General features: G+C 44.0%; 1 protein-coding gene across 1 annotated transcript; it reads right to left on the bottom strand.

The window, feature by feature from the left end:
• Positions 1-29651: 29651 nt before the first annotated feature.
• NIPAL2 (NIPA like domain containing 2) lies at positions 29652-229244 on the bottom strand. Its single transcript, XM_040354767.1, has 11 exons — positions 228746-229244; positions 185254-185322; positions 154062-154233; positions 147176-147235; positions 115437-115558; positions 93779-93875; positions 88398-88533; positions 64033-64121; positions 60153-60216; positions 42656-42750; positions 29652-30289 (listed from the first exon to the last, which is right to left on the bottom strand). The coding sequence occupies exons 1-11, from the start codon at positions 228821-228823 to the stop codon at positions 30222-30224; spliced, it is 1050 nt and encodes a 349-aa protein (XP_040210701.1). The 5' UTR covers positions 228824-229244; the 3' UTR covers positions 29652-30221.
• Positions 229245-288358: the final 59114 nt, after the last annotated feature.

Here is a 288358-nt window from a genome sequence, read left to right on the forward strand (position 1 = left end):
CTCCGTAAGTATTAGTTTGCCGTCGCAATATTAGGGCTGCTTTTACAAGGCCTAAACTGTTTACACCTTGTAAAAGTAGACCCTTCTTTCCCGCGTCGCTGTCTTTTTTTTTTTTTTCCACCGCAACTCGTTTTTTTTTTTACGCCCGTCGCGATTCTCAAAACCCGGCGCAACGTAAAACCGCGCAAAGCACGACGGGAAAATGACGTCGGGAGCATGCGCAGTATGTCCGGCGCGGGAGCGCGCCTAATTTAAATGGGACTCGCCCCATTAAATTAGGAACGCCTTGAGCCGGACAGATTTAAGTTACACCGCTCAAAATTTCTTGGTAAGTGCTTTGTGGATCGGGCACCTAGGTAGAGATTTTGCGGCGGTGTAACTTAAATGCCAAAAGTTACGTTGCGCCGGGTTTTTGAGGATTAGGCCCTTAGTTCTCATCACCATACTGGTGATTACTGTGTGACCTTTTTCTTTCCTGCATGGCCACCAACCTGCCTGTTACTCCCTCTACAAGGAACTGTTCTTCCGAAAGCTTTACTCAGAGAAAGGCTGGTTTTAGGCAAAGGGTTAATCAGTAGTATAGGCTATGGTCTTCCTGCAGCTGACTTTTCTCCATTAGGCCACTTGCACACCGAGGGGCTGGCCGCGTTGACGGCAAAGCGCTGCTAGTTTTAGAGGCGCTTTTTGGCCGCCAGAAGGCACTTTTAAGCCCCACTAGCAGCCAAAAATGTGTTAAAAGTGCCCGCAGAGCACCGCTGCCAAATCGATTTGCAGGCGCTTCGGCAGCGCTGGCCATTGATTTTAATGGCAGGGGCATTTTAGAAGTGGTGTATTCATCGCTCTCGCACCACCCCAAAGATGATGCTTGCAGGACTTTTTTTCCAGTCCTGCAAGCGCACGGCCCCAATGTGAAAGCATTCAAGCTTTCACACTGGGGCTGCAGAAGAGGCAATTAACAGCCACTTATTAGGCGATATTTTTAGTGCAAAAACGCCTGTAAAATACCTCATTGTGAAAGTGGCGCCTTACTGTGTTGTTTTTCATTAATTCTCTGTGTGGAGGTGTCCGTCTTTGTAGAGGCAGGGCTTTTCTTCCTCATGCCAGAGCCTTCAGCAAGGAGAACAGTGAGCAGCACAGTAATGTCACTGCCAAATTTCCCTTCAGATCTGAGATTAGCAGTCAGCAGTACCTTGGATCTCACTCTACAGATGTGCAGCTACGAGGCTGTGTGCACAGGAGTGCCTAGACACATTCATATACCAGAAGGTAGGAATGCATTTTTTTCGGGAGGAATGCAAGACAAAATTTACATTTTTCAAGATACTACTTAGGGACAATTAACCAGTGGTGGCCCTTAATGCAGGGCGAAGGGGTGCCGCCACCATATCCATGCACCCGGCCCCCTAATCTACATGTGAGGCGCCAGACACATAGTTTTCAATGTTTTTTTAAAGCACATGATAGAGCCCCTGGTTCTTAATAGGCTTGGGGCGCAGAGCGGGTGGTCTGGGTGACACAATCAACTGGAGGGGGGGGGGATTCCTGTGGGTGCATTGTTTGCCGCCTCCCCCAAAAAAAATACCACCATCCACCACTGCAATTTACATTTATAAATGTTCCCTATAACATACCACTTTTTCACTTTTCGAATTGCAGCCGATCGCCAGAATAGAAAATGCCCTTTGTTACTCCACCGTCTTTAGTTATTCATTACAAGCAGGGCCCCAATTTTTCTTTCTTCTGGTCTGTAGGCTAAGAGGGTCCTTCTTGCAGAGCCTATTTTATTTTCTGGGGATGCTGCAGAATGTCCGTTAGAAGGTTCCATCCAGAAGTCTTCAAGTGGTAGCGCCATGACGTGAAGCGAGTAACAAGAACGGTTAGTCGTACGAAGGGCAGCTCTGGTTTCCGCTACCATACAAGGTGCTATGGTGGCTCACGTGACAGCAGATTGGCCAGGTGCAGGTGGAGTGTAAAATTGAGTTTTTTTTTTACCAGGGTCATTTTTTAAAATCCATTGAGTCATTGTTTAAAAGTTTAAAGGGTGTTTTTAGATATTTGCTTGGAGTTACCATTTAATGATGCGCTTTATTATTTGCATTTAATATTTCATTTAGCCACTTGTGAGTTGCTCTTGCTTACATTTTAATTGATTTAATCATTTATCCCTCTTAGTAACATTTACAGAGGAGAGTGTAATTATTTAAAATGATAAATTCAGTTTGCTTTAAAAATGATAAATCCTGTCTATGTGGATATTTACACGGACATATTGGGAGATGAGGAATATAATTTTGGACAAGATATCCACATGGATTTCCTCATTAGATTCTACAGGCGGGAGTACCAGCAGCTCATCATAATGCAAGAAAAGCTTTGTATTTCTTCATAGACAACTGCCATGAATTTACATCACACACAATCCAGGTAATTGTGTAACACCTACTCACCTCTATATACAAGTTGAACAGAATTAATCCAGTAATTACTATTAATGATTTTGAAAAAGTTTATCTTAAAGAGAACCTGTTGAAAAACAAGGGCCTGATTCACAAAAATCGTCCGTAAAAAAAAACCGGCCGTAACTTAACTTTTGCCATTTAAGTTACACCGCCGCAAAATCTCTACCTAAGTGCCTGATCCACAAAGCACTTACCTAGAAATTTTCAGCGGTGTAACTTAAATCCGTCCGGCGCAAGGCGTGCCTAATCTAATGGGGCGAGTCCCATTTAAATTAGGCGCGCTCCCGCGTCGGACGTACTGCGCATGCTCCCGACGTTATTTTCCCGACGTGCTTTGCGCGGATTTACGTTGCGCCGGGTTTTGAGAATCGCAACGGGCGTAAAAAAAAAAAAAAGAAGAGTTGTCGCGGGGAAAAAAAAAAAAAAATGACAGCGTCGCGGGATAGAAGGGTATACTTTTACAAGGTGTAAACAGTTTACACTTTGTAAAAGCAGCCCTAATTTTGCGACGGCAAACTAATACTTACGGAGAAAAAAGGAAGCGTAAAAGCTTCGTGGATCTCCGTAAGTGCTAGATTGCATACCCGACGCTGGATTTCGACAAGAAATGCCCCCAGCGGCGGCTGCGGTACTGCATCCTAAGATCCGACAGTGTAAGTCCCTTAGGCCCCATACACACGATAGAATCCATCCGCCGATAAATCCCAGCAAATGGGTTTCAGCGGATAGATCCTATGGTGTGTACACGCCAGCGGATCTGTTTCCGCGGAGAAATCTCCTCTGGGATGGATTCCAGCAGATCGGATATTTGCTGACATGCACAACAAATCCATCTGCTGGAATCCATTCCAACGGATGGATCCGCTCGTCTGTACAGACTTACCGGATCCATCCGTCCAAAGGGATTCCCCGCACGCGTCGTAATGATTTGACGCATGCGTGGAATTCCTTATATGACAGCGTCGCGCCCGTCGCCGCGTCATAATAGCGGCGACGGCGCGACACGTCATCGCCAGAGGATTTCAGCGCGGATTTCAATGCGATGGTGTGTACACGCCATCGCATAGAAATCTTCTGAAATCCTCGAGAGGATTTATCCGCGGATACGGTCCGCTGGACCGCATCTGCGGATAAATCCTCTCGTGTGTATGGGGCCTAACACATGTCGGATCTTCTGCCTATCTATGAGAAACTGATTCTGTGGATCAGTTCCATAGATAGAAACAGGGATACGACGGCGTATCAGTAGATACGCCATCGTATCCCTTTTGTGGATCTGGCCCCAAGTTTCCAGCCATACTGTGCATTAACACAACACAGTAATGTTATTAATGCACCCTAGAGTAAGATAGAGTAGAGCTCCTTAAAGTGGAGCTCTGCCCACCGCTGCAAAAATCAAAAGCCAGCAGCTACACATACTGCACTTACTGGCTTTTAATAAATGGACACTTACCTGCCCTGAAGTTCAGCAATGTCGGCACCGCAGCTGATGTTTCCATTAGCTGTCAGGTGCTGCCACCGCCATTGCGGGTAAGGGAACAGGGCACCTGCATGACATGGGACATCCTTACATGAGGTCACTGAAGCTGTAGAGCAAATAAAAATGCTTAAAGTGGAGTTCCACCCATAAATATAACATTACATCAGTAGTTTTAAAAAAATGTCATTAGTCCTTTACAAAAATTTTTTTTTTTTTAGATGCCTTCAAAGTGTTGTTGCTAGGCAGAATAGTTAATCTTCCCACTTCCTGCACCTAGATGCTTAAGCTTCCTAACCTACACCGCACAGACTCCTGGGAATGTAGTGGGTGTAACTTTCCAGGAGTCTGTGCACTCCTCAGTCTCAAAGAATCATGTGACTTGGACAGCACAGGTGCTGAAACCTGATCTGACACTGCTTGTGCAGCACTGAGCATGTGCGAGATCTGCAAGGCTGAAATCCAGGAAGTCATACAGTCTGGCTTCATGATGCCCACACTTAAGATGGCCCCAGTCAATTTCTATTTTATAAAGTGTCTAAATGCTGTAACAACCTAACAAAACGGACCTTAGTTTACAGGCCAACTTTACTAGAATACATTAAGCTTGTGTATTACAGGGGTATTTATATTTAAAAAGTGAAATTGTGGCCGGAACTCCGCTTTAACTTCAGCATTAAGCCCACAAACGTACCTCTATTTAGGATGTGGGTGACAACAACTACTTCAAATACCATGCAAGTCTGCAAGTCATCTCGCTATGCAAAACAGCAGTCACCTCCCAGCGTACTGATTAGCATTCTTCCAGGATCGCTGACCATACGCATCTGGTAAGCTCATTACTATCCGGTAAACGTATCAGAAAAGAATGCTAAAGTTTGTTTTTTACTGCTGGCGGTTTAGAGGACTTTCTGTCCTGAATAAAAAACATCTTTCAGCTGAATGCATTGTAGGAAACAGGAGGTTTACATAAGCTAGTGGTGTGTATAATGTGATCCGACATAAATCCCTGAATGTAATAAGCCACTTGTCTTTTTTTTTTCAAAAATAGTTCCCTGATTCTAAAAGTTAAGTAAACTCACACTTAAAGTAAACCTGTCATGTGCATCCGTTTAGACGCTGCCACCGGGAGTATAGGGCTAGCCCAGATAGCGGCCTGAACATGTGTTTAAATAGTTACTCAAGCTTTCCGGGAACCCTGACACTGGGTTCACCTATATGCAAATTGGATGTGTTTTAAACCGCATCCAATTCACATGACAGGTGAATGTGATATGAAGCCGTTTCACACATGTCCAGGACAGCCGCAGTGCTGTTTCAAAAAAGGGTCCTGTGCGTTTTGGGTCCGGTTCAGGTGGGAATTTCAGGCAAAATTTCACATCTGAATCAAAACTCACTGGACTGCAAACCCCACTTATGTGAACCCAGCCTAAGACTTTTAGCCAGATTCAGAGAGACTTAGGTGCTAGGTGGCGCTTCCATTGCGGTCGGCGTAGAATATGTAAATCACTAGATACGCCTATTCACAAACGTACGCCCGGCCGACGCAGTACAGATACGCCGTTTACGTAACGCACTATCAGGCCTATAGTTATTGCATCAAATAGCTGGAATAGTAATGTTAAGTATGGCCGCCGTTCCCGTGTCGAAATGTGAAAATGTTACGTCTTTTGCGTAAGTTTGCAACAAACAAACAAACATGTCATACTTAGCTGCTCTGTGTAGTGATTTTGCACAGAGCAGCCTGGATTCTCCTCTTCTAGGGTCGCCCTCTGGTGCTCCAGACCCCTCCTTTTTCATCAGGTGCCCCCAGGGAAAGCTACTTAAAAGGCATTTTGAGCAAGTATGCATAGAATACTAGCTCATTATGTGTCACTTACCTGAGATCGAAGCCCCCGAAGCGCTCCTCGTTCCCCTCCGCCGCCATTTCTCTCCTCCGAGTGCCTTCCGGGTATAAGCGCTGTGATTGGCAGGAGCGGCGATGACGTTACATGCATGCTCGCGGATCCCGGCATTTTCCCATTCAGAAAACAGGCACGCTCATGTGCCCTATGGCGCGCATGCACCGTAGACATCGGCGCAGAGTTTTCTGCAAATATCTCCTTAACCGTGTAGGTTAAGGAGATATTTCTTGCACCTACAGGTAAGCCCTTATCTAGGCTTACCTGTAGGTGCAGGTTGTGCGGTTGGGTTTACAACCACTTTTAAGTAATACATGTGAACATGCATGTGTTAATGAAAGAAAAATGTGCTGCTCCAAGTCAGTCCCCCCTTATTGCCCAGCTACAACATGGGGTGCTGTCATAAACCAGGTGTGACCAGACGTGTGTGGATTGCCAAATGTAAAAGTGAATAATATAAAGTTTATTAAAGATAAGTGATAATAAGGCCCCTTTCACACGTGCGGACCGTATGTCCGCTTTTTTATCCATCCGTTTGCGGATGAAAAAGGGACATACATTGGTCCCTATGAGATTGCGGGTGTCAGCGGATGAATATCCGCTGACACCCGATCTCGTCTGCCTCAATAATGATACGATTCTGCAGACGGATGAAAACCCTATTTTTCCTTCTGTCTGCGGATCGGATGAACACGGACATACGGTCCGTGTTCATCCGATCCCCCCCATAGGGGAGAGCGGAGAAAAGATAGGGCGGTCCCTGCACAGTGTGCGGGGACCGCCCTGTCATCCGAGGGCTCAGCGGGGATCAACGGAGTGATCCCCGCTGAGCTTACGGAGGCGGATCATTACTGATCCGCCCCACGTGAAAGGGGCCTAAGGAAAACACCCCAAATACAAATAGTGCTCAACCAACCAACAGAAAACCCACAGACAACAGATAATAATATACAGCCAAAGGGAAGTACCAAGTTCATACACATTAGCCAGGCCAGGGTTATACACAGGAAATCAGAAAATAACAAAGGGCAATTCCAAAAGCAAAAACGTAAGCCAGGCCAGGGTCATCAACGGGAGATCAACAGATGGGATAAGGAATAACAGGACAGGGAGACAGGATCAGGTACTCAGGTAGCAGATTCAGGAACAGGTTCAGATTATCAGGCAGCAGGTACAGATCAGGGCACAAGGACAATACCAAGGCTATGAGAGTACTCATCAGCTGGGTATATATGTGAATGCCAGTAATTGGCCACAAGTAACACCTGAGCGAGTTGCTGTCTGCTCCACACTGCCAGAATACACCCCCTGGTGGACACCGGTACTACGGCCCAAGGATCCAACAGTGCCACCAGCAGGTGAGTCCTCTCACTACAGGTCCTGAGTGTTGAATGACACCCGCTGGTGGACAATGGTACTGCGATCCAAGAGACCGACAGCGCCACAAGCGGGTGAACCCTTTCCTGACAGGTGCAGGTCTGGATTGTGCAGTAAATAGTACAAGAAATTAGGTTTGCTGTCCACACATCTGGAACTGTAGTTAAAAAAAAACTCTGTCTTCTTTATTTACAAGTGTTAAAATCAGGACAACAGTACAATTACAAAGATAACAAGGTTGACATGTTTCACATCTACTGAGCCTTAATCATAATCTATGAGTTAATGCACTGCAACAGTGTAAATCTGGCCTTAAAATACTATGCTTGCATATGAATGAATGAATGAATGAAAAACTTATATAGCGCGGCACATGCGAACTGAATCGCTTCTGGGCGCTAGTTGTTTGTGTCTCATGCCTTTCAGAAAAGCAGGGTTTTGATCTGCCTTCTGAAGGACAGGTGGTTTTGCTCCAACCGAATGCTGGTTGGTAAAGCATTCCAAAGCCTGGGGCCCTGGAAAGCAAACCTTCTTTCTCCTTTGGACTTGTATTTGGTTATAGGAACCTTGACCAGATTTTGGTCGGTGGAACGCAGAATGCGGCTGCAATTGTGCGGTTTGATCTTGTCGCATAGATATCTAGGAGCCTTCCCATGGATGCACTTATGTGTCAGGCAGAGTGCTTTAAATGCAATTCTGTCTTTCACTGGCAGCCAGTGAAGGGTTCTCAGTGAAGGTGAGATTGATTCCCAAGATTTTTTCCCAGTCACCAGTCTAGCGGCCGTATTCTGTACGACTTGGAGACGAGCGATTTGGTACTTGGGTAGCCCGAGATAAAGGGCATTTGCATAGTCCAGTCTGGAATTCACGATTGTTCCCACCACGACTGCTACGTCTTCTTTGGGGATAAATGGAATCAGTCTGCGTAGTAGGCGCATCAAATGGTGCGCCCCGCTGACTACTGACCCTATTTGTGCGTCCATTGTCATGAAGGTGTCAAACGTGACTCCCAGACTTTTGACTTTGGAGCTAGGGGCGATGATTTGTCCCAGGATGGGAGATGGTGTCCAGTTTGTTGTCGGTGATTTCTTCCGACTGGCATCGAAGATAAAGAGTTCTGTTTTAGCACTATTGAGTTTGAGATAACTCTAAAGCCCCATACACACCATCAGATTATCTGCAGATTTTTGTCTTCAGATTTACCAAAACCATGTAGTACAAGGGCCTGCCTGATTGCATACAAATTGAAACTCTTAAGGTTTGACCTCCTATTAGATGGTTTTGGTAAATCTGCAGAAAAAAATCTGCAGATAATCTGATGGTGTGTATGGGGCTTTAGTCATCCAGTTTTCTATTGAAGAGAGACATTTCTCTAATCTGAGATGATGATCCTTTTTGTGGCAGATGCGAAAATACAACTGCGTGTCGTCTGCATAAGAGTGATAAAGTAGTTCATGGCTACTGATAATATCAAAGAGAGGACGAAGATAGATATTAAACAGCACTGGTATATATATATATGATAGAGTTCATTTGCCACAAAATGGAGATGGAGTTTGGAGGGCTCAGAAGTAATTTTGCTCAGACATTATATTGTGTAACATTACCTAACGATGTAAGGAGGTAACTCATCTTCATTCTGCCTCACCCGCTATGGAAAGCAGTCTTGTATACTAATCAGCCCTCCTCGGCATTGACTTAATTCTAACACGAAAGAAGGTCTTGACACTTTCATTCCAGTCTCCAAAGATTAATTAATTTCAGATTACATTGTATAATTACCCTTTTAAAATATTCTACCATAATGTTTGTATAAAATGACTGATGTTCTAAAGACGTGGGATTTATTTTCAGTTCATTATAGAAATAAAGTATTTATCCTGTAAACTAAGAGAGCGGAGTCTTCACATAATGGGGAATTAACGAAAACCTTGTATGGTTGCAGTAATCCTTACTGTGCAAATTACTTTACACCGCATGTCATTAAATCAGATAGTCTAATGCTTTGTGAATACTGAAGAATTATAAAGCCACCTTCATAAAATTAGGTTATGAAATAATAAAGTGTTTCTAAAGCCAAAACTTTTTTTTTTTAGCTTTGGAGTAGTGAGGGGTGTTTAATTGCTTTCCATGTTCCTGCTGGGAAGGTTCACCTACTCTGGCCACCATTACAGATACCAGTGGCGACTGGTGCCAAACTAAACTTTTTTTTGGGGGGGGGGGCAAACATCCCCCCTCCAATGTCCACACTTAGCCCTCCACGGTCCCTCTCGCACTCTGCCCTCCACGGTCCCCCACACTTAGCCCTCCTTGGTCCCCCACACTCAGCCCTCCTAGGTCCACACTTAGCCCTCCTCGGTCCCCCACACTCAGCCCTCCTCGGTCCCTTACTCTCAGCCCTCCTCGGTCCCCCACAATCAGCACTACCAGGTCCAAACTTAGCCCTCCATGGTCCCCCACACTCAGCCCTCCTTGGTCCCCCACACTCAACCCTCCTAGGTCCACACTCAGCCCTCCTCGGTCCCCCACACTCAGCCCTCCTCGGTCCCCCACACTCAGCCCTCCTCGGTCCACCACACTCAGCCCTCCTCGGTCCACCACACTCAGCCCTCCCCAGTCCACACTCAGCTCTCCTCGGTTCCCCTGCACTCAGCTATGTGAGCAACTTCCGGGACACATGCACATGGGTGAGAATAATTCAGTGTGTTTCCTATGGCTGCACCCGAAAATCGCAGGTCATCCCGCGGGCGAGGAGAATCGCGATTCTCTCCGCGATTAATCGTGCAGCTCTAGTCTGTTTACGCAGGACCAAAGTCTGTGCAGGCAGGCTCTTTATTGCAATAAAACATTTTATTGCATGCTGTAATAAAATAAACCTACGTGCCTGCTTGTAATCGAATGTAAAGTAAGCTCAGATTCTGTGTGCTGGGATGATTGTACTCATGCGCGGGAGTGATGACATTCTGCTCTAGCCAATGAAGCTGGCCACAGCCCGACACCTGGAAATAGCTGGGCAGAGGATGCCGGTGCCAGCCAGCGATGTCAGACCATACAAGGAGAGGTAAATTTGGCAGACTTTAGTTCCGCTTGACTCCAAAGCTGCGCAGACTTGCAACTTTGGTGCAGCTTTGGATGGGAGCAACTTCAAATACGACTTTGACCAGTGATAATGGACAACTGATGCAAACAAGTTGCAATGTATTACATTCAGGTACGACTTTCATTCAAGTGTTAACATTAAAGTCTATAACCTTGTACACACGGTACGATTATTGGCCAACCGAGCGTCTGATTTTTGTCAAAAGGGCGTGTGCCAGGATCTTGTCTTGCATACTAATGATATACAATTGTCGTGCCACAAATACAGACGTAGTGACGTACTACAAGGAATTTCAGCTCTTGAGCGCCACCCTTTGGGCCCCTTTTGCTAATTTCATGTTTGGTGAGCATTGATTGTGAGCATGCGTGTTTGTATATTCGACTTTTGTGTGATGGATTTGTGTACTGACCATACGAAAATCTGACGTCAAACCGCTGTCCGCCAAAAATTTACTAGCCTGTCATCCAACATTTGTTGGCCGAAAGTTGGACAACAATTGTCGAAAGGAGCGTACTAACGGTAAGAATTTAGGACAATAGCCTGTCAACAGACAATCCCCTGTCAACAATCGTATCGTGTGTACGAGGCTTTAGGCCATCAAGTTGCATGAAAGTCGGACCAAAGTAGTGCACAAACTACTTTGAAGTCGCTGTAACTTTAAGTCGCACATATATAAATGGGTATAGTTGGAAAACATGGGGAATGACTTGTCATGCAACTTTGATGTCCAAAGTTGCATAACAAGTCGCACAAGTGTGAATGGAGTTACAGTAGGTTGAAAAATACCAGACTTACTCGCAGAGTAAACAGGTAATACAAATATGTTACAGGGGGACTTTGTAAAAATACAACGGCTGCTGCTAATGGCAAACGACATTATGTGTGTGATTTATGACTTTGTCTATAGTTCCACTTTAACCACTTCCTATCCTGCCATCGACTATTGACGGCCACAAGGTGGCTCTACAATGTCGGAAGGCCGTCAATATACGGCCTCCCGCTGCTGGAGGGCGTGCACGTGACGCCACGTCACTCAGGTGCCGATGCGCGTGCCTGGCAGCCGCAATGTCCACCAGGCACCCGCGATCGGCAGTCACAGAGCCAGGGACGTGGATCTCTGTGTGTAAACACAGAGATCCACATCCTGTCAGGGAGAGGAGAGCGATGCAGTGTCCCTTGTACATAGGGACAACCATCGGTCACCTCCCCCAGTCAGTCCCCTCCTCCAAAGTAAGAATCACCTAGCAGGGCACATATTAACCCCTTGATCGCCCCCTAGTGTTAACCCCTTCCCTGCCAGTCACATTTATACAGTAATCAGTGGATATTTATAGCACTGTTCGCTGTATAAATGTGAATGGTCCCAAAAATCTGTCAAAATGTCTGATGTGTCCGCCGTAATAATAATAATAATAATAATAATAATAATAATAATGACAAAAATCGCCGCCATTACTAGTAAAAAAAAATAATAATAAAAAAAGTCATAATTCTATCCCCGATTTTGTAGGTGCTATAACGTTTGCGCAAACCAATCACTATACGCTTATTATGATTCTTTTTTACCAAAAATATGTAGAATACATATATATTTTTAAAAAATTGGTTATTTATTATAGCAAAAAGTAAACAATATTGTGTTTTTTTCAAAATTGTCGGTATTTTTTTGTTTATAGCGCAAAAAATAAAAAGCGCAGAGATGCTCAAATACCATAAAAAGAAAGCTCTATTTGTGGGAAAACAAGGATGTCAATTTTGTTTGGGAGCCACGTCGCACGACCGCGCAATTGTCATTCAAAGCGTGACAGTGCCGAAAGCTGAAATTTCGCCTGGGCATATGTATATATGGGGGTATATCTGCCCAGTAAGCAAGTGGTTAAAGTACAGTGACAAAAATAGTAAATGATTGTGAATATCTTCATTATGATAATGGCAGAAGCCAGCTTAGTAATTGCACGAGAAGGGGCTCTCTTGGGTGTTAGGTGTGAGCAAGTAGTAGAAAAAGCCTTAATCTAATTAAACTCAGAGTATGTAATATCTAATTTTTCAAGGGTGAAAGGACCTGCCTGCAGTGAATAATGATATTAAAACTGTCAGTCACAAAGATATGTTTGACAGGTGATGGACTTCAGATATGAACTCAGATTATTATAACTTTATGAAATTTCATTTAAGCCTCTCAGTGATGGCGGAGTGTAGAGTACCCGTCCCTTAGGAGAGAAAATCTGCTGCCATCTATTCAAAGCAATGCAGAATATGATGACAGAAATCAATGTACCATGGTGATCAGAAATACTTGAACTCCATGGAAGCAGGGCCGTCTTAATAGCATCATGGGCCCCTTGACAAAGTAATGCTCTGGGGCCCCTACAATGATGATACAGTGCAGGTAAACAGACATCAAGTAGGTAGGAGGCAGACGGCCTCCCCTGTGTATCTATCACTCTCAGTGCCATCATGGGGCCCCCAATTTCAGGGCAGCGTGGGCTCAAGGACCAGTTGCTTTGGGGAAAGTGCAGGGGCCCCCCATGAAGCTGGGGCCCCTGGGCAGTGCTTTGGGGTTATTACCAGCTGTTATTTATGGTTTGATGCTGGGATACCACTTGTTTTTTAATATTTTTTAAATATTTTTAATAAACACCTTGGTACTACACTATTGGGACCCTTGTCTCTTCCTATGAGGATTCACTGTTGAGGAATTGCTACCATCATACCAGCTTTGCAGGATATCATCTAGCGAGAAGGCTGGAGGTGAGCGGACGAGGAGAAGCCTTGTGATTCCAGCAGCTCCAGATACTACACGCCATTTACCCCAGCAGGGGTGGTGGCATCTGGTGAGTTGGGACCCAGGAGGGGGAGCACGCAAGTCACCCGATTACCTGCTTTATACTACTCCAAGTCACTTTGGATTACTGCACGGAAAATTATTTTTTTTCTACTCATTCATATTTTTTATTTTTCTTCTGGCTGGTTGCCCAGTCAACTGTTTTTTTGAAGATTTTCTGTTTATACTTTTTTGGCTTTTTGGTCACTATATACAGAGGTTCCTATTGCACAGATAGTTTTAGCGGGACTTTACCGTAATTTTAGCGGCACTTTTTGACCGATATTGGGCGCTTTTTACCCCTAGCGGCCAAAGAAGGGGTTAATAGCACCCCAAAAAGCGCAGCTGCCGAAGCAATTTTTATCGCTAAAACGCCTGTAAAGCGCCTCAGCGTGAAAGTAGACTTGAAGGCCCGGATTCACAAAGGATTTACGACGGCGTATCTCCAGATACGCCGTTGTAAGTCCGAATGTGAGGCGTCGTATCTCTGCGCCTGATTCAAAAAATCAGATACGCCTCACTGTTGCCAAGATATGAGCGGCGTAAGTCTCCTACATCGTCGTATCTTGGGGTGCATATTTACGCTGTCCGCTAGGGGCGCTTCAGTATATTTCCACGTTGAATATGCAAATGAGCTAGATACGCCGATCCACAAACGTACTTGCGCCCGGCGTATTAAAATACGCTGTTTACGTTAGGCGTACGATCGGCGTAACTTTACCCCTCATAAAGCAGGGGTAAGTCATGTTAGGTATGGACGGCGGAAACGTCGGAACAGCGTTGTATTTTACGTTGTTTGCGTAAGTCATACATGAATGGGGATGGGCGTAGGTTACGTTTACGTCAAGCATTGAGCCGGCGTAATTTACGGAGAAAATTCAACGTGATACTGAGCATGCGCCGTTCGTTAGGCGCGTCATTTACGTGGGGTCACGATTCATTCCCATACAACACGCCCCCTACCAGCCTACTTTGAATTACGCGGGCTTACGCCGGCTCATTTACGCTACGCCGCCGCAACTTACGAAGCAAGTGCTTTGTGAATACTGCACTTGCCTGTCTAAGTTGCGGCGGCGTAGCGTAAATAGGATACCCTACGCCCAATTAAAGATACGCCATTGTATCTGAATCTGGCCCAAAGTGTATCTATGAGCGGAAAACAAGTAAATGAACATCAAAAATTATAATTCAGTCAATAGGTTGAAAATAAATCACTGTATTCCCTAAAAACACACTACTATACAACTAAAACAGTTTAACATAAAAAATATAAAAATAAAATAACAATTTTTTATTCATCAGACTACTGTTACGCCAGCTCAGCCTTGTTCTACATAATATCAGATAACATATAAGACTTAACTATGTATTAATAAGTGCACAGCCGAGCCATTAAACTGCAGCAGAGGATGGAGCTGCGAATCCCCATTAGTATGTGCATACTTACACAGAAGACTTTCCAGACACCAGCTACCAGACAAGCTCATGAATATTTGATCTATCATTCCGTAAGCATGAAAATCATTCTCAATCATTAGTTTAAATAAAGGCGAAACTTTTCAGGTTTTTGCGCCTGAAGTTGCAAATGAGACTAGAAGTAATTTGTGGTTGTCAAACTGAAAGTCGAGATTGGTTTTAAGAGGGTCGCCGGGGCAGGAACAGGATTTTAGAAGCAGTGTTTCAGAAGTAGGAATTTTGTATTTTCCCAATTCCCTTTTTGTTATTTTTCTGTAATATGTAGGTAGCAGACAGCACAAAGGGCCAGATTCACAGAAGAAGTACGCTGGAGTATCTACTCATACTCCGGCGTACTTTCAAATTTCCCGCGTCGTATCTTTAGTTTGAATCCTCAAACCAAGATACGACGGCTTCTGGCTTCGATCCGACAGGTGTACGGCTTCGTACGCCTTCGGATCGTAGGTGCAATACTTCGACGCCCGCTGGGTGGAGTTTGCGTCGTTTTTCCGCGTCGGGTATGCTAATTAGCTTTTTCCGGCGATCCACGAAGGAACGCGCGACCGTCGCATTCTCTTACGTCGTCGCTAGTCGGCTTTGCCCGGTGTATAGTTAAAGCTGCTATTTCGTGGCGTATAGATAGACCTGCCATGTTAAAGTATGGCCGTCGTTCCGGCGTCAAATTTTTTTTTTTTTTTTTGCGTAAGTCGTCCGTGAATAGGAAAGGACGTAACTCATGTCTACGTTCAAAAAATGACGTCGGTGCGACGTCATTTCGCGCAAAGCACGGCGGGAAATTTCAAAACGGAGCAAATGATCCACACCCCCTACCCGGATCATTTGAATTAGGCGGGCTTGCACCAGAGGGATTTACGTTACACCGCCGCAACTTTACAGGCAAGTGCTTTGTGAATCAAGCACTTGCCCGTAAAACTTGCGGCGGTGTAACGTAAATGCGATACGTTACGCCGCCGCAAATGTACCTGAATCTGGCCCAAAGTTTCTCTGCCAGATTCTGCTGAGCATGCAAAGTTATTTGATGAATTTTAAAAACTGAACTCCGGGCACAACAATTTTTGTTCAAATATATTCCCGTTTGAGCAGCAAATGCCTTTGCCAACCCAGTTATTGCCTTGTAAAAGTAGCAGTGACATCATCACTGTGCTGTACATAGCCTGTACAGAGAGCAGATACGCCCACTAAGTGTTTAAAGACTAAGTTACTTTTAATATTACAATATAAGTTTACTTGAAAAACTCCTTTCATGTTGTGAGTTCTGCCCGTCTGCTGGCTGTTCCTCCACAACTTCCTGGATTCCCTGCATGCTTTGCAGCTTCTCCTCTGCTGTTTATTTTCGGTTTCTAAGGACTATGTATCCCATGGTACCTTGCTGCCTGCATGCAGCTATTCCTGTTTTGACTCCACCTCCTGAAACTCCTCCTCTTAGCACCTCTGTAGTTTAGAAGGCAGGCTCTGTGAAATGTGTAAACTAGATAAATCACAGCGCTCACAATAGTGCAAAAAATATTAATAATCAGATGAACAAGTGAAAACCGTTAATAAATGAGTGAATGTCCATATAATAGAGAACAATGTGCTCCAATCGATAAAGTGCAATAGTGCTCCAAAATTCGAGGTGCGCCACACCTCCTCCTGTGTCCCCACTCACTGGATGGAATGGACCCCTAGCTTTTCAGTCTAGGAGGTCTTTGATGACGCCCTGTGAGAGGGTGAAATGCGTTGATGCAATTTCTGGTTTCGAGTCACACAGGATGCAAAGAAGATCTCCCATAATCATGACAGTCATGCGTGGATATTGATGCCCAATGTACTGCTTGGCAAGCTATTTATTGCGCAGATTAAAAATGGGTACTTACAAAATGTAAGTTAAAATCAAGCATGTAGTAGCAAGAAATTACAATGGGAAGCGCCGCTCCTGTCGTGCGTTCCACCGACAACCCGAAGTGACGTTGTTTGGACTCGAAACCGGAAATTGCATCAATGCGTTTCACCCTACCACAGGGCGTCATCAAGGACCTCCTGGACTCAAAAGCTAGGGGTCCATTCCATCCAGTAAGTGGGGACACAGGAGGGGGCGTGGCACACCCCGAATTTTGGAGCACTATTGCACTTTATTAATGGAGCACCTTGTTCACTATTATATGAACATTCACTAATTTATTAATTATTTTCACTTATTTATTTGATTATTATTTTTTTTGCACTATTGTAAGCGCTGTGATTTATCTATTTTTCAATTTGCCAAGTGAATTGCACCTGCAATTTATATATTATTCATTATCTTTTCAAATGTTTTCACTTCTAGCGCGAGTATATATATTTATAATATATTTTTTTCTCTGTGAAATGTGTGACACAGCAATGCCTGCTCTTAGGGCACAGGGCATAGGTGCCATAGACATGTGCGATTTGTTTCGATTTGAGTCGAAATTCGGATGCCATTTTCGTGATTCAGAGGTTTCGATGTATCCAAATCTCTGAATCACAACAGTAAAAAATTTCAACGAATCAAATAAATTATAATTAAAATTCATATTTATATCTAGCGCTATGCCTGTAAGAGCTGCTGGTCATTTGTCCAGGGCTTTTCCCTTCTCCCCCCCCCCCAGCCAGGCACAAGGTAGATTCACACAGCCAGGTGAATACAAACTTCCACCCGTTTTTAATGACCATTCTAGGGGTTTTGTTTTTTGGAGAACTTGGATAGAGAGGGGAATTTAGTGGGGTACTCTAAGAAATAGAACTATTCACACTTGAGGACAGCTAACTGATCTCTCAGTTAAGCTCTGGTGAAGTCCTTACTTGAAGTAGATAGTAGACTTCTTAGGCTGCTTTCACACTGAGGTGCTTTGCAAAAATAGCGCCTGCAATGCGCCCTGAAAGAGACCTTTTTTTCTATCCAGTGTGAAAGCCTTGAAATCAATGGGGTCGCGCCTCCAACTTGCCCGCAAAACTCAGCAAAGTGGCGTTTTTAACCCTTTTTCGGCCACTAGCGGGGGTTAAAACTGCAACGCTAGTGGCCGAAAATCACGACAAACACAAAAAATCGCAGCGCTTTACCATCAGTATGAAAGTGGCCTTAGAAATAGCACAAAAGTCATTTCAGGAGTAAGCAAAGTCCCTCGGTATTAGTAGTAGCAGAGCAAAGCTCCTCAGATACAAGCCAATTATGGCAGACTGGCAGTCCAAAAGTAGTAGAACTGAGCAAAGTCCTATGCAGTAGCAACAGTTATTCAGAACATTAGCCATTGTTCCCTTGTTCAGACCCTCAACTGAATATATAGCACACAAGAAGGGGTTAAAAGCACAAGTCTATGGATCCTTTAGGTTGTCTGTACTCACGAAATGTCCAGGGACAGCTTGTGATACCAGACCATATCTTGAATAGACAGCCCCTTCAGCCAGCTCTCTGCAGAACCAAGGTCGCTACCACTAACACCAGGCCCTCAGGACTCCCACCTAAGGCCACACGACAGCACACTCGCTCTCAATTCAGGCACTCGGGTCTCCCACCTGAGGCCACATGGCGGCAAGTGCCATGGGAGGCAGCAGCCTCTCCTCTAGCTAGTGCAATCCTCTTCTAGGAAAGACCCAGAGCCCATGTGCACCTAGAATATATATACAGGCACCCAGCAGGCATAGGGACACCTCCGTTTGTAGCTGACAACCATTCAATTTACCTAGCTGTCTCTGTGTTAAGCAGAGAAACAAAAAACTATTCTATACCATTCCTAGCACCTACCTAGGAAGATGCTACATATACATTTAATTTGTTTGCGACTTCAATGTCACACTCTATGTTGTTATCAGTGGCCAAAATTGCAAAACATCAAAATCGCAAGCAAGTCACAAGATTGCCAAAATAACGTAGGCATAATGAATTAATCTGATTCTTCCGAAATAACTTCTGAAAAATATGAATCAATCAGGAACAACAAAAATACGAAACAAATCCGAATATATGAAATTAATTCTGATTATATAAATGATTCTGACATAGGGAATATGACAAAACTAAATGATTGACTTAAAGAATTAATCTGAAATGTAAAAAAAATTCTGGACATCTCTATCATAGAATTTCAGGAAGTAAATGTGTTGGGTTCTTCACAAAGTAATTTTACAAACTTCAAGATCGTTGAGATTAAAAGAAGACTAGAAAGAATTGAAATACAATGAGGAAATTGATATATGATTTTACATTTTGATGCTAGCAACAGACTGCATTTTTGATTTTGCCTTTACTATCAATTTAATTTCATGGTCTTTGTTAGGTACACTAATAAATTATAAAATAAGATACAAGTGCTACAAGCTATAGGATACAATTGAGTAGCAGGTAGCCAAGACCAAAAGTTTCAAGCTGTCACGACCTGTTTGTATGACAATGTTGTGCTAAAATAATTTAATAGAAGTTTTGTGTGGCTGTAGCGCAGCATACACTACAAATTGGCCAATTTAATCTGAAAACCCTTTTCTAAATCGTGATCTCCCCCAGGGATCACAGGGCTCTTAACATCACATAACCTTCTGTGAACATTTAAAAAGCTGTCCAGCTAATAGGTTTCCTCCAGATCAATATCTGTTTGATTTCCCAAAAGGAAAAAAAAATAGTGGTGATGAATAAAAGATCAAACCACAGAACGGAAGTTTCCGCTGCTCTGATTGATTATATCCATGTACACAGAGGAACAATGAGAAACAGACCCAACGGAGCACATAGAATTTCTACTTGACAAGGTGGAATTTTGTGTTATTGCAGAATTACAGGTATATAATACAATTTTATAAAACTGCTGATCTGCAGACATTTTCAGGACTAACAGAAAACTGAGAAACAAAGTTTGGTGCTTGGTTTATCTTAAAGTGTACAGCCGTGGCCAAAAGTTTTGAGAATGACACAAACAATGCCTTTTCCAGCATGATGGAGCACCTTGCAATAAGAAAAAAGTAATAACTAAGGCCCCGTACACACGGTCGGTTTGGTCCGATGAGAATGAACCCAAGTTCATTTTCATCGGACCAAACCGACCGTGTGTATAGCCCATCGGTCTGTTTTCCTTTGGCCCAAAATTTTAAAACATGCTTCAAAACCGAACCGATGGACCGCTGCCCGATCGGACCAAACCGATGGTTAGTACAGAAAAGCATTGTTTCAAAACCCACGCATGCTCAGAATCAAGTCGACGCATGCTTGGAAGCATTGAACTTCGTTTTATTCAGCACGTCGCGTGTTTGACGTCACCGCGTTCTGACCCGATCGGATTTTGGACTGACGGTGCGTACACATATCAGGCCGTACGGCCACTTCAGAGGTGAACCGATGAAAACGGTCCGACAGACCAGTAACATCGGCTTGGTCCGGCCGTGTGTACAAGGCCTTAGTGGCTTGGGGAACAAAACATCAACATTTTGGTTCCATGGCCAGGAAACTCACCAAACCTTAATCCCATTGAGAACTTCTGACAAACTTCAAGCATTGATTATGCAAGAATTGGCTGCCATTAGTCAGGATGTGGCCCAGAAGCTGACAGCATACCAGGACAAATTGCAGAGGTCTTGAAAAAGGTCAATAAAATTGCATAAACTGAATATAATTGTCAATAAAAGCCTTTTAAACGTATGAAATACTTGTAATTATACTTCAGTATACAATAGTAACATCTGACAAAAAGATCTGATGCAGCAGACTTTGTGAAAATGTATATTCCTCACCAAACTGTTCTTGGATGGTTGGTTGAGAAACAACCCCACACATGAAGGGTCTCAGGATGCTTTACTGTTGTCATGACGCAGGACTGATGGTAGCGCTCACCTTTTCTTCTCCAGACAAGGTTTATTCCGGATGCCCGAAACAATCGGAAAGGGGATTCATCAGAGAAAATGGCTTTACCACAGGCCTCAGCAGTCCAATCCCTGTGCCTTTTGCAGAATATCAGTATGTCTCTGATTGTTTTTCCTGTAGAGAAGTTGCTTCTTTGCTGCCCTACTTGACATAGTTACATAGTAGGTGAGGTTGAAAAAAGACACAAGTCCATCAAGTTCAACCTATGTGTGTGATTATATGTCAGTATTACCTTGTATATCCCTGTATGTTGCGGTCGTTCAGGTGCTCATCTAATAGTTTTTTCTTTTAAACTATCGATGCCCCCCCCCCCCCCCCCCCCCGCTGAGACCACCGCCTGTGGTCCACATCCTTGCCGCTCTTATAGTAAAGAATCCTCTACGTAGTTTAAGGTTAACCCTCTTTTTCTTCAAATTTTAATGAGTGGCCACGTGTCTTGTTAAACTCCCTTCCATGGAAAAGTTTTATCCCTATTGTTGGGTCACCAGTATGGTATTTGTAAATTGAAATCATATCCCCTCTCAAGTGTCTCTTCTCCAGAGAGAATAAGTTCAGTGCTCGCAATCTTTCTTTATAACTAATATCCTCCAGACCCTTTATTAGCTTTGTTGCCCTTCTTTGTACTCGCCTTATTTCCAGTACATCCTTTCTGAGGACTGGTGCCCAGAACTGGACAGCATAATCCAGGTGTGGCCGAACCAGAGTCTTGTAGATTGGGAGAATTATCGTTTATCTCTGGAGTTAATCCCTTTTTTAATGCATGCAAATATTCTGTTTGCTTTGCTAGCAGCAGCTTGGCATCGCATACCATTGCTGAGCCTATCATCTACTAGGACCCCCAGGTCTTTTTCTATCCTAGATTCCCCCAGAGGTTCTGCCCCCAGTGTATAGATTGCATTCATATTGACACCAGGCCATCCTCCAAAAGCCTTCTCCTCACTGTGCCCACAGATGCACTCACACATGCCTGCTGCCACTGGTGGTGCCCCGATCCCGCAGCTGAATCAACTGTAGGAGACGGTCCTATCACTTACTGGACTTTCTTGGGCGCTATAAAGCCTTCTTCACAAATGCAGTGGAAATGTTTTTTTGTGGGATTAAGTTCATTTTCATGGCAAAGAGGGACTTTGCAATTAATTGAAATTCATCTGATCACTCTTCATAACATTCTGTACTATATGCAAATTGCCTTTATAAAAACTGAGGCAGCAGACTGTGAAAATTATTATTTGTGTCATTCTCAAAATGTTTGGCCGTGGCTGCATGTCAGGTTAAAATATAAAACATATCCCAAACATCTCCGAAATCATTACATGTTTTCTCAATTTTTGCATAATAAATCTGCAAGTACAAAAAAAAAAAATACACAGTGCCTTAGTTACTCTGAAATTCCAAACAGTGCTATCAACCCTGCATGTGGGACTACAGAGCTCCTCCTATCCCTATCCCTCTCTCTTCCTCTCCATGATGTTTTGGCACAGCTTTATTGGCTGTTTTGACCTTGCCAACAATTGACGTTGTTGTAATGTGCTATGCTCTCAAGTTAAAATTCTGGGGTCAGTCTAATGCCTGTCTGGCACTGATGGCAAGGACAGGTCTCTTAGAATATTTAAATTTATGTTTTATGTGTGTTCACAGTATACCTGTCACAGGCATTGGTTATTTGTTATGTTTGGAAAAGTTTAATAAAGCTGTGGCCTTGCCCTTTGCAACTTATTCAGTCTCAGGCCTCATACACATGACCGAGAATCTCGTGGTAAGTGAAATGTTGTTTTCCTCGACAAGTTTCTTGTCAGGCATGTCGAGAATCTTGTCAAGCTTTCTTTGCATACACATTGTCAAGACAAAATCTCGTCGTTCTCAAACGCGGTAACGTACAACACGTACGACGGCACTATAAAGAGGAAGTTCCATTCCATTGGCGCCACCCTTGGAGCTGCTTTTGCTAATCTCGTGTTACCGCGTGTTAGTAAAAGTTTGGTGAGAGACGATTCATGCTTTTCAGTCTGTTACAGCGTGACGAATGTGCTATCTCCATTACTAACGCTACTTTTACCGAAGGTGCGCTCCCGTCTCATACTTTATTCTGAGCATGCACGCGTTTCTAAGCATACACACGAACGTGTTTCTCGTCGTAAACCAGCCCGACGAGAAACATGACGGGGAAATTGAGACTCCCGATGAGAAAAAAAAAAAAAAAGAACATGTTCTCTTTTTTTCTCATCGAGGTCCACAACTGCTTTCTCGACGGAAAAAAAGATGAAGATGAACAGAGAGCAAACTACCAGAAAATATGACAAACACCTCACAAAAAAATCTTTTTATTGAAGTCTATTAACACTATGTCAAGGTTCGTCACCCATCATATACACAGTATGGGTAGAAAATGAACATCTCCGTAATACATGAACAGGTTTGTATGTGGAATTTCACAATTGCATGTTACATATTAACCGTTTCATTGACGAAGTCTGAAATGACTTGACTATTTCAGCACCTTGTGTAAACAATAAGACAGAGGCACAATGAATGGTGTTCATAAATCCAAACGCAGTGATCCCGGAGAGCTATTGTCCATGGTTCTCTCTAATGTAGACCAAAACCCTAAATAGACCAATTGTATTTTGCTAAAGCAACATGTGTCAAACAATTGCCATTAAAAAAAGTTGACCTGTTTTCATCCTTTGTGCTATTAATCTCTAGTGGACCATCCAATTGACAGCACAACTGGAAGAACGGTGTTACCGCATATGAGGAAAAAACGAACCAAGGACCTTTACGGCCGGATGACATTCATTTTAAATAAAGTTACAGATTTCAGGAGATTGAAAACAACATAGATCATTTTAAAGCTTACATGATAGTTCAGGAATTGGGTCTAGATCTACTTTAAAATCAATTACAGAAAAATCCTCACTCCTTCCCTTGGATTTAAGCCATCCGGCAACTTTCAGGCTCTACATATTCTCATCTGCAGCTCTTTTCAATTGTGCTCCTTTATCGTCCCCTTTACATACAATTGCTTTTGTTTTTATTTGATATCACCACTCTCTTCCAAGTGCATCAGCTCTTCCAAGACTCCTTATCACCAAACTTCTGCTCCTTGCATGCCGTATGCCCTCTCCAAACAATGACAGTTGTAACATGGTAAATGGGACTTAGTGCACCCCTAGTGTCAACCAGTGGCTCCATCCATGAATAAAAGAAAGCGTTGGCTATTGCCACTGGAGTGACAGAAAAATGTTCCCTCACCGGGGTTCACCAATCACACCACCTAAAAAATATGACGCGTGTTGGTATGCAGTCCTGGCAGAGTCACGGGAGGCAGTAGCAGCAAAAAACACCTAAAAAGGACAACTTCACTTTTAGTAAGGTTGCCTTTTAAAATGTTTCCCCTCCCCCTCAGTTGAAGCCACCTAGCAAAATACTTACCTTCATCTCTGCTCAAGATCTTCCCTCAGCCCTAGATAGCAAAAAAAAAATCCTTGCAGCACCCAGCTACTACTGGGCACCATTCACCCCGCTAATTTTCATGGATTGGAATTGTACTCCTCTTAATAGCTAGGGGGCAGTACAATGAGTATAGATCAGTGATGGTGAAAGTGGAGGTACAAGAAAAACATTTTTTTTTTCTAAGCCCACAATAAAAAAATGTTAACAAGAAAAGCCCACAATAAATTTACCTATAATAAAGTGTATGCAAAGACCACAACTCTTTTGGTTTACCGTAAAAACGACAATTTCATTCATCCCAGATGTTTTACACCGTTCCCCTTTGCCAGCACTGCAATTGATAATTATAGTATGGTGAAGGGATCATATCCCTCATTTTCCACTTCCTCTCACTCTCCTATTCCTCTACCCTTGTCCACTGACAAATAGTCTTATATTATTTTTATAGAGTGTAAAGCGTTCTGTGAATGGACAGGAAATCCTGTCATTTATCCATCACTGCTCTCATCCCGCCTAGACCATTCACAGAACACCTTGCATTTCCTGAAAAGAAAACAAAGCATTTTTTGTGAATGGAATTGGAGAGCAGCATGGGAGAGTAAATTACATGATCCTTTTAATGTCGCAGAGCCACAGCTATCAGTCATAGCACTTAAAGCGGAGGTTCACCCTAAAAAACATCTATATACGATTACATCTAGCATACTTCCGACATCTCCAAATTTTCCTTTTTTTTTTTTCTTTTTTTTGCCGTACATACCGTTTTATTGTTATTTTTCCCCCCGGCTTCCGGGTTCTGTCTCCCGCGGGAGTGGGCGTTCCTATTCAGAGGTTAGATGATTGACGTCTGGTGAAAAACTTCCCCTGGCGCATAAGGCACGTCACAAGTTTTCTGTAAGTAGCCGAACTGCTAGTCGGCTCTATATGGCGCCTGCGCAGTCAGCTCTACATGGCGGGTGCAGGCGCCGTATAGAGCCGACTCTATGCGCCAGGGAAAGTTTTTCACCAGACGTCGAACCTCCGCTTTAAGGAAGGGCACTGTTTAAAGCGAGGGTTCACCCTAAAAAAAAAAAAAAACTGTTCTATCCAGCATACTGCTGACATCAACAGTATGCTGGATTTTTATTTTTTTGGTCTGTACTTACCTTTTTCCGTCGTTTTCACTCGGCTTCCGGGTTCTCGCTCCCCCAGGGAGTAGGCGTTCCTAAGCTCTGCATAGATGAGTGACGCGCGCGTCATCGCCTTCCGAAAATATCCGAGTGGGACTCGGCACTTTACGGCACCTGTGCAGTCAGCTCTACACGGCAGGCGCAGGCGCCGTATAGCGCCGTAAAGAGCCGAGACCCCGTCGGATATTTTCGGAAGGCAATGACGCACACGTCAATCATCTATGCAGAGCTCCTCGTCAGGGAAAAGGAGCGACACGCCCACTCCCCGCAAGGAAGAAGACCTGGAAGTGCGGCTGAAGACAGGTAAGTATACACACAAAAAAAATTGACAACGCTACAAGCCATTATTAAGGCTACAGATAGGTTAGTCAAAAAATGTATTTTAGGGTGAACCCCCGCTTTAATATCTGGTGTGAATTAAACTGTCATTTTGGCAGTACCCAGCATCGCTACTGTCCAAGCATACTCTTCATTAGAGATAACTTGTAGACTTTTCCATAAGATTTTGTTTTTGGAGGTCTACTTTAAAGTTTTCCTTTAATCAACCACTGTCAAAATTGGCAGCATATATGGCAGCAAAATACAGGGAAAGGGTTAGAGACCACCACATACATGTGGATACCTGACATACTGAATATGTGGTACAGGAACCACATTTTGAGGAACATTGTCTCAAAGGCACTTCATAGTATTGAATACAGTCTGAACTTCAGCCAGACACAATTTATCATGCTCTCACCAGCATGCACTAAAAACATAAAAATAAAATAAATTGCACCTTGTAAGAACACCTAAACTATTTGGCAAATCTACTAGAAGTGAAAAGATATTTAAATGGCTCTGCAAATACATTTGTGCTTTGGCAGCCATTTACCACAATAAGGGTGCATAAGTGTTCACAATGCTTGTGCTTTAAAGTGAAACTTTACACTTGTTGGAGGGTGAAAAAACAATCCTCAGTGTATTCATATGATGGCAATGATTTTAGTAAACATCATGGCAGATTCTTAGCTACTTCTGCTCTGTAAATACTAAGGCCAATCCACTGACTTTCTCAATATGAAGGCAGCGGGAGAGTATACATGCTTTTAATCACAGATCAGAGTTTTGTAAAAAAAAAAAAAAAAACACAAATCACAAAAAAATACGAAAATTCGATTTCTGGGGATGGCTGAAAATAATCACCATTCAAATTCTAGCTGACCTATCAGATAAAGCTCCATGCACATATTAATAAAATACTAATTTGATCTATTTAGTGAGAAGCCTTTAAATGTAACTAGTTTAAATAAATAACTGAATTTGACTGGGTTTCAGCTTCTCGTAATCACCTGTACAGCAGGATTAGGGGTCCGTTCAGCAGGGGATCAATGAACACATTTTCTTGCTGAATTGGAGCTGATTGAAACAGATATCACTTTTATGACTTTTGTGCCCAGTAATTTTTTTGTCTGTATTTTGAAAGTGGACATTGGCAAACCTGTGATGACTTAATGGGCAACCAGAAGAATAGAAGCAGGGCCGATCCTAGGCAGGGTGCACAGGGTGCATTGCACCCAGGCGCCTGCAGAGGTGGGGGCGCCGAACATCTAACAGACCCTCTAACAGAAGCCCTCTCTGTGTCCATCACAGAGGCCCTTCTCCAGGTCCCAATAAAGTACTCTGCTTCTCTTCTCTGTATTTTGTTTATTGTTAAGAGATCATGTAAGGATCCCAGGTTAATAAAGACTTTGTGGGGGAGCATCTCTGTGGTTGTGTCATTGCCATAGAAAAATTTGTAAAGGGGAGGGGTTAGTAAAAGGACGACGCCCATGTGGGGGCGCCAGAAATATTTCTGCACCCAGGCGCCTGTGACCCTAGGATCGGCCCTGTATAGAAGTATAGGGACTTGCATCCGTTTACATCCAGCTGCCCACAGAGTCACCATGGGACATCAGGCCACCTCTGACCCATCATGTTTAAGTACAGAACACATTTTTTTTCTAGAGGTGGACTTTGAATGCATGTCCGTTTACATCCATCTGCTCACAGACCTACAGCAATAACATCTCCGGGAGAAGAATATGCTGACAGGAACAGAGGGAGATCATTTCATAAGTCTATTGTTGCGCCTTCACGTTCTAATCAAAAGCTGGGGTTGGAAGGTGACTTTTTTGTGTCCGTTTTGCTTAAAGCTGTTGTAAACCCTTAACATATACCCAGTGAAAGGACTAGTCTCAACTGATGCAAAGAGATTAAACAAATCCTCCTAGATAGGTTGTACCTGTCTATTTGCAGCCCTCTCGTCTCTACAGCCTCCTAAAGCACACCTTTTATTTAGCATTCCGTAGCTCCAGAAGGCAGGGGGCAGTGATCCAATGTCATACACTACGCAGCACAGAACAGGGAGTGTAATCTGAAACTTGAGTGGAGGGAAAGGACACACATTCCATACAGTCTCATAGGGAAACATGCACAGCTGAGGCTGCCAGTCACCTGTTGTGTGCTGGTAAGGGGTGGGGCCATGTCCCAGGATAGACTGTCAGAAGTGACCCATACAGACATACAGATAGCAAAGGGAGAACAGAGCAGGGGGTGCCAGATGCTTTGGGTTGAGCCAAGTACACACTATAGAAGGATATACTTTGTTAATTTTCCATTTCAGGGGTTTACAAACTCTTTAATGGCAGATATAGAAAGTCAGGTCAAAGGGATGGTTTTGATGTTTGACAAGACTATTTAGACCTCATAAATTGTCTGGTCAGAAATGCAAATCATTATATATATATATATATATATATATATATATATATATATATATATATATATATAGTGTGTTCAATGATTTGCCTGGAGTTTAGCTTTAAAGGATAACTAAACCCAAGAACAAATATTGCAGCTTACAGGCCTTAGATGTAGTGGATGCTGTGTTTTTTTTTTTTTTTTTTTTTTAAGCCAAGAACATATTCACCAAATACAGGAAACCCATATTGATCCTGCAAGAAATGCAGTGCCCTTGTTATTTCCCATGAGCTTCACTAAAGAATATCTTCTTTTCCAACTATCCCCTGTAAAGTACAAATTGCTCTGACCCCCAAGTAATAGTGTATAGTCCATATGAGAAGGACAGTCCAGGGTGACAACCAGGGCTCCCTCCATAGAAACGGTGAAAAAAAAACACATCAAGAAACAGTAAGATACAATATATTACATTTTCTGGAGTTTGGAACTTGGGTACACTGTAAGGCAGCCATTCTCAATCAGGGTTCCGTGGAGCAATACGGTTCCTCCAGTGGTGGCTAAGAGTTCAAGTTCTGGCTAACTGACCTCCCATCTAATGGTGTCTGGTCTGCATAGTTCCAGGTTCAACACTACTTGGCAGAGCCAGAAGCACGACTCCAAGGGTATCATTCTGGCCAACATTTAAGGGGTCATTCTTCCCACTTCCTACCACCAGCGTCAAGCCTCGTACACATGCACGGTTTTCTCGGGAAGAACCAGCAAGAAAACTGCTGGCAGAGTAAACCGTGCGTGTTCTCGTCAAGAAAACTGCCCAGAATCTCGACGAGAAAAATAGAGAACCTGCTCTCTATTTTCTCGTTTTTTCCTGCCGAGAAACCCGAGCGTGTGTATACTTACCTCTTCATGGAAACCCACGCATGCTCGAAATGACTTCAACGCATGCACGGTAGCTTCCAAGGCATAGGTAGGGTGAAGCAAGATGGTGGCAACGGCATCGAATGTGACGAGTTGATGATGTCACGCATTTGTGCCATTCAAAAGAACAGCGTTTCTTTTGAATGGAGTGTGTGTGCACTTGGCCGGCAAGAGATTCTTGCCAAGAATCTCGTCAGGAAAAACAAATTTATTTTTCCTGACGAGATTCTGGGCCGTGTGTACAGGGCTTAAAGCGGAGGTTCACACAAAAAGTGAACCTCCGCTTTTTGGATCCCTTCCCCCCTCCGGTGACACATTTGGCACCTTTCAGGGGGGAGGGGGGTGCACCACTTTTGGGTCTGATCCCGCGTGGGGAATCCAGCCTGTGACGTCACTCCCCCGCTGTCTTCTGGGAAACACTGTTCCCAGGAGAGAGCGGGGACCAGTGACGGCGCGCCGCGATCCTCACACATGGGCAGTAGGGTATCGGGCAGTGAAGCCGTCAGGCTTTACTGCCTGATTCCCTCACCGAGGATGGCGGCGGAAGCAGCCAAGGACCAAGCAATTGCTCAGCTTTGGCTGCTGACATCGCGGGTGCGCTGGACAGGTAAGTGTCCGTTTTTTAAAAGTCAGCAGCTGCTGTATTTGTAGCTGCTGACTTAAAAAAAAAAAAAGGCGGAACCTCCGCTTTAAGGCGCATTTTCCCAATGACTTTGATTTGATTAATCTTACCAGGGGCTCCCTGAGACCCCAAAAATATTTCAAGGGTTCCTCTGGGGTAAAAAGGTTTAGAAAGGCTGCTGTAAAGAGTGGAGTCTGGCCCGTTCAGCTCTGCAGCCAATATGCTGAAATTCCAACATTATTTGTACTTATTTGGGCAAAAACTTTTTTTGCTCAGCCTTAGTAATTGTCCAGCCAAATAAGGACACTTGGGGATTATATAAAGCACGGTTTATCAAATTATACATGAACAATGGGAGGCACACTAGATAAACTCTCGATGATCCCAAAACTGAAAACTGAAATCTACGCAATCTCTTCAAACAGAACATTTACTCAGCGTCGCCATCCGTTCTTACAGCCCTGAGGTATGAAACGCTTATTACATCCATTGTATTGTGTATTGTGTATTTTTAGCATGTGGAGCCATCTGAAAACTCCAAATCTTCCATCTCCCTGAGAAGATGTTACAGAAATAAACCATTTTTTTACAGGACAGAAAGTCATCTGCAAAACTCTTTTGAGTTCATCATTAGCAAACCAGGACCAGACCAAGCACTTGAGATTGTACAGCATTGGAGATTTGAAACTGTAAAGACATCAAAGGGTCCAGAGAAAACTTAAGCTTCATGGAAAAAAAAAGCAGAAAAAAAAGGAGCAGAAAATGATCCGAGACGCAGACATGACACAGTGTTGAAAATCTTGGGCAATAAATAAACGCTTCCTCTCTGTGACCCTGTTTCTCTCACTTTCATCTCTTTTGCTTTAGCTGCTGTGTGAGTAACTAATTAAGCAGAGTCCCATATGTAATGCTGTTTGAATTTGGTTGGATTTTATCCACTGTTTCCTTTCCTGCAGAGAGACAAAAAATGGAAATTAAAAAGAGAAATCTACATTTGATATTTTCCAGACAAAATTAGTGAGTTACTTCGAAAACGTGTTCAATGAAAACATATAATATTAAAAATAAGGAAAATAGGAGCCCCTGCTTGTATTATTCCGTTCCAGGCTTTACTAGCTATAGCCTAGAACAGTGGTCTCCAAACTGCGGCCCTTTGCTTGCCTTTATCCGGCCCTTGGAGCACTATCCCTCCCAATGATACGAGACACTATTCTGCCATCTGACCAGTGGTGTATTTAGGTTTTGTGCTGCCCTAGGCCTGACTAAACTCATGCACCCCCTAATTTAAATATGACCCACCCCTTCCTGTCAAGGCCACACCCCTTTCTGTTTAACACCCACCATGACATTTTCAAGTGGGGACACTAGTTCTTAGGGCCTGGGGGGAGGGGGCAACGGATTCCCTTAATTTGCATAGATTTCCCATCACTTCCTGTTTGGCTATGGGGCAGGATGTGAAGGGAAATCTCTGCAATGGGTCAGGTATGGTAAAAAATAAACTGACAGGGGCTATAACCATGGGCGTCCGCTCCATAGGGCAAGGGGGGTCGTTTGCTCCCCTTGGAATCGCCAGGGAGAGCCAGGAGCAGGGCCGAACTGGCCCTGGGGCCGCTTTAAGCGGTGACTGCGGCGCTCCCCTCCTTCTGTCCTCCGGCGCTCGTATCGTATGTCATGGAGCTGGGTCTGTGTGCAAGGTCCCACCCCCCTAGTTTGGCTCGTCTGATAGTCTTCTAGTGTTCCGCCTATCACACGAGCCAAACCCAGCTCCATGACATACGATACGAGCGCCAGAGGACAGAGGGAGGGGAGCGCCGTTTGATATTGTTTACCAGGCCTGTGCTTTGTTTGTTCCAACATCTGTTGCCACAGGTAACACTAGACTATTTTCTGATGTGTTTTTAGCAAGTCTGGAGACGCAGAGCAAACACAACACAGAGTTGTAGCCTACGGCATAGTTTCTAGTTGTCCCTTATTTAGAGTGCCTGTCCCTCTTCTGGAATCATTTGTCCCTCATTCCAAATGGTTCCTCTTTTAGACCTGAAATAAATATACTGTCAATATAGTGTAGTGTTTCAGTCAAGGGAAAGGGGTGCTGTGTAATGTAAAGGGGTCCAGTGATGCAGGGTGCTGTGTAATGTAAAGGGGTCCAGTGATGCAGGGTGCTGTGTAATGTAAAGGGGACCAGAGGTGCAGTTATGGAGAGGGGGTACACAGTAGTGACAAAGAGATATTGAAAGATGCAGGGGGCACAGTGGGGAGTTTTTACATTTTAGTGGGGGGGGGGGGGCGCTAGCGGTCAAAGAAAGGGTAAAATGCGACTATCACCACTGCCGAAGCGCCCATCCCCCCCTCTGAAAAAATTTCAGCGGACGCCCATGGCTATAACCCTCCCTTACTCTATCCAAAATGAAAAAAAAAAAAAAGTGTTGCCTATAGTTCTTCTTTAAAACACAAATTTCTGATAATTTTATGGAGAGGACTAAGAAGATATAACCATGCCAATACAGCAGAAAACATATATTACAGTGAGGAAGGTTTGTGGTCCAGGAGGATAGGACAGTCAAAAATAGAAGCAGCTTGCATTACACTAACAGTGAAGCACAAGCCGGCGGGGACTCTTTCCGTGCTGCTCCCCCTGCAAAGTGCTGCCCTAGGCCTGGCCCTTGTTGGCCTAGGCCAGGATACATCGTTGCATCTGACACCAACAATGGAGCACCATTTCTCCCACTGCCACCATTAATGGGGCACTATTCCTCCTTATGATACCAGCAATGGGGCACTATTCCTCCCCCTAATAGCAGATGTTTACTCCCACTGATGCCAGGAAAATTTTCACTCCCGCTGGCCAAAGTCCAGCCCTCCAAGAGTCTGAAGGACAATAAACAGACCTTTGTTTAGAATTTTTGGAGGCCCCTGGCCTAGAACACATATGCATGATGGGAGTTTGAGGATTTTCATACTTTACTGCATGCTTTTTCCAGGTCAGTAACTCAATAGGTAGGCAAAGTCTCAACTGAAAGTGAATGCTAAAGCAGAGCATCCAACTACAGGTATATGCTCAGAGCACATAAAGGGGACATTTACTAAAACTGGTCACTCAGAACTTTAAAGGGGTTGTAAAGACAAAAATATTTTCCTCTTAAATTAAAGTCTGACAGTAGCTGATAAAGTAAAAAGTAATGTTTTGCATTATAACTAGTTTGATACCTGTTGAAATCGAGCCGTTTTATTCACCTCCAGCACTCCTGAATCATTATTCTCACTGACTTCCTGGTTTGCGGTGCGCATTCATTCTTGCTACATCACGGCCTAATGGGAACTACAGTTCCCATTAGGCTTAGCCTCCATGCCTGTGAGGGATAAGAGAGCATCTTCACGCAGGGCTGTAGTCATAGGGAGGGGGTGAGCACATTCTACTTTCCACCATGCAAAACGGCTCAGATGCTGGTGGAAAGCAAGAAGAGGAGAGACAGGAAATGCCATTTTCAAACCTAAATTACTGTATTTTGGAGGTCAAAAGGAAAAACGAGGCAAGTGATATTTAAATGCTCTAGCTTACAGCAATCAATTGATCTAATAAAAAACGAACCTTTAGTGTTCCTTTAAGTAGCCAGCCAGCTTCTCATTTTTTCAGTTAAGCTTTGACAATAAAACCTGGAAGCTGATTGGTTTCTATGCAGAGCTGCACCAGATTTTGCATGCTTTTGTTTTAGTAAATCTCCCCCAGAGCATGATGTCCTGGTTGAGTTGCCAGCCCAAGGAGTCAGTGCAGGTCAATACAGTGCAAGTGGCTTTAACCACTTAAGCCCCGTACCATTTTGTTGCTAAATGACCGGGCCACTTTTTGCGATTCGGCACTGCATCGCTTTAACTGACAATAAGCGTATTTGATCTGTTTGCGCAAAAGTTCTAGCATCTACAAAATAGGGAATATAATTATGGCATTTTTATTTATTTTTTTACTAGTAATGGCAGCGATTTTTTTTTATTGTGACCGTGACATTGCGGCGGACATATCGGACACTTTTGACACATTTTTGGGACCATTCACATTTATATAGCGATTAGTGCTATAAAACTGCACTGATTACTGTGTAAATGTGACTGGCAGGGAAGGGGTTAACACTAGGGGGCGCTGAAGGGGTTAAATATGTTCCCTAAAGTGTGTTCTAACTGTAGGGGGAGGGGGACTCACAAGGGGAGGAGACCGATGTGTGTTCCTCTATACTGGGAACACACATCTGTCTCCTCACCTCTGACAGGACATGGATCTGTGTGTTTACACACACAGATCCATGGTCCTACCGTGATGTGCGCCGGGCAATCGCGGGTGCCCGGCGCACATCGCGGCCGCCGGGCAGGCGCACCGGGTCCCGAGCAATGCGGTGGGGGAGCGCGTGCTCCGCCTAGCCACCCGAGAAGGCAAGGACGTCATATGACGTCCAGTCTGAGGGACAGAGGGTTCCCGCCGACGTCATTTTACAATGACTCGGTAGGGAACGGGTTAAGAGAGTTATTCCTCCTTCAGGACAGTCAATGGTTTGAGTGTAAAAAGGTTCCTACTTATCACAGCCATGGAGGGTTAGTTACCAGATCAGGACAGACAAGACAACAATCTCTTGTTTATGTCTTCCCCTTCCTCACTTGATCACAGAGAAAATGATTGACTGCATTGGTTTGAAAAACCCGACCAACTGCTACTGTTTCCCCAAATAGAAGTTGAAGCAGAAGCCGTCTGCCTGCTCCCACTTGCTGTAAAATGTTGATGTGTGTGCTCAGAGGAGAAAACACGTTCAGAGGGCCTCAGCCAACAGACATTCATCCAGGTGGATAGGTTGCGTCTGGGCGATTACGCTCTTATGGTTATAATCACTTTTAAACATCTATATAAAATCACGAATGGTCATGGTCACTTGTTGCTTGTCCTCGCTCCAAGCAGTTCATAAATCAGTTAAATGGAAATCACATGGAGAAATGTTAATGACTTCTGCAGTTATCATTAGGTTGTTAACCCTTGCTTGTTTTTAGTACACAGAGTTAAAGTTGCAGTATAAATGAGTTATTTGCACAGTTTGATACATCTGCCGGTCACACCCTTCTCAATGCAGCTGAAATGATTCATAGGATAAAATGAGATAATCTTCAACCTAGGGGACTCTCTCCTGGCCCAGGTCTAATTGGGATTCCTGTAGTATGTTGCAATGTTCCCAGTTCCCTGTCTGCTGAGGTCTCCAATTGGGATAAACATGATGGCATGGAAATGTTCTCATGCAGGAAGATCTAACATATGTAGACATGGTAATAAACAGTACAAACTTCAAGACTCGGAAAATCCCATAAAAGTTATTGTAAGTTGGTGGAACTCAGTGGCGGTGCGTCCATAGTGGGCGCAGGAGCGCCATCCCCTCTCTCCTGCACCCATCAATCAACAATACATGGATTCATGCATTGCATGAATCTATCTATTGTTGCCACTGTCGCTCACTATTCAGATATCCGGCCCCCTTTTGAGCGCCAGTGTTTTGGAAGTGCCTGATTAGAGCGAGAGGCTCCAATAGGCTTCCCGATTACAGCCTGCGGGCTCTAATCGGCTTTCAAAATGGTTAACCAGAGGGCGCACAGGCTGTGCATTCCCTGGTTAATCAGTGCTGTGTTAGGGAATCGCTTCCCTAACACTGACCCGCCTCTCAGCCAATCAGGTGCACCGGGTCTGGTTACCGGTCACCTGATTGGCTAAAGCGACATTGAGGGTGGGAGAAGACGTCGAGGGAGCGTGGAGGAGGACAGCGCTGACCCGAGGAAGGCAAGTGCGGGGCTGGGGGGAAACTGGCTGCATTTGGGGGCACAAACTGGCTGCATTTGAGGGGACAAACTGGCTGCATTTGATGGGCACAGTGACTGCAATTGATGTTTTTTTTTTTCAGTTTGTTTGCGCCCCCCAAAAAATTTTGAGCAACAGCTGTCTCTGGTGGAACTACAGTTCTCAGGATGCCTTACCAGGGACTTGCGTTCACAACGCTATAGCTTATACTTGCCTATAACACTATTCATCGCTAACCACATATGTACATCATACACTTTAATAGAAATACTATTACTAGCATCCTGAACCTGGACACCCTGCCCTGCACAGGGCTTTTTTTCCCAGCGAGAACGCAATTTCGGCACCTCCAGGACTGACTGTATGTAATGGCAATGGGTGCTGGGGTGTGCTGCAGGGTCTATTGATGCTCGCTGCTGGGGGATCTATTCTAGCTGGAGGGGATCTATTGTTGCTGAGGAGGTTTATGGTTGCTGGTGGGGGACCTATTGTTTCTGGGGGTGGGTCTTATGTTGCTGGGGAGTCAGTTGTTGCTGGGAGGGATCTACTGTTGAGGGAGGGGTCTACTGTTGCTGGCTGCCAGAGAGTCTATTGATGCTGGCAATGGGGAGATCTCTTGTTTCTGGGGGTGGGTCTTATGTTGCTGGGAGGGATCTACTATTGCTGGCTGCCAGAGAGTCCATTGATGCTGGCAATGGGGAGATCTCTTGTTTCTGCTAGGAGTCTATTGTTGCTGGAGGTGAAATTTTGGTGTGGGTGGTCCATTGTTGTTAGGGGGATCTATTGTTGCTGGCTGCAAGGCATCTATTTTACTGCTTTTCTTGTGAACATTACCAAATTCCATACAAATTGATTAGCACCACAAAATGATACTTGGTTCTGTATTGTCTGAAAGGGCAGTACTGGGAGGCGGACAGGGGATGGAACCAAGGGGGTGGTACAGGAGGTGTGTAGGGGCGGAGAAAAGGAGGAGTTCCTGCACCTATTCTTTAAGAAAAAAAGCCCTGCCCTTGCAGTAGCCTATGACACAAGGGGGCCAAATTCACGAGGGGGTCCAAACAAAACAGCAAGTTTTCATGAAGACCATGTAGCTCTCACAATTCTGGTCAATGAGGAGTAGTTCTTTATCACACAGCAACTGATTAGTATACCATGAGTGATCCCATACCAAATGATTATTTGGTTAGTTCCCCTGTTACCTTTCATCTCAGGGTCTTCCCTGCCTTGCTGGGGCTGCCTCTCTGTGATACCAGTGGCAGACTATGCAAATGAAATAAAGGAAGAGGCAGTTTGCACATGCAGTTGTGGACATTGACAGGACACCTTTCCACTTTTACATAAAGCCCCGTACAGGCGTCAAATTATCCCGAGCTAGTATATTGTGGGCTAGATTCAGCAACAACATACGGCGGCGTATCTCCAGATACGCCGTCGTAATTTCAAATCTGCGCCGTCGTATCTTTACGCCGATTCTCAAAGGCAGATACGTTGAAAAAATAGGCTTCCTCCGCCGACGTAACTTGAATACGCCGGCGTATAATTGTGTGCAATTTTACGCTGGCCGCTAGGGGCGCTTCCGTAGATTTACGCAAGGAATATGCTAATTAGGTAGATACGCCGATTCACAAACGTACGTACGCCCGGCGCTATTTTGTTACGTCGTTTACGTTAGGCTTTTTCGGTGTAAGGTTGCTCCTGCTATTATGAGGCGTACGCAATGTTAAGTATGGACGTCGTTCCCGTGTCGAATTTTGAAATTTTTACGTCGTTTGCGCAAATCGTTCGCGAATAGGGCTGGACGTAATTTCCGTTCATGTCGTAACCAATACGTCTTTGCAGCGTACTTTGGAGCAATGCACACTGGGATATGTACACGGACGGCGCATGCGCCGTTCGTAAAAAACGTCAATCACGTCGGGTCACCACACATTTACATAAAACACGCCCCCCTCATCCTCATTTGAATTAGGCACGCTTACGCCGGCCACATTTACGCTACGCCGCTGTAACTTAGGAGGCAAGTGCTTTGTGAATACAGCACTCGTCTCACTTACTTACGGCGGCGTAGCGTGATTCAATGCGCGATTCTACCTGAATCTAGCCCTTTGTCTATAAAGTATACTAAGCCAAACACACGTGTTGTTGGTGAAGAGTCAAGTTCATACTAGACCAAAATGAACGCAGGCGCCAACATCTACTCCTGTTTGATGCCAACGCCCTCTCATTTTTAATGCTTCTCTGTCTTTACACCAACTTGGAAAACATCTGACAGAGAGTTGCAGACCCAAACCCAATGGCGCTGGAATTACTGCTACAACCAGCACCTGTGAGAGTGCAGCCTAAAGCCTCGTACACACCGTCAGATTATTGGACGAATTTTCGTCAGTTTTTTGTTGGATGATAGTCTCAAATCAAAAGTGAAGAGGGTACTCAACATCAGAAAATTTTCTGATGACAAAATTCACCGTCAGAAGTGACGTAATGTGTTCAATTGTTTTGTATGTGTTCTTTAATTTCTGAGCATGTCTAGTCTTGCTCTTCAGATTTTTATTTGGCAGAAAACAGTACTAATGAAAAGAAAATGCGACGTTGTGGTCACATCAGACAAGAATTTTGGGGCCTGCACATCCAGTTTTTGTCTGATCAAAATCCGTAATCGGCTGTCAAAAGCAGCATACTAAAGCCTCGTACACACTATCGGATTTTCCGACGGGAATTGTGTGATGGAAGGCTTTTGTCGGAAAATCCCACAGTTTGTATGCTCCATTGGACAATTGTTGTCGGATTTTGTTGGATAGCATGCTTTAACCACTTAAAGCGGGGGTTCACCCTAAAAAAAAAAATTTTTTTTGTCTACCATGCCATCCAGCATACTAGCGTGAGCTACAGTATGCCTTTATTTTATTTTTTTGCGCCATACTCACAGTTTAATCCATTAGTTAAGTTTTAGACTCCCCGCGAGGAGTAGGCGTTCCCCATGAAGAGGGGAACATGATTGACGGCCGGCTATGACGCGTTACGCTTCCCGAAAATTGCCGAAATAGGACTTGGCTCTTCACGGCGCCTGCGCAATCAGCTCCTAGTCTGTGCACAGGCGCCATATAGCGCCGTGAAGAGCCAAGTCCTACTCCGGCTATTTTCGGGAAGCGTGACGCGCCATAGCCGGCCGTCAATCATGTTCCCCTCTTCATAGGAACGCCTACTCCCCGCGGGAAGTCAAACAAAACTAATGGATTAAACTGAGTACGGCGCCAAAAAAATAAATAAAGGCATACTGTAGCTCACGCTAGTATGCTGGATGGCATAGTAGAAACTTGTTTTTTAGGGTGAACCTCTGCTTTAAGGACCCCTTCACGCCGATATACGTTGGCAGAATGGCACGGTTGGGCACAATCACGTACCTGCGGCACGCTCGCGACCCGGTCCGAAGCTCCGTGACCACGCCCGCGGGACCCGATCGCCGCCGGTGTCCCGCGATCGGTCACCGGAGCTGAAGAACGGGGAGAGGTGTGTATGTAAACACACCTTCCCTGTTCTTTGTTGTGGCAGTGTCATTGATCATCTGTTCCCTGATATAGGGAAAGACAATCAATGACGTCACACGTCCAGCCCCGCCCCCCTACCGTTAGAAACACATATGAGGTCACACTTAACCCCTACAGCACCCCCTAGTGGTTAACTCCTAAACTGCAATTGTCATTTTCACAGTACACAATGCATTTTTATAGCAGTTTTTGCTGTGAAAATGACAATGATCCCAAAAATGTGTCAAAAGTGTCCGATGTGTCCGCCATAATGTCGCAGTCATGAAAAAAAAACGCTGATCGCCGCCATTAGAAGTAAAAATTAATAATAAAAATGCAATAAAACTATCCCCTGTAAACGCTATAAATTTTGTGCAAACCAATCGATAAACGCTTATTGTGATTTTTTTTACCAAAAATAGGTAGAAGAATACGTATCTGCCTAAACTTAGTTAAAAAAAATGTTTTTATATATTTTTTATAGCAAAAAGTAAAAAATATTGAATTTTTTTCAAAATTATCGCTCTATCTTTGTTTATAGCGCAAAAAATAAAAACCGCAGAGGTGATCAAATACCACTAAAAGAAAGCTCTATTTGTGGGTAAAAAAAAGAACACCAATTTTGTTTGGGAGCCACGTCGTACGACCGCGCAATTGTCAGTTAAAACGACGCAGTGCCGAATCTCAAAAAGGGGCAAGGTCCTTAACCTGCATAATGGTCCGGGTCTTAAGTGGTTAAAATTTTCCGATAACAAATGTGTGCTGTCGGATTATTTCATTGTGTGTACAGAAGTCCTTCGCAAAAAAATCCAAAGTACAAACACGTATTGCTCGGAAGCAATGCTAACCATAACACAACATTAGCAGAAGTTGTCCAAAGGATGGCGCTAAAGAGCCGAAAAACCACATAGTATATCTAGTACGTCACTACGTTCGTGTTTGTTGGCTGACAAAGTTTTGCCGTCTGTTTGCAGAACAAGATCACGACCAACGCCCTTTGCACAAAATTCCACGAATTTGTCCGATGGGAATGCGATCGTGTGTACGAGGCTTTAAGGTTTGACCTCATATTATATGGTTTGGGTAAATCTGAAGACAAAAATCTACAGAAAATCTAATAGTGTGTATGGGGTCTTAGGACGAGCAATTATAAAACACATTACAGTCATTCTTCTACAAAACCACATTTTTTAATAATTTGTTCAAATTTCTGATGGGAGGAAGCCATCGTATGGCCTGAAATATTCAACTAGACACATCACTGTAAAAATGAAGCATGTTCTCGGAGTGCTTAGCTTCAGCTCATATATTAATCATAAATTGCTTTAGCATTGCATTGCTTCGGTTCATGTATTAATCACAAATTGGTTTAGCTAACAAAGTGGCTGCTGTGTGCAGATTGGCATATACTATTATTGAACAGCGGCAGGGATTAATAAAATATATGTGTGTTTAAATGGTTGTTTTGCAGCTAAGAACGTCAAAGCTGAATTCCAGGAAGATAGAAGAGATGCAGTTAAGCATTCAGCATATTAGAAAAATCAAATCTATATTTTTTTTAAATACAGTTTGTGAAGTATAACTACCCAGATCTGCCTTTCTATCAGCTTACTTTAATTTCCATTCAGAATAGTATTCAATTGGGTGTGGGAGAATGGTACATTGCGCTTTTTTCTCCGGTTAGCAACCTTCTAGTGTTGGATTGACAGCAGAGTGATTTCCTCCAATCAGCAGACCAAGGGGAGAAAAATGGCCAAGCTGCAGAGCTTTTTTTCTCAGAAAATAGGTGCAGGAACTCAACCACGACCCCGTTCAGATTTCACAAACAGTAGAAGGGTCTTAAAGAGGCATAAAATACCAGGATTGCATTACATGCAGAGTGCAAAGCTGTCACTTGTAAACACAGAAACCAGACTTCTGTGTTTACAAGTGATTGTGGTGAGCAGGCACCAACGGGTCTGAGCCAGAGGTGGTGGAACTGAGTTCCCCCAAGTTCCCCCTGAAAAAAAGCCCTGCCAAGCTGTATTGCTTAAAGCGGAGGTTCACCCTAAAACAATTATATACCGTTACATCCAGCATACTGCTGACATCTACATAATGCTGGCATTTTTTTTTTTTCACCGCTGTACATACCTTCTTATAGTTCTTTTCACCCGGCTTCCGGGTTCTCACTGCCCCGGGGAGTAGGCATTCCTTTGAAGATGCGTAGATGATTGACGTGCGGGTAAGGCGCATCACGCGTTCCGAAAATAGACCAACTGGGACTCGGCTTTTTTTACGGCGCCTGCACAGTCAGCTCTACCCGGCAGGCGCCGTATAGCGCCATATAGAGCCGAGTCCTAGTTCGTCTATTTTCGGAACGCGTGACGCGCCTTAACCACACGTCAATCATCTACGCCTCTTTATAGGAGCGCCTACTCCCCGCGGGAGTGAGAACTCGGAGCCGGGTGAAAAGAACTATAAAAGACGGTAAGTACAGCGGAAAAAAAAAAATACCAGCATACTGTAGATGTCAGCAGTATGGTGGATGTAATGGTATATAGATGATTTTTAGGGTGAACCTCCGCTTTAAGGCTTGGTTCACACTGGTGTGATGTGGGAAACACTGTGCAGAGTGACGTCCCAACCAAAATATACTTACTGCGCATGCGGCATGCATTCCACCATGCAATCCACGGCGCGATGCGTTCCCCACACTTTATGATCTAATGCAGGGATAAGCAATTAGCGGACCTCCAGATGTTGCCAAACTACAAGTCCCATGAGGCATAGCGAGACTCTGACAGCATCAAGCATGACACCCAGAGGCAGAGGCATGGCTAACTGCTTATCCCCGATCTAATGGGTAGCTGTATTCTGATAGAACACTGCCCCCTCGTGCACATTCTCCTTTCACAGGGGACACTCTCGCCCCCTAGTGGTGGTTCAAGCTCTGCAGTGGAAAAGACACCATGCGGACATCTTACTACACCCAGCTACATCTTAGAATTTCAACAATAAAATTAGCATATATAAATATTTATATATATTATAAATAAATATACTATATTGATGTCTGTGATATATTTATATATGCTCACTTTATTGCAAAAATTACTCTGCAATTGAAGATGTAGCTGGGTGTACTAAGATGTCCGCATTGGGTGCTCTATCAGAATACCGCTACCCGTCAGATCATAAAGTGTATGGAACGCAAAACGCATGCAAAGTAAGTATTTTTTTGGTCAGAACGTCACTTCCATTGCACAATCTGATGGGTAGCGGTAATCTGATAGAGCAACCTGTCAAAAAATGGGGGAGGAATAAAAGTATGCAATTTCCTGCAGTGGAGATCCACCATTCATTTCTGATACCTTTTGGGCCCCGTACACACGACCGAACATGTCCGCTGAAACTGGTCCGCGGGCTCTTTTCAGCGGACAAGTTCGGTCGTGTGTAGGGCCTAGCGTACCATTTTCCAGCGGACATTTGTCCAGCAGACCGTTTCCCAGCGGACAAAAATTTCTTAGCATGCTAAGAAACATTTCCGCTGGAAACCTGTCCGTCGGACATGTTCGGTCGTCTGTACAGACTTACCGTACATGTCCGAGCGGCCGCCATCCCTTGCATGCGTCGAATCACTTCGACGCATGCGTGGAAGCATTGAACTTTCAGGGCCGCGTCATCGTCGCGGCCTCGTCACCGCGTACGCGTGGATTTCTGTTTGATGGTGTGTACAGCTATCATACAGAAATCTCCGGGCGGACATGTCCGCTGAAATCCGTCCGGCGGACCGTTTTCATCGGACATGTTTGCCCGTGTGTACGAGGCCTTACATAGCCGGTTTGAGTTCAATATTTTACAATAGATTGGCTGGCGTTTTTTTTTTTTTTTTTTTACTCAATAAAAGCATCTTTGCCTATAGGGACTATAGTAGAGTATGCCAATATCTAATGTACATTATATACCCAGAGTGTCATACGTATACTCACCGGGAATCTCACCAAAGTTTATATACGGTTCTTGGAAAGAATGCTTCTTTTGGTTTCTTGCAATTAGGAAAACCCCAAAGAAAGATAAAAAGCACCTGCAGAAATAAAATGAATTATACATAAAGCTAGAACCGTATAATTGTAGCACCAGATGATGTAAAACCAAAGCAAAGGATTTAATGATGAGAACTTTAACCCTTTCATGACCAGAGGTCATTGATGTCTAGATGCCCAGACCAAATTTAGAAGTCACAGTATGCATCAGTAAATGTGATTGTAAACTGTGACTAATTTGCCGGCTTAAACTATTTTTTTAAAGAATTTATTTAGTACACCGTTTTAATAAATACACCACTCACTTTTTATTAGAAGCTGAAAAATATATGCAAAATAGATTTTTTGTTACTTTACACAAAAACCATTGTAGCGGGGTCATACCATCATGGACTATTTAAGACTTGAATCCCGACCAGAGTTCCAGTTACATTTGTACACACGTGTTTATATTTCTATGAAAGCAACGCATTGTGGGACTAGAAGTATCAGGAGAAATGACTCCATTGACATTTAGTAGGAATAGACTACACTTCCCACAATGCCCTGCCTTCTTGGAGCACATGACACCTCCGCACAGCCTTATGGGAGAGGTTACTTAAAGGCAAGGAGGAGCTGGATTCGCTCTCTTGGGATCAGCGCCTTCTCCTATGCGGAGCAGGGGAGAGTATCACGGCCACACAGTTAGGCCTGAAGCCTGAGAGGAGATCCATCCGGAGGTCGGACATCGGGAGAAAGACAAGACCAAGTGCCTTTAGCTCATCCCTTCTTGAAACCGGAGAAGCTCGCCAGCTGACGATCGTAACAGTGGAGAGTCGGGTACCGGAGACTGTGTGCTGCGGAGCAGTGACTGATTGGCGTGTCTTAGGTGACGGATTCAGGCGGACTGGGCCTGTTCGGGTGAGAGGGCACTTGCCCAAGTTTCCATACCCAATAGTTTGTGACTTACAGTGCCTCACATCTCAGAGAGGGGCATACTGTTTGCTGATCTGTTAAGGAATGTCTGAAAGTCACGCTGGCCATGTTGACTGATGCTGACTGGAGGACCGGTACATTACACCTGTGTTGATCACACCTTAGACTGAGTTTTAAAGATCCCTGTGGATTACAAATATATTAAAAAGTGCACCAACGAGCCTACAAACAGACTTCGTCGCTGAGGAACTTTCTGGATTTGAGCAGGCTAGGCCTGATTGAGATTTGTTAGCAATTGCACTTCAATGCCCACTAGGGGAGCTCGCGAGCATAGATCATTTAACGTTGATTATAGAGCTTATTCTGTTAACATTCTTTTTGTTGTTTTATTGACTCTCGCAAAGGGCCCTTTGCAGAGACAGAGATATATAAAAATTGTGTGTGTAAATATTTGTTTACTCTTTTTATTCTTGCATGCCAAGTAAAGTTCTTCTTGGTTTAACTGCATTTATTGTGAGGTGTGTTTACTCTGGAGAGTCGCAAGTCAGCGAAAGGTAACAACATTAATATATTGTCATTGCATATCTCATATGTGCTACCGGTATTGTGGCCCCAGTCAAGTAGTGGTCACAATACTATTGCATTTGTCTGGTGTGCCAGGGGAGGGTTCGAGCCGCTTGAAGGGGGTGAATAAATTAGTGAGAGTAGATCCCAAATCTAACCAGCGGCTCCTGTGGGGGTAGCGCTACACATTTATAATCAAACACATTTTTATAGTAAGGATTGCAACACTGAGGACATTTATCAAGCAAATCAGCAACACAATTAGATGCAAATCAAACTGCCTAATGTTTAGCAAAGTGTTGGCGACAGATTTATAGTGTATTTGTGACCTGTGTGTCCTGTAATCCTGGGCAGCCAACTGCAACAGGCTTTCAAAGGTCTGTGACAATACAGTTGTGTACGGTCTGTACTATTTGTGTGTTTTTATTCCTCTAGGGACTGTTGTGTTTGCTGATTTTTTTTTCTGAACATTTTGCTCAGGCTTTCTGCATCAGTACTGTTCAGACCAAGAAGAAGGGGGTAGACCCCAGAAACAGTGGCGGCTGGTGCTCCAAATTTTTGGAGGGAGCAAAAAAACAAAAAAAATCATCAATTGCAGCCTCACTGTGCCCATCAAACGCTGGGCCCATCAATTGCCGCCACTGTGCCCATCAAACGCAGCCACTGTGCCCATCAAACGCAGCCACTGTGCCCATCAAACACAACCACTATGCCATAAAATTGTCGCCACTGTACCATGCCAAACGCAGCCACTGTGCCCATCAATTGTCACCACTGTGCCATGCCATCAAACGCAGCCACTGTGTCCATCAATTGTCGCCAATGAGCCCATCAATTGTCGCCACTGTGCCATGCCATTGTCCCCACTGTGCCATGCCATTGTCGCCACTGTGCCATGCCATTGTCACCACTGTGCCATGCCAAACGCAGCCACTGTGCCATCAATTGTCGCCACTGTGCCATGCCAAATGCAGCCACTGTGCCCATCAATTGTCGCCACTGTCCCCATCAATTGTCGCCACTGTGCCCATCAATTGTCGCCACTGTGCCCATCAATTGTCGCCACTGTGCCTATCAATTGCCACCAGTTTGCCCTGTAAAATGCCACCAGATTGCCCCAAAATACCGCCAGATTGCCCCCCCATGCGTCCCCTGGTTAACTATTTGGAAGCCAATTACAGCCCACAGGCTGTAATCGGAAAGCCTATCAGATGGCTGGCACTCGCCAGGGGGCCGGCCATCTAAATAGTGGGCGGCAGCGGCGCCGGCGACAATACATATATTCAAGTAATGCATGAATCTATGTATTGTTTTCAGCAGCAGTGCAGAAGTGAGAGGGGGCGGCGCTCTTGCGCCCACTATGGACGCATCGCCACTGCCCAGAAAGTTTTTCCTGAAAATTGAATGGTTAGTGTTAAAAAGTATAACGGGCAGTACTCAACTGTGCTATTGAAAGTGCACTCATACAGCTACAATTAAAAGGAGACGTATGGGGTTTAAAAAAAAATAAACAAACATTCATTACCCACCACCAGGCTGCAGCAGTCCGACATTGGCTCTAAGACTATGGTAGTCACATGACCACTGATTGCTCAGCTCTCGGTCAGTTCTGAGTGGAGAGCAGTGACTGTCGGTCACCGCTCTCCGTTTTGCCCCTCCAGCAGCTTGCTCAGGTTCATAGGTATGGGATGGCGCACCATCAGGTGACTCTGGATCACAGGGCAAAAGTACATGTACTCCTGTGACCCGCAAGAGAAATATGGCCAAAACAGCTGGGCTATGGCCAGGCCATCTCTTCCTACTTCTACAGCGTGCTTTGGATCTAGATAAACCTTCCCCCAGCCTGCACCCTCACTGGTTAGCAGCATCCAATTCATCAAACTTTGTTAGCCTGTGCGGGGGCCACTAAGCATTTATTGTGGGGGACTTGTAGTAAATCTGTCATATGGAGGTCTGTAAGTCTCACTATATCACAAATATGATCTCAGCTAAAGATCGATTTATTAACCACTTCAATACCAGGCACTTACACCCCCTTCCTGCCCAAGCCAATTTTAAGCTTTCTGCGCTGTCGCTGTTTGAATGAAAATTGCGCAGGCATGATACACTTTACCCAAACAGAGCTTTCTATTGGTGGTATTTGATCACCTTGGGGTAGGCCTCGACCGTGGCTGCGGGAGGCCTTCACGTATCCCACCTTCCTTCGGACAGGTGCAGCGGGAGCAGGTGCAGCGGAGGTAGACACCATTGAGGTGACACCAGTGCCGGTGTCCACTGGTGACTCTTCCATAACAGTAACAGTGACATCCCCCTCTGGAAAAATTAATGACAGCAGGTGTGGCGAGCATGGGCCTAATCACTGGATCGAAGGCAGTAACTTCCTCTGTCACATTGCCCGTGGCCCAGTCCACTCTGTAGGCACGAGGCGGCATGGGGAGTTGCTCTACAACAAACAGGTACTGCCCGCAACGTAGACAACGGACAAATAGACGGGGGTGAATAACCAGTCCTTCGCACCTGTTGCACAGCATACCTAATGCTTCCACATCTCCAATGGTGTACAGCATTAACCGCCCACACGGCTTCAGACGAACGCCAGTGTCCGTCAGCACAGACCCCGGCAGCATGACACTTGTAGCGGTACCCGCAGGAAACATCCTGGGCACCATAGCAGACTGCATTGATAGCACTGAAGACATGATGGTGTTCCGATTCCTTCTGAGTGCTGGACACACACACACACACACACACAGCGTCTCACGCGGCAAGTAGGCCGGAACTCCTCCCACTTGTCCTTTTTAGCATGTAGCTTGCAGGCTTTCTCACTTTCTTGGCTCCGCCCACAGTCCACGCAGCTTCAGAAAAGACCTCAAAGTTCTCCCCCCTTTTCTTCAGAAAAAGAAAATAGCACAGTCCTTCGCCCTCTGTAATATAAGTCCCAGAGGAACAGTTTATTTGAGTTTCGAGAGGTAACGGCAAATCCCGGACAAGCCCCCTCGTGTAGCACTAAACCAGCAGCTCCTTGGGGTGTAATTTTGGGCCTGCCGTTACCTTACTGTTCACCACACTCATCCTAAGGGTCCCTCCTGAAGAGTTATTCAAAAAGAATGTCCGCACCAACACTTCAGTTTCTTTTTTTCTTCAAGAGTTTTATTAAACAGGTTCTCCAACAGAGGGATAGAGGGATAGGGAAGATTCATGTACCTTGCTTTGCAAATCACGGGTACAGTCTTAGATCCAGAGGACAAATCGGTTCCACGCTGGATTTAGCAACTACCGGATATTCCACTCTCACTGGCCTAGCAGCCGGTCCAAAGCTTGTTCAAAGTCTCTGCCACAGACTTGATGGGTGTTGTTGAGTCATTACACAATCCTCTGCCACAGGATTGTGTAACCACGCACACACTTAGCGAAATTTAAAAGAAAGTACATAATTCACGGTGCCAGGATCTTTCAGCCATGCAGGCAGCACGGTGAGACAAGTTGGTCTGGATGCGTCCTTCAATTGAGTCCCCATTTGCTCAGCTTCTTCCCACAGGCAAGACAGCACAGGACCACCCCTGGACCAGTAGGCCCCAGAAACTCCTGGGCCCACTCTCAGTTGTGGAGCCTTTGGGCCAGCAGGCCCCGAGACCGGAAAAACTGTCAGCGCATCCCTAAAGGCCAGGAGGGCCATCAGGTGAGGATCGGAAGACCCTGCCAGAACGGTGTTTGTCCCTTAAAGTGGAGGTTCACCCAAAAAATTAATTTTTAACATTAGATTGGGCCTAATTACGGGAAGCAGAATCGGGTGTTTTGATTAAAATCAATGCAGTACTTACCTTTTTTGAGATAGATGTTCTCCCGCCGCTTCCGGGTATGGGCTGCGGGACTGTGCGTTCCTATTTGATTGACAGCCTTCTGACCGTCGCATACAGCGCGTCACCAGTTTCCGAAAGTAGCCGGACGTTGGTGAGCAGGCACCGTATAGCGGCGCACCGACGTTCGGCAACTCGTGACGCGCTGTATGCGACCGTCAGAAGGCTGTCAATCAAATAGGAACGCCCAGTCCCGAAGACCATACCCGGAAGCGGCGGGAGAACATCTATCTCAAAAAAGGTAAGTACTGCATTGATTTTAATCAAAACACCCGATTCTGCTTCCCGTAATTAGGCCCAATCTACTGTTAAATTTTTTTTTTTGGGTGAACTCCCGCTTTAAGTACCCTCCCTCAGAATGCACAGCAGGTTGACCACGCCCACTGGGCTGCTTCTGGGAAGAAGGCACCCAATGCACCCAGCCTATTGCATTTCCAACCTTGACTCCTGGTGACAGCGACACCTGCAGGCAAGGAGCACATGTGCAACACAGCTGGACTGGAACAGAAACCCACAATTTGGCATAATCACCTGAGCTAAACTACAGCTCAGGTAACTAAATTTCCAAAATAGCGCCTACTCAACAGGAGCAGGGCGCTACATATATAATTTTTGTCCACACAGATATACAAGCAGCTAGTCATTAGAACTAGACATGTGCAGACTGGAATATTTCGTTTCGTTTTTTCGTTTGGAAAATAAAATGTATTTAGTTACTCCCGAAAATCGTTTTGATTTATTTAGTTTTTCGTTGGGGGAATAGCTTTTGTTCGAAAATCCAATAATACTTGGTTTCTGTCGAATGGTCAAAAGAATATTCGCCGGAACGTCGAATCTTTGTTGGATTCTGTCTAATGGTCAAAAAATATTCGACGGAACGTCGAATCTTTACGCCGAATCGTACATTTCCGTTCGAATATTCTGTCTACAACAATTCTAATGTTGTATGACTAGTAATAATGTCGAATCTATTTTCTCATAAATCAAAATCTATTCTCTGTAATGTCGAATCTATTATTTCTATAGTGTCGAATCTTTTCTCTATAATGTCGAATCTTTTCTCTATGATGTCGAATCTTTTCCCTATAATGTCGAATCTCTCTATATCAAATTTTTACCGCAACGAAAACAAAAATAAAGCATTTTTTATGTCGGATCTTTCGGGTTTTCGTTTCTTGCATTTTCGTTATCGTTTGTTAAAACGATAACGAAAAAAACAGATTTTCGGACGAAAATGCATTCTAACGAAAACGAATGCACATGTCTAATTAGAACCGTAGAAAGGTTTGTTTAGGCAGAAGTCTAGAAGGAAGTTCTATTTTGACGTAGTCATATCCAACCATCATTGCAATTTATCATTGGATTAGATCTAATTAAGGCATTAGAACTGAAGTGATCATTTGACTAAAGTCATAAATATAGCAATTCTCCCAGAAGACAGTAATGACAGCATACATATATTATACATATCTTGGAGGAAGACACTGCATCTCCAACAGAGCAGCCTGGGAGAGGTTTATCATTTTGTGTACAGCGAGGCAGTTCAAGAGGAGCGGAAACATGTTTCTCAGAAGTAGCACTGTGTGGATAAAAAACATATTCCTGGCCAAAAGCTTGCTGCCAGTATGACGATAGGTATTTGTGAATCTGTCAAAGTCATGAATCTGACTCCAGGCACAAGAGTCACAAACACAGAACAATGGCAATTCCTATAATAAAAGATTGGATAGGGTGGACACATGCTTGATAAATCCCAGGTCACTATTCTAAAAGGAGATTTTTAGATTTCTTCAAAGCAGATGCTTTAAAGTTCTGGAAAAAACATTAAATTTTATTTTTTACAATGCTGTGTTTTTTTTATTGAATCGTCCTCCTAATGATCCTGCACCCCCTGCCCCAGCCTCCTCATCCAATAAGTATGCATACCCAAGACACAGAGGCCCAGATTCACAACGGAGATACGACGGCGTATCTCTGCGTTGCGCCGTTGTATCTATGCGACTGATTCTTAGAATCAGTTACGCATAGATATCCATTAGATCCGACAGGCGCAAGTCTCTTACGCCGTCGGATCTAAACTGCATTTTTTTTTTGACCGCTAGGTGGCGCTTCCGTCGAATTCCACGTCGAGTATGCAAATTAGCTAGATACGCGAATTCCCGAACGTACGCGCGGCCGACGCAGTAAAGTTACGACGTTTACGTTAGGCTTTTCCCAGAGTAAAGTTGCTCCTGGGTCTATGAGGCGCAGCCAATGTTTAGTATGGCCGTCGTTCCCGCGTCGAAATTTGAAAAAGTTACGTCGTTTGTGTAAGTCGTCCGTGAATGGGGCTGGACGGCATTTACGTTCATGTCAAAACCAATGACGTCCTTGCGACGTCATTTGGAGCAATGCACACTGGGATATTTTACGGACGGCGCATGCGCAGTTCGTTCGGCGCGGGGACGCGCTTCATTAAAATGATACACGCCCCCTACCCGCCGAATTTGAATTCCACCGGCCGATTTACGCTACGCCGCCGCAACTTACGGAGCAAGTGCTTTGAGAATACAGCACTTGCCCGTGTAAGTTGCGGAGGGGTAACGTAAATCAGATACGTTACGCCCGCACAAAATTGCGCGGCTGTACGTGAATCTGCCCCAGAGTTGGCCCGATGCAGTAACCTGCCAGGCAGTATTTACAGTCTAATGGGAGAGGGAAGTCTCTGCTGTAGTGGTACTGAGCTATAGAGAAACAGATCATTACTCTGATCAAAACTCTCTTGTGCCCAGCAGGCATGTTTATATGACAGACCAGTAATAAAAGCCACTATGCTGGATTATCCTGTAGAGAGGATAACAGTGAAAAATAAAAGAGAAGACTTTTTTTTTTGTATAAGTGTGAGATCAGTTTTGGCAGTTCCGTTTTACTGTGAAATTCCTCATAACTTCTCCAAAGAAATATGCAAGATTGTAGAAATAATGGTCATTGGCTGTGTGGCTATTACAGTACGAAAGTTTTAGCCGTTTATACTGAAGCTAACCAGCTTTTAGAAAACTCCTAAAACCAGCAAGGAAACAAAGTTATTACAGGTGATTTGGGGGTCCCTGAAATGCATTGGCTACTGTACCCAATTAACATTTTGAATAAACCTTATTTTGGACACTTTTGCATGGTGCATACATTTTTTAATTCACAGTTTTTCCAACACAAATCACTTAGGCCCAGATTCACAAAGGAGATACGACGGAGTATCTCAGATACTCCGTCGTATCTCTCAGGCCCCATACACACCATAGAATCTATCCGCAGATAAATCCGTGCAAACGGGTTTCAGCGGATAGATTCTATGGTGTGTACACTCCGTGGGATATTTATCCGCAGATAAATCTCCCCTGGGATGGATTTCCAGCAGATGGATATTTGCTGACATGCTCAACAAATCCATCTGCTGGAATCCATTCCAACGGATGGATCCGCTCGTCTGTACAGACTTACCGGATCCATCCGTCTAAAGGGATTCCCCGCACGCGTCGTAATGACTTGACGCATGCGTGGAATTCCTTATATGACAGCGTCGCGCCCGTCGCCGCGTCATAATAGCGGCGACGGCGCGACACGTCATCGGCAGAGGATTTCAGCGCGGATTTCAATGCGATGGTGTGTACACGCCATCGCATAGAAATCCTCTGAAATCTTTGAGAGGATTTATCCGCGGATACGGTCCGCTGGACCGTATCTGCGGATAAATCCTCTCGTGTGTATGGGGCCTCAGAGTATCTATGCAACTGATTCATAGAATCAGTTACGCATAGATAGCCCTAAGATCCGACAGGTGTAATTGTTTTACACTGTCGGATCTTAGGATGCAATACCGCGGCCGCTGCTGGGGGGAGTTTGCGTCGTAAACCAGCGTCGGGTATGCAAATTAGTTACGGCGATCCACAACGGTTTTTCTCGTTCGCTACGTCGCTGCTAGTCTAGTTTCCCATCGCAAATTTAGTCGTCGTTTTGGGTGCCCTAACTTTACACAGCACACGTATGTGCTGTATAAAGTATGGCCGTCGTTCCCGCGTCGAAATGTAAAAATCAACGTCTTTTGCGTAAGACGTCCTAGAATACGAACGTACGCTACGCACGTCGCCGTTCGAAAAAATGACGTCACTTCGCGCAAAGCACAGCGGGAATTTCGAAACGGAGCATGCACAGTAGGTCCGGCGCGGGATCGCGCCTAATTTAAAGGTCACACGCCCCTTTAAATTACGCGTGCTTACGCTGGAGGCCGCCAGCGTAGGTTTTCATTGCAAGTGCTTTGTGAATCAGGCACTTGCGATGAAAACTTGCGGCGGTGTAACGTATCTACGATACGTTACGCTGCCGCACTTCTACGTGAATCTGGCCCATAGACCCCTTTCACACTGGGGCGTTTTTCAGGCACTTTTGGGCTACAAATAGCTCCTCCATCGCTCCTGTCCATTTAAATGAATGGGCACCACTGCCGAAGCGCCTGCCGCAGCGGCGCTACACGGGCGCATTTAACCCTTTATTTGGCCACTAGCGGGGGTTAAAAGCGCCCGGCTATCAGCCGAATAGCACCACTCAGGCCCCGTACTCACGACCAAACATGTCTGCTGAAACTGGTCCGCAGACCAGTTTCAGCAGACATGTTTGGCCGTGTGTTGGCCCGAGCGGACCATTTTTGGACGGATCGGACAGGTTTCCAGCGGACAACTGTTTCCCGGACTTGTTTTAAAACAGTCCGCTGGAAACCTGTCCGCCCGGACATGTACGGTCGTCTGTACAGACCTACCGTACATGTCCTGCCGCCCGCATCCCTCGCATGCGTCGAATGACTTCGACACATGCGTGGAAGCATTTTTAAGGCGGCCCGCCCACGTCGCCGCGTCATTGTCGCGGCGACACCGCGTCATTGTCGCGGCGACACCGCGGACACGCCCCGCGTAATGTTTACGCGCGGGCTTCTGTTCGATGGTGTGTATAGCCATCGAACAGAAGTCCCCGGGCAGTCCCCGGCCAGACATGTCCGATGGAAACGGTCTGCAGACCGTTTTCATCGGACATGTCCTGCCGTGAGTACAAGGCCTAAAACGACGGTAAAGCACCGCTAAAACTAGCAGCATTTCACCATCAGCGCCTGTCCACCCCAGTGTAAAAGCAGCCTAAGGCCCCATACACACGATAGAATCCATCCGCAGATAAATCCCAGCAAATGGGTTTCTGCGGATAGATCCTATGGTGTGTACACGCCAGCGGATCTGTTTCCGCTGAGAAATCTCCTCTGGGATGGATTCCAGCAGATCGGATATTTGCTGACATGCACAACAAATCCATCTGCTGGAATCCATTCCAACGGATGGATCCGCTCGTCTGTACAGACTTACCGGATCCATCCGTCCAAAGGGATTCCCCGCACGCGTCGTAATGATTTGACGCATGCGTGGAATTCCTTATATGACAGCGTCGCGCCCGTCGCCGCGTCATAATAGCGGCGACGGCGCGACACGTCATCGCCAGAGGATTTCAGCGCGGATTTCAATGCGATGGTGTGTACACGCCATCGCATAGAAATCTTCTGAAATCCTCGAGAGGATTTATCCGCGGATACGGTCCGCTGGACCGTATCTGCGGATAAATCCTCTCGTGTGTATGGGGCCTTAGATATATTGGTTATCCTTTAAAGGCATAAATAAATGTGCTTTACCTAGCAGCCCTATGCCATGTCTCGGTTGGTAGAAAACAAAATCTATTTCATTGGTTGCTAGGGAAAACATAGCTTTGCTTTTATCCTAGCTTGACAAATATGCAAAGCAGTAATTCTCATAGGTTTGTTTATCCAGGCCAAGGTATATCTACAGTAGTAGTATTTATGTGACGGATGGTCCGTCACAAGTTAGTCACATTCGACTGGACTTGTTCTGTAACGTTGAAGACGTTTCATAGTTTATCGAAGCCACTCCTTAAGTTCTAATGAGTGTCAATAAAATATCCTAGAATTTAAATCCACACAGGTAGCAGCAACACCTTAAGCCAATTACCATGGAGAGGCAGATATTATTGTCCATGAACAGGATAATAGGTATGAATGTTGTGGAACCATCTTGTTCTAGTTACAAAATTCCATCCATGGTGTCAGGAAGGCTTCATAGGTGTTAAATCTTGGATAGCATGGCTGAAGGTGTAGATGGTTGCCAAAAACCAGTTGAGCCAAGATAGCTGATATCGTGAGCCGGGGGGGGGGGGGGGCGACGCAGTGCGGCGATCACGGGCGTGCCGTGTCCTTGGGACGTGACCCCGATCTCGGCAAAAAGCCGCGCCTCTTGTCCAATCACAACCGATCACGTGTAAACAGGGAGATGTCGTTTATCGGCAGCGGCATCTCCTCACAGGAGAGACGTGTAAAGGTAATTAGGGCACTGATCATCAGTGCCATGATTACAATGCAGTCCACAGTGCCCATCAGTGATGCCACCCTGTGCCCATCATTGATGCCACCCTGTGCCCATCAGTGCCACCTATCATTGCCCATAAGTGCTGCCTATCAGTGCACATTAGTGCCACCCATCAGTACCACCTATCATTGCCCAACAGTGCCGCCTATTAGCGCCTCCTCATCAGTGCCGCCTCATCAGCACACATCAGTAAGGGAGAAAAATTACTTACAGTATTTACAAAATGTTCAAAAAATTTTTTTTAACAAAAAAAAAAAAAACAGCAGTGATTAAATGCCACCAAAAGATTGTTCTATTTGTTTGAAGAAAATGACAAGAAATTCATTTGGGTACCGTGTTCCATGACCGCGCAATTGTCATTCAAAGTGTGACAGCACTGAAAGCTGAAAATCGGCCTGGGCAGGAAGGGGGTTAAAGTGCCTTGTATCGAGGTGGTTAAGGAAAAGTGACATGCTTTTGAGAACAGGGAGGTGCACATTTTGGACAGAGATGACAATCGGTTTGGGAAGAAGCTGTCTACATCAAACTGGAGGCTGGAGCAACCATCCTTGAACAACGGTGAGGGCCTTCAGTATCAACTGCCTGCCACACATAATGCCATTTTAATATCTCTACCCAGGGCTGGATTCCAGACAAGGCCAACAAGGCCAGGCCTCGGGGCGGCAGTGGGTGCAGGGGCGGCACTGCGGCTGAGAGGAGAGGACACTTTCACTTTCATTTCGGGAGTTCCTCCCTGTCATGCGGATGGTGAGAGGAGAAAAAACAGAGGGAAGAGGAGGCGAGATAGTTCTTGGCAGCAGCAACCCCCCTCCCGGTTATCAATGTCATTTTGTTATTTTCGACAGCAGCACCCCCCAATGCTCAATGTCATTTTTGGCAGCAACAATCACCCCCCCCCCGCTTCTCAGTGTCCTGACGAAAAAGTCCCCCCCGTACTGCGCAGGCGGGGGCGGCATTGAAGGACCTGGCCTTGGGGCGGCAAATGGAGTAAATCCGGGCCTGTCTCTACCCTGGTGTTTTGACAAAAAGTCATACCTTCTGCCATTTTTACAAGGCTGGGTGAACAAAAAAAACTCTGCAGATTTATCTTTTAGAAACTGAAACAACCATTTCAGGCCGTGAACAAGGCAAAGGCAAAAGTGGACCCTTTTTACTCAGCAATCCTTGGTGTATTCTATTGATTGCCTGACTCAATGTTTTAACCAAGCTTTCAAATTTGAGTACAAGAATGACATGCCTCTCCTTAGCCAACACTGTCTGTTCCCAGAAGAAATGGTTGTCAAGCACATTTGTTCTCTTTTAGATATGTCACAATGAATTTAGGAGAATCTGGCAGAAAGACTCAGGGCACATTTCCATGGAACGATCTTCAGAAGGGATGGCTTCAAAACGTGACAGCAAGTTCCAAAGGCTTTCAAAAGCAAGGCTAAATTGATTTACTTGTTAAAGAATCCACTGAAATAAAGATAAACACGATGGCCCGGATTCACATACATTGGCACATATTTATGCCGGTGTAGCGTATCTAATATACGCTACGCCGACGTAGCGCAGAGAGGCAAGCACCGAATTCACAAAGCACTTGCCTGCCAAACTGCGATAGGTTCCCTCGGTGTAAGTGGGCGTGAGCCATGCTAATGAGGCGTGACCCCATGTAAATGATGGGCCGAGTGCCATACAAGTACTTAAAACGAACGGCGCATGCGCCGTCCCGTGGATGTATCCCAGTGCGCATGCTCAGAATCACGTCAGAACTACTCCCTAAGATACGACGGATCACTGCGTACAACGTGAACCTACGCCCAGCCCTATTCACGTTCATGTAAACGACGTAAAATACGACGGCTGTGTTCCCTGGTCCATACCTTAGCATGAGTTGCGCCTCATATATGGGGAATAACTTTACGCCAGACGTACGACTTACACAAACTGCGTATATTATGCACCTGGCGCAAGTACGTTTGTGAATCGACGTATCTCCCTCATTTCCATATTTGAATAGGAAATCAATGGGAGCGGCACTTGCGCCCAGCGTAAATATGCGCCCAGGATACGTCGGCGTAGGAAAGTTACGTCAGTCCGATGAAGCCTGTTTTCAGGCGTATCTCAGTTTATGGGCACGGCGCATAGATACGACGGCGCATATTTACACTTACGTGGCGCATCTCGAGATACGTCGGCGTAAGTGCTTTTTGAATCCGGGCCTATATATACTGATTATATTATATTACACACACACATATACACAAGTACACATTCTTGACACCGGGATGGGCCTTAACCATTGGTCAACAGATTTGCAGCCACATCTGGCATGAGCTAGTTAAATAAAGTGCCTTTGAGATGAATCTTCAAATCTGTAAGCAGAAAGATCTTTCATCCATCTTGGTTTAACATTTAAACAGATTGGGTGAGGGAGGTTTACTTCAACTGACAGATTTGAAAATGGTTAGGAAATCGGGAAATGTTAGTATAGGTTGCTTACAGATTTATGCATGGTAGCATTTAAAGGGGTTGTAAAGGCAATTTTTTTTCCCTAAATAGCTTTCTTTACCTTAGTGCAGTCCTCCTTCACTTACCTCATCCTTCCATTTTGCTTTTAAATGTCCTTATTTCTTCTGAGAAATCCTCACTTCCTGTTCTTCTCTCTGTAACTCCACACAGTAATGCAAGGCTTTCTCCCTGGTGTGGAGTGTCGTGCTCGCCCCCTCCCTTGGACAGGAGAGTCAGGACCTTTACTAACACACAGCTCCTTTCTCTATCTGCAATGTCCTGACTCTCCTGTAGTCCAAGGGAGGGGGCGAGCACGACACTCCACACCTTCTCAGAAGAAATAAGGACATTTAAAAGCAAAATCGAAGGATGAGGTAAGTGAAGGACTACACTATGGTAAAGGAAGCCATTTAGGAAAAAAAAAAATTGTACCTTTACAACCCCTTTAAGCTGAAAAATGGTCTGGGGCTGAAGTGGTTACGTGACCCTCGCTCTTCAAAAGGTTGGGCACCCCTGAGATCAGGGCCGTTTGAAGGAATTAGGGGGCCCCAAGCAAAATGGACATGGAGGCCCCGCAAGCACAGCGCAGAACCACAGCAAGTAGAAAACCAACAGCCAGGTGGATAGAAGGGGTGATGGTGGGGCAAGATGAATCACTAGTGCCCCAGCATAGCATGAAATATAAAAGAGGGCTCCATATGGTAAAGATCAACCAATGAATTTTATTTATAAAAATATCTTACAAATCAGTGTAAATATAGCCAATAAAAGTGATCACAAAATGGAAAAATATGAATAAAAGCAATGTGGGAAGCATAAAGATGCCAGCATCTATATGCTTCCCACATTGCTTTTATTCATATTTTACCATTTTGTGATCACTTTTACTCCCCCTCCCCCCCCCCATGTTTTGTTCTATTCTCACCTCCTCTTACCTGTAGCGTGGCCGAGCTCCTCTTCCTCCTGTCAGTCAGGTGTCCTGCCGTATTTTCGGAGACTCGGCGTCGCGCATGCTCAGTACAAGGGGGGGGGGTCCTTATCCCCCGGGCAGAACTTATTCGTCAGAACACCGGCCAGGTTCCTGCGCTACAGGAGATTCCTGTTCCCGGCCGGACTGAAAGGAAGTGAGCACTCATTGTGCACTTTCTGTCAGTCCGGTTGGGAACAGGACACTGAATCTCCTGTACCACGCGGTACTCGGCCGGACTGACAGGAGGAAATAAGAGGAGCTCGGCCACGCTACAGACTGGAAAAGGGAAAGTTGGGGGCCCCAGGCCAGCTCGGGGCCCCAAGCAATTGTTTGCTTTGCCTGTCCTGTAGCGATGGGCCTGCCTGAGATAGAGACCTTCTTAATGTACTGGCACATCTCTAAACTGTCCTGATCTTTACAAGGGTTGAAGCTAATGAAAATATGCATAGCTTGGTATAAATGCAGAATTCATTGTCAGGTTGGGGGCAAAAACCTCTATATGTACAAAAAACAAAGTCAAGCTAGAAGAAAACTGTAAATGACATATTTACCAAACTATACAGCCGTCGCACAGCGTCCCGATAGAGAAAAAACACCTTGCGATTTATGCTAATCATACTAGGAAATGAATAATTTAATTTGAAAAGCCGCTTCCTATAAAGTGTAAAGATTAACAGATTACTAGGTTGTTTTATGTCGCTTCACTTTTTATGTCTCCTATAATTCCAGCCATTAATATGCAAGAGGCTCATCTTCCTACACACCAGGCTGCTTTCTACTGCAATTATCCCCGTTAATTACAAGATAGATTCATTGTCTTGTGCGGCACTTCACTCTCTAAGAGGCATAAATGGACCGAAATGCAATCTCACTTTCTGTGTAAGTGACTCTGAAATAAAGCAGACATCATTACTACAGAACATTAGACTAATTAATGGATCGCCCATTTATAAAGTGCTTTTTTATAGGGTGGAATTAGCTAGACTTGTAAAGAATCATAAAATTGTTTTTTATTGCTGACTTAACTAGAGCAAGATGGGAGCTGTGTGTGTCACATAATGGAGATGTTAAACTGGTTCTAAATTTTCCATGTACACACACTGTGTAAAAAAGATATCCAGACAATGAAACCACTACAATGATTTGTTTTACATTAGCTATCACTCAGAATTATTACATTTCTTTTAACAGTCATGGATAAAGGACTGGTAGGAACCCTTACTAAAGGCTTAGGGACCGGTTGGTTTCGGTGTGGTTTCCAATGTGCTCACTATGGGCCAGATTCACGTAGACTAGCGGCGGCGTAACGTATCGTAGTTTTCATCGCAAGTGCCTGATTCACAAAGCACTTGCAATGAAAACCTACGCTGGCGGCCTCCAGCGTAAGCCCGCGCAATTCAAATGAGCGTGTGCCATTTAAATTAGGCGCGCTCCCGCGCCGGACCTACTGCGCATGCTCCGTTTCGAAATTCCCGCCGTGCTTTGCGCGAAGTGACGTCATTTTTTTAAAAATGCGACGACGTGCGTAGCGTACTTTCGTATTCCCGGACGTTTTACCCAAGACAACAAAAATTTAAAATTTCGACGCGGGAACGACGACCATACTTTAAACAGCACATACGTGTGCTGTCTAAAGTTAGGGCAGGTCAAACGACGCCTAAAATTGCGACGGGAAACTATACTAGCGACGACGTACCGAACGCGAAAATCCGTCGTGGATCGCCGTAACTGCTAATTTGCATACCCGACGCTGGAATACGACGCAAACTCCCCCCAGCGGCGGCCGCGGTACTGCATCCTAAGATCCAACAGTGTAAAACAATTACACCTGTCGGATCTCAGGGCTATCTATGCGTAACTGATTCTATGAATCAGTCGCATAGATACTCAGAGATACGACGGAGTATCTGAGATACTCCGTCGTATCTCCGCTGTGAATCTGGCCCTATGACACTAAATAAAGCAGATGCCACTGCAGAAATACTGCAATTGTCAGATACAATTACAATATAAAAAAAATGTCTATACACACACACACACACACACACACACACTTTTTGTGTCAGCCCACCATAAAAGGGGCAATGTTTATACTGTAAATAATTTATAATATATACTGTAATATTTAAATATTGTACCAAATAAAATTCCTTCATATCATCAAAACAATTTCCAGAAATAAATGTAAAACTTACCCAAAAACAAACATAAATATATTCAATATTGCTGCATCTCGGAATTCCTGATAAAATATTATTCCTGCAATGACAGAAATTCATGCATAAATTAAAAATATTTTAAGAAGATGAATATAATTTGGAGTTTATCTTAATTATTTTTTCTTTAACATTTTGATTATTATTTGTATTACTTTTGTATAGCCAATTCTCGGCAGGCATGTTTTTTTATAGCAACATTATTTAGTGAACTAAAGGGTATGTCTGGGCAAATAAACATTTTTGCTGTGAAAATTACAATGGTCCCAAAAATGTGTCAAAATTGTCCGAAGTGTCCGCCATAATGTCGCAGTCACGATAAAAAAATCGCTGATCGCCGCCATTAGTAGTAAAAAAAATAAATAAATAATAAAAATACAATAAAACTATCCCCTTTTTTGTAAACGCTATAAATTTTGCGCAAACCAATCGATAAACGCTTATTGCGATTTTTTTTTTACCAAAAATAGGTAGAAGAATACGTATCGGCCTAAACTGAGGAAAAAAATAATGTTTTATATATTTTTGGGGGATATTTATTATAGAAAAAAGTAAAAAATATTGCATTTTTTTCAAAATTGTCGCTCTATTTTTGTTTATAGCGCAAAAAATAAAAACCGCAGAGGTGATCAAATACCACCAATAGAAAGCTCTTTTTGTGGAAAAAAAAGAACGCCAATTTTGTTTGGGAGTCATGTCGCACGACCGCGCAATTGTCAGTTAAAGCGACGCAGTGCCGAATCGCAAAAAATTGCCGGGTCCTTTAGCTGCCTAAAGGTCCGGGTCTTAAGTGGTTTAAACCATAAAACAAGTGGAAATGAGCATGTATTGAGGAGATGTACTAATTATATATTTTTGTTGTGGCATACACATTAGGTTCCCTTCTAGTGTATGAATAAATTTAAATAAAATGGTATTGAAAAAAGGCAAAACAATGAAAGTAAATATGGATCCTTAAAAAAAAATCTGAGCTTTATATAATCATTCTCTCAACTTTAAGAGGAACTGCAGTCTGCTCACATAGTTTGTAATAAAAACATCTTTGCCATTCTGAAGCTTCCCTCCAACCACTTTGCATATTATTTTATATATACTGTGATTCTGTACTTGCCAAACATGCTGCAGGAATCTCCCTCCACTATGTCTGGCTGCATCCATTTTAACTGTGGGCAGCTGAAGCTGCTGTCTGTTCACTTCCTGGATTTACACAGACACACACCTCCAGCTCTGCAGCTCTCATTGACCCTCTTATGACTCATTCCCCCCCCCCCCCCCTTCCTGGCAAACTCTCAGAGAGCGAGAGCTGTGCATGATGTCACCAACTTTTTGCTCATGGAGCACTGAGAACCAAGTGATCAGCAGTGTTTGATCTCTCGGTTCTCAGTCTTGGAGCCAGTGGGGGACATCTACCTGCGCAAGTATGATTCTTAAAACAAAATCCAAAACTTCTCCTTTAAAATTAGCAGCACACTTCCCAGTATATGAGTGTTCCTAGGCACTCCTGTTCTTACAGAGTAATATTAGGGCACTGCTTCCTCTGATTGCTAGTCTTAAACATTAGGCGTGAGATACGGCGATGTCAATATGAGGCTATTGTTCTCGCTGCTGGAGGCTTATATGTAGAAGTAAATCCATGCCTCTACCAAGATGGTCACCTCCACTGAAGGAATATTTTTTTTATTCAGCCTGCTGTGTAGGGCCAGGTTAAGGGGTAACTCTTTTGTTGAGAAAAAACATTCCCCTCTGAGTGATCAATGTACATTACAAGGAGTATCTCGCCAAAAATACATTTTTTGTTGCAGAGGATACCTAAAACATGACCTGCACCTTAGTGCAGACTTCTTCACCCAAACAAAAAAATAAATTTCTGAAGGCACTCTATATGCTAATTTTATACAGAAAGCCTCCAGGTCGCCATATTGCATTTATAGAAAATTACAGCAACAGCAGAATGAAAAGGAAAGGTCATTTCTAATAACATTAAATTACAATATGGCATCTGTAGCAATAGTATATATATATTATATACATATATACACACACACACACACACACATACATACATACATACATACATACATACATACATACACACACACATTTGTGATCACTATTATTTTATTTTCTATGACAGTGGAGTTATCAGCAGCAGGGAGACCACAGGCAATACTAGTGACTGGTCCTTTGCCTTTTTTTTTTTTTGGGCACAGTTTACAGAGTTCAGTTCCTTTTGAACACTGACTACCACACTGAAAAATGTTAATGCAAAAATTGTATTTTCTGTTAGAAACAACCTACACAAGTACAACCCATTCCATTTAACCACTTCTCGCTCATAGGCGTTTTTTTTCCGCTGGCAATGCAGTTTAATGTAAAAGCAATTCTAGTAGCCCCCAGCCTCCTTTCTGGACTCTACCGTTTGACCGGGGAGCCCAGGACTGAAGGTGGTGGTTCCACTGGCTTACCATAGAGATTACTGATGTTCCAGATGATCTCTAAGGTCTAAGAAACTGGAAGCCATGTGTAAACTAAAATTCATTAAAGTGTATTTATTTTTTGAAATTTGGATTTTATTAAAAAAAAAATAAAGAAAACACTGTGCAAATACCATGCAACATAAAATATGGCAAAATGCATAAGGTTTGGGGGTTCTAATATATTTTTTAGCAAAAATTTGTTTTTTACATGTAGAAGAGAAGTCAGAATTCTGAGATTCAAAGTCAGCATTCTGAGATTCAAAGTCAGCATTCTGACTTTCAAAGTCAGCATTCTGACTTTCAAAGTCAGCATTCTGACTTTCAAAGTCAGCATTCTGACTTTCAAAGTCAGCATTCTGACTTTCAAAGTCAGCATTCTGACTTTCAAAGTCAGAATTATGAGATTCAAAAATCAGAATTATGAGATTCAAAAATCAGAATTATGAGATTAAATCAGCATTCTGAGTTTTTTACATGTAGAAGAGAAGTCAGAATTCTGAGATTCAAAGTCAGCATTCTGAGTTTCAAAGTCAGCATTCTGAGTTTCAAAGTCAGCATTCTGAGTTTCAAAGTCAGCATTCTGAGTTTCAAAGTCAGCATTCTGAGTTTCAAAGTCAGCATTCTGAGTTTCAAAGTCAGCATTCTGAGTTTCAAAGTCAGCATTCTGAGTTTCAAAGTCAGCATTCTGAGTTTCAAAGTCAGCATTCTGAGTTTCAAAGTCAGCATTCTGAGTTTCAAAGTCAGCATTCTGAGTTTCAAAGTCAGCATTCTGAGTTTCAAAGTCAGCATTCTGAGTTTCAAAGTCAGCATTCTGAGTTTCAAAGTCAGAATTCTGAGTTTCAAAGTCAGAATTCTGAGATTAAATCTCAGAATTATGAGTTTATAAATATAGTAGTCTCTATAAGGAGGATTTTAGGAGCAATTAGCAATAATGTAGTAACACTTACAGACCATCATTTTGCAGACATACAAGTCTTCTGCTCTGTATATGGATCTGTAAATCTATCTTAGTTACAGCACACAGTATGGGGAAGCAGGCAGTGCTGGGCTCTCTGGTTTCTCTACTGTATTAATAGTTCCTAAGTTTGAAAGTAGTTAAAAAATGGGCATAAAAAAAATACTTTGAATAGAAAACTTTCCAGGAAATCAGAAAATATGTGTTCTGAGTAAGCAAAGAACATAGAAAAAAAGTGTTGTACTTCAGATAAAATGATACAAACTGTACAAACTGTTAAGCAAAGTTCTAAACCAATACCTCCTGCAATGAATTTGTACCCTCTGGCTGATTTCAGATATGTAATAAAATTTTGACAGAAAAAAAAAAAAAAAAAAGTAACCATTTCTTTCCTAGTCTTAATCCACATTAGCTCATCGTTCCATACCTGCGAGTATCGCGCTGGTTGTGAAGAACACAAAGTTAATTGGCACCACCTCCGTTGCATTGTAAAGCTGCATTGCTTGATTTAAGAACCTAGCGAATAAACAAATAAGTAAAGAAATAAAGAAATGAGACTAAAATAACAAGTGAAAACAATGCTGCAGACAGTTTAATAGTAAAAGACGCTGTAAGATTTAGCAGCTTCATAAATATTTATAGAGAAGAGCGCTCAGCAGGACTTAAAACTTCTCCATAATGTACTTGCGAAGTCTAAATAAATGAGAACAAACGCAGGACGAAAAAAAAGAAAGGAGAGAGGAAACGCAGACGCAATTTTAAATTAATCCATGTAAAATGTGCTTGCAGGATTGTGAAAAATGATCACAATTACATTTTATGTTCTCTGTTTATTGTGAGCTATGAAAACACATAGAAACTAAGAAAACAAGTATAAGCACAGCCAGCGTGCAGAAATCTCATTTACGGTTAGAGAATATTGCTTTGAAATGGTGTCTTTATACAGTAGTCTCTATTGGAAATGAGATTTCATTTATCAGATTTTAAGACAGATTACACTAAAAGATGCCCTTATGCTGAGCTTCAGGATTATAACTAAGTACATGGATGAAATGCATAGAAAGGAGGGGGTTTATATAGCAAAAGTTATGTATTCCTATCCACCCAGTCCTGAGATTTACACAGCTCTGCCACATCACACAGCCCTGCCTGGCAGGGGAGGAGACATGAATTCTGCCTGCTTATGTACAGGCCCGGATTTACTCCCTTTGCCGCCCCAAGGCCAGGTCCTTCAATGCCGCCCCCGCCTGCGCAGTACAGGGGGGACATTATCCGCCGGGGGACATTTTCGGCAGGACACTTAGAAGCGGGAGGGGGGGGGGGGGGGGGGGAGGGCATGTTGCTGCCAAAAATGACATTGAGCATTGGGGGGTGCTGCTGCCGAAAATGACAAAATGACATTGAGAACCGGGAGGGGGGTTGCTGCTGCCAAGAACTATCTCACCTCCTCTTCCCTCTGTTTTTTCTCCTCTCACCATCCGCATGACAGGGGGGAACTCCCGATATGAAAGTAAAAGTGTCCTCTCCTCTCAGCCGCAGTGCCGCCCCTGCACCCACTGCCGCCCCGAGGCCTGGCCTTGTTGGCCTTGTCTGGAATCCGGCCCTGCTTATGTAATGATTACAGGTCTCCTCCCCAGCCGCAGTCTGACTGGACTGCTACTCTGCTCTTTCCTCCTATCAGCACTACACCAGAGACAGGGGCTGCAAATGGCTAAAACCAAAACAAATTCAGTTACTTAGGGCCAAATCCTCAGCCAGGCGGCGTAACTTAACTTTCAGCAGTTAAGTTACACTGACTTAAAGTTTTTACCTAAGTGCCTGATCCACAATGCACTTACGTAAAAATTTCAAGCCGTGTAAGTTAAGTGCCGCCGTCGTAAGGCGTTCCTCCTCTCCGGGGGGCGTTTACAATTTAAATGAGGCGCGCTCCCGCGCTGGCCGTACTGCGCATGCGTGTGACGTAATTTTCCCGACGTGCATCGCGCGAACGTAATTGACGCCGGGCGGCTTTGTGGATTGCGACGGGACACTAAAGTTGCGACGGGTGAAAAAAAGACGCGCCGGGAAAACAAATAATTAAAAAAAAAAATGACAGCGTCGCTCAGCATGCATTCCTGAGAGGGAGAACTCCATGCCAATTTTCAAAGAAAAAAACGGCATGGGTTCCCCCCCCCAGGAGCATACCAGGCCCTTAGGTCTGTTATGGGTTGTAAGGAGACCCCCCTCCGCCGAAAAATCGACGTAGGGGGTCCCCCTACAATCCATACCAGACCCGTATCCAAAGCACGCTACCCGGCCGTCAGGAATGGGAGTGGGGACGAGCGAGCGTCCCCCCCCCTCCTGAGCCGTGCCAGGCCGCATGCCCTCAACATGGGGGGGTTGGGTGCTCTGGGGCAGGGGGGCGCACTGCGGGCCCCCCCACCCCAGAGCACCCTGTCCCCATGTTGATGAGGACAGGACCTCTTCCCGACAACCCTTGCCATTGGTTGTCGGGGTATGCGGGCGGGGGCTTATCGGAATCTGGGAGTCCCCTTTAATAAGGGGGCCCCCAGATACCGGCCCCCCACCCTAAGTGAATGGATATGGGGTACATCGTACCCCTATCCATTCACCTGTAGGCAAAAAGTAAAAGTTAATAAACACACAACACAAGGCTTTTTAAAATAATTTATTATTCTGCTCCGGATGCCCCCCCTGTCTTCGTTATTAGCTCAATTACCAGGGGGGGCTTCTTCTTCCGCTCTCCGGGGGTCTTCTCCGCTCTCCGGGGGGGGTTTCTTCTTCCGCTCTCCGGGGGGGGGGGCTTCTCCGGACTCCGGGGGTCTTCTTCCATCTTCTCCCCTCTTCCGCTCTTGACTCGGCGAACCCCGGTTCTTCTGCAGCTCTCCGGTGCCTTCTTCTTCAGCGCTGGCTGCCTGCTATGTTTGTGTGTTAGCTCGATTTCAAACAGGCAGCCGGCGCGGTCTTCTGTGACGTCAGGGTCTTGTCTTCTGTTCTTCCGATGTTGACTCGTCGCCTGTTGTCGCTGTAATGATGGAAGCGCGCCTTGCATCCCATTTATATAGGCATCACCGTCCCATCATGCTCCGGTAGGTACCCACGTGGTGGGTGCCTACCCACGTGCACCCACCACGTGGGTACCTACCGGAGCATGATGGGACGGTGATGCCTATATAAATGTGATGCAAGGCGCGCTTCCATCATTACAGCGACAACAGGCGACGAGTCAACATCGGAAGAGGGGAGAAGAACAGAAGAGAAGATGACGTCACAGAAGACCGCGATGGCTGCCTGTTTGAAATCGAGCTAACACACAAACATAGCAGGCAGCCAGCGCTGAAGAAGAAGGCACCGGAGAGCTGCAGAAGAACCGGGGTTCGCCGAGTCAAGAGCGGAAGAGGGGAGAAGATGGAAGAAGACCCCCGGAGTCCGGAGAAGCCCCCCCCCGGAGAGCGGAAGAAGAAACCCCCCCCGGAGAGCGGAGAAGACCCCCGGAGAGCGGAAGAAGAAGCCCCCCCTGGTAATTGAGCTAATAACGAAGACAGGGGGGGCATCCGGAGCAGAATAATAAATTATTTTAAAAAGCCTTGTGTTGTGTGTTTATTAACTTTTACTTTTTGCCTACAGGTGAATGGATAGGGGTACGATGTACCCCATATCCATTCACTTAGGGTGGGGGGCCGGTATCTGGGGGCCCCCTTATTAAAGGGGACTCCCAGATTCCGATAAGCCCCCGCCCGCATACCCCGACAACCAATGGCAAGGGTTGTCGGGAAGAGGTCCTGTCCTCATCAACATGGGGACAGGGTGCTCTGGGGTGGGGGGGCCCGCAGTGCGCCCCCCTGCCCCAGAGCACCCAACCCCCCCATGTTGAGGGCATGCGGCCTGGCACGGCTCAGGAGGGGGGGGGACGCTCGCTCGTCCACACTCCCATTCCTGACCGGCCGGGTAGCGTGCTTTGGATACGGGTCTGGTATGGATTGTAGGGGGACCCCCTACGTCGATTTTTCGGCGGAGGGGGGGTCTCCTTACAACCCATAACAGACCTAAGGGCCTGGTATGCTCCTGGGGGGGAACCCATGCCGGTTTGGAATTTACAAATTGCCGTGGAGTTCTCCCTCGGGAATGCATACCAAATGCCGTCGCTTGAATGGGCCTTTACAAGGTGTGACTAACTTTACACTTTGTAAAAGCAGCCCTAGTTTTACACCAGGCAAACTAACACTTACGGCGAAAAAACTAGGCACAAAAGCTTTGAGTAAATGTAAAGGGGAAACTAAAGCGCTAGCAGTGCCCAAATGTGCAGGGTGGAAAATGAAGTACTAAAAATGATACAATAAACTTAATGCTGCTCAAATCTAAAATTGCAATAACAACAAATGAATAATATGAATAAAGTGATTGATGAGCGCAAAATAGTGGTATAATAAAATAAGGTGACAGTGAAACGTCCAATTAGAGAAAATAACACTAATAAAATATGATCTCCAAAAAAATGTAACGAATAGTGCCAAGTAGGCACAATGGATCTACAAAATCCAATGTGTAGATGATACAAATAATGAAAAAAATGTGAAAAAAACCAATTGTGACAACAGTTCATATGTGACAGTTCATGAATCACAGGAGTGAATGACAATTCCAAACGGTGACTGTGTATCCAAGCAGAGTGATGAGAAAATCCACATGCGCAGCTGAGCTCACAATGTGCTTACCTCACACACATGCAATGACAGCATGGTATCTCCACAGATGAAATCCGACACGAGAAACGAATCCTCCTCACCTCTCCTATAGTGACACAGGTCTGTGAATGGTAGAGACGGCGTCCTTCTAGTTATGTCTGCAACTCCGAACTTCACCAAAATGGAGGATCCGTGTGCAAGTGCACTTAGAATGGTCCCAAAATAAACGGAAAGAATCTCCAATAGTGAAGTATGTAAAAGCGATTTAATGTCATCCACAAAATAAAATATCAGGAGGTTCAGCTAAACAGAGCCTGAACCAAAACAGACAGCGAGAACGGCTGTGTGATCGGGTAGGTGCGTCACTTCCGGTCACGTCTTTCGATGCCTTACGCGTTGCGTCACGTCACGTGACTTCATCAGAGGCTAATGATTGGCTGAGCTATCTACACCTTTATACAGCTTGGCCGGAAATACAATTGCGGCCATTTTGGAACCTGGTTACCATCAAGACACATCGCGGCCATAATAATAATGGGCACAGCCGATGAAAACATATGGGCTTTGATGGCAGAAGTATACTGTATCGAAAAAATGTGCAAGAATGTACAAAAATCGTGTTGTGAGAGACCATGAAGGACTAACATGATCTAAACTCAACACAGAGAATGTAAAATAAAATCAATGTCATATAATGCAAAATACTATATGTGTATAATACAACCTGGCAAAAATCATTTAAAAGGAAGATAAATTTCCAAAATGGATAAAATTTATCATTTAAGGATAAAATACATTGCAGTACCGTCTAGTCAGACAGAATCAATATATTATCCATTTATTTATATTAAAACCAAATAAAATATTTAAAATTGTTATATTTAAGTTTAAAACTTTAAAATATAAAAAAGATGGTAGTGAACAGGGTCACCCTTCTTATTGGTGATACATCATAATATTTCATTTATGAGGAAGAAATCAGCTGACAATGTCTGGTGTATAAATAAAGCGAAAAAAGGGGGGAAAAAAGAGTCTAGCAAGAAAAACTAGACCAAAGTGACACCTCATTCCCTTTATCGCAACCTCATTCATACAATAATACAGTTTAAAAATTGCTTAAAAAACAGTTAACATCAAAATCCACATTAAGGCCATCCGGCACCAATGTGTGGAGGGTATGTATCCATTGAGACTCTTTCTGACTGATGGTCCTAACCAGATGGGCTCCCCTCCATGGCTTTTTAAATTTGTCGATAGCCCAAAAGGATAAATGACGTGGATCTTTGTTATGGACTTCAGCAAAGTGTCTACTGACACTGTGCTTGTCGAAACCTTTTAAGATGTTCTTAATGTGTTCCTTAATGCGGACCATTAATGGTCTTTTGGTTCTACCTACGTATTGGAGCTTACACGTACATTGTAGTACATAAACCACACCCTCAGTGTGGCAACTAATAAAATCCTTAATGGGGTACCACGTGTTGGTATAGGTCCCCAAAAACTCTGTTCTTTTGAGTTGTGGGCCTTTTGCGTGTACACAGGCAAAACAGTACTTGCATGGAACAAACCCTTTTGTGTTGAAAAATGTGTAGCCACTCTTTGGGGGAGGGTCTACTACATTTTTAACCAACAGATCTCTAATTGTGGGTGCTCTTTTATATACAATATTTGGCCTGATTGGTAAAATACTTTTTAAATGTTTATCTGTTGTTAGAACATGCCAGTGTTTTCTCAACACTTTCTCCACATCCTTGTGTTGGATGTTGTAATCCAAAATAATGGCTGGTGCTTCTGCTTTTTGTTTAATTTTTATATTTCCTTGTAGCATCGAATTCCTATCAAGATCCGCCACGGTTTGTATTTGTTGCTGTATGAATTCATCAGAGTATCCCTTCTTTTTAAACCGTTCTCCAATAAATTCAGCCTGAGTGCGAAAATCTATCTCCTTTGTGCAATTGCGTTTGATTCGAACTAGCTGCCCTTTTGGGATATTCAGTAACCAAGATCTATAATGGCAACTCTTTAATGATAAGTAGCTATTCGTGTCTACACTTTTGAAGTGGGTCTTGGTAATCAATCGTTCTTTCGAGATCGTGATGTCCAAATCAAGGAAATTAATAGATTTATCACTCATATTTACCACTAATTTGATGTTTTTATCATTTGTGTTGAGGTTTGAGAGAAAATCTTCCAGAGTGTCCTTAGTGCCATTCCAAATAATCAATACATCATCAATGTATCTTTTGTACATGATGAGTTGTGGTGGCGTGTTGGAATAAACCACACCTTCCTCCCACTCGGCCATGAATGCATTAGCCACAGATGGTGCAAATTTAGCGCCCATGGCTATACCCGTCTTTTGATTATAATAGGTCTGGTTATACCAGAAATAGTTGGATTTTAAGCAGAACTCTAGACACTTAATTAAGAACTTACGCTGCTTACATGGAAGAATGGTGTAATTTCTCAAAAGCCATTTAGTGGCACTACAGGCTTGATGGTGTTTCACAATTGTGTACAAGGATGACACGTCTGCAGAAGCTATGATTGTACTGCCTTCTGTGACAGGTACTTCCTCTAATAGCTGCAAGACATGCTTCGTGTCCCTTAGATACGATTTAGTTTGCTGGATAGCTGGCTGCAAAAAATAATCAAGATATTGACCCATCCGGGCCGTAAGGGAATCAATCCCGTTAACAATCGGTCTACCGGGGGGATTAATCTTATCCTTGTGTAGTTTGGGGATAGTGTAGATGATAGGAATTCTACAGGTTTCTGGTAGCAGAAAAGTCGCTTCTTTTTTATTGAGAATGTCCCTTTTGAGTCCTAAACGAATCAACTGTTTTAATTGTGTTTTATAATGCACTATGGGGTTTCCGGGTAGTTCAGTGTATGTTTCTTTATCCATTAATTGGCCAAGAAGCTGTTCATGGTATTGTTCTTTGGACTGTACTACTACCCCTCCCCCTTTATCAGCCGGGCGGATAACAATGTCCTTTCGCTTTTTTAGACTTTGTATCCCTCTTTTTAGATGTGGAGGGTCTGAGGCATTTTTCAATTTAAGCTGATCCAGATCTTGTAGCACTAATTTTTTGAACACCTCTATATGTTGGTTATTGCCTACTTGAGGATTAAACACAGAGTTATTACGTAAAGTACTGTGTTGTATGGCATTACTTGCTGGGGATGTGGAGGATAAACTTTTAATTGGGTTTCCGATGAAGTATTTTTTAATATTAATCTTTCTAATATATTTTTGAATGTTAATATATGTATCAAACTTGTTTAAGTTTTTGATTGGTGCATGTTTAAGGCCTACATCCAATACTGCTAGTTCATCTGCAGTCAGAGTTTTACCACTTATGTTGAAGACCCCCTCTCCTTTTCCAATCTCTTTCTTTTGGGATCTCTTTCCCGCTCTACATCCCCGTTTTCTTCTTCTGGTGTGCGGGTTACCCTTGCCTCCCTTGGTCTTCTCGGGGATCTGGGGGGTTCCTTGATGTTTCTTGATGGTGATTGGTTTTCTTGTCTGTGTCTCCTCGGGGATCGATACGTTTCCTGGGGAGGTCTCCTTGGTGAGTAGTCCCTCCGATCCCGATCTAAAAAAGACCTTTGGGGGTCATAATTGTACTGGTGTGGTTGATAGTAATGCTCCTGATATGGTCGTAAAGACTCATACCGATTGTAAGTAGATACTGGACTTCGTTGTGGATAGTTGCAATACTGAGGGTGATAGGGTGGAGGAATAGGGGGTGGTGGATGGTATACAGATCCTCTATTGTCCCTATGATCCCTTTCCGAATTACGACGGTTCCAAGTATTCTTTTTAAAGGGTTTCTTAAAAGGTTTTTTCTGTTTGTTGTTATGAGGTGTTTGCTGATTATATCCCTCAACATTTTTCTGATGGTATTGTTGTTGTTCCTGTTGGTTTTTACCAACAGGTCCTTGATCTTGCCAGCCCATATGTTTTATGGGTCGAGTTGCGGTGGGATCTTGTACTTGCAATTCCTTCTCGGGTGTAGATTGCGTAGATGTAGGCAAAAAAGGGGTATTTTTTGCCTGCCATTTAAAAACCTGATCCGCTGTATAGTCCGTTATATCCCGTTGATATTTTTTGGCTTTTCTTTTTTGGGCTTCTAAGTCCTTGATAGCTAGATTTTTGTTCAGTTGGGTCGCCAATTTTTTAAAATCGGCAGACTCTTTAAACGGTTCTAGTTTCAATTTGGTTTCATTTATTATAGTATCAACCATGCGCATCCTTTTTTGCTTACGTTTCAAAAGGAAATGGATCGCTTCTAAACTTTTGTCATTATAGAAGTGAAACCATTCATCTATGGATTGTTTGTCCACAAGGCCGTCATTGGGAGGAACATCCCATCGCAGCCTCCTGGGTACAATTTTCTCTTTTATATACCTATCAAAGGTGTGTATATCCTATTTCCGGCCAAGCTGTATAAAGGTGTAGATAGCTCAGCCAATCATTAGCCTCTGATGAAGTCACGTGACGTGACGCAACGCGTAAGGCATCGAAAGACGTGACCGGAAGTGACGCACCTACCCGATCACACAGCCGTTCTCGCTGTCTGTTTTGGTTCAGGCTCTGTTTAGCTGAACCTCCTGATATTTTATTTTGTGGATGACATTAAATCGCTTTTACATACTTCACTATTGGAGATTCTTTCCGTTTATTTTGGGACCATTCTAAGTGCACTTGCACACGGATCCTCCATTTTGGTGAAGTTCGGAGTTGCAGACATAACTAGAAGGACGCCGTCTCTACCATTCACAGACCTGTGTCACTATAGGAGAGGTGAGGAGGATTCGTTTCTCGTGTCGGATTTCATCTGTGGAGATACCATGCTGTCATTGCATGTGTGTGAGGTAAGCACATTGTGAGCTCAGCTGCGCATGTGGATTTTCTCATCACTCTGCTTGGATACACAGTCACCGTTTGGAATTGTCATTCACTCCTGTGATTCATGAACTGTCACATATGAACTGTTGTCACAATTGGTTTTTTTCACATTTTTTTCATTATTTGTATCATCTACACATTGGATTTTGTAGATCCATTGTGCCTACTTGGCACTATTCGTTACATTTTTTTGGAGATCATATTTTATTAGTGTTATTTTCTCTAATTGGACGTTTCACTGTCACCTTATTTTATTATACCACTATTTTGCGCTCATCAATCACTTTATTCATATTATTCATTTGTTGTTATTGCAATTTTAGATTTGAGCAGCATTAAGTTTATTGTATCATTTTTAGTACTTCATTTTCCACCCTGCACATTTGGGCACTGCTAGCGCTTTAGTTTCCCCTTTACATTTACCCATCACTTTATAACACCACTAGAGCAGCTGCTATGGAAACACTTTCCTACATGGAACACCGCCAGGTGAATTTAGATGAAGTCTTTAGTGTTACCAGCCTTCCCAGAGACACTGACCTGAATAGCCAATTTAGATTATTGGCCCACAATATGGAAAGAAAGGTCAATCTCTGGTGGGATATACACACCTTTGATAGGTATATAAAAGAGAAAATTGTACCCAGGAGGCTGCGATGGGATGTTCCTCCCAATGACGGCCTTGTGGACAAACAATCCATAGATGAATGGTTTCACTTCTATAATGACAAAAGTTTAGAAGCGATCCATTTCCTTTTGAAACGTAAGCAAAAAAGGATGCGCATGGTTGATACTATAATAAATGAAACCAAATTGAAACTAGAACCGTTTAAAGAGTCTGCCGATTTTAAAAAATTGGCGACCCAACTGAACAAAAATCTAGCTATCAAGGACTTAGAAGCCCAAAAAAGAAAAGCCAAAAAATATCAACGGGATATAACGGACTATACAGCGGATCAGGTTTTTAAATGGCAGGCAAAAAATACCCCTTTTTTGCCTACATCTACGCAATCTACACCCGAGAAGGAATTGCAAGTACAAGATCCCACCGCAACTCGACCCATAAAACATATGGGCTGGCAAGATCAAGGACCTGTTGGTAAAAACCAACAGGAACAACAACAATACCATCAGAAAAATGTTGAGGGATATAATCAGCAAACACCTCATAACAACAAACAGAAAAAACCTTTTAAGAAACCCTTTAAAAAGAATACTTGGAACCGTCGTAATTCGGAAAGGGATCATAGGGACAATAGAGGATCTGTATACCATCCACCACCCCCTATTCCTCCACCCTATCACCCTCAGTATTACAACTATCCACAACGAAGTCCAGTATCTACTTACAATCGGTATGAGTCTTTACGACCATATCAGGAGCATTACTATCAACCACACCAGTACAATTATGACCCCCAAAGGTCTTTTTTAGATCGGGATCGGAGGGACTACTCACCAAGGAGACCTCCCCAGGAAACGTATCGATCCCCGAGGAGACACAGACAAGAAAACCAATCACCATCAAGAAACATCAAGGAACCCCCCAGATCCCCGAGAAGACCAAGGGAGGCAAGGGTAACCCGCACACCAGAAGAAGAAAACGGGGATGTAGAGCGGGAAAGAGATCCCAAAAGAAAGAGATTGGAAAAGGAGAGGGGGTCTTCAACATAAGTGGTAAAACTCTGACTGCAGATGAACTAGCAGTATTGGATGTAGGCCTTAAACATGCACCAATCAAAAACTTAAACAAGTTTGATACATATATTAACATTCAAAAATATATTAGAAAGATTAATATTAAAAAATACTTCATCGGAAACCCAATTAAAAGTTTATCCTCCACATCCCCAGCAAGTAATGCCATACAACACAGTACTTTACGTAATAACTCTGTGTTTAATCCTCAAGTAGGCAATAACCAACATATAGAGGTGTTCAAAAAATTAGTGCTACAAGATCTGGATCAGCTTAAATTGAAAAATGCCTCAGACCCTCCACATCTAAAAAGAGGGATACAAAGTCTAAAAAAGCGAAAGGACATTGTTATCCGCCCGGCTGATAAAGGGGGAGGGGTAGTAGTACAGTCCAAAGAACAATACCATGAACAGCTTCTTGGCCAATTAATGGATAAAGAAACATACACTGAACTACCCGGAAACCCCATAGTGCATTATAAAACACAATTAAAACAGTTGATTCGTTTAGGACTCAAAAGGGACATTCTCAATAAAAAAGAAGCGACTTTTCTGCTACCAGAAACCTGTAGAATTCCTATCATCTACACTATCCCCAAACTACACAAGGATAAGATTAATCCCCCCGGTAGACCGATTGTTAACGGGATTGATTCCCTTACGGCCCGGATGGGTCAATATCTTGATTATTTTTTGCAGCCAGCTATCCAGCAAACTAAATCGTATCTAAGGGACACGAAGCATGTCTTGCAGCTATTAGAGGAAGTACCTGTCACAGAAGGCAGTACAATCATAGCTTCTGCAGACGTGTCATCCTTGTACACAATTGTGAAACACCATCAAGCCTGTAGTGCCACTAAATGGCTTTTGAGAAATTACACCATTCTTCCATGTAAGCAGCGTAAGTTCTTAATTAAGTGTCTAGAGTTCTGCTTAAAATCCAACTATTTCTGGTATAACCAGACCTATTATAATCAAAAGACGGGTATAGCCATGGGCGCTAAATTTGCACCATCTGTGGCTAATGCATTCATGGCCGAGTGGGAGGAAGGTGTGGTTTATTCCAACACGCCACCACAACTCATCATGTACAAAAGATACATTGATGATGTATTGATTATTTGGAATGGCACTAAGGACACTCTGGAAGATTTTCTCTCAAACCTCAACACAAATGATAAAAACATCAAATTAGTGGTAAATATGAGTGATAAATCTATTAATTTCCTTGATTTGGACATCACGATCTCGAAAGAACGATTGATTACCAAGACCCACTTCAAAAGTGTAGACACGAATAGCTACTTATCATTAAAGAGTTGCCATTATAGATCTTGGTTACTGAATATCCCAAAAGGGCAGCTAGTTCGAATCAAACGCAATTGCACAAAGGAGATAGATTTTCGCACTCAGGCTGAATTTATTGGAGAACGGTTTAAAAAGAAGGGATACTCTGATGAATTCATACAGCAACAAATACAAACCGTGGCGGATCTTGATAGGAATTCGATGCTACAAGGAAATATAAAAATTAAACAAAAAGCAGAAGCACCAGCCATTATTTTGGATTACAACATCCAACACAAGGATGTGGAGAAAGTGTTGAGAAAACACTGGCATGTTCTAACAACAGATAAACATTTAAAAAGTATTTTACCAATCAGGCCAAATATTGTATATAAAAGAGCACCCACAATTAGAGATCTGTTGGTTAAAAATGTAGTAGACCCTCCCCCAAAGAGTGGCTACACATTTTTCAACACAAAAGGGTTTGTTCCATGCAAGTACTGTTTTGCCTGTGTACACGCAAAAGGCCCACAACTCAAAAGAACAGAGTTTTTGGGGACCTATACCAACACGTGGTACCCCATTAAGGATTTTATTAGTTGCCACACTGAGGGTGTGGTTTATGTACTACAATGTACGTGTAAGCTCCAATACGTAGGTAGAACCAAAAGACCATTAATGGTCCGCATTAAGGAACACATTAAGAACATCTTAAAAGGTTTCGACAAGCACAGTGTCAGTAGACACTTTGCTGAAGTCCATAACAAAGATCCACGTCATTTATCCTTTTGGGCTATCGACAAATTTAAAAAGCCATGGAGGGGAGCCCATCTGGTTAGGACCATCAGTCAGAAAGAGTCTCAATGGATACATACCCTCCACACATTGGTGCCGGATGGCCTTAATGTGGATTTTGATGTTAACTGTTTTTTAAGCAATTTTTAAACTGTATTATTGTATGAATGAGGTTGCGATAAAGGGAATGAGGTGTCACTTTGGTCTAGTTTTTCTTGCTAGACTCTTTTTTCCCCCTTTTTTCGCTTTATTTATACACCAGACATTGTCAGCTGATTTCTTCCTCATAAATGAAATATTATGATGTATCACCAATAAGAAGGGTGACCCTGTTCACTACCATCTTTTTTATATTTTAAAGTTTTAAACTTAAATATAACAATTTTAAATATTTTATTTGGTTTTAATATAAATAAATGGATAATATATTGATTCTGTCTGACTAGACGGTACTGCAATGTATTTTATCCTTAAATGATAAATTTTATCCATTTTGGAAATTTATCTTCCTTTTAAATGATTTTTGCCAGGTTGTATTATACACATATAGTATTTTGCATTATATGACATTGATTTTATTTTACATTCTCTGTGTTGAGTTTAGATCATGTTAGTCCTTCATGGTCTCTCACAACACGATTTTTGTACATTCTTGCACATTTTTTCGATACAGTATACTTCTGCCATCAAAGCCCATATGTTTTCATCGGCTGTGCCCATTATTATTATGGCCGCGATGTGTCTTGATGGTAACCAGGTTCCAAAATGGCCGCAATTGTATTTCCGGCCAAGCTGTATAAAGGTGTAGATAGCTCAGCCAATCATTAGCCTCTGATGAAGTCACGTGACGTGACGCAACGCGTAAGGCATCGAAAGACGTGACCGGAAGTGACGCACCTACCCGATCACACAGCCGTTCTCGCTGTCTGTTTTGGTTCAGGCTCTGTTTAGCTGAACCTCCTGATATTTTATTTTGTGGATGACATTAAATCGCTTTTACATACTTCACTATTGGAGATTCTTTCCGTTTATTTTGGGACCATTCTAAGTGCACTTGCACACGGATCCTCCATTTTGGTGAAGTTCGGAGTTGCAGACATAACTAGAAGGACGCCGTCTCTACCATTCACAGACCTGTGTCACTATAGGAGAGGTGAGGAGGATTCGTTTCTCGTGTCGGATTTCATCTGTGGAGATACCATGCTGTCATTGCATGTGTGTGAGGTAAGCACATTGTGAGCTCAGCTGCGCATGTGGATTTTCTCATCACTCTGCTTGGATACACAGTCACCGTTTGGAATTGTCATTCACTCCTGTGATTCATGAACTGTCACATATGAACTGTTGTCACAATTGGTTTTTTTCACATTTTTTTCATTATTTGTATCATCTACACATTGGATTTTGTAGATCCATTGTGCCTACTTGGCACTATTCGTTACATTTTTTTGGAGATCATATTTTATTAGTGTTATTTTCTCTAATTGGACGTTTCACTGTCACCTTATTTTATTATACCACTATTTTGCGCTCATCAATCACTTTATTCACAAAAGCTTTGAGGATCGCCCTAAGTGCTAATTTGCATACTAGAAGAGGCATTTCGACTCGAAATGCCCCCAGTGGCGGATGCGGTACTGCATCCTAAGATCCGGCAGTGTAAGTCCCTTACAGATGTCGGATCTTCTGCCTAACTTAGGAAAACTGCTTCTGAGGATCAGTTCCAAAGTTAGAACCAGAGATACGACGGCTTACGCCGGAGTATCTCTTTTGTGGATATGGCCCTAAGGCTTCATTCACACCTAGGCGTTTTAACGCATGAAGCCCGACGCTATTGCAGCCTGCAATACGCTGGAGGGGTGATTTAACATTGTCGGCTATGGAGATGGTTCACATCTCCACGCCGAACGCCGTACGCCTGAAGCTCAAAACAAGTCCCGGACCCTTTTTTTCAGGCAGCTTTCGGCGTTCGGCATAGCCGACAATGTTAATCACCCCTCTGGCGTATGTATAGGCTTAAAAAATGCCGCGTTTTGTCACGGCAAATCGTGGGACAAAACGCCGCGTTCAGGTGTGAATGCAGCCTGCTTGCAATTATGTGAAAGATGTGTTATTCTGTAGCAATCACTGCAATAATTATCACCTTTTATATCTGCCTCGAGTTCAGTTTAATTATATATATATATATAAAAATTTTTTTTATTATTTATAGTATACACATACATATTTATATTATACACATACATATTTATATTATACACATACATACATAGGGCCAGATTCAGAAAGACTTACGACGGGCGTATCAGTAGATACACCGTCGTAAGTCCTAATCTGAGCCCGCGCAAATTTAAGCGTAAGCTCATAACGAGATCCGCTTAAATGTTGCTAAGATACGACCGGCGTAAGGCACTTACACTGTCGTATCTTAGATGCATATTTACGCTGGCCGCTAGGTGGCGTTCCCGTTGTTAAATATGCAAATGAGCAAAAACGCCGATTCACGAACCTACGCCAGGCCGGCGTATCTGTTTACGTCGTTTGCGTAAGACTTACGCCCGGCGTAACGATACCCCTGCTATAGTGAGGCGCAGCCAATGTTAAGTATGGACGTCGGGACAGACGTAATTTACGTTGTTTGCGTAAGTTGATTTACAATTGAGCTGGGCGTAAGTTACGCTCACGTCGCTTTCATTAACAATTAACGACGTGATTTGGAGCATGCGCACTGGGATTCAGTCGCGGCCGGCGCATGCGCAGTTCGTTCAGCGTGGGAACGCGCTTGATTTAAATGATACACGCCCCCTACCCGCCGAATTTGAATTCCGCCGGGTGATTTACGCTACGCCGCCTCAACTTTACAGGCAAGTGCTTTGTGAATAAAGCACTTGCCTGAAAAACTTGCGGCGGCGTAACGTAAATGACATATGTTATGCCAATATAAAGATCCGCTCTCCTACCTGAATCTGGCCCATATTATATATGTAAACAATTCTTAGGTAGCCAGTTTCTGGGCTACAGCAATATGGAGGAGACATTGCTTTCTATTCTTCTCTCCTATTCTTCCACATCTTCTCTGAAATACTGATGTTATGCTGCACTATCCTCCTCCAGACAGTCGGGGGAAGAACTAAAGCCAAATCAAGCCCATAGCCCAATAGACTTTCTATGATTTCTATTAAACTGCCCCAGAAAGTTTCTCCTATTGGCACTGAGGTAATTAGAGAAAGAGCACCTCTATTGCCCTGTACACACGACCGTTTTTTTTGGCGGGATTCCTCTCAAGCCTGCCTTGCATACACACATTCAGGCCAAATACCGCCTGTCCAAAGCGCAGTGACATACACCACCAGGGCCAGATTAAGAACATCATGGGCCTGGTGCTGAGGATTTTGGTGGGGCCTTTTAGGCTGCATTCACACCACCGCGACAAGTAACGCCACGTACGCGGCGTATTTTGCCGCGAATAGTGTAACTTTTCTTTTACAAATCCTTCCTATTGCTTTGTATGGCCGAACGCCAATGCCGCCTGAAAAAAAGGGTCCGGGACTTTTTTTCATGCCGCAGGTGTACGGCATCTATGAGATGTGAACCATCTCATAGACAGCAATGGGAATTCTCCCCTCCAGCGGCACGAGCGGCCGGCGTCGGGCGTTTTGTCGCGGAGGTGTGAATGTGGTGTAATAAATAATAAATAAATGCGTGGGAATGACATGAACGCAGCCCAGCCAAGGCAAGTGACCAAAGGCACAGAACCCAGAAGGAAGACCGGGTGAAGATGGAAGTGTCCAGGCCCCGCCTGATTCATCGCAGCACTGGAGGGCTCAGTCTGAAAATTGAAGTGTACACTAATGTGCTAATATGCTGTGCATACTTGTACATTGTGGCATAACCTACCCCAGGGCCTCTAAAAAGTAGTAATGTCAGGAAAGTTTACTACCGCTTTATTATCACAGGATCCCAGGAGCCTCTCATGGGGCCCCCTACTGACCCGGTGGACGGTGGCCCTTGGGCAGTGCCTAAGTGCACAGTTGCCAACATTTAAAAAATATTTTCAGGGACACTTTTTTATATAAGTGCTATATTTAGAGTAGCTGAGATCCCCGATGTTCCTCTATACATCATAGTAGTAATCACAAAATTAAATGAGTACTAATAATGGGGCAGAACAAATATGAGAACTGAGATTTCCTTTAGTTGAACTAACAAAAGTGTGTCCATTCTAGAGCTGGTAACATTGAGGATATTGAGTATAATTTTAAAGAACTGTTTTTGTGGGTAAGCGACATAGGGGAGGAGTATGGACGGTATATAAGTGGGAAGTATGTGCAGGTGAGGGAGAGGAATGTGGAGGGTCTAACAGTGGGCACTATGTACAGAGGAGGAGTACAAAGGGTACGGAAAAAAGCACTATGTACAGGAGAGGAGTGTGAAGGGTATGACAATGGGCAGTATGTACAGGAAGAGTGAGGGGGTATGACAGAGGGTAGTACGTACCAGAGAGAAGTGTGGAGGGTATGATGGGGCAGTATGTACAGGAGAGGAGTGTGGAGGGTATGACAGTGGGCAGTATGTACAGGAGAGGAATGTAGACGGTATGATAGTGGGCTCTATGTATAGGAGAGGAGTGTGGAGGGTATGACAGTGAACACTATGTATAGGAGAGGAGTGTGGAGGGTATGACAGTGGGCACTATGTATAGGAGAGGAGTGTGGAGGGTATGACAGTGAGCAGTATGTACAGGAGAGGAGTGTGGAGGGTGCGACAGTGGGCACTAAGTACAGGAGAGAAGTGTATGACAGCAGGCACTATGTACAGGAGAGGAGTGTGAAGGGTATGACAGTGGGCGCTATGTATAGGAGAGAAGTGTGGAGAGTATGACAGTGGGCACTATGTACAGGAGAGGAGTGTGTAGGGTATGACAGTGGGTACTATGTATAGGAGTGGAAGGATATTTAGGGACTGAGTAGTGGTTAAGCGGGTCATACATGGATTGAAATTACGCCAATTATGCAGAGACCAGCCATAGTCAATCTATGTATGGGCTAGCTGGTTTTACACAAGTCAATCTATTAATCAACTTGAGTACAACCAGCCTGTTTTTTTTTTCTTAAAACAATCAGTGCTGCCAGCTAAAGTTAGCAACACTGGTCATTGTACGCACTGGCAGAACACAATAACACTGCAGGAGTGATTCCCCCATCCACAGGTCAGCAGGTGAGAGGGTGTGTGGGGACAGGCTGGGAAGAGATACTAGTCAGTGGCTGGGTAGGCACTGGTAGTATCAGAGCCAGATACACACATGTTACATACGCCACGATCGTTAGAGCGAGAACAATAATTCTAGTACTAGACCTCCTCTGTAACTCTAAAAAATGTAAAGCATCGCTTAGGATACCAAAAAAAATTGTGCTAACTTAACTAACTGTTTTTTTAATGAATGAAACATTTTTTTCCAAAAAAACATGTTTGAAAAATTGCTGCGCAAATACCGTGCTAGAGCTGCACAATTAATCGTTAAAAAAAATAGTGATCTCGATTCAACCCCCCTGACGATCTTCAATGCAGAGTTTGCTGATTCTTTCATATAACAAGTGGAGAGACTTTCAGCTGTCAAAAGAAAAAATCTGGGCAGTCTGCCAAGTTTTTAACAGGAAACATTGTAACTGACACTTCCTTCTTAGATCAAAGGGATACACTTCTGTGTGTAAAGAACAAATCTGGGCAGTCTGCGAAGTTTGTAAACAAAATGAAACATTGTAACTAACTAACATTGTAACTAAATTTAACCACTTAAAGTCCAACACTTGTTTCTTAAGTTAGAAAGCAATATTATTTGCTAGAAAATTACTTGGAACCGCCAAACATTATATATATTTTAGCAGAGACTCTAGGGAATACAATGGCTATTGCTGCAATATTTTATGTCACACTGCATTTTCCCACTTCAATGAATAATAAAAACCATAAAAACAAAACAGTGAAGTTAGCCCATTTTTTTTTTTTTATGTGAAAGATGATGTTACGCCGCAACAATCGTGAGAGAATCGTGATCTATCTTCTAAGCAAAAAAATTGCAATTCTCATTTTAGCCAGAATCGTGCAGCTCTGTACCCTGCAACATAAAAAGTGCAAAGACCACCATAGAGTAATTTTCTAGCAAAAAACAAATGATGATTTTTACATGTAGTAGAGAAGTGTCAGAATTGGCCTGGGTGGCAAGGGGTTAATTACCATAAGTAATATACAAATAATTATTATAAGCCCTGTGATCCTATCAGTCTGCTGTAGTGTGTCAGCTTGTATTTATATTGGCCGCTCTGAATGTAGCTTCTGACAGGCTGTGCAAGCAGGCCCGTATCTCCGGAACCATAAATGATAGCCGTCCCATATTCCCATATTTTAACCAGTTGTGGGGTAGCTCTTCCCATGCCTACCCCCAAATGTGGGGTTTCTGTGACCTCTGGTCATCGAGCTACAACCCCCCAAATTCGATCTTAGAAAAAAAAAATCTTAAAAAAAAATTTTTTTTTTTTTTTTTTTTTTGGGGCAAATGGGCCTATCTTGAGAAAGGGGCCTGGAGCTGCAGCTCCATCAGCCCCATTGTTAATCCGGCCCTGTACACCACGTACGACAGGACTGCTTTTGCTGATCCTCGTGTTAGTAAAAGTGTGTGCCATCTCCATTACGAACGCTAGTTTTACCAGAACGAGCGCTCACGTCTCATATTTAATTCTGAGCATGCACATTTTTTTTCCCCTCGGAAAAGCATACACATGACCGGTTTTCCAGAGGGGAAAAAGTCAGCCGGGAAAAAAGAAAACATGTTTTTTCCCCCCCCGCAGTTTCTGTCGGGAAAACTGCGATGGAGCATACATACGGCCGGGATTCCTGGCTAAAAGCTCTCATGGCAGTTGATAATTTATATTTTATTTATTGATATTTTTTTTTATTATTTTTTTATGGTTGAACTGGATGGACTTGTGTCTTTTTTCAACCTGACTAACTATGTGTACAAGGCATCAATGGATATTTGACTGTCAGCGGGAGACCATATTGTAACAACGGAGATCTGAGACTGGGAGTGGGGACACCCAGGGGCACTACAGCACTGACCACATGACAGGGTGTCCACTCACTTCTGCTTCCCACCGTTGATCACTAAAGGCTTTCGAGGAGAGACCAAAGGGGTCCCCCCTTCTACAATGAGTGGTCACCAGGGCTTTTTTTCAGGGGGAACTTGGGGGAACTCAGTTCCACCACCTCTGGCTCAGACTCATTGGTGCCTGCTCACCACAATCACTTGTAAACACAGAAGTCCGGTTTCTGTGTTTACAAGTGACAGCTCTGCACTCTGTGTGTAACCCCCTGAACTCTGCACTCTGTATGTAATGCAATCTTGGTATTTAATGCCCCTTTAAGACCCTTCTACTGTTTTTGAAATCTGAAAGGGGTCGTGGTTGAGTTCCTGCACCTATTTTCTGAGAAAAAAAGCTCTGGTGGTCACCATAGCATCCTGGGGACTGGTGAGAAGGCTATGTGCTGATACTGCTAGCAAGGGCCAGATTCAGAAAGATCAGCGGATCTTTCTGCTGGCGTAACGTATCCCTGATACATTACGCCGCTGTAACTTTGGGCGCAAGTTCTGTATTCAGAAAGAACTTGCGCCCTTATTTACGGCGGCGTAACATATGTGTTGCGGCGTAAGGCCGCGTAATTCAAATGGGGATGTTGGGGGCGTGTAGTATTTAAATTTGTCTTGACCCCACGTTTTTTACGTTTTTTTTGAACAGCGCATGCGCCGTCCGTAAAATATCCCAGTGTGCATTGCTCCAAATTACGTCGCAAGGACGTATTGGATTTGACGTGAACGTAAATGACATACAGCCGTATTCGCGAACGACTTACGCAAACGACGCAAAAAATTCAAAATGTGACGCAGGAACGTAGGCCATACTTAACATTGAGTACACCTCATAATAGCAGGGGTAACTATACGCCAGAAAAAGCCGAACGCAAACGATGTAAAAAAATGCGCCGGCTGGACGTACGTGCGTGGATCGCCGTAACTAGCTAATTTGCATACTCAACGCAGAATTAGAAGGAAACGCCACCTAGCGGCCGGCGGAAAAAATGCATCTACGATCCGACGGCTTACTAAGAAGTACGCCTGTCCGATCGATCCCAGATGCAGTCGTATCTTGTTTTGTAGATACAAAACAAAGATACGACGCGGGAAATTAAAAATTACGTGGTTTATCAATAGATACGCCGGCGTAATTCTTTTGTGAATCTGGCCCCAAGTGTCCAATCCAAACTGCACTCTATACCGCACTTATACCAAACTTAGACTCTAACTGCATCTGAACAACGTCTCGCTTGTACCTCTGCCAACACTCCACACCAGGGAGAAAGCCTCGCAATACTGTGTGTAGTTACAGACAGAAGAACAGGAAGTGGGGATTTCTCAGAAGAAATAAGGACATTAAAAAGCAAAATGGAAGGATGAGGTAAGTGAAGGAGGACTGCACTAAGGTAAAGGAAGCTATTTAGGAAAAAATAAATTGTACCTTTACAAACCCTTTAATGCATCCTATGCATTTAACCTTTTTTTGTAACTAAGAATTTTCGTTCAAATTTCACACCATTAGTAGGCTGCAGCAATGGCCGATTTTCGTGTGGCCAATGAATTTGAGTGATCGGGCATGTTGGAAATTTCTAATCAATGATAGGAGAATCGTGCGAGAGATATAATCGAATAAATACACATGAGCTGTGACCTGGAAAGAAAAGATGTTTCCTGACCACAAAATGTTTTTTCTTTAGCAACATGAGGTGAAATTGAAGGCTTGGCTGGTCGAATTTTGAAATCAATATTGGCACCATCAAATTACAAAAGGCACAAATGTTCTGATTTTCAAAAGAAAATGTGTTCGGAATTCGACCCATGTATGGCCTACATAAGAGGGAAAGCAATAGGAAATAATTTTTTTTTCAATGGCAACACTTTTTCAATGTTCTGGTTATAAATCAGAATGGGAAGGTAATTTTCCTCACTTTGTAGAGATGTCCAAGACCCCTTTCACACTGAGGCGGTTTTCAGGCATTTAAGCGCTAGAAATAGAACCTGTAAAGCACCTGAAAACCGCCACCCATTAATTTCAGTGCGACTTTTCACACTGGGGCGGTACGCATGCGGGACGTTAGGAAAAGACCTGCAAGCATCTTTGGGACGGTTTGGGCGCGCTGTATTTAGTGCTCCCAAAATGTCCTGCCCATTGAAATGAATGGGCAGTGCTTACAAAGCCCCTGAAAAGAGCTTCAGAAGCACTGCAAAACCTTTGGGGTTAAAAGTTCCCCGCTAGCAGCCGAAAAACACTGCTTAACCGTTTGCCGACCATGTCACGAACATTTACGTCAGCTGAATGGCATGGCTGCGCAAAGCAACGTATATTTACCGTGCCCGTGACCGTGCCCATGGGTCCAGCGGACTCGATGTCCACCGGTGTCCCGTGATCGTGTCACGGAGCTGCAGAATGGGGGGATGCCTGTGTAAACAAGGCATCTCCCTATTCTGCCTTGTGACAGGACACTGATCTTCTGCTCCCTGTCATCGGGAGCATTGATCAGTGTTGTGTCACAGGTAGCCCAGCCCCCACACAGTTAGAATCACTCCCTAGGACACACTTAACCCCTTCCTTGCCCCCTGGTGCTTAACCCCTCCCCTGCCATTTACACATTAATCGCTGTATAAATGACAAAGGTCCCCAAATAGCGTCAAAAGTGTCCGATGTGTCTGCCGTAATTTCACAGACACAATAAAAATTGCTTATCGCCGCCATTACTAGTAAAAAATTATTAATAAAAATGCCATAAAACTATGCCCAATTTTTTAGACACCATGGCCCAGATCCACGTAGCGCCGCACATTTGTAAGTCCGGCGTAGTGTATCTCAGATACACTACGCCGCCGTAACTTACAGCGTATTTCCCGTATCCACAAAGAATTTGCGCCGTAAGTTACGGCGGCGTAGTGTAAATATGTCGGCGTAAGGGCGCGCTATTCTAATCACTAATTTGTGGGCGTGTTTTATGTCAATACGTCTTGACTCCACGTAAATGACGTTTTTTTGAACGGCGCATGCGCCGTCCGTGGGGGTATCCCAGTGCGCATGCTCCAAATTAACCCGCAACAAGCCAATGCTTTCAACGTGAACGTAATTCTACGTAAAGCCCTATTCGCGAACGTTTTACGCAAACGACGAAAAATTTGACGCTGGCCCGACGTCCATACTTAACATTGGTTACGCCTCATATAGCAGGGGTAACTTTACGCCGGAAAAAGCCTTACGGAAACTACGTAAAAAAAATGCACCGGCCGGACGTACGTTTGTGGATTGGCGTATCTAGCTAATTTGCATACTAGACGCGGAAATCGACTGAAGCGCCACCTAGCGGCCAGCGTAAATATGCACCTTAGATCCGACGGCGTACTAAGACGTACGCTAGTCGAATCTAGCCCAGCTTCAGGCGTATCTTGTTTTGTGGATACAAAACAAAGATACGCCGGAGCAACCTAGAAGTTACGCGGCGTATCAATAGATACGCCAGCGTAACTGCTTCGTGGATCTGGCCCTATAACTTTTGCGCAAACCAATCGATAAACACTTATTGCGATTTTTTTACCAAAAATCTGTAGAAGAATATATATCGGACTAAATTGAGGAAAAAAAACTATTTTTTTGATTTTTTGGGGGATATTTATTATAGCAAAAAAGATTGCTTTTTTTTTCAAAATTGTCTCTCTATTTTTGTTTATAGCGCAAAAAATTAAAACCCGCAGGTGATCAAATAACACCAAAAGAAAGTTCTATTTGTGGGAAAAAAAGGACACCAATTTTGTTTGGGAGCCAAGTCGCACGACCGCGCAATTGTCAGTTAAAGCGACACAGTGCCGTATCGCGAAAAGTGCTCTGGTCGTTTGACAGCCAAATCCCCCGGGGCTGGTTAAACAGCACTAAAGCTTTGATAAAACGAGTGGCGCTTTAGCGCTAACGCGGCTCCAGTGTGAAAGGGGTCTTACTAGTTCCTGAACTGAAAAAAAAAAAAAAAACGTTTTGGCTACACATACACTTTGAATTTAACTAAATATTTACTTTTTATAGAACTCAGCAGGAAAATTGTTGTTGATTGTTAAATAAAATGTAAGTATTGGAGCACCGAGTTCCGTAGTGATCTTTTGTGCAATCTTCAGATAAAGCTAAGCCTAGATCATTTACAATTCCACTACGTGGTGGGGGGAAAAAAGCATCATCATTAAAATTCTACTGAAGCAAGTCCTGTCTGGCTCTGTACACAAATAAGGGCTTTCAGGCAGAAGAACACTTTTCCAGCTGAAAAGGCCACAACTTACTTGACCTGGAAGACACAAGAAGCAATCATTAGGACAGCCATGACGTAGAATATGGCGTACGTCATCTGCATTTCCCCCTTCAAGGTCATCGCTAACATGCCAGCAACTGCTTTAACTGAAATCACTGCCACCGAGGCTGAAAAAAAAAGAGAAAGAAAGCTATGTGAGCATTCATGTCTATATTATGAAATAATAACATATGGGTCGGGAAAAGGCGGGAAAAGGCAATAAGACACAAATATGCAGCTCAGGAGTTCTGACTGAAATCTGATTTGTTTTTCCTCTGCATGATTGTTCCAGGTCAGGGACCGAGAAAATATTGAAGCCCCATTCTTATATTTCATATTGAGACTTTACGATTCCTATCAATGGCTATCTGTGCGTCAGCCAATGACAACTTTGTTGCTTATTAACTAAAGATAAAACCAGATACAGGGAAACATAAGCGCACTTTTCTGTCAGGTTAAAGTAAACGCTCCATAAACTTGTTTTTAATAGAAACATACAAGAGTGTCAACAGAAAAAGACAAGTCAAGCCTGGACCCATTTTTGTTTTGTTTTTAACAATTTTTCCTAATTATAGGTCTTTGCTTTCCTCAAACACGTCTAAAACGCACTCATTGCTGGATGACCCATTATTCTTCCGGAGGACTGTTCCGAGCGTCAACTCTTTTGGTTAAATAATACTTTGTAAGGTTAGCTTTGCTCTTGCTAGTTTTAGGTCATGTGCCTGTGTTTTTTAATGTAGCTTTATATTGGAAAGATAATGTCCTCTTGAACCTTATTTAACCACTTAAGACCCGGACCATTATGCAGGTAAAAGGACCTGGCCAGTTTTTGCGATTCGGCACTGCGTCGCTTTAACTGACAATTGCGCGGTCGTGCGACGTGGCTCCCAAACAAAATTTGCATCCTTTTTTTTTCACAAATAGAGCTTTCTTTTGGTGGTATTTGATCACCGCTGCGGTTTTTGTTTTTTGCGCTATAAACAAAAATAGAGCGACAATTTTGAAAAAAAAAAAACAATATTTTTAACTTTTTGCTATAATAAATACGCCCAAAAAAGATATATATATTTTTCTCAGTTTAGGCCGATACATATTCTTGTGCATATTTTTGGTAAAAAAAAAAATAATTGCAATAAGCATTCAACGATTGGTTTGCGCAAAATTTATAGAGTTTACAAAATAGGGGATAGTTTTATGGCATTTTTATTAATATATATATTTTTTTACAACTAATGGCGGCGATCAGCGTTTTTTTTCGTGACTGCGGCATTATGGCGGACACATCGGACAATTTTGACACATTTTTGGGATCATTGTCATTTTCACAGCAAAAATTGCTATAAAAATGCATTGTTTACTGTGAAAATGTCAATTGCCGTTTAGGAGTTAACCACTATGGGGCGCTGTAGGGGTTATCTGTGACCTCATATGTGTTTCTAACTGTAGGGGGCGGGGCTGGACGTGTGACGTCACTGATCGCCTTTCCCTATATCAGGGAACAGACGATCAGTGACATTGCCACTGTGAAGAACGGTGAAGGTGTGTTTACACACACCTCTCCCCGTTCTTCAGCTCCTGTGACCCGATCGCGGGACACCGGCGGCAATCGGGTCCGCGGGTCCCGCGGAGCTTCGCACCGAGTCGCGGGCGCACGCGCCACCCACGGCTGGGCACTTAAAGGGGACGTACAGGTACGTGCCTGTGCCCAGCCGTGCCATTCTGCCGAAGTAAATGTGCAGGAGGCGGTCCTTAAGTGGTTAATAGTTTTATTCAGGTCTTTACCTTCTTTCCTCAACACTGTATTTAGTACATTTCTGTAAATCTCTCCTCATTGGTTTTTGCCCTCAGACCTGTCATCATCACCTCCTTCACTACAAGGTCACACCGTTTGATCATTTTGCAATCATCTAAAACATGTGACAAACACAAGGCCCGCGGGCCGAATTCGGCCCTCCAGGTGATTTTATGTGGCCCTCGCAACTTTCCTGCAGCTGTGGCATCTCCTCACCTCCGCCTCCCCTGGTCTCAGCATTCAACAGACTCCAGCCCTTCTCTGATCCTCCTCCAGACACTACACTTTCTGCTTCCCATCCAGCTTTTTCTTGACAATAGCACAAGGTAATGGGGGTGCACTGTGATGTAAGGGAGGGTGGGGGCCTCTTTACTTCTGATGGTGGGGAGGGGGGGGCTCTTAATATCTGATGTAAGGAGGGTGGGATGCTCTGGACATCTAGTCTTATAGATATAACCGGCCCTTTGAGAGAAACCATAATGCTGATGTGGCCCACAATTAATATGGAGTTTGACACCCCTGATCTAAAATAAGGGCCTTCAAACCCTTTGCATCTGTAGCATTGATCCATATTGTACATGGAAGATTATTTTTCCCAAAAGTGAAATTATATTATATGTAGCGGCCTGCTACTTTTATAGCTGGCGCCGCCTTAAATTTAGAGGGTAGTCAGAGATGTAACTACCTCTGACTGTATTGTTTTGCCAAATTTAGGCTTCTGTTCCAGCCGTGGCTGTACTGTGAGTGACCACTATTGTTGTCTGGGGTGTTGGTACCACCCCAGGACAAGGGTGGCAGAAGTCAAGTCAGGGTGTATTGGGTGCTTTTCCTCGGCAGCCAATCAGCGGGAGTTGATCGCCTCGCTGTGCATGTTGGGGGAGAGCACTTAAGGGACAGACGGCATTAGTTCTGGGTCGTCGCCGATCCTGTCCTGTCGTCCCACCACCCCCCGTGTGTGGCCCTCATGGCCGGGGGTGCGTGTTCCAGTGTTCCTGGCTCCGGGGCTGTGATCTACCAAGTAGGCCCGGTAGTCAGACTGGGTCTACGTTTTCAGAGTGGTCCTGTGCTGTCCGTCCTGAGGGAGGAAGCCACCCGATGAAGAACCTGTCTTGGAGAGCACCGAGCATGAGGCTCTCAGGAGAGGCCTTGAAGTTCATCGAAGGACGCACGATTACTGAGAGGCTGGAGTGATGGTCGCCTGTCAGTTCTGAGTTTACAAGAGTTTATTCAAGAGAGATCCGGGGTGCTTAATCCTATGTTGAGAAGGATTCTGGACGGAATATGTCTCCGCCTTTGGGAAGGTCTGTGACAGACATTGCGAAAGTTTCCGTGTGACACCCTGGCTGTTAGGCTAGTGAGAGAGGCCTATCCAGGTGCACAGTACCCACTCTAGCTAGAGTGGCGACGAAAGCTATGTTGCTGGAAGCAGGAGTTATACACCTGAACCTACTACCTATTACCCTTTCACCTCTTCAACTGCTACTTTTATTCTTTTACCACGTTTGGTAAATAAAGCATAGCAAAAGAAGCACATCGTGTGGACATTGGACTCTTTCAGCTCTCATCAAGTACCCTAGACGGCAAAGGAATAGAGGTAACATGCCACCCAAAACAAACCAGCAGCTCTTTCGGGGGTAGTGCTACACATTTGTATATATATTATATATATATATATATATATATATATATATACACATACACATACACATACACATACACACACACACATATACAATATATATATATATACACACACACACAGTGCCTTGAAAAAGTTTTCATACCCCTTAAAATTTTACACATTTTGTCATGTTACAACCAAAAACGTAAATGTATTTTATTGGGATTTTATGTGATAAACCAACACAAAGTAGCACACAATTGTGAAGTAGAAGGAAAACGATAAATGATTTTCAATTTTTTTTACAAATAAATATGTGAAAAAAATTGTATTTGTATTTAACCCCCCTGAGTCAATACTTTGTAGAACCACCTTCCGCTGTATTTACAGCTGTAAGTCTTTTTGGGTATGTGTCTACCAGCTTTGCACATTTAGAGAGTGAAATTTTTGCCCATCTTCTTTGCAAAATAGCTCAAGCTCTGTTAGATTGGATGGAGAGCGTCTGTGAACAGACATTTTCAAGTCTTGCCACAGATTCTCAATTGGATTTAGGTCTGGACTTTGGATGGGCCATTCTAACACATGAATATGCTTTGATCTAAACCATTGTAGCTCTGGCTGTATTTTTAGGGTTGTTGTCCTGCTGGAAGGTAAACCTCCGCCCAGTCTCAAGTCTTTTGCAGACTCTAACAGGTTTTGTTTTAAGATTGTCCTCTATTTGGTGCCATCTATCTTCCCATCAACTCTTACTAGCTTCCCTGTCCCTGTTGAAGAAAAGGATCCCCACAACATGATGCTGCCACCACCATGTTTCAAGGTGGGGATGGGGTGTTCATGGTGATATGCTGTGTTCCACCACACATAGCGTTTTGCTTTTAGGCCAAAAAGTAAAATTTTGGTCTCATCTGACCAGAGCACCTTCTTCCACATGTTTTCTGTGTCCCCCACATGGCTTCTTGCAAACTGGACTTCTTATGGCTTTCTTTCGACAATGGTTTTCTTCTTGCCCCTCTTCCATAAAAGGCCAGATTCATGGAGTGCACGACTAATAGTTGTCCTGTGGACAGATTCTCTCACCTGAGCTGTGGATCTCTGCAGCTCCTCCAGAGTTACCATGGACCTCTTGACTGCTTCTCTGATTAACGCTCTTATTGCCCGGCCTGTCAGTTTAGGTGGGCAGCCATCTCTTGCCAGGTTTGCAGTCGTGCCATACTCTTAATTTTAAGATAATAGATTAAACAGTGCTCCAAATGATGTTCAAAGCTTGGGATTTTTTTTTTTTCATAACCTTACCCTGCTTTAAACTTCTCCAGAACTTTATCCCTGACCTGTACGGCGTGTTCCTTGGCCTTTAAAATGCTGTATTAATACTGAGATTAAATTACTCACAGGTGGACTCGATTTACTAATTAGGTGACTTCTGAAGGCAATTGGTTCCACTAGATTTTAGTTAGGGATATCAGAGTAAAGGAGGCTGAATACAAATGCATGCAACACTTTTTACATATTTATTTGCAAAAAAAAAGAAATGGAAAACCATTTATCATTTTCCTTCCACTTCACAATTATGTGCCACTTTGTGTTGGTCTATCACATAAAATCCCAATAAAATACATTTACGTTTTTGGTTGTAACATGACAAAATGGATTGCTCCATTAAACTGAAGTTGCCATATTTACAGAAGAGCACTAGAAGAGAGCCAAGCCCGTCTTTAGCCCATTGTTCCAAACCAATATACACTTCTAAATCAAACAATATGCAATATCTTCAGTATTGGGCAATCTTGCACTAGAGAGAAAACACATGTTCCTTCATATCATCCAAACGGTTTCAAATGAATCACAAAAACAAACATAACAGCAGATGTCTTCCAATAAGATTTTGATTTAAACAAATGCTAATGAAAAGAGAAGAAAAAGACACGCAGATCTAGATACCATCAGAAGACCCTGTACTTACCCAACAAAGCTACCAGAAGTAGCAAAACCACAATGTGATTCACTCCTTTCCTCTTGTACACGTAGAGCAAGATGCAGAACACAATCACTTCTAGGATCTGGAAAACGAAGAACATTATTCAGTCCCCTGATTTAACATTTTAGTGAGCTTGACAGACAAGGAGGGCTTTTTAAGTATGATGTGAGACTTCAGTAATGACTACTACAGCTTTGGTGCAATGGCTGCACAGCGGGAATGGGGTAGTCAGTAGATCTCATGACTTTTTGTATTGACAAAAAATAAAAGGAAGCACAACTCACATCAAAATTGGGCCAGTTTGTTTTAAACATAATGGATTAACACAACTTATCTGTGCAGCACAGCCTGATTGGGCATAATAAAGTGGCAGTGGGCCCTACCTCCCTAAGCAGCAAGCCTAACTGCAAGGGAACATTCCCTGTGTGACATTTCAGCCCCAATAAAGAAGGGCTATGCTTCCTTTACTAGGTAAGCACCCAATAAAGACATAGGGGCAGATCCACAAAGGTATTACGCCGGCGTATCTCTTGATACACCACGTAATTTCAAATTTTGCGTGTCGTATCTTTGTTTTGTATCCACAAAACAAGATACGACGGCATCTCGGCTAGATCCGACAGGCGTACGCCGTCGGATCTAAGCTGCAATTTTTCGGCGGCCGCTAGGTGGCGTTTCCGTCGAATTCCGCGTTGAGTATGCAAATTAGCTAGTTACGGCGATCCACGAACGTCCGTCCGGCCGCCGCATTATGTTTACGTTGTTTGCGTTCGGCTTTTTCCGGCGTATAGTTAAACCTGCTGTTTGGTGGCGTACTCAATGTTAAGTATGGCCGTCGTTCCCGCATACAATTTTGAATTTTTTACGTCGTTTGCGTAAGTCATTCGCGAATAGGGATTTGCGTAGAATGACGTCACCGTCGTGAGCATTGGCTTGTTCCGGGTTAATTTCGAGCATGCGCACTGGGATACCCCCACGGACGGCGCATGCGCAGTTAAAAAAAAACGTTGTTTACGTCGGGTCACAACGTATTTACATAAAACACGCCCCCATTACATCCATTTGAATCCCGCGCCCTTACACCACCAAAGATACACTACGCCGCCGTAACTTACGGCACGAATTCTTTGAGGATTCGAAAAAAAAAAAGTTACGGCGCCGTAGTGTATCTTAGATACGCTGCGTCCGGCGGAAGATTACGCGCAGGTACGTGGATCTGCCTCATATACTACTTAATTATGAGGTGATCAGTGACATTACAAAGCATGGCAGGGTAGAGGAATCTGTTAACTTTAATATTTGCGCCAACAGTTGCAAATCTCTACCTCCTCACTCCCACCACTCCGTTTTGAAATTAGAAGGTTGGCCCTGCCCTCATGTGACAGTGCTTCAGTGGACAACAAAAAAACATTGGTGCTGTGACATGGGAAAGTCACATACCCCCACTTACCTGAAAGTACAATGTATGGGCTAGATTCAGTAAGAAGTTACGTCGGCGTATCTGTTGAATTACGTTCAGGTCGAAAGCATTGACTATTTGCGATGTGATTAGGAGCATGCGCACTGGGATACGTTCACGGACGGCGCATGCGCCGTTCGTTAGAGCCATCATTTACGTGGGGTCATGTTTTATTTGCATAAAACACGCCCACCTCTTCACAATTTGAATTTGGCACGCTTACGCTGGCAGATTTACGATACGCCGCCGTAACTTAGGGCGCAGGTTTTTTGTGAATCCAGCCCCAGCCTCACTAAGTTACGGCGGCGTAGCGTATCTGAGATACGCTACGCCCTCACAAAGTTACGGCGGGCTATATGAATCTAGCCCTATATTTCTTAAAGTGGCAGAAAAGCCCAAGTCTAACTACTCTTAAAAAACGCCCCCCCCCCCTCCTCCTAGCAATCCTGCTTAAAGATTTGTGTATTTATCCAATTTTTTCCAGTTCAGTCTAATCGACAACCCAGCACAGTCTCCCCTGCAGTAGCTACTCACTGACACAGGGGAGCTGCGGGATCACATGACTGGACCGGAAACAGATTAAAAATAGGTAAGTATACACATCTCTTTTATATACATTAAGCAGGATAGGTTGGGGGAAGTCAATTTTAAGAAAAAGTAAGACTAGTTGTTTCTTCCACTTTAATTCCCAAATAAATAGCAGGCCGCTCAACTGAGCTTAGGTTTAAGTACAGCAATATTTACAATGTTACATTGTTCCAGCCTGGCCTTATATTGGACTAGTTTCTGAGTTCCATGCAGAGCAGCACGTGATATAGATTTGACTGGCAGTTCGCCATGGGGGTTGAAGACTTCTTATATGTGCGTTTACCAAGTATGTTGGTTAGTTTAGAAGCAGTGTACAAATTGATCTTATGCATTTGTATCATTCCAGTTTATCAACAAAAAAAAAAAGCGTGCTACATTTTTTTTTTTACACCTAATGCTATGTGTATCTATATTTTTTTTTTATAAACTTTAAACTGGGCGTAACACTTAATCAAATCTATTGGTCGATCAATCCATGGATACAGTAAAACCTTGGATTGTGAGCATAATTTGTTCCAGAAACATGCTTGTAATCCAAAGCACTTGTATATCAAAGCAAATTTCCCCAAAATAAATAATGGAAACACAAATGATTCGTTCCACAACCATTTATTCATAAGTCTTTCAGTTTATAGTCCATATAAAAAGATTATAGCAATGTGATAGGTTGTGTAACCATAAAATGTCCATCCACAAATGGCAGCCTCCACAAGGGGATTAGAAGGAAACTCCATCGGGAGCTACAAAGTATAAAAGAGAAGAGAGGCGCCTCTAAGGCCCCGTACACACGACCAAACATGTATGCTGAAACTGGTCCGCGGACCAGTTTCAGCATACATGTTTGGTCGTGTGTAGGCGCGAGCGGGCCGAATTCCAGCAAACATTTGCCCGCCGGGCCTTTTCCCAGCAGACAAATATTCCTGGACGTGTTTTAAAACCGTCTGCTGGAATCCTGCCCGCTCGGACATGTACGGTCGTTAGCACAGACCTACCGTACATGTCCGAGTGCCCGCCGTCCCTCGCATGCGTCGAATGACTTCGACACATGCGTGGAAGCCTTTAAATGGCAGGCCCGCCCACGTCGCCGCATCATCGTCGCGGCGACGATGCGGACACGCCCCGCGTATTGTTTACGCGCGGACTTCTGCACGATGGTTAGTACAGCCATCGTACAGAAGCCCTCTGGCAGACATGTACGGTGAAAACGGTCCGACTGACCGGTTTCATCGTACATGTTTGCTCGTTAGTACCCGGCCTCAGTGTAGCAATATGGTTACATTTAATGAAGGTAAAACATTTAGCAACTCACATGGTTGATGATTGAAAGAGACATATCCAAGTATGCAGGCATCGGGGGTAAAGCTGTCCACATAGACCGTCCTCCTCACCGCCGGCTCCCACCGCTGTCAGTCTGCAATTGTGACCAGGAAGACTACTGTGCAGCAGCGCGATCTGAAAGTGAGGCTTGAACCGCTCGTGGAGCACAGAGTAGAAAGGATGGCGTTGATGGCGGGGAGGACAATGGTCTATGCGGACAGCTTTCCCCCTCATGCCTGCATACTTAGATGTACCCCTTGTAATCAGCAACCATGTGAGTTGCTAAATGTTGTACCGTCATTAAATGTAAACATATTGCTACACTTAGAGGCGCCTCTTCTGTTTTATACTCAGATGTGACATGACGCTACTTGTATATCAAGACATCGCTTGTATATCAAAATGTATTTAAAAAGGTTGCTCATCTTGCAAAACGCTCTCAAACCAAGTTACTCTCAAACCAAAGGTTTAACTGTATTTGAAGTCACATCAATCTACATACTGAGTTGTCATTTGTATTATTGAAATTGATAATCGACATAAACCCGATTTTTTCCTAGTTAAGTGATGTTTTTCTGAACATAAATCATAGTTAAAAAAAAAAAAAGGAGCTATATGAGATACAGTTAGTCATCATCCACACAAAGTTCAGCCTTTTGGTCTCCATGTCCCCCAACAAGTGTCATGTTGTTTTGCAGCGTACATCACATTTCTTTACACAGTTTCTGAACTGCACTGAAGATCTGACACTTCGCTAATGAACTCCCCTGATATTTACATGGCCATTTGCAGACCAAAGGCTTTGCTGTTCATCGATTCCACTAATCCCCAATCATCCCAAAGCCGTGCACTCTAATGAGCTCATAGAATTCAGAGCTCGCCAACGCTTCTATCCCATGCTATGGTATCTGGAAATACATTTCCAACATTTAATCATTATTGTTAAAGAACAACTCTGTTCTAGATGAAAAAACTTTTCTATCGTTTATAATGGCTCAGGCCTCGTACACACGACCGAGTTTCTCGGCAAAAACCAAGAAACTTTTCTTGGCCGAGGAAACCGGTCGTGTGTACACTTTGACGAGGAAACTGTCGAGGATCTCGTCGAGCCAAAAAGAAAGCATGTCTTCCTTTTCCTCAACGGCAATGGGGAAATTTGGCTCGCCGAGATCCTCAACAGCCTAACAAGGAACTCGACGAGCAAAACGATGTTTCGCCCATCGAGTTTCTCGGTCGTGTGTACGAGGCTTCAGAAGTTGAAATAACCCAAAATTCTAATCATTAATATTTCCCTCTTGATCTCTGAAGTAGGGAAGGTTGCCAATATGAAAATTGGGTGCTCTTCTAAATCAAACATCCAGAATTGTCTGTGCGTCTGTCGGGTTTTATGGTAGTCTGTGTGCTTGTCACGAAGATCTACTAATCCATTATTTGTCCAGGTTATAATGCAGAAAGTGAGAAGAATTCAGAAGGAGCAGAAGTGATATTGTCAATCGGGGCAGCCATCACAAATTTTGGGGTCCCTTACACAGCTTTAGGCAGGGCCCCCCTGGAGCAGAGAACTGGGGGGGGGGTCTGACAATTAAAAAAACAAGTGTAATCTCTTCTCTCCTAATGCGAGATAATAAGCTTGGGGGGGGGGGGGATTGGGCCCCTTACAGGTGTAATGCAAAAAATAAATAAATAATAATAAAAAAAACGGGAGAGGGGGGCCTGTGAGGGGCCATGGGGACCATCAGGCCCCTTATAGGTGTAATGCAAAAAAATGTAAATTAAAAACGGGAGGGGGGCCAGCCGGGCCCCTAGGGACCATCAGGCTCCTTACAGGTGTAATGCCTGTACCCCCCTGATGGCTCATCACTGCTTCAGTTCTCTTTGGATAAATGATGAAGAGGAGATGTAGACAGCAATAAAAAAATTTAACAGTTTTTAAACGTTCAATACTTTATTAAATATCAAACAATTTGGCTGGGGTTCAATGTTAGATTATTACTATGCAAATGGTCTCCAAGCTCCGGTCAGATATGGCCCTTTTCTTCCCTTAATCCGGCCCATGGGACACTATTGCTCCTACCAATAAGAGAACTCCCCCCCCCCCCCCCCCCTCTGTCAATTGGGTATTATTCCTCCCATTGACACCAAATTCTTCCTCTGACGCCAAATATTGGCTACTATTTCGCCCACTGACATGAATGATGGGGCACTATTCTCCCCATTTACACCTACAATGGGGCACTATTTTATCCATTGACACCAACGATGGGGCAGTATTTCTCCCACTGGCACCAATGAGGGGGGCCCTATTCCTCCCACTGGCACCAATGATGGGGGCACTATTCCTCCCACTATTCCTCTTCTAAAGACTCCTCGGATGCTTGACATCATTTGCCTAGGCATGGAAACCCGGAAGTAACTGAACAAACGGTAAAAAAAAAAAAAAAGGTTAAAACAAGTAAATATGATATACTTTGCTATCTATTTACCAATGCCAGCAGCATAAGGATTAAAAGTAGTCAGTGTTGACTGAAAGAGTGATGTTCCGCTTTAAGTCACGGTGCGTCAACATGTCCTTTTACGTTATAAATTGCAGTGGGGGGGTAGTATAATTTTCTCATTTTCATTGGTAACTTTACAGACTACAGTATTTATCTCTGAGCATATAGCAACAGTAATAATGAAGTAAGGTAAAGGAAGGGTAATTGTGGGCATGGGGGTCGTGTTAGGTAGAGGAAGGCCGTCTTTCATGTTGATTGGACCTTGGGCAAAAAAATAATTCTTGGGACCCCCCCCATGCAATTTAGCTCTTCACCTGCTCTGAAACATACAATAAATATCAGCTAGGCTTGAAATCCGTTTACTGTATCAAAACAGGCAGTGATTGCGATTGGTTGCCAGAGGTTATAGCATATCATTGCCACTTACTGACTGGTTGTTAGAGGTTACAGCACACATTATGGCTCACTGATTAGTTGCTAGAGGTTACAGCACATGATTTCTTCTTGTTGATTGGTTGCTAGAGATTACTGTACAGCAACACTGCTCACTGATTGGTTGCTACTTGCTAGAGGTTACAGCACATCATCTGTTCACTGCAGAGGGGCATGATATACATATGAATGCCGCCGGCCTCAGCTATTTACATATGAATGCTGCCGCTATTTACATATGAATGCTCCCGTTATTTACACGTAAACACAGGGTCTGCAGGTGAGTCACCTTTACACAATAGGGCAGAGCTGGGCAGCATTAGTAGCAGCACTTCACACTGAGATGTCAGGACACAGAAAAGGACTAAAACTTCAAGGGACAAAGGAATTTAAACTGGAATAGTTGGCAAATATGAGGCAGCTGCTTTGGGCCCAACAACAACGACGGGACCCGGGGCAGCTGCCCCCTTTGCCCTGCTTTAAAGTAAGTCCTTGGTAGAGGCAAAGGTAACATTATCTCTTGTTCTCTCTCATCAGGTGTTGGAGCTGCATTTAACTATTTGCAATGCTGAGCAGTTTTCAAGCAACAAATAGTAGCCTATTTTGTCATATTAATGTGGAGTTCCACCCAAAAATTAAACTTTCGCTTTTTGGAACCCTCCCCCCTCCAGTGTCACATTCTGCACCTTTCAGGGGGAGGGGGGGTGAGCAGATACCTGTGTAATACAGGTATTTTGCTCCCACTTCCGGACATAGATACCCGAGCCACCCGTGGGCATCTATGCCACTTCCGGCGCCTTCCCTGTCCCCTCTGCTGTCTTTTGGGAAACACACAGGTCCCACAAGACAGCAGGGACCAGTGGGATAGCGCAGCGCGAATCACACATGGGCAGTAGGGAACCAGGAAGTAAAACCTCACTTCCTGATTGCCTCACTGAAGATGGCGGCGGCAGCACCCGAGAGCCGAGCAATAGATCGGCTTCAGGTGCCGACATCACGGGCGCCCCCGGAACAGGCAAGTGTCCTTATTTTAAAAGTCAGCAGCTGCAGTATTTGTAGCTCTTGACTTTTTTTACAAAAAAAAAATATTTAAGGATAGGCACAAGAAAAACTGTGGTCATAACTATCAAATGGTAGACACATTTTAGTATATTGGCCTATGGTATTATAAAAAGTAATATTTACTTAATCTCTGAGAGGTTATTCCTGCTTTTATCAGAACACTTTGCACAGCATTTTAAATATTAAATGCAAAATCATAAACAGATTTACAGCCCATATTACGAACATCCACGTAAGCACACAATTACCAGCAAGATTCCTTTCGTTTATCACTTTGTTCAACATTTTATTAATATACTCAGCCCTTCATAAACCAATTTCTCGGCCTGCCTGGCATGTAACGGACTGGTAATAATCCATTCCACAAAATTTCCATGTAAAGGCCAGAACATTCAGACTCAGATCCTTAATCTAATGAATCTCTAATGGTGGGGTGCGATCCAAAACACAATTTTACATGGCATCCTGATTTTGGAGAAGGAAATTAACATATGTTTAAATTCATTCTGAGGATCAAAGGCTGGGTTGGAAATGTATTATAAGACAAAAAGTCTTGGTTCTAGTGCAATGGGTAAAGTGGATCTATAGTTTTAAAAATGAAACATTGCTGGCAGGCTTTTACTACAGAAGAGACTCTGTGGGGTTGATTTACTAAAGCAGGGGTAGGCAACCTCGGTCCTCCAGCAGTTTTGAAACTACAAGTCCCATGAGACATTGCAAGACCCTGACAATCACAGGCATGACTCCTAGAGCTAGAGGCATGATGGGATTTGTAGTTTTACCTCAGCTGGAGGGCTGAGGTTGAAACACCTCAATTTGTAGTTTCACCTCAGCTGGAGGGCTGAGGTTGTCCACCGCTGGACTAAAGGCCAAATGATCCCTTTCACACAGGCCAGATCAGTTTTTTTCAGCAGGGGATCTGTCTGCTGATCCCCTGCTGAGCGGAGTGGGCGGATAACAGGTTTGTATCCGCCCCACTTTTGCAGAGAGGGCACGGGCACAGCCCGCTTTGCTCTATGGGCAGATAGATGTAAACAGACCGGCTGTCCGTGTACACCTGACTGCTCTCCAATCAGATGCAGCCAGATGAAGGGGAACAGATTCCCTTCCGTTTGTTTTTGCTTGATCGGTTTGGAGGTAGGCGGGTGTAAAAATCTGGCACTCCATAGAGAACAATGGAGGGTCCATGTAGGTTAAGGAGATATTACAAGCACCTACAGATAAGCCCTAATGTAGGCTTACCTGTAGGTGCAAGTATCAGCAGAGTGTATACAACCGCTTTAATCTTGTACAAGCAGAAATACAGTTTTTTCCACATGACTGATTGGGTATTCTTTGCAAAGAATTTTTTTTATCACATTCACTAAGAAAACAAACACTCTTGAAAAGCCTATTTGCCTTAAGTAAATCAAGCCCTGTATGTCATCCCTGTGATAAAAGGTGTCTTGCATGCTGCCAGCAATGGTTCTTCCAAGCCACACATACACAGTTGAGAGTGCAATCTCATTACGCCTTGGTGCCAGGATTAGGGATGAGCTTCATATTTCGAGTCGAAAATCATGTTTCAACTCGAACATCGTATGTTCGATTGTTCGTCGAATTACAAACATTTTGGGCCGTTCGCGCCAAATTCGAGTGGCGTGTCAAGGCCCATAATTCACTGCGAAATCACAGTGCATTGCTGGCTGATGATTGGCCAAGCATGCACTATGACCCGCATGCTTGGCCAATCACAGCTTGCAAAAAACAGAGAGCCATAATTGGCCAAAGCCAGGGTGGCTTTGGCCAATTATCGCTCAGGGGGTTTAGTACATGCCCCACACACTATAAAAGGTCACCTGCAGGTCGGCCTTGTGTAGTGTGTTGCGGTGGTTAAGAGAGAGAAGACAGAGAGAGAGAGAGAGAGAGAGAGAGAGAGAGAGAGAGAGAGAGAGAGAGAGAGAGAGAGAGAGAGAGAGGGGGTTATTTACGAAAGGCAAATCCACTTTGCACTACAAGTGCACTTGGAAGTTCAGTCGCTGTAGATCTGAGGGGAAGATATAAAATGAGGGGAAGCTCTGCTGATTTTATCATCCAATCATGTGCAAGCTAAAATTCTGTTTTTTATTTTCCTTGCATGACCCCCTCAGATCTACAGCGTGACCCCTCAGATCTACAGCGACTGCACTTTCAAGTGCACTTGTAGTGCAAAGTGGATTTGCCTTTAGTAAATCAACCCCAGAGTGTCATTTTTTGTAGGTAGATAGAGCAGGCAGGCTAGTCAGTTAAATTTACAGTGTGTAGAGGATATATATGCATCCCAGGTGTTGTGTATATATTTATACACTGTATAGTTTAGCTAGATCCGCTCTTCCTAATTTACTGACAGGCAGGCAGGTGATTGTGCTAGCTGCAGTATTCTCACGTGGTATACTGCCTGTGTCCTCTGCAGTGCGCACCTAAAGCTACGTGGTGTGTGTACTGCCCGTGTCCTCTGCAGTGTGCACCTAAAGCTACGTGGTGTGTGTACTGCCATTGTCCTCTGCAGTGTGCACCTAAAGCTACGTAGTGTGTGTACCGCCTGTGTCCTCTGCAGTGTGCACCTAAAGCTACGTGGTGTGTGTACTGCCCGTGTCCTCTGCAGTGTGCACCTAAAGCTACGTGGTGTGTGTACTGCCCGTGTCCTCTGCAGTGTGCACCTAAAGCTACGTGGTGTGTGTACTGCCTGTGTCCTCTGCAGTGTGCACCTAAAGCTACGTGGTGTGTACTGCCTGTGTCCTCTGCAGTGTGCACCTAAAGCTACGTGGTGTGTGTACTGCCATTGTCCTCTGGAGTGTGCACCTAAAGCTACGTGGTGTGTGTACTGTCTGTGTCTGTGCTATTTTTCTCAATGATTTTCATCCATATTGCAGGGACCATACATTACATTAAAGCCGCAAGCAGTTTTAAATTACTTTTTTGTTATAGTAATCTTATTTTGTGCAGGGAGAGTTCTAAACACGTGCCACTTTACAGGCTTACTATAGACACCCAGCAGGTACAACGTTTAACCACTTCCCGCCCGGTCAATAGTCAATTGACGTCCGGGAAGTGGTTGTGAAATCCTGACTGGACATCTGTTGACGTCCTGCAGGATTTCATGCCGGTCAAGGAGACTGGCAAACCAATGGATCAGGAACAGTCGTAATGCTCAGAAGTCTCAGAAGTCAGAAGGGGTTGGTTCAGGACCAGTGGCAGCCTGTCAATAACTAGACAAGAAGTGGCCCTTTAAGTGTGCCTGTATGCCGGACACTGAGCTGTCTATTAGAAGCTTGACTGTTGCAATCAGGTGATTTCAGATGAGAAGCATCATTGGGCAGTCTTTGGAGTGTCCACAGAGCGTAAGCCACTTTCTGCCCCATAGCTAAACAGGAAGTGATAGGAAATCTATGCAAATTAAGGGAATCCATTCCCCCCACCCAGGAATTGAGAACTAGTGAATGAAAATGTCAGGCTGGGTCTTAAACAGAAAGGGGTGTGGCCTTGACAGGAAGGGGGTGGGTAATATTTAAATTAGGGGGTGTACGAGTTTAGTCAGGCCTAGGGCAGCACAAAACCTAAATACACCACTGCCCGCAGCCCAGTGTGAACCTGGGCAACACCTTATTTCAACTGCAGACCCCCCCCTCCTTCTTCTCCCCCTTCCCTTCTCCCCCCCCTTCCTTCTCCCTCGCCTTCCTTCTCTCCCCTACCTCCCCCTTCTCTCCCCCCTTCCTTCCTTCTCCCTCGCCTTCCCTCTCTCCCTCCTTCTCCCCCCTCCTTCTCTCCCCTTTCTTCTCCCTAGCCTTCCCTCTCTCACCCACCTCCCCCTCCCTTCTCCCCCTCCCCTTCTTTCTCCCTCGCCTTCCCTCTCTCCCCCACCTCCCCCCTTCCTTCTCCCTCACCTTCTTTCTCTCCCCCACCTCCTTCTCCCCCCCTTCTTTCTCTCCCCTCGTCCTTCTGCCTCACCATCCTTCTCTCCCCTTCTTCCCCCCTCCCCCTCCCCTTCCTTCTCTCCCCTCTTCCTTCTCCCTCGCCTTCCTTCTCTCCCCCACCTCCCCCCTTCCTTCTCCCCCTCTTCCTTCTCCCCCTCTTCCGTCTCTCCCCTCCTTCTCCCCCTTCCTTCTCCCTCGCCTTCCCTCTCTCCCCCCTCCCCTTCTTTCTCCCTCGCCTTCCCTCTCTCCCCCTTCCTTCTCCCCCTCTTCCGTCTCTCCCCTCCTTCTCCCCCCTCCCCTTCCTTCTCTCCCCTCCTTCTCCCCCCTTCCTTCTCCCTCGCCTTCCCTCTCTCCCCCTTCCTTCTCCCTCGCCTTCTTTCTCTCCCCCCCTTCTTTCTCTCCCCTCGTCCTTCTGCCTCACCTTCCTTCTCTCCCCTTCTTCCCCCCTCCCCCTCCCCTTCCCTTCCTTCTCTCCCCTTCTTACCCCCTCCCCCTCCTTCTCTCCCCTCTTACTTATCCCTCGCCTTCCTTCTCTCCCCCACCTCCCCCCTTCCTTCTCCCTCGCCTTCCCTCTCTCCCCCACCTCCCCCTTCTCTCCCCCTTCCTTCTCCCTCGTCTTCCCTCTCTCCCCCACCTCCCCCCTTCTCTCCCCCTTCCTTCTCCCCCTTCCCCTTCCTTCTCCCTCGTCTTCTTTCTCTCCCCACCCCCCCCTTCTCTCCCCCTCCTTCTCCCCTCTTCCTTCTCTCCCCCTTCTTCCCCCCTCCCTCCCCTTCCTTCTCTCCCCTCTTCCTCGCCTTCCTTCTCTCCCCTTCACCTTCCTTCTCCCCTCATTCTCTCCCCCCTTTCTCCCCCCCTCTTCCTTCTCCCTCGCCTTACTTCTCTCCCCTTCCTTCTCCCCCTTTTCCTTCTCTCCCCTTCCTTTCCCCCTTCCTTCTCCCTCGCCTTCCTTATCTCCCCCACCTCCCCCTTTCTTCCCCCCTCCCCTTCCATCTCCCTCGCCTTCTTCCCCCCATCCTTCTCTCCCCTCTTCCTTCTCCCTCAACCTTCCTTCACTCCCCCCCTTCTTTTTTCCCCCCTCTCTCTCCTTCCTCCTCCTCGCTCCTCTTTTTTCTCCCCCTCCTCCCCCCTTCCTTTTACCTCCCTCTTTCTTCTTCCTCCCCCATCCTTCTCCCCCATCCTTCGCCCCCTTCCTTCTCCCCCCCTTCCAGACATGCTTAATCTGGTGGCAAGGGGTGGGTGGCAAGTGACACGCTGAATCTGGTGACAGGTGACTATGGCAAGTAACACGCTGAATCTGGTGACAGTGGCAAGTGACACGCTGAATCTGGTGACAGGTGACTATGGCAAGTAACACGCTGAATCTGGTGACAGTGGCAAGTGACATGCTGAATCTGGTGACAGGTGACTATGGCAAGTAACACATTGAATCTGGTGACAGTGGCAAGTGACATGCCGAATCTGGTGGCAGGGGATGGGTGGCAATTGAAATGCTGAATCTGGTGACGGTGGCGAGTGACACACTGAATTTGGTGGCAAGTGACACGCTGAATCTGGTGAGAGGGGACGGTGGCAAGTGACACACTGTAAAGTATAAATATTGTACTTCCATTCTTGAGAGTAGGGCCCAGATTCACAAAGGACTTACGATGGCGCAGCGCCATGTACGCCGGCGTAAGTCCTAATCTGGGCCGTCATATCTATGCGCCTGATTCTTAGAATCAGTTACGCATAGATATCCATTAGATCCGACAGGCGTAAGTCTCTTACGCCGTCGGATGTAAACTGCAATTTTTTTTTTGCCCGCTAGGTGGCGCTTCCGTCGATTTTCTTGTCGAGAATGCAAATTAGCTAGATACGCGAATTCCCGAACGTACGCGTTTACGTAAACGTACGACGTTTACGTTAGGCTTTTCCCGGCGCAAAGTTGCCCCTGCTATATGAGGCGCAGCCAATGTTAAGTATGGCCGTCGTTCCCGCGTCAAAATTTAAAAAAGTTACGTCGTTAGCGTAAGTCGTCCGTGAATGGGGCTGGACGTCATTTACGTCCACGTCGAAACCAATGACGTCCTTGCGACGTCATTTGGAGCAATGCACACTGGGATATTTTAGGGACGGCGCATGCGCAGTTCGTTTGGCGCGGGGACGCGCTTCATTTAAATGATACACGCTCCCTACCCGCCGAATTTGAATTCCGCCGGGTGATTTACGCTACGCCGCCGCAACTTTACAGGCAAGTGCTTTGTGAATAAAGCACTTGCCTGAAAAACTTGCGGCGGCGTAACATAAATCGGATACGTTACGCCGCCGCACAGATACGCCCGCTGTACCTGAATCTGGCCCTAGGTGCGTAAATTGGGGCAACCTTGTAGGGGCCCCATAGCATTACTTTGCCCAGGGGCCCATGATGCTATTAAGATGGCCCTGCTCCCAAGCCAATTTTTTTTTAATTCTTTCTATTTTTCACTTGTGGAAACACAGAGAACAGATGGTTATGAAAGGTATGACATCATTTAATTAAGAATGACATTAATTGCCACAGTATCAGTGAATTTATAAGGTGCATAGGGCTGAGCAATTCTCTGGATTCTCACCATCTACACCGGTAATTGGAAATTTCTGACATTCTCCGCTTCTCGTGCCATCGGGGTGTTTTAGTCACAGTGTTTTTTCTTCCGTAAATCTGTTTATGCGCTGACATTTGAATGGGTTAGATAGGATAAATCAGTGGTTGCTGTGTCTATGTTAGGATAAATCAATATGAACAATGTCACAAAGAGGACAGCACAGATTAACAATGTAATGGCAACGAGCCAAACTGTGCACCAATTGATGTCACTCTGCTGTCAGTGCGTGGAATACTAATGAAACGTGGTTAGAAATACAAAATGCAGCGTTATTATTCTGAAAATACAAAAAATCTATTTTGGGAAAATAATAACTGTCGTCAAGAATGAATATAAGAAAGCAGAACAGTATAGCTGGGAGTAGACAGCCTGCTGGCTGAACATAAAAACAAAAAAATAAAAACAGATTCCTCCATCCACCTCCCCAACCAGGAAAGTATATTCTGAAGCCTCATACACACGATCGGATTTTCTGCGGACAAAGCGTAGGACTTTTGTCCGAAGGGCGTTGGCCGTGAACTTGTATTAAATACAAACGGCAAAGAAACACAAAACGACTTGGTTTTTCAGCTCTTTAGCACCACCCTTTGGGCAACTTCTGCTAATGTTGTGTTATGGTTAGCATTGCTTCTAAGCATGCGTGTTTGTACTTTGGAGTTTGTTCTGTACACACGGTCGGATAATCTGACAACACATTTGTTGACGGACAGTTTTAAAGCATGCTATCCAACATTTGTTAGCGGAAAATCCGACAACAATTGTCCGATGGAGCATACAAATGGTCGGATTATACGACAACAGCCTGTCATCACACAATTCCCGTTGGATAATCCGATCGTGTGTATGGGCCTTGACAGTGGCTCCCGCTGCAGTCAGAACACACTGATCAGGAGCTGCAGCCGCTAAATCAACAAAAGTGTTCCAGTGTGTCCGTTCCAACAGAAGTTGATCCAATTATTGATTTATGTCAAACAGGGACGGCCTCACAGATCAAAATATGGCTAGTCTCTTCTGAATCAGTTGAATATCAATCTGTCTATGACCAGCTTAAGTTCTCTTGTGGAAACAATACCCTTTGGGAAGAATCTCAGGTATGTTAAAAGGAAAATTCAATGCAATTTACACCTTTTCATCAAAACGTTTTTAGAGTGTTATTGGACAAGGTGGAGATGAGGGGCAGATGATGTCACAATCTACCCTCGTCCAATTAAGACAGGATATAAAGGGATAGAAAGAGTAATATGTAGAGGAAGAATCAATGCATTTTTACACCTTTTCATTTCAGAATCTTTAGTGTTATTGGACAAGGTGGAGAAGTAGGGCAGATGATGTCACAATCTACCCTCATCCAATTAAGACAGGATATAAGGGATAGAAAGAGTAATATGTAGAGGAAGAATCAATGCATTTTTACACCTTTTCATCTCAGAATCTTTAGAGTGTTATTGGACAAGGTGGAGAAGTAGGGCAGATGATGTCACAATCTACCCTCGTCCAATCAAGGCAGGATATAAGAGATAGAAAGAGTAAAATGCAGAGGAAGAATTTATGCAATCTGGTTTTATCTCAGAGTTTCAAAGTGTCACTGGACGAGGTATATGGCATATTCGAATATTCGCGAATAACTCGAATTTCGCGGCCAAAATTCGCTATTCCGAATATTCGTATTTTTTCAAATTTATTTTTAAAACAGATCACATCCTATCGACGTCTAAAAGCATTGCTGGTATGATTAGAGACCCTGGGCCGAGTAGCTAAGCTGAGGCAATCCTTTTATGTTGCCGAATATTCGCAATCGCGAATATTCGATTTCCGAATATTCGCGAATACTTTCTCCGCCCTTCTTTTGCATCAGAGCCAATCAGAGTTCTCATACCACAGTTGTCAAAATCTCGCAATCAATTTCGCATTCGCGAAATTTCGATAAAATATCACCAATATTCGATTTCCGAATATTCGCGAATACTTTCTCCGCCCTTCTTTTGCATCAGAGCCAATCAGAGTTGTCAAAATCTCGCAATCAATTTCGCATTCGCATTAGCGAAATTTCGATAAAATATCACCAATATTCGATTTCCAAATATACGCGAATACTTTCTCCGCCCTTCTTTTGCATCAGAGCCAATCAGAGTTCTCCTACCACAGTTGTCAAAATTTCGCAATCAATTTCGCATTAGCGAAATTTTGCAAAATTTTTTTTTTTATAAAATATCACGAATATTCGATTTTAGCGAATATTTCACGAATATTCGTCTATATATTCGTGATATATCGCGAAATCGAATATTCCTCATAGCTGATCTTTGCCACTCATTAGTTTGGTTGCTCTTCTCTGCACCCTCTCCAGTTTCCCTATATCGTTTTTGAGAACTGGTACCCAAAACTGAATTGCATATTCCACATGAGGTCTTACTAATGATTTGAACAGGGGCAAAATGATATTGTCATTAGGGAAGCCTGCCTGAAATGCCCAGCCTGGTACTCCTTGCACTATATGACAAGATGTCCGCTGCTGGCATACTGTGGCCGAGTGTACCAAGATGGGCGTCTGACGGCAACACAGAGTGTCACTTCCGCGACCGAATGTGACGGCTACGGTAGCCGATCCCAAATGGTGATGCGCCCTGAACTCTGCACTCCCTGCCAGCTCAACGCACCGCCTTCCGCTCCGCCCGGTATCGGCTAAGACATCGGAAGCATTTGTCCGAGTACAAGTACTCACGCAAATAGTATTGGTATCAGGACAACCCTACTGAATAGCATAAAATGGTCTGGCCATGAAGGGGGTAAAACCTTCTGGAGCTGAAGTGGTTTAGGAGCGTTTGTAATACGGTTATAAATACACCTGAAACTACAAATCAAGCATGCATCTTCACACACAGCTTTGTAAATGCTGCTCTCCAAAGTGCAAAGTTTCCCAGATTGAGGTCATATGCTATCTAAACTCACAAAATTCTCTGGAATAGAGTTGCTGTCTCGGTGGACTTGTTGGGAGAAAAATGCCTAAGATTTAAAAGTGTGTTTACTCCCTATGTCCATGATGGGGACATGGAATTAAACTGTACGCAAAGCCAAAACTTTTTTTACGTTTTGGACAGCATGGTGAGGGATCAGGTTTTTACTGCTGGCTATATTGAGGATATATACCGTATTTATCGACGTATACCGCGCACTTTTTTGCCCTGAAAATCAGGGCAAAATCATGGGTGCGCGATATACGCCGATATATTTGAATACTGCGCCGACATATACCGAGCGCAGTACACTCGTGTATAGTCGGGCAGTCTCGGCTCCTTCCGCGCTCACGTCCTGGACGTGAGTGCGACAGTAGCCGAGCCTGCCCGAGTGTACTGCGCTCGGTATATGCCGGAGCAGTATTCAAACTCGGCGCGGGAAAGCGGGAAACGAGCGAGAACGCCGCAGAAGGACGCCGGACCCGACAAAGAGGACACCCGAAGCCGCAGACGGACGCCGCGCAAGACATCAAAACTGTAAGTACAAAATCTTTTTTTCCCACAGGAATTTCTGCCCAACTTTAGGGGTGCGCGCTATATGCGGGAGCGCGCTATACCCCAATAAATACGGTACGTGTCCAGGTTATGATTTGTGTCAACACTAAAAACTTGAAGGAAAATATAAAATTGTACGTTTTGACCAGAACAGAAAAAGAGGAGACATCTTCCAATAGGGACTACTATAGGGTATAAGGTGACAGGGTTTTAGACATTCCCTACTTTAACTACAGTATCCCACAAAAGTGAGTACACCCCTCACATTTTGGTAAATATTTTATTATACCTTTTCATGTGACAACACTGAAGAAATATCACTTTGCTACAATGTAAAGTAGTCAGAGTACAGTTTGTATAACAGTGTTAAAATGTCCTGTCCTCTCAAAAGAACACACAGCCATTAATGTCTAAACCGCTGGCAACAAAAGTGAGTACACCCCTAAGTGAAAATGTCCAAATCAGCCATTTTTCCTCCATGGGGTCATGTGACTTGTAAGTGTTAGAAGGTCTCAGGTGTGAATGGGGAGCAGATGTGTTAATTTTGGCGTTATGGCTCTCACTCTCTCATACTGGTCACTGGAAGATCAACATGGTACCTCATGGCAAAGAACTCTCTGAGGATCAGAAAAAAAAGAATTGTTGCTCTATATAAAGATGGCCTAGGCTATAAGAAGATTGCCAAGACCCTGAAACTGAGCTTCAGCACGGTGGCCAAGGCCATACAGAAGTTTAACAGGACAGGTTCCACTCAGAACAGGCCTCACCATGGTCGACCAAAGTTGAGTGCTCATGCTCAGCGCCATATCCAGAGGTGGTCTTTGGGAAACAGATGTATGAATGCTGTCAGCATTGCTGCAGAGGTTGAAGGGATGGGGAGTTCACGGTCCACTGTCCTCCTAGGGCGGTCAGATGAAAATGGACCACCTGGGATCCAGCAGCGGCCAGTCCATAAGGAGTGCCACCCCCTGATCACCATGTGCTGCCCCTGATCTCCATGCGGGTCACTGGACTCATAGGCTTCTATCGTTTTTTTTTTTAAGCACACATGATTAGAGCCTGAGGCTCCAATTGGCTTTAAACAGTTTGGGCCTCGTTGTCACATTAGTGATTCAATATTTGCTAATGTCTTCAGGCTTCTCCTCCTGGCCAATCAGGACAGGAGGCAGATCTTAAAGCGGGAGTTCACCCGAATTTTTTTTTTTTTTAACATTAGATTCATGCTCATTTTGTCAAGGGGAATCGGGTAGTTTTTTTTAAAACGAAGCAGTACTTACCGTTTTAGAGAGCGATCTTCTCCGCCGCTTCCGGGTATGGTCTTCGGGACTGGGCGTTCCTATTTGATTAACAGGCTTCCGACAGGCTTCCGACGGTCGCATACATCGCGTCACGAGTAGCCGAAAGAAGCCGAACGTCGGTGCGGCTTTATACGGCGCCTGCGCACCAACGTTCGGCTACTTTCGGAAAATCGTGAAGCGGCGGAGAAGATTGCTCTCTAAAACGGTAAGTACTGCTTCGTTTTTTAAAAAAATACCCGATTCCCCTTGACAAAATGAGCATCAATCTAATGTTAAAAATTAACATTTCCAGGTGAACCTCCACTTTAAGACCGGATTAGCCGGTGAAGCCGCAACATGGATGGGGTAAGTGCAGACCTGGCGGGGGGGGGGGTTTGTTTTCTGCACCTCCCCAAATTTGGAAAACCAGCTGCCACTGCTGGGATTTTTAACAGACAAGACCGGATCAGATGTCGGCGGGTGTCAATGGACACAAATGTACGTTAACATCCACTGCTCCATAGAGAGCAATGGATGGTCTGCCTGAAAAACTGACAGGTAGACCCGATCAGTCCGTCTGTGTGAAAGAGGCCTTAGGGCCCTTTCACACGGGGCGGATCAGTAATGTGTCCGTGTTCATTCGATCCGATCCGCAGACGGAAGAAAAAAAAAATAGGAGTTTCTTCCGTTTTCTTCCTTCCGCAAAATCGGATCTTTGCGGAGGCAGGTGATTACGGGTGTCAGCGGTTGTTTATCCGCTGACATCCGCAATCACATAGGGACCAATGTATGTCCCTTTTTCATCCGTAAACGGATGGATGAAAAAGCAGACATATGGTCCGCACGTCTGAAAGGGGCCTAAAGGAAATACAAGTTTTGGCTGCCTTGAAAGGTTAGAAAAATATTTAGCAGATTTGAAAAATGTTATCCCTAAAAGTCATCAGAGCCCTAGTAAGTTAGGTTTCCCAATAGAATTTTTTTTTTTTATAGACAGTGGGCAAAATGCACAGATTAATTCCCAGTGTTCCAGTTGTCAATTGTGGGAGATTCGTTTTTATGCTTGCATTTTATTTTTTATTGTAGCAATGACCTAATGAAGTCAGCACCACTCTCTGCACCAATATACTGTGAATGAATGGCGCCAGGACGTCTCTCTAGTGACACCCTGCGTTCACAGTAGAACCCTCAGTCTTCCAGGGTGAATAACACTGGGCATCATTCAGCCTAGTAGACTAAGGACAAAGAGGCACTATGGAGGACTGCTCTGGATTACAGGTGAACATTGCAGCCAGAGTTTTTTTATTTTTTTAAATAGCACAGGGACATTAAATAGTTACATAGTAGGTGAGGTTTAAAAAAAGACACAAGTCCATCAAGTCCAACCTATGTTGTGATTATATGTCAGTCAGTATTACATTGTATATCCTTGTATGTTGTGGTCGTTCAGGTGCTCCTCTAATGCCGGGTACAGACGAGCAAACATGTACGATGAAACCGGTCCGTCGGACCGTTTTCACCATACATGTCTGCCCGGGGATTTCTGTATGGTGGCTGTACTCACCATCATACAGAAATCCATGCGTAAACAATACGCGGGGCGTGTCCGCGCCATCGCCGCGACGATGACGCGGCCCTGCCAGTTCAATGCTTCCACGCATGCGGCGACGTGGGCGGCCCTGCCAGTTCAATGCTTCCACGCATGCGTCGAAGTCATTCGACGCATGCGAGGGATGGCGGGCGCTCGGACATGTACGGTAGGTCTGTACAGACGACCGAACATGTCCGAGCGGGCAGGATTTCAGCGGGCTGTTTTAAAACAAGCCCAGAAATATTTGCCCGCTGGAAAAAGGCCCGGCGGGCAAATGTTTGCTGGAATCCTGCCCGCTCGGGCCTACACACGACCGAACATGTCTGCTGAAACTGGTCTGCGGACCAGTTTCAGCAGACATGTTCGGTCGTGTGTACGGCCCATTATAGTTACTTGAAACCATTGATGCCACCAGCTGAAACCACTACCTGTGGAAGGGAATTCCTCATCCTTGCCGCTCTTACAGTAAAAGAACCCTCTACGTAGTTTAAGGTTAAACCTCTTTTCTTCTAATTTTAATGAGTGGCCACGTGTCTTGTTAAACTCCCTTCCGAAAAAAAAGTTTTAAACCTATTGTGGGGTCACCAGTACGGTATTTGTGGATTGAAATCATATCCCCTCTCAAGCGTCTTCTTCAGAGAGAATAAGTTCAGTGCTTGCAATCTTTCTTCATAACCAATATCCTCCAGACCCTTTATTAGCTTTGTTGCCCTTCTTTGTACTCGCTCTATTTCCAGTACATCCTTCCTGTGGACTGGTGCCCAGAACAGGATGGCATACTCAAGGTGCGGCCGGACCAGAGTCTTGTAGAGCGGAAGAATTATCGTTTTACCTCTGGAGTGAATCCCCTTTTTAATGCATACCAATATTCTGTTTGCGTTGTTAGCAGCAGCTTGGCATTGCATGTTATTGCTGAGCCTGTCATCTACTAGGACCCCCAGGTCCTTTTCCATGCTTGATTCCCCCAGAGGTTCTCCCCCCAGTGTATAGATTGTATTCATATTTTTGCCACCCAAATGCATTATTTTACATTTTTCTACATTGAACCTCATTTGCCATGTTGCTGCCCACCCCATTAATTTGTTCAGATCTTTTTGCACATCCTGGTTAGAAGTTATTTCCCTGCTTAGCTTAGTATCGTCCGCAAATACACTATTAAAAACAAAAAAACAACAACAACAAAAAAAAGTTTATCCTCGAGTTTTGAGAATGCTAAAAACTACCATAAATAAAATATATTATGCATGAGACTTGCTTCAATACATTTTAATTAAAAAATTTCAAAATTCTGATTTGTCATCATTAATATTTATATTACAGTTTTTAATAACAATAAAAAAAAGAAAAAAAAGAAACTTACCAAGTAAATTAAGAACTGCCAGCTCATAATATATCGCTCTACTTTCAGTGCTGTTATATCCTGAGATACATTCGGTGAAAATGTCACCAGAAGATATGTTCCCGTAACTGCTAAGGCCCCACCTGTCAAAGCAAACAAGAATTTAAAAAAAATAGATAAAAAACAAAACAAAAAAAACACATCTGGCTTTTGCTGTTCACCTCAGAGCAGAGAAGTTCAGCACTATACATAAAGCAATCTATGGAGTATATACTGTTTTAGTGTATTATAGAAGATGTTTACCCAGAGTATTTTTATGTGTCTTCACAATTGGTTCAATCCCAAAATGTTTAAATGGTTCTTTGTAAGAGCGGTAAGGATGTGGAACTCCCTTCCACAGTTGGTGATGTCAGTAGGGAGCATAGGTTTTTATCATGTGTTTTTAGCAAGTGCAATGTACACAGATATGGAAAAAAGCTGGATGATCCGGTATCCTTGCCAACCTTACTATGTAACATTAAAGAACAGGAGACAATTCCCCCACGTGTCTCCAGGTACTTGGATAAATCTGACCATAACATCTTCTTCCATGTGGCCTCAGAATCTTCAAGGTGCGTTTAAGGTGGTCAGATGAGACTAAAATTGAATTATTTGGCCTCAACACCAAACGATATGTCTGGTGGAAAAACAATACAGCTCTCCATCCAAATAACACCGTTCCTACAGTAAAGCATGGAGGTGGTAATATCCTGCTATGGGGGTGTTTCTCTGCAGAGGGACTGGAGCACTTGTCAGGATAGAAAGAAAAATGGATGGGGCAAAATACCATCAAATTCTTAAGGAAAATCTGCTGCCAGAAAGTTGTCAGTGGGAAGAAGGTTTACCTTCCAACATGAGAACGATCCAAAGCACACAAAAAGGACCATGCAGTGGTTGAAGGAGAAAAACGTGAATGCCCAGACTTACAGCGGTGTTCCACCCAGGGATACAAAATGTGCTGTTCTTTCTAACTGGCCCAACAGTGGAGAAAGGAGAAGGGGGGGAAAACATCCGATAGATGGCTACAGGGTGCATTCTCCCAAAAGTGGGGACGGGTACCTGTCAAAAACAGGTACCCATTCTACCCCCCTGAAAGGTGCCAAATGTGGCAGGAAGCAGATCAGCGGAACTTTCACTTTTGGGTGGAACTGCACTTTAAACCACATTGAAAATCTGTGGAATGACTTGAAGACTGCAGCCCAGAAACGGTCACCATCAAATTTAACTGAACTTGAGCAATTCTGCAAACAAGAGTGGACAAAGACTAAAGGCTGGAATTAAAGCAAAAAGGTGACATAAGGGGGTGATCCTTTTTCCAACTCCGTGATCCTGTTTTTTTTCAATGGGGTTATACATGAAGCTGCGCCTACAAACGAAAATGTGTGCAACGTTTAGTGGTGCATCCAGGCAGTACATGTCTGCAGATTTCATGTGTGTACATGTGTAATCCCATGTAAATGCATATAATACACATGTAAAGCCATTATGACTTTATACACGAATCCCACGGCAAGGGTTTTCTCATCAGGCACCCTCTCTAGAAATTTTGCACTTACTAACGGGACCAGACAGGGCTGCCCTCTATCCCCATTAATATTTTCCCTAGCGAAAGAACCCCTAGCGGAATATATACGTTCCTCCCCAGATGTCAGAGGTATTACAATTGGTCGAACACAAATTAGTAGAATGTCATCGGCAAATAAACCTTATTTTAGCTAACCCTGAAATATCCTTACCGTCAGTAATTGCAGCATTAGAAAAATTCAACGCTGTGTCATACTATAAAATCAATCAAAATAAATATTGGGCAAGATTTTTAGAGGAGATACGACGGTGTATCTCCAGATACGCCGTCGTATTTCTGCGTCCGGCCGGTCGTATCTATGCGCCTGATTCTTAGAATCAGTTACGCATAGATATCTATTAGATCCGACAGGCGTAAGTCTTTACGCCATTGGATGGTAACTGCAATTTTACACTGGCCGCTAGGGGCGTGTACGCTGATTTACGCATCGAAATATGTAAATCAGCTAGATACGCGAATTCACAAACGTACGCCCGGCCGACGCAGTAAAGTTACGCCGTTTAACGTTAGGCTTTTCCCGGCGTATAGTTACCCCTGCTATATGGTGGCATAAGTGCAGCGTTCCTAATGTTAAGTATGGCCGCCGGTCCCGCGCCGAAATTTGAAAAAGTTACGTTGTTTGCGTAAGTCGTCCGTGAATGGGGTTGGACGTCATTTACGTTTACGTCAAAACCAATGACGTCCTTGCGGCATACTTTGGAGCAATGCACACTGGGAAATTCCACGGACGGCGCATGCGCCGTTCGGGAAAAACGTCAATCACGTCGGGTCACAGTACATTTAAATAAAACGCGCCCCCCTAATCCAAATTTGAATTAGGCGGGCTTACGCCGGCCGATTTACGCTACGCCGGAGCAAGTGCTTTGAGAATACAGCACTTGCCCGTCTAAGTTGCGGAGGCGTAACGTAAATCGGATACGTTACGCCCGGGCAAAGTTACGCGGATCTACCTGAATCTGGCCCATTATATCCAACCCATGAACATACCGCATTTATTAGAAAACAACCTTAGGACACAGTATGGTTTCAGCTGGAACAACACCTCATTAACTTACTTAGGAATACAACTAACCTCACAACCATCCAACATTTATGAAATTAACTTTCCTCCCCTCTTAGATCGTATTAATCAAGACCTAATAAACATACAGAAGACTCAACTATCTTGGGTTGGGAAAATAGCTAAATTTAAGATGCAGACATTGCCAAAAATACTTTATTATTTTAGGTGCCTTCCTATCCCTATACCTGCCAAATTTATTTGGAATAAAAAAAAAAAAAAACACAAGGATTGCATTTTCCATCCTAACCACCATTAAAACTCATGGAGGCATGAATTTGCCAGCTATCAGGAATTACTACTACGCTGCCATCTTAGATCAGATGAAGTACTGGTTCTCTCCCCAGAAAGACAAATTATGGTTGAACATAGAACAAAACTCCACTAAGAACTCTGACTTGTATGCTCTAGCGCTAGCTAATGCTGTACTTCCAAAAGTAGTCAACCCTAATTTACTTAGTGTTAAGGCCACATTATTTGCTTGGAAACACATACTATCTAAAACTAGTCATTTAGGGAAGAAATCCAGATTATGTCTCCCTACAGAAATTATTAATTATTGTAAGATACGGTTATCAGAAGACAATTGGACCAAGCAAGGTTATGATTTATACGATAATTTACCTATGATTTATAAAAAAAAATATTCTGGATAACCTGCGTAGGTGTAAGCGTTTGTAGGAATTCAACCCAGATAATAAAATAGAAATACCATCGATAATATGGGAATATTTATCCCAACAAACGGGAAGTATTAAGAAAGGCATCTCTTTCTTCTACGACATTCTTTCATCTCAACCAGAAGGCAAAAACACTCATATGGTGAAATGGGAGAAAGACTTAGGCCTCGTACACACGACCGAGTTTCTCGGCAAAAACCAGCAAGAAGCTTGACAAGGAACTCGACGAGCAAAACAATGTGTTTCGCCCGTCGAGTTCCTCGGACGTGTGTACGAGGCTTTAAATGTAAACTTTTCCTGGGATCAATGGAAGAAATCTTTCCAGATAATTAACAAAGCATCCTCATGTATCGAACACTGGAATAAGGCCCAAAAAATAACTAATAGGTGGTACTTAACCCCTTACAGACTTTCCAAAATCTACCCAACCACATCTGACATGTGTTGGAGGTGTAATGAGCAAACTGGGAAACTTTTACACACTCTCTGGAGTTGCAAAATCTTGAAAAGCTTTTGGAACTCAATCTCAGCCTTTATAGCTGACATCACAGGTAACCTTCTCTCGCTTACACCTGCTTCAGCCTTATTAGGCTTTGATCCCGAGAAATATCCCACCATGTATAGAACCATTGTGACCCATATTTTAATAGCCTCAAGACTTACAATTGCGAAAGTCTGGAAATCCACAGAAACACCCAATATTTCTACGGTCATAAATAGATTAAAATCCCAAGCACAATTTGAACTACTACTAGCTTACAAAAAACACTCTACTACCACCTTCAAGAAAAAATGGAGAGCCTGGTTATCCCATCCTAGAGCCTCCTCTTATCTAAAAGATACTTACTTGAGTGTTTGAAATTCTGTATTTATCCTTCTGAGCAGTATCTAGGTGTAGTGCAGCACTTCAGCATTCCTTCCCTTTGTTTATTTTATATATTTTACTCTTATTTATTTTAGTGATTATTTTATTTTTACCTTCTTTTGATAATATTATCCTACTGATAGTGGGTAAAGGCTGCTTTATTGTTTATCTTGATACCTTACCAGTCCTACAGTTTGAACCCATTTGGGGTAGGTTGGTCTGGGTCATCAAGGCCCGAACTAATAGCTAGATTCAGGATGGCGAGTGCATAGTTGCAGCGGCGTAGCGTATGGCATTTACACTACGCCGCCGTAATTTAGCGAGGCAAGTACATGATTCACAAAGTACTTGCCTGCTAAGTTACGGCGGCGTAGCGTAAACCGGGTGGGCGTAAGGGGGCGGCTAATTCAAATTCGGCTGAGGGGGCACGTTTTATGTTAATGGTGCTTGACCGGACGTGATTGACGTATTTTACGAACGGCGCATGCGCCGTCCGCCTACATATCCCAGTGTGCATTGCGGCAAAGTACGCCTCACGGTCCTATTGATTTCGACGTGGACATAAATGACGTAAAAGCCTATTCACGGACGACTTACGCAAACGACGTAAAATTTTCAAATTTCAACGCGGGAACGGCAGCCATACTTAACATTACTATTCCAGCTATTTGATGGAATAACTTTAGGCCTGCTAAAGCGTTACGTAAACGACGTATCTGTACTGCGTCGGCCGGGCGTACGTTCGTGAATAGGCGTATCTAGTGATTTACATATTCTACGCCGACCGCAATGAAAGCGTCACCTAGCGGTCAGCCTAAAAATTACACTTTAGGATACGAGGGTGTAAGACACTTACGCCGCTCGTATCTGAACCTAATTTAAGCGTATCTGGTTACCAGAATACGCTTAAATTACGCTTAAATTAGCACCGACACAAATTCTGACTTCTCTCTGAATCTAGCTATAAATGTATACTCTAGGCCTTGACAGTTTTTTGTATTACAATGTTATGTTGTATGAGTGGCAACTATGTCCTTTGTACTTTGCTCTTAGGCCCCATACACACGAGAGGATTTATCCGCGAATACGGTCCAGCGGACCGTTTCCGCGGATAAATCCTCTCGAGGATTTCAGCGGATTTCTCTGCGATGGAGTGTACTCACCATCGCATTGAAATCCGCGCCGAAATCCTCTGGCGATGACGTATCGCGCCGTCGCCGCAATTTTGACGCGGCGATGTGCGCGACGCTGTCATATAAGGAATTCCACGCATGCGTCGAATCATTACGACGCATGCGGGGGATCCCTTCAGACGGATGGATCCGGTGAGTCTATACAGACCAGCGGATCCATCCGTTGGGATGGATTCCAGCAGATAGATTTGTTTAGCATGTCAGCAAATATTCGATCTGCTGGAATCCATCCCAGGGGAGAAATATCCGCGGAAACAGATCCGCTGGAGTGTACACACCATAGGATCTATCCGCTGAAACCCATTCGCTGGGATTTTTCAGCGGATGGATTCTATCGTGTGTATGGGGCCTTACTTTTGTTTGTATATCTCTGTTTGATAAAATAAAATAAAAATTAATTGGAAAAAAAAATAATACACATGTAAAGTCATTAGAAGAATTGTATGCTAAGCGCAAGTACTTTAGGTGTGTATTTTCTGCTGGGTCTGCCAGCGAGAGCCTCTCTTCCACGCAGAAACTACGCATATACCTGTGTAAATGAACCCATAAGAAAAACTGTACAGAGGAAGTGTTGATGCCGCCTTTGTGCCCTTCTGAAGATAGCAGTTCTATGATTGTCATATTGATCATCAGGCTTCAGTCCTTTAGGAGTCACCGTTCCAGAACAAATACGCAGATTAGAAGCTGTGACTTCACTTTGGCCTTTCAAAATTGGATACTTGCTCCAGGTCAGCAATGACAGCCTCTGTATTTCTTTTGGAGCATTTTTATTTCCTAAACCTGTATCATCTCTCAAGCAGAAAGCAAGTGACAGTTGGTGCTAAATTGTTACTGTATCAAATGAAAGCTAAAAGCCAAGCGGGGCTCATGAAACCTATAAAAAAAGATATAAGAAAGAAAACAGCATTTACAGCTGTGTACACATAAATCACGGCCAGTGCTCCAATATCATACATTATCAGACAAAAGAGCAGTGGCCCCAAACCTACACAAAAATACAGCTAAACCTAATCACTAAAATCTAAAGGTTAATGTCATTTCAAAATGTGTTTATCTTTTAAAATCTGAAGCTGCCATTAATATAAAACACTTGATGATCCTGCCACAAAGTCCTTGTTCAGGCACTTCCTATAATGGGGTAAAAAACTGTTTTCTGCTTCTGCATTATCACTAACGAGAGCTTAGGCATTTTCGGTCATGAGTATGAACCAGTCTGAGCCATCGCGTTGGGAAGCTGTCAAAGCCGACAGCTACTCATAGGTGGCACAGACTCCACATGCATACACCCACTAAACACCAGCGCGACGCCACACTAAACACCAGCGCGACGCCACACTAAACACCAGCGCGACGCCACACTAAACACCAGCAGGACGCCACACTAAGCACCAGCGCGACACCACACTAAGCACCAGCGCGACACCACACTAAGCACCAGCGGGACACCACACTAAGCACCAGCGGGACACCACACTAAGCACCAGCGGGACACCACACTAAGCACCAGCGGGACACCACACTAAGCACCAGCGGGACACCACACTAAGCACCAGCGGGACACCACACTAAGCACCAGCGGGACACCACACTAAGCACCAGCGGGACACCACACTAAGCACCAGCGGGACACCACACTAAGCACCAGCGGGACACCACACTAAGCACCAGCGGGACACCACACTAAGCACCAGCGGGACACCACACTAAGCACCAGCGGGACACCACACTAAGCACCAGCGGGACACCACACTAAGCACCAGCGGGACACTCCAATACGCACCAGCGGGACACTCCAATACGCACCAGCGGGACACTCCAATACGCACCAGCAGGACACTCCAATACGCACCAGCAGGACACTCCAATACGCACCAGTGGGGCATTTCTTATCGGAATGCACACACAAATACATATACGTAAACCTTCACAGAACATCGTTAATGCTGTTTTGTCTGACAGGGGAGACTGGACGATAAAGCTGGCTGTATACAATTAAAGGCAAAAGGTAGATAAAACATTTGCCATATATGTTTTTCAACATTACATTGAATAGCTTGAATGAATGAAGATAAAAAAACGTCTGTGTGCAGCAGCCACCCTAATACTTACCCGAGCACCATCTCAATCCAGCGATGTTGCAGGAGTGTCTCATTGGCTGAGACGGCAGCGTGGTGCCATTGGCTTTCGCTGCTGAGAGAGAGAGAGAGAGAGAGAGAGAGAGAGGCGGCTTATGGCCCTGTGTCTGGATGGATACACAGAGCTTTGGCTCTGGTGCCCCCATAACAAGCTGCAGGAGGGAGGGGCCTGAAGAGGGACCCGAGAAGAGGAGGATCTGAGCCACTGAGCCAAAACCACTGCAACAGGGGAGGCAAGTATAACATGTTTGTTATTTTTACCAAAAAAAAAACACAAGACTTTACAATCACTTAAAGGTTTTTCAACCTTAATGCATTCTATCGGGGCAGCTCTGTACAAAATTGTTGCACATACCAGGTAAGTACAGACCTGTTTGTTATTTTAATACAAATGAAACCCAGAAGGTTTAAATATAAACTTTACCACTTAAGGACTGAGCGTGTTCTTCAGACTCCGTGTTTACACGTTTTTTTACTATAAAATTACTTAGAGACCCCAAACATTATACTTTTTTTAGAGAATAAAATGGCGTTGCAATACTTTTCGTCACAACGTATTTGCGCAGCGCTCCTACAAGCGCACTTTTTTTGGAAATAATTCACTTTTTTTAATTAAAAAAAAATAAGACAACAGTAAAGTTAGCCCATTTTTTTTTATATTGTGAAAGATAATGTTACGCTGAGTAAACTGATACCCAACATGTCACGCTTCAAAATTGCGCCCGCTCGTGGAATGGCGTCAAACTTTTACCCTTAAAAATCTCCATAGGCGAGGTTTAATAAATTCTACAGGTTGCATGTTTTGAGGTACAGAGGAGGTCTAGGGCTAGAATTATTTCTCTCGCTCCAACGATCGCGGCGATCCCTCACATGTGTGGTTTGAACATCGTTTTCATATACGGGTGCTTCTCACGTATGTGAGCAGCACCCGATTTTATTGATTTTAAAACAGTTTAAAAAAAAAAAAACATTTGGGTCACTTTTATTCCTATTACAAGGAATGTAAACATCCCTTGTAATAGAAAAAAAGCATGACGGGTACTCTTATGCCCCGTACATACGATCGGAATTTCCGTCGGGATAAACGCAGATGGATTTTTCTGACGGAATTCCGTTCAAGCTGTCTTGCATACACACTGTCACTCTAAATTCCGACCGCCCAAAACGCTGTAACGTACAACACTACGACGAGCCGAGAAAAATTTAGTTCAATGCTTCCTAGCATGTGTCGACTTGATTCTGAGCATGCGTGTTTTCATCTCTGACGGAGTTCCATACAGACGAATAGAATTTCCGATAGAAATTTTTTTCATCAGAAAAGTCAGTCGGAATTTCCGATGGAAAAACTCTGATGGGCACACACACGGTCGGAATATCCAATGAACAAATTCCATATGAAATTCCGATCATGTGTACAAGGCATTAAATATGAGATCTGTGGTCAAAAAGACCTCAGATCTCATATTTGGACTTAAATGCAAAAAAAAAAAAAAAATGTAATTTGAAAAAAAAATCTAAATAAAGTAAAATGGCCCTTTAAGAGGTATGGGTGGGAGTGACATTTTGAGGTCGCTTCTGCCCTGCTATGGTATGGAGACAGGTGGGGGCCATCTTGTTCTCACTCGTATCCATACCCAGGAAGGAGGAGAGGGACCCGATACCAGAGCCGTCGGTAGCGGCGGAGGCTAAGGCCCCGTACACACGACCGAACATGTCTGCTGAAACTTTTTCGGCAGACATGTTCGGTCGTGTGTACGGCGGATCGGACAGGATTCCAGCGTACATTTGCCCGCCAGACCGTTTTCGAGCGGGCAAATGTTTCTAAACTTGCTTGGAAACATGCCCGCTGGAATCCTGTCCGTCGGACATGTTCGGTCGTCTGTACAGACTTACCGTACATGTCCGAGCGGCCGCCATCCCTCGCATGCTTCGAACGACTTTGACGCATGCGTGGAAGCATTGACCTTTCAGCGTCGCGCACGTCGCCGCGTCATCGTCGTGGCGACGGCGTGAACACGTCACCACGCTTGTCTGTCCGCGCGGATTGTCTCTCATTTCTGTATGATGGTGTGTACAGCCATCATACAGAAATCTCCGGCCGGGCATGTCCGCTGAAAACGGTCCGGCGGACCGTTTTCATCGTACATGTTTGCCCGTGTGTACGAGGCATAAGTGTTGGAGGATGCGGGAGAGCGGCGGGAGGGGGGCCCCTCTCTCGCCGCTAGCGGTGATCTTGCAGAGAATCCGGCGCAGAGACCACCATTATCTTAAACACGACCGCCCACTGAAAAGATGGATGCCTTGGTTGTGGCAGCAGCTGTTGCCGTTACCAAGTTATCCATCTTTAAAGTGTATATATACAGTGGTTAAAGTGGTTGTAAACCCTTACAGACCACTTTTATCTACCTGTAGGTACAAGAAATATCTCCTAAACCTACACGGTTTAGGAGATATTTGCAAAAAAGACTGCACCGATGTCTACGGCATGCGTGCCGTAGACAATGGTGCAGGCGCACTAAGCGTGCCGTTAGTGAAGGGGATTGTGCCGTCACTGATGGCTCCCGCCGCTGCGGGGGCTTCGATCTCAGGTAAGTACCTCATGAGCTAGTATGCTATGCATACTAGCTCATTATGCCATTGTCTTGCAGGGTTTCTTTTTTTATTTATTTCTTTTTTAGGGGCTTTACTTCCTCTTTAAGTATACCTAAACTGTATGGTCAAAATTTGTGGACAGCCGGGCATGCCACCTATATGATCCTGTGGGTCATCCCATTTCAAATCCATGAGCATTATGTGATTTCTCAGCAAAATAAATCATGGATACATGGATGACTGGATGGGCGAGTTTAAAATGAATGAAAATAAATTAAATATGCTCTTTGGTTTGTGGTCCTCAGATATATAGCTAGATTCAAAAAGAGTTAGGCCGGCGTATCAGTAGATACGCCGACCTAACTCGGAATCTGCGCCGTCCTAAGTTTAAGTGTATTCTCAAACAGAGATACACTTAAACCTATCTAAGATACGACGGCGCAATATTTAGGCTGGCCACTAGGTGGCGCTTCCGTTGAGTTTGGCGTAGAATATGAAAATGCATAGATACGCCTATTCACGAACGTACGCTTGCCCGTCGCAGTAAAGATACGCCATTTACGTAAGGCATTTTCAGGCGTAAAGTTAATCCATCAAATAGCTGGACTAGTAATGTTAAGTATGGCCGTCGTTCCCGCGTCGAAATTTGAAAATTTTACGTCGTTTGCGTAAGTCGTTCGTGAATAGGGCTGGACATAATTTACGTCCACATCGAAACCAATACGTCCTTGCGGCGTACTTTGCCGCAATGCACACTGGGATATGTACACGGACGGCGCATGCGCCGTTCGTACAAAACGTCAATCACGTTGGGTCACAGTTAATATACATAAAACACGTCCCCCCACATCCTCATTTGAATTAGGCGTGCTTACGCCGGCCACATTTACGCTACGCCGCCGTAAGTTAGGAGGCAAGTACTTTGTGAATACAGTACTTGCCTATCTAACTTAAGGCGGCGTAGCGTAAATACGATACGATACGCCGCCTTAAAGTTGCGTAGGTCTGTCTGAATCCAGCTAATAGTGTAGTTCCACTTTAGGGTCCTTTCACACGTGCGGACCGGTTTTTAGATCAGTTTTTTATCATCAGTTGATCCGTTTTTTCATCAGTTTTTCATCCGTTTTTCATCAGTTTTTCATCCGTTTTTCATCAGTTGTCATCCGTTTTTCATCAGTTGTCATCCGTTTTTCATCAGTTGTCATCCGTTTTTCATCAGTTGTCATCCGTTTTTCATCCGTTTTTTTTTTTGTTAAAACTTTATTTTTATTACATATTTTGATGAAAAACGGATGTTAGCGGATCGGATGTTAAACAGATCGTCCGCTAACATCCGTTTTTCGTCCGTTTTCTTCCGTTCAAAAAAACGGAGCTTAACGGAGACGGATGTTAACGGACGTTAGCGGATGCTCATCCGCTAACGTACGCTATCCCATTGGAAAGCATTGCAGTCCGTAAACGGACGTATGAAAAAACGGACGAACGCTTCGCACGTGTGAAAGGACCCTTAATCATTTCTACTACTAAACATGATTCTTGCTTGGTCATGTGTTTACAAAGTAATAAGACGTATGCAACCAGCAAGAATTGATAGAATCCTAGTGAAAGGCACGGCGTGCATTAATTGATCACACATCATAAATAAGTGAAACATTTATTTTAAGGCAATTACAGCGCCATTTATATGAGCCCACGATGCATGTCTATGCATTTCAATGCTGAATGATATACTTGCTCACATGTAGCCAAACAAATATTTATGAGATGATACATCTGGAGTGCGAGTTCTCTCCGCTTACACCCTTCCCAGAGGAAAACAAAAATTATACAAGTCCTTTCAACGTGAAATAATTACTTCCATATCTGACAGTATCTGTCTGATAAGAACGCCACTTCCAAAGCCACTGGCCTGGACCGGCCAATTAAATGAGAACAGGCGAGAAGCGGCTAATGCCAGCTGTGGAGCACCAGGCGGGCCGTTCCACCCGGATGATGGGAATGCGTTTCACATGTCTGGTCGGAAGGGTGGCCAGGAGGGGTAATGCCGAGCTCCTCACAGCAGGCCAGATTTTAACAAAGGCAAGAATGTTAAAAGAACATTATATTAGAAAAATATTTATTGTTAAAAGGTGCATGTGTTTTATAAATCTGTTTCTTCTATAAAAACAGAACACATAAGATTGATATTATAATCAAGAAAGGCTTTCCGATTTTATCTGACTTCTCTGGCTAACATAATGGGGACCCCCCACCTCCGAGTTAGATCGGTAAGCAACATCGGGACACTGGTGCCATTGTTTAACTGCTTCATGTCCAAAGGTCATTGAAGTCTGGATGCCCAGGCCAAATTTAGCAGCATATGTGTAAGCGAGTTAACTAGACTACAGACTAAATTTGCCCACCTCAACAAATACGTTTTACATTTTTTTATGGACATAATGGCCCAGATCCACGAAGAACTTACGGCGGCGTATCTATTGATACGCCGCGTAAGTTCTACGATGCGCCGGCGTATCTTTGTTTTGTATTCACAAAACAAGATACACCAGAATGTGGGCTAGAACCGACTGACATACGTCTTAGTACGCCGTCGGATCTCAGGTGCATATTTACGCTGGCCGCTAGGTGGCGCTTCCGTTGATTTCCGCATAGAGTATGCAAAGTGTCTAGATACGCCGATTCTCAAACGTACGTCCGCCCGGCGCATTTTTTTTACGTCGTTTACGTAAGGCTTTTTTCGGCGTAACTTTACCCCTGCTCTGTGAGGTGTACGCAATGTTAAGTATGGACGTCGGGCCAGCGTGAAATTTTTTACGTTTTACGTTGTTTGCGTAAAACATTCGCGAATAGGGCTTTGCGTAAATTACGTTCACATCGTCTAGGCATCGAGCAGGCGTAATTTTTTTTTTAATTTAACGTGATACTGAGCATGCGCGCGCATGCACCGTTCGAAAAAAGCGTCATTTACGTGGGGTCATGCTTAGTTTACATAAAAGACGCCCCCCTGTTCCTTATTTGATTTAGGCACGCTTACGCCGGCACATTTACGCTACGCCGCTGTAACTTTAGACGCAAGTGCTTTGTGAATTCAGCACTTGCCTCTCAAGGTTGCGGCGGCGTAGCGCAACTACGATACGCTACGCCCGCTTAAATTTATGCCCATCTACGTGGATCTGGCCCAATGATTTTGTTTGGTACAACAGTTTTTAATATGCATTAGCTTTGATCTACCAAAACTGGAGTGTGGAAAATCTGGTGCAGCTGTGCATAGAAATCAGTTTCCATTTTGTTTTTTTTGTCAAAGCTCGCGTCTGCTGTTGGTCTCCTGGTCAATGTAGTCTTGTAAGCCGTCCTGAGGGTTGGGCGCATGCGCGGTGGCGTCATTACAACTGCATTCAGCCGGTGACGTCAGACGCCAGCCGAATGGGGATCATGCTAAAGCCGGCTTCTCAGGTATTGCAGCAGCCAGAGATTGGGGGTGACCCGTTGGCACTTCTTACCTCATAAACAATAAAATATGGCTAACACTTGTTGGCATTCTTGTCATAGATCTGTGCACTATCAAGTGGTTCTTTGGAGGTCTTAAAAACACACTTGCTATGTTATTTTCTAAATATAATATATATATATATATATATATATATATATATATATATATATATATATATATATATATATATATATATGTATATGTATATGTATGTATATGTATATGTATATGTATAATCACACTTTTGGTCTGAGCTATACATCCCAGATTTCTACCTCTCATTTGAATTTCGGTTTTTGTTTTCATTTTTTTCCTACACTTATTTGTTTTATTTTGTTAGCGTCGTTATTAGTTTATTATGGTATAATGAGACTTTGGTCCAATGGGCCAGATTCAGGTACAATTGCGGCGGCGCAACGTAACCCGTTTACGTTACACCGCCGCAAGTTTTCAGTGCAAGTGCCTGATCCACAAAGCACTTACCTGTAAACTTGCGGCGGTGTATCGTAAACACGTCCGGCGCAAGCCCGCCCAATTCAAATGGGGCGTGTACCATTTAAATTAGGCGCGTTCCCGCGCCGGACTTACTGCGCATGCTCAGTTTTGAAATTCCCGCTGTGCTTTGCGCGATGTGACGTCATTTTTTGAACGGCGACGTGAGTTACGGCGTTTCGTATTCCCGGACGTCTTACGCAAAAAAGCATACCCGACGCAGGAAAACGACGCAAACTCCACCCAGCGGCGGCCGAAGTATTGCATCCTAAGATCCGACGGTGTAAGTCAATTACACCTGTCGGATCTTAGGGCTATCTATGCGGAACCGATTCTATGAATCAGTCGCATAGATAGGACAAGAGATACAACGGCGTATCAGGAGATGTGCTATCGTATCTATTCTGTGAATCTGGCCCAATGTGCTTATTAGCACAGAGTCATCACCTTAAATGAATTGGTGAATACATTAATATATCTTTACTTATGTACTTATTTTATCACTATAGCTACTAAACTATAACCCATCGCTGTATGACACAGTGCTGTATGCGTTGTCTCCACAGTGTTTGGGCTTAAGTTAAATTAAATATGTTTATGGCTCTAGAAATATCGTTCTTTATTCCCCTTTTCTTTCTCATAGTCCTTTTTCTAGCTATAGCCCTTAGCATTGCATTTCTACTGGACCTATGGTTCTTCATATACAGGCGCCTCCTCCTTGTTCATCTTTAAGTAAACTGAGTCTATTTGTTTTTTGTAAGCATTTCATTCAAAAATTCTGATTATATTATTGAGGTTTACCCTTTATGTGGGTTGCATTTTTTTTTAGTAGTAGTAGTATTAATAGTAATACTATTAATCGATTCGATTTATTTAGGTTTTAGCCCATTTTTTCTTGTTAGCCTGGTCATTGCATGTGCTCACTATGGCCGCTTAGTGACCCCTGTTCGTTGCATTCTCTGCATCATGGTTGACCCTCTTCTCACCCTGTGCTGGGGGGGTGGGCCTTGAGGTGGTGAGTTTCTGTCCTTTGGTGAACTTTTGCCAAAGTGCTTCTTTTTTTCTATGTCTAAGTAATTTTTGACATTTTACTTTTGATATATTTTTCTTGTGTTATATTTATTTTGTCTCTGTATATCTTTTTCACTAATCTATGGTTGATGCGTATATCCCCTGATAAAGCCTTGAGGCGAAACATGTCGGGATAACATTCGACCATTCAGTCTCTGTTCAACTGAATAAAGCCTCTGGGGCAGATCCACAAAGAAAGTACGCCGGCGTATCTCGTGATACGCCGGCGTACTTTAAAATTTCCCGCGTCGTATCTTTGTTTTTGAATCCTTTCTGCATCTGGGTTATATCCGACAGGCGTACGTCTTTGTACGCCTTCGGATCTTAGATGCAATTCTTCGCCGTCCCGCTGGGTGGCGTTTCCGTCGTATTCCGTGTCGAGTATGCAAATTAGCTATTTCTGACGATCCACGAATGTACGAGCGGCCGTCGCATTCTTTTACGCCGTTTCCGTTCGCCTTTTTTCGGCGTATAGTTAAAGCTGCTATTTGGTGGCGTACGCAATGTTAAGTATGGCCGTCGTTCCCACGTCGAATTTGAAAATATTTTATTTTGTTTGCGTAAGTCGTCCGTGAATGGGGCTGGACGTAATTTACGTCCACGTCAAAACAATGACGACCTTGCAACGTCATTTAGCGCAATGCACGGCGGGAAATTTAGGGACGGCGCATGCGCAGTTTGTTCGGCGGGAGGACGCGCTTCATTTAAATGAAACACGCCCCCTACTCGCCGATTTTAATTACGCGCCGTTACGCTGCGAGAGATGCACTACGCCGCCGTAACTTACGGCGCAAATTCTTTCTGGATTCAAAGCTTTGAAAAGTAAGTTACAGCGGCGTAGCGTATCTCACATACGCTGCGCCCATGCAATTGTACGTGAATCTGCCCCTCTATGTTTAACCATCATAATGGAGATACTCTATAAAATCCAGCGACTTATTGTGTCTTGTTATGCGTTTTAGTCTGTCTATAATAAAAATATTTTGTATTTTTTTTATATACATCCGATTGGTCTCTATTATTTATATAAGCACCGTTATAGTCCCCTTCCAAATCCTTACCTTCTTTTGAATAAAATAACCTTTATATAAACAATCTGTGTTCCATTGCGGAGATTTTCCTGAAAAAGATGAAATCCCTGAAAATTAAAGGGAAATCTTTGGGGACTCCCAGGTCACTAGAACTAGTGTCCCCATTGGAAGATTCCCCTTCTATTACTTTTCTGGGGACAACCCAAAATGTGCGATTTACTTTTACTTTCACATTCAAGGATAATGGTAAACAGGACACATAAAGAAGGTGAATCTCCATAAGGGGAGGGCACAGACAGCAATAAAACTGACAAGCATTCTAATCCCTCTCCACCCTATCCAAAATGAAAATACTTACCGTATTTATCGCGGTATAACGCGCTCCCGCATATACCACGCACCCCTAAAGTGACCCCCGATCCTGTGGAAAAAAAGTTATTTTTGTACTTACAGTTTTGGTGTCTTGCGCGGCGTCCATCGGCGGCCTCGTCGGGTCCGGCGTCCTTCTGCGGCTTCGGGTGTCCTCTTCGGCTTCGGGTGTCCTTCTGCGGCGTGTCCGGTGTCCTCTTCTGCGGCGTCCTCGCGTCCTCCCCGCTCGTTTCCCGCGCCGAGTTTTGAATACTGCGCCAGCATATACCGAGCGCAGTACACTCGGGCAGGCTCGGCAACTGTCGCGCTCACGTCCTGTACGTCCAGGACGTGACCGCGGAAGAAGCCGAGACTGGCCGACTATACCTGAGTGTACTGCGCTCGGTATATGTCGGCGCAGTATTCAAAACTCGGCGCAGGAAAGCGGGTATCGGCGTATATCGCACACCCACGATTTTGCCCTGATTTTCAGGGCAAAAAAGTGCGCGATATACGCCGATAAATACGGTTAGCTGATTTTAGGTCAACTCCAACCAGGCATAATAATTCAGTTTTGAGCAGGCGAAAAAAATGCAACAAAAGCCATTTTATTTTATCTTTCACGGAACTATTCTTTTATCTTTTATTGAACAATAGTCAAGAATCATAAGAAAAAAAAAAATCTTATTTTTTCTCAGCCTAAACATTTCATATGTTTTCTATTTTATTTTGGGAATACAATTTTGGTCACTGAATTCTGGTTTTATGTAGATTTTACACAGCATCCCAACTGTTTTGGAATGGGGTTTGTAGATTTTTATTGTACTTCCCTGTGAAAGGCTAAAATATCTGCACTCCCTCTCATCTCTCCATTGGAACAATATGCACATTCAGCAAGTTAAGCCTTGTACACACGATCGGAATTTCCGATGAAAAAAAGTCAGACGGAATTTTTTAATCGGATATTACGACCGTGTGTGGGCCCCATCAGACTTTATTCCTGTCGGAGTTTAGAAATAGAACATGTTTTATTTTTTTCCCCCCCGATGGAAAAAAATCCTATCGGAAATTCCGATCGTCTGTGTGGAACTCCGACGGAGAAAAAAAAAAACACGCATGCTCAGAATCAAGTCGAAGCATGCTCGGAAGCATATAACTTAATTTTTCTCGGCTCGTCGTAGTGTTTTACGTCACCACGTTTTGGATGGTCGGAATTTGGTCTGACATTGTGTATGCAAGACAGCTTGAACGGAATTCCGATGGAAAATTCCTTTGGATTTTATCCCATCGGAAATTCCGATCGTGTTTACAGGGAATAAGAATGTGCATGTATGCATCTTTACAATGCCAATTTAAGCAGCTGGAACAATCTGTCCTGACCCGTGTCTGGAGGTAGCAAACAATGACAATCCCAGCAGTTATCAACTAATGGGAAGAAGAACTACTTAAATCTCTTCTCCTCCTTTGGTCCTTCTCTTATAGCAGCCGTCACTAAATGGCGGCCCGCGGTCCGAGTCCGGCCCGGGTGGCGCTTCTGCCCGGACCGCCATTATCATTTTAAATTTCAGCGTTGGTTTGCTGGGGCCGCGGGTTTCCCCAGCAACCAGTGACGCTGAGAGCGGAGAAGACAAGCAGTCACGGGCCGCGAGGTAGGGGCGTGACGTCACGTGCGTGCCCCGCCCCCTGCTGCATGCGGGTCCACTCCTGGCTCTCCTTGCGAGATTGGGGCGTGACGTCACACGCGCGCGCCCCGCCCCCCTGCTGCTCGCATTTCCCGGGCTCTCCTTATCGCGCAGCATGCAAGGTATGTGACAAGTTAATTAGTTGTCACGAATGGGCAGATTTGTTTGTAATTGTGCTGTCATTAATGGTCACGCTGATGGGCACCTTTTTTTTATGTTAAGGGGCACTCTGATGGACGAATTTTATTTTAAGGGGCATGCTGATGGGTATATTTTTAATGTGCACACTGATGAGCATATTTTGTTAAGGGGCACACTGATGGACACATTTTGTTGTGCCCATCAGAGTGCCCCTTAACATAAAATATACCCATCAGCGTACCCCTTAAAATAAAATGTGCCCATCAGAGTGCCCATTAACAAAAAATGTTCCCATCAGCATTTCCCTTAACATAAAATAAGGGTCACGCTGATGGGCACCTTTTATGTTAATGGGCACTCTGATGGGCACATTTTATTTTAAGGGGTATGCTGATGGGTATATTTTATGTTAAGGGGCACTCTGATGGGCACAACAAAATGTGTCCATCAGTGTGCCCCTTAACAAAATATGCTTATCAGTGTGCACATTAAAAATATACCCATCAGCATGCCCCTTAAAATAAAATGTGCCCCTCAGAGTACCCCTTAACATAAAAGGTGCCCATCAGCGTGACCCTTATTTTATGTTAAGGGGCATGCTGATGGGAACATTTATTGTTAAGGAGCACTCTGATTGGCATATTTTATTTTAAGAGCAACACTGATGGGCCCTTTTTGTATTAAGGAGCACTCTGATGGGCAGATTTTATGTTAAGGGGCACATTTTCTTGTGCCCATCAGAGTGCCCCTTCATATAAAATGTGCCCATCAGGATGTCCCTTAACATAAAACTTGTCCATTAGAGTGTCCCTTAACATAAAATGTGCCCATCAGTATGACCCTTATTTTATGTTAAGGGGCACGCTGATGGGCACATTTTATGTTAAGGGGGACTCTGATGGGGACAGCTGATGTAAAGAGGGACTCTGATGGGAATGCCTGATGTAAATGAGCGCTGTGATGGGGACCCCTAATGTAAAGGGGTGCTGTGATGGGGACCTCTGATTTAAAGGAGTGCTGTGATATGGACACCTGATGTAAAGGAGCTCTGTGATGGGGACCCCTGATGTAAAGGGGCACTGTGATGGGGACCCCTGATTTAAAGGAGTGCTGTGATAGGGACACCTAATGTAAAGGGGCACTGTGATGGGGACACCTGATGTAAAGGGGCACTGTGATGGGGACACCTGATGTAAAGGGGTGCTGTGATGGGGACACCTGATGTAAAGGGGTGCTGTGATGGGGACACCCGATGTAAAGGGGCACTGTGATGGGGACACCTGGTGTAAAGGGGCACTGTGATGGAGACACCTGATGTAAAGGGGCACTGTGATGGGGACACCTGGTGTAAAGGAGTGCTGTGATGGGGACCCCTGATGTAAAGGGGCACTGTGATGGGGTCCCCTGATTTAAAGGAGTGCTGTGATAGGGACACCTGATGTAAAGAGGTGCTGTGATGGGGACCCCTGATTTAAAGGAGTGCTGTGATGGGGACACCTGATGTAAAGGGGAACTGTGATATGGACACCTGATGTAAAGGAGCTCTGTGATGGGGACCCCTGATGTAAAGGGGCACTGTGATGGGGACACCTAATGTAAAGGGGCACTGTGATGGGGACACCTGATGTAAAGGGGTGCTGTGATGGGGACACCTGGTGTAAAGGGGTGCTGTGATGGGGACACCTGGTGTAAAGGGGCACTGTGATGGGGACACCTGGTGTAAAGGGGCACTGTGATGGGGACACCTAATGTAAAGGGGCACTGTGATGGGGACACCTAATGTAAAGGGGCACTGTGATGGGGACACCTAATGTAAAGGGGCACTGTGATGGGGACACCTGGTGTAAAGGGGCACTGTGATGGGGACACCTGGTGTAAAGGGGCACTGTGATGGGGACACCTGGTGTAAAGGGGCACTGTGATGGGGACACCTGATGTAAAGGGGCACTGTGATGGGGATCCCTGATTTAAAGGGATGCTGTGATGGGGACACCTGATGTAAAGAGGTGCTGTGATGGGGACCCCTGATTTAAAGGAGTGCTGTGATAGGGACACCTGATGTAAAGAGGTGCTGTGATGGGGACCCCTGATTTAAAGGAGTGCTGTGATAGGGACACCTGATGTAAAGAGGTGCTGTGATGGGGACCCCTGATTTAAAGGAGTGCTGTGATAGGGACACCTGATGTAAAGAGGTGCTGTGATGGGGACCCCTGATTTAAAGGAGTGCTGTGATGGGGACCCCTGATGTAAAGGGGCACTGTGATGGGGTCCCCTGATTTAAAGGGATGCTGTGATGGGGACACCTGATGTAAAGAGGTGCTGTGATGGGGACCCCTGATTTAAAGGAGTGCTGTGATGGGGACCCCTGATTTAAAGGAGTGCTGTGATAGGGACACCTGATGTAAAGAGGTGCTGTGATGGGGACACCTGATGTAAAGGGGCGCTGTGATGGGGGCACCTGATATAAAGGGGCGCTGTGATGGGGAAAAATGGGGACTTGAGATTCGGACCTCGGCCCAAAGAAAATTTTAGTGACCGGACCTCCTTGAATTTTAATTCAAGACCCCTGTCTTATAGGAATACATAGTTTGACCGTCATTCATTTCTGCAGTAAGAAGAGAACAGGGGGATATACCGACATGCATATAGCGAGCATCTCATTTATTTTATTAAATTTGGTCTGCAAAAGAGAAAAAAAAGATCTATTCCAAGTAAATGCGAAGTCATTTCTGGAGCTAGACATGGAAAAAAAGGCAAAAAAGCGGGGGCTGACATTCTTCCAAACATGTGTATGCCATCTGAATTCTCCTCTGGGATGACTGGACGGCTCTGTATCAGTGCTGGATCTCCGATTGCTGATCAGCAGAAATACGGATGCACAAACTGCCAACATCTATGTTATATATATATATATATATATATATATATAAACTCTTGGTTTCATTGAATACTTTTCCAATACATGCACATACATCATATTGGTGTGCAAGAAAAGGAGCATTGCTAGATTGATTGATTATTATGCTTTGTTTTTGTTTTTTTTATTTCAGACCTTTAAAGGTTTTCTTTAAATCAATTATTCAGTCCTCTCAAAACTATGGGCCAGATCCACAGAGAATTAGATGGGCGCAGCGTATCAGAGATATGCTACGCCGCCGTACCTTACATGGCGGATCTTCGAATCCTCAAAGAATTTGCGCCTTAAGTTACGGCGGCGTAATGTATTTCTGGCGGCGTATTTCAAATTGGGCGGGTAGGGGGCGTGTTTCATTTAAATGAAGCGCGTCCCCGCGCCGAATGAACTGCGCATGCGCCGTCCCGAAATTTCCCGCCGTGCATTTCGCTAAATGACGTCGCTAGGACGTCATTTTTTTTTAACTTCGACGTGAGTTACGTCCATCCCGATTCACGGACGACTTACGCAAAAAAAATAAATTAAAATTTCGACGCGGGAACCACTGCCATACTTAACATGGCAAATCTAACTATACGCCGCAAAATACCAGCTTTAACTATACGCCGGAAAAAGCCGACTAGAGACGACGTAAGAGAATGCGACGGCCGCGCGTATGTTCGTGGATCGACGGAAATAGCCAATTTGCATACCCGCCGCGGAAAACGACGAGAACTCCACCCAGCGGACGCCGAATTGAGGGAGAAAGGGCATCTTAGATCCGAAGGCGTACGAAGCCGTACGCCTGTCGGATCGAACCCAGATGCCGTTGTATCTTGGTTTGAGGATTCAAACTAAAGATACGACGCAGGAAATTTGAAAGTACGCCGGCGTACTCTGTCTGTGGATCTACCCCTATTATTTTAGTTTTTGGTATTTGCTGGAGAGTTAAAGGGCTTGTAAAGGTTTGTTTTTATTTTCTAAATACTGTATATACTAGAGTATAAGCCGACCCGAATATTAGCCGAGGCACCTAGTTTTACCACAAAAAAATGGGAAAACGTATTGACTCGAGTATAAGCCTAGGGTGTCCATCTGCATGCCTCACTGTGTCCATGCCTCACTGTGTCCATATGCATGCCTCACTGAGTCCATGTACATGCCTCACTGTGCCCATGCCTAGACTGACATTTAACATTAAAAAAATTGCATTTTTCTCGTCATGAAAAACGGTCGTGTATACGCGCCATAAGACTAAGCACTGTTAATCGCGTCAGCTCTTCTGTCCCTTCTGCTGTGGCATATATTTTTGATTTCATTTTTTGAATAAAAAGGCAAAAACTTTTTTGGAGTGCCGCTGTCCAGAACGTCTTCCTGTTTTATTGCTACATGCATTGCCAGCACCTGGGCTTCTAAACTGGAGGAGAGGTTTTCACCTTTGTTTGACCCACCTAGAGCGGTGATATCCACTTCCCCATCCCGATTCCTAGGTTTAGCATCTAGGCATCAATGACCTCTGGTCATTAAAGAGTTAATGTGTGAAAAAAATTAGCCTGCACCAACAAGGGACTCCAATGGAATCTACAGTCCGCCAACACATGAGATTCCAGACATGGATGTTGAAGATTCCCAGGAAATGAAGCCCTTTCTCCCTCAATGGTACATAGCCCAAGAGTCAATATGTAGCAATGTCCATAAGGGGAATGTCTGACAGGTGACATCAGACCTGGTGACCTCCATTCTGTCAAAGGATTGGTTAATGATCTTTCAGAACTGCAGTGTCTCATTCACACTTGGCGGACTCCGTCGCTACGGAGTCCGCCTGCTCCCGGCGGCTCAGCCGATGGATGACAAGCTTCTCTCTGCTCACTGAGCCGGGAGGGGCTTGTCGGGGACCGCTGTGTCTTATGGAGCGATCTGATGAAAATGGACAGCATGTCCGTTTTCATCAGATCTTACCCGATCCGATCCGCATGGACGGATGGGGATGTGGCCCCCATACGTATGGGGATGTGGCCCCCATACGTCCGTTTTCATCGGATCGGATCAGATGTCAGCGGACATGTCTCCGCTGACATCCGACGCTTCATAGGAATGCATGGAACGGCCGTTCAGGTCCGTGACAGACGGACCCGAACGGCCCGTAGTGTGAATGAGGCTTAATACTTAGCATTCTGTGATCTTCAATTCATGGAAATCCCCCTTATGAGCTTTTTCTTGGTATTCAAGAAATGGTTTTAAAATTTCTCACAATCAAATTTTTGGCTTAAAAAAAAACCTTAACGACCTAAATCACAGATGGGTTGTAAAATAGCAAAAAAATAAATAAAAAATGATACAATCTAGATCCAACACTTTACTCATTCTGTGTGGTTATCCAAGAAGATTTTGCATTCGATCTTACATTATGCTACAATGTTTCTTGTACATTTTAATTGCCTGTAGGTGTCATTATTGCTTCAACAGAACACAACAAGCCAGCAAAGAAGCTTAATATAAATCAGAACAAACCTAAATGCTGTATAAAAAATATTTTCAGCAAGTTATAAAACTGTGATGACAGCCCTCTTCAAATTAAAAGCAGATGGACCTTAAAGAGTTTTAGTCTTTCGGTGACCGCTGTAACCAAGTGTGCGCACATTAATCAGATTAATGGAAACCTGAGAACATTATCTGTGTTGTCCAAAGCAACCCGCTAAAATGACATTTTCTGGCCAGTTGCTATTGGCAGCCAGGGCATATTTGTTTCCTTCAGATATGGCCAATTGTGTAAGCTAGATCATCACATCTAAAATGTACTTGGGCCCATTCCAGAACCATGGACGTTGATTTGGGGTGGGCTTGCCTCTGTGGCTGTAATGGCCTTCACCCAGGGGCGGACTGACAACTCATAGGGCCCCCGGGCAATAGGAGATTATGGGGCCCCCAGGCAAAAGATTATGGGGCCACACAGTATACACACACACACACACACACACACACATACAGTATACATACACACATGGGTGTGCCAGGTGTGCCCAGGCACACCCTAATCACCCTGTGCAGCACAAATTCTCCCTACTGCCCTAGCTCCTCCCCTTCCCCCATCACAGCGCTTTCAGCTTCTCTCCTCCCCTCTCCCACCGGCTGTTGCTGTGTGGATGTTTTAGAATGAGTGGGGAGAAGGGGCCTGTAAATATGTAATTTACTGGCCCCTTCCCTTTCTAAATGAAGATTGTGAGTGATCGGTAGCGTGCATTTGAGCTTTGGGATGCACACCCTAATGCAATAGGCTGCGCACACCTATGCATACATCGTTAACACACACAGACACACAATATACACACACAGGCCCAGATTCTCGTAGGAGCTACGACGGCTTATCTCCAGATACGCCATTGTATCTCTGAGTCTGAGCCCTTGTATCTTGGCGCCTGATTCAAAGAATCAAATACGCCAGAATTTGTATAAGATACGACCAGCGTAAGTCTCCTACGCCGTCGTATCTTAACTGCATATTTACGCTGGCCGCTAGGGGCGTGTACGCTGATTTACGCCTAGAAATATGTAAATCAGCTAGATACGCCAATTCACGAACGTACGCCCGGCCGTCGCATTACAGATACGCCGTTTACGTTAGGCTTTTCCCGGCGTAAAGTTACCCCTGCTATATGAGGCGTAGATGAGGCGTACCAATGTTAAGTATGGACGTCGGAACAGTGTCAAATTTTTCACGTTTTACGTCGTTTTTCATAAGTCGTTCGCGAATAGGGCTGTGCGTCATTTACGTTCACGTCGAAAGCATTGACTTCTTGCGGGTTAATTTGGAGCATGCGCACTGGGATACTTTCACAGACGGCGCATGCGCCGTTCGTAAAAAGCGTCATTTACGTGGGGTCACATTCAATTTACATAACACACGCCCACATCTTCCACATTTAAATTAGGCGGGCTTACGCCGGCCTATTTACGCTACGCCGCCGCAACTTTGGTTTGAGAATACTGCACTTGCCTGTCAAAGTTGCGGAGGCGTAACGTAAATAGGATACGTTACGCCCGCACAAAGATGCGCGCTTCTACGTGAATCCGGGCCACAGTATACACATACACACACACACACACACACACACACACTGAACAGGTACTGGAGAGGCGGGACAGCTATAAGCTTGGGATTAAAAAAAACAAACAACAAAAAAAACATACTGTCCTGGTTTTACTGAGGCTGGCAACCCTGAAGGGGCCCCCGGGCAGTAACCGAGTGCCCGAATGGTCAGTCCGCCCCTGCCTTCACCCCTTGGTAAGGTGTTCCCCATAATTTTGAAGTATGTCTGTGGGAATAAGTCAGCCATAAGTGACTTTGCGAGGTCAAGTAGCGATGTAGTACAAGAAGAATTGGCTCGCAATCATCGTTTCAATTATTTGCAGGGATGTTTAATAGGATGGAGGTCAGGGCTCTGTGCAGGCAACACTAGTCAACCCATGTCTTTATGGGGCTGACCCTGTGCACTGGGACCGTAATGGAAGTTCCCTAAAATACTGCCCAAGGTTGGAAGTGGATAATTGTTTTGCCTGCTCTAGCATTAGCAGTACCCTCCACTAAACACCTGAACTCAATCATTTATAATCCACTCTCCATCGGCAGTATAGCGCACAGAGCCATCTACTGCATTAGCAGAGAAGGTCAATGTTGGGTAGCTTTAAAAAAAAAAAAAAAAAAAAAAACATGCTTTTAATAAGGTCTGTGATCACTAATGGGGTTTTAAACTCTTTCCCTACATAAGTCCTGCTGGAATATGAGCTCCGTACACAAGAGAATTGAATAAGCGGCCGTAAATTGCCTGGTGCAGTCACTGGTATTAATTAAATGCAGCCTCCCCTCAGATTAAACTATAGATGGAAAACTAAACCCTTGCAGCAGAAATGTACGCCTTTCCAAAGCTTCACTTACTATGCCAAGCCCAATGACAAATGTTATTCTAATCTTAAAGGATGTCAGAGGTTTTGCCCAACATGCCCATTTAAAATTGGGTACAGCATAGGGACAGGATTTAAAGAAAATGTTGCGTTTTGCAGCATTTTTGCATTAGCATTTTTTAGCAAAACTATACTCCCACAAAAGCTTATGACTCAAAAATGCAAAAAAGTCACAATTTTCAGCATTAAGTTCTAACAGTAAATTAAGAAAAAATAATCATGTCATAGGGGTAGATTCACATAGGGGCGCGCAATGATACGGCGGCGCAGCGTATCGTGTTTACGCTACGCCGCCGTAACTTACAGGATCAAGACTGTATTCACAAAGCACTTGCTTTGTAAGTCGCGGCGGCGTAGCGTTAATGGGGCCGGCGTAAGCGCGCGCAATTCAAATGTGGAAGGGGGGGCGTGTTTTATGTAAATGTATGATGACCTGACGCGATTGACGTTTTTTACGGACGGCGCATGCGCCGTCTGTGTACATATCCCAGTGTGCATTGCTTCCAAGTACGGCGCAACGACATATTGGTTTTGACGTAAACTTAAATTACGTCCAGCCCCATTCGCGAACGACTTACGCAAACGACGTAAAAAATTCAAATTTCGAAGCGGGAACGACGTCCATACTTAACATTGGCTGCGCCTGCTAATAGCAGAAACAACCTTACGCCGAAAAAGCCTAACGTAAACTACGTAAATACATTGCGACGGGCGTATGTACGTTTGTGAATCGGCGTATCTAGGTAATTAGCATATTCTACGCCGACAACAACGGAAGCGCCCCAAGCGGCCACCGTCAGAATGCACCCTAAGATACGACGGCGTAAGAGATTTATGCCAGTCGTATCTTAGGCAAATGTCGGCGTATCTAGCTTTCTGAATACAGAAAGTAGATACACCGGCGCAGATTTGAATTTACGCGGCGTATCTATGGATACGCCGGCGTAAATTCTATCTGAATCTACCCCATAATGTCAATGATCTTGGACAAAGCAGCCATGATTCTCCTCTCTCCACTGGCGCTCCTCCCCCTAGATGTGCGGGCTCGCTCCCGACCCAGCTGTGTGTGTTCATTGACAAAGTGTATGGCACAGCCCTGCTCCCTCCTCGCTGGCTGTGATTGTCTCTGAACCAATAAGGAGGGAAAGAATGGGCACTGCGCTGTATTGGGGGGGGGGGGATAAAAAAAAACATCAGCCTTTTGAACCACTTTAAGGTTGTTGAGCAAAATCCTAGGCGATTTAGGGATGAAGCACATAGAATATATAAGAGACAGATGAGTAGTGGATTTGATTTTAGGGAAATGCAATGAAGGAACACGTAAAAGCAATCTTAAAGTGATTGTAAAGGTTTTTTTTTTTTTTAAATAACAAACATGTTATATAACCTGCTCTATGCAGTTGGTTTTGCACAGAGCAGCCCGAATCCTTCTTTTGGGTGCCTCTTTTCTGCTCCTGGCCCCATCCTCCTATTGAGTGCCCCCTAAGCTCTCCAATAGGGGCACCCCAGCCAAGTCAGAGCTCTGTGTATCTGTTCAGACACGGAGCCCCAACCCGGTCCCACCCCCCTCCCCTGATTGGCTGATTGACTTTGATTGACAGCCGCAGGAGCCAATGGCGCTGCTGCTGTGTCTCAGCCAATCAGGAGGAGTGTCCTGGATGGCTTAGACATTCATGGACATCACTGGAGAGAGAAGGGGCTCAGGTAAGTAATTAGGGGGTGCTGGGGAGGCTAAAGGCAAGACATTTTTCACCTTAATGCATTCCCTGCATTAAGGTAACAAAATGTCCCAGTAGTTGCAACGTATGTATTTATGTATTTTCTGATGATGGATTGAACAGAGCTCCATGAGATGTTCAAAGCTTGGGATATTTGTCCATAACCTAACCCTGCTTTAAACTTCTCCACAACTTTATCCCTGACCTGTCTGGTGTGTTCCTTGGCCTTCATGATGCTGTTTGTTCTCTAAGGTTCTCTAACAAACCTCTGAGGGCTTTACAGAACAGCTGTATTTGTACTGAGATTAAATTACAAACAGGTGGACCAATTAGGTGACTTCTGAAGGCAATTGGTTCCACTAGATTTTAGTTAGGGGTATCAGAGTAAAGGGGGGGGGGGTGAATACAAATGCATACCACACTTCAAATATTTATTTGTAAAAAAATGTGAAAACCATTTATCATTTTCCTTCCGCTTCACAATTATGTGCCGCTTTGTGTTGGTCGATCATATAAAATCCTAATAAAATATATTCACGTTTTTGGTTGTAACATGACAAAATGTGGAACATTTCAAGGGGGTATGAATACTTTTTCAAGGCAGGGGTGCCCAACCAGTGACCCGGGGGCCATATGTGGCCCGCGGAGCTCTCTGATGTGGCCCGCGACCTCCTGCTCTCTGATGGAATAGAATACTGTTATTAAAAGGTCAGTTTATTACTAAAATCACAGTGTATATATGGGCAAATCTGCTCTGCAGTGGTTACTGGGCTGCTTTCAAACTTATCCACAGATGCAGAGCAATGCAGCTGCAGGTAACCTGCACTGAGCCAGAGACTTCTGTTATTACCTGCGAGTTTGGTGAGCTTCCTGAAAGTGCACCACACCTGCAGAATATAATAGAAGTCTATTGCAAAGTGCAGGAAAGCCAAAAAGGTACACTGCATAGCACCCGCGGTGCGAGTAAACCACAGTGCATCGATGTAAAAGCAGCCTTGGGCCCCTTTCACACGGTCAGTCCGACCCAATTGGAGTCTCCATTCACCTCTAAGGAGTGGCAGATGTAAACCGACTTGTGTCCTACCTCCAATCCACAAAAATAATTTAGTGGGCTGTGTCCGTGTCTGCTCTGAATATGCAGAGCGGACACGGACCTGTCATCTGCCCATGACCTGTCATCCGCCCACGACCGGTGGCCCACGATCGGCTACCAAGTCGCTTAAGTGGCCCTCATGCTTCAAAAGGTCGGGCACCCCTGAGCTACAGTAATAATCAGTGATTACTTCTGCATGCTTAAATATTGGGCAAAATGCAAATGGAAAATGTTCCAAAGAATGCTGAATGGAAAATGTTCCAAAGAATGCTCAAACTGATAAAGGACAACCAGCAAAGCAGGTCTTGTAGAGTTAACCCTTCTTTTTATCAGATGCAGTTAAGCACTGAGCAACACTGCATTGGCACAATCATTAGACAAAATACAAGAGAAAGTACTTCCAAGCTATTATACCATAGAAATGAAAAATGCAAAAAAAAAAAAAAATTAAAAAAACACACCCCAACAGACACAAACTGAAATACTACACTGGCTGCCCATTGTTGTCACAGTGAAATGCCGCACTCGCTGCCCTTTAGAGTCACAGAAACAAATTCCTTAAGGAACGCCTACTAACCGCATAATTAAAAATGTCACACAAAACTTTAGGAATATGCAGATGACGCTTTCTCTTCCCTTTTATTGGTTCACTTGACATTCTTCAAATTCTAGTTTGTAGGTGATAATGGATGAATGGAAGGCAAGCACTGCCTACGCTCCACATAATAAGCAATGCCGGGTCCTAACCTCAGCAGCACACTCATAATTCAGACTGCCCACAAGCACTCTTCTTACTCCCCTGCTTTGTGCCACTTTGAGGACACCGTGAATCATTATGATTAGGACTGGATATTACTTTAGTTTGGGCCGCCACCAGGATGATTTTTAGGGTGCCCAAAGGAAGCCACCGACAACAGCTCTTGTATGGGGGAAAAAAAAAAAACAACAGTGCAGTCCTCTGATCTATACAGAAGTAGAAGGATCTCCACACTGTGGGTCACATTCAGACCCATTTATTAACAGGTCCTATCATACAGCTTAATAGGCAGGAGTAGAAAGCAAGACATGGCAAAAAATCATCCTCTTGAGCCAAACAAAATTACTCAAGTGGTGTGGTTGCTGGACCAGAAAAAAAAAACTGCCAAGAGGTCAACAATGCCTCACAGACTGTACGACGACGTGCCCGTTTATCTAAAGTCTTGGCATAGCGCCCAACTGTTCCTCTTGAGGCCAAATCTCTCTGTCCCTCATGCAGCCTTCGTCGTCTTTTTTTAGTTTCATGTGTACATCTCTATACAAAATGTCCTATTGTACTACCAAAAGTTTTATACTGCACTACATTTTTTATCCAGCCTCTGTTATTCCTGTATATTTATAATTATAAAATAAGCCAATAGCAAGGAAAAATAGAAGTTTGTCTCTTGGTTTAGTCAATAATTTTCAGCATATTAGATCTTTGTGGTCTGGTCCGTGTGACCGTGGCCATGGCAGGGACATGTCCTTTGCCTACATACTTTGTGCTAAAGCTTTATCATGCAAGTTGGGAGGCCTTACGTCAGGGGTGCTCAACCTTTGGAAGCGCAAGGGCCACTTTAGTGATTTGGTAACCTGTACCAAGCCACAATGAATTATGAGCTTTTACCTCCTCCAAACCGCAAATGTAAAGTCCTTACTGCCCCAAGCCCCCTCTAAAGGCTCATACACACAATCGGACTTCCAGCTGACTTTTCCGTGGATTTTGGTCCGAAGGGCGATGGCCGTGAACTTGTTCTGCATATACACGGCAGAACATTTTCAGCCAACATACACCAAATCAGGTGGTTTTTCAGCTCATTGCCACCACCCTTTGGGCAACTTCTGCTATTGTTGTCTGATGTTTAGCATAGGTTGTGATCATGTGTGTTTGTACTTTGTTGTTGGAAAGTTTGAGAGCATGCACAGCGAACATTTGTCCGTTGAAAAACCAATTGTCCGATGGAGCATACAGACGGTTGGATTGCCCGATAAAACACGTCCGTCGGACCGTTGTTGTCGAAAAGTCTTATTGCGTGTATGGGCCTTAAGACTGCTTTCATACTGATGTGCTGCAGTGTACATCTTGCGGGTGTGGTGCACTTTCAGAAAGTGCAGCAAACATGCAGGATATAGTAGAAGTCTATGGCTCAGTGCAGCCAACTCGCAGGAAAGCGGCAAGTGCACAGCACCTGTGGGTCAAGTGCTAATATGTCCATGCTTCCTCCACTGACGGCACCAGCTTTGTGCACTCTGATGTTCTGGAATTGCAGATCAGCAACCCGTTGATCATGACTTGGGCTTGCCAACCTGCCATCCCAGAGCATGGACATGCGCTTCCCTGGTTTGCCACATCAGAGGTCCACGGGTTGAGCACCCTTATGTAGATGAAGAGTATGTGCTGATCATCTCTGACCACCTTACATTTTTTATTTTTACTCTTGTCTATACACTAATCTAACTTCACTAAATATTATTACCCTGGTGTACAAAATCTAAACGCCACTTTAATGATCTTCATGAAAGTCTATGTAGTTATCCCTGAATAGCGTCTCCTGTATGACCTGGACATTAAAACACTCCTCAAGCAATGCTTGGCAAAGTGTATGTGTTTGTATGACATGGATATTAGTATAGAAGAAAGGATACACTTTTATTGGTAACATTTTTGGATTTCTTACCTATTACATCAGAGGCCCTCAACGATTCCTTTAAGAACACAACAGAGATCGCCGCACTTCCTGTGTAAAAACAAAAAAGATATAAGAACAATTAATAATAATAGAAGCTGGAGAGTTAAACCAATTAAGGATTGCCTGTATTCCTGGGGATTGTATTGGGAAGATCTCTGTGCTCAAAATCCCAGGTCTTTTTAAAAACTTTAAATTATTATATGGTGGCAGAGGTCTAACTAGAACCTTCAGGGCCCCAGTGCAAGAAACCATGTAGGGGCCTCCCTGACCTCATCTCTTTCCATCCGAGCCCCAGGCTTCCAATTCTGAGAGGGTGTCCATGGACTTCCCACACAGAAACCTGCCTCCCACGTGCCCCCTGGGGCGTGCTTCCAACGCGCTCTGACCCAACGGGCCTGGTAATGGACTGGGGGGACCCATGCCGTTTTTTTAATGAATTTTTATCTGTATTGCCGGGACCCGAAAATTCATTATAGCCGCGATCAGTTTTAAATTATGTTTTTTCCTTTCGAAATTTCATTTTGCTGCAGGGACTGTTCTAAACATGGGGAAAATGTGCCACTTTACAGGCATACTATAGATACCCCCCAGGTATGAAATGTAAAAGAATATTTCACTTTTATTGTTTTACTTTAAGCATGATTAAAAATCACTGCTCCTGAAAAAATGCCAGTTTTTAAAACTTTTTTTTGCATTGATACATGTCATTTTATAAAAAGGTTTAACAACTTTTTTATTAAGGCATTATCTTCATAAACTGCCGGGCCTCTGGAGCAAAACGAGTCATATGTAATAGAAAGATAAAAACAACAGACAAAGATAAACTCGTATTTTCCTCTACGTAATTATCTCTGCCAGGCCTTTATATTATCAGTCTCTCCATGACAACAGTTCAGCATGTCATGGGGCTGTCATTCAACATTTAAGGCCACATGCTAGCTGAAAGCTAGGGTCCCTGAGGCCTAATAGATAAAAGGGAATCCACTTTATGTTTTGAGAAAAGCACTTTGTTTATGTCGCCAGGGAGGTCAGTTCTAAATGGAGGGTTGAAGAGATTGTGAACATCGGCAGGTACAGAACTAGATACACTGATACCTAAAAATGTAGTGTTTCTAGGCATACAGACTTATTTTTTTACTGATGTAAATGCAGCTCATTGTTCTTTTTTTTATACATTTTTGTGAACAATTTTTATTATAAAAATTTACAAAAAGAAAAAAAGAGACAAAGCCTAAGTAACACGACAGCAGTTCAGCATGTCATGGGGGTTTCACCTATTTTTATAGGTGAAAATAAAAATAAATAAAAAAGAATAATAATAAAAAAAAGTATACAAATAATAAAACACTGATACGATTGTGTATATTATATTATATATATATATATATATATATATATATATATATATATATATATATATATATATATATATATATATATATATATATATATATATATATATACATATATATATATATACACACACATACATATACACACACATACACATTTTAGATACCTAAAACCAACATTAAAATATATAACATGGGGGCTCAAGAGGGAAGGAAAAAAAAAAGAAGAAGGAGATGGACTTATCAGCAAAGTGACCAATGCTGTGCAGAAAAAGAATAAGGACTAGGAAGAATCGGAGGACAAACTGAAGAGTTCTAAAGATATTCATGAAAGATATCCATATGCCTTGGTCTTGGTGCTGGTTTAAAAAATCTTACTTTACATTGCCTTCAGGTTTTGTCTTGCAGAGCTATGAGTGTAGTTGGCACATCACTGTCCACTTCAACCTCTACCAAAAGGATCTCTCTCCTCCCCCCTCTCTCCCTTTTACTTTTCCCCTTGTTTCTTGATATCTTTATTAAAGCGGAGCTCCACCCTATTTTACAACAGTAGCTTAATCACATTACAACAATGTATTCTATTAAAAACGTTATTTTTTTTTTCTTTACTACAGTACCTGTGTTTGCCAGGTGTTCCTCTGTGTTTCCGGTCTTATTCTGCGGATATGGGCGGGTATTTCATCATTTCCACAGTGCCGCAATGTCTCCTGGGAGCTTGTGTCATTGTTCCCAGGAGTCATTGCGGAGGCCTGCCGCGAGTTATGGCGGGATTTAGAAAGCAGAAGTGATGCAATCCAGCATCATACTGCCGACATGTTTTTCGGTTTACATACCGTAGTATAGGTATTTTCCCCTCGGCTTCTGGATAGTGAATCCCGCTGTAGTGGGCGTTCCTATTCAGAGACTAAGTGATTGACGTATGACAAAAGCTTCACTCCCGGCGCATAATGCGCGTCACCAGTTTCTGAAAGAAGCCGAACTGCGAGTCGGCTCTATACGGCGCCTGCGCACCGACGTTCGGCTTTTTTTGGAAACTGGTGACGCGCCTTTTGCGCCGGGGGTGAAGCTATATACTTGTTTTTAGGGTGAACCTCCACTTTAAATGTAAAGAAAAAAATTATAAATTAGGTCTGTCGATAAGATGTCCAATACTATAATAGAAAGATAAGAGTTTTGGGGTCAGGTATTGTTTTTAATGTGCTGCATATAGATCAGTAAAAAAATAAATAAAATAAAAAATACAAAAATCTGTGATACTGGACAGTATTTTGCACACACACACACACACACACGTATGGCACTTTCCAACAAACGTTAAAAAAATTCTTGCGTGTGTTAGCTTAACAAAGTAAAGTGTCTCCTATCAGGTTACTGCTGCTACCTGTGGTCCCCCTGGGGTGCTACCCCTAAAAAAGATAGAAAGCAAGAAGAAATATAAAAAATTAACTTCTCCTTAATGCTGGCCCTGTTCCTTCCCCACCAGCACCACCATCTTTGAAGGCCCGGGCAAAGAGCAGTGGACCATCCGCACACACACCAAGTTGCCCCTCGCTTGTGCATAAAACGAAGATCTGAGACCTCCTTACTTGTGCCATCTTTACACACGCATGAGAGGAAAAGTCACGTGTGTGGAGATGTGATAAAGGTCTTTGACGGGTCCCGAATGCCAACCAGAGCCCATGTGGAATTGAGTGCACGAGAGGAAGTGCTGCCCTTAAGCACAAAAACCCACTATATATATATATATATATATATATATAAAATTATTGTAGGAGAGAGAGGAGACTGGAACCAGGTGTGAAGAATTCGTTTTTTGGGGTGAATATCCACTTCAAGTCAACAAAAAGATGACCGAGATGCCTGACTTCCCCATATCAATTAAAAATGTTCTCCTATTGCTTATCTTATTGCTTATAATCATCTTATTTGGGTCCAAACAGACCTTTCCCCTCACTTCCCACACTTTTTACTATGATGTCACTGAGGGAGGAAGTAAAAAGAAGCGTTTCCAACTGAAACACAACCAGCAGTTAAATGTCTGACAGAGGTAGAGGTTCTACCCCTTCTCCAATGTATCCAAAATGATTACTACATGTACCTGGCTGTCACCATGCACACATAGGTTTCCTTTTATAGGAGGTGAAATAAAGCCATATTTGCTGCCCATTTGAGACAAAGTGTCAAGTTATCATGTTAGGACACCGCTGCACTCCTCTGCTACATCTGCTGTATCCCTTGGGTAAACCCAGTACTTTTGGGTATGGGGGCAATGCGATCTTCCCCCTTGCTAAATAAAAAGCTTAGTGCCAGTGTGGACTGTCACCAAAACCTAAGCGCTGTCATGTGGATTGCTTGGGAAAAAGTTTGTTAAACTGGCAATACACGATCAAAATTTGGCTAGTTTATTAGGGACTGGCCAAATTTTCTGATCTGGAGGTACAGTACAAGACAAAAAAAGCCAGGGGGAGCATAGTAGCAACAAGCCTTTAATTTGTCCTCGTGGCTATGTAGGTGAATAGTAGGTATGGAATGACTGCACATAACAGTGGGTGTATGTTAAAGGGGATGGCTAAACTGAATGTGTGCCTATTACCTTTATACATGGCATATATATGCCACAGTACTTGTACCCACAAAACATGGCTATTTACACAAGTGACAGTATGACAGACATGCCTAAACCTCAGAACAAAGGATAATTACAAAATAAACTCTTGCATTGCATTTACTTTTCTGCACATAAGAAAAAATGAACTCTTTGCCCAAGTCCATCTTAAAGAAGAACTTCATTATAAGTTATAACAATCAACCGTTGAGATTATGAAGGATTTTGTAACGTACAGCATAGTTTGTAGAGTGCAGTAATCAGAGATGGGGAAGGAAGAGGGCCACAAAGGCCATGAAAAAGACTATGATGACTAGTAGCCAAGGACAACATGTGCTCTATTTTTTTCCCAGGAGTGACTGACCAGATCAGATGTAAGTGTCCAGCAGTGACCAGTATAGATCTGTGGCCCCAGCAGTGACCAGTATAGATCTGTGGCCCCAGCAGTGACCAGTATAGATCTGTGGCCCCAGCAGTGACCAGTATAGATCTGTGGCCCCAGCAGTGACCAGTATAGATTTCAGTGTCCAGAGCAATGACTAGTACAAATATCAGAACACCCCAGCAGTGACCAGTATAGATGTCAGTGTCCCCAGCAGGGACCCATATAGAGCTCAAAAATTCCTTCCTGATCCCCCGAGAGGCAATCGGATATTCCCCAGATCAACTTTACCTATAAATGTCAGTACCCAGTTACAGTGAGGAAAATAAGTATTTGAACACCCTGCTATTTTGCAAGTTCTCCCACTTGGAAATCATGGAGGGGTCTGAAATTGTCATCGTAGGTGCATGTCCACTGTGAGAGACATAATCAAAAAAAAAAATTCCAGAAATCACAATTTATGACTTTTTAACTATTTATTTGTATGATACAGCTGCAAATAAGTATTTGAACACCTGTCTATCAGCTAGAATTCTGACCCTCAAAGACCTGTTAGTCTGCCTTTAAAATGTCCACCTCCACTCCATTTATTATCCTAAATTAGATGCACCTGTTTGAGGTCATTAGCTGCATAAAGACACCTGTCCACCCCATACAATCAGTAAGAATCCAACTACTAACATGGCCAAGACCTAAGAGGTGTCCAAAGACACTAGAGACCAAATTGTACACCTCCACAAGGCTGGAAAGGGCTACGGGGAAATTGCCAAGCAGCTTGGTGAAAAAAGGTCCACTGTTGGAGCAATCATTAGAAAATGGAAGAAGCTAAACATGACTGTCAATCTTCCTCAGACTGGGGCTCCATGCAAAATCTCACCTCGTGGGGTCTCAATGATCCTAAGAAAGGTGAGAAATCAGCCCAGGACTACACGGGAGGAGCTGGTCAATGACCTGAAAAGAGCTGGGACCACCGTTTCCAAGGTTATTGTTGGTAATACACTAAGACGTCATGGTTTGAAATCATGCATGGCACGGAAGGTTCCCCTGCTTAAACCAGCACATGTCAAGGCCCGTCTTAAGTTTGCCAATGACCATTTGGATGATCCAGAGGAGTCATGGGAGAAAGTCATGTGGTCAGATGAGACCAAAATGGAACTTTTTGGTCATAATTCCACTAACCGTGTTTGGAGGAAGAAGAATGATGAGTACCATCCCAAGAACACCATCCCTACTGTGAAGCATGGGGGTGGTAGCATCATGCTTTGGGGGTGTTTTTCTGCACATGGACAGGGCGACTGCACTGTATTAAGGAGAGGATGACCGGGGCCATGTATTGCAAGATTTTGGGCAACAACCTCCTTCCCTCAGTTAGAGCTTTGAAGATGGGTCGAGGCTGGGTCTTCCAACATGACAATGACCCAAAGCACACAGCCAGGATAACCAAGGAGTGGCTCTGTAAGAAGCATATCAAGGTTCTGGCGTGGCCTAGCCAGTCTCCAGACCTAAACCCAATAGAGAATCTTTGGAGGGAGCTCAAACTCCGTGTTTCTCAGCGACAGCCCAGAAACCTGACTGATCTAGAGAAGATCTGTGTGGAGGAGTGGGCCAAAATCCCTCCTCCAGTGTGTGCAAAGCTGGTGAAAAACTACAAGAAAGGTTTGACCTCTGTAATTGCAAACAAAGGCTACTGTACCAAATATTAACATTGATTTTCTCAGGTGTTCAAATACTTATTTGCAGCTGTATCATACAAATAAATAGTTAAAAAAAATCATACATTGTGATTTCTGGATTTTTTTTTTTTGATTATGTCTCTCACAGTGGACATGCACCTACGATAACAATTTCAGACCCCTCCATGATTTCCAAGTGGGAGAACTTGCAAAATAGCAGGGTGTTCAAATACTTATTTTCATCACTGTATATTATGTACATTTAGCAAAGAATCCAGGCCTTTCTTAAAGCAATCTACTGAGCTGGCCAGATCCACCTCTGGAGGGAGTCTGTTCCACGTTTTCACAGCTCTTACTGTGAAGAAACCTTTCCGTATTTGGAGATGAAATCTCTTTTCCTCTAGACGTAAAGAGTGCCCCCTTGTCCTCAGTGTTGCCCGTAAAGTGAATAACTCAACACCAAGTTCACAAGTTCACTATATGGACCCCTTATATATTTGTACATATTGATTATATCTCCCCTTAATCTCCTCTTCTCAAGAGTGAATAAATTCAGTTCCTCTAATCTTTCCTCATAGCTGAGCTCCTCCATGCCTCTTATGAGTTTGGTTGCCCTTCTCTGCACTTTCTCCAGTTCCCGATATCCTTTTTGAGAACTGGTGCCCAAAACTGAACTGCATATTCCAGATGAGGTCTTACTAATGATTTGTACAGGGGCAAAATTATATCTCTCTCTCTGGAGTCCATACCTCTCTTAATACAAGAAAGAAATAAAATAATAATCCTTCCTCAACTATGAGTAGCAACCTGGATAAGCAAATGCACAATAAAGAAAACTCAAAATCAGGATGACACGACTTACCTATAACAGCGACACATCCCAAGGGAGCGATGAGGGTTGCTGGGGCAAAGCCGTAAGCAGCAAAGTTGCCCAGTTCACCAATGCCCATTAGTAACATTCCACACCACCACAGCTTGCTTCTGTAATATGGGATGGGGTTCTCCTGTCGGGCTAATCGGACATGTGTGTATTTCTGAAATAATATATTCATCAACAATTAACTTCTTTTACTGCTCCGAATGCAGAAATTCAAACAGCAATGTACACATTTGAAACAAATATATAAACATTGACCTGTTTAGGCTCCATTCACACCTAGGCGTATTTACGCCCGACGCTCGATACGCTGGAGGGGAGAAATACCATTGCCCTCTATGGAGATGGTTCACATCTCCACGCCGAACGCCTGAAGCTCAAAACAAGTCCCGGACCCTTTTTTCAGGCGGCTTCAGCGTTCGGCATAGGAGATGTGGACCTGGGAGTTAATGGGGGTTAAAATCGCGGCGTTTTGTCGCCTCAAATTGCGGTACAAAACGCTGCAATTTGTCGCCACAATTCGCGGGACAAAATGCCGCGATTAGGTGTGAATGCAGCCTTAACCTGCAAATGGTTTGTAATTCGGTTTGGCCAGTATTTTGAATCACGCACACCCCACAAAGCACCAGGGTGGGTTTGATTTAAATCAAGTTGATTTAAATCACTAGTAAAAAGGCTTGATTTAACCACCTCAGCCCTGGACCATTTTGCTGGTCAATGACCAAGCCACTTTTTTGCGATTCGGCACTGCGTCGATTTAACCGACAATTGCGCGGTCGTGCAACGTGGCTCCCAAACAAAATTTACGTCCTTTTTTTCCCACAAATAGAGCTTTCTTTTGGTGGTATTTGACCACCTCTGCGGTTTTTATTTTTTGCACTATAAACAAAAATAGAGCGACAATTTTGAATAAAAAAATGAATATTTTTTACTTTTTGCTATAATAAATATCCCCCATATAATATATATATTAAAAAAAAAAAATTCTCCTCAGTTTAGGCCGATACGTATTCAACATTTTTTTACGTAAAGGAAAAAAAAAAACAATCGCAATAAGCGTTTATTGATTGGTTTGCGCAAAAGTTATAGCGTCTACAAAAGAGGGGATAGTTTTATGGCATTTTTATTAATATTTTTTTTTTTACTAGTAATGGTGGCGATCAGCGATTTTTATCGGTACTGCAACCTTATGGCGGACACATCGGACACTTTTGACACATTTTTGGGACCATTGGCATTTTTATAGCGATCAGTGCTATAAAAATGCATTGATTACTGTAAAAATGTCACTGGCAGGGAAGGGGTTAACACTAGGGGGCGAGGAAGGGGTTAATTATGTTCGCTAGGTGTGTTCTAACTGAAGGGGGGTGGGACTGACTAGGGGAAATGACAGATCGCTGTTCATACATTGTATAAACATGCGATCAGTCATTTCTCCCCCTGAAAAGGACCGGGAGCTGTGTGTTTACACACACAGCTCCCGGTTCTCGCACTGTATCGAGCGATCGCGGGTGCCCGGCGGTTATCACGCCCGCCGGGCACGCGCACGGCACCAGGGGCGAGCATGGAAGGGCCCCTAGTGGCTGAAATGCAAATCGTGTAATATTACGTGATTTTGCGCAGCCGAACCGTCCTGCCGCCATAAAACTGCGGCGGCTGGTAGGCAAGCGGTTAAATCATAATTTTTAAAGAGCAACTGTCATTTCTGTTCCACAGCGGCTCCTCCTCTGACCCGCTGTTGACTTGCCGACAGTCCTATTCACTTTAATGGGATGGCTGGTGATGCGGCAGTGACACAACAAGGTGAGGGACGCGGCGGCAGCAGGTGAGTGAGTGAATGCCGCTAACAGGTGCTGCCATGATGGATCTGAAATGACAGGTGCTCTTTAAATGTTAGGACTTTTTCTTGCTGGTAGTTAGAATCTTTAATATTAGGAAACCTTCATTTTGTTTGCTATTTAGAATAATAGGCGGTCAGGTTAGTAAAACAGCGATATCAGAACCGATTCAATCACACAGTTTGTAGTGTACAAAGATTTGTAAAACAATGGGAAAAAGGAATATTCCTGAACTTTGTTTTATCTCATGGTTACTGTGAAATTTTGTGAATGCATCAATGCAGTGCATGTTATCTCAGCTTGCAGGGCTTGGATTCATTGAATGAGTACCAAAAATGTAAATATTACAGAATATAAAGCCTCATGCTACATAACTAAGCTTCAGTTCATGCTGAATAAACAAAATGATTAATATATCTTAAAATAGAAAACTATATTTAGATAGATTTTTACTCCAAAAGCATTTTATTAAAAGAAGTTTGCTAAAAAAAAAAAATAATAATAATAATCTAAAACCTCCTCCCATGCTGGCCTCAAGGACTTCTGCCGAGCCTCTCCCATCCAATAGAACTCCCTATCCTAATCTGTCCAACTGTCTCCTACTCTGTCCACTTTTTAGGCACCATGCACACTAGCACTTTTTTAAGCTCCTAGAAGCGGTTATTAGCATTCTTATCTGCTCCTAGAAGCTAAATAGTGTTACCCTATGTGTCCATGCACACTACATTAGGCCATTTTTTGAGGCGTTTTTTGAGCTTCAGCGTCTGGGAGCAGAAACAAAAAATAGTTTTGTCAAGTTTTTTGGAGCATTTTTCCAGCAGAAAAAAATAAAATGCTGAATGCTCTTAAATGCGCCTAAAACACTTCCAAATGCTACTAACAGTTTTTTTTAGCTTTCTTTCATCTTTCATGCACTGTGAAAGCGCTAACAAAATGCAAATGCTCCTAAAAACTTCTAAATGCTACTGCAAGCGAGCACAAAAATGATATTACAGTGGAAGCTCGGATTACGAGCATAATCCGTTCCGGGAGAATGCTCGTAATTCAAAGAACACACATATCAAAGCGAGTTTCCCCATTGAAATTAATGGAAACAAAAATAATTTGTTCCGCCATTGACTTCAATGGCATGCAATACCGCATGTGGCCAGATGTGGGGGGTGCCAGAGAGCCTTGGAAACACGCAGGAAGGCCCGAGGACAGCTCGGCTGACCTTGCAAAGGCTCGGGAATGGAGTATTTCCAATGTGTTTTTCACTGTTTTCACTGCCATCTCCTTCCCTCTAATTAGAACCCCCAAACATTATATATTTTTTTTATTCTAACCCCCTAGAGCAGGGGTCTTCAAACTACGGCCCTCCAGTTGTTCAGGAACTACAATTCCCATCATGCCTAGTCATGTCTGTGAATGTCAGTGTGTTACAATGCCTCATGGGATGTGTAGTTCTACAACAGCTGGAGGGCCGTAGTTTGAGGATCCCTGCCCTAGAGAATAAAATGGCGGTCATTGCAATACTTTCTTTCACACCGTATTTGCGCAGCGGTCTTACAAGCGCACTTTTTTTGGGAAAAAAATACACTTTTTTTTAATAAAAACATAAGACAACAGTAAAGTTAGCCCAATTTTTTTTATATTGTGAAAGATAATGTTACGCTGAGTAAATTGATCCGCTTCAAAATTGCGTCCGCTCGTGGAATGGCGACAAACTTTTACCCTTTAAAATCTCCATAGGCAACTATTAAAAAAATTCTACAGGTTGCATGTTTTGAGTAAGGGCCCTTTCACACTGGTGCGTTTTTGCTGCATTTTCGCAGTAAAAATAGCGCTATTAAAACGCTCCCCATGCCCCTCTCCATTGAAATGAATTAAAAACGCGGTAAAATCGCGGTGTTTTACCACGATTTTAACGCTCCGTTTTTACCGCGTTTTTAATTCATTTCAATGGAGGGGGCATGGGAAGCGTTTTAATAGCGCTATTTTTACCGCGAAAACGTGGGGGAAAACGCACCAGTGTGAAAGAGCCCTTAGAGGAGGTCTAGGGCTAGAATTATTGCTCTCCCTCTACCAATCGCTGCGATACCTCACATGTGTGGTTTGAATACCGTTTACATATGCAGGTGTACTCACGTATGCGTTCGCTTCTGCGCGCGAGCTTGGCGGGACGGGGCGCGTTTTCTGGCTCCTAACTTTTTTAGCTGGCTTCTAGATTCCAAGCAAATTTGTCAAACCTTGTTCCACTGTATCAGCATTTTTCATTCAGTGCTTTTTTTTCTAGCATTTTATAGCTAATAAAAAAGCATGGAGCCTTAGGAAATCCCTAAAAACCCTTCTCTTCAGAGAAGCCCATTCTTCCTTCATCTAACAAATGTACTTTTATTTTCTCCATCAGCTCATCTCCCAGTATTTACCTCTTGTATTACTTGACCCTCCCTTTTAGATTTTATTCTTTAACGAGAAGGACCCTCAGATTTCTCCTGCATTGAATTGTATTGTACTTCGTGTCCTCGTGTTGTAAAGAATGCACAAACTAGTGGCACTACATAAATCCTGTATAATAATAATAATAATAATAGCCATTTACAACTGTAACGGAACTCCTAATGGGACAGGGGTTAACGCAGTTTAAGATATTCCATTCCCGAACCCAAGACAGCTATCGACACTCGGCAGTCAGTCAAACGAATCCTAATAACGAGACACACAGCTCTGTTTGAGGTTCCACACAAAATAGACCCTTCATTGAGAAAAATCAGGCTCTTATATACAGTTAGTAACCAAAATGAACAATGACCCAACTCCACCCACAACATCATAATGGTTCCTAACGAGCTCCCTCAATACACATCTTTTAGTCAGACATTCTGGCTCCAGCTCTGACATAATTTACATGAGCTAATTAACTACAGCTGATAATTCATACACCTGACCTTTAGGCTGCCTGTTAACTCACAATACACATTACCATCAATGGACCTTCACACAATACAGGGTCAATTAGCACAAGCCATCCTAGATTCATTTACATCACAACAGACAATAGAATGCAATCACAGCAAGCTTTATAGTACACTACATCCAACACACAATATATACAATATTAAATCTGGACTAGCCCAGACCATAGTGGGGTTCTCATTCACCATGTGCCCCTATTAGAGACACAGGGTGACCTACACATAAGAGGCATCGGGGAGCTTCTGGGTCCCATGGGCCCTTCCGTTACATCTCTCCCCTTTCGGTAGGAGACTAACACAGGTGGAGACCCCAGACGGGTTGACTCCGAAGTTAGTCCATAGTTCCATTCCTCTAATGCTGGTATTCACACAGTACCCCAAATAAATTGCTCCAAACAGAGCATTACTCACCCAGCCAACCTCTGCCTCTCTCAGAGAACACGCCCGCCGCTGGGGAGAGGCCTGGACTGGCCCTTCTCCCTGGAGTCCTTTCAGCCGCTGGAGAGAAGACAGGGTGACTGGGCTCAGTCCATCATGCTGTTGGGGATCTGGGCCAACTGCCCCATCCCTGGGGTGTATAAGTGGAGACTGAAGTCCCATCCACTTGTGGTAGGGGAAAATCCCCCGGTGCTCGCAAAGCAAGGCTGACATCCTCCTGTCTCAGTGCCGCACCATTTTCTGGGGTTGTGTCAGTGAAGATCAAAGTCCCATCCACTGATATCAGCTTAAGCTGCAGTTGTGTGCAGTGGGCCAGTAGCATCCTGCCCTGCTGCCAGTGATTCAGCTGGGAGTAAAAGCTTTACAACCTCAGCTTGTTGCTGGAGAGAGGGGCCAACTGCCCGGCTCCCTGGAACTCCACATCATCCGCTTCGGCTTTAGGGATGGCAATCTTCAGATTTTCCACTGCCAATTCATCAGCCAGGATTTCAGAGTTGTCAGCTGATATTTCCTGATAGTCCCAGGCAAAGGGAGCCCCACCCTGCTTCTGAGCAGAGTCTAGCAGCTGTCTGTAGGCGATCTCCAGCTCCCATTCCTGAATGGCCAGAAACTCCAAATCTTCCTGTGCCCAGTGCCCTTCCGAGACATTCAATTTTTGCTCTCTGTGCTCCATTATTTCCTCCAAGCGCCACTCCCAAAGTCAGTGTCACTGGACATCCTCCAATACAACAATCCCAGGCCATCATAGGCATAGCCTTCCGTGGGGCGGTCATCCACTGACAATGGGCACTCTTGGGCTACATACCACCGGAGGGCTCTGTAGCTCTCGTCCAACCGCATCTCTGCCCGGATCAGCCTGCTTAACTCAGCTGTCCACTCCTGCTTTGGTTGTTCCCCCAATAACAGCATTTGTACATCATACTGCGACAAGTACCTTACATGGATGGAGGGGAGAACTTTTCCCTGGTGTTGCTGCTCGAGAGCTAGCGCTTTCTTCCAGAGTTCGCAACTGATCAAATCAGACCATCCCAGCAGGACCTCCTCTGATACTGGTCCTCTGTGCTGTATCTGCATCTCGTGTAACCTCCTTCTGAATTCCTCTTCCATGGCGACTGGTATCTGTACCTCTCCTCTCCCTTCAGTTGGTGCTGCTGTGACTTCTTCTGCTGCAGCACCTCTTTGATGTAGCCAACTTGCATCCACAGCAGCTATAACTAGGTCTATGATTTCTGCTGGAGGGTTAGGACTATACTGTGCCAGTTTTAGTTTAACAGCTAGATCAAAACGTGCCTCTTCGGGTGTCCTGTCTGTTACGCTGGGCCTTTCCGTTATGTTGGGTCTTTCAGCTCTATCCATTTCGATGAGTTCTGCGATAATGTCCCTTTTCTTACGGTTGTTGGCCGGTCTTCCCCGGTTCTCCAGTAAGTCCTTGAGGGAAGAGAGCTTTAGCCGTTCATACTGTGCCTCCATTGTCCTGTGTCCTCTTGTAGGCTGTGGAATCATCCCACTGCTGCCACCAATTGTAACGGAACCCCTAATGGGACATGGGTTAACGCCATTTAAGATATTCAATTCCCGAACCCAAGACAGCTATCGACACTCCACAGTCAGGCAAACGAACCCCAATTAACGTGATACACAGCTCTGTTTGAGGTTCCACACAAAATAGACCCTTTGAGAAAATCAGGCTCTTATATACAGTTAGTAACCAAAATGAACAATGACCCAACTCCACCCACAACATCATATAATGGTTCCTAACGAGCCCCCTCAATACACATGAGCTAATTAACTACAGCTGATAATTCATACACCTGACCTTTAGGCTGTCTGTTAACTCACAATACACATTACCATCAATAGACCTTCACACAATACAGGGTCAATTAGCACAAGCCATCCTAGATTCATTTACATCACAACAGACAATAGAATGCAATTACAGCAAGCTTTATAGTACACTACATTCAACACACAATATATACAATATCAAATCTGACTAGCCCAGACCATAGTGGGGTTCTCATTCACCCTATGACCCTGTTAGAGACACAGGGTGATCTACACATAAGAGGCATCGGGGAGCTTCTCCCTTCCGTTACAACAACCATTACTTAAATCTGTAATACATTGCCATATAGTATTCATACCCCTTGAAATTTTGTCCCATTACAACCAAAAACCTAAATGTATTTTATTGGGATTTTATGTGATAGACCAACACAAAGTGGCACATAATTGTGAAGCGGAAGGAAAATAATAAATGCTTTTCCAAATTTTTAATAAATAAATATGCAAAAAAGTGTGACATGCATTTGTATTCAGCCCCCCTGAGTCAATACTTAGTAGAACCACCTTTCACTGCAATTACAGCTGCAAGTCTTTTTGGGGATGTCTCTACCAGCTTTGTACGTCTAGAGAGTGACATTTTTGCTCATTCTTCTTTGCAAAATAGCTCAAGCTCTGTCAGATTGGATAGAGAGCGTCTGAACAGCAATTGTCAAATCTTGCCACAGATTCTCAATTGGATTTAGATCTGGACCATTCTAACACATGAATATGCTTTGATCTAAATCATTCCATTGCAGCTCTGGCTGTATGTTTAGGGTTGTTGTCTTGCTGGAAGGTGAACCTTCACTCCAGTCTCAAGTCTTTTGCAGACTCTAACCGGTTTTCTTCTAAGATTGCCCTCTATTTGGCTCCATCCATCTTCCCATCAACTTTCACCAGCTTCCCTGTCCCTGTTGAAGAAAAGCATCCCCACAACATAATGCTGCCACCACCATGTTTCACAATGATGATGGTGTGCTCAAGGTGATGTGCAATGTTAGTTTTCTGCCTCACATAGCGTTTTGCTTTCAGGCCAACAAGTTAAATTTTGGTCTCATCTCATCTGACCAAAGCACCTTCTTCCACATGTTTGCTGTGTCCCCCACATGGCTTCTCGTAAACTGCAAACAAGACTTCTTATGGCTTTCTTTCAACAATGGCTTTCTTTTTGCCACTCTTCCATAAAGACCAGATTTGTGGAGTGCACGACTAATAGTTGTCCTGTGGACAGGTTCTCCCACCTGAGCTGTGGATCTCTGCAGCTACTCCAGAGTTACCATGGGCCTCTTGGGTGATTAATGCTCTTCTTGCCCAGCCTGTCAGTTTAGGTGGATGGCCATGTCTTGGTAGGTTTTGAGTCCTTGAGACGTTCAAACTTGGGATTTTTTTTATAACCTAACTCTGTTTTAAACTTCTCCACAACTTTATCCCTGACCTGTCTGGTGTGTTCCTTCAGGATGCTGTTGGTTCATTAAGGTTCTCCAACAAAAAACTCCCAGACTATGCTAACGCTGCGCGGCCTCCCCCCCAGACCTACCTGAGAATTGCTACCGGGCTGGATATGATCAGAGTGGCCAGCAACTAGATGGAGAATAGACACGCTGTCTGCTGTATTGCAAACTGTGAAGCTTGCCCTTTTCAAGCTCCGGTTCCATTCTGCAACTCCGAAAAATGTGGTCTGCTGATACCTGTATGGTATGGTGTGTCTGTCTGGAGGTCGGATCTAACTGAGAGTATTGCTGACATGCTTTGTGACCCTCACGGGTCGAAGCTATGAGGTGAGAGTCCATCCTGCTTGCGGTGGTGGATTTCCTATTGGTGTCTTCCTTTCACCTTCACTCCTGCTGGATTTGTGTGTTACACACTCACTTAGGGACAATTATTTTATTGGACACGAGGACATTTATTTTCACTGGCTCACTTATATATTTACAGTTTTTACTGTTTATTTAATTTGTTTATTTCAAGGATAATTTTTGCGCTGCACTTTTTCACTTTTAAAGGTTCTCCAACAAACCTGTTCTCTAACAATCCTGCTTCACAGAACAGCTGTATTTATACGGAGATTAAATTACACACAGGTGGACTCTATTTACTAATTAGATGACTTCTGAAGGCAATTGGTTCCACTAGATTTTAGTTAGGGATATCAGAGTTAGGCCTCGTACACACGATAGGTTAAACAGAGGACAACGGTCTGATGGACCGTTTTCATCGGTCGAAACCGATCGTGTGTGGGCCCCATAGGTTATTTAACCATTGGTTAAAAAAAAGCCAACTTGCTTTAAATTTAACCGATGGATTGGTAACCGATGGGAAAAACGATTGTTAGTAGGCACAACCATCGGTTAAAAATCCATGCATGCTCAGAATCAAGTCGACGCATGCTTGGAAGCATTGAACTTCGTTTTTTTAAGCACGTCGTTGTGTTTACATCACCACGTTCTGACACGATCGTTTTTTTAACCGATGGTGTGTAGGCGCGACGGACCATCAGTCAGCTTCATCGGTTAACCGATGAAAACGATCCACCGGTCCGTTCTAATCGGATGGACTGATCGTGTGTACGAGGCTTAAAGAGGACTGAATACAGATGCACGCAATATAGTTATTTGTAAAAAAAAATTGTAAAACCATTTATAATTTTTCTTCCACTTAACAATTATGTGCCACTTTCTGTTGGTTTATTACATAAAATCCCAATGAAATACATTGACGTTTTTGGTTGTAACATGACAAAATGTGGAAAATTTCAAGGACTTGTATCCGGTCAGACATTTTTACTGTTCAGTTTGCTTAAGGGCTCTTTCACACGGAGTGGATCCGTATTGATCCGCTCCATTAGCCCGTTTGGCTCAGCGGGGATTCCTCCGTTAATCCCCGCTGAGCTGTCGGCGGACAGGGCGGTCCCCGCACACAGTGCAGAGACCACCCTGTCTCTCCTCCGCTCTCCACTATCGGGAATCTAATGAATACGGACCGTCTGTCCGAATTCATCCTCTCCGATCCGTCAGACGGAAGAAAAATAGTGGTTTCTTCCGTCTGAAAAACCGGATACTGACGGAGGCGGGTGATTACGGACGTTAGCGGATGCTCCATCCGCTAACGGCCGTGATCCCATAGGGAACCATTGTAAGTCCGTAAACGGACTTATGAAAAGCGGACCGTTCGTCCGCTGGTGTGAAAGGGCCCTAAAAGAGAAGCGTGTATTCATACTTACCTAGGTAGATGCAGCATCAGCCTGATGCTGCATCTGTCCCTCAGCGTCTCTGCACTGAGAACTGAGCCACTGAACACCGCCGATGGCTTGGTTCTCACTCTCCGAGCGGAGAGATGCTGGCTGTCAGTCATCCCTGCTCTGATCCTCCATGCTCATTGGATGAGCTATGGAGGGGTGGGGAGCGGCCGCATCAGCGGCTTGCTGAGACTGCCATCAGTCAGGGTAACTGGCGGATCCAGACTTGGGAAGTTGGAATGACGTGCTGCCCCCTGACTGATGGCAGTGACGTCAGCGGAGAGCGGACTTAAAGCGGGGGTTCACCCTATGAACGGAAAAAAAAATCGTTTTTTTTCTACTACCATAAAATCAGGCATTGTAGCGCGAGCTACAGTATGCCTGTCCCGATTTTTTTACCCCCGTACTCACCTTGTAATCGTTCATCGAAGATACCGGGGAATGGGCGTGCCTATGGAGACGGAGGATGATTGACGGCCGGCTCTGGCGCGTCACGCTTCTCCGGAAATAGCCGAAATAGGCTTGGCTCTTCACGGCGCCTGCGCATAGCCTGTGCGCAGGCGCCGTGAAGAGCCGAGACCTACTCCGGCTGTCTTCGGGGAGAGTGACGTGCCAGGGCCGGCCGTCAATCATCCTCCCTCTCCATAGGCACGCCCATTCCCCGCGGGAGCCGAAATCTACGATGTCCGATTACAAGGTGAGTCCGGGGTTAAAAAAATCGGGACAGGCATACTGTAGCTCGCGCTACAATGCCTGTCTCGATGGTAAAATCATGTGGGTGAGGGTGAACTACCGCTTTAAGACCACTCTCTGCTGAAAACGGGTCACAGGAGTGCAAAACTCAGGCTGGACTTCTTCTTTAAGATAACAGCTAATTAAATTAAATTCAGGATGCCGGTGACTTGTCCTGAATGTTCCACTATGGGGGAAGTTCCTGCACTGACTGCGCAGGCGCAAACTTCCCGACGGAAATCCCCGAACCTCGCCCGGCATCCAGGCTCATTCTTTAACATCCCCGTGGATTGGAGGATGTTAAAAAAAGAGCCAGGAGGCCGAGCGAGCGAAGCGAGCTGTCCGAGCGCAGCGAGGACGTGAGGCCGACTGGCCACTTTCCTCTAAGTCCACGTCGCCCTGGATGCCGGCCGCCGTTCGGGGATTTACGTCAGCAAGTTTGCACCTGCGCAGTGCTTGAAGGAACTTTCCCGATGGCTGGAACCATCTCTGCACCTCAGTTCGCGCATGCGCTGGAACTTCCATGATACATGGAACCAGCACGGCAGATCACCGGCATGTAAAAGCAGCAGTGCTGAACACCGAGTCACAGTGCTACCCAGGGATAGCAAATCTAGGCAAGGTTTACAGGCATTGTGCCTTTGTATTTTCTACAAAGTCTAACAATTATAATTTTTTTATATAGGATACATTTATTTAAAAGACTAATTCCAGACCAAATTTTTTCGCTTTGGGGAATCTCCATCAGGTTTTATTGGTCTCTGTGGTCCATGAGGGGAGGTTCTCCATTAATTTTGATCTACATGTCACAGGCTTACTGGACAGGAGGTGAGAGGTAATCTCTCCATTGGAGACACCAAGAAAAAAAAGTGTTAGTACTATGGGAAGAAGCTGTGTTTGGGATCTTATCTGATGTCTATGAAAGAAAACCTTGCATGTCAAAGCATGATAAAAGTGGGTGCATTTTATATTAATGTGGAAATATGCTGCAACAGTCACCAAAGCCAATCACAGCATTCAGTTTATCAATTTAAGCACTTATCTTTGTTTGACAGCATTCTGCATTTGGGTCTGCAGTCAGCTTTGCTTGCCCTTGCAAAGAGGTAGGTGGGCACGTGACTTCAAAGTCTTCGCCTGAAATGAACATACTAATGCCTAGCTCATCCCGTGTGTACAGCAGCCGGTTCCAACAGCCGACTTCTGTCGAAGGGTCATGACTGAAAAAGGTCTGACGACCGTCTCCCGATCTCGCTTTCAGCCAAAGACTGAGCGCTGACCGGAGTGTTCTGGCAGGGGGCGTCCCCCTGTCAGTACAGCAATCTCCCCTGCTGTGCGATTATGTTCTAACATCAGATTGTTAGTACAGCAGCTCCGATCTGGGCGGTCGAACTAAAATAAAATGGTTAGTGTGTATTAGGCTTTAGGCAACAGAAGGGTTAGGACACAGCCCCTTGAAAAAGTTCGACTAGGAAATGTTGTGACTATTGTAACTGTTATGCTTCCACTTAACCCTTATCTTGTCAATCACAGGATGTAGTGGTAGTGTGAGGGAGGGGCTGAGGGACACCATGAGATGCATGATGTTGCTGATAATAATGTGTAGTTTGAAGCATTGATTGCAGAAAAACTGGAGTATGGACAGAAACAAAATATGGTATACAGTGGAACCTTGGATTACGAGTATAATCCGTTCCAGGAGAATGCTCGTAATCCAAAGCACTCGCATATCACAGCAAGTTTTCCAATGGAGGTCAATGTAAACGAAAATAATTTGCTCCGCATTGACTTCTAAGGCATGCAATACCGCATGTGGCCAGAGGTGGGGGGCGTCGGAGAAGGTTTGGGAAAAGCGCGGCTGAACTCAGAAAACCTCAGAAAAGGCACGGGACGGATTATTTCTGAGTTTTTCCAAGTATTTTCGAACAGCTTCGCTCGGCTCCGGCGCCCCCCACCTCAGACCAAATGCAGTACTGCACACCGCTGTAGCTTGAATCCTGCTCGTTTAGCGAGACAACACTCACAAACCGAGTCAGGATTTAAAAGAAAAACAGTGCTTGTATTGCGAAACGCTTGTTAACCGCGTTACTCGCAATCTGAGGTTTCACTATAATGCATGTAGCTTATGGCCAATTAATTACTACTAGTGTGAAAATACACTTTAACGCACACAGACATTTAAGAAAACAAACGCACTCTGTTCAAATTATTTGCATGAGTGTGACCCTCCCTTCCGCCTGGGCCTCTTCTATCTCTAGCGGTTTCTACTTTTTAAATAAACATTTTAACACCAACGTGTCTACGTATAAAAAACTAATTGTTAGACGAATGTCACAAGTACCGTAATTATCGGGGTATTGCACACTCCGGCGTATAGCGCGCACCCCTAATGTGGACCCGCAATTCCTGTAAAAAAAAAAAAACATTTTAGTACTTACAGTTTTGGTGTCTTGCGCGGTGTCCATCGGCGGCCTCGTCGGGTCCGGCGTCAGTCTCCCCGTCGAATCGCCGCTTCCAGTTTGAACGCCTCCGCCGACGTATACCGAGTGCAGTACACTCGGCTACATTCGGCCAGGCTCGGCTTTGCTCTGTGACGTTTATGCGTGAGCACGAGCGAAACCGAGCCTGGCCGAATGTGGGGGAAGTGGGTATCGGCGCATATCGCGCATCCACGATTTCCCCCGTTTTTTAAGGGGAAAAAAAGTGCACGGTATACGCCGATAAATACGGTATATATTATGGCCACTAGATTGACCATGATCATAGGAAATCATCGTATTAAGCCAGAATTAAATTAAGGCTAGGCAAATTCTTTTAAACAGTAATCCAACATTTTTTTTTAATATATAGCTATATATCAAAATTATAGTAAATTACAATAAGCAATAAATTCGTATCAGTTACTACAGCAGCGCTAGTTGTCACTATAGACCAGACCTGGGCAAACTACGGCCCGCGGGCCGTATACGGCCCGCGGGCCGTATACGGCCCGGCGGACCTTTTAATCCGGCCCACCCCCGCCGCCGAAATCGCCGCCGCCGCCGCCACGTTAATCACCGCGGCGGGGAACATTAGACAGCGTTCGTTTGAACAGCTGTTTTCCCCGCCGCGCATAGACACTCCCCCTTGGACGGATCTGTCCAATCGCGAGCAAGGGGGAGTCACATAGACACTCCCCCTTGCTCGCGATTGGACGGATCCGTCTAAGGGGGAGTGTCTATGGCATAGACACTCCCCCTTGGACGGATCTGTCCAATCGCGAGCAAGGGGGAGTCACATAGACACTCCCCCTTGCTCGCGATTGGACAGATCCGTCCAAGGGGGAGTGTCTATGCGCAGCGGGAAAAACAGCTGTTCAAACGAACGCTGTCTGTAATGTTCCCCGCCGCGATGATAACAGTAGGCAGGGCCGGGAGGCGTCACTGTGCCCATCACACGCAGCCACTTGTGCCAACACATGCAGCCACTTGTGCCAACACATGCAGCCACTTGTGCCAACACACGCAGCCACTGTGCCACCATAAATTGTCGCCACTGTGCCAATCACACGCAGCCACTGTGCCAATCACACGTAGCCACTGTGCCAATCACACGCAGGCACTGTTCCCATCAAACGCAGCCACTGTGCCAATCACACGCAGCCACTGTGCAATCAATTGTTGCCACTGTTCCCAAACACAGCCACTGTGCCAATCACATGCAGCCACTGTGCCAATCACACGCAGCCACTGTGCTTATCAAACGCAGCCACTGTGCCAATCACACGCAGCCACTGTGCCAATAACACGCAGCCACTGTGCCAATAACACGCAGCCACTGTGCCAATAACACGCAGCCACTGTGCCAATAACACGCAGCCACTCTGCCCATCAAACGCAGCCACTGTGCCATCACATGCAGCCACTGTGCCAACACACGCAGTCACTGTGCCATCAATTGTTGCCACTGTGCCCATCACACGCAGCCACTGTGCCATCAATTGTCGCCACTGTGCCCATCAAACGCAACCACTGTGCCATCACACGCAGCCACTGTGCCATCACATGCAGCCACTGTTTAATCAATTGTTATTGATTAAACAGTGGCTGCCTGTCCCCAGCCTCTGTCCCCCTCCTGTGTCATGTCCCCAGCGTCTGTCCCCCTCCTGTGTCATGTCCCCAGCCTCTGTCCCCCTCCTGTGTCATGTCCCCAGCCTCTGTCCCCCTCCTGTGTCATGTCCCCAGCCTCTGTCCCCCTCCTGTGCCATGTCCCCAGCCTCTGTCCCCCTCCTGTGCCATGTCCCCAGCCTCTGTCCCCCTCCTGTGCCATGTCCCCAGCCTCTGTCCCCCTCCTGTGCCATGTCCCCAGCCTCTGTCCCCCTCCTGTGCCATGTCCCCAGCCTCTGTCCCCCTCCTGTGTCATGTCCCAAGCCTCTGTCCCAGCCTCTGTCCCCCTCCTGTGTCATGTCCCCAGCCTCTGTCCCCCTCCTGTGTCATGTCCCCAGCCTCTGTCCCCCTCCTGTGTCATGTCCCCAGCCTCTGTCCCCCTCCTGTGTCATGTCCCCAGCCTCTGTCCCCCTCCTGTGTCATGTCCCCAGCCTCTGTCCCCCTCCTGTGTCATGTCCCCAGCCTCTGTCCCCCTCCTGTGTCATGTCCCCAGCCTCTGTCCCCCTCCTGTGTCATGTCCCCAGCCTCTGTCCCCCTCCTGTGTCATGTCCCCAGCCTCTGTCCCCCTCCTGTGTCATGTCCCCAGCCTCTGTCCCCCTCCTGTGTCATGTCCCCAGCCTCTGTCCCCCTCCTGTGCCATGTCCCCAGCCTCTGTCACCCTCCTGTGCCATGTCTATAACAAGTACTCGTACCAGTTTTCCAACAATGATATTTACTGCTTTTTTATAAAGAAATACAATTGATTTTATGCAGTATTGGAGTTTAGCCTTTTGGCCCGGCCCTCCAAAATATTTTTAGTTTCTCATGTGGCCCCATCGAAAAAATAATTGCCCACCCCTGCTATAGACTGTGACCCCTCTTTCCTATGACCATGCATAGAAGTGTAGCGCTATCCCTGGAGGAGCCGCTGATTGATTTGGGAATCAGCGTATTAAGTTACCTCTATGTGATGTCTAGGGGTGAAGGTAGTAAGTAGAGCAGTAATCGAATGTCCAATCTGTAGATGAGGTTTTCTGAACGCTTTGTTTCTTGGTCCAACACGACCAACACATCAACTTAAGGTAGACAGGACAGGTTGATGAAATTAGAATAACTTTGCGGTATCAGGCTTTGGATGAAGAAAGCAGTCCTGCCTTCTGGTAGTTGTATCAGTACCTCGCCACTCCCGCCGGAGTGGGTGAAGTGCCCCTGGACAGACCTCTCTCACAGGCCTGGCAGCCAGAGCGCCACTTAAAGCTTCTGAGAGGAACAAGTCTCTGCCACCGACTTGGCTCTAATTAAATGTTGGGGCCTCTGCCACAGGCCTAGTGCAGGATTAGATTGAACAGTAGAGCGAATCCTCCCAGTAAATTACGTTAGGGTCACCGGTTGACAGTGCAAGTGTACCAGTCAATGTCCGGTCACCAGATCCCCGATGGTTCGTTCAAGCCCTTTTGGATCACCTGCCTCCGGGCTCTCCTCAAGCCGATCCCCCATCGAACAGCACACAGCCTGGGATCGTCTCAGTAGCAGTGGCGGCTGGTGCTCCATTTTTTTGGGGGGGCGCAAACAAAACCCCAACCAAACCCCCCCCCCCCCCCAATGTCACTCACAGACAATGTGACCTGCATTTAGACAGAGGGATAGATTGGATAGGACAGATAGATAGATAATTAGATAGATAGATAGATAGATAGATAGATAGATAGATAGATAGATAATCAGACATATAATTAGATAGAGATAGATAGATAGATAGATAGATAGATAGATAGATAGATAATCAGACAGATAATTAGATAGAGATAGATAGATAGATAGATAGATAGATAGATAATCAGACAGATAATCAGATAGATAGATAGATAGATAGATAGATAATCAGACAGATAATTAGACAGATAGATAGATAATCAGACAGATAATTAGATAGAGATAGAGAGATAGATAGATAGATAGATAGATAGATAGATAGATAGATAGATAATCAGACAGATAATCAGATAGATAGATAGATAGATAGATAGATAATCAGACAGATAATTAGACAGATAGATAGATAATCAGACAGATAATTAGATAGAGATAGATAGATAGATAATCAGACAGATAATTAGATAGATAGATAATCAGACAGATAATTAGATAGATAGATAGATAATCAGACAGATAATTAGATAGATAGATAGATAGATAGATAGATAGATAGATAGATAGATAGATAGATAGATAATCAGACAGATAATTAGATAGATAGATAATCAGACAGATAATTAGATAGATAGATAGATAGATATATATATATATATATATAGATAGATAGATAGATAGATAGATAGATAGTTAGATAGATAGATAGATAGATAGTCAGACAGATAATTAGATAGATAGATAATTAGACAGATAGATAGATAATTAGATAGATAATCAGACAGATAATTAGATAGATAGATAGATAGTCAGACAGATAATTAGATAGATAGATAATTAGACAGATAGATAGATAATTAGATAGATAATCAGACAGATAATTAGATAGATAGATAGATAGTCAGACAGATAATTAGATAGATAGATAATTAGACAGATAGATAGATAATTAGATAGATAGATAGATAATCAGACAGATAATTAGATAGATAGATAGATAATCAGGCAGATAATTAGATAGAGATAGATAGATAGATAGATAGATAGATAGATAGATAGATAGATAGATAGATAGATAGATAAGACAGATAATTAGATAGATAGATAATCAGACAGATAATTAGATAGATAGATAGATAGATAGATAGATAATCAGACAGATAATTAGACAGATAGATAGATAATCAGACAGATAATTAGATAGATAGATAGATAATCAGACAGATAATTAGATAGATAGATAATCAGACAGATAATTAGATAGATAGATAGATAGATAGATAGATAGATAGATAGATAGTCAGACAGATAATTAGATAGATAGATAATTAGACAGATAGATAATTAGATAGATAGATAGATAGATAGATAGATAGATAGATAGATAGATAGATAGATAGATAATCAGACAGATAGATAATCAGATAGATAGATAGATATATAGATAGATAGATAGATAGATAGATAGATAGATAATCAGACAGATAGATAATCAGATAGATAGATAGATATATAGATAGATAGATAGATAGATAGATAGATAGATAGATAGAGAGAGAGAGAGAGAGAGAGAGAGAGAGGGACAGAGATAGATAGATAATCAGGCAGATAATTAGATAGAGATAGATAGATAATCAGACAGATAATTCGATAGATAGATAATTAGACAGATAATTCGATAGATAGATAATTAGACAGATAGATAGATAATTAGATAGATAGATAGATAGATAGATAGATAGATAGATAATTAGATAGATAGATAGATAGATAGATAGATAGATAGATAGATAGAGAGAGAGAGAGACAGAGGGACAGAGAGAGACAGATATAAGAGAGATATAAGAGACAGATATAAGAGACTTGTAAAGCATGGCTGTAGGTCGCAGAGCAGGGAACCCTCCCTCACACACAGGAGATGTGTGTAATGAAGGCTCCAGCACAGATCGGGTGAAGCATGGCCCCCCCCCCCCCCCCCCCTCTTCATCACAAGCTGACAATACATCCAGCAAGGAAGTGTGGAAGGAGTGGACACTGGACAGACACTGGGTTAAAAGAATAAATAAAGGGTTTTAATAAGAATATTTTACTTACCTCCATGTCCTGGAGCCAGAGAACTGAAAGTGACACAGCCGCCCGCCCGGGAAAAGCACTGCTCATTTCCTAGCAGTGCAGAAGGAACCAATGTGAGGGGCTGGAGAGACACAGGACCGATGTGATTGGCTGGAGTGGCGTCCTGCACATAGCCACAGAGCTTAAAAAAAAAACTTGCAAATGAAACGTCCTGCTGCAGCATTGGCAGGACGTTTCAATGATGCCTATGCCTTAATATCCCACTGTTCCCGGCGCCCAGAGCCCGCCCCGAACACTTTAAAGGACCTTTTTTTTCTTAAAGGGCCAAAAAAAAAAAATTTTTTTTTCATTTTTTTTTTTTAATTTTCTTTTGTTAATGGCTTTGGGGTGGGGGGGGGGGCGGCGCCCAGGCGCCCCCTATGGACGGGCCGCCACTGCTCAGTAGATGTGGGGACGCAGTAAGTCACTGGGGCCCCTCGGCAACATCAGCTGCTCCGGGCCGGAAGGGCCCAGAGTCAGGAACTCCGCTTAGCGCGCGACCCCAGGCCAGGTAGGCCATGGTGGTGGGGCCCGCGATGTGCGCACACCATAAAGGTGGGTGCCACACCTGGAACCAGGAACCCACGAAGAACCCAGAACGGCCTCCGCCACAGAAATACTCCCCCCCCCCCAGCATGCCCCACGAGGGAAAACTCCTTCAAGTGGCTGCTGGGAAGAAGCGGCTCCGTCTGGACCTCTCTGGCGCCACCTGCTGCCCAGAGATGGAACTGCATCCCTGAAACCCAGACTGACCCACAGAACAATCCAGATTTGGCGACAGCCAAATTTAACAAAAAAAATCAAGAATGAGAGCAACATAACTCTCTCATTCCCCCACTAAATTTAACATAGCGTCCTTTCTGAAAGTAAAGGGGCGCTACAGAAGGAAATGATATTAAGATGAAGGGATGTAAGCAAGAGTCCAGTGTAAGAAGTGCTCTATAAAGAATGGTGAGTTATCCGCTGCAGGTGACATCAAACGTGTACACTCCACACTTCAGGCTTCTCCCATGTCCTGGTCAAGGATCTCTACACCCTCCACCACACCTGTAGATCAAAGGCCACAGAGGTTCTGGGAAGTGCTCCTTCTGTTGCTGGAGCATAGCGTGCTAATCGTTTACAGGCTTAGGATTTGGAGCAAGTCGGATGGTGCAGAGGTTCAGAGTTTGTTGAAATCTACCTTTTGGTGAGTAGATACCCATGAGGGGAGATTGACACGGAGATTGCTTATTGTAATTTACTATAATTTTGATGTTTTGTATTTTTAGAGGCTGCTGACAGTTTTTTTATTGAATGACTAATGTTAACATTTAGTCTTTAGTTACGAGTTCCTTTTTGCCCTTAGCGCCGAGATAGTGAAAGTAGGCCTTGATCTTCACTATATTAGTTTCTATTAGGGTTGTCCCGATACCACTTTTTTAGGACCGAGTACAAGTACCGATACTTTTTTTCAAGTAGTCGCCGATACCGAATACCGATACTTTTTTTAAATGTGTCCCCAAATGCAGCCATGTCCCCCCCATATGCAGCCATGTCCCCCACATATGCAGCCATGTCCCTCTAGCCATGTCCCTCACATATGCAGCCATGTCCCTCTAGCCATGTCCCTCACATATGCAGCCATGTCCCTCACATATGCAGCCATGTCCCTCTAGCCATGTCCCTCACATATGCAGCCATGTCCCTCTAGCCATGTCCCTCACATATGCAGCCATGTCCCTCACATATGCAGCCATGTCCCTCTAGCCATGTCCCTCACATATGCAGCAATGTCCCTCTAGCCATGTCCCTCACATATGCAGCAATGTCCCTCTAGCCATGTCCCTCACATATGCAGCCATGTCCCTCTAGCCATGTCCCTCACATATGCAGCCATGTCCCTCACATATGCAGCAATGTCCCTCTAGCCATGTCCCTCACATATGCAGCAATGTCCCTCTAGCCATGTCCCTCGATGCGGCGGCGCGATGCGGCGGCAGCGGCGGGGGGGGAAAGGGGGGGGGAAAGTATTCTATTTAGGTATCGGGGGTATTTGCGCGAGTACGAGTACTCCCGCAAATACTCGGTATCGGTCCCGATACCGATACTGGTATCGGTATCTGGACAACCCTAGTTTCTATCTATCTATCTATCTATCAATAAAGTAATACTCACCATAATCTTATAACCAAAACATGAATAATGTCTCATAATCATAGAACTAGAATTATTCATTAGGTTAGAGCAAAGGTATAGTTATCCTCGATACTAACAGAGCAGTGGCGGCTGGTGTGTTTTTTTTTTTGCAGGGGGCACAAACAAACAAACCACCCCCCCTGCTGTTTGCTGGTCGGTACGGCACTTAACCCAACATGGCGGGTTGCAGGGGTCAAGGCAGTATGGTGCAGAGGCTCGGCTCGGAGTCCTCTCCTCCATGTAGGCTTCCAGCACCTCCCCTCCTCCTCCTAACCGTCCAATAGGATCGCCTGTCCTTTCAGCCAATCAGGTGACTGGTGTCAAAACTCACTTCCTGATTGTCCAAGAGGAGGATTAGTGTTACAGCAACAAATATTCATTCCCTGTTGTAACACACCTGGGTGGACTTGAGCGCACTCTCTGCGACCCGAGCCTAACCTATATTGAAGCCTATTAGAGCCTCTGCCTCTAATCTGTGTTTAAAAAACAAAAAACAGCCCCTCTGCGTTGGAATTCATGCACCCATGTCCTGAAAGGGGCCGGACGCATGGATAGGTGAGGCGGCGATGGACAGGGGGGCTGGTGCACCCTTAATGGATGGGCTGCTCCTGTAACAGTATCTCTGTTTCTTATAGACCAGACCTGGGCAAACTACGGCCCGCGGGCCGTATACGGCCCGGCGGACCTTTTAATCCGGCCCACCCCCGCCGCCGAAATCGCCGCCGCTGCCACGTTAATCACCGCGGCGGGGAACATTAGACAGCGTTCGTTTGAACAGCTGTTTTCCCCGCCGCGCATAGACACTCCCCCTTGGACGGATCTGTCCAATCGCGAGCAAGGGGGAGTCACATAGACACTCCCCCTTGCTCGCGATTGGACAGATCCGTCCAAGGGGGAGTGTCTATGCGCAGCGGGGAAAACAGCTGTTCAAACGAACGCTGTCTGTAATGTTCCCCGCCGCGGTGATAACAGTAGGCAGGGCCGGGAGGGGTCACTGTGCCCATCACACGCAGCCACTTGTGCCAACACATGCAGCCACTTGTGCCAACACATGCAGCCACTTGTGCCAACACACGCAGCCACTGTGCCACCATAAATTGTCGCCACTGTGCCAATCACACGCAGCCACTGTGCCAATCACACGTAGCCACTGTGCCAATCACACGCAGGCACTGTTCCCATCAAACGCAGCCACTGTGCCAATCACACGCAGCCACTGTGCAATCAATTGTTGCCACTGTTCCCAAACACAGCCACTGTGCCAATCACATGCAGCCACTGTGCCAATCACACGCAGCCACTGTGCTTATCAAACGCAGCCACTGTGCCAATAACACGCAGCCACTGTGCCAATAACACGCAGCCACTGTGCCAATAACACGCAGCCACTGTGCCAATAACACGCAGCCACTGTGCCAATAACACGCAGCCACTGTGCCAATAACACGCAGCCACTCTGCCCATCAAACGCAGCCACTGTGCCAATCACACGCAGCCACTGTGCCCATCAAACGCAGCCACTGTGCCATCACATGCAGCCACTGTGCCAACACACGCAGTCACTGTGCCATCAATTGTTGCCACTGTGCCCATCACACGCAGCCACTGTGCCATCAATTGTCGCCACTGTGCCCATCAAACGCAACCACTGTGCCATCACACGCAGCCACTGTGCCATCACATGCAGCCACTGTTTAATCAATTGTTATTGATTAAACAGTGGCTGCCTGTCCCCAGCCTCTGTCCCCCTCCTGTGTCATGTCCCCAGCGTCTGTCCCCCTCCTGTGTCATGTCCCCAGCGTCTGTCCCCCTCCTGTGTCATGTCCCCAGCCTCTGTCCCCCTCCTGTGTCATGTCCCCAGCCTCTGTCCCCCTCCTGTGCCATGTCCCCAGCCTCTGTCCCCCTCCTGTGCCATGTCCCCAGCCTCTGTCCCCCTCCTGTGCCATGTCCCCAGCCTCTGTCCCCCTCCTGTGCCATGTCCCCAGCCTCTGTCCCCCTCCTGTGCCATGTCCCCAGCCTCTGTCCCCCTCCTGTGTCATGTCCCAAGCCTCTGTCCCAGCCTCTGTCCCCCTCCTGTGTCATGTCCCCAGCCTCTGTCCCCCTCCTGTGTCATGTCCCCAGCCTCTGTCCCCCTCCTGTGTCATGTCCCCAGCCTCTGTCCCCCTCCTGTGTCATGTCCCCAGCCTCTGTCCCCCTCCTGTGCCATGTCCCCAGCCTCTGTCCCCCTCCTGTGTCATGTCCCCAGCCTCTGTCCCCCTCCTGTGCCATTTCCCCAGCCTCTGTCCCCCTCCTGTGTCATGTCCCCAGCCTCTGTCCCCCTCCTGTGTCATGTCCCCAGCCTCTGTCCCCCTCCTGTGTCATGTCCCCAGCCTCTGTCCCCCTCCTGTGTCATGTCCCCAGCCTCTGTCCCCCTCCTGTGTCATGTCCCCAGCCTCTGTCCCCCTCCTGTGTCATGTCCTCAGCCTCTGTCCCCCTCCTGTGTCATGTCCCCAGCCTCTGTCCCCCTCCTGTGCCATGTCCCCAGCCTCTGTCCCCCTCCTGTGCCATGTCTATAACAAGTACTCGTACCAGTTTTCCAACAATGATATTTACTGCTTTTTTATAAAGAAATACAATTGATTTTATGCAGTATTGGAGTTTAGCCTTTTGGCCCGGCCCTCCAAAATATTTTTAGTTTCTCATGTGGCCCCATCGAAAAAATAATTGCCCACCCCTGTTATAGACATAAAAAAAAAATCAAACTACCCTTTTATAGATTAAAAAATCCCTCAAACTATTAAATGCCGCTAAGATTATAAAATGCAATTAGATTATAAAAAAAAAAAGGCAAAAGTCTGTACAATGCCAGCATTGGAAAAAAAGCAAATAATTATTTATTTGATTTAACCCCTTGCAGTAGATTTCAGCTCATAAAAAACACTTGCCCCTTCATGAAAAGGTTCATTAACCTTGCTTTCCGGAATTGTCCTCAGGTCAGCACGAATGAGGAATACGATTTTAAAGGTTCTGTTCAAAAATAAAGAATAACAAGTCTAGGCAGAAATAATGATTTGGCTGTTACAGAAACACGAGCAACAAGAGACCTGATCCATTATCTGTATGACAGCACACCACACTGACCAATCAATATCTGATCACTGACAGTTAGACCAATTAGGAATAGCTCATAAACAGGATATTTATCATCACAGCAGACGCTGGGGAATCAGATACCTACTCAGCGCTAGGCATGGCAAACCCCTACTTATTATTTGACTTTTGCCTGTATTAGAACCACTGCTGTTCATTGCCAGGAGGTCCTACAGCTGTTCTGCTGCTGGTTCCATTTTGTCAAAACAGTATTTTTTGCCAGAAAATGATTAAGAACCCCCCAACATTATGTATATTTTTTAGCAGAGACCCTGCTAATGTTAAATTCCTGACCTCGGCCCAGAACGGCCTAATCCTGGAACACTCCCACCAGATATGGTTTATTGCTTATTGCTTGTATAGCGTAGAATCACCCGAAGGTATCGAAACGCTTCCAGGACATTAACAATTCACAGCAAGACCGAGTGTTACAAGCATAAATTAACATAGTAACAATATAAAATATGTACCACAATTAAAATCAACTAATAAAACAACAATATGGTTATGCAAACCCTGCAGCCCCACTAGCACCTATCTGAGACTGAGGGATATGCAACAGCCAACATCTTCAGGACCCTATACTACCCAGACATGAGTTTATAGTCAGTCTCCTGTATTTTGATACATATTGAAGAGGCATGTGCCAGTCTTTACAGATTTACAGAAATGTAATATGTTTAGGCCCGATCCAACTCAGTTTCCCATTCCCTAAGGAATCTGAGACCTGTGGTGACATCATGTCTGTTCAGCAATTTATACAGCCGACGATTACCGCGCCCCCCCCCCCCCCAGCCCACCGTTTTACTAACCCCAACCCTGGAAAGTCCCGCGCCGCGAACACGCTCGATCGTTGCCTGGGCTTCTCGACTCTTCATTGGATAGATTGATAGCAGTGCAGCCATTGGCTTGTGCTGCTGTCAATCAAATTCAATGACGCGGACGCCAGGGGGTGGGGACGAGTCCTGCAATTGGCAGCTATGGATGCCATATGCAGGACTCAGCACGCCAGCAAGGTTCCCAGGGGAGATTATCTTAAGCTGGGAGGAGCCAAAAGACCCCAGAACAGGAGGATCGGGGGCCACTTTGTACAAAACGAACTGCACAGTGGAGGCAAGTATGATATGTTTGTTATTTAAAAAAAATAATAATCGAACCTTTACAACCCTTTTAACAGACCTCTATCAATGGGGTATTTATGCCAAAGAGATTTAAAGTCAGTAAGGGATTCAACTGTTTTGATACCCCGAAGGTGAACGGTACAAAAATGTTGTAATTGCTGGTATCTCCAGATATCCATTGGGAACTTGCCATTAACCTCTCTGAGATCCTCCAATGTGCGCAGTCTCCCATTCCGCATAAACATAAGGCAGCTGATGCCTCCATCAGTCGCCCAAGATAAAAAAAAAAAAACAGTGACTCTCCAGGGAGGGAACTAACAAACCACCTAACGTTAGAAGAGGAGAGATTGATAGAGAGAGGGCTCCTTGTTTATTAATGAAATCCCAGAGTTTTAAAGTGTGGCGTGGTAGTGAGAAAAGAAGTAGAATTAGAAAAACCTCTGTGTAGGTGTGGGACCCAAGGGGCACATGCGAAATCGCGGCCCGCCAAAGTCCCCCACCCCAGTACTATCCAGACCTTTTGAGTGGCATGGTGTCTCCTCTCCAACTGAGGATTCTAGTTAAGGCAGTTGCCCCATAATAGTTCCTCAAGTTGGGGAGTCCCAGCCTTCCATCCAATTTAGACCTTGTAAAGATGTGGTTTGTTAACCTTGGTTTAGCCATGCAAAGTCTGTAAAAATATGCAGAACTTTAACAAAAAATAAGTTTGGTTGTTAGATAGGTATCATCTGCATAGTAAATAAAAAATGTTGGTAGCACACTCTGTGATGGAGTTGATAAAATGACTATATTATGTCTATGTTATCTCTCTCTTTTAACCACTCAAATATTGTTATTTTCTTTTTTAATATTATTTATTTTCTTTCTTGTTGCGAGATTATATATATATATATATATATATATATATATATATATATATATATATATATATATATATATATCTGTCTTAGTGGTCACGTAAGAAACAGGTTTTATAGTATTTTTCTTGACTGAAAATTATGACAGAGGTATTCAAGGATGAGAAAGAGATGTCTTCCCACTCCCCACTCCTTCACCCCCTCCTTTCTGTCCCTCCCACCGTGCAAAGAAAATGGCTGCTCAAAGGTCTGGAATGTTGCCTCGTGGAAGACAGATGTCGACAGGAAAAAGACCATATACAGATGAACTAATCATATACACACACGTGCGATGACGTTTGCTTATGTCACTTTGACTATAAAGAGCTGTAACCTGAATAATGGGTTCCTGTTGATGAAGAAGAGCTCATACTGATCAGTGTGTGCCAGTGTGATTCTTTTGCATGCATTAACATCACCTTAAATTTGGATCAGAGGCAGAATAGAACATATTTCCTGGAATTGGACCAGGGATAAATCTATAACAACTCATCTTTAGAATGGCAATTATTCTTAGCCAGGAAAAGGTAGCTTTATCCCAATCTGCAAGATCACCCTTAAAGTGGATGTAAACCCTCACATGTACCCAGTAAAGTGAACAGCTTCAGATGATACACAGTGATGAAAAAAAATCCTCCTACATAAGTTTTACATGCATCTCACAAAAGGAAGTACACCCCTTTCATTTTTGTAAATATTTTATTATATTTTTTGACGTGACAACACTGAAGAAATGATACTTTGCTACAATGTAAAGTAGTGCGTGTATGGTCTGAGCACTGACAGGTTGACCCCCCACCCCTTCAACCTCTGCAGCAAAGCTGGCAGCAGTCATATGTACAAATCATTAGTAAGACCTCATCTGGAATATGCAGTTCAGTTTTGGGCACCAGTTCTCAAAAAGGATATAGGAGAACTGGAGAAAGTGCAGAGAAGAGCAACCAAACTGATAAGAGGCATGGAGGAGCTCAGCTATGAGGAAAGATTAGAGGAACTAAATGTATTCACTCTTGAGAAGAGGAGAATAAGGGGGGATATGATCAACATGTACAAATATATAAGAGGTCCATACAGTGAACTTGGTGTTGTTATTCACTTTACGGTCATCACTGAGGACAAGGGGGCACTCTTTACGTCTAGAGGAAAAGAGATTTCACCTCCAAATACGGAAAGGTTTTTTCACAGTAAGAGCTGTGAAAATGTGGAACAGACTCCCTCCAGAGGTGGTTCTGGCCAGCTCAGTAGATTGCTTTAAGAAAGGTCTGGATTCTTTCCTAAATGTACAGAATATAACTGAGTACTAAGATTTGTAGGTATAGTTGATCCAGGGTAAATCCGATTGCCTCTCGGGGGATCAGGAAGGAATTTTTTTCCCCTGCTGTAGCAAATTGGATCATGCTCCGCTGGGGTTTTTTGCCTTCCTCTGGATCAACTGTGGGTATGGAGTTGGGTGTATAGGATTTTACTGTGTTTTTTTATTTTTGTTTTTTTGTGGTTGAACTGGATGGACTTGTGTCTTTTTTCAACCTGACTAACTATGTAACTATATGCCTATTTCCCATAGACTATTTCTGGATATGACTCTGAACACGTGCACTCAACTTCTTTGGTCGACCATGGCGAGGCCTGTTCTGAGTGGAACCTGTCCAGTTAAAGGGTCAGTAAAGGAAACATTTTTATTAGCTAAATAGCTTCCTTTACCGTAGTGCAGTGCTGTTTTCATGCCCTCATTATTCGTTTTAGCTCAGATATTGTTGTATGGCTTTTCTGTTCTCCCCACTTCCTGGTTGTCTCTGTGAGAAAAGCATAGCAGAGCGAGGATTCTTGCTGTGTGGACAAACGTGCTCGCCCCCTCCTCTGGAGACTACATATCTGCGTCTGAACGCTGTGCACGTCTCCCAGACAGCAAGGAGGTGTGAATTACTGGATGTGTCTAACACCACAGCACCTCCTCTCTTGCAATAAGTTTCATTTTAGGAAACCATTATTCATCGTTGGGCGGTATAGTGGGAGGTATAGTGGGCGGGTTATTCTAATTTCAATCCAGCGCGCTCGTCTCGCTTTTTCTTAACTGCGCATGCGCAAAGGATTCTGGGAAACGTAGTTCCCAGCATGACGGCGACGTCGCTCTCATGAACGAGAGCAGAGATTGCGGAAGTAAAAAGCAGAAACGAAAGTCGATAGACCAAGGTAAGACATATGAAGAGATTAATCCATTGTCACTATTTAAAAAAAAAAATCAATACACTATTAAGACTTAGTAAGATACAGCAGTGCATTTTAGCCCAAATTTTTGTTTCCTTTAGTGATGCTTTATACTGTTGTATGGTCTTGGCCACCGTGCTGCAGCTCAGTTTTAGGGTCTTCGCAATCTTCTTATAACCTAGGCCTTCTTTATGTAGAGCATGACACCGGGGATGGAAAATGGCTAATTGGGCCCAATTTTGGCATTTTCACTTAGGGGTGTACTCATTTTTGTTGCCAGTGGTTTAGACATTAATGGCCGTGTGTTGAGTTATTTTTAGGGGACATAAAATTTACACTGTTATACAAGCTGTACACTCACTACTTTACATTGTATAAAAGTGTAATTTCTTCAGTGTTGTCACATGAAAAGATATAATAAAATATTTACAAAAAGGTGAGGGGTGTATTCACTTTTGTGGGATATGGTATATCTGCCGTCTTTGGCTTTATATACTGTTTAGAAAGTGCACGTCCTATTAGAGTTTTCTCTTCCCGATTCACCTGTGCATGTGGATTCTTGCCATACACTGAGACAGCTGATAGGAGGAAAAGGCACACAGAATGAACATGGCTGTTTTTTTTTTTTTTTATTTCATTGCCGTATATACCGTATTTTCACCGCCGCTTCCGGGTATGTAATCTGCGGGACTGGGCGTTCCTAATTGATTGACATCCTTCCGACCGGCGCATACAGCGCGTGACGAGTTGCCGAAATAAGCCGGACTGCGAGTCGGCTCTATACGGCGCCTGCGCACCGACGTTCCGCTTCTTTCGGCATCTCGTGACGCGCTGTATGCACCGGTCGCAAGGATGTCAATCAAATAGGAACACCCAGTCCCGCAGATTACATACCCGGAAGCGGCGGTAAAAATACGGTATGTACGGCAATGAAATAAAAAAAAACAGCCGATTATCATTCTGACAACTCGGCTGAATGTAATGTTAAAACATTTTTTTTTTTGGGTGAACCCCCGCTTTAACCCCTTCACTGCCAGTCACATTTACACAGTAATACAGTAATCAGTTTTTTCAAAGCATTTTTATAGCACTGATCGCTGTATAAATGTGAATGGTCCCAAAATAGTGCCAGTGTCCGATGTGTCCGCCATAATGTCACAGTAAAAAATAATTTTAATTCTCCTATTCCCTCTTGTTTAGCTCCACAAACCTATATCAGGTTCCCCTAACTGTTTATTATTACAATTTTTTATTCTATTAGACAACCCTCCAGCCTTCTTTAACTTCTAATACCGCCTGAGGAAAGGAAATCCATGCAACGTTACTATAGTTACATTAATACCTATTTAAGTTAAATCTTTTAACCAACTCCATTATCGTGGCTGGTAGGTGTTTATTCCACTTATCATTGAACCTACTGCTACCTCTTTTTTCTTTTATTATACCTTTTTCACATCCTCCTTTATTCTTAAATATTTTGATCCTCAGTATTACCCTCTGGTCTGTACACCCATCCCCTACTATCTGTTATCACCATCAAACTACTATTGGGCATATTGGATTCTGAGTGCACTTTCTTAGTGCCCCCCACTATGTCTCATATCACCACTATCATAGTTTTACACTTTTTTTTCCCCGGTGTGTCCCTGCATGTCTCTACTTTGGGTTTCACAGTGCGATGTCTCATTGGTGACTCTCTCCCCCTCCCCCCCTTTTTTTCCTTGGCAATCACGGCTACAATTGCATGGATGTTCTACGATGCTCTTATGCATATATGATACCGTACATACAATATTTGATGCTTCATTGATCTGTAAATTAATGGACCTATACAAACCACTAACAGCCTGTTTTCATTTCAGAAATACTTGTAGCTCCCGATGAAGCAGATTTCCCCGCGAAACATGTAGAGCTTGCCTAGAATATTATAATTTACGATAATCATCACCCTGTTGATGTTGTCTTTGGACCAGTTTTTGGTTTTAAAGTGTCTGTAATTATTGCATTATATGTGATTCTTCTATTTTTGTACTTTTGATGTACTTTTTAAATGTAATTACATTGCTGTTGATTCAAACACCCATGTTGGGATTGTCTCAATAAAATAACATTTTTAGAACGATTAGTGCCTAGAAAGTCCATTTCATTGTTCCTCCAACAACTCTCTTTTTTTACAGTAACAAATAAACTTTTACCAAAAATTTGTAGAAGAATACGTATTGGCCTAAACTGAAGAAAAAAAAAAAATAGTTTATTTTTATGGAATATTATAGCAAAAAATATTGCTTTCCCCCCCCCCAAATTGTTGCTCTATTTTTTGTTTATAGCGCAAAAATTATTCATGTAGCATTTACTTCCTGGCCTTATCTCAGGCATGCAGGCAGGAGGAGGAGGGTGTGCTTGGCTAAGAAAACTCCTTCTTCCCTCCCAAAGACTCCTGGGATGTATGACATCATTTGCCTAGGCCTCTTTGTGACTCCCCAAAGTACTCCATGCCTCTTCCATGGCTTATGTCACCATCTAGTCCCAGCGCCTACTGTCAAGTCCTGGAGTGCCTTGTGGGACCAGACTTCTTCCATTACAGCTGGACAGCATGTTCCCGATGTCTCATTTCCCAGGCACTTATTAGCTGCCTTGGCAAACATCCTATTCACGAATAGCCACTAAACTGTCTGCGAAGAATTTATTCTTACAGGTAACAATACAAAATCAGATTAGAATAGTCAGCCAATATTTCTTACCTGCACATTAAGAGATATACTTATTAGGAAACTTCCAACAATTGATAAGATGATGCCAAGGATTTCATTCTGAAAACAGAAAAAAGCAATCATTTGATTATTATCTACATACACACAAGGCAGACGTATTTGTATAACAAATTATTAATCACAAAACGATTCCTCGCAGTTTACGGAATGTTACTTTTTTGGAACAAAGGCAAAGACTGTACTGCAAGCCTGTAGACGTGGGCCGACTGCATATCCAAACTGAATTCTGTGTATGCACATTGTAAGCCATTGCAGTGTAAATAACTAAAGCCGGCCACACATGGATCAAAGTTTAGCCGGTTCAGTGGGGTCTCCCTGTCTGTTTTTTCTTATAGCTGGCAGCACCGATCAGTGTATTCCGATGGCAGAGAAGCTGCACCACTGTTAAAATACAATAACTCAGTGGGATTGATTCCGCCATAAACATGATGTGTGTGGATGGGGGGAAATCGGGTATTTTTTTGATCAACCTGGTTGAACGAAAAAAAAAAAAAATTAAGCATGCCCGGTCTGCCTTAGTAATGTCAAAGTAAACGTGTCAAGAGAAATGCAGTGGCTGTGATTGCTGACCTTTATATAATAATGTTTGTAGCCCAATGGCTTTATTACTTGAAGGCACAGGCCTGGAATAGTTATACAGATCCAGGGTTATGACTCAATATGCTGTATACAGGCAGTCCCCGAGTTACATACAAGATAGGTTCTGTAGGTTTGTTCTTAAAGTGATTGTTGACCTAAAAAAATAATCATCCTGTTCCTTTAAAGCATGTTATACAGCACAGTGCTTGTGCTTTGTCTTTTGGCCCCCTGTATCACTTGAAATACCTGGCTGATCCTTCCTTCCCATTTGTAAAATGACCACGGTTTATCGTGGCTGCCGAGCCCTGACACCGTGGTCAGTTTACATGCCTCCGTCATCCGCAGCTCTCCTCTGTCCTCCATCCTCTCCCCTTCCTGCCTGTCAGCTCCATGTCCACCCCCCTCCCCTCCTTCTGCTGAAATTGGGGTTAAATTTACACTATCCTCTCTGTTTATTAATGTAATGTGCCCCTGTTTCTGTGCCTTATAAAAATAATGCGCATATATACCTGTTTCAGAGCACCGATCAGCGATCATGTGACCCACCGCCTCTCTCGGCCTGACAGTGGGCGGCGCCACCTCTTTTCTTCTCCCCTCCTGAATGACGTCAGCGGGGCATCCTAGGCCTGCCTGCTGCAGCTGTCAGGGCGAGAGAAGAGCAAGGCAGCGGGTCACGTGTGCGCCAATCGGTGCTCTGAAAACATATAGCTGCATTATTTTTATAAAGGCACAGGCACAGGGGCACATTACAGTTACTGATAAAGCTTGTAGAAGGAGTTTTCATACTGCACTGAGCTGTCCTAGCAGGATCCAGGACCCCTGACCCTATGTCTGGACAGTGCCGATTGCCCCTTTACTGATCACATGCACTCTCCCAAGAAAAAAACAAACAAAAAACAACACCTCTCTCTAGCAATAAAAAAAACACCAAACTGAGCATTTGCAGCCTGACTCCAAAGGCTCTGGGTTATACCGACATGTTCTGGAGTCAGTGGAAGAAGGGGAGGATCTGTGCATACAAGATCAAGCAGACTTTTTACACAAGGCAGGGGATTAACCCCTTAGGTTTCACAGTGAGCATGCCATGTTATATATACACAGACTGATTTTACTATTGTGGGTTTAGTAACACTTTATTTTTCTGACTAAAGTTGCACTTTAAGCAAGCAGCAGCGGTGAGAGAGGGTTATTGATCGCTGTAAACATTAAACTTTTATTCAACACATATACTTTATATACAGATTATATATCTATCTCTAGATATCATTTTTTTTGTTCAGTAATGTTTATTGCTTTATTCTTGACCATAAAACCTTAACTTTTTTTTTATAAATGTAGCGCCCCCTTTACTTTCAGTAAGGGCACTACGCTAAAGTTAGTGGGGAAATGAGAGAGATAAGTTGCTCTCATTTCTAATTGTGTTAAATTTGGCTGTCGCCAAATCTGGATTGTTCTGTGGGTCAGACTGCGTTCTAGGGATGTGGTACCATCCCTGGGAGGCAGGTGGCGCCAGAGAGGTCCAGGCGGAGTCGCTCTTCCTCAGCAGCCAATTGGAGGAGTTTCCCCTTGCGGGGCATGCTGGGGAGGAGTATTTCAGTGGCGGAAGCCGTTGTTCTGGGTTCTTCGCGGGTTCCTGGTTCCAGGTGCGGCACCCACCTTTAGGGTGTGCGCACATCGCGGGCCCCACCACTATGGCCTACCTGGCCTGGGGTCGCGCGCTTCGCGGAGTTCCAGACTCTGGGCCCTCATGGCCTGGAGCAACTGATGCAACTAAGGGGCCCCAGTGACTTACTGGGTCCCCCTTCTACTGAGGAGATCCCAGGCTGTATGCCGCATGGTGGGGGGGGGGGATCGGCTTGAGGAGAATCCGGAGGCAGGTTATCCAAGAGGGCTTGAACGAACCATCGGGGATCTGGTGACCGGAGCATTGACAGGTTACATAGTTACATAGTTACATAGTTACATAGTTAGTCAGGTTGAAAAAAGACACAAGTCCATCCAGTTCAACCACAAAAAACAAAAAAACAAAATAAAAAACACAGTAAAATCCTATACACCCAACTCCATACCCACAGTTGATCCAGAGGAAGGCAAAAAACCCCAGCGGAGCATGATCCAATTTGCTACAGCAATTGACAGGTACACTTCCACTGTCAACCGGTGACCTTTGCACAATTTACTGGGAGGAAAAGCTCAACTATTCAGCTCATTCAAGTTCTAGGCCTGTGGCAGAGGCCCCACCAGAGCCAGGTCTGTGGCAGAGGCCTGTTCCTCCCAGCAACTTCGGCTGCCAGGCCTGTGGCAGAGGTTTGTCCGGAGGCACTTCACCCACTCTGGCTGGAGTGGCGACGAACTGTACTACTATTGCTGAAAGCAGGATTGCTTTCCTTTATCCAAGCCTGATACCGCAAAGTTATTTTACTTCATCAACCTTTTCTGTCTACCTCACGTTGATGTTGGTCGTGTTGGGCCATGAAATAAATCATTCAGAAAACCTTATCTACGAACTGGACATTCGCTTATTGCTCTACTCACTAACTTCACCCCTAGACAACACACAGAGGTAGGGTTGTCCCGATACCACTTTTTTAGGACCGAGTACAAGTACCGATACTTTTTTTTATGTACTCGCCGATACCGAATACCGATACATTTTTTTAAATGTGTCCCCAAATGCAGCCATGTCCCCCCACATATGCAGCCATGTCCCCCCACAAATGCAGCCATGTCCCCCCCACAAATGCAGCCATGTCCCCAAACATATTGCAGCCATGTCCCCAAACATATTGCAGCCATGTCCCCCCACATCCAGCATTGTCCCCCGTATATCCAGCATTGTCCCCCGTATATCCAGCAATGTCTCCCGTATATCCAGCAATGTCCCCCGTATATCCAGCATTGTCCCCAGTATATCCTCCAGCAATGTCCCCAGTATATCCTCCAGCAATGTCCCCAGTATATCCTCCAGCAATGTCCCCAGTATATTCTCCAGCAATGTCCCCAGTATATTCTCCAGCAATGTCCCCAGTATATCCTCCAGCAATGTCCCCAGTATATCCTCCAGCAATGTCCCCAGTATATCCTCCAGCAATGTCCCCAGTATATCCTCCAGCAATGTCCCCAGTATATCCTCCAGCAATGTCCCCAGTATATCCTCCAGCAATGTCCCCAGTATATCCTCCAGCAATGTCCCCAGTATATCCTCCAGCAATGTCCTCCGTATATCCTCCAGCAATGTCCCCTGTATATCCTCCAGCAATGTCCCCAGTATATCCTCCAGCAATGTCCCCAGTATATCCTCCAGCAATGTCCCCAGTATATCCTCCAGCAATGTCCCCCGTACCTGTTATGATGCCGCCGCCGCCGCTGCCACGTTAATCACCGCGGCGCGTGGAACATTTCAGACAGCTTTCTTTTCAACAGCTGTTTTCCCTGCCGCGCTGTGTATAGAGACACTCCCCCTTGCTCACAATTGGACAGATCCGTCCAAGGGGGAGTGTCTATGCACGGCGGGGAAAACAGCTATTCAAACGAAAGCTGTCTGTAATGTTCCCCGCGCCGCAGTGATTAACGTGGCAGCAGCGGTGGTGTCGGCGGCGGCGGTGATGGCGGCGGCGGGGGGGAAGTATTCTATTCTAGTATCGGCGGTATTAGCGGGAGTACGAGTACTCCCGCTAATACTCGGTATTGGTCCCGATACCGATACTGGTATCGGGACAACCCTACACAGAGGTAACTTAATACGCCGATCCCAAAACAATCAGCGGCTCCTGAGGGGGTAGCGCTACATAAAGAATCACTATCACTGTACATTCCCTAACAAAAACACATTTCTACCAGAGCACCTTGAATGTACTGCTTTAGCAAACCGCTGAGAAGAGAGTGCGCGGCTCATCGTCTAACCAGAAGAGATCACTCACAGTTTACTGTTTGGGATTTACCTCCAGGAGCTCCTGTAATGTGTTTAAACAGCAAAGCAAACATCAGGGTGGTGTCTGCACACGTTGCACCCAGCACAGCGTACATGACACCAACTAGCTACATAGTCACACAAGTTCACAGCATTCTTCTTCCCGATTCCACCCACCAATCGTGCTCCAGCATAGGTTTACAAAATTACTTTCTTGAAAATAAAAATAAATGATTTTCTAAAATAAAATAAAAATCCAGAAGAAAAAAAAATACTTTAAGAAAAAAAAAAAGTTTTTTTAAAAATAATAAATAATAAAAAATCCAGAATAGGTTTACAAAAAAAAAAAAAGTTTCCTTCAAAACATGGTTATGTCCTGCAAGAAACGTAGTGATCAACTCAATTCCCTCTTCCACACCAAACCGCATGGATGGACTATTCGGCAGTGCTGGCTATTGTATTTTTTGCAGCTGTCCTCCATGGCTGTGAGAATACACCAAAGCCCCGTACACACGGGCTGAATGTCGGGCGGCATTGGCCGGTCTCTATTGACATTCGGCCCGTGTGCAGCCGTCCCGACAGAAGAGGTATGACCGTAAAAGGTCTGCCATCCAGCTACCGATTAACTCTCAGCCAATAGCCGAGAGCGCTGACTGGTGTGTTCTGACAGGCCGCCCCCCTGTTAGAACACGATAGAACAGCAGGAGAGATCGCTGTACTAATAAACATTGCATTGTTAGTACAGCAGCTGTGACATCAGCCCCCCCCCCCCCCTTTTAGCCCACTGGGTTAATTGCAAAAAAAAAAAATCAGTGTGTACTGCAGCTTGTCCGACAGAAGGGGTATGGCCGAAAAAGGTCTCCTGACCATCTCCCAAACAGCTCTCTCAGCCAATAGCTGAGAACGCTGACTGGAGTGTTCCTGGGGGGCGGGCGCTCCCATGTCAGAACACAAAAGCGGGGGAGATTGCTGTACTAACATCAGATTGTTAGTGCAGCAGTTCCAAACTGAGCTGTCAGTTTTTTTTTCTAAAGCCCACTGGGTTGAACGCAAAAAAAAAAAAAAAAAAAAACACATTAGCAGTGTGTACTAGGCTCAACTGATCTGATCGGCCAAGAATTTTGTGCTCGACTTCTTCAGGGAAAGTTGTTTTAAAAGTCAACTTTTGTAGAGGCAGATGGTGCCAACAAGGGCACACCCAGCACACATTTTTGATAATTCAGCAGGAATTGGCTGAAACTTGATCCATGTAAAGAAGATCTAAATGCTAAAATCTCAGAAAGGCGAAAGTAATTAAAAAAAATTCCTTTATATTGGCTTTTGAAATTTACAAATGCAGCAATTTAGAAATTTGATGAAAAGTTTAGCACTGGGAAACACTTTTTGAAAAGATAAAAAGTGCATTTTATATACACAACTATAGAGATGTGAGCAAAATGAGGAGAAAAGGAGGGACAGAGGGACTTTGTTCCAAATCAGGTCAGTTGGGAGGAATGCAATAATGCTCTGTCCTCATATCCTAACTGTGCTACTACATTGTCACCCTGTGACATACTCACCCACTATGAATGGTATTACTAACATACATTACGCAGTCATGGTCCACTGTTGTCATCATCGGAAAAACCAAACTTATGAAATGGCATGCAGCCATTACTGGAGTGTATGTAAACAGGAAGTAGTTGTAAAGGGGGATGTGGGAGATCAGCAGCACTGAGATGCAACAAAAGATGAAAAAAAGGTCAAAACAACGATTTTATCGAAAAAACAAAAAAATGGTATTGGTTTATGAAGCAAACTAAATCTCATCCAGTTGGGGTTTACATCTACTGTAATGCTATTCCATCCTGGTGAGATTACAGGTTAGTGATAATTCTCAGTTTTGGAATCTTTTCCAGAGCTTAAAAATGTCCTTTCAGGAAGAAAGCTGTGACCGTGTCATTGTAGAATCAGGTACGGTATGCTTTTTGTGGCCTGAGAAGTATCAAGGCACCAGCTGCCCAATGAGCACCATCTGTCATCTTCAGGCTGTACATGGCACACATGGTAATATATGGTAAGAAATAACAGAGAGATCTGGGTGGCATGTCCTCCGTGTGATCTATGGTTGGCAACATGAAATCTGGAACTTCATTCATATCATGTCCATATGCCGTGCTTCAGTACTCCATGGATCAGTATGACAGCATTTTCAGAAGAAGCAGGAATAGCAGGCCGTGCATTTGTCTCAGTATTGGTTTCTTTTAGGCCCCATGCACACGAGACGCTGCTAAACTCGAGTTCAGAGGCATTTGGGCATTTTTTTCAACTGCCTCTGAACACATTTAGTGTTATCCTATGTGTCCATGCACACAATCACGTTTTTTGGCGTTTTAAAGCAGTTGGGTTTATGTCCGTTTTTTTCAGACGCAAAATTTTGGGTTCAGAAGCGTTTTATTTTTGCGTTTTAAACTTTGGGAGGGTCTACAATGTCTTTGAGATAAGCGCTGACAGCCGCAAACGCTGTAAAACGCAGCTAATCGCGGTAAAATGCAGTGCAATTCGCTTCAAAAACAGGCATTTTAAACGCCGGTTTTTGCCTTTGAAAACGTGAGTTTGGAGGTGTTTGTAATTGCTTCTCGTGTGCATGGGGCCTTAGGGTACTTCTGTCTCTGGGCACAATGGCGATCCTTGCCAATGGCAGACTTGCCTTGGTGGGCACTGGGCACAGCAGGGAGTGAGAACACCTGCTTTCATGTCCTAAATAAATGCAAAGCTTCCTCTTATTGGCCAAGACAGAAATTGTGCCATCATCCACCCGTCTCAGTCAATCATTAGAAGCCTTCTAGTAATTGAGAAAAAAAAAAAAAAAAAACTTCTCCTGATTAGCCGAGGTGAAGAAGGAAGCGACACCCTTGATTTAGCGCACAGAGGAACGTCACAGGAGCATCTGTCAGAAGAGGAAGTTGCTTCCTGTGTTGCATAGGCTATAATACTAAAATAAAAGATTAAAACTATGAACAGAGAAACACACGTATCAAAAAACTCAAAATACTGACACTTCATAATATACAAAATTCTATATACATAATCGGAGATTTACTGCTCCAAAAATGGAATTTGAAAACGGCATCCTATAACCAGAGATTTATTAAAAGGAAATTAGATTCAATGATCCAGGAATCTCCACAGGTGGGGGAGGTGGAGACAGCATGTGGAGATTCCTGGATCATTGAATCCAATTTCCTTTTAATAAAACTTTGGTTTTAGGATACAGTTTTCAAATTCCATCTCGGAGCCGTAAATATACTATTATTATGTATATAGAATTTTGCATATTATGAAGTGTCAGTATTATGAGTTTTTTTTAATCTATCTCCTTAGAATATAAATCCCCCTGAAGAAGACCACAACTGCACGTGTCGAAATGCGTTGGGGTATTCATGTGGATAGAATTTTGTAATGTAATGTCATTAACTTAATATGGTTTATTTATGTCTGTAACCGGAGCTCATATTTTAAACTCTTCCATGAATTTGAATTTAATTTTGATAATTTTTACCAAATCATAATTCATCTTTTGACCCAATTCACTTTGCTGCTAAAAAAAAACATTGGGGGAATCATCCCACTTTTTAAAGATTAAACCATTGGCCACACAGACGTGGGATCAGGATCATTCATCAGAGCCAAACTGGTCCAAAGTAAAGCAGCCCATAGATGGATCAGCTTTTTTATTTTGAACAAAAAAAAAAAATCTGACCCGATTCCCCCATCCACACATTTGAGGTGGTTGAAGGAATCCTCCCCGCTGTGTCAATGTATTCTGACAGCGGGGGGACTTCCCTACCGTCACAACATACAGATCAGAGCTGCAGGCTATGGAAATGTTTCAGCAGGGCGGTTGTACAGAAGTTGATCAGAGCTCTCCTGACGACGCAACTAGCGAAACGCGTAGAGGCTGTTTGGACACACACATTGAGGGTGCAGCACACCAGCGCGCACGGACCCCTTGTAGCAATACATGCGGAGCACAGCGGGGCAAGCACACCTCTTAGGACGCCACTTAAAGCGGGGGTTCACCCTTAGAGGGCACTTTTTCCCCTTAGATTCCTGCTCGTTTTTACTAGGGGAATCGGCTATTTATTTTAAAATATGTGCAGTACTTACCCGTTTACGAGATGCATCCTCTCCGTCGCTTCCGGGTATGGGCTTCGGGAATGGGCGTTCCTTCTTGATTGACAGGCTTCCGAGAGGCTTCCGACGGTCGCATCCATCGCGTCACGATTTTCCGAAAGAAGCCGAACTTCGGTGCGCAGGCGCAGTATAGAGCCGCACCGACGTTCGGCTTCTTTCGGCTACGAGTGACGCGATGGATGCGACCGTCAGAAGCCTCTCGGAAGGCTGTCAATCAAGAAGGAACGCCCGCTCCCGAAGACCTATACCCGGAAGCGACGGAAGAAGATGCAGCTCGAAAACGGGTAAGTACTGCTCATATTTTAATACAAATAGCCGATTCCCCTAGACCGAACGAGCAGGAAGCTAAGGGGAGAATTTTTTTTTTTTTTTACAAATGGGTGAACTCCCGCTTTAAATGCTGGTCAGCAGCTTTTAACGGTTGACACTGCCAAAGACACTCAGTGCCGGTCAGAGGCACTTTATATTGTAAGTGTTATTTTTTTACCTTTTTTAAATAAATACATATTTTAATATACTACACCATGATGAGCCCCTTGTTTTTGAGGAATTGATGACACCTTGTAAAAGGGAAAAGGAGGCAACACCCACTGACGGACAAAGAAAAGACACCACTTTGGAGCCTAATAATATCTGGGGTCTGGTGAGTGTTGATTTTAACCATTGGTGATGGTGGCACATCTTTGTCGGGTGGAAGAGATAGCGGCACTTTCCTCTACACAGCATTACCAACATTGAACCTTGTGTTTGCTGGAACCTATTGTATAAGAGCAAGATTGCCTGTCATTTGGACTATTTTTAAGTGCAGCCAGCACATTGCACATTTGTATGGTTGTTTGATAATTATTTCACTTTTATTGATATTTATTTTATTTTGTTCCAATATTGGTTATTGGACAACTCACGGTGCAGTTGGCATACTGCATATTGTGTTTTTACACACACACACACACACACATATAATATTTTTTTTGTAATATCTTTTGTATTGTTTTCACTATTTGGTTGGTCAGTAGCAGCAACAACAGCCATTTTTCTCATAGAAGCACTGTGGCATATGGATTGTATGCTGACACACTGATCTAGATATATGATTTAAGTTTGAAATCACTGTGTCACATTTGTTTGACTCATATATTTCTTATATTTTTTATTGTTTGTATTCAGGTTATTCACACTTAAGATTGGGTACATTGTGGCCCTGATATTTCACTTATGTCCATATTCCCAGAGATTAAATACCTCTGGATAATTAGATCAGCGCAGTAACATTTTTCTTCTTAGAGCACTATTGATCCCCACTAAGGGCACACAGTACTGCAGCAGATCACAGTTCACATTTATTTATTTATTTCCTTTTGCGCCGGTGACACTCACCAATTGTTTTCAGCTAAAGGACCTTGCCCCTTTTTGCGATTCGGCACTGCGTCGCTTTAACTGACAATTGCGCAATCGTGCGACGTGGCTCCCAAACAAAATTGGCATGCTTTTTTTTCCCACAAATAGAGCTTTCTTTTGGTGGTATTTGATCACCTCTGCGGTTTTTATTTTTTGCACTATAAACAAAAATAGAGCGACAATTTAAAAAAAAAAAAAAAAAAAAGCTATATTTTTTACTTTTTGCTATAATAAATATCCCCCAAAAATATATAAAAAAAAAATGTTTTCCTCAGTTTAGGCCGATACGTATTCTTCTACCTATTTTTGGTAAAAAAAAAAAAAAAAAAAATTATCGGTTGGTTTGCGCAAAATTTATAGCATTTACAAAATAGGGGATAGTTTTATTGATTTTTTTTTTTTTTTTACTACCAATGGCGGCGATCAGTGATTTTTTTCGTGACTGCGACATTATGGCGGACACTTCGGACAATTATGGCGGACACTTCGGACAATTTTGACACATTTTTGGGACCATTGTCATTTTCACAGCAAAAAATGCATTTAAAATGCATTGTTTATTGTGAAAATTACAGTTGCAGTTTGGGAGTTAACCACAGGGGGCGCTGTTGGAGTTATGTGTTCCCTGAAGTGTGTTTACAACTGTAGGGGGGTGTGGCTGTAGGTGTGATGTCATCGATTGTGTCCTCCTATAAAAGGGATGACACGATCGATGACGAAGCCACAGTGAAGAACGGGGGAAGCCGTGTTTACACACAGCTCTCCCCGTTCTTCAGCTTCGGGGACTGATCGCGGGACTCCATCGGTGATCGGGTCTGCGAGTCCCGCGGTCACGGGGCTTCTGACCGGGTCGCAGGCGCGCCCCCGCGACCGGGCTTAAAGGACAACGTACCTATACGTTGATGTGCCCAGCCAATAGGTGGAACACTGATTCAATCTTCCATCACATGAGCTATTCTAGTAGATTGCACACAGACACAGACCCAGCTCCGTGACATCCGAGCGCCAGAGGACAGAGGGAGGGGAATCAGTGGGCACAGAGCCTGCAATCAGTGGGCACAGAGCCTGCAATCAGTGGGCACAGAGCCTGCAATCAGTTCAGGACACCCCTTGGGTTGTATGGTGCTCTTGTTCAGCTCTGAGCCCCTGGCCAAGGTCAACCCACCCCCCAGATTGGTGGGGGGGGGCTCCCTCCAAGGCCCAAGCGGCCCAACAATCCATCTCTTCCACCCGAACAACCACTCTCAAGCTGGGCCTACTCTAGGTATTTCAGGGCTCCTTAGAACACCCCAGACAGCTCCACCTTTCTTCCACTCCCTCCTTCTAGAAGCAGAAGGGAGGTAACCAAAAGATGAGCACCAGCCTACTCTAGACCACTCCCAGCCCCACGGATCAAAACAAAGAGGCCTAGCTTTTACAAAAAAAAAAATATGATATCTAGCAAATACCTAAGGTACAGGGTGCTACATATAGATTACAGAAACATACACAGTTTACATTATATAAGTGCATTTTAGGATGTTACAACCACTTTAAACTAGGGCTTTTTTTCGGGGTAGGGCTTATATTGCAGTCCTAACTGAAAAATCACAGTAGGGCATATTTTCGGGAAAACAGAGTAGTAATCACGTGACCGGCCGCTCCACAGGGTGTACAGGCCCTAGTAAAGGGATTCCATGGCTGGGTTGTTTAATATAGAATACCAGTCTTGGAGTTCTTATTTAAAAGAATTTTTTTAAATACAAGAATTTATCAGCCGCATGTAATCCCTGTACAATAAAACTGAGACTGTGAGATAGAGGGGCAGCACTAGGGGCCAATCAGGTTCTCCAGCATCCGTGTTGGCAAGGAACAGAGAAGACACAATCACAATCTAGAGTCGGATGTAACCTAATTGTAATGCTGCAGCAGAGATAAATTAGGTCAACAATCTGGCAGAGTTATGTAAATCTCAATACTGGATGGACAGGAAAATTAAACCTTTTGCAGGAAAAACAATTCCAATATATAGTTTGTTTTGGCGGTTTTATTAGGCCCCATTCACACTTAGCAATTTGGAATTGCGTGCTAAATCTGCAATTTGCATTTGAGTGTCATACTCATTCATCCTTAAAAGACACCCCAACCACTGTGCAATTTTGACGCGATTGTTGAGGATGCTCAGTGTGAAGGAAAGAGGAGTGTTAGAAGTACTAGCAGATTTAAATGCACTAACAAACTGATGCCAAACTTCAGTTAGCACTTTATATATCAGTTACAGCAAACCTTTTGTAACAGGCGCTCCTCTGAGATCGCCTGTTTCTTGTAATGCGTTCCACGCTGCAACGCATTACGGCGACGACGTCATCGCCCAGCGCTGCGTGCGTTCCACCGTGGAACGTGGAAGTGCGCAGTGAATCGGCGGTTCTCTTGAATTAGTGCTATGCACTACAGCTGTCCCCTGCCTATAAAAGGCATTCACAGGCCATACAACCCTCGGTCTATTATTGTCAGCCGTACCGGCCAGCTAGCAAAAGACCTTCACTGCGTTGAGCCTGCCATCGCTGCGGACAACCTGGGAGTTCTTCCTTGCTGATGCCCTACACTACAGAGTCCCTTGCTGCTAAAACACTGAAGCCCTGCAAACGGATACGTAGCAATTGTGTCACTTGTAGTTCTACAGAAAGATCTGCTGCATACTTTCCACCTAAAACAATTGCTGTTATTTATTATGGCTTTTGGCTATTAACATACTACTTGGGATAGACTGTTGTGCCCATAATAGTTTGCTAAGGAATATCTTAAAAGGGACATCTACACTCAAATCACCTGAGCTATATTTGCCTCTCATATGCAATTATTAGTTGTCGCAACAACTCCTATTTGCTACGGGTACTCTCAAAGTACCTGAGCTATATCTGCCTCTTATATGCAACTATTAGTTGTCTCTACAACTCCTATTTACTACGTGCTTGGCATAAGTGTTATTTGCTTATAGGCCTTGCCCTAAGTTGCGGAACATGTTCGCCTAAACTTTTCTATGCTAAGGGTTGACGTATTTCATACTTTCTCCCTTAGTGCCCTAATGCAAGACGCTATGTAATACTGATAATCGCTTGCATACAGTTGTGCATTGGAATCTTTACGCGCATACTATAATTTTAAACGCAAAGCTTTGGTCGCATGTTGTAATGCGTCAAAGCTCAGTAGCTCAACACCTTTCTTTATGTGAGAGAGAGATGATGTAAAGAACCCCCAAACTCCTGTTTGTGTGGAGTGATGCCTGGGGCCAAATACTGAATTCTCACATAAAGAAGAGCATTGAAATCCTTGCTACCGCAGTTAGCGTTCACTCCGTTCACCAGAGCCGTTACACCTTTTCATTTTGGCATAAGGGTTTTACATAAATATATCAAAGTCGACCATTGTAAGCACCCCTTTCAGTGTTAAATGGTTTGTCTCATCTCTAAAGTGATACAGCTGGAATAGAGCTTGTTCTTTTAAAATAAAACAACAGACTGGCAGGATTACCAGGTGAAAATAGAAAGCCTAAAATGAGTGGGTTTAACCACTTCATGCCCGGCCTATAGCAAAGTGACGGCCGGGCGGTGGCTTTCCCATCTTGTCTGAACGTCATGTGACGTCCTGTCAGAACACGCTTATCGCACGGCCTTTGTCCACGGGACACAACCGATGACCGATTCGAATACTGGCTCACTGCTGGTACCATGAGACTACCGGGACAAATTACAGCAGGTCACATGACAGTTGTACACAATGGATGGCTTCCTTTCAAGCCATCCAATATGTTGCTAGCTGTGATTGGTCAATACGATCACATGGTACAGACGGGGCCAATCACAGCCCGTCTGTACCATGTGATTAGCTTTGACCAATCACAGCTAATCACAACAAAAACAGACTGAATTAATCAGTTTCATTTAGTAAAATCCTTGCTTTATAGCAATCATTATGTGTAAAAAAATCCTGCTCACTTCCCAAGAGCAGTACAGTGTTACTATGGTAAAATTATATTGCTCTGGTCACAGTGCGTTAACATTTCTTTTTTTTTTCTCATACGGTCACCAGTATCCCCGATCACTGGCACACCAGTTATATGATGACACTGTAGTGCACTGGTGACAGTATGTAAAAACAGTAAATAAATAAAAAATTGTTAGTTACATAGCAGGTAAGGTTGAATAAAGACAAATAGTCCATCCAGTTAAAACTGTGTAGGTGTGCGTGTCCATGTCTATAATTATTTCCCATATCCCTGTATGGTGTGTTCATTAAGATGCACATCCAACAGCCTTTTAAAAATATCCGTACTCCCCGCTGACAACACAGATTGTGGAAGAGAGTTCCATATCCTTATTGCCCCGACAGTGAAAAACCCCCTACACAGTTTAAGGTAAAACTGCTTCTCCTCCAATCTCAGTGTGTGGCCCGTGTCCTCTTACACTCCCTGAGATTAAATAGTCTTTTTCCTATGCTGGGATCACCATTGAGATATTTGTATATCGCCATCATGTCCCCTCTCAAACCTCGCTTCTCCAGCAAGAAAAAAATTTAGTGCTTGTAGTCGCTCCTCGTAATTGAGGACATCCAGTCCCCTTATTAGGTTTGTTGCCCTTCTTCGAAATCTCTCCAGCTGCAGCACATCCTTTGTGAGGACTGGTGACCAGAACTGGACAGAGTACCCCAGATGAGGCCTAACCAATTATTTTTTTTAAAGTGACACTTAAAATAAAAGTATGTAAAATAAATTAATAAAAACAAAAACAAAACTTTTTTTTAATTTTCCAAAAAACCATGACCAAAAAATACAACTTCAAAAAAAAGCGCCATGTCTCTCAATAAATGCTTTGGAATGTCTACTTTCCAAAATTAGGTAGTTTAGGGGGTATTTCTACTGTCCTGGCAATTTTCAGAGACACACACACACACACACACACACACACACACACACACACACACACTACAGTTTGTGGACTCCATAAATTTCCTACAGACTAAATAATAAACACTGAAAGAAATGTAGCAAAATACATTTGGGCCAAATTTATGTAGAACAATTATTTATTTGCAAACTTTTATAACAGAACGAAGAAAAGCTTTTTCAAAATGTTTGGTCTTTTTTTTTTTATATGCATTGATTAAATATCACCAAAAGTGATTGTTCTATTTGTCTCATGGCTCGACTAAAGTTAAGCCATGTTAAAGCAGCCTTAACTTTGCGACGGGAAACTATTACTAGCGACGACGTAACAAATGCGAAAACCGTTGTGGATCGCCGTAACTGCTAATTTGCATATCTGACGCTGGAATATGACGCGAACTCCCCCCCAGCGGCGGCCGCGGTATTGCATCCTAAGATCCGACGGTGTAAGACAATTACACCTGTCGGATCTAAGGGATATCTATGCGTAACTGATTCTATGAATCAGTAGAGAAAATAGAAAAAGACTGTGAAGTCTGAGACTAGGAGAAAGTGGACTTTGTAGGCACCAGATTTTTGAAAAAATATAAATAATTTTAATTTGAACAATACACTAGCACAAAAAACACTGAACAATTGCTCAATTTGATAATTAAGAAAGAAAACAAAACAATACAATGAGATACACAAATAACTCAATTCCTATCCCTTTTTGAAGACATTGCTGATAGCCACAGGGCTAAATGTATGAAATACACGAAAAGCACTGGGTGGCGTTGTCACTTCAAGAGATGGTACAGGATGAGTTTGGATAAAAGTGGGGATCAGCTCGACATGTTTCGCGACGTTGTCGCTTCTTCGGGAGCTTCTAATTATTTAAAAGACAAAACAATATTGCCATTAGAAATATGTATATATCTGAGTACAATACAGTATAATTTCACATTTAGGCATATTGTACATGAATGCAAAAAGCCTCTGAGCATATTGAGAGAAGTGTTTAACTATGACCATAATACTCACCGAAAAACCGGTGTTTAATAACTTTGAGGAATGCTCAGCAGCGTCCAAACCTGGATATATGATCAGACCATCTACCTTAGACAGATGAAATAAAATACCATGGGTCAAACCCACATTGACCATGCACCGCCGGGCAGATTAGAACCAGTTGGGGTATCTAAAAATAGGTAGTAAACAGATAGGGTAATAGGTCCAACATTGGATGGGACCGTAAAAAACGGAGATCAAAAAGAAAAAAGAAAAAGAAAAAAGAAAACAGAAAAAAGACAGATTATATATGTTTTGTCTTTTAAATAATTAGAAGCTCCCGAAGAAGCGACAACGTCGCGAAACATGTCGAGCTGATCCCCACTTTTATCCAAACTCATCCTGTACCATCTCTTGAAGTGACAACGCCACCCAGTGCTTTTCGTGTATTTCATACATTTAGCCCTGTGGCTATCAGCAATGTCTTCAAAAAGGGATAGGAATTGAGTTATTTGTGTATCTCATTGTATTGTTTTGTTTTCTTTCTTAATTATCAAATTGAGCAATTGTTCAGTGTTTTTTGTGCTAGTGTATTGTTCAAATTAAAATTATTTATATTTTTTCAAAAATCTGGTGCCTACATAGTCCACTTTCTCCTAGTCTCAGACTTCACAGTCTTTTTCTATTTTCTCTACATAATCCAGGATGTGGCACCTTATACTAAGGGGTGTTTGATTACCACCCCAGGGCAATCGTAACTCTAAACATAACTATATATACTGGTGGAAGCACCTTCTAGTCACCAATCAGGTGATTAGGCCCTATTTACGCCTTTTATATGTGCATATGTATTTATTCACATATATAGTTTTTTATCATTATTATCATATTTTGTAAATTTTTCTCTTTAATAAATTATTGCTATACAGAACTCTCTTTCAAAACCTGGAAATCCTCTTTACGCCACTACTGATACATTTAAATCAATCATCATATATATTGTTGCTGATGTTTTGCACTGGCTACAACCTCTATATGTTACCTGTCCCCACTTTTTTCTTTGTTTAATACTTGGTTTAATCGGGCGTGAGCAAGCATGGACTTTGTAGGTACAGCATGGTCAGGTTTAATGACTGAGTTCCAAACATCTTACAATGGAACCAATAAGGATGTTGATGACCTAAAGCTATTTTTTGGCAAGTTGAAATATTTACTTAAAAAGAAATCAAACCTTTATTGGCACATGGAGTTTTTTAAGGAGTATATTAAGGAAAACATTAGCCCTATGGGCCTAAGGATACAAATGTTTCCAACTATCAAAAATGCTTCACAAGACCTAAAAAACTCCTGGGAAGGAGTCTTGAACAAATGCAGTAAGGAATGCATGCAATTGCTTTTGATTCAATACCAATCAGATACCAATATTTTAGATCGCGATTTAGCACTACTTATTACCCAATATGAGCATGTCAAGACTCATCCTCTTTATGCCGATAAACATCAAGAACTGAAGGTGTTTCTCGATAAACTTAATAAGAGCATAATTTCAAAAAAACAGTCAAAAATGGCCAAAGATCGGATGGCTTTTGTTGAAGGCTATGCCTATAGATGGGATTTTCCAGGCAAGGGTCGAGGTAGAGGCTTTCGCAAATACCCACCACCTGGTTTTGGAAATTTAGGTTTATCTGAAGAAGATTTTGAATCTGATTCATCCTTATCCTCTTCTTCCTTTTCGCAGACACAACAAGGACCGACGGCAGCACGAGCGAACTCTCGGACACGTAAGAGGGAATATCAAGGTGGTGGGCATCCTAACACACCCAGTACCAAAAAGAAACCCACTACCGTGGCAGGTTTCAATCCCATGCAGGGTCACTCACAAGGTGTTCCCAATAGAGGTGAAGGGTCCTCACATAATTTAGGACTATCCCATTTTTCCTATATGGGACCCCTAGCAGCTAAAGCGGTTAAACAACTCCACCCACCTAGTACATCGCAAACCCCCAAACCCAATACAAGCCTGCACCATGAGGGAGCTTTGATGGAAACGGGAATACCCAGTCCGTCTGGCACCCCTTCCCACCAATCACGCTCTCTCACTGCATTGAGCAATGACCCACATCGAATCACTCACACACGTTCAATGCAATCGGAGATCCCTTTAGGAGAGACCCTTCTGGGAGCATCACCTATGAGGAATTGAGTGTGATTAATCTCACACCATACCCTCTATCGGATGATGAGTTAGCCGTCCTCAAACTAGGTTTAAGCTTTTGTCCAAGTAACAATATGGACAAATATGAGGTTATTAAGGACCTCTATTTGTTCGCCAGGAAACTTACCTACAAACATATTTTCGACCCAGATAAACAGCGAGTAAAGGCAGAGAGAGAACTTTCAGAACAAATAAAAAAATATACAATGAAAGAATTTAGAGCCTTGAAGGATCTCATATTGTTACTTGAGGAAAATGAAGGCACCATCATCCCTACATCTAGTGAAATCAATGCCAACTCCCTACCACGCAAAAAAGACATCAGTGCTTTTAAGCGCAAATCAAACCAATTCCCAGATTTACATACTAATGAACAAGTCTCAGCATTTCTAATTGCTATGGTCCATGAGGTTAAAAATATGTCTACGTCATCTACACCTTCTAATCTTAGTATTGATCATCAAAAAGCACTCAAATCCCTACAGGCTAGGCAGGACACAGTCATTAAGGCTTCGGATAAGGGGGGCAATATAGTTCTACTCACTTGTGACCAATACGAAGAAATGTGTTTTAACATTCTTAAAAACGCAGCCTGGTATAGACTGATTTCAAAAGACATCATTGCCCAATTTCATTTAGAATTTAAGCTTTTACTTTATTCCGCCTTTTCCGAAGCCCTAATTGACCAACAAACCTATGAATACTTAAACATTGCCTTCCCCAGGGAGGCTATATTTTATGCTATTCCTAAAATCCAAAAAAACAAATCTAAACCACCGGGTAGACCCATCATTTCGGGGATAGGGTCAATTACCGAAAATGCCAGCAGACTGGTGGATTTCTTTTTGATGCCTTATGTAACTAGCCTCCCATCCTATGTCAAGGATACATTAGACCTATTGCGACATCTTGATGGCGTGACAATACCATCGGACGCTACATTTGTTAGCATTGATGTCGAGGCATTGTATTCTAGCATACCGCACGATTTGGGCCTTGAAGTCATTAGATCCTTCCTCATGAAGGAGGATCATCGCACTTGGAAATTTCAATCTTTTATATTAAAGCTGTTGTCATTTATCCTCCATCATAACAGTTTCACTTTCCTAGACTCCCACTACCTCCAGGTACAGGGCGTAGCCATGGGCACTTGTTGCGCACCGGCTTACGCGAACCTGTACCTGGGGGGGTGGGAGAGGGAAATAGCCTCCAATGAGGCTTACGATGACTTCATGGCCCAAGTACTGTGTTGGTATAGATACATCGACGACATTTTTCTCATATGGACAGGCACTATACAGAGTTTAAATGAATTTATTAGTTGTTTGAACAAAAACACATTCAATTTAAAATTCACCTATGAATTTAATAAAGACACCTTATCATTTTTGGATCTATCAATATATCGAGATGCCTCTAATAACATTGCAACCAGGCTTTATCGAAAGCAAACAGCAGGGAACACGGTGCTACACGCCCAAAGTAGTCACCCGACACACCTCATTCACAGTATCCCGTATGCTCAGTACATCCGGCTTAGGAGGAACTGTACACACGATACGGATTTTAGATCTCAGGCCAATGAGCTACGCTCTCGGCTGTTATTGCGAGGGTACAGTAAATCCCTTTTGAGAAAAGCCTTTAATAAGGCTTTCAATCGAGATAGACCCTCTCTTATACATCCTCAAAAAATTGAAAACAAAGACCAACAAATCACTAGATTTATAACAAAGTATACGTCCCAACACTACCAACTACGCAGTTGCCTAGAAAAACACTGGCACTTCCTGAGCGAAGATGTTACTATTGGTAAATATGTCAAACACAGACCCGAAATAGTTTTTAGGAAGAACACCTCAATTGGTAATAAACTAACATCAAGTCTCTACCAAGCGAAAACCAATCCTGTGACTCACAATCAAAGCCCAGGTATCTCTAAATGCGGCCATTGTTCTTATTGCCCATGGGTGCAAGCTGGCACTAAATTTAGCTTGCCCAACGGGGAAACTTTTAGACCTCGTTTTCAGGCCAGCTGTGACACCGAGGGGGTCATTTATCTAATGACCTGTAAATGCGGGGCTTACTATGTGGGAAAAACATTACGTAAATTCAAGAAAAGGATCTACGATCACATTTATTATTCACAATACGCTAAGATGCTCACACCCATAAGTCGCCATCTGGGGCTATTTCATAAATTTGACACTTCCTCTATTCAATTTCTAGTATTGGAGGTTGTCCCACGTGACCCTCGAGGGGGTAACTGGGACAAATCTATTCTTCAGAGGGAGACTCTGTGGATAGAGCGCTTGGGCGCCACTAAAGCACCGGGGATTAATGAGGTACTGTCATACAGGCCCTTCCTTTGAGGGACCTGTATGGCAGTTCTCATACCCAGAGACCTCTCCATCAAACCGACGTTGATTTTTCAACGTTGACGGTTTACCCGCCCAAAATCACATCAAAATTGACATTTTTTATATTTATATTTATTATTATTATTTTTATTTATCTTCATATTTATTTTTATTTTCTTTTTTTCCTTTTTTTCATTTTTTTCATTTTTTTTATCGTCACATTCTTATCATTTATTCTCATTTATCTGTTCATTTTATTTATAATTATATGTCTATTGGTTTGATGTTGATGTTTGAGCCACTGTTCCTCTGGTCTGACCATTATGAATCTAAATGGTGTTGTTTTCAATTTTTCAATTTTTCTACAAAATAACTTCATCACAGATAAATGTGACTAATATCGCAAGTCCTTATTATCTGACCCAGCTACAGTATTTAGCTAGTCTGTTCTAGTGGCCGCATTGGCCCCATTTTGGGCCACCCCCATTTTTCTTTTCCAATTTCCAGGTTTCAAAAGTGTAGTCTGTGACTAATATTGTGCAGTTTCTCTATTGATTTTCTATCAATAAGTAGAAACAGTAGCACGACTATCATTCACTAATATGTTCTACACGCCAACTTTTTTGATGGATCTAAAATTGTTATACATGCATTTTGCGTGTTTTCTTATTTAAATGTTTTATCATTTTCTGTTTATTGTCTGCTCACCAAGCGGATATATATGTTCAGACCTATGCCTGCCTTACCAACTGTCACCACATTACCATGCGCCGTTGAGTGAATGAACCAGTGGCCAGGTAAGCCATCACACCTTCTGGTCAGATGTTATTCATTCAGACCTTAGAACGTGTGGTGGCACTCTCAATATGGTGTCTCAATTTCCCCATTTCCTTCCATCTGGGAAACACCATATGTATACACTTGTTGTCCATCCATACAGGGAGCCGCATCGCGGCTCACTGTGCGCATGCGCAACGCGCATGCGCAGTGTATCTCTCTCTGGCCGGCCGGATGACTGTCAATCACCGTGACGTCATCCGCGCGGGGTATTTAAACCCAACAAGAGCCTGTGTTTGCAGGTGCTCTTGTTGAATGCCAGCAAGGACGGAGGTCTGGGAGGCCTGCACGGTATTTCACTGCTCAAGACTGTTTCATTTGCCAGTTAAGCATTAGGTATGTACACTTTCCCCTTCATTACCTTTGTTAGTGCTGGCTTGCTACTATGCCTCTATTAAGAGTGATTTTGTATTTTTAACAGCTGATTGCTGTTCCTCTGTGAGGGGTCTCTACTCCCTGCATCAGCCTAACGCTCAACGCTGCCATCTTGTGGCAGTTTTTGAATTGACGTGTTATCCAGTCTTCCAGTATCAAGGTAACTAATCACTGCCTACCTACCAACTTTTTTGCTTAAATGCAAAGTTTTGGTTGAAAACATCAACAACATTCGCTATAAATTAAGTGCTTATTAATTCTGAGCCTATCATTTGGCAATTAATAACATTATTTATTATTGCTTCCCTGTATACCTATATACACAGTTGTTTATTTTTCAATTTTTTCTGGACTTTTTACAGTTAGGAGGGGACCTATATGGATCTTCTACCTTCTGCTGTCTCAATATTTTATTTCTAAGGGTGTTCCCCTTTTCCAGCCCCTGGAATTGTCCTCTGAATGCCTAGGCCCTTATACCTCTTTCAAGGTACGCCATACCAGCTAAGCGCTATACATACTGTTTCATATTTTTTTCTATATCTGTCTTTTTTCTGTTTTCTTTTTTCCTTTTTCTTTTTTCTTTTTGATCTCCGTTTTTTACGGTCCCATCCAATGTTGGACCTATTACCCTATCTGTTTACTACCTATTTTTAGATACCCCAACTGGTTCTAATCTGCCCGGCGGTGCATGGTCAATGTGGGTTTGACCCATGGTATTTTATTTCATCTGTCTAAGGTAGATGGTCTGATCATATATCCAGGTTTGGACGCTGCTGAGCATTCCTCAAAGTTATTAAACACCGGTTTTTCGGTGAGTATTATGGTCATAGTTAAACACTTCTCTCAATATGCTCAGAGGCTTTTTGCATTCATGTACAATATGCCTAAATGTGAAATTATACTGTATTGTACTCAGATATATACATATTTCTAATGGCAATATTGTTTTGTCTTTTAAATAATTAGAAGCTCCCGAAGAAGCGACAACGTCGCGAAACATGTCGAGCTGATCCCCACTTTTATCCAAACTCATCCTGTACCATCTCTTGAAGTGACAACGCCACCCAGTGCTTTTCGTGTATTTCATACATTTAGCCCTGTGGCTATCAGCAATGTCTTCAAAAAGGGATAGGAATTGAGTTATTTGTGTATCTCATTGTATTGTTTTGTTTTCTTTCTTAATTATCAAATTGAGCAATTGTTCAGTGTTTTTTGTGCTAGTGTATTGTTCAAATAAAATTATTTATATTTTTTCAAAAATCTGGTGCCTACAAAGTCCACTTTCTCCTAGTCTCAGACTTCACAGTCTTTTTCTATTTTCTCTACATAATCCAGGATGTGGCACCTTATACTAAGGGGTGTTTGATTACCACCCCAGGGCAATCGTAACTCTAAACATAACTAGATTCTATGAATCAGTCGCATAGATACGACGGTGTATCAGAGATACGCCGTTGTATCTCTTCTGTGAATCTGGCCCTTGGTTTTGTATTCCTAGAAGGTAAATCTTTCCTGAGAGAGGCATGGAGTTTGCTATTGTCCACACAACCCTTTTGTATTTTTGCAGTTTTGTCTCCCTTTATAGTGGTGTAAAGCGCTGCTCAAACTGTTGATACTATATAAATCATGTATAACCGCTTGCCGACCATCTCCTGCGCATATACGTCGGCAGATTGGCATGGCTGCGCAAAGCAACGTACAGGTACGTTGCTTTGAACTTGCTGCTGTGCGTGCCCCTGCTGCAAGTTCCGTGAGCGTGCATGCAGACTTGATGTCTGCCGGTATCCCGTGATCGTGTCACGGAGCTGCAGAACAGGGAGATGCCTGTGTAAACAAGGCATTCCCTGTTCTGTCTTGTGACAGAACACTGATCTTCTGCTCCCTGTCATCGGGAGCAGTGATCACCGTCGTGTCACTGGTAGCCCAGCCCCCACACAGTTAGACTCACTCCCTAGGACACACTTAACCCCTTCCCTGCCAGTGTCATTTACACAGTAATCAGTATATTTTTATAGCACTGATCGATGTATAAATGACAATGGTCTCAAAATAGCGTCAAAAGTGTCCGATGTGTCCACCATAATGTCGCAGTCACGATAAAAATTGCAGATCGCCGCCATTACTAGTAAAAAAAAAAAAAATTATAATAAAATGCCATATAATTATCCCTTATTTTATAGGCGCTATAACTTTTGCGCAAACCAATCAATATACGCTTATTGCGTTTTTTTTACCAAAAATATGTAGAAGATTACATATCGGCCTAAACTGAGGAAAAAAAAAAAAGTTTAATATATTTTTTGGTATATGTATTATAGCAAAAAGTTTAAAATATTGCTATAAGCACAAAAAATAAAAACAGCAGAAGTGATCAAATACCACCAAATAAAAGCTCCATTTGTGAAAAAAACAAAAAACAAAAAAAAAACGTCAATTTTGTTTGGGAGCCACGTCAAACAACCGCACAATTGTCAGTTAAAGCGACGCAGTGTCAAATCGCAAAAAATGGCACGGTCATTGGGCAGCCAAATCCTCTGGAGCTGAAGTGGATAATAATAATAATAATAATAATAATAATAATAATAATTATTATTATTATTATTATTATTATTATTATTATTATTTTGAGTGCTAGTTGGCTGGCTGACCCCTGACATCATTACTTTAGGTCGCTGACCCAGAACAAATATGCTGATGAGGACTTGTACACTTTTCCCAACTTTCCCACTGAGCTGCACTTGCCCAAAAGGTCAGAAACTCAAAAAGTAGCCAGTAGGTCAGCATGATAGATAGGCAACTATCATTTAGCAATGGTATCATTCAGCATCTGTTTTGGGGTCAATTTTCGAATAGTAACATATAATTATGAGGGTTGGAAATATCAGTAACAAACAATGGTCATCTATCCATTGAATGCATGTTCTCCCACTGTGGAGAAGCTCATAAATTCTGTAGCGTTTAGGACTGCAAGCTATATACAGATTGCCGTGAAGAGGCCTTGCAGCTTACGCATGCGTTTGCAAATGCCTGCTAACGAAACCTCCTGTTTTTAACGCAGACTGTTGGACAGGTTAATCTGGTTGGTCAGTTGAGCTATGGAATGGTCTGTTTTTGTCTTTTTGGTTGGAAATATCAGCCACATGCTGAAATTCCCCCGCAGGCTGGGAACATTCTGAGATTACTCTCTTCTGCTAAGAGATGGGAACAGTCACATCACACCATATGAAATACATGAATGAATAACCACAAAATATCCATGTTTATAATGTATTATTGAGGGGCCAATGGATGGGGCCGTGTATTGTAAAATCTTGGATGAGAACCTTCTTCCCTCAGCCAGAACACTGAAGATGGGTCATGGATGGGTCTTCCAGTGTGACAACGACCCAAAACATACGGCCAAAGCAACAAAGGAGTGGCTCCAGAAGAAGCACATTAGGGCCATGGAGTGGCCTAGCCAAGCTCCAGATCTTAAGCCTATAGAAAATGTATGGAGGGAGCTGAAACTTCGGGTTGACAAGCGACAGCAAAGAAACCTTAAGGATTTAGAGAAGATCTGTAAAGAAGTATGGACCAAAATCCCTCCTGAGTTGTGTGCAAACCCAACTACAAGAAACGCCCCAACTCTGTGCTTGCCAACAAGGGTTTCCCCACCAAGTAAAAGCCATGTTTTGCTTGGGGGTCAAATACTTATTTTACCCACTGAACTGCAACTCAATTTATAACATTTGTATCATCTATTTTTTCTGGATCTTTGGTTGATATTCTGTCTCTATCATTTAACCACCTCCCTCCCGACCTATATCAGAATAACGGCCGGGTGGTGGTTTAGTCATCCTGACTGGGCGTCATATGACGCGCGCCTGGGGGGGGGCATGCATCATGAGGATCAGTGGTGTGTCAGTCTGAAACACTGCTGCACCGATCTTAGTAAAGAGTCTCCGATGGAGGCTCTTTGCCAAGTGATCATCCGTGTCCAATCATCCGTGTCCAACCAAGCCGTTAATCAGCTTTCCTCACTCGTGTCTGACAGACGCGAGTAGAAGAGAGTCGATCGGCTGCTCTCCTGACTGGGTGGGGTCTGTGTTGTGCTCAGATGTCTGCCCAGGACCACCAGGATGCTGCCAGGACCACCAAGGATGGGCACCCACACTGGACCACCAGGGATATGCCAGTGCCCAGGCAGCTGCCAATCTGTGCCCATCCACAATGCTTGCCAATGCCACCAGGGATGCCTATTAGTGCCACATATCAGTGCCACCCGTAAGTACCCACCAGTGCAGCTTTTCAGTGCCCAGTGTCGCCCGTCAGTGCCACCCATGAGTGCCCATCAGTGCCGCCTATCAATGCCCATCAGTGAAGAAGAAAAACTTATTTACAACATTTTATAACAGAAACAAAAGAAAAACATTTTTTTTTTCAAAATTTTCTGTCTTTTATTTTGTTTAGCAAAAAAATAAAACCGCAGAGGTAATCAAATACCACCAAAAGAAAGCTCTATTTGTGGGAACAAAATGATAAAATTTCTGTTTGGGTACAGTGTAGCATGACCGCGACAGTGCTGAAAGCTGAAAATTGGCTTGGGCAGGATGGGGGTGCAAGTGCCTGGTATTGAAGTGGTTACAATACACCTATCATAAAAATGATAGACCCTTCATTTCTTTGTAAGTGGGCAAACTTACGAAATCATCAGGGGATCAAATTCATATTTCCCCCACTTTATTTGATCTTTTGGATTCAATCCTTTCTGGGGCTATATTGATTGGATTTTCCTGAGAGCTGCGGCCGTCTGAAGCGCGTTTATCCATCTTCTTTGAAGACCCCACAATGGGATCACTCATAGATTTGGATTTAAAGGAAAAAAATGTTTTGCCTAAAATTAATGTCTGCAAGGTAGACAGACAGAATAGTGTAACGATTCTGTTAAAAAACGAGTAAATACGGCATTCTAGTTTGTGTTCTCTCATTCACTTCCTGGTTTGCATCGCTCGTTCATGTAAGAACTACATTTCCCAGTATGCATTGAGGCACGCCCAGTAATTCACACCTCCTTGAAGTCTCTAACACGTAGAGAGCGTCCTGCCACACAGATGTAGTTCCCAGGAGGGGGTGAGCACGTTACTGACCACCGCAGTAAAGCCTCCCTTCACGGTGGTCAGTAAAATCAGACAAGCAGGAAGTGAACAGAACAGAGAAGAAATAGAGCAACTTCTGAGCAAAAACTAACAATGAGGAAGTGAAAAGAGGAATGTCTGCAGGTAAAGGATGCTTATTATGAAAAAAAATTTTTTCCTTTACAACCCCTTTAAGTACTTGATAATGCAGAATTCTCTATGGAAGATTTTAGAAGGTCCATATGGCACATTCCTTGTGTCCATCTTGGCCCGTTCTATGTGGGTGTAAGGCGGGTGCATCCACATGATACCATAGCTCCCAACTGTCCCTGATTTTAAGGGACTGACCCCGATTTGGAGTAATGTCCCTCTGTCCTCCTCATTTGTCCCTCATTTTGGTCTGATCTATATAGTTGTATATAACATGCACTTCTTAACTTTCAAAAAGTGTTCTCCAGTGCTAAGCCTTTCATCTAATTTCTAAATTGCTGCATTTGTAAATTTCAAAAGCCAATATAAAGGAATAGATTTAGATTTTAGATTTAATTAACTTTTGGGGTAATTGTCCTTTAAGGGGGTGTGGCAGGGGGCCTGTCTTATGCCTACATACATTTGCTGGTAGGTGTCCCTCATTCCCATCTCAAAATGTTGGGGAGGTATGTAATACTGTATGTCACTTGAAACTTTTGTTTTATTTAATTATTCACTTTATCTAACCTCCTGAAGAGGACTGACTGAGTTGAAACGTGTCGGTACCATTTGCAAGCAGGGGCTTTTTATGACTCCCTTATGTGGACTGGTGATTGTGAGGTTTTAAAGCATGGCTAATATAGTGTGACCTTTGGTCTGTTTTTAACCATGTGTGTATACAATAAAGTTTGATCTATTTTGTATAATCTTTGTGTAATGCCTAAACAATCCCATCCAATTTGTATTCCTTTTTTGCAATACAATGAATGAATGTTTGTCTAGCTGTAAATAGAATTGTGGCAATCTAGATAGAGAAGATTCTGCAGTGATAAGGCCTTTCATACAGTAGTCTGCGTAGACAGACACGCCTTGTCGCATTGCACATGAAGAACGTGTCCCCAGGCAATGAATTGGAATACAAGTCTTTCAAGTTCTGCTAAATGTTTAAATAATTTCCTCAAAGTAAGGGCAATTTCAGATGGGTGGATATAAAGCAGAACTAAAGCGGAACTAAAGCTGGGTTCACCTTTGTGCATTGTGGGTCCCACACACCTTGCTAATATGGACACCAAAACGCATAGCAACAAAAGTTTCATACATTTTGATGTGACACAATTTTTTAAAAGGGTCATGCACTTCATTTGTGCATTTTTCATGCATAGGGCAGCCTGTTCCAAATAAATGGACTGCGCAAAATAGTACAAAAACGTGTGAGCACCTTCAGAGGTATGAACAGAGCCCAATTTTTTTTTACTAAACTGCAATCAGGCAGGCTCTTTGTTGCATTCAATCCAGTGGTCCAGGTCTCCTATCTTGGAATATGGTCCTCCTCATTCTTGCAAAAGCCTGGGCAATGCAGAATAGCCCAAATCTTACGAACGCAGCATCTTATATGCTTTAACCACTTCCATACCGCGTCATTGTGAAATGACGGCGGCAGGAACCCCTCGCCGATCCGGGTGGACGTCATATGACGTCCTGTGTTTCCCGGCGATCTAGGGCGCGCGCCGCCGCCCTCGGCAACGCTCGTGACCCGGCGCAAGTGCCCGGCGGCTGCGATTGCCCGCCGGGTGCCCGCGATTGTCGGTAATCACGGCAGGAGTGTGGATCTGTGTGTGTAAACACACAGGTCCACCTCCTGTCAGCGGTGAGGAGACCAATGTGTGTTCCCAGTACAGAGGAACACACATCGGTCTCCTCCCCTTGAGAGTCCCCTCCCCCCTACAGTTAGAACACGCCTAAGGGAACATATTAACCCCTTCAACGCCCCCTAGTGGTTAACCCCATTCCCTGCCAGACACATTTACACAGTAATCAATGCATATTTATAGCAATAATCGCTGTGTAAATGTGAATGTTCCAAAAACGTGTCAAATGTGTCTGCCGCAATGTCACGGTCACAGTAAAAAACAAAAAAAAAAACGCAAATCGCCGCCAATACTAGTAAAAAAAAAATGTATAAAATAAAAATGCCATAAAGCTATCACCTATTTTGTAGACGCTATAACTTTTGCGCAAACCAATCAATATACGATTATTGCGATTTTTTTAACCAAAAATATGTAGAAGAATACGTATCGGCCTAAATTGAGGGGAAATTTTTTTTTTTTTTAAATTGTGATATTTATTAAATAAAAAAGTAAAAAAATATTGTGTTTTTTTTTTTAAATTGGCGCTCTTCTTTTGTTTATAGCGCAAAAACTAAAAACCGCAGAGATGATCAAACGAAAGCTCTATTTGTGGGGGGAAAAAAAACAAAGATTTAGTTTGGGTACAGTGTTGCATGACCGCGCAATTGTCATTCAAAGTGCGACAGCGCTGAAAACTAAAAATTGGTCTGGGCAGGAAGGGGGTGAAAATGCCCTGTATGGAAGGGGTTAAGATCAAGTCAGCACAGGCAGCACCTATATCCTGTATGGTTTTTAAAAGTAGGATATTTCAATTATCACCCACTACATTGGGGCACATAGTTGCCAAATGTCCCGGGTTAGCCGGGACAGTCCCGCATTTTACCTATGTAGTCCCGCTTTAACTGCATCGCAGGCTGTGTTCTGAGCATCCCTAGCTCCAGGCACTGAGGGCAAGTGTCCCTCATCTTTTGGTGATCTTCCTGGGTCCCAGAGCAACAAACTTACTCCCATATACACACAAACACACACCCACGCTTTAAAATTTTCTGCTGCGAGCTTCTGTTCATGCAACTTTTCAGAGCTCAAAATCTGTGGCTGTTAGTGCCAAAAAAACAGCAAGCAGCAGGAGGAACCCCTAGCTTTTCCATGACACTTCTCTGTGTTTCATGCTGATGGGTAGTGTGTCCTCAGCTTCAGCTAGCGGTGCCCAGCAGCATTCAGTGAGTCAACCAGGGACCGCAGCTTATCAGCAGCTCCAGCACGGGACAGCATGAGCCAGGTACCCAACTGAGCGCCAATACCTCCATCCTCCCACTGAACACCAATGCTCCCTTGTCCACCCCACTGAGCCCCAATGCCCCTCTGTCTACCCCACTGAGCCCCAATGCCCCTCTGTCTACCCCACTGAGCACCACTGCCTCTCTGTTCAATCCACAGAGTACCAATGCCCCTTCAGCACCACCCCTCCTCCTCTAAGCACACTTTGCTCCCCTGTCCACTCCACTGGGAACTACTGCCCTTCTGTCCACTCCTCTGAGAACCACTGCCTCTCTGTCCAACCAAATGAGTACCAATGCCCCTTCTGCCCCACCCTCACTTGCCACACTAAGCACCCATTGCTCCTCTTGTCCACTCTACCAAAAACACAACACTCCCCTGCTTACCACTGCCCCTCTGTCCTCCCCACTGAGCACCAGTGCATTCCTGAGTACCACTATCCCCCTCTCCACTCTACTGACCAAAAAAAGCCAATTCTCCTCCCCCTCCACACTGAACACTAATGCCCCTTGTCCACCCCACTGAGCACCACTAGCCTGCTAATGAGCACCACTGCCCTCTGCCCACCCTTCTGAGCACCACTGTCCCTCTGTCCACTCCACTGGGTATTCGTGCCCCCTTCCCCCACTGCTCCACTTGTCCATCTCACTGAACACAATGCCTCCTGTCTATCCCACTGACCCCCCCCCTCCTCTCTGTCCACCCCATTGAGCACCCCTGAGCATCACTACCACCCTGAGTACCACTATACCCTTTACCACCCCTGAGCGCAAAAGCCACTTCTGCTTCCCCTCCACTGAGCACCACTGCCCCCCCCCTCCACTGAACACCACAAATAATGCCCCCATCTAGCCAACTTAGCAACACTGCTCCCCTGCCCACCCAAATGAGCACCACTGCCCCTCTGTCCGCTTCACTGGGTACCAATGCCCCCCTTCCTCTACTGAGCACCCACCGCTCCCCTTGTTCATACCACTGAGCACAATGCGCCCTATCCACTCCACTGAGCACCACTGCCCCCTTATCTACCCCACTGAGCACCAGTGCACCTCTGTCCAAGCCACTGAGAATCAACATGTGTTGTATTTCTGGCTGCACACCAAATAAGAAAAAAAAAAAAAAAGTGTCCCTGAACATTTTATTTGAAATGACAACAATTACCGTATACAGATCTATCTATCTATCTATCTATCTATCTATCTATCTATCTTTGTAGCTGCGAAATTACATGGTAATAAATCCATTTCCCCAGTATTCTGGAATTAGTATTTAAAATGCAATCACATCCTGTTGCTTAACAGCTCCTGTGGATATGTTTTTCCCAAAGTAAATTGAATTACAATGCAAGAACAGATGAGGACCCCGGGCAGTAATGCCTTGTACACACGATCGGAATTTCCGATGAAAAAAGTCGGACGGAATTTTTTCATTGGATATTCCGACCGTGTGTGGGCCCCATATGACTTTTTTCCGTCGGAGTTTAGAAATAGAACAGGTTTTATATTTTTTACCGATGGAAATTCCGATCGTCTGTGTGAAACTCTGACGGAGAAAAAAAACACACATGCTCAGCATTAAACTTCATTTTTCTCGGCTCGTCGTAGTGTTTTACGTCACCGTATTTTGGACAGTCGGAAATTGGTCTGACAGTGTGTAGGCAAGACAGCTTGAATGGAATTCCGACGGAAAATGCCATCAGATTTTATCCCATCGGAAATTCCGATTGTGTGCATAACACCTCCTCTTGAGCTACAAACCGGTTTCTTCTTATTAGTCCTCATGCACACTGGACGTTATAACAACGTTATAAAAGCGACAGTAGCTTCGCTTTTTTTTTTTTTAAGGTTAGCGTTTTTAGGTTTTTTTTTTCAATGGGATCAAAAACTTGGCATGGACACATAGGATCAAATGCTGTTTTTGGCATCAGACAGATTTTATTTTTATTTTTTTCTACAGTCAATGACCTCTCAGGTCATTGACTGTAGAAAAAAAAAAAAAAAGTCTGAAGCCAAAAACAGCAGCTGTAAAAACGTCCAGTGTGCATGAGGCCCAAGAAAGAATAAAAAAAAAATAACATCCTAAAAAGGCCTGGAGGAAAGAGGCTGTGCAAAGGCCCCTGAAATGACATACTACCACGAGAGATTTTGTGCCTGATTTACCCAAGCGTGACATGAAACCGTCCTTTCACAAGCGTATGAAATCAATTGTCCATTCATGTGCAAGGAAACAAACCCCCGACTGTTCAATACTGTCTGTCATTCTTGGAGAGATTCCCTCTCACTTCCTGTATATGGAATGACTGTCCGAAGAGTAAGGTATGCCGCGTACACACGACCGTTTTTCGGGTTGTGAAAAATTACTTTTTTAATGGTCTAGCAAAGCGAGGTGACATACAACGGCACTATAAAGGGGAAGTTCCATTCGGATGGCGCCACCCTTGGGGCTGCTTTTGCTGATTTTTCTTTAGTAAAAGACGATTTGCGCTTTTCAGTCTGTTACAGCGTGATGAATGTGCTTACTCCATTACGAACGCTAGTTTTACCAGAACGAGCGCTCCCGTCTCATAACTTGCTTCTGAGCATGCACGTTTTTTTCACGTCGTTAAAGCCCACACATGAACATTTTTTATGATGTTAAAAACGACAACGTTGTGAAAAAATTAGAGCATGTACGAAATTTTTAATGCCCATTTTTTACATCGTGAAAAATGCTCTGGATCTCACACACAATCGTTTTTAATGACATAAAAAAAAAAACGTAATTTTTTACAACCCAAAAAAAACTGTTGTGTGTATGCGACATAAGAGGAGATCACCCAATGGGGAATGGACTGCGATAAAATAATAATATTAAAGCGATTATAAACTACCATCTTGTAAAACAACCCATTCAGTTTAAAATAGAAATGAAAAGCAAAACATTTTGTATAGATATAGAGATATTATAATATCCGCCGTCCCAGCATGCTCCGGGTGGTGACGACATAAGGGGGTGGGGTAGTTATGTCCTCACCACCCGGAGCATGCTGGGACTGTGACGCCATAAGAGGCCAATATAAATCATTGCGCACCGCACACCCGGCATTACAGCGGGAGGGAGCGTTGAGTCAACTTTGAAGAAGAGAAGAGGGAAGAAGGCGACGCAGAAGACCGGGTCCCCGCTGGTAAAATAGCTGGAAGAAGATAGCGGAGGTGCCGGCAGAAGGGAGAAAGAACCGGAGAAGTCGGAAGACCCCCGAAGTCGGAAGAAGACCCCTGGAGCTGCCTAATAATTTCTTTAAAAACCTGTGTAGTGTGTTTTTATTGACATTTTTCTTCCACCAGGTGAATGGGAAGGGGTACGATGTACCCCATACTCATTCACATAGGGTGGAGGGCCGGGATCTGGGGGCCCCCTTATTAAAGAGGGCTCCCAGATTCCGATTAGCCCCCCGCCTGCAGACCCCGACAACCAACAGCCAGGGTTGTCGGGAAGAGGCCATTGTCCCCATCAACATGGGGACAAGGTACTTTGGGGTGGGGGGGGCGTTGGTTGTTGGGGTGCCACTCGCTCGTCCCCATCCTGACCGGCCAGGCTGCATGCTCGGATAAGGGTCTGGCATGAATTTGGGGGGATACCACAAGCCGTTTTTTTCAGCGTAGGGGGTCCCCTTGCAATCCATACCAGACCTAAGGACCTGATATTCTCCTGGAGGAGAACCCATGCCAGATTTTTATTTAAAATTTGGTATGAAGTTCCCCTGTGGGAGGGAGGCGTTTGCCTTAGAACAGGTTCACACTGGGGCGACTTCCTGTAAAGGTGCCTCACTGTGAATGGGGATCTGACTTGGAGGCGACTTCCATTGAAATCAATGGGTACATGTCGCCTACAATTCGGATTGAAGTAGTACAGGAACCTTTTTTCAAGTCGGAGCGACTGCAGTAGTGTGCATTAAGACGGCTCCATTCACTTACATCGATTTCTTCATGCAGCAGGACTTGAGGCAACTAGGGGGCGACCTGAAGTCGGATCCAAAGTCGGACCTGTGTGAATGGGCTCTTAAACTTTTAAATGACATTCAAATGTGCTGAGAGTTTTGTATGCATTTTCCTAAGAATTTTCAGTAAAAAAAATAATAATTATACTAGTGTAAAACTAAAATCGATCAGTGTATGGCCAGCTTTGGAGCCTTTGTCAGGTGTCGTCTATGTCCCACGAGCCAGAGAAGGAATCCAGATGGTCTTCGGCAGTCTCTATGACCTTCGGATGCCAGGCGTGACGTTATGACGTCACGCCCGACCTCTGGCAGTTGTAAACACTGCTGTTACTATGACTGGGAAGCCGAGATCTTTTATTTATTTATTTTATTTGGGGCTTTTCAGCTTAGGGGGTGAGAAGTGGGGACTTAAAGACCCCAGATCTCACTGTAAAGAGGACCTGTCATGCCCCATTTATATTACAAGGGATGTTTACATCCCTTGTAATAAGAATAAAAGTGGGTCGCGCTCACATATGTAAACTTTATTCGAAACCACACATGCGTAACATCATCTTTTACATTATCCCCCCAAAAAATAAAAAAACACACACATTTGAATTTTTTTTGCGGAAATACCGTACAAGATAAAAAAGCAACGACCACCATTTTATTGCTAGGGTCTCCGCTAAAAAAACATATATCATGTTTGGGGGTTCGGAGTAATTTTCTAGCAAAAAAAAAAAGATTTACACATATAGGAGAGTAGTTTTAGAATTGGCCCGGATGGGAAGTGGTTAAACCATGAAACAGAACAGAGGGCACGCCGACCTAGTGAATTATCCTCAAAACATACCACTGTTTTATTAACAAAAGGTAAGTGTAAAGCCTCGTACACATGATCCAATTTTATGACCATAATTTTCTGATGGACAATGAACGACAACAAAAGTTGGCTGTTCATGCTCACCAATTGTTGGGCAATAAATCTGTTACGTCTGTTTATCCGATCCGGTGTACGCAAGTCCGTCCAACTAAAATTTCAAAGTACAAAACACGCATGCTCAGAACCAATGCTAAACATCAGGCAACAATAGCAGAAGTTGCCCAAAGGGTGGTGGTAAAGAGCTGAAAAACCACATGATTTGGTGAATGTTGGCTGAAAATGTTGGGCCGTGTGTATGCAGAACAAGTTCACGGCCAACGCCCTTCGGACCAAAATCCATGAAAAAGTCAGCTGGAAGTCCGATCGTGTGTATGAGGCTTTAGGCTGGCCATACATGTTCAATCCTTTTGTACAATTTACCAAAAAAAAAAAAAAAATTATAAATATGAAGTCAAAACTAAACAACTTTCAATTGTATCCAATTAAACAGGCCCTTGCACGACAGGTGCATCAGAGCCAATCATAATCAAACAGCAACTTCCAGTCCACGATAGATCTCATCACACAATGGGACAAATGGAAATCCAACAGGCGGACACATTTCAGGGCTTGCCTCTTCCTCTGAGCCAACAGAACTGTGTTTTACATCCACACTTAAATAGTAAAAAGACATCTCCTTACGTGTACACACACAATCGGAATTTCCGATGGGATAAAAATCTGAATAAAGTCGGAATTTAGTTCAAGCTGTCTTACATACACACTGTCAGACCAAATTCCGACCGTCCAAAACGTGGTGACGTAAAACACTACGACGAGCCGAGAAAAATGAAGTTCAATGCTTCCGAGCATGCGTTGACTTGATTCTGAGCATGCATGTTTTTTTCTCCGTCGGAGTTCCACACAGGCGATCGGAATCTCCGATAGGATTTTTTTTTTCCATCGGAGTTTAGAAATAGAACATGTTTTTTTTTTCCCCGATGGGAAAAAAAATCTTATTTCTAAACTCCAATGGAAAAAAAAAGTCAGATGGGGCCCACACACGGTCGGAATATCCGATGAAAAAAATCTGTCTGACTTTTTTGCATTGGAAATTCTGATTGTGTGTACAAGGCATTAGGCTAGATTATTGGGGCTTTCATACTGCATCTTTAGTGCACTGATCGACAAAGGTATTCCTGTTCAACAGCAGACAATCCTTAGATTGACTTCTATCAAGCTGGAACAGCCATAGATGGACCCAAACTCTGCCAGCCCCTGTCGAAGCGGGCAGATTTATGGCCAGCATTACTTGCTGTCCAGGTAGTGGGTGCCAGATCGTAAGTTAGTTCAATTCTTCCTAGCGAAGACTCAGAAAGCTGTAAAATTATAGCTGATGTTCGAACAGAAGATGTGGCCTACAGAGCAGTAGAAGAACAGATGATGAGGACTCCAGAGATAAAGGTGAAGAGAAGCTCTTGCCTGTACTTATTACATTACAGTGCTGAGTGGACACGTCACGACGCCACACGTCACTAGATGCTTGCTTTTATTAAGCCAAACTGGTGTCATAGGCCATATAGAAATCAGAAAAGTTTGGTAACTATGGGCTAGATTCACGTACCTGCGCTTGTTCTTAGGGCGGCGCAGCGTATCGTATTTACGCTACGCCCCCGTAACTTACAGGAGCAAGTGCAGTATTCATAAAGCACTTGCTCCGTAAGTTGCGGCGGCGTAGCGTAAATAGGGCCGGCGTAAGCGCGCGTAATTCAAGTGTGGAAGGGGGGCGTGTTTTATGTAAATCTATTATGACCTGACGTGATTGACGTTTTGTACGGTACATATCCCAGTGTGCATTGCTCCCAAGTACGGCGCAAATCTGCTTTTTATTCCAGAAAGTATGGACCTAAAGATTGAATGAAAGTACCAGGAAGAACCTCAGCAGGAGCGATTCCTCCATCCACATTCAGTGTGTGGATGGGGAAAAAAAATAAAAATAATGATACAGTAAACATTTCCCTACAGCAACCAATGGGATGCAGTCTTCCTTGAGGTCAGCTGTGTAAAAAAAAATTGTTAGCTTCTCCCTCTTTTTTTTTTATTTTTTATTGCTTACCTGAAACCATTGACACACATTTGGGGTCATTCACACGAGGTGTACAACATTTGTCCATGCATGGCCATATTTACCCACACAAGGATGCACAGGTGTTCATCAGGGGTGCATCCCTATGCAGGCAGTCCCATTCATGTCAATTGGGACGTAGCGGCTGCACGGACACAACCACTGCTTCTAATTTGATATCCTTGTGGCTGTGGGTGCACAGCCCCAAAACACAGACAGTGCGAATTCAGGGCCACGCACCCACAAGACACAGCGACTATGTTCATGTATATGCTGCATTCCAACTAGGGTTGCCACCTTTTCTTCAAGCCAAACCCAAACACTTTAGCGGCCTGGGACACCTTTGGGTGCCCCAAGGAGTAGTAGTAGACATGTGCACAACAAAAATGTTCCTATTTTTCTGTTCCGTTTCGTCTCGTTCTGTAGATTCGTAATTTCGTAAGACTCAAGTTTTCCTATTCGGACCCGTTCGTATTTCGTAACAGTTTTATACTGAATGATTCGTAATTCTGTCTAATTTATTTTCGTTGATTCGAAATTCGTGATTTTGTTAGATAATAATTTTCATTTAATGGATTTGTAATTTTGTACTTTCGTAAATACATCGCAACACGCGGCTAATCCATATTAAGATATACTTTCTCGTAAGCCCCGTACACACGGTCTGACTTTTTGCCAACAAACGTCAAAATTTGCGTTTTCCAAAAAATCAGACCGTGTGTACGCTCTATCGGACAAACTTTTTTGGTTTCAAAAGTCCGGCCAACTCCCTTCAGACAAAAATCCACGGAAAAGTTTGTTTGAAGTCCGATCGTGTGTACGAGGCTTTACACTGTACAATGTGACGCAGCACAAAAGAGATAAGCTGATTGGCTAAGATATTAAGTAAGATACATCACTCACTAACTACACTGCCCAGTGCCCATTCGAAAGAACGATTCAAGTACACAAATTTACAGACAGACAAAGAAACGGATTTACAAAACACACAAATGAAAATATGAACATACGAATGAAAATACGAACAGACAAAGGATTTAAAATACGGAATGAAAATCGTTCGTTATAGATGTCATTTTCGTTCTTTTGCTTTTTCTGTGTTTCGTATTTTAGTAAGATTGTCCAATCATACGTTCGTATTTTCGCTTGTTCGTTATTTTGCTTATTCGTAATTCCGTAATTTTCGTATTTTGGGTCTTTCAGCTTTTCGGATGTTCGAATTGATACGAATGTACGAAAACTAACAAAATTCGTACGAAAATCCATTTGTTACGAACGGGAACGCACATGTCTAGAGAGTAGCAATACGGTGTGCATAGTGAACAGTGGGTGTAAACAAATTACTCTTGCTGACATCATCGCCTTGCCCCCCTAAGATACTGAACCTGCCCCCAGACAGCCGCCCACAGCTCCTAGATGGCAACAGATTTGTGTGCGACTATCTTGGTTACTTGGGGAGCCACAGCCTTGTCTGAAAAATGGACACAAGATTCAAAACCCGGACTGTCTGGGTGAATCCTGGACAGGTGGCAACCCTAGTTCCATCAGCAAGACTGCCTGCACAGGGATGCATAGAACACCAGTGTGTGTAAACACAGCGCTCGCACAGACATATGCTAGTGTACGCCCCGTGTGAACAAGACCTTTTCCCCCTAAAAAGGCTTACAATCCAATGCCCCTTCTATGGTTATGTAACAAGATTTCATAGCTTATTATGATTTAAAGCCAATTCAGTGAATAGTCTTGGGTTGTGAAAGGAACTTGGAGCACACAGAGTAAATTTATTCAAACAATTCCAAGTGTGTTCAGGATGGAAGGCAAGAGTGCTGAAACTTAGGCTACTTTCACACTGGGGCGTCGCGGGCATTGGCGGTAAATCGTTATTTTTAGGGGCGTTTTACCAACGTTTTTTCGCTGCACTTTTAACCCCCACTAGCGGCCGAAAAAGGGTTAAAACTGCAGCGGTGCTTTGTAGGTGCTACCCACAAATTGGGTGGAAAATTGTCACCCAAGAGTGACAGCATCCAAACGCAATCACTGTTCAGGTATTCAGACAGCCACGGGTGCTGTGGCTGCCTGAATACAATAGCCGACCATCCAGAGTATTTGGAATCTATTGATTTTCCCCTTTCATACTAGCTATATGTGTATGGCTAGCCTTAACCACGGTGCTGGCTGAGCAATCATACACATGAAATATGAACAATTCTGCCTGCGGTAGCTGGAAAACGGTTTCCCATTGCAAAACTTTAATTTTATATATTGAAAATACTACTGTGTGATGGGACAAACAAAAGATGCACTAGCATTGTTCCTTTTAGATCATTTTTATCTATCGGCACAGACAGACCTTGCTCGGGGGTCTTTGAATAATTTCATGTATTCAGGAGAACAAACAGTTTAGGCCTTCACAGGATTATGTCTACTGGGAGAGGCAGCCCCCATCTGCACAACAATGAGCTCTTGTGCTCCTACAGATTGCATGGAAATTCATTTGTCCCCAGGCACAAGCAATAAACAGCCCATCTGACAAAATGCCTTTTGTCTTAGTCTTAACTCCATCAATGTATGGGATGCAAGAGTTAAAGAACAATGAATGGATCTGCCAGAGCAAGCACAGCTTGACCACGATGTCACTGTGTGATCTGAACTCCTCACATAGTCCAACACTCCGCATAGCAGGCTTGGACAAGTTGCTGTTGGGTATTTATAGTAGAACAACAAATCCCAGCAAGACAGATACCCAGTTGCAAGAAGTTTTGGATTTGAAAAACCAAAACATACATACTCACCTCTATGCTTTCCCAAGGGCCATCCCACCGACTCTACACACCAGCCACCTCACCTGTACGCACTCAGACCCCCCCCAATCCTGTAATTATATATGTAACGCCTGGGTACTTTAATACCAGTGCTAGTTAAATTTAAGGGAGATCAGAGTGTAGTTAAACTCTGATCCAAATTGTTTAGTGTAAAACAGGGTCTCCGTCTCAGCTTGGCCGTGCTGTAGGCTATTCTGTTGCAATATACCCTTCCCCAGCATGCCCAGTGAGGGAAAAACTCCTCTAATTGGCTGCTAGGCAAAAGTGACTCTGCCAGAATCCCTATAGCGCCAACTGCCGCCCAGAGGTGGAAACGCACCCCTGAAACGCAGACCGACCTACAAGACAGTTCTGAAAGGACAGCAGACCTGCAATTTAACAAATTGTGAATGGGAGCAAAATAACTCTCCCATTCCCCACTAACTTTAGTTTAGTGCCCATACTGAAAGTAAGGGGGCACTACATACTCCCCCCACTTGAAATGACACTGTCCCCAGTGTCCTAAAGCATTCGAGCCCGAATGCTGGCCTGATACTGCAAACCAGAAAGAAAAGTAGGAAAAAGAGACATTTATCTAAACCCCCAAAAAAAAAAAAAAAAATTCTGGATAAAGTAGGGAATGGTTTAAAACAGGGATGTCCAACCTGAGGCCCAAAACGGCTATGAATGTGGCTATGTGGCTCAATACAAAATTGTAATCGTACTTAAAATATATAGATTTTTTGTAGAATATTTTGCAGAAGAAAAAGAACAAAAAAAAGAACATGAAGGGCAAAGTTAGAACCAAAATACCTGATGAGCATCTTGAGAATTGCTACTACATCCATTGAACCAGATATTGATGCGTTTGGTTTATCAAAAACAGTGTCAAATATCGCACTAGCTTTATGATGCCCTCTTTGAAGCCCCATTCACGCTTGTACAAATAGGGCACCCCATGTTTCCCAATGAGTCCCGTCACTCCCCATGTTTCCCAGTGAGTCCCGTCACTCCCCATGTTTCCCAATGAGTCCCGTCACTCCCCATGTTTCCCAGTGAGTCCCGTCACTCCCCATGTTTCCCAATGAGTCCCGTCACTCCCCATGTTTCCCAGTGAGTCCCGTCACTCCCCATGTTTCCCAATGAGTAATGAGTCCCGTCACTCCCCATGTTTCCCAATAAGTACCGTTTATATCTTTGAAAATTAACCACTTAAGGATCAGGCCTATTTTTCTAAACTTGCTGTTTTTTCCAGGCACCCTAGAGAATAAAATGGTGCTTTTTCCAATACTTTATGTCAAACCGTATTTGTGCAGCGGTCTTACAATCGCAATTTTTTTTTGGGGGGGGGGGGGGGGGAATACACTTTTTAAAATAAAAAACAGTAAAGTTAAGCACTGTACACGTGATCCACTAACTGCAGTTGCAAAGTTTTTGGTAGGAGTTGGAGGCTAGGAATCGGTTTGTGGCCCATTTGTAATTGTGAATGTGGCCTTAAAGTGAACCTGTGTTTAATCTGTGCAATCCTCCTGGTATGCGACTATTATTGTTCCTCATGCAGCCAACCAAAAAAAACCTTTGGGCTTGCTCACACCAGCCTGCAGGCATTATTTTCTGTATAGTGTGTGTTTGAAGGGTGGGATGATATGTTGTGAAAAAAAAAAAAAAAACACACATTACATTTAACTCTATGACATTTGTATAGCACACAAATGCAAACATACTGCATTTTTTTAATACTGTATTTATTACAGATATTTATATAGCACTGACAATTTATGCAGCCCTCAAGGAGCTTACACTCTAAGGCTACATCTACACTAGCCTACCCTGACCGCGGCCAAACGCAAAACCTAGCATAGCAAAAACGTAAACGGTGTTTCTCTGTAGTTTCCCACCTTGAACACGATTCTTCTGATTACGCGACAGGCCCCTCCCCGCTCAGTAAGCAGAGATGGACCGGTCATCCGCCAGCGGATCCGCTCCATGTGAATGCACATATATTAGGGCCAAATTAGACAGGAGCCAATCAACCCACTAGTAGCATGTCTTTGAAGCTTGAAAGGAAACTGGAGTACCTGGAGGAAACCCACACAAGCACAATTACATTTTTACTCAAAGCAATGTAAGGCTAAGTTTAGACATGTGGTTGATGGGGGCGTCTTAAAAATGTGCGGTTGAGCCTCATTTTTTAGTGCCCCCCTCCTTAAAGCCGAGTTCCACCCAAAAATGGAACTTCAACTTATCCGATTCCCCCCCCCCCACATTTGGCCCCTTTAGGAGTGGTACCCTGTCCCCACTTCCGGGAGACCGGGCTGCGACGAAGTACATCAGCTGCTCAGTCCCCCTCCTCTTCAGCCGGGCCAGTAAGAGAGCGCAGCATGCTTTGAGAATGCGCAGTGGGGACCCGGCCGTGAAGCCGCAATGGCGGCGGCAGCATCTGACCAGCCGATGGAAACATCAGCTGCGGTACCAACATCGCTGGACTCCAGGACAGGTAAGTGTCCGATTATTAAAAGTCAGCAGTTACAGTATGTGTAGCTTCTGACTTATTTTTTAAAGGGGTGGGCAGACCTCCGCTTTAAGGCCTCTTTCACACTGGGGCAGGAGGCGCGGTGGCGGTATAGCACCACTAAAAATAGCAGTGATATACCGTCGGAATTGCCACGGGATAAAGGGTATAATACCGCCCGCAATGAGCCTTTGCAGAGGCCCATTGCGGGCGGTATTACCGCGGTTTCCCATTGTTTTAAATGGGAAGGAGTGGTATACATACCGCTCCTCTCACCGCTCCAAAGATGCTGCTTGTAGGAGATTTTTTTTCTCTCCTGTCAGCGCATCGACTCAGTGTGAAAGCCCTCAGGCTTTCACATTAAGAAGGTTGGGCAGGAGTTTTTCCAGCCGCTATTTTTAGCGCTGTACCGCTTGAAAAACTCCTCAGTGTGAAAGGGGTCTAAGGTGCAACAGGCATGGTTGCATGCTTTGCCTCCGCAGCAATAACTATCCAACTCCAAAGACATGCTGGTAGGTTAATTGGCCCTAGTATATGAATGTGAGTTTGGGACCTTACATTGTAAGCTCCTTGATTGTCGGGATTGATGTGAACGTTAATGTAAAGCGCTGCGTAAATTTGACGGCGCTATATAAGTACCAGAAATAATATTATCATCATGATCGGCGGACAGCAAGGCCACCAATGGCGAAGGGAGAACATACAGAAAATGCTCCGCAACTGCGTGCAAGGTTGTGGTATTTGTTGGAATAAACAGGCAATGAGGAGGCCTTACTGCCTGTCAATCGCCTCTGAAAAACAATCCAATAGCAGAACACTCTTCAGAGAAGAGGTGGGTAAATACACAGGCTGGCATCACACAATTGTCTTGTACAACTTTCCTTTGAATTTACCAAAATCATATAATAGGAGGTCAATCCTAAACACTTTAACTTGCATGCAATCAGGTAGGTCCTTATACTACATAGTTGAAGGTAAATCTAAAGAAAATTGTATGGTGTATGGCCTTAACCTAGCTTTATAATATGCACAGGGCACATAGAAAAAAAAACATTTGTCTTGCAATGGGGCTGCATTGATCAATGCGCATAAACATAAATCAAGTGACATACTGTGAATGAGCCCAAGGTAATTATACGGTTAATTTAAAGGCAACAATGATACAAAGATTTACAAAAAAGTTTTACAGGACGCTGACAAAGTGGAAATTAAAACCATAAATTAACACGCTTACCTCGTTTGCGCCATTCCAGAGGCTGGCTATCCCCGTACTGTTGTCCGACAATGTTAGGTTGTCAGGTAGGGAAGCCATTGGACCCCCAATGTCCACTTCCCCTTAATCAGAGAGGGGCGAAGGGACGGACTGATTGGCTGTTCATAGAAAGTTGTCATCAGTTTCCTGCAGGGCTGCCACCAGACCCTGGCTGGGTGCGAGGGATCACAGCTGGTACACAGTGCCACTAGCTTTGCTGGCAGGAGAAATCCCCAGTGTACAATCACTTCCTACTCTGCTGGGTGTGTGAGTGCTAATCTCCAGTACACACCCCTTCTTTATTCATTGCAGCCAGCCCCATAGATGACACTTGTCAGCCTGGACAAAGGCATACAGTGACAGTGCCTGGTGTTCACAGGTATTGTGACTGAGCCGTTCAAGAGACAAAACCGGTTTTCTTTACTATGCAAGAGACGCCTCCTGGGAAATCAAACACCTTGAAACCAATTAGACATTATGCGGCTACAACTCAAATGTTTTTAATTTAAAGCTGAAGTTTTCACTTTTATTTTATTTTTTGAGTCAATTAGAAAACTGTGTTTTACTATTGATTGCTAGCTCCTTGGATGCTCATCCATTTTTTTTTATTTGGATATAAGGATCAGAATAGTGGAAAAGTCTTTATTGCTGTCTATGCTGGCAGCCATCTCTGATGTAGATTTCCATTCACTTCCTGTTGCATCTCCAGGACAGGAAGTGACACAGTCAGCAAAAAAAGTAAGCTAACAGCACCAAATACATCATTTATCAGAATACTTTATTAACCGATTCACGACCGCCCACTGCATATATGCCACGGCAGTAGGGTTGTCACGTCATCCCTTTAATCCAGGACACATATGAATTACACAGATTCTGAGGCTGATTTAATGCAAATAAGGCACCAAGTGAGTTTAATTACCACCTTAATAAGCCACAGAACCTGTGTAATTAATGTGTCCTAAATTAACCAGTTAGGCTTGATTCACACCTATGCATTTTTAGTGCTTTTTGCATTTTGAAGATTTGCACTAGAGCCCATTTATCTTGGTTTCCTATGGACCACGTTCTGTAGAGCAAATCTAAAAAATGCAAAAAGCACTAAGAATACATAGGTGTGAATCAAGCCTCAAGACCCGGACCAATATGCAGGTTAAGGACCTTGCCCCTTTTTGCGATTCGGCACTGCGTCTCTTTAACTGACAATTGCGCGGTCGTGCGACGTGGCTCCCAAACAAAATTGGCGTCCTTTTTTTCCCACAAATAGAGCTTCGGACCGGGTCGCATAGCATACTAGCTCATTATGAAGTACTTACCTGAGATCGAAGCCCCCACATCCGACCTAGTTCGCCTCCTCCATCACCGCCATGTTTCCTGGAGTGAGTTTCGGGTATCGCGGTCTCCGGTGCTGTGATTGGCCGGAGCCGCGATGACGTCACTCCCGTGCATGCGTGCAGGTGCCGCTACTAACGGCATGATCGCTGTTAGAAGCAGCGCGCTCAGTGCGCCTGCGCGCCGTTGTTTACGGCGCATCTGCCGTAGACATTGCTCTATGTCTTTTGCAAATATCTCCTAAACCGTGTAGGTTTAGAAGATATTTCTTGTACCCACAGATAAGCCTTAATCTAAGCTTACCGGTAGGTAAAAGTGGTCTGTAAGGGTTTACAACCACTTTAAACACTTTCCAACCAGCTCACGCAGATATACTGCGGCAGGTCGGCTCTCCTGCACGAACCGACATACCTGTACTTCAATCTGTGCAAGGTGGATAGGTCCTGTGGACTCGATGTCTGCCGCGCGACCCGCGATCGCCTAGATCAGAGGCAGAATGGGGATCTGCCTTTGTAAACAAGACAGATGACACGACAGATCTTCTGTTCCCAGTCTTCGGGAACAGTGATCTTTGTCATGTCCCTGGAACCCCACCCCCCCTACAGCTAGAACACACCTAGGGAACACATTTAACCCCTAGTGTTATCCCCTTCCCTGACAGTGTCATTTTTACATTGATCAGTGCGTTTTTATAACACTGATCAATGTAATAATGTCACTGGTCCCCAAAAAGTGTCATTTGGGGTCCGATTTGTCCCACACAATTTCACAGTCCTGCTAAAAAAATCGCAGATCGCCACCATTACTAATAAAAACAATAAAAAAAAAGTCACTAAATTCATACCATAGTTTGTAGACGTGATAACCTTTGCGTAAACAATGGGTCTTCAAACTATGGCCCTCCAGTTGTTCAGGAACTACAATTCCCATCATGCCTAGTCATGTCTGTGAATGTCAGAGTTTTGCAATGCCTCATGGGATGTGTAGTTTGAGGATCCCTGACTTAAACCTATCAATATACGCCTATTGCAATTTTTTTTTTGCCAAAAATATGTAGAAGAATATATATTTCGGCCTAAACTACCCACCAAAAGAAATCTCTATTTGTGGGTAAAAAAGGATGTCCATTTTGTTTGGGTACAGCACGACCGCGCAATTGTCAGTTAAAGTGACGCAGTGCTGTATCGCAAAAAGTGGCCTGGTCATGGAGCAGCTAAATCTTCCGGGACTGAAGTGGTTAAGAGGACAATCAGAAGCTGTAGACCTAATAGAGGAAATGATAGTGTGGACATGCTACATTGTTGGCTGGGGATATGCTGCAGAAGAAAATACAAAACTGGGAACATGTTACATGAGGCTAGTAGAAATCGCTGCTATTACGCTAATCAATGTTTCCACTACAGACTGCTGAGGTCCGAGGGCCACAAATCATATAGCAAATGGCCCTTGGGCCACAGGTTGGGAAGCAGGGGTCTGCATACATCTTTCTGGACAGGTTTCCTTTAAGAATTTATAAGAACTGAAGATTTTTTAGATAAACATGGCATTGCAGGGAAGATAATTTTCTTCACGCAGCTGATTTCTAGTACATGAATCCATGGAATAACATTACCACCTGCTAATTATAAGCCTTTATTATTACTTTGTTGCTTTGCACTAAGTAGATACAACTTACATACATTGTAATGTTCTGTAGTAGTGCCCCCTAGTGGTAAGTTAGGAGTTACTCTCTTTTTAGTATGTTGTAAATTACCATACACTGCAAGTGAAAATAAAACTGTCCATACACAAAAGTCAAGTATGCAGGATTCAGCTGTCCAGTGATTCTTTTTACAGATGTGCATACACATGTACTAGTATTACCCAAGTTAGACACCATTAGTACCATTCTTACCTAGAGGGAACCCAAACATTGGTCAATTGATTGCACATCCACATAAACCATTGACCATTGCTGCCTTCTGAGATCTGCCTCCAGGGTAACATATTATAAAAAATTATAATATAGCATATACAATTGCGACACAAATCGTATTGTAATTGAATGTCATTAAAAATGTATTTTCCTTTTCAATCTGCAGCCGCTGTACTTTTCTGAAAATGCAATGCAATATGGCTACCTGGAGGTGTTCTATACACAGAATGCAACCATGAACAATATATACGTGCTTCTGTGATTGGCTCACTGATTTTCTCAGAAGTCTGTATTAGGATCCCTTTCACAATGGGACTGTGGCTGCGTTTTAGCAGTGCTTTAGCGCTGTTTAAGTGGTGCTTTTTGGCCACCAGAGAAGTGGTTAAAAAGGCCTGTGTTGCGACGCTTTCGAAGTGCTTTTCAGGCGCTTCATTTGAATGGGCAGGCCTTTTTTGGGGTGCTGTATACAGCACTCCCAAACCACCCCAAAGATGCTGCTTGCAGGACTTTACCTAACGTCCCACAAGCGCACCACCCCAGTCTATCGCAGTCCTGCTATAAGTCAATGATCGCTGCCATTACTAGTAAAAAAATAAATACAAATATCCCATAGTTTGTAGATGCTATAACTTTTGCGTAAACCAATCAATATACGCTTATTGGCATTTATTTTACCAAAAAAATATTTTTTTCAATTTTTTTACTGTCTATGTTTTATAGCAGAAAGTAAAAACTATTTATTTTTTAAAATTGTCTTTTTTTTTTTTTATAGCACAAAATTTAAAACTTGTAGGTGATGAAATACCACCTAAAAAAAGATATATATTCTATTTTGGTACAGCGTTTCATGACTGCACAATTATCAGTTAAAGTAGCGCAGGGCTGCATCGCCAAAAGTGATTGCAGTATTCTAGTCTGCATCTCCCCAAGGTAATACATAAAATCTGGCCTGTTAGTGGGCCCTGAGGACAGGGTTGATGACCACTGTTTTATCGGGTTGAGATCAGAACTCTTGTGCACTGGTCCAAATCATTTTGGTGGAGGGGGGATATGGTGTTGGGTTGTTTTTCTGGGGTTGGGGTTGGGCTTGGCCCCTTAAATCCAGTGAAGGGAACTCTTAAGGTGTCAGTATACCAAGACATTTTGAACAATTTCATACTCCCTACTATGTGGGAACAATTTGGTGATGGCCTCTTCCTGTTCCAACATGACTGCCCACCAGTGCACAAAGCAAGGTCCATTAAGACATTGATGATTGAGTTTGGGGTGGAGGAACTTGACTTGCCTTCACAGAGTCCTGACCTCAACCCGATAGAACACCTTTGGGATAAATTAGAGTGAAGAATGCAAGCCAGGCCTTCTAATCCACATCAGTGCCGGACCTCACAATTGTGCTTCTGGAAGAATGGTCAAACATTCCCATAGACACACTCCTAAACCTTGTGGACAGCCTTCCCAGAAGAGTTGAAGCTGTTATAGCTGACTAGCTGATTTAAAATGGAACTTCTGCTTTTCGGGAAACCCTCCGGTGTCACATCTGGCACCTTTCAGGGGGGAGGGGGTGCAGATACCTGTATAATACAGGTATCTGCACCCACTTCCGGGAGAGAATCCCACGGGAGTCACCCCACTTCCCCCTCCCCCCCTCGCTGCCTTCTGGGAAACACCGGTCCCAGGAGACAGCAGTGATAACTAGGATCGAGCCGCCCTACTCGCATATGCCCAGTAGGGAACCGAGCAGTGAAGCCACAAGGCTTCACTTCCTGATTCCCTCACCAAGGATGGCGGCGGGGGCAGCAGAGAGACGAGCGATTGCTCGTCTTCTGCTACCGACATCGCGGGCACCCTGGACAGGTAAGTGTCCATTTATTAAAAGTCAGCAGCTGCAGTATTTGTAACTGTTGGCTTTTAATATATTTTTCTAAGGCCCGTACACACGATCAGACTTTCCAACAACAACCGTCCGACGGACGTGTTTTATCAGACAATTTGACCGTCTGTATGCTCCATCGGACAATTGTTTTCGGTATTTCATCGGACAAATGTTCGCTGTCAGTGCTCTCAAACTTTTCGACAATAAAGGTCCGATGGAGGATAATCCGATTGTGTGTACACAAGTCCATCGGACTGAAGTCCAAAGTACAAACACGCATGCTCAGAACTAATGCTAAACATTAGCCACCAATAGCAGAAGTTGCCCAAAGGGTGACGGTAAAGAGCTGAAAAACCACGTGATTTTGGAAAGTTGGCTGAAAAAGTTCTGCCGTGTGCATGCAGAACAAGTTCACAGCCAACGCCCATTCGGACCAAAATCCACAGAAAAGTCAGATGGAAGTCTGGCCGTGTGTATGAGGCCCCGTACACACGACCGAGGAACTCGACGTGCCAAACACATCGAGTTCCTCGGCGAGTTCAGTGTGGAAGCCGCCGAGGAGCTCGGCGGGCCGACTTTCCTCATTGAACAACGAGGAAATAGAGAACATGTTCTCTTTTCAGGCCGACGAGTTCCACACGACCAAGTTTCTCGGCAGAATCCAGCTCCGACCGAGTTTCTGGCTGAATTCTGCCGAGAAACTCGGTCGTGTGTACGGGGCCTCAGGCTTAAAGCGGAGGTTCACCCTCAAAATTTACTTTTTCGCTAACCTATCTCCAGACTTAATAAAGGCTTGTAGCGTTGTCATTTTTTTTTAATGTGTACACTTACCTGTATTCAGCCGCACTTCCGGGTCTTCTTCCTTGCGGGGAGTGGGCGTATCGCTCCTTTTCCCCGGCGGGGAGCTCTGTGCATTGTCTCCTGGGAGTGAGTGTTGATCCTCTCAAGAGTCGATTGACATGCGGGTAAATCGCGTCATTGCCTTCCGAAAATATCCGACGGGGACTCGGCTCTTTACGGCGCTATACGGCGCCATGTAGAGCTGACTGCGCAGGCGCCGTAAAGTGCCGAGTCCCCCTCGGATATCCGAGTTACCCTTGGATTTTTTCGGAAGGCGATGACGCGCTTTACCCGAATGCCAATCCTTTAAGGAACGCCTATTCCCCGGGGGAGCAAGAACCCGGAAGCCCCATTAAAATAGCATAAAACCGTAAGTACAGTGGTACAAAAAAATACAGCATACTGTAGATGTCAGCAGTATGCTGGATGTAACGTTCTATTGTTGTTTTAGGGTGAACCCCTGCTTTAAGACTGGGATGCCATTAAAGTTAATGCACGAGTAAAGGCAGGTGTCCCAATACTTTTGGTAATATAGTGTATATTTACAGCCCCCTCGCCATAGTTGAATTTGAATCCATAGTGTGCTGACTTGAGCGTGAAAATGCCATGTTATCATTTTTTACTTAAACCCAGTAGGATATTTCAGTTCCAATCAACATACCCTCTTAGCACTGATTGCAGAAATTATGCAGCCTCATTTTTTAAAATAGAGGCCACTAGAGGCTTTCAGAAAGTAAGACAGAGAAACAACACTCCTGTTTTGTAGATTATAAATTAGAGTGACATTCTGAATGGGAAAACAAATGATGTTCATACGTTCACGCTCTTTGTGTTTTACAGTAAGGGTGCACTGATGGCAGGAAACCTAATAATGTCACGCGCGTTACTTCAATAGCACCGCACTGGCTGGACTACGCTTGTAATGTAAATGGACATTAATACATCTGTAAGCCATTATTATTGCTTAAAGGGGCTTGCTGAGCACAAGAAGGCTGTTTAATAAGCATGAAAATCTCTAAAGAGGCGTTCTTATTGTTTGTTCTAAGGGGCTTTCTGGTAAATGTTATTTTCACTGAACTAGAAATATATTATTTAGATATTGATGTGACATGTTTTATATTAAATATTCCAAATAAAGATTAAAACACCATTATTTATTTATTTTTTTAGTTTAACCACTTCAGCCCTGGAAGAATTTACCCCCTTTCTGACCAAAGCACTTTTTGCGATTTGGCACTGCGTCGCTTTAACTGACAATTGCGCTGTCGTGCGACCCTGTACAAAAACAAAATGGACATTTCTTTTGGGGGTATTTGATCACCTCTGTGGTTTTTATTTTTTGCGCTATAAACAAAAAGAACGTAAATTTTGAAAAAGATTCTATATTTTTTACTTTTTGCTATAAAAAAAAAAAAAAAAAACTTTTTTAGCCCAAAAAAAAAAAAATTTCTTTCTCAGATATGTATTCTTCTACATCTATTTGTTAAAAAAAAATCGCAATATGTGTATATTGAATGGTTAGCGCAAAAGTTATAGGCCCAGATTCACGTCCAGCGGCGTATCTCTGCGGCGGCGTAACGTATCCGATTTACGTTACGCCGCCGCAACGTAGACGGGCAAGTGCTGTATTCTCAAAGCGTAGCGTTAATCGGCCGGCTAAGCCCGCCTTATTCAAATTTGTATCAGGGGGGCGTGTTTTAGGTAAAACTACTGTGACCCGACGTGATTGATGTTTTTGCGGAACGGCGCATGCGCCGTCCGTGGAATTTCCCAGTGTGCATTGCTCCAAAGTACGCCGCAAGGACATCATTGGTTTCAACGTCCAGCCCCATTCACAGACGACTTACGCAAACGACATAACTTTTTCAAATTTCGACGCGGGAACGACGCCCATACTTAACATTGGCTGCGCCTCATATAGCAGGGGCAACTTTACGCTGGGAAAAGCCGTTATTCAGCTGGCTAGCGCTCAACATCCGGACAGCTGAATAGTGGGCGGCAGCGGCGAAAATATATAGATTCATACAATGCATGAATCTATATATTTTAGTGGCTGTTGCGAGAGCTAGAGGGGGCGGCGCTCCGGCGCCCTCTATGGACGAACCGCTCCTGCCATTGAGAGGCTGGCGGTCCAAAAGGGCCTGGACAAACCACCGGGATCGAGATAGCCGGACACTGTGGGATTGATCACCTGTCAGTCGGTACCTGGGCGACAAGTTGAAGGAGATCCAGGCGTAACTCATCTAAGGAGGGATATCTCCAAGAATTCAATCCAGAGGTGTCTTTCTGAGGCTCACCGAGGAGGGTCTGTGGCAGAGACTTTTCCTCAAGTTAAAGTTCACCAAGGAGGGTCTGTGGCAGAGACTTCATCCTACAATTGTCCGAGTGATACTCCGGCTGTCAGGTCAGTGAGAGAGGCCTGTCCGGGTACACCCAGTGGTCATCAACCCTGTCCTGCAGGGCCCACTAACAGGCCAGGTTTTATGTATTACCTTGGGGAGATGCAGTCTAGAATACTGCAATCACTGAGGAGCAAATGATATCAGCTGTGATGTATTTCAGTTATCTTGCAAACCTGGCCTGTTAGTGGGCCCTGAGGACAGGGTTGATGACCACTGCACTAAACCCACTCAGGCAATAGTGGCGCAGAGAAGTATTATGCTTGGGAGCAGGACTGTTTCCCTATCATCACGCCTGAATCTGCTATTCTCCCTTCTTCTTCAACTTTACTTTCCTCACCACAAGTTTACTGTTTTTACTCGGCTGGGTAATAAAGAGCACAGCAAAGAGCACCTGTCGTGGACATTCCTTTACTTCTACTATATGCAATACGCATCACTCACCCCTAGGAATTCGGAGGAGCCATGAGGTAATGTGCCGCCCAAACATCCAGCAGCTCCTCTGTGGGTAATGCTACATATATATATATATATATATATATATATATATATATATATATATATATATATATATATATATATATATATATATATATATATATATATATATATATATATATATATATTAAAATATATTTTTATATTTTGCAACCATGCAAACAGCAAATTTCTAAAGGCTTTTATAATTTGTGTTGATTGGGTCACTGGTTTTCACTGGTTTTCTGAAATGGGTCACTGGAGGTCTGCTGACCTGGTTCTACTCTAGGGCATGGGTACTTGGATTGCAAGACAAGCTGAACAGATTCTAAATCATTTGGCATGTAAAATAAGCCTCCCAGCTGAGCTTTAGGCACAATTTTGGTTTGGGCAGATATGTGTATTTTTTAAGTACCCTTTTTTCGATGTCCTATAATGAAGAGCAGTGGATCTCACCATAGAAGCACATCTGTGCAATGTTGCAATTACTCCTAATTAAATATAGTATACATTTCACAGTGGGCGCCAGACTCTGCTGTTAATTAGGATAATCTATGGAATTACACTCTTTACAACATTCTTCTGTTTCACAAGCATTGTCATCTTAAATCAGTGATCACCTTGATTTTCGAGTGCTTGTCAGTGTAGTAAGTGTGTGCTTGTCACTGTTAATAATCATTCACGGTCTTGGTGCCAACAGCCTTCGGAGAACACAACGGCCCCCGCAGTATGTTTGTGCTGTAGATAGTTGGAGTTTGGGCTCGTGCCCTAATTAAAACTAAACACAACAACTATGCTATTTTTGTTGCTTGATGTACTGAGGAAAAACATGGATACCTCACTGCCTAGAAATGACGGGGGTTTCAAGCTTTGAATCTAAACTTGGAACAGCAGAGGCATAACCAAGCAATGTTTACAGTAATTGGAAGAACGCAAAGCAGAACACGATACTCCTGGCTAAGCTATTGCATGCTAGGTAAAATTAAAGGTGGCATTGATGTTGTCTTTATTCAAAGCTACGGAGATTCAATTACGGATAAAGAAAATGTGCAAGCAAGCCACAAAGTAATTAGGGTGGCAAATGTAGCAATTGCTATTGGGCCCCTGGGGGCCCAGCTGTGATCCTGTTTCATAACATGATGACATTATTATTATTAGGTATGAAAAAGCTAAAATAGATATTCCTATTCACAGTTTTGCTATATTGTATAAGGCATTGTTGTATAAAGTAGGTGATATTACAGCCCAGTTGACTTCTAAATGATGCAGAAGCATCAAGTTTTACCCGCTTCTTTAGCACGTTTTTGGAATGACACTTTTGGACTGCCCTATGTTCCAAAAATGCGTCAAAATAGCTCCTGTACCCTTTTTTTGGAAATGCTATAGCACTACCCCCACAGGACCTCAACTCCAAGAACAACCTCTGACCTGGTTGAATGAAAGTTACTGTAAGAGCCGGTTCACACTGGGGCGGCACGAATTCGGGGGCGACTCGGCAAGGCGTCCTGAAGACGACTTCAGAGACGACTTGCAAAATGACTTCTGTATAGAAGTCAATGCAAGTCGCCCCGAGTCGCCCCCAAAGTCGTACAAGAACCTTTTTCTAAGTCGGAGCGACTTGCGTTGCTTCTATTAGAACGGTTCTATTGAATAGAATGGGACGCGACTTGTCAGGCGGCAGAAGAACACAAGTATAGATGCCTTTAAATTTGGCTATGAATTGGTAATAGCAGGGCTTTTTTTCTCAACCAATCGGTGCTGGAGCTTAACCACGGCCCCACAAAACCCCTCCCCTACACACACCCTCCAAATCACATCAAATCGTAGGTGTGGTCAGTCAAATTTCACGGAAACAGTAGGAGGGTTTTAAAGAGGAATTAAATACCAGGATTGCATTACATACAGAGTGCAGAACTGTCACTTGTAAACACAGAAACCAGACTTCTGTGTTTTACAAGTGATTGTGGTGAGCAGGCACCAAAGGGTCTGAGCCAGAAGTGGTGGAAGTTCCCCCTGAAAAATAGCCCAGAGTACCAGGAAATAGACACAAGACTGTTTAATGGTAAATGAACTCAGTGTATTGGTATGGTTTAGAATAAATGGTGGTTTGTGCATAAATGAACACACAGAAGGTTCAGACACAATATGATAAGGTAACATAGAATACAGTTCTGTACCACTAGACTGGGATTAACTCGTGAATCAGCAAAGCCAGCAATACATATTGCACAATAAGCATTAACTGTAATATGAATAATAATACTATAACTAGTCTAGAGTGCACTCTAGGAGAATGGCTGCAATGTCCTCTGGGAGGTACCTCCTAGTAAAAGCAATAGGTGAAGATCTCTGTGTAGCAGCTGTAAAGGACAGAGTTTAGTCCAAACTCTTCAGCCAGCTAGCATTGGGGCCCAGTTGTACCATTGGTGCACATTCGATGGCAAGAGGAAGCTGTGTCTTGTACAGCCTGAGAAAATGCAGCTCTTTCCACTCCTCCTGGCAATCTCCCTCTGCAAAATGCCATTCAAAGGCTCTTAGTTTCAGAAGAGTGTCTCTCTCCTCTGGACTACAGTTCCCACAGTGCAGCACTTTCTGACTCAGTCTATGAACTCTTTAAGCTCAGCAGCTCCCTCCTCTTGCTGATATAGCTGTTATGCAGTTCAGTGCTACCGGGCAGCAGCTGCAGCCAATGTTTCTCTAGCTCTCCCAGTGCATTTTTGTAAGTTTTCACACAACAAAGCACCAGTTTCATTAGTATGTTTGGAGTGCTATCAACAGTCAATGGCACCCAAATGTGCACTGTGTATTTCGACGTGTTTTTAATGTGTTCCAGTATCAGTGGCAGAATCGCCCGATTCTGCCCATGATTCAGAAGTAAATGGAGCATAACCCTAAACTCTTAACACCTGAATACATTTTTGCAACTCTGACATATTTTAGTAAAACTGTATACATCAGCACATATAGGTAATTTATATCTTATCTGTTTTTTTTTCAGAACATATTGGGAAAATGGGCATTCATTTGGTTGGTGGTAAATAGTAATGGATTTTGCGCTTTTTTTTTTTTGCTATCAAAGGAAAACTGTCACAAAATAGTAAAAAAATATAATTTTATAAAATTTAGCTGAATATTTCTTGCTATTACTATGATTTACCACCAAAGAATAACCCAAGGCAAATTCCCTAATCCTGATGATTGCTGTGATAGCACGTGTGTGTGTGTATGTGTGTGTGTTTGTTGTTTGTACCTGTAGTAGGGCCGAGAAATATTAGTGACCATTTGTTTGTTTTTCTCCAACCTAAAACACACTTTGGCCTTAACTTTGACTCTGAGCATGACCTTTGACCCTAACACTGACCTAGATCAAACCCTTATTTTTTTTTATTTTATATTTAATTATTTTTTAGGCCCCTTTCACAATAGCGTTCCATTTTGATCCACCTGTCCGTTTTTCAGGTGGACCTGATCGGACCTTCTATTCTCTTCTATGGAGCGGCAGGTGTAAACGAACATGTGTCTGTTTACAAGTGCTTACATTCAATCCAATCTGCTACAAACATAGATGGGGGATCCTCCTCTTCCATCTAGTGCATCAGATGACAGTTGGGTGTAAATGGATAGGCAGACCGTTTACATCCAACCGCCCATAGAGGAGAACAGGCTGTGTCTGTTCTGCATAAGTGGACACAGAGCAGTTATCTCCCTGCTCAGCGGGGATCAGTAGACAAACTGACAGAGTCTGTCCTGCGTTAAAGGGGCTTTAGGCCCCTTTCACACTACCGCGCCTTGAAAGTCAAGTTTTTTCTGCAATTTTGCGGACGCGCTTTCAGAGAATGCCTGTGTAAACTTGAGGTCTATGGACCACAACTCCCATAAAGTCGGACCAAAATAGTACAGGGACTACTTTTGAAGTTGATGTGACTTGAAGTCGCATAGATATGAATGGTTATCATTGGGAATCATGGAGTATGACTTGTCATGCGACTCTGATGTCCAAAGTCACAGGAAAAGTCGCACAAGTGTGAAAGGGGCCTTACACACAATTTATTGTTCACAATATTCCATTATTCTCCTCTAGCAAGGAGAAAATTATACAATGTATCTTTTTCTTCATTCAAGAAAAGAAAAAACACAAGGGCAGGCTGTATAGTAACTGATAGGTCTCTGTGCTGGGCACACGCACTGCAGTGCGCTTTCAGCACAAACACAGTAGCATATGTATGTAGACTTTTTTAACCTATGTAACCCCAGGCAAACAACTAAATACATAGTTAAAGTGGTCCTAAGGCCTAAATTTTTTTTTTAACTTAATGCATTTCTCTGGGGCGTTAAAGTAAAAAATGTTTAGGCAGCAGTATCACCCCATCACCCAGCATTAAACTTGAGTCCTCCCTCGATCTAGTGTTGTGCCTGGCTGCAGTGTTCTCTCCTGTCCATATGGATTGACAGGCAGCAGCAGGAGCCATTGGCTTCTGCTGCTGTCAGTCAAATTCAGTGAGGAGGGGAGTGGGGGTCAATCCATGCTGTCTGTGTCTATGAACACAGGCAGCGCAGCTCGGGATCAAGCCCAGCTTCATATGGTGGCGCACGGAGAAGAGGAGAAGCCACGAGCACTGGCATGGGACCCGAGAAGAGGAGGTTTGGGGCAGGTAAATATAACAAGTCTCTTATTTTTTTTTTTTTAAGTATAAGTATACTTTACAATCACTTTGAAAGTGACACTAAAGGTTTAATTTTTTTTTTTTTTTTTTCAATCAAGTTTAAGTTTATTTTGAAAATATAAACAGTACAATCGAGTTCATACATCAAGGATAACATCACAATGCATTACAGGAAGATACATTTCGACATCACATATTCCTAACTATACTTAGGTCACAATCGAATAAACGATCTTTATTCAAAAATAAACAGATTTGGAAGAAATAAAAAGATCATGTGTCCACAAACCGTTATAACGGAAATATAGTATTTACCCTAAATTTTCCTATATAAGGTTCCCCTGAGAGATATTGAAGTGCAACGTAAAAGTTGATACTTGTGATACCATAACACATGTGATATTAGTCAATAAAATAGAGTTCATTCTTAAATGACCCTCATATAACCCCCTTACCTTAGTAAGAATCCAATCATTTCACTAAGAGTAGGACCCCACCTTCTGTCCTAATACTCCCACCGTCTTCTCTCTTTTTCCCCCTACTTACTTATTGTAGAGCAAATTCACTTTGTGAATTAGAAGTAGATCAATGAAAAATGTTTTAAATTGAGAAGATTAATATTATGACCGACAACTCGTTAATTCCGGATCAGTGTAATAACCTTACGATACCTTAAAGCATCACTAAACATTTAAAGTAACAAAATGTTTGAGGAATTGACACCATTTTTAAGATTAAGTCTATGGATCCCGATAACTCAAAAAAAAAATATGGCAAGTCCGGAAATCTCAAAATACTCATGGCGACAAAAGGTTCAATCAGAATGGACTAAGTAAAAAATATAGGAATATAGAGGATTAAATCCTCAAACAACACTATTATGTAATGAATGTACTTTACGATAGCAAATAAAATAAAAAATAGAGTAAAGAACTCCAATCATAAGAAAAAGATATAGAAAACCAAAAAAGGAAAAATAGAATGGAAATTTAGAAAAGAGAGAGATAAGAAAAGGGAGCCTACCCGCCAATTCCACATCACAAAAAGCAGTAAATCGTCTTATGAAACTATAAGTTGTTTATGATACCCATGTATTGTAACCATGGTCCCCAAATTTCATTGAACTGGTCTTCAGAATCTAACATCAAGCCTATCCTCTTCTCTTGCTCCATTATCCAAGTCACCTTTCTCTTCATATACAATATCGAAACAGACGTCCTTTTCCAGGCAGCAGCTATAGAAATTCGAGCTCCTACAAGTATAAACAATATCAATTTCCTGGTAGACTTGTGAGCTTGCGGTATAAGTCCATTTAACAAAGCAATCGATGGAGATTGATGAATATTACAACCAGTTATCCTTCTAATAATGTGAAAGACCATATTCCAGAATTTACGTATTTTCGGGCACTCCCACCATATATGAATCATAGAACCAACCCCACCACATCCTCTAAAACATAGAGAAGATTGAGAAGGATAAATATTTGCTAATCTCAAGGGCACTAAGTACCATCTAGTGAAAATCTTTAAATTTGCTTCTATAAGTGACACATTAGTAATCCCTTTTATAGATCTTTCAAAATTAGAATACCAGTCCTTTATATCCCAATCAATCTGAAGATCCCTCTCCCAGGCTATTATATGTGGTAATTTTTTACTATTATCAGCTAGTGATCTATAAATAAGAGAAATCCCCCCTCTTCTTCCTATGGCTTGGTCACATCTAATTTCATAAGCTGTCATAGAGCCCGAAACGGCTTCATCCAACCAAAGCTTTGTAGCATACTTATAAATATGAGAAAATCCCGTTGTTTCAGAGTGAGGAAGACCTAGGTTTTTCACAAAATATTGTTCGGTATGGGGACCTGAATGAGAAAAGAAACGTCCAATGCGGTACACCCCCTTGTCAAGCCACCATTTGAAGGATTCCCCTTCTAACTTAGAGATGAAGTCAGGTTCTCTAAATAGATTGGCTAAAGGATGACCCTTGGTAATCAAAGAAGGATCTTTTTTAAGGGAGTCCCATAGTACCATGGCTTGAGAGAGAGCTGGTGACATAATAGGAGGTCTACTTTTGGGAGTAACCCACAATAAATCTTCTAATGTGTAAGAGGGAGTAGCCTGTTCCTCCAAACATACCCAATCTGGTCTATCCCCTCGGACGTATACATCCGAAAGTTGAGCCAATCTAGCGGCCTTGTAATACCACATTAAATTTGGAAGGCCGAAACCACCCTGTTCAGGCAGATTAAAAAGAGATCGCGAAGAAACACGCGGATTCTTCTTCCAAACAAATTTAGTAATTTTGCTCTGGAAGGCTTTCAAATGGTTTGTCTTTATTGGTATAGGGAGTGAACGGAACAGGTATAAGATCCTAGGTAGGAGAGTCATTTTAATGGAACTTATCCGTCCTATCCAACCTATGTTATGTGTATTCCACTCTTCTAGATCAGTTTCAAGTTTTTTGTACATGGGAGGGTAATTGGCCTGATAAAGATCTTCGAATTTCGAAGTCAAATTAATACCTAAATATTTAATGGACGATGTATTCCAGCAAAAAGCATAATTTTTCCGAATGAGGGAAACTATAGAATCAGAGAGTGACACATTAAGGGCCCTGGATTTAGCAATGTTGACTGTAAGACCTGAAACTTCAGAGAAGTCATCTAATAGTTTATATATAGCAGGTAAAGAAGAGCCTGGGGAGGTGACAAACAACAGAAGATCATCTGCGAATAAAGCGCATTTATGTTCCTTCCGGTTACAGTTAATCCCCTTGATATTCGGGTCATTCCTGAGTGCTATAGCTAGGGACTCTATTACAACAGCGAACAACAGAGGGGATAGGGGACAGCCCTGGCGAGTACCCCTTTTAATTTTGATAGTCTCCGAAAATAATCCCAGCAGTCGGATCTTGGCCTCAGGCGAAGAATATAGAGCAGCTAGAAAACCCAAAGTCCTGGGACCAAAACCCCACCTTTGCAAAATCAAGAACATATACGACCAGGAAACCGAATCAAAAGCTTTCTGTAAATCTATTGACAAAAGCATACCTTCCTGTTTGTCTTTCCTAATCCAGCCAGTTTGCAATATTGAAATTAAGTCCACCGCCCTCCTGATCTGATCCGGGGCTTGTCTATTAGGAATAAAACCTACCTGATCTTTATGTATATATAGACCTATGAAGTTCGAGAGTCTATTAGCCATTATTTTAGTCATTATTTTTAGGTCATTGTTAATCAAAGATATTGGTCTATAATTCTCAACTAAGCTGGGATCTTTGTCAGGTTTAGGGATTACAGAAATGTATGCCATATTAAGTTCACTGCCTATTGGATTACCTTCGGACAAACCATTGAAAAACCGTGCAAGATAGGGTGCTAAGAGGATCGAAAACTTCTTGTAATAAGGAGACGAAAATCCATCAGGGCCTGGTGCTTTGTTAGTCTTCAACCCTTTAATAACCCCTATAATTTCCTCAACCGTTATAGGAGCTTCCATTTCGCTACTATGTAAATCCGATAATTTTGGAAGATCTAGGCCGTCAAGGAATTCTGCAATTCTGCTAGAGTCACAACCATCATCGGAATGATAAAGCCTTGAGTAAAAATTTTGAAAGGACTCCATCACCTTTTGAGGGTTTAGAGTAAGGGAGCCATCGTTATGTTTAATCTTAGGAATGATCCTAGATCTAAACCTGGGAGAAAGTTTATTGGCCAACATCGGGCCAATTCTATCTCTCAATTGATAGAATTTAGTCCCGGACCACTTAATGGCTTCATCCGCTCTAACCGTAAGTGCAAGATTAAGAGCAGTTCTGGCTGCGTCTAAAGCAGAAGTAGGAAAACCGATAGGGTCCCTTTTATGTTGCGAGATTAAAGTATTAAATTCACGTTCTAGCTTCTCTATTTCCATTTTTTTCATCCTTTTTTGTCTGGCCGCTATCTGTATTAGTTTGCCCCTGATCGTTACCTTGTGAGCTGCCCACAATATTTCTGGGGAGATCTCGTTAGTATCATTAACCTCAAAGTAATCTTTTATGGCCTGTTCAATTTCATTAGCTATATTGGGGTTTTTCAAAAGTGATTGATTAAGGGTCCAATGAGAAACCTTCTGCTTAGCGTGTACCCTTTTCAATGTCAATACGACCATGGAATGATCAGACCATGGGACATCTATTATAGATGAACGTATAGCGCTAGGGATATAATGAGTAGATAAAAAGATATGATCTATCCGCGAAAACGACCGGTGGGGATTAGAGTAGTGCGTATAATCTTTCGCTGACGGATTTAGTTCCCTCCATATATCCGACAATCCGGATTGGTGAATTAAGCGAGCTATTTGTGTGCTGGCCTTGGTTGGTCTGATCAATTTAGTCTTTGATGGACCAGATTTATCTAGCCCTGTATCAAAGGCCAAATTGGAATCACCACCCATAATTATGATTCCCTCCATTAAAGACTGAAGTGTCCCAAACAAATTGTCAAAAAAAGATTTTTGTCCCTTGTTTGGGGCATAGTAGGAAATGAAAGTGTATAAGTTTCCATCAATCGTGCCCTTAACCAGGACAAACCTGCCTTCCGGATCAACATACTCTTTAGACAAGGTAAAATTGCAGTGTTTGGAGAACAATACAGCTACACCTTTGGTTTTATTTTCAGCTTTGGATAAATAAAATGTAGGGAAGTTTTCATGTAAGAACGAGGGGGTGTACCGCCTTGGAAAGTGAGTTTCTTGAAGAAGTACTACATCAACATGAATGGTCTTATAGTATTGCAATGCTTTTCTCCTTTTGATTGGAGAGTTCAACCCCTGTGTGTTATGAGAAATAACACTAAGGGAAGATGGAGAACTAACTGAACCAGCCATGTATTAAAATAGTATGGATCCCAAGCATTGAGTCTAACAGGGGTGTGATGGTTTCATAATCAAGACTGTAAGAGAAATAAGTATTTGATGAGCCATAAAACCGCATCATTAACCTCATCCCAATATGAGCATAAATTGGCAGGTAGGCTATAGAGGAAGAAAGATCAAGGAAAACAGAAAAGGTCAAAGGAAAAGAATATAAAAATAAATTTATCAGGATTAACCAGAACATTATAGGGCCTAACGATGGCCCTGAGTAAAGGGAAGGCAATGTCCCCCTCCCTTCACTCAAAAACAGAAATTTAGAATAGCCCATAAAGAGGGCTACAAACTCACACCCCAGGACGACCAAACGTCAATCTAAGGAGTGAGTTGAGGCCTAGCGACTCACCACTGACCTGCTATTATTGACTAATGATATATAAAACATTGTAATCCCTTTAAAAAAAGGGGAAGAAAAAAATGAAAAATACAACTTCTATATAATTCACACATCAATCGGGGATGGCATTAAATGCATGTTCTCCGTATATGAGTGGAGAGGAAGAGAAAGAAAACAAATGAAAATTATCTTCTCTCTCCCTCTCTCCCACTCCCCATAGACTAACACATCCAAAATACTTATATATACTCATACTCTAGAGTAGAGACATAGTTACCAGCAAATGACCCAAAAAAAATAAATAGGTAAATAGATAAAATAAATAAATAAACAAAGGAAAGAAGGAAAATGAAAAAATTCCCCTTCCATCCTCATTCAGGTAACAGAGTCATCTTTAACCTTCCTGTACTTGACTTTTGTCCATGTAGATGATGTCGGACTTATAGGGGTCTGTCTTTTAGTCGAGCCCTGCTGGATCGGAGAAGTGTCCATATCAGGAACAGTAGATATTATATTGAGACTCATCAGTAGACGTTCACCTTCTTGAAAGTTGTGGACTGCATAGTGGTTGCCTTTATAAGAAAATTTCAGAGCAAAAGGAAAAGCCCATTTATATCTTATCTCTTTCTGTAGAAGGGCTGATAACAGAGGTTTCATCGATCTTCTCTTCTGTATCGTATAAGGAGAGATATCGGAAAAGATTTGAATATTGGCTCCTTGATAGGTTAGTTGTTCCCTTTGACGCGAACATTTCATTATCTCCTCCTTAGTAGAAAAATAATGAGGTTTAATCACTATATCTCTTGGCAAGCCATCTTTCCGTATAGGTCCCAGTGACCTATGAGCGCGGTCTAAGTCCAACTTGTGGGCTGGAATGTGCGGCAACAACATTTTGATAATATCCTGTACTGCAGAGTCAATATCAAGAACAGATTCAGGAAGGCCTCTGATCCTAAAATTCCCTCTCCGAGATCTATTTTCAAGTTCATCGATCCTGGCTTGTGCTAATTCCAGCTGATCCTGCATGTATTGTAGGTGATCGGCATTTTGAGTTGTCCTAGCAACATTAACATCCAAATTATGTTCAATAGTTTCAATTCTTGAACCTAGATTTTGAAAATCAGCTCTAATATCTCCAGTTATCCTTTCAGCAGTTTGTGCCAATCCTCTTTCCAGCATTTCAGATATTCTAGCATATAGTTCAGACACATTAAAGGTAACATCAAGAGCCTGTTTACTATTTGTTGTAGCATTTACTGTTTCACATGAGGGAATCAACATAGACGACAGTTGATTAGATTTCCCAGGGATCGGTTCCTGAGGTAAAGTGTGGTGTATTATAGAGGGAATAGGATCCATATGTGATGAATTCACATTTGCTGTGCATTGAGCATACGTTAGAGGTACTGTTGACATCTTAGAAGGATCCCTTGCAACAGCAGCTTGCTTATTGTTTACTTTGCCCTTTTTCTTATTCCTATATGATTTAACAGGCATGTACCAGTCTCTGGATATATCTACCACAGAATGGTAATATGGTAATGTTCAATTCTTATGTATATCACTCTAGTATCTTTGTATTATAAAAAGTCAGTATGATTTCATCCCATGACAGAGGTCAGTGGTAAGGCAAGTCCCCTTTTAACAAGCCTTCATCCCAGCAGCACGAATTGTGAGGTAAAATAATCAGCTGTGAGGTGAATAATCATCACAGCCAGAGGGCCTAAGGAACATTGCAGATGCTGACTCTTACCTCTTGTACATATAGCATTTTCTTCACACAATACTCCTCTGGCGGATATTGGGTCTGTCTTTAAGCATTCAAAACCAGGGAACATAAATAATATAGGGCCTGGCATCCAACTCAGAGCCTCCTATAGGTGCTGTGTCACAATATAGACAGTGGTGTCTTAAAGGCCACAAAATGGCGTCTCGAAGGTAGCTTCTTGTTCCTCTCTCTAGTCGTCAGTCAGCTTTCTAAAGTGAGTTTCTTTAATCCGCTTGCGTGACTGCATCGAGTGTGGTCTCCCCTCACAGAATATCAGTCTCAGGCGATTCACAGAGCGATATTTTGATGGATTGGCCGAGAAATTCCCAGATGCCAGTCAGAGCTGTTAGCTCAGGCATCCATCACGATGCATGCAGGCCACGCCCCCCCCTTTTTTTTTTTTTTTTAATAACAAACATGTTATACTTACCTCCACTGTGCAACTCTTTTTGCACAGAGTGGCCCCAAATGGCGTCTTCTGGGGTCCCTTGATGGCTGTCTCGGCTCCTCCCCGCTTCTGATAACCCCTCTGGGAAGCACTCTCCCAAGAGGGGTCACCTTTTGGGCGCGCTCCCGAGTCCCGTATTTGGTGTCCATAGTCGCTGACTACAGGACCTTTGCTCGGTCTTCTCGGCTCTTCATTGGATAGATTGAAAGCAGCGCAGCCATTGGCTTGCGTCATTGGAGTTGATTGACAGCAGCGTGAGCCAATGGCTGCGCTGCTTTCAATCTATCCAATGAAGAGCCGAGAAGACCGAGCAAAGGACTTTCCGGGGCTCAGGTAAGTAAAATGGGGGGCTGGGGGGGGGCAGTGATCGTAATATGTTTTTTCATCTTAATGCCTTAAGGTGAAAAAACATGAACCTTTACAACTCCTTTAAATACATATATAGTTGCTATCTTATGTCTTATCTGCCCATAGATTTGGCAGGTTCTGTCCACCCAGTTCTGAGATTTGCAAAGTACAGCAAGCTTGGTGACCCAACTTATCTCTGCTGCGGTTAAGCAACACAGCTAGGTCACCTTCCCTGCTCTAGCCTGTGTATGAATGGTGAAAGAGGAGGAACAGACCAATGACATCATCCTTTGGCTTTGTTGGAATATTTCTTGACAGCAGATTTGAATAAAGTCACCTGTACAAAAAATTACAAGAGATTAAAATCAAGTTAAAGTCAGATATTTATAATACTGTAGTTGTATTTAACATACACGTAATTTAGAAAACAGGGCAACAGAGTCAGGATTTACTTTTTTTTTCAGTTCTGGATGAAGGGTGGATGTTCTATAACCCCTGTGGAAACTCCTACTGCCCTTTGTCAGTGGTAGTGTTGCTTAATAATGCCTCTGTGCGATTCGCAGGCAGTTCAGCCAAACGGGGCAAATGTTCTGAATTTTTAAAATATTGAATCCAAACCCCCATTGAGGTCAAAGAGGAAACAATATTGTTTTTTTGTTGGACTCTGGAAGGCAACCACATCAGCCAAATGTAACAAAATAGCATGAGAAGGCCAATATATGCTGAACATGTTGCAATTAAAAAAAAAAGTAGGGAAATGTGTACAACATATTTTATGCAGCTTCAAGGGCACATGGAAAAGATGAAAATCTTTCAGATTACAACTTTATAAGGTCCCTTAATGCTGTACATGATCCCTTTCCTGGGACTCCCAACAGCAACACCTTCCTATGAGAGTTTTTTTTTTTTTTAAATATCTTTGTTTGTATAGAACATCAGCAGCACCCTAACATTTTTTAAAGAAATGTTGGTCAAAAAGCTTTTCTATATGAGTCTCATCTGGTGTCAGTTTAGTAAATGGTATTAGCCATGCATTGGTCTTCTCCCCAAAAACCCTTTATTTCAACATCATAAGTGGGCAAAAAGTCTGTTTATTATTAGTTGTAAAAAGGATAGCAAGCTAAAAGCAGAAATTACCTTTAGGCCCCGTACACACGACCGAGGACCTCGACGTGCCAAACACATCGAGTTCCTCGTCGAGTTCAGTGTGGAAGCCGCCGGGGAGCTCGTCGGGCCGACTTTCCTCATTGAACAACGAGGAAATAGAGAACATGTTCTCTTTTCGTCCCGACGAGTTCCTCGACGGGTTCCTTGCTGAAAAGTGTACACACGACCGAGTTTCTCGGCAGAATCCAGCTCCGACCGAGTTTCTGGCTGAATTCTGCCGAGAAACTCGGTCGTGTGTATGGGGCCTCACAGTAGGCATCTGTTGCAGTAACCAAAACCTGTATTTTAACCTGTATTTTATGCCATGCATACTAGCTCATTATGCCTTTGTCTTGCAGGGTTTTTTTTTTTACGTTTTTCGTAGGTTTACAACCTCTTTAAGGTACAGTTTAATACTAATGTCTGCTTGATCTCTTTAAGGCCCCGTACACACGACCGAACATGTCTGCTGAAACTGGTCCGCGGACCAGTTTCAGCAGACATGTTTGGTCGTGTGTACGGCCGATCGGACAGGATTCCAGCGTACATTTGCCCGCCAGACTGTTTTCGAGCGGGCAAATGTTTCTAAACTTGCTTAGAAACATGCCCGCTGGAATCCTGTCCGTCGGACATGTTCGGTCGTCTGTACAGACTTACCGTACATGTCCGAGCGGCCGCCATCCCTCGCATGCGTCGAATGACTTCGACGCATGCGTGGAAGCATTGAACTTCCAGGGCCGCGCACGTCGCCGCGTCATCCTCGCGGCTACGGCGCGGCCTCATCACTGCGTATCGTGTACGCGCGGATTTCTGTATGATGGTGTGTACAGCCATCATACAGAAATCTCCGGGCGGGCATGTCCGCTGAAAACAGTCCGGCGGACCGTTTTCATCGTACATGTTTGCCCGTGTGTACGAGGCATAACGCGTACCTTGTATTAAAGTAGCTTATTTATTAGTTCCCCCACCCATGTGAAATTACTTTCTTAAAACGTAAAAAGAAATAGGCTTCAAAAAGCAAAAGATACTTACTATAGACTTCTGCTTCTGGCCACTTTGGCTAGTCACTGTTGATGTCACTCAGCCTTGTGATGATCCCATATCTTGCCAGAATGCACTCCTGTTATGCCGCGTACACACGATCGGTCAAACCGATGAGAACGGTCTGATGGACCGTTTTCATCAGACCAAACCGATCGTGTGTGGGCCCCATCGGTTATTTATCTATCGGTTAAAAAAATTCAATCTTGTTTTAAATTTAACGATCGTCTGTAGGTACGTCCATCGGTTAAAAATCCACGCATGCTCAGAATCAAGTCGACGAATGCTTGGAAGCATTGAACTTCATTTTTTTCAGCACATTGTTGTGTTTTACGTCACCGCGTTCTGACACGATCGTTTTTTTAACTTATGGTGTGTAGGCACGACTGATCATCAGTCAGCTTCATCGGTTAACCAATGGAAAAATCCATCAGACCGTTTTCATTGGATGGACCGATCGCGTGTACGCGGCATTAGGCTACTTTCACACTGAGGCGTCCTCCCACTTGCTCCCGTACCTCCAGGAAGAGTTTTCTCCATGTGTTGAAGGGGGAATCTTCCAGCACCTGAGCCTCAAGCCTGATGTGAAGCCTGCTATGTTACGATAGCAGATCTTCACTTTTTAAAGCGGATGTGCCAGTATAAAAAAATATTAAAAGCCAGCAGGTACAAATACTGCAGCTGCTGACTTTTAATATTAGGACACTTACCTGTCCTGGAGTCCAGCGCCGTTCGCAGCAGAGGACGAGCGATCGCTCGTCTCTCTGCTGCTCCCCCCGCCATCCTCAGTGAGGGAACCAGGAAGTGAAGTGCTCCGGCTTCACTACCCGGTTCCCTACGGCGCATGCGCGAGTCGCGCTGGGCCCGCCGATTGGCTCACACGCTGTGTGCTGGGAGCCGAGTGTTCCCAGCACACAACGGGCAACAGACGGGAAGTCAGAAAAAACGTCTTTTGCCCATAGTGTGTGGCCGGAAGTGGGTGCAAATACCTGTCTTTAGACAGGTATCTGCACCCCCCTCCCCCCTGAAAGGTGTCAAATGTGACACTGGAGGGGGGGCGGGTGCCGATCAGCGTGAGTTCCACTTTAGGCTGGGTTCACACTCAGTGGCGGCTGGTGCTCAAAATTTTTGGGGGGGCGCAAAGGAAAAAAAAAATTGCAGTCTCACTGTGCCCAATTGCAGCCACTGTTACATGCCATCAAATGCAGCCACTGTGCCATCAATGCCATGCCATTAAACGCAGTCACTGTGCCATCAATTCGCACCACTGTGCCATCAATTCGCACCACTGTGCCATGCCATTAAACGCAGCCCCTGTGCCATACATTGTCACCACTGTGCCATGCCATTAAACGCAGCCACTGTGCCATCCATTGTCACCACTGTGCCATGCCATTAAACGCAGCCACTGTGCCATACATTGTCACCACTGTGCCATGCCATTAAACACAGCCACTGTGCCATACATTGTCACCACTGTGCCATGCCATTAAACGCAGTCACTGTGCCATCCATTGTCACCACTGTGCCATGCCATTAAACGCAGCCAATGTGCCATACATTGTCACCACTGTGCCATGCCATTAAACGCAGCCCCTGTGCCATACATTGTCACCACTGTGCCATGCCATTAAACGCAGCCACTGTGCCATACATTGTCACCACTGTGCCATGCCATTAAACGCAGCCACTGTGCCATACATTGTCACCACTGTGCCATGCCATTAAACGCAGCCACTGTGCCATACATTGTCACCACTGTGCCATGCCATTAAACGCAGCCACTGTGTCATCCATTGTCACCACTGTGCCATACATTGTCACCACTCTGCCATGCCATTAAACGCAGCCACTGTGCCATACATTGTCACCACTGTGCCATGCCATTAAACGCAGCCACTGTGCCCTTTAATGGTCGCCGCTGTGCCAATTGTCCCCACTTTGCCCTGTAAATTGCGTCCCCCCGGCACTTACCTTTACTGGAGTCAGGCATCCATGTCCCACAATGTCTTCTCCCGCCCTCGATGACTGACAGGCGTCTCAGCCAATCAGGTTACAGGTAGCCAGAACCGGCCAACGTGATTGGCTGAGACGCCTGTCATCTTATTCAAGGGGCGTACAGTCTGTGCGCTCCGAGAATAAGCTTCCGGGCTGTATTGGGAAAGCCTATCAGAGCCGTTGGCTTTGATAGACATTTCCCTACAGCCAACCAGCTGGCGTTATTCAGATGGCCGGACATTGAGCGCCGACCATCTGAATAACATCGGCAGCGGCGAAAATAACATAGATTCGTGCAATGCATGAATCTATGTTATTTCACTCAGTGGCGGTGAGAGCCAGAGGGGGCGGCGCTCCAGCGCCCTCTATGGACGAACCGCCACTGTTCACACTACTACACTACTTTCATCCTACTTTGCTCTGTGTTCAATGTTTCCCTATGAGAGTGTCTTGTAGCGTCCTACACAAGTCGGTCCGACTTTGAAAATGCTCCCTGTACTACTTTTGGTCCTACATTGATCCTACTTCAGGCCCATTGAATATCATTGAAGTCGGACCAAAGTAGTATCCTGTTCATGAAAGTAGGATGGATGTAGGACCAATGTAGGATAAATGTAGGACCAATGTAGCAGAGCAAAGTAGGATGAAAGTAGTGTAGTAGTGTGAACCCAGCCCAAGGGTGGAGCTCCGCTTTAAATTCAGGTGCATGTTATAAAGGATAAAGGTGCATTTTTTTATGGTTTACTCTAGCAGGTTTGTATGCAACGTCAGCATATTGTGAGCATTAGGGATCATTTACTAACTAGACCAAACTTCGCGTCATGCCTTCCTGACATTTAGGGAATGGAAGTATCCCTGACTGCTTAATGTAACGTCATCATCGTAACGCGTCAGTTTACATTGACAACTAAGGTTTTTTTCCAGCACTGGAAGAGTTTGGTAGTGTACATTCCTTTCATGTTTATAGATGTGAGTTGTAAAATGAGCAGGCTGTTTATCAGTTGCGCTCTTGGCTTGCGCACAAATTTGTATTGCAGTAAACACAGGTCAAAAGATCAAACAAACAATTTAGCATCAGATTTAAAATTCGGTACACAAGACAGAAGAAATTTAATCAAAAGCCCATCAGCTACTCATAATGAAAATCTAAACCAGGATGAAATTAGAGGAAGTCAAAATGCAAAGTTGATCTAATTTAATGTTTGAGCATAACAATGCCAATCCAATAAAGAACAGATTTTTATATATTTTCTACTGCATTAAATCTGATTTATCTCTGAGCAAACAAACAATAAACTCTCCTACTGACTCCGTTTACAAATAGAGAAAACTGTAACACAGTTTTGAAATTTGTGAGATGTTTAAGAAAACACAGTGTTCTGGTAGAGGATAAAGAAGAAAAGGTTCAGAATGCACCTAAAAATTCATAATAACATTAGTAGTGCACAAACTATTTCACTAGGATTGGGATACAGATGGTGCAACTGCAACAGAGATAGGGGAGGAGGTTCTGGTAACATGGCAAATGCTTCCGGATCAAGACCATGCCAGAGAGACTGTCCCTTCAAGTGGAAGGAATTGCTGATGCCTGGAAGTGTAGCCTCCCTGCACCTCATTCACATCTAGTCTTACTGGGCCATATTCTTATAGATCTCCGGCGGCGTAACGTATGTCCTTTACGTTACTCCGCCGCAAGTTTAACTGGCAAGTGCCTGATTCCCAAACCACTTACCTGTAAACTTGCGGCGGCGTAGCGTAAAGTCCACCCGCGCAAGCACTCCTAATTCAAATGATCCTGGTAGGGGGCGTGGATCATTTAAATTAGGCGCGCTCCCGCGCCGATCGTAATGCGCATGCTCCGTCGGGTAAATTACCCGACGTGCATTGCGCTAAATGACGTCTCACGGACGTCATTTATTTTGACGGTAACGTAAATGGCGTCCAGCGCCATTCACGGACGACTTACGCAAACGACGTTAAATTTTCAAATTTCGACGCGGGATCGACGGCCATACTTAACATTGAGTACGCCACCTAGGGGGCATGTTTATCTTTACGCCGCGTATCGCTTACGGAAACGACGTTAAAACACTACGGCGGGCAAGCGTACGTTAGAGAATCGGCGTGACTAGTCATTTGCATATTCTACGCTGACCGCCACCTAGCGGTCAGCGTAAATATTGCAGCCTAAGATACAACGGCGCAGGCCGTCGTATCTTAGGCATGTTTAAGTGTATCTCAGTTTGAGAATACACTTAAACATAGGATCGGACTTACGTCGGCGTATCTGCTGATACGCCGGCGTAAATTATTTGAGAATATGGCCCTCTGTGTGGTAAACAGCCCAAGCTGATTGATAGTGTTGCACTCAGTTTGTTTCCCATAAGGTCAATGTTGCTACTGTCTGCTACTAGCCTGGCAATAGATTGAGAGGTCCTAGGTGCAAGAAGCCTTGTAGAGGTTGAGGCCCAGATTCACGTAGATGGGCGCAAAAATGTGCGGGCGTTACGTATCTCATTTACGTTTTTCAGGCAAGTGCTTTATTCACAAAGCGCTTGCCTGTAAAGTTGCGGCGGCGTAGCGTAAATCACCCGGCGGAATTCAAATTCGGCGGGTAGGGGGCGTGTTTCATTTAAATGAAGCGCGTCCCGGCGCCGAACGAACTGCGCATGCGCCATCCATCAAATATCCCAGTGTGCATTGCTCCAAATGACGTTGCAAGGACGTCATTGGTTTCGACCTGAACGTAAATGACGTCCAGCCCAATTCACGGACGACTTACGCAAACAACGTAAATTTATAAATTTTCGACGCGGGAACGACGGCCATACTTAACATTGGTTGCCCCTCATATAGCAGGGGCAACTTTACACGTCGCAAATCTAACGTAAACGTCGTAACTTCACTGCTTCGACCGCGCGTACGTTCGGGAATTCGCGTATTTTGCTAATTTGCATACTCGACGGGGAAAACGACTGAGGCGTCACCTAGCGGCGAAAAAAAAAATGCATTTAAGATCCGACAGCGTAAGAGCCTTACGCCTGTCGGATCTAATGGATATCTATACGTAACTGATTCTAAGAATCAGTCGCATTGATACGACGGCCCAGATTAGGACTTACGACGGCGTACATTGCGTTGCGCCGTCGTAAGCCCTTTCAGAATCTGGGCCATTATGTCTAAATACTATGATTCATTTTTATGCACTTTAGATATGGTCTATAATTAAAAATACTGTAGTTCCATGTATTATCAGTATTTCCTTAAAAAGTTTTGTCAACATTTTAGAGATTTGTTGATGAATTTTAATTATCAATTAAATGAAGGATTGGTGCTGTTGCCTGATTTAACCCTCCTTGTAAAAGATAAATGCTGGTTTAATTGTATAAAATAAAAATACTCCCTCCAGGCCCTCTTTATCTTTTTTAAGTACAAAATACTCAGCGCTGCAAAAGCTGCTACAAGACACCCTGAAAGTCAGTGATTGCTGAGACGTCCTCTAACTTAGCACCATAGACTGTAATTGATTCCCATCAACAGTTAGAGCCATTGAGGCGATGGTGCGTGTGCCAAGTTGAAGAGAATGTCTCAGCTTTTGCAATTTTATAGAAATCTGATCGCAGACTTGCTGGGCGCCATGCACCAGCTTCTGTGACACAAGAAAGGTATTTTTTACTCAAAGATAAAGGGGGCCAGGAGGAAGGACATTTCTTTTTTTTATGATTAGACTTTTCCTTAGCCCAATTCTGCTTCCCACACAAATGACCACCCTGGAGTCCACCCAGTAAATATGATTTTTTTTATATATATACTTTCCTTTTTCCAATGTCTTCTGGTTGGTCCTTTTCCACTACTGATTTTATTCCAGTGCTGGGTCTATGTCTTTACAATAATGTCCTTTAGTCTTCCGGGTTGAGTGATGCTGGGCAACCTAGAAGACTGATGACTGCTTGTGACAGAAAAGCATTACTGTGTATTGCAGTCGGAGCTGCTTTTTAATTTTTTACTGGGGCTTTTTTTGCCCAGGCTTAAATTTGGGCTTTAAGTAAACGTAATTCCTTGATATATACTCAACTCTACTGCCATGGGATTCTCTGTGCAAAAAGGCTAACTTTCTTTTATTACATGATGCTGGTGCTGGGACTTTGAAATCTCCTACTTTCAACCAATTTCCACATATTCACTGGACTACTTAAAGTAGAGTTAAAAGTAAAACTTTTTTTCATTTTGGACAGAGTAAGGAAGGGTTATAGCCCCTGCTTGTATCCCATTAGGGAGATTTCCCTTCACTTCCTGTCCCAGTGGCGGAACTACCAGGGTCGCAGCAGTTGCACTGTGAATGGGCCCAGGCGTTTTGCCGCTGTGGGGGGGGGGGACCCAAGACCCAGCATCTCCCCCTGCACCTCTGGCTCTCAGTTTAGTATGTGGTGGGGGGAGGTGGGAGGGGGCAATCGACATTTCTATGGTGCCTGGAGGTGGCGGGACCCCCCTGGGGCTAGTAGGTCTCTTCCCGAGTGTATACAGTGGAGAGGGGAGGGGCCTCTGACCCAGGCATGCTTCACTTTTCAGTGTACAAGTGAGTCACTCTGCTTGTACATGCTTGCTAAAAAAATGCACGGGTCAGAGGCCCCTCCCTTCTCCACTGTATACATTTGGGAAAAGAACTACTAGCCCCAGGAATATCCCGCACCATACAGCTGCCTATTGCCGCCTCCCACCTCCACCCAGGTGGGGGGTACAGAGTAGGGTGACCACATTTCCAAACTACCATTTAGGGACACCCCCCTTCCCAAAAATCAGCTTGTGGTGTAACAATCACAGCACAGTGATTGGACACAAAAGGGGGGATTTATGATTTCTCCAATCACAAGCAGGGGATGGGGGACTGTGCTCCTTTAGGCATTCTCGGCCAGGACAAGTATTGTCAGTGAGTAAAGCGGTGATGTGGCAGCCTTTTTTGGGGCATTAGTTTGGCTTGGGGGGTGGCTGTGTCAGTTTCATTCTGGGACACTGTATTGTTCTGGAATGAAGGTGCCCCGGACAGACCTGCAAAATGCGGGATGTTCCCGGGCAATCCGGAACACGTGGTCACCCTGGTACAGAGATGTGCTGGGGGTGCACAGCGGAGACCAGCCAGGTACACGGGAACCTCTGGAAGGGGGGGCGGACCCTGATGTAATGAGGGGGCTCTGGGGACTCTGTCTTCTGGGGTAATGAGGGGTGCTCTGGGAACCCTGATGTAATGGGGGGGCTCTGGGGACCCTTATGTAAGGAGGGGGGCTTTGGGGACCCTCATGTAAGTAGAGAGGCTCTCTGTGGACCCTGATGTAATGTGGGGGGCTCTGGGGACCCTGATGTAAGGAGGGGCTCTCTCAGGACCCTGATGTAGTGAGGGGCTCTCTGGGGACCCTGATGTAAAGGGGGATCCGCACTCAGATATGTAGCGATATTTTATATATATATATGTATATATATATATAATATATATATATATATATATATATATATATATACACACACATGCACACATGTAAATTATATACATGTGTATGGCTGCCCAAGCTTATGACTTTCTTTACTTTGCTGCTATGGGCTCTAGCCCCAGATCTTTGATAGACCTAGCAACGCCCCTGGTGAGGGCCCTTCATGGTTTCTTGCATCGGGGCCCTGAAGATTCTAGTTACGCCTCTGTCCTCTCCCATAGCCAAAATAGGTAGTGAGAGGAAATCCCTCCAAGCTGAGGGAATCCCTGGTTATCACCAGAACTAGTGTCCCCATTGGAAAATTCCAGCTCTATTCCTGTTCTTGGGACAGCCCAAAATTGACATTTTCTTTCACTTTGACTCTGGGTGATAACAGTATAAACATATGAATCTCCCTAACGAGGTCTCAGGCAGCAATAAAAACCTGCAGGTGTTCTAATCCTTAACCCAGTGTTTCTCAACCTTTTTCCAGTTGGGGCACCCTTAAAAAGTTTTTTTAGTCTTGAGGCACCCCAGTCCAAGGCTTTGTTCACATTACGGTGTGTCGCATAACACACGCAAAATCATGCTCATTCCTGAAACACAGACAAATGCTCTGCTCTTTAGGGGTACCATTAATTCCCCACACATTGGAAAACGTAGGGTGCTTTTGCTGCAGTGCAACTTAAAAAAAAAAGGTTAGAGGCTTGTTTCCCTGCATTTTTGTGGGTGCGGAAATGAATGGACTGCCCTACATGCAGCTACACAGATGTGAACCAAGGGCTTGTTCACATGTCATAGGGGCGGTAAAACCACATGGTTGAGCTGTTTTTACCACCCCCAACTTCTCCACCTTTAGCTGCAGAGGCAGCAGCTGAGGGTGTTCACATGCTGTGGCTGCAACTGGAGGTATACCTAGGGTGAATGGGGCTGCACTGCAACTACCCTGCAACTGTGTGCATTGCACGGTTGCGGTGTAGTGATGCTCCATTTGCGGGCTTAAAACAGGTGGTAAAGAGGCAACATAATTCCTCTTTACCGCCTGTCAAATGCCTCTGAAAAGCGATCTGTGCATGGATTGCTTTTCAGAGGAGCAGCAGTCCTTGCTGCTATCAAACAAGCCCTACAAAAGCCATTCTGATGGTACAGGAATGGGGGGGGGGTCAGGATTAAAAGTAACATATATACACACACACACACACACACACACACACATACATACAGACACATGCTTACACATGCATACACACGCATACACACATACATACATACACATGCACACACACACAGACAGACACTCACATGTGCACACACACACAGACACATGTATAACTCCATTTTAAATGAATCTAGCTTCTAGCTCAGTACCTTTCCAGATTACTCATTCAGCCGGGTACTGCACTCTAGGGGAAGCAGAGAGCACAGCACACTCCTCTGCACTTCACTTTCACTTTTGAAGCCGACAGAGCTTCTCACAGTTCGGCAGGAGAGCAGGCTCATCTGACAGCCTTCTCTCCACTGACCCTGCGGCACACTTGAGAACCTCTGACGGCACACCAGTGTGCCGCGGCACACTGGTTGAGAAAGGCTGCCTTAACCCCTCTATTCAAAAATAAAAAAAATTGTTGTCTTTTTGCCATTACTCACCTACTTTTAAAACTGTTAGTTGCCTGGTGTCCACTAGCTTAAAGGAACACTAAAGGTTGTTTTTTATTAGATCAATTGATTGCTGTAAGCTAGAGCATTTAAATATCACTTACCTCGTTTTTCCTTTTGACCTCCAAAATACAGTAATCCAGGTTTGAAAATGCAATTTTCTTGTCACTCCTCTTCTTGCTTTCCACCAGCATCTGAGCCGTTTTGTATGGTGGAAAGCAGAATGTGCTCACCCCCTCCCTATGACTACAGCCCTGCGTGAAGATGCTCTCTTATCCCTCACAGGCATGGAGGCTAAGCCTAATGGGAACTGTAGTTCCCATTAGGCCGTGATGTAGCAAGAATGAATGGCAAGAATGAATGCGCACCGCAAACCAGGAAGTCAGTGAGAATAATGAATCAGGAGTGCTGGAGGTGAATAAAACAGCTCGATTTCAACAGGTATCAAACTAGTTATAATGCAAAACATTACTTTTTACTTTATCAGCTACTGTCAGACTTTAATTTAAGAGGAAAATATTTTTGTCTTTACAAACCCTTTAAGCCATTGTGTCCTTGACCTAGAACAAAAATAATACTTAGGACTTCCTTTTACCTGCTGCATTCTTGGATCTGGTCAAACAAAGCATTGAGGTCTGAAGATCAACATGTAACCAGCATTTTCTGTTAAATATACTAAGCTTCAATAGTGTGTTATGCAAAGTGACCACTAGAGGGAGAGACATTTTTACATATAGTTACTATTAAAAGGTTACAGAGAATATTATATACCACCTGAACTAAAGTTTATTTTTAGAAATTCTGTACCTATCTTTGAATGTAATAAATGTATTTCTTTTTACAAGTTATTAAGAATGTTTTCCTGCATTGAAAACAAAGTGATGACTATTCACAGTATTTTTTGTTGTGAAACTTGTTACATAGGTCTGTCTGTGGATGGGCCATGCTAGAGATCATCAGTTACGGAAATAAAAACATTATCAATCCAAGAAAGTGAGGCTGCCTATACACGTACGATAGAAATCTGAAGAAATGGGTGATTGTAATGTGTCCCTTAAACCGGGTTATAATGCCCAGGGTGCGGAAAGGTCTACACAATGATATTACCACTCTGATTGGCTTTCATAATTATCACATGATCGGGATCTGATCCCGCCAACTCCTGATCATTACTTTGACAGCTCGGTCACCATGCTGGAAGTGTGCAGTGAGCATGCTCTCAGCACATAAGCCTTTTGCCATCCATGGACACATATGCGTGTTAAAGCTCCCTGTATGCTACCATTCATGTGTGTTACATGATGGCGGCAAGAGCATAATTGATTGTCTCCAGAAAAATCAAGCTTTAGAACTGACTTCTTTCGGCTGTTTCTGTTTTTTTCTTCTGTTTTTCCATCGTTATAGTTTTTTTTAAAAGGATTAGAATGTCTGTCTGATTTTTGTTTGCTAGCATGCCTCATCAAGAAATTCACTGTGATCCACTCACCGACCTTTTCCTGCCCCGAGGCCATGATGGAGAACTTTAACTGGACACATGTTCCGACATGTTCTCCAGCCCCTCTGTTCCAGGACACTCCACCCATGACCGTGTAAGGATGTAGCTCCCTCTCAGCTCTCCTGGGCTCCTCAGCTATCGGCACCCCCCCCCCCCCCAGATAGGGATGGCCTTCTGCTGCTGCCTAATGCTCCATTCTCCACATCTCCTGGCCGAGAACTCCTCGTTGGTTGGCTGGGACCTGAGCTCATATGGGAGGCCTACCCCCTGCCAATACCAAGTGGGGATTGGTCAGGGCTCCTCACATGAGCTCCCTGTCACTCCAGTCCTGTGCCCTGCCCTTCTTCCAGAACTAAAGAACAGGTGATCACACCCACTGCTACACTAACCACTCCCTGCCCCAGATCAAAACAAACAGGCCAATCCTGGAGGATAGGCCTGCATAAATTTACCTGCACTGACAGTTTCCCTTGCAAAAATTCTATTCTAGCACCTACCTACAGTAGAGGGTGCTACATTACATTTTTTTTCTGTGTCCCCACCACCATTTGTGTCGATAGGCAAGGATGATGTGTCCTACTCTGGCAGCCTCCTGGGATATGTGAATTGAAGCCTGTTCCCAGCGGGTGGGTGGAGCTGTCAAGCATCACTGGGGGTTTAGCTGCCTGAACCTGGAAGAGGCAGCTGGGCTCCTGATGACTGAATGAACCAAGATGGCTGGACACAGACCCTGAAACCTCATCAGTAGATAAAAGCAACACAATTCTGGGCCCACTGGGCAGGTGAGTATGCCTTCTGATGAGAGCCCAGCATCACAGGTCAGAGGGAATGGGTGGAATGAGGAAGTTCCTCTTTATCTCCCCTTTCACACTGAGGCAGTTTTCAGGTGTTTTAGCGCTAGAAATAGCACCTTTAAAGTGCCTGAAATCTGCCACCCATTCATTGCAATGAGTGTTTTCACACCCGGGTGGTGTGCTTGCGGGAGGTTAGAAAAAGTCCTGCAAGCAGCATCTTTGGGGGGGGGGGGGGGTTAGGCACGCTTTATACAGCACTTCCGAAGCACCTTGGGGTTACAGCAAAACATATATAATGATATACTGCACCAACATTAAAGAATGTGAGCAGCCAACACAACAATCAGACTAATTGTAAAGGAATGTGTAAATATAAAGTGTAGCTCTGAGAATGTTTTTAGGTGGATAACCCAACCCAAACTTTGAAAAAACAGGTTAGTGTAACCGTGAGGTAAGTGAGTGAATGAATGTCTCCTATTAGGGGAACATATTATATATAACACACTAAAGTGCATATAAAGATCTTTTGCAATATAATATCGCAAGTGTAGTGCCTGTGTACTTTTCAGTACAGGTGCTATACTAAATTTAGTTGGGGGATGAGAGAGTTACCTTGCTCTCATCCGTATTGTTTTACTAAATTGGGTTCTGTCAGTTCTGGGCTGTCCTGTGGGTCGTCCTGTGTCCTGGAGGTGTAGTTATGCCTCGGGGTGACAGGTGGCGCCAGAGGGGCCTGGGCGGAGCCGCTTCTTCCCAGCAGCCAATTAGAGGAGTTTTTCCCTCGCGGGGCATGCTGGGGAGGGGTATTTCTGTGGCAGATGCCATTTTCCAGGGTTCTTCGCAGGTTCCTGGTTCCGGGTGTGGCACCCACCTTTAGGGTGTGCGCACATCACGGGCCCTAGGGTTATGGCCTACCAGGCCGGGGCGCACGTGCTACGCGGAGTTCCCGACTCTGAGCTCTCATGGCCCAGAGGACCTGATGCTACAAAGGGGCCCCAGTGACTTACTGGGTCCCCCAGCTCTATTGAGAAGATCCCAAGCGAGTTGTGCTGTTCGATGGGGAGTCGGTCTGAGGTGAGCCCGGAGGCAGGCAATCCAACAGGGCTAGAACGAACCATCGGGGATCTGGGTGACTGGACACTGACAGTTTGTATGTGGCAAAGTATATACTGGGAGGATTCGCTCTACTATCTGAACTTTCAAGCACTAGGCCTGTGGCAGAGGTCTCATCTTTAAACCTTAATCCTATTAGAGCCAAGTCTGTGGCAGAGACTTGTTCCTTCCCATAAGTTTAAGTGGCGCTCTGGCTGCCAGGCCTGTGAGAGAGGTCTGTCCAGGGGCACTTTACCCACTCCGGCTGGAGTGACGACGTGAAAAGTATAACTATTGGAGGCAGGACTGCTTTCTTTATCTAAGGCCTGAATCTGTGAAGTTTGTTCTTCTTTCACCAACCTGTACTGTCTACCTCAAGTTGACTGTTGGTCGTGTTGACCAGAAGTAATAAAAGCATTGAAAACGTCAACCAACTGCCTGGACATTCCGTCACTGCTCTCATTGCCATCGTCACCCATACACCGCAGAGGTAACTTAAATACGCCGATCTCAAATCTAATCAGCGGCTCCTCCGGGGGTAGCGCTACACAAGAAAATGACTGACAGTGAATGTCAAAAAATAAAAAATACATCAAGTAGATATTAAGGCAAAGTGATCATTGACACCACTGTGTAAACAAATAAAATTCACAACTAAATAATCACTAATTGTGCATCAAAACTCTAAAATGCCAGGCTACGTGCGGTGCGCGTGAGCTGTACGTCCGGCCTAAAGTTACCCCTCATAAAGCAGGGGTAACTTTGCACCAGACTGGCACAGGTCAGCTGGAGAGCAGCTGCAGCAGCACCGTTACGGACGAGCTGAGCAACTACACTTGCAGGACAACACATCTGTCTGCCAACATGCCAGGGGCAGCCGTGGTCATAGCACTACTGCGTCTACGGGCACGTAGGAGGGCACGGGAGAGGATATACCGCACGCGCATGAACGTCTTTGGCATGGGTGATTCGGAGGTGTATCGCATCTTCAGATTCAGCTCTGATGCCATCCTGGAATTAGCCACAGCCCTGCATGATGACATCACCAGCCAGATACATCGCGTACATGCAGTGCAGCCACTGGTCAAGGTACTGGCAACACTGCATTTCCTTGCAAGTGGATCTTTTCAGCGTACAACTGGAGTTGTGTCTGGAATGTCACAATCCAGCATGAGCAGATGCGTGCACCAGGTTGACCCCGCAATCCTCATACGCATATCCCACCACATCATCAAACCCACCCATGAGCATCTGCGGCAGAAGGCAATGCAGGATTTCTACAGAATTACCGGATTCCCACGCACCGTGGGGGCCATTGATTGCACACATGTGGTACTACGGCCCCCCTGTGCCACAGAGCATAAATACCGTAATCGTAAGCATTGGCATTCCATCAACATACAGGTGATAGCCGATGCCCAATGCCTCATATGGCACGTCCGTGCCAAACACCCAGGGGCCAGCCACGACAGCTACATATATCGTCAAGGCAACATCCCCACAGAATTCGAACAGAACGTGTACGGGGACAGCTGGCTGGTTGGTGAGTGACATGGGAGTCAGGCATGACTGTCCGACCCCATGATGCAGACATCATGAGGGGCACATGCACGACTAACATCCTCCTGTCTTTTCCCTTCCAGGTGACTCTGCATATGCACTTGGGCCCCATCTCATGACTCCATTCTGGAATCCCCAAACCAGAGGAGAGAGAGAGAGACTTGTAAAGCGCAACACATGCGAACTGAATCGCCTCTGGGCGCTGTATCCATTTCATGGGTAAGGAACCCCTTGACCTCAGAAGAGATGGGTTTTAATCTTTCTCCTGAAGGCCAAGTGGTCCGACTCCAGTCGGATGGTGGTTGGTAGTGCATTCCACAAGCGAGGTCCCTGGACTGCAAATCTTCGAGAGAAAATACAATGCTGCACACATACGTACCCGTGCAGTGGTGGAACGCACATTTGGCATCCTGAAGTCCCGTTTCCGATGCCTGCATAAGTCCGGGGGGACCCTGTTGTATTCCCCAAACTTTGTGTGCCAGATCATCGGTGCATGTTACGTGCTGCACAACTACGCCATGAGAAAGGGCCTGGAGATTGACATACGTGATGACCTGACCCCCGAACCAGACAGTCCCCCCCTAACCGAGGCTACCCCGTCTGCTGAAGGAACAGCAGTCAGGAGTTGCCTCATGGAACGCATCTTTGCACGTTAAACACACATTCATCATGGCACAAGGACAATGCACGCATGCACACCACTGTGGTCCCTAGCTCACACACACCACATCCACTTCACATTGGATTAGCCCAAGTCCACCATGCAGGACTTGGGAGCAGCAACGCCACACCAAGGCCCCAATTATGTCGCTGTCCATTCATACCACATTCACACGGTCGTGGGGATAACATCTCCCCGACGACCCAGGGTGACACACCTTACTGGCAGGTATGTCACCCTCACATTCACACACCAGTCACACTGTAGCCTGCACTACTGATTGTGTGCATACTTTTCAAAAAAAAATAAACTCATATCCTGAGTATACCAAAAAAAAATAAACTCATCACCTGAGTATAAACAAATAAAAAAAACTCATCACGTGAGCATAAAAGAAAAAGCAAAAAATGCACTCATCTGCCCTGTCTTGGGCTGCGTCTGGAGCCCAGGCTCCTGCTCCTTAGTTGCCTGGGGGAGCCTCAGGTGGGGGAGGGGCATCTGCAGGAGGATCATCCCCCGGTCTCTCCCTGGCTGGCTGCCTGCCCTCTAATGCCAGGTCAATGCGGTGTAGAAAGTTATTTGTCTCCGCCTGCATCCGCAGCTGGCGGGTGGTGGTGTTGCGCTGGTGGCGCCGTGTCTGCCTCCCCTCCGACTGTACAGCCACTGCCAGGCTCCTCCCCTCCACCTGCATGGCAGCTGTATTGGCCTGGACTGCCTGTGCCAGGCTCCTCACCTCTGTTACAAGGCCTGATGTGGTGGCCTGCAGCTCCCCCTCGCATGTCACAATAGCTGCGCTGTTTCCACTCACATCCTGCAGGCTGTCAGTGATGGAGGTTGTTTGAGCAGCCTGCTGGGTGAGGGCCTGCTGGGCAGCCAAGGTACAGGCAGCCTGGGTCTGGACCGAGGAGGCCAGGCTCTCTGCCACTCGGTGCAGGTCACCCACTAAAGAACCCATATAGCGGGTCTGCTTGGCCTGGTCCCTCACCAGATTCTCCTCCATGGCATCCGGATCACCCCTGGTTTTGCGGGTAGCCTTCCTGGGGGCAGGAGAGGCTTGGGGCCGGCTGGATGGGGAGGCCCTTGAGAGGATATCCCTGAGGGGGGGGGGAGGCCCTTGAGGGGCTATCCCTGAGGGGGGACGAGTCCCTTGAGGGGCTATCCCTGAGGGGGGAGGAGGCCTTTGAGGGGCTCTCCCTGAGGGGGAGGAGGCCCTTGAGGGGCTATCCCTGATAGGGGAGGAAGTTTGGGAGGGTCCTGGTATGGGGGTCGCCTCCACAAGGTAGAAACCTTCATCCATAGAAACGTGCTTCTCCTCTACTTCCTCTAGAGGTGAGGTGGGGGCACTCTCCTCAAGGGATGGCGTGGGTTGCCCAGCAGCCGACGACGGCCCAGCTCCCTCCAGCACATCTGTGGATGACACAAAACATTCACATGTTGGTGGATCCACACACTTGTCACATGTTCTCTACCACCCCCACACATGATACACATCGGAGAGAAGATAAAACACACTTACCTGTCCTCAGGGGCTGATCAACTGAATCATATCCCTCCAGGCCCTCAACATGCTCCCTTTCCAGGCATCGGGCAATCACCTGCTCCTCAGAAGTGAGGGTGATGTTAGTGGCTGGTCCACCTCCTGTGCCCCTGGCATGCTTCCTGATCGTGGCCAGCTTCTCTTTCACCAGACGCCGCAGATCATTGATTTTTTTCATTATATCCCTGGGGGTCCGAACCTCCACGCCAAGGGCATTCACCTGCGTCGTAATCTCCAGCAGGATCTCATCTTTCTGGACCTTGCTGGTCATGCCACTCAGTGCCCCATGGAGGCACGCGCCGTACTTGGAGAGGCCCTTGATAATAATTGCCCTCTCCTCAGGGCTGAAATTAAGCTTCCTCCGACCCTTAGTAGTCACTACTGGTGCAGACATGGCTCCAAATGCAAAAGAACTAGCACCCAAAAATGCTTGTGTACTTTTGCACTTGACGGGCGCATTTCTGGGCATATTTATGCACTGGGCGTAGGCGGTGGGCCGGCGTATCTTAGGGGTTACGCCGGGCGTAGTTGTGAGCATGCGCAGATGGGTGCTGCCAATTCGTCCATCTTACAGTGCATGCGCCTTTTAAGATACGCCCGACGTAAACCACTGAGACACGCTCGGACCATCATTTGCATGGGGTGATGCCCACTTACACTTATGCTGGCCTACACCGTCGAAAATACGTTACGCTGGCGCATCTTGGTGAGTAATGGCTTTCTGAATACAGTACATGCCTCTCCGCGCTACTCCAGCGTAGTGTAAAAAAGGTACGCTACGCCGGCATAAATATGCGCCAATGTATCTGAATCCGGGCCAAAGTGTATATGTTTAGCACATTCCTAGTAAGGTTGCTGGGTAAATTTGATTTCTGGCTTCTTCTTTATTCAAGGGAGCAGAGATTATTTGGTCTGGACTGTTCAATGTTTTACAGGCTTGGAGTTTGAATGCTTCCCCCTGTCCCTATAAGAAGTTTCTAGAGCTTAGAGAGGAAGAATTCGAAAAGCCAGCCTAAATATTAGGGTCTAGTCAATTTATGTGGAGGTGCACCCAGATGGTGGTTGGGCAGCTGATACATAATCTGAAGCCCTGGAGAGATTGTCTTCCCGAGCAAGTTCCCAGCCCTAGAGGGGGCTTTTGCCTCTCTGAAGCAAGTCTTGGATTGTGCCGCTGTTCTCTGAGTTCTCATGCCGCATACACACGACCGTTTTTCGGGTTGTAAAAAATTACGTTTTTAACGGTCTAGAAAAAAATAAGTTTTTTTAAACCCGATCATTAAAACGGCCGTGCCTACACACGATCGTGAAAAAAAATGCTCTAGCAAAGCGCGGTGACGTACAAACCACTACAACGGCACTATAAAGGGGAAGTTCCATTCGGATGGCGCCACCCTTGGGGCTGCTTTTGCTGATTTTGTGTTAGTAAAAGTTTGGTGAGAGACGATTTGCGCTTTTCTGTCTGTTACAGCGTGATGAATGTGCTATCTCCGTTACAAACGCTAGTTTTACCAGAACGAGCGCTCCTGTCTCATAACTTGCTTCTGAGCATGCACGTTTTTTTCACATTGTTGAAGCCCACACACGACCATTTTTTACGACGTTAAAAACTAGAGCATTAGAGCATGTTCGAAATTTTTAATGACCATTTTTTACATTGTGAAAAATGCTCTGGATCCCACACACAATCGTTTTTAATGACATAAAAAAAACACTTAATTTTTTACAACCCGAAAAACGGTCGTGTGTACGCGCCATTAGGTTTGGAGACCCAGAAGGGACCTGGAGCTGGCTGCAGGATTTCACAAAAGGAATCTGGTATTGAGAAGGATTTTTCTCACTCACTGAGAGATGTCTGGAGGAATCCGGGATGCAGCAACTGTCCTTGGGATTTGTGAATATTGCCACTGAATTGATTCCTGGGGACTGTGTTGTTTTAGGATATACTGTAAGTGCCAAAGGTAACGTGGACTGAGACAGTTCTAATAGGGTCCCAGATACTGGCCATTCCCTGTGCCGAGAAGAGTCCTGGGCTGTGAACTCTGTAAAGAGTACTTTCCTGTACTGTGCATTTATGCAGGCTAACCAGGTTCCAAAGAGACTTGTCCCATGGTCCCTAGCTGTGAGGCTTTAAGTCTATTTATAAAGGTATCTCATGGTCCCCAGCTGTGAGGATTTAGACTGTCCAATATTCACAGTTGTTTAAGGAGTTGATTGTTCTTTCACAGCCAATTGCTAACCTTTTTGACGTATGCACTAATCCCTCTCCCATTACAAGTTTTACCAACAATAAATCAGAAAAAACGCAACCCATAGACCGTTTACTTATGCTGGAGTGAATTGACTCTTGCTTAGGTGGCTGGGGGCCTCTGTACCATTTGGGGGAGAACAAATCAGGACAATAAATAATATGCATTAATATGGAGATTGAATAAGTTATTCAGGTTTAAAAAAAAAATATGTGATATAAATAGTTATATAATGTACAATGGTGTGTATAATACAATTCGCTATAGGGGGTCCCAAAAAAGAGCGCCGTCTCCGCAATGGGATATAATATACGATGTCTCATTTGTAGCATAAAGTTAATAAACCAAAATTAACCAAATCCATTACATTGAAAATGCTCACTGCCTTTCTGTATTTAGACCATTTATTGTATATTGCAAATTGAACTGGGTTAGAGAACAGCTGTCTGACATGGGAAGTTTACATTAATAATCTGTACAATCAGCATAAATAAATTATGTCCCAAATAATCACGTTAGTGGCGTTCTGAAAGCTTAGTCTTACCATATTTGCCCTTTTGATCTTTATTACATTTATTACTATGCATTAAAAAATATATTGAGATTTTTTATTAAATGCTGCATTACTATCTATTACAGATGACTCCTATTATCCTGCTAACAGCTTAAAGTGTTACTAAACCCACAACAGTAAAACCAGTCTGTAAATGCAGTAAAGCATGCTTGTTATACTCATTGTGGAACCTAAGGGGTTAATCCTCTGCATTGTGTAAAAAAAAAAAAAAAGGCTGCTTGGTCCTGTTTTCTCTGATCTTACCCTTTTCCCACAGTCCCCAATCCATCTTCTGATAGAGCAGAGCCTTGGGGGCAAGCTGCACATACTGGCCCAGATTCTCGTAGGAGATATGCCGTCGTATCTCCAGATACGCCATCGTATCTCTGAGTCTGAGCCGTCGTATCTTGGCGCCTGATTCAAAGAATCAGATAGGCCAGAATCTGTATAAGATACGACCAGCGTTAGTCTCCTACGCCGTCGTATCTTAACTACATATTTACGCTGGCCGCTAGGGGCGTGTACGCTGATTTACGCCTAGAAATATGTAAATCAGCTAGATACGCCAATTCACGAACGTACGCCCAGTCGTCGCATTACAGATACGCCATTTACGTTAGGCTTTTCCCAGTGTAAAGTTACCCCTGCTATATGAGGCGTAGATGAGGCGTACTAATGTTAGGTATGGACGTCGGAACAGCGTCAAATTTTTCACGTTTTACGTCGTTTGCGTAAGTCGTTCGCGAATAGGGCTGGGCGTCATTTACGTTCACGTCAAAAGCATTGGCTTCTTGCTGGTTAATTTGGAGCATGCGGGACGGCGAATGCGCCGTTCGTAAAAAGCGTCATTTACGTGGGGTCACATTAAATTTACATAACACACGCCCACATCTTCCACATTTGAATTAGGCGGGCTTACGCCGGCCTATTTACGCTAAGCCGCCTTAACTTTGGTTTGAGAATACTGCACTTGTCTGTCAAAGTTGCAGAGGCGTAACGTAAATAGGATACGTTACGCCCGCACAAAGATGCGCACTTCTACGTGAATCCGGGCCACTCAGTTTAGTGTGTATTGCTAGAGAGTTTTTATTTTTCTTGGGAGGGTGCATGTGATCAGAACAGGGCCAATCAGCACTGTCCAGACGGAGGGTCAGTGGTCCTGCAGCCTCATAGGACAGTCAGAGAAGAATCAAAAGTCCTACAATCTTTAACCAGACACTGATAGAAATCACATGACTGCTCTAACTGCTGATGAGAAAAGGTATTAAGCAGTTTATATTTACTAAAATAATTGCATTTCCATGTTCTGTGTACTGTGGGAGACCAGATATAGTGAATGCAGAGTCCTGGGTTTAGCAAACACTTTAAGCAGGCACATGGATCGAAATTTGGCAGGCACCAGACAAATTTCAATCCATGTATGGGCAGGCTGGTTGTACAGAAGTGAATCTATAGATTCACTTCTGTACAACCAGCCTGTTAAAAAATCTTTGCTTGATCACGCTGATTAGTGTATTCTGACAGTGAAGAAGTCTCCCTGCTGTCAAAACACAATAGATCAGTGGGAGTGATTCCCTCATCCCCATCGAGTGTGTGGATGTGAGAATCGGGTCATTTTTTTTTTTCATTCAACCTTCTAGTTAAAATAGAAGGAACTTTTATTTTTGCAGATTATTTTTTACCTAGGTGGATGCAGCATCAGTCCAATGCTGCATCTTTTCCCTGGCGCCTCTACATTGAGAATCGAGCGATCGAACACCGCCGATCGCTCGGTTTTCAGAGCTCTGTGAGCAGAGAGCAGCAGACTGTCAGTCACAGCTCTCTGCTCTTTTCCCTCCTCGCTCAGTGGAGCACTGGGCTGTGGAGGGGGCGGAGCGGCCGTCTCAGGCTCTCAGATGCCCGCTGAGAGGCTGAGCCGGCTATCATTCCAAGCACCTGGCGGATCCAGACTCTGTGGTTGGGATGACGCGATGCCTGGACTGATCTGTGTGACATCAGCAGAGAGCAGACTTCAGTCCACTCTGGTGAAAACAGGTCACAGGAGCACAAAACGAATTGCACTCCTGTGATCCATAGGAGAAGTACAGACAAACAAGCTTTGGCTATAATTTTCCTTTAAATAAAAACAAGAAGACTAATGTATGGGCTGTTTTATTGTCCCAGTAATCGAACCCTACACTCGCTCTCTTAATTGAAGGAGAGGGAAACAGTTCCTTAAGGCTGAACTATAGGTAGAAAACAAATTAGTTAATTAAAGCAGCGCCTAGCAGTTTCTGATTCATGTTTTGCATAATGTTCTGTTCCACTTACAGCATATGAATTTTTTTTTTGTGTTGTATTGAACTACATCAGGTTATTTGTATCCATATCTAGAGGAAGTTTATAGCCACTACAACCTGTTTACTTATGTGATTTGGTAGCTCTCTGTCCTCCCCTCCTGTTTAATGCTAGTTAGTTCAGTCCTAGCTAGACCCTCCCTGTTTCTTCCATGTTACATCAGTCAGTGTTAGTACTTCAAAGAGACAGGTCTTGCAAAAGTCATTGCCTTCTTAAAGTGGAGTTCCACCCATAAATATAACATCAGTAGTTTTAAAAAAATGTGATTAGTCCTTTAAGAAAAACATTTTTTTTTTAGATGCCTTCAAAGTGTTGTTGCTAGGCAGAATAGTTAATCTTCCCACTTCCTGCACCTAGGTGCTTAAGCTTCCAAACCTACACCGCACAGACTCCTGGGAATGTAGTGGGTGTAACTTTCCAGGAGTCTGTGCACCAGTGGCGGCTGGTGCTCAAAATTTTTGGGGGGGCGCAAAGGAAAAAAAAAATTGCAGTCTCACTGTGCCCAAACGCAGCCACTGTTACATGCCATCAAATGCAGCCACTGTGCCATCAATTCGCACCACTGTGCCATGCCATCAAATGCAGTCACTGTGCCATCAATTGTCGCCACTGTGCCATCAATTCGCACCACTGTGCCATGCCATTAAACGCAGTCACTGTGCCATCCATTGTCACCACTGTGCCATGCCATTAAACGCAGCCACTGTGCCATACATTGTCACCACTGTGCCATGCCATTAAACGCAGCCACTGTGCCATACATTGTCACCACTGTGCCATGCCATTAAACGCAGCCACTGTGCCATACATTGTCACCACTGTGCCATGCCATTAAACGCAGCCACTGTGCCATACATTGTCACCACTGTGCCATGCCATTAAACGCAGTCACTGTGCCATCCATTGTCACCACTGTGCCATGCCATTAAACGCAGCCCCTGTGCCATACATTGTCACCACTGTGCCATGCCATTAAACGCAGCCCCTGTGCCATACATTGTCACCACTGTGCCATGCCATTAAACGCAGCCCCTGTGCCATACATTGTCACCACTGTGCCATCCATTGTCACCACTGTGCCATGCCATTAAACGCAGCCACTGTGCCATCCATTGTCACCACTGTGCCATCCATTGTCACCACTGTGCCATGCCATTAAACGCAGCCACTGTGCCATCCATTGTCACCACTGTGCCATGCCATTAAACGCAGCCACTGTGCCCTTTAATGGTCGCCGCTGTGCCAATTGTCCCCACTGTGCCCTGTAAATTGCGTTCTTCCCCCCCCCCCGCCCGGCACTTACCTTTACTGGAGTCAGGCATCCACATCCCACAATGTCTTCTCCTGCCCTCGATGACTGACAGGCATCTCAGCCAATCAGGTTACAGGTAGCCAGAACCGGCCAACGTGATTGGCTGAGATGCCTGTCATCTTATTCAAGGGGCGTACAGTCTGTGCGCTCCGAGAATAAGCTTCCGGGACCCGAGGGCTGTATTGGGAAAGCCTATCAGAGCCGTTGGCTTTGATAGACATTTCCCTACAGCCAACCAGCTGGCGTTATTCAGATGGCCGGACATTGAGCGCCGACCATCTGAATGACAGCGACAGCGGCAGTGGCGAAAATAACATAGATTCGTGCAATGCATGTGCACTCCCCAGTCTCGAAGAATCATGTGACTTGGACAGTACAGGTGCTGAAACCTTATCTGAAACCTATTACACTGCTTGTGCAGCACTGAGCATGTGCAAGATCTGCAAGGCTGAAATCCAGGAAGCTATACAGTCTGGCTTCATGATACCCACACTTAAGATGGCCCCAGTCAATTTCTATTTTATAAAGTGTCTAAATGCTGTAACAACCTAACAAAACGGACCTTAGTTTACAGACTAACTTTACTAGAATACATTAAGCTTGTGTATTACAGGGGTATTTATATTTAAAAAGTGAAATTGTGGCCGGAACTCCGCTTTAAGCCTCGTACACACAATCGGATTTCCAACGGACAAATCCGTGGAATTTTGTGCGAAGGGCATTGGGCGTGAACTTGGTATGCATACAAATAGCAGAACTTTTTTAGCCAACATACACAAAACGACGTGTTTTTTTAGCTGTTTAGCGCCACCCTTTGGGCAACTTCTGCTAATGTAGTCTTATGGTTAGCATGGGTTCGGAGCATGCGTGTTTGTACTTTGGATTATTTTTTTTCGATGGACTTGTGTACGCACAATTGGATAATCCAACAACACACATTTTTTTTCGGAAAATTTGAGAGCATGCTACAGTATAAAACATTCCGACAACAATTGTCCGATTGAGCATACAAACGGTCGGATTATCTGACAAAACCCTTCCATCACACATTTGTGTGTACAATCGTGTGTACGAGGTTTAACACTTACAAAAAATGTGAAAACAATTGTTCTTACTGAAATAATCAAAGGTAAAATTGTGCTGAACAGTTTTATTGTAGAGTTAAGCTGCATGTGGATGGTGCCAAGTCAGCAGGTGACCATACAGTCCAGACAGCCTGGGTCTAAGGACATAAAGACATATAAGCATTTAAAAATAAAACACACAATCCTCATGATTATTTGCTTTTATGTCTCCTTACAGGTGCCTATTTCATACTATAAAGACTGGTCACCGTTGCCTGCTTTCTGTAAGCAGCCTCACTGCTCCTCTTAAATTCATTTCCACAGTGCTGCCCGTAGGGGACAAGTCCTGCTCCACCTGCCACCAGTGTTGTAAGTAACGGCGTTAAAATAAACGCCGTTACCTAACGATGCCCCTTTTGAGGGTAACGAGTAATCTACCAGATTACTCTTCCCCTCACGGTAACGCCGTTCCCATTACTTGGGCGGCGTTACCGCAATTACACGAGGAATAGCCAATCACAGCTCAGGGCTGACACAGAGCGACGCGCGCAGCCTCCTCCTCCTTCCGTCCAATCCCTGTTCCGGCGCGTTGTATGACGTGTCCCAGCCCCGCCCCTCCTCTCCTCTCTCAGCACACAGCGATGGCGGCTACAGGAGAAGGTAGGGAGATCCACAGGGGTGACAGAGGGGTGACACCAGGGGCCGGGACTAGACGGGGACAAGAGAGGGGCTCCAGTCTCGGGCGCCGTGTTGTAGCAGCGAGCGGAGTGCCAGTGGGCCACTACAGTACAATATGTGTCGGCATTTGCCGACATCTCCTGTGGGGTGTCCCCGGGTCTCCAGCGCAGTGAAGGCTGCATGTTAGCAGCTCCTATCTGTCCCAGCCGGCTGCATGTTGGCCGTGTCAGAGCGAAAGGGGGGAGATGTGAAGCTGGTATGACGATAACTCACATAGAACTACAAGTCCCAGCAGGCCATGAGCCCTCTGAAGAAGACAGAGATAATTCTATGAGACAAGACTTCCATATTGCAATCAATGGGGGAGGGGGGCTGTATGCAAGAGCTAGTATGACGATAACTCACATAGAACTACAAGTCCCAGCGGGCCAGGAGCACGCCAGAGAAGATGGAGAAATAATCCTATGAGACAAGACTTCTATATCCCAATGGATTGGGGGGGGGGTTATGGGGGGGTTGTATGCAGGAGCTTGTATGATGATTTGTGCTAAAAGGGGGGGTCTGTGCAGAGAGGGGGAGATGGGGGGATGATTTCTGCTGAGAGCGGGGGACTGTGCAGGGAGGGGGAGATGATTTATGATGGGGGGGATGATTTGAGGCATGTTACAGGCACAGTGAGACAGGTTACAGGCACAGTGAGGCATGTTACAGGCACAGTGAGGCATGTTACAGGCACAGCGAGGCATGTTACAGGCACAGTGAGGCATGTTACAGGCACAGTGAGGCATGTTACAGGCACAGTGAGGCATGTTACAGGCACAGTGAGGCATGTTACAGGCACAGTGAGACAGGTTACAGGCACAGTGAGGCATGTTACAGGCACAGTGAGGCATGTTACAGATGGCACAGTGTCATTGAGTCACTAACTCAATTACTTTTTACGGACAAGTAATTTGTAACTGTAACTAATTACTTATCACTTAATTACTCAGCTAATGGAGTCCCCAGCCACCTCTGCTGGAAAGTTCAAGTGAAGTCCATCTAGTTGCCCATAACTCTCAATAATCTTATGGGCAACCAAAGCCAATTTATACACTTAAACCATACGGGCAACCAAAGCCAACTTTGGTGATGATAACCAGCTCCAGCAGAAATAGAGCCCTTTTGATGATGTCACAAGGTAGAAAATAAAGAGTATTATGAGAATGGAGACATGTAAGATAACAAAACTTTTTTTAAGGGGTGATGAAGGAGGATAGTAAGGACTTTGAAGTTTGTAGGGAAATCAGCTGAAAATCTTAACCCACCAATTATAGGCTACACTTATAACATATAAAATCTTCATGGGAAAGTGTAAAAAAATGCAACATTACAAACAATTGAGGTCCAGTAGGGAATGGAAGCCCTAAAAGTCACACATCACAACAAAACCCTGTAAGGAGATGAATGACAGCCTCAGCCCCAGGCTTCAACCAGGCCACTTCTCCAAACAATTAGAGCCGGTTCACACTTCCACGACACGACTTTGGGGGCGACTCTGCAAGTTGTCCTGAAGACGACTTCAGAGGCGACCCGCAAAACGACTTCTGTATAGAAGTCAATGCAGGTCGCCCCGAGCCACCCCCAAAGTCGTGCAAGAACCCTTTTCTAAGTCAGAGCGACTTGCGTCGCTCCTATTAGAACGGTTCCATTGCATTGAATGGGACGAGTCGCCCCAGTGTGAACTGGCTCTTAAAGGTGATCTCGTCCCAGGCAGATATAACATGACAAATTATTTTAGCTCTGTATTCATTAAAAAGGAAATAAACCCTTGTTTAAAAAATAAATAAATAAAACAGGTAGGCTTTTCAAGACAGAAGAGACAGTGTATCTCTCTTTGTGTCTTTCATACAGTATGATCTCTTTCATACAGTATATGCTTCTCCCTTTGAGAGTTATCCCAACGCAGTCAGTCAAGATGCCCAAAGATTCCAACCCTGGAAGAAGATCAGGTAAAGGTGAAAGTGTCGGCGATGGAGCCCAGCGCAGACAGCAACGTGCTGCAGAGAATCGCTTTGCTAAGTAAGTGTACCATATGCTGTGCATGACAAAACACCCTTGGGAAGCCAAATGTCTTATTTTTCTCTGGCTGTACAGTAATGTAAAACACATCAAGCAAAAAGCAAAGGTGTGAATCAAACCTAACTTTTTTGCAATTTTTTTCATTTTATGCAAATTTAGCCAAATATGTCACAACCAGAGGCTAATATCATCAATATGTGATCAAAAGTGAAATCAGTAAATCTGCATTAAAATAATTTTCACCGCAATCATTTGTCTCATCCCTAACCAGCAAGAATCTAATGCAGTTACATCACATGAGTGGTTACCTACAATTCTGATTCAGCCTGGGCATAGAGGGTTTGCATCTAATGTGTACAGGTGAAACTCGAAAAATTAGAATATTGTGAAAAAGTTCCTTTATTTCACTAATGCAACTTAAAATTGAGGACTGACTGAAATGTTAAAACTTAAAAAAAAAGTCAGGTGCAAGGCTTCATCCAATTATGGCCCTAGAATGCACTCTGAAGCGTGCAGTGCATTGCGGGGTGCTTGGCGAGCGAACATCCCATCAACCACCCCGCAAATTTGAGTGTTTGCTGAACGGGTGATGTTCGGACCAAACTTTTGAATTCTGCTCTGGTACTTGCTTCAGCTACTCACGGTAGTCCCTGGTAATAAGGTGGATGGTCCCTTAGTGGCGACAGCTTCCCCTCTAACCTTGACCATGATAGGTTCTCCAGCCGGCAGAACTGTCACTTCTGGTTGGACTGGAAAGCGCAGTCCTAAACCTGCGCTGCTTTCCTGCTTTTGGATAGGCCCTCAGACAGCCTAGCAGCCAGATGTCCCCGGGATAGGCCCTTAGGCTTTGGCCTAGCAGCCCGGGGCAGTACAACACATGTCCACCCAGACAGCCGTCCAGGTGGCACAGAACCGCGATCACCTGACCTCACCCAAATAAATAGGCTTTCCTAGCAGGCCAAGGGACCTAAGAATATCCCAGCCCATTGGCTGAGATACCCAATCTATTCCTAATCTGTCCTTGCAATGCCTTTGTCTTGTCTAATGTCACTAGATACCCGGCCATCTAGGGAAAGAAGAGAGAAGTGCAGCAATTCCAGAGTTAGGGTCAAATCACTTGATCGTCTATCAATTGGCCAAGGCAACTATACCTGGCAGGTAAATTTGCTAGCAACCTTGCCTGAACATCAGGGTGCTACATCTAGTATGTTCATTAGAGAAACTACCTTTTAAGATGCAGCTTAGAGAGCAACAGGGCCTTTTAATAGAATTCTACAGTCGCAGTATACACTTTCATTTTATAACATCAGCATTGTTATAGCAATACAAGCAATAGTTATATTTGACAATCTAATATAAGCCTACTTGAAAAATCTCCTTTCATGTTGTGAGTGTTGCCTGTCTGGTCATCTCTTTCCACAACTTTCTGCATTCCCTGCATGCTTTGCAGCTTCTCCTCTGCTATTTATTTTCAGTTCCTAAGGACTGTGTATCCCATGGTACCTTGCTGCCTGCATGCAGTGATTCCTGTACTGACTCCACCTCCTGAAACTTCTCCTCTCAGCGCCTCTGTAGTGAAGAAGGCAGTCTCTGTAAAATGTGTGACACAGCAGGGCCAACTCACAGGGCATAGTGAATACGTGTTACAGAATTCGAGGAAGTAAATGTGTGGGGAACTTCACAAAGTAAGTTTACAAACTTCAGGATCATTCAGATTTATAGGAGAAGCTAATAATAATTAGAATTTAATGTGGAAATGCTATGGGCCCTGTAAATTGTATTGATATATGAAGGAACACCTGAATGAACTTCCTTGGGCCAGATTTAGTTGACAATAGGTTTGTATACATCTATCGGTAAAATACAAAAAAAAAAGAAGAATTGGTAGCAAAGCCAAATATGCATTGGTTAATACCTTTCATGCAAACATATTTGATTAAAGTGCAGTAAACAAGCCCGCAATTTTGCACTCGCAATCTAAAATATAAGGATTTATGCTGTTAAAAACATTCCAATCATATGCCATCCTAATGACAGGAAAATTACTTTTGCGCTGACTCAGCAAATTCTCTGCAATAATTTGTGTATAATTTGAAAATAAATACTGCTTTGTGATATTTTATTAATGGAAATGTTTGGTCTTTTAAGTGCTTTTTAGTTACAGAATAAAAAGGCCAGCCTGATATAAATAATCAAATCAAAGTGTCTGTTTTATAAGAATAGTTTATACTTTTATATGTACATGAGCATAGTTCCCATTTAAAGAGACTGTCCCACTTTTGGAACCGGATCCTTCTGTCCCTATTTCCTCCTCAGATGTTCCACATTTGATGTGACTTATAGACCTCTATATAAATGTATTATTTAACTACCAGAAGTCTTATACTAGACTAATCTGTTCATCCAACCTCTATATTATTGCATTTGTTAAAAAATCACTTTTGGGTTTAACCCACCAATCATTTTCTCCATATTAACATTCCTGGTGTTATGAACGTGAGACATCCTCATGCTGCTACTCTGAGTCTCCCTTCCAGCAACCCTCTGATACTCCAGCTTACGTTTTCATTGCAGTGTACCCTCTGCTTCTATAGGCCTGTGATGGCTGTCATCTACAAGGCCAGCTACTGGCAGGGCCCTGCTCAGCAGACGGTGCTGCCTGTTCACTCACCTCTGGTCTGATTGGCTGTTGTTCCTGGGTTTGTATTAAGTAAGTTTGGTAAGTTTGATAAGTTTTCTTACTGGTTCCCATTCCTTGTTTGGCCTTGCTGTTGCTGCCCACCAAGCTGTATCTTTCAGATTCTACTGTGACTGACTACACTTGTCTGCTACCTGTCCTGACCTCAGACTGTTTCTGGATTATGCTTGTCTGCTGCCGGCCTTGACATTGGAATGTTCCTGGATTATGGCATCATATGTCTCCACTGTTAGCCTTTCCTTGGGATACTCCTAAAGACCAAAGGCACTCTTTTCTGATACCTCTACTCAGGTCCTCTCCAGTGCCACCTGTCCAGAAACTATAGAATTTTGTATTAAGACCTAGGGGCAATCAAGAACCAGTAGGCCTGCTTGCTTTAGGGCAATGGGGACTGCTATAGGTGAAGAAACATTTCACAGCTATAGTATCTTACCTTTGCATCAGGGTGAGCGTTACACCTGAACTTCATGACAGGTCTGTCCTTTTCCTCAATAGTTAGTACTGAAAGGTGTCCCTCTATCTCATCTTAAAAAGTTGAAATGTGTGACATAAGATGAAGCCATACTAACTCATTACATAACTGTCTCTGCTTCCTTATTCTACACAATAATTCTGCTTTACTGCTCTATCTCACACTCTAACCCCAATGCACTTTCTGTGGGGCTGAAATCTTATCATAATGTCTGTTAGTCTGGTAGACATAGTGCTTTCAATGAAATGCTGAGCTCCCTCTATGTGATAGCCATTCAGCTGGATGGGAAGGAAATTCAAAGGACCGAGCAAAAGATGTAGAACTGCATAATCAGGCCCCTGGAATATTCAAAGAAGCAGACCAGAATTAGTGTATGTAGTCATGAACAATGGATATACCAAAATCTAAAACAAACAGGCTCAGAGGACAAGAGCAAGTCAAGTCATCCATTTTTAGTCTTGTAGCTCAAAAACGAATGAAATAACACTCAAAGAAGCCACCCTTTGTAAGGTTCAAACATACTTTATGGTTTAGGTGCACATACTTGCATACATTCATATCCACTGCAACGCACTGATGTGTACCTAGTGTGGAATCGCAAGCTGTGGAAGGTTCTGCATTTCCATAATAAAGACACATGATTTTTGATGGCTGTAAAGTCTATAAAAGATATCAAAGTCATCCTACTGCATTCCTTTACCCAAGTACACTGCAAAAAAAATACTTGCAAATCTGTCATCTGATCAAATTATGACCCATCAGGGTAAAATCAAGTGACATTGAGAATTTATTGGCATTTAGTCCAGTTCCCATATGTTATAAGAAATAAATGCGTAATTATTTTTGCTAGACAGCTTATCTTCGACCATTAGTTTGCTTAAGTTAATTAGGTTGATAAAGTTAATTATGGTGTGTCTGAATCTTTATTTTTTCATTGATTTATTCATTGAGCATGCTTCTATTTCCATGTCAAGTCCAATTATAAACTTACATTATCGCATATTTTTGGAGAAAGGACAAAATATGGCATTTAACAGCTCTAAATATAAATTTAATAAAACAGGATCTGCACAGCGATGGGATATTGCATGGTTTCTAACACAAATGGCCTACAGAAATGGTAGCAAGACAAAAAAAGAGAAATCACCAACAATACTCCTATAGAAAATCATTTTGTCAAGAAAGTATATGTTTTTTGCATTAGTTAAAGTACCATGTAGTCCTAGGTCTTCAAAAGCAACAATAATAATAATTTAGAAGAAAGTTGCCTTGCAAAAGATGACTGTTTATGTTTATGGTACCTTTAGTGCCGGTTCATACTACAGGGACTTGGGATCCGACTTGTGACACCCCAAGTACCCCATCTTAATGTACACTACTGAAGTCGCTCCAACTTCAGAAAAGGTTCCTGTATTACTTCAAGGTGACTTCTAGGTACCCATTGATTTCAATGGAAGTTGCCTCCAAAGTTGGATCTCTGTCTTAACTGAAGCAACTTTACAGGAAAAGAAAATAGTTAACTCAGGCAAACCCCTCCCTCCCACAGAACTGATTGTTGTGCGATTAGCCACAGCCAAAGTCGCCTGTCCTGGAGGCCACTTTAAGTTGCTTTGTAAGTTGCTCCAAGTTGCACTGAAGTCGCCTTCCAAAGTTGCGCTGTAAGTCGGGTTGCCCCTGTGTGAACCGGCACTTACTGCTACCCATTCCTTAGCTCTTCACACTAGCAAAATCCGACACTTTTCAGGTTTGTGAGAACACAATAGTATGCATTCACCTATCAAATAGCCTATGGCTACTTTTTGCATACCCATATATCCTTTCCTTGGGGTAAATTGTTTTTTGTTTACTCAGAAGTCAGAATTTATTCAGCTTAAGCCGTAGTGGCTAGGTTGATTTTATTTATTTAATTAATTATATTTTAAGTTAATGTTATAATAAAGTTATTTATAATTATTTAAAAATGTATTAAACCAATAAAAACAGCCGCGGCCAAAATATTTTATCCAATAAAATATATTTATTTCAAAATTAAAATTGCTTGTCTCGACTGAATTCATTATATATATATATATATATATATATATATATATATATATATATAATGAATTATAGGGGGACCTTGCTGTATTTAAACATTCATTGGTGGGTTAAACTGACCTATCTTTAGTTAAATTTGAAATTCTATAAGATGTTATTGGAAAATTCATGCTATCCTATGAAATTGTCTTATTTTCAAAACCATTTAAATAACATGTCGCTGCCTCAGATCCCATGAGGAAAGGGGGGCCTATAAATAGGCACACCCCCCCCCTTTTCCTTTACATTCTAGCAAGCTTTTACACCCCGTTTGCACATCACATTTTTTGCCATTATTCTATACCCTGCGGTCTGCATGCTTGGGTTGCCCCTTTGTTTATCTTCCCGGAGCTGCACACCAGGCACCGCCCCCCCATCCCTCCGTCGTCCACTCTATGGGCGTAGGGGATTGGACGGACGGATAGCCTCCTACGCATCAATCCCATACCCTTACTGCACATGTGATGTCCTTACTGGGCACCGCTCAGTTGTTGCGTTTTTTTGGTTTGTGGTGGGGGACGTTTTGGTGCCAATACTGGCGGGAGACGCTTCCCGCTCCCCATCATGCCAGCGTGACGTTTGTGGTGATCTGTTGGTATATTAGTGGGCCCATCCAGGCATCCCCATTTAAAATACCTAGGCGGTCAGGTCGCACTGCTTGGTCACATTGCACCCTACCCTTGGATTTGCTATCACAAGGTAACCTTGAGATATGGTTACACACCCAACTTGTTTTACACTTTTTTCTTTCTATTCCAATCTCTTTAGGTTCTCACTGTCATCACCTTGCATGTCTTCAATGCACATGTTCCACGCTTTACTTCACCATACCTTATTCACTATATTTTTATTATGTCTAATCCCCCTACTCTCTGGGTTTCCATGTACCCCCACTGGATATTGGTTTGCCTATACCTCTATTAGCAGTGTCCTGATTGGCCACCTATAATAATTTCTTTACTTACTTCACAGACCCCGTTGTAGCCAATTATTAGCACAATTTTTACTATATCACAATGACCTTTACTGTTTGTTCAGGATGCTTGTGTGTTTGGCCCAGTGTTCCTGCAGATCCCAGTACCTCAGCTCCCGGGAGATGCACATATGGCAACCCACCCACACCAGTACTGCTCAGGTTGAACCTCTAATGGGATGTAAGTCTTTTGAATTAGAATATACATTTTCTTATACTTTTTACAACATGTTTTTCTATCTAGACCAGTGGTTCTCAACCTTTTAGTGCCGTGACCCCTTGATAAAATTTCCCAAGTTTGGGGGACCCCTAACAGTAAAAAAAAAAATTGTAGCGTGTGTTGTCAGCACCCAAGGCAAGACAAGTAATTTGCGCCCCTAACCCATGGAAATTTAAAGGGTCACAAAAGGAATTTTTTTTTCAGCTAAATAGCTTCCTTTACCTTACTGCAGTACTGGTTTCATGTCCTCATTGTTCGTTTTTGCTTTGAAGTAGCTGTAATTCTGCTGTGATCTCCACACTTCCTGGTTGCCTGTTTCCTTATAACCATGGTACTGGGAGATTTTCACGGTGGTCTAAGCTGTCATTACTTCGTGTCTAAAACTCCTCAGAACCAATCAGATTAATTTTAAAAACAAAACATTGCCCTGGATTTGTTTGTTTTTGTTCTGTGAGTCTTCCCGACTAACCTCTCACCCGGAACTTCATGTATGTACCTTTAAAACCGAAAGTGAAACTAGGGGCACATTATATGATAGATTAAATTAAATATTTAATCATTTTTAAAAGGAATCAGTTAACTTTTATGTCTCTATACCCAATAAACAGTCATTTCAGCAAAAAATTTTTTTTCCTTTAGTGACCCTTTAACGCTCCCTGAGTCCTCTCCACTCGTACAGTATTAAAACCTCATATGGTAGATTTTAGGATGTATCACTCTTTCTCTTTGTTCTCCTCTCTTTCCCTTTTATATCTCGCTATCCTAATTTTTTGTTTTTTCCCCCCATCCCTCTCTCTAGCCGTCTTTCTTGTTTTTTTCTCTTATTCTTTCTCTCCCTTTTTCCTCTCCCTCCCCCTTTTTTCCTCTCCCTTCCATGAATTCTCTATTTGTATTCCTTCTCTTACTCCTTGGTGGAGGGGGAATGGGATGAGTGGCAATACTGGGGGGAGTTCTGATCAGCCAACTTAGGTGCTCTTGATCAAGGTCATCTGCTGGTCTGAGAACTGTAGTGGGGACTTTTAATGGCAACTATAATCACAGGTAGTGTTACACACTGTGTCTCCGACTTTGTGGTGTCTCGTAGCAGTGACCCCTAGGCTGAAATCAGGAGATAGTGTCTCCTCTAGCCCCTCCCACCTCACAATCCTCACCAGTCAGCTGACCTCTAGTCTCTGCCCCCCCAGCCATACCGTGAACTGAATAGGACGCTGCGAAGAGGCTGAGTGAGCGGCCATGGGCTCCAGAGACAGCCCTGCTGGGCATACGCAAGAAGGCTGGGAGAGTAGTGCGGGGTTTAGGAACAGCCCAGGATTTGATGACCCCTGGCAAATCATCATTTGATCCCCGAGGGGGTCCCGACCCCCAGGTTGAGAACCACTGATCTAGACCATTACAGACACCTTTTATTTTATATATATATATACATATATTTATATATATATATATATATATATATATATATATATATATATATATATATATATTCTTTATAGACTATGCAGCATCCACTCCTGATGAGTCGGATTTATCAACGCAATGCGTCAAGATTTACAGGATGCAGCCTTCACCCCATACATGGCACTGCCATATTTAATTTCCATCTACTATGGCTATCTTATCATACCTACCTATATTGCCTATGTGTTTTCTTCCACAGTCCTATATGGTCCTATTTTATATGCATTAATATTTAATCTGGCTAATTTGCTGTGTTCTGCAAGTTCAGGATTTTATCCTCTATGTACCTACTTGTTGTTAGGGTCTTCATTGCCCATGTTAATAAACGTGTCATTTACTTTTTACAATTGTGTTATTAACTGCCAAATTTAAAGTCCCAAACCTTTTATTTTTTAACTAGATTAGGGTTAGACTAGTCCCAGTGTATTGGTTATGCATTTCCCCCTTTCTTGTATACACAATATAATGCATGTTGGTGCATTGCAGTGCCATTAATTTTGCATCCAAGGCATCTCCACAACACATCTGTGCAACAACACACCACAAACCACCACAAAGCATTTTGTGTGGTGCATTGAAGTGTGCTGCATTAAAATTCAGCAAGACCTATTTATCTTTGTATTGAGGACCATAACAAGTAATAGATTTTAAATGAGCTGCCTAACGCAGTGCTCTACAATGTACCCTAACATACAAAAATGTATGCGTTTGGTGTTTTAAAAAGCACCAAATATCCTGTAAATGCTTGCTGATGCTCTTCAGGATAAAGCATGTACAACCTAAGATTTAAAAATAGCTGTATGTTTAGGGCCTAATAATATAAAAAAAAGTGCCATGATCCCAGAATTCACTGAAACATTCCTAAGGAAGAAGTGCTGTAATGCTGAGAATTCTGCCACCCCATTATTGCTTTGGAAAAAATACTAAAGAGTATGCAAGAAGGAGGGCTTTGGGTTCAGCTGACTTTGCAGATGGGTACCAGCTCTACAGCAGAGACTGATTGCACCAACATTGGGAGGGTGCAACTGGCCAGAAAGATGGAGGAACTTTTAAACTAAGATGTGGGGGAAGGGATCAGTGAGAGGGGTCAACCTGTGCGGAAGTAGGCAAAGTCGGGATAGGCTGGATAGGGCATCAAACCACATGATAGAGAAACTAAAATTCACTAAATCAGTACTCTGAGCTGTAATCCAGGAGAGAGCAAAGATAAAATAATATATGCCTATACAAAATGAAAAAGGCAACATGGCAGGAGCAAATTGATAGAGAATATGAGGGATGACATCGCTAACTGGGCCAGTGACGAGGTGGAGTAACGTTATTGGAGCTTCAAAGGGACAAAACAAATGGTAAACTAATTGTGAGGGTATGTCATGGGGCCTCTAACTTTAAAGAGGAGGAGACTCATATCCTTTCACAGTTAGAAATGGTGGGGAGACAAGGCAATAATATAATCTTGGGGGACATCAACTATCCTGATATTCAGTGGGCAGACGGAACAGCTGACACATCTAAGGTTTGTCATTTCTTAAGCTTGTGCAGGACAATTTCATGAATTAAATGGTGGTAACTCTAACTAGAAATAATGCTCTGCTGGACCTACTAATTACAAATAACACAGAGCTAATTACAGATGTGGAAGAAAATGAAAATGTAGGTAACAGTGATCACAGAGTAATTATGTT

Source organism: Rana temporaria, chromosome 5, assembly GCF_905171775.1.
Source record: "Rana temporaria chromosome 5, aRanTem1.1, whole genome shotgun sequence".
NCBI lineage: Eukaryota > Metazoa > Chordata > Amphibia > Anura > Ranidae > Rana > Rana temporaria.

Bases quoted from the DNA above. Each gene is read 5' to 3' on its own strand.
- NIPAL2 (XM_040354767.1), bottom strand. From the start codon at position 228,823: ATGGCTTCCCTACCTGACAACCTAACATTGTCGGACAACAGTACGGGG. The intron at 147,236-154,061 runs GTAAGTCGTGTC...GTTTTTACACAG, and splicing joins GGGATGTGTCGCTGTTATAG to GAAGTGCGGCGATCTCTGTT. The intron at 64,122-88,397 runs GTAAGTTGTGGC...TTTATTCGCTAG, and splicing joins TCTTGTGTCTTCCAGGTCAA to GTTCTTAAATCAAGCAATGC.